This window comes from Triturus cristatus, chromosome 10 (genome assembly GCF_964204655.1).
Source record: "Triturus cristatus chromosome 10, aTriCri1.1, whole genome shotgun sequence".
NCBI lineage: Eukaryota > Metazoa > Chordata > Amphibia > Caudata > Salamandridae > Triturus > Triturus cristatus.
The window spans coordinates 334,149,592-334,437,949 of record NC_140593.1 but is presented as its reverse complement, the minus strand read 5'-3'; the positions used below and the strand labels follow the sequence as shown (position 1 = coordinate 334,437,949).

At 44.1% G+C, this 288,358-nt stretch overlaps 1 protein-coding gene across 1 annotated transcript; it reads left to right on the top strand.

Moving 5' to 3' along the window:
* The first annotated feature begins 102,716 nt into the window (after positions 1–102,716).
* TGM4 (transglutaminase 4) lies at positions 102,717–287,975 on the top strand. The gene is made up of 14 exons (XM_085631544.1): positions 102,717–102,760; positions 141,433–141,612; positions 155,935–156,041; positions 170,397–170,529; positions 179,551–179,669; positions 189,237–189,344; positions 193,020–193,194; positions 194,433–194,571; positions 211,481–211,584; positions 214,977–215,246; positions 219,393–219,683; positions 223,101–223,267; positions 273,029–273,165; positions 286,463–287,975. The coding sequence occupies exons 1-14, from the start codon at positions 102,745–102,747 to the stop codon at positions 286,602–286,604; spliced, it is 2,088 nt and encodes a 695-aa protein (XP_085487670.1). The 5' UTR covers positions 102,717–102,744; the 3' UTR covers positions 286,605–287,975.
* The last annotated feature ends 383 nt before the right edge of the window (positions 287,976–288,358 follow it).

Sequence of the window (288,358 nt, the reverse complement as noted above, 5' to 3'; positions counted from 1 at the left end):
CTCCACCCCACTACTAGACACAACGGGCCCTCCTTCCACCTCCAGACTGGCGCAAGCTAAACAGTTAACAAACTGGGCTGAATCTCTTGGCCTCTGCGATGCATGGCGAATCTGGCACCCGCACATGAAGCAGTTCACACACACCTTTGCCGCACACCACACGCAGGCCCGTATAGATGCAATTTTTCTTTTGTCTACGGTTTGCTCTACTATCCAAGATGTCTGCATTCTCCCGAGAGTTATCTCGGACCGTTCCCCGCTGCTCCTTAGCATAGGGGCTCCCCCCCTACACACGTCCAGTATGGCGGTTAAATGCCTGGTTTCTTCAGGACAAGAGCTTCAAGAAGGCGGTGGGACTGGAATTGAAGCAATATTTCATCACCAATGTGGGGTCAGTCCCCTCTTCGGGTACCTGGTGGGAGGCGGGTAAGGCCACCATTCGTGGGTTCGCCAAAGGTCACGTCCAGCGGCAGCGGCAGGCCCAGCTTTTACAGGTTACCTCCTTAGAAGCACAGGCTCTACGCCTTGAGCGTTCCCCCTCCGCGGAGGACGGTGCTGCCCACGAGCGGCGCCTTACGAACATTCGCAACTAAATCAGGCATCTCTCCTTAGAGGCTGCCAAACTCCTGTGGAGATCGTCCATGGCCAGAGTTTATGGATGGGGGGACAAAAACTGCGTTATCCTACATAGGCTTGCCACGTACCCCAGATCGAACCGTATAATTCCGGAGATGCTGGACAAGGAGGGGTCGGCACATCGCTCCCCACTTTGCCGCCTTCTATCGTCAGCTTTACGCCAAGCGGCCTCCGACACAGCCGCTCTGGGAGCTGTTGGAGGCGACGGGCGCTTGCCTCCCTCAGCTGGACCCTCTTGCTCTAAATGACCTCGACCGCCCAATCACGCAGGACGAGATTCACGAGGCGATTGCCCACATTTCGTCGGGTAAGACTCCTGGCCCAGATGGCCTACCCCAGGAATACTATGTAGCGTATCGCGAGGTCCTCGTGCCTCGCTTGGCCGATCTGTATGCTGAGGCCTTTGATAAAGGCTCATTCCTGCCCGAGACAGATATGGCTACCATCGTGGTCCTCCCGAAGTCCCAGCCGCCATCTCCCCATTGTGCTGCCTATCGCCCCATATCTCTTATTAACACGGATGTTAAAATATTTGCCGCGATTCTTGCTCAACGGCTGAAGCCCCATCTTACCACGTTGGTCCACCCGGACCAGTGCGATTTCATGCCCCAGCAAGGTACCAGACACTGTCTCCGGCAGCTGCACATGGCTCTTGCGCATTGCCAGGTGCTCTCCCCCTATGTGGCGCTCCTTCTTATTGATTTTGAGAAGGCGTTCGATACCATGGATTGGACGTACTTAGAGGATGTACTAGTGGCGATGGGCTTTGGCCCCCATTTCCGGCGGCTGATTGGGGGTTCTCTATACCCGGCCTCATGCCCGCGTCCTGGTTATTGGGGCTCTTTCGGATGCCTTCCCCATTCAAAGGGGAACGAGACAGGGATGCCCCCTCTCCCCCCTTCTCGTCACCTTGGCGATGGAGCCCCTAGCGACCTTGATTCGGTCCGCGAGTCTGGTTCGGGGTTGGGCCAATTCTGCAGTGGACAAAATCGCTCTTTACGCGGATGATGTCCTGCTCTTCTTAACTGATCCCGCCCAGTCAGGCCCCCGTTGCCTCCTGATCCTGAGTTCTTTTGGACAGGCCTCTGGCCTCCGAATGAACCCTAGCAAATCTGTCCTGGTCCCACTCCATCTATTCAGAGATTGTTATGACTGGCAGTCCACGATAACGCTTCGGCGCCAGTCATTCAAGTATCTTGGGATTTGGGTGGCTCTCCTCCCGGAACTGGGGTGGTCCCTTAATGTTATCCTGCTCGTGAAGAAAGCTAGGGCGGATCTCCACAGGTGGCAGACACTGCCCTTGAATCCCCTGGGAAGGGTCGCCCTATTTAAAATGATGATTCTCCCCAGATTTCTATATGTTCTCCAGAATACCCCCTATTGTTTTCCATAGGCGTGGTTTTGGGAGTTAGACACGATGGCTGCTAAGTTCCTCTGGGGGGGAGGGAGGACCCGGTTGGCACTAAGGATCTGCCAGATCCCATCCTTCGACGGGGGCATGGGGATGACACACCTAGATCTCTATTACCTGGTGACCCGTCTATTGAGTATACACGACTGGTTCAACGGGGCCTGGTCCGATCCGGCCTACCGGCTGGAACTTAGCGTGCTTGGATTGCCCAAGATTTAATCCCTAATGTACGGGGAATCCATTCCATCCACCCTGCCCGATGTCTCGCGCTCTGTGCTCCTAGCTTGGAGGGCGGCCTTACGACACACCAAATGGACACATAAACTCACTCCGCACACGCCCCAATGGCACAGTTCGTGGCTCGAGGAGGTTAGTGGGTTACAGGGGTTCCAAAAATGGGATCTTATTGGGATCTCCCAACTTGGCGATGTGTGGGCGAGCGGCCACATGCGCTCCTTTCAAGACCTCCCGTCCCGATATTCCCTGCACCCGTTACAATTTTACAAATATTTAGAATTGCGTCATGTCCTCCACGTACATATTCAAGACAATACCAGGGTCCCCGAGTACAGCCCCCCAGAGGCACAGATCATGCTGGGTGACCTGGGGAGGGGGGGCATCTCCCACATCTATAAGACGCTGGTCAACAACACCCGACCTCTCTTGACCGTCTCAGGGGCCAATGGGAGGAATGGGTGGGTCCGCTGGATGAGGAGGACTGGCGTGATGCTCTCATGTCACCCAAAATGGTCAACACATCCGCTAAACTCCGCCTGGTCCAATTATACTACATTCACACGGCTTACCTGACCCCGCAGCGCCTATATCGGGCCGGCTTTTCCTCGTCCGCCGCATGTACGAGATGCGGCCAAGACCCGGCTGACTTCTACCATATGGTATGGGCATGCCCTTGATTGGTTTGGTTTTGGGGAGAGATCGAATGTGAGCTGTCCGAGGTACTGGGGTAGGAGGTTCCCCATGATCCACGTCACTCCCTTCTCGGGATTACAGATGGACTAGACGGGTCCCGGAACTAGAAGTTACTGTATAATACAGCCATGGTTGTAGCCAAGAGGGACATTGCCGCCTCCTGGAAACTTCCCACGCCGCCAAGTTTGGAGAAATGGCGGAGTGGGATGGACTGGTTCGCGGCTCAAGAAAAACCCATGTACGAGGCACGAGGGTGTCCCAAGAAATACCGGAGGGTGTGGGGCAAGTGGCTGGGAGCCGTGGAATAACTTGTTCAGTATGTATACAGTACGTATTTACTGCTGGGGGTTGGGTCGGATAAGCGATGCCTGTGTTTCTTGTACTGTATTGTATCAATATTGGTGCTATCCACAGCCGTGTTGTTGGTGCTTGTTTTCTAGGAAAATCTATGTTTGTTTAAAAATAAAAACATATTAATAACATGTTAAAAATAAAAAATACTATTAATGTTCTGTATGATTATGTAATAATAAAAATTGATTTATTCAGCAAACTAGATAAAATGTCTGTATAAATTAAAAAATATGTTTGCAAACATTTACAACATTTGATTTTGTTTAAATGTAGCCATTTGAACCCAGGGAGAGTGAGGAGACAACAGCCTCTGGTGTTCAGACCTTTTTTCAGATCTTGCCACCATGGAAGAACAGGATTAATATTAACACAAATCAGGTTGAATAGGCAAGCAATCCTTTATTTATGTCATCAGCTGGAGCCAGATCTTCTGCCTCACATAGGGAATCTCAGAGCAATTACACCAACATTGAAAATCATGGCAGTACTTCATTTTGTGGCCACAGGGTCACTCCAATAAATGGTGGCGGTATCAGGTGGAATATCACAACCATCTTCCTTCAATGATGGGACACACCAACAACTTCATACAGTTTCCACGAAACAAGAATTTGGCCAATATGAAGGGAGATAATTATGGTTTGGGCCATCAGCCACATGTGGTTCAATCAATCAATCAATCACTGAACTTGTAAAGCACGCTACTTACCCGTGAGGGTCTCAAGGTGCTGAGGGGGGGGGGGGGGTGCGGGGGTACTGCTACTGCTCGAAGAGCCAAGTCTTAAGGAGCCTTCTGAAGGTGAGCAGGTCTTGGGTCTGTCGTAGATGGTTGGGGAGGGTGTTCCAGGTCTTGGCGGCGAGGAAAGAAAAAGATCTGCCCCCAGAGGTTGTTCGTTGGATGCGCGGTACGGTTGCAAGGGCGAGGTTGGCGGAGCGGAGCTGGCGGGCGGGGGTGTAGAAGTTGAGTCTGTTGTTCAGGTAGGCTGGTCCGGTGTTATGGAGAGCTTTGTGTGCATGGGTGAGGAGTTTGAATGTGATCCTCTTGTTGACGGGGAGCCAGTGCAGGTCTCTGAGGTGGGAGGTGATGTGGCTGTGGCGGGGAACTTTGAGGATCAGTTGGGCTGAGGCGTTCTGGATGTGTTGTAGTCGTCACCGGTGTTTGGCCGGGATTCCTGCGCAGAGTGCATTGCCGTAGTCCAGCCTGCTGCTGACGAGGGCTTGGGTCACTGTTTTTCTTGTTTCGATTTGGATCCACTTGTTAAATGTTAAAAATGTTGTAGACTTGTAAAGCGCACAGCTACCCCAGCATGGGGTGTCCCGGCGCTGTAGACCGCTGGGGAACCCGTCCTGGCTATCCCTGTGAGATGGTCCCTTTCTGGGTATCTCCAAGGTGAAACCAGGCATCCCTGGCGTCTGTGGGGGGCCGTTGTAGAGATGAGGCAAGCTTAATGCCCAGAGTTGCCGAGTGTGTTCCTGGTTAGAGTAGGTACCGAGGCGAGAATTATCAAGTCCGTTTTGACCCTGGTCCACGACCCTGCCGCGTCGGGAATTGAACCCTGGTCCCTGGCCAATTCTCTGCTTACGGTTCTGCCGCCTCTACCTAGTGAGCCACACCTCTCCACCTTGTATATCCTGCGAAGCATGCGGAGGGTGTTGTAGCAGGAGGAGGAGATGGTGTTGACCTGTTTCGACATGGAGAGGGAGGAGTCGAGGACAAATCCTAGGTTGCGTGCGTGGTCTGTGGGAGTTGGAGCTGCTCCTAGTGTGGTCGGCCACCCTGAGTTGTCCCACGCAGAGGGGGTGGGACCTAGGATGAGGACCTCCATCTTGTCCGAGTTCAGTTTCAGGCAGCTGCTCCTCATCCACTCGGCGACGGCCTTCATTCCCTCGTGGAGGTTGGTTTTGGCAGCGTGCGGGTCCTTGGTGAGGGAGAGGATGAGCTGGGTGTCGTCGGCGTAGGAGATGATGTTCAGGTTGTGCTGGCGGGCCACTTGTGCGAGGATGGCCATGTAGACGTTGAACAGTGTCGGGCTGAGGGATGAGCCCTGGGGTACGCCGCAGATGATGTCTGTGGCTTCGGACCTGCAGTCCAGGTCCTTCTTCTGGATACCGGCTTCTTGGAGGCGTGTTCTTAGTGTGCGGTGGCAGACCGTGTCGAAGGCGGCTGACAGGTCCAGGAGGATGAGGGCTGACGTTTCGCCGTTGTCTAGTTGGCGCCTGATGTCGTCTGTGGCGGCGATGAGGGCAGTCTCGGTGCTGTGGTTGCGTCTGAATCCGGACTGGGATGGGTCTAGGATGTTGTTGTCCTCGAGGTGGCGGGTCAGCTGCATGTTGGCGATTTTCTCGATGACTTTCGCCCGGAAGGGGAGCAGGGAGATGGGCCGGAAGTTCTTGAGGTCTTTGGGGTCTGCTTTGGGCTTCTTGAGGAGGGCGTTGATTTTGGCATGCTTCCAGCTTTCCGGAAATGTTGCTGTGTCGAAGAAGATGTTGATGATCTTCAGCAGTTGGGGAGCGATGGTTGCGTCCGCTTTGTTGAACACATGGTATGGGCAGGGGTCTGACGGAGATCCTGAGTGGATGGAGTTCATGAACTTGCGTGTCTCTTCGTCGTTGACGTGGGACCAGGTGGTCAGCTGGTTGGTGCAGGTGGCGTTCGGGGTGTGGTTTGTTGTGGTCGGGGCGGATGAGGAGTTGAAGCTGTCGTGAATGTCGGCGATCTTGCGATGGAAGAAGGTGGCCAGTGAGTCGCACAGATCTTGCGAGGGCGGGATGTAGTTGGTGTTGGCGCTGGGGTTGGAGAGTTCCTCCACTATGTTGAAAAGTTCTGTTGTGTGCGTTGTTGTCCAGTCGGGCTTTGAAGGACGATCTCTTGGCTGTTCTGATGAGGTGGTGGTGTCTGCGAATGGCGTACTTGTGGGCTGTGTGGCTGTCTGGTGTGCGGTCGTGGAGCCATTTCTTCTCCAGCTTCTGCCATGTTCGTTTGGAGATCTGGAGTTCTTTGGTGAACCAGGTGGCTTTCTTGCTGGGGTGGTTGGCGGCGGGTTTCTTGGTCGGGGCGAGGATGTTGGCGCAGTCGTCGATCCACTGTTTGAAATTTCGGGCGGCGGCGTCTGTGTCAGTGGGGTTGGTGGGTGTGTTCTGGGTGAGGGTGGAGGTCAGCTGGTCCTCGGTGACTTTAATCCAGCAGCAGCGGGGCAGCTGTTGGGTGCGGTGGTGCGTGGCTGGTTTCGTGAAGGTGAAGTGAATGCATCGATGGTCCGTCCAGTGGAGTTCGGTGGTGTGGTTGAAGGTGATGTGGGTGCCTGTGGAGAAGACGGGGTCGAGCGTGTGGCCGGCGGCGTGGGTGGGTTCGGTGACAAGTTGTCGGAGGCCGAGGTTGTCGATCAGGGCGGTGAAGTTGGCGTCATTGTTGTTTTCGAGGTGGAAGTTCAGGTCCCCGAGGAGGATGTAGTCTGTGGAGGCGAGTGCGTGGGTGCTGGCAAGGTCGGCGACGGAGTCGCTGAAGAGGGCCCGGGGTCCAGGGGGTCTGTAGATGAGTGTTCCTCTGAGGGTGGTGTTGGGGTCGGTGTGGATCCGGAAGTGAAAGTGTTCGGCGGAGTTGATGGAGTCGCCTGCGAGGGTGTGGACCTGGAGGGTGTACTTGCGGATGATGGCTATTCTTCCTCCCATCCCGTTGGTGCGGTCTCTGCTGGTGATCTTGTAGCCGTCTGGGATGGCTATGGCGATGTCCGGTGCCGAGGAGTCGTTCCACCAGGTCTCGTTCAGGAAGGCAACGTCTGGGGCGGTGTTGTCGAGCAGGTCCCAGAGCTCGACGGCGTGTTTGCGTGCGGAGCAGGTGTTGAGAATGCAGCGGAGGTGGTTGGGTCCGGTCCTTGTGGGTTTGTTGGTTCTGTCGCAGGTGAAGTTGCAGGTGTGGCAGGAGAACGGTCCGTGTGTGCGTTTCGGGGCGGCCTGGAAGCAGCGGTGGTCTCGGCCGGTGTTAATTGCGCGGAGGGTGTTGGCATCGTAATGCAGTCCGGCAGTGTGGAGAACGCGTGGTCCAGGGGTTCTGGCGCTGGGCGGGGTCCAGGTGCGGACGGCCGCACACGGGCTTGCCTCTGGCGTGCCAGCGGCGCGGCCGCACAGCGGCCGCCATAAGTAGGGGAGAGGGAGGGAGGAGCAGCTGGGAGGCGGGTGGGAGGCAGCCAATGGGGTCGGGGGGCGAGGCCGCAGGGGACGCAGCAGCGGAAAACCAGGAAGGCAAGGGGGCAGGGCCACAGGGGGCTGCGGCGGGAGAGGGGCAGCGAAGGCGGCGGGAGCAGGGAAAATAACGAAGGATACTACAGAGAAGGGCAAAAACACAACAGATTATACAGTGAAAACAGCAGAAATTGCGGAGAAATACAACAGAAATTACAGCGCAACCCCGGCACACTAAGCAATATCAGGGATGACAGGTAGCCTCGAACACGGGGCTCTCAGCAGCAGCTGGGACGGGCGCACTCAGGTGGAGCTGCGCGGCGTGGGGAGCGACTGGCCTCAACCAGGGTCAAGGGTCGCACTCACTGCCGCGCAGCGGCCACCATAAGTATGGAGGAGGGAGGGAGGAGCAGCTGGGAGGCGGGTGGGAGGCAGCCAATGGGGTCGGGGGGCGGGGCCGCAGGGGACACAGCAGCGGGAATCCAGGAAGGCAAAGGAAGGCAAGGGGGAGGGGCCGCAGGGGGCAGTGGCAGGAGAGGGGCGGCGAAGGCGGCGGGAGTGAAGAAAATAGCGAAGGATACTACAGAGAAGGGCAAAAATACAACAGATTATACAGTGAAAACAGCAGAAATTGCGGAGAAATACAACAGAAATTGCAGCGGGGACGGGCGCACTCAGGTGGAGCTGCGCGGCGTGGGGAGTGACTGGCCTCAACCAGGGTCAAGGGTCGCCTTGGAGCAATTGATGGCACACTTATTGCCTTAGTGCCACCACACGCCAGAGAACAAGTCTACCACAATCGAAAAAACATACTTTCAATCAATATGCAATTTGTCTGCTTACCAGATTTGTATATCACAAGCATGTGTGCACATTTTCCAGGATCAACCCCTGATTCCTTGGTACTACGGAACAGAAGCATACCCCTGCAAATGTCACAACTTAGACATGAGAGGACCTGACTTGTTGATAAGTACAATCTGTCAATATATTGCTTGGTTAATCTCAAATTGCATGATCTAAAATACTGTTTATTTATTTTTTTACTAATTGTATTTTTTTTTCAATTTGGAGACTCGGCTTATCCTAACCACACATGGTTGTTAGAACCGCTGAAGAATCCAACAGCCAGGGGTAGTCCGCTTCAGTGAGGCCCATAGAAGTACACACGGGCCAGTGGAGCGGGTTTTTTGGCTCCTAAAGGCCATATTTTTCTGTCTGGATAAGACTGGTGGAGACCCCCTCTACTCACCGATAAGGTATATTTTTCTGTCTGGATAAGACTGGTGGAGACCCCCTCTACTCACCGATAAGGTGTGCCAAATCACCATGGCCTGCTATATGTTGCACAACATAGCCCTGCGACGGAACATCCCATACATCGCAAAGGATGGAGACTATGAAGAGCCACCAGTTGAGGATGTTGAAATACCAAATGAATATGATAGTGGTGAAAAGGAAGAAATTGTCTTATGTTAATAAGTAATTTACAACTTCTTCACATGAGTGTGAGTATATATTTACAGTTTTTGAAAATAGAAAGTTAAGGAAAATCATGTGCAAAGATGTTTGTTAAAGGTTTTACACTTTGACTACTGTGTTCCTTTACATTGTTTATCTTCGATTGCTCTTAGAAAATGTGTCCTCAAAATGTTTAAATTGTTATGTGCACATTTTGTAATGAAAGCAACTGATTTCTTTTGTTTTTATTCTGTTTTAGTTTCCTTCACCATGTCATCTTCAATTTGACATTTCAGCGTTGTAACATTTACAGTTCTATGCTGCTGTTGCAAGGTACAAAGGGAAAATGGGTTGATCCTGTGAAAGAGATACGCACACTTTGGATGTACATATCTGGAATGAAGACAGCTTGCACAGTGATTGAATGGAAGTTAAGATTGCATTGGTCTTGATTTCAGGTGAGTGTTGCCACCAAGCCAATATGTGCTGCTTAAATGCTCTAACCACATATTGTAGGCCACACAAAGCATACAAATCTCCCTTCACATAGGTTAAATCCACATTTTGTGTTAACCGTATGTAGCTGTTGTTGTGTCTCATCATTGAAGGAAGAACGTCTTGTAGGACATCACTTAATGTTGGTTGTGATACTGCAACAGTGTATTCGAATGATGCTGTGGCAACGAAAGGAGTACTGCCACTCTTTTCACTAATTATGTTCTTGATGTGTGTTTCCTATTGTGACCTATTTAATCTCGACTTGCTGCATTCTTGTTTCCGTGCTGGAAGGTGGAGAGATCACATCTCCCATCACCCTCTGCCCGGCCGGGAGGATGCGACACGTCATCCCTTTGTGCTGGAGCACCATAAACAGCTGAGAGGTGTCCTGCAGCACAGGGCGTGCACAGGAGTGGCCCGGGCGAAGACCAGGCTAAGAGCGCGCCCGTCTTCGTCCATCATCGCCTGGAGAAGGCTGGACTAGGGCCCCCTCATTTATTGAGAAGCAAGTAGGGCATGCCCGGTGGGTAAGTCCCAAGATAATAGCATATTATTTTATATTCTGTTTTTAAGACTGCTGTATAAGATGTGATATCAAGCTAGATTTTCTGACCACCGGACCTAAGGCGGTTAAACAATTATAATGGGGGAGCACAAGGTACCGGGCTCTAAAGATACTACCATCAAATTCACAAATAGCATTACCTTAGATTCATTTTTGGCTCAAGCAGTCGGAGAAATTACTACTGAGATTAACCTGGGAGAACGCAGGTTATTGTTGGATGTAGGGAGGGTTCTGGCATTATGCTAAGGGCTCCGTCAACGCATAATTGGCAGACTACCACTCCATCACAGCTAGGCGTGGACAACGACCAGAGCATCCCTAATGTCTCTCTACTGGAATGCCCCCAGGACGGAGCCATACTAGATTACCCAAACAATAGTATCTGCTCACCTGTACCCAAAAGGAAGCGGCAAGCCAAGTGCACTGGAACAGCCAAGGGCCCTAAATGTCCCAATCCCCTAACATGGAGTCAGGATAGCTCTGTAAATAGGGGGACAGTGACTAGGATAAATATGGATTAGACAGCAGTGCTTGGCACAATCAAAGACACTATTTCGAAAAGTATTGCTCCCTGATCGAAAGATTGTCTGTACTGGAGTCTGTTGTCACAGAGCAGGGGAGAGGGATGGGTGGATTGGACCCATGCCCAAAACACTAGAGGGGGATTGTGTTGTAATCAACTGTAGGTCTCCTGTCATGGATACGCATTTAATCCAAAATTCTGACTCATTGACTGGTAGGGATTCTGGCATTAACATCTTCCCTCTTGGCTTTTTTTAAATCGATGCTTATAGCCCAAATTTTCAACATGGGATAGCACAAAATATTACCCTCCCAGACAACCAGCCATTTCTAATACCAATAGATTGCTCCCTTTGTCTGACCTGGACCAAAATAACTGATTCCAGGGTACACCTTCCTGGACTCTTAATCATAGACCCCTTGGTTTGGCGGAAGGTCGGATCAGTAAATTACCCATTGAGACCACACCCTCCACCCAGTTGGGACCTTAGCTGAGAGTGCTAAGATGGAATATTGCTGGTATAAAAGATAAGCTGGTGAACCCGGAATGGCTTAATTTTGTCACTGATTTTGACATTATTATGTTCCAGGAAACCTGGGCCCAGGAGCCGGTTGGCTGGGATGGTTATGAAAGCTTTAATGTGGCAGCGACCACCTTCCCTGGTCATGGATCAAGAGGCGGGCTAATCATACTGGCTCATCTCTCCCAGCAACTAAGGATTTTCCCAGCTCCCTTGAGTCACATTGAGGTAAACATCTTATGGGTGATTGTCTCTAAAGATTTCCATTTTGTTCTGGGGAATTTCTATAACTTTATCAGCGATCCTGGGTGTCAGATTGAGGCCCTCTTCGAAGTAGTTACTGCTCTAGAGGCTAGCTTATATGCCTATTTTAAATCTTTTATTATTGTAATAGGGGGGATTTTAATGCTAAGTTAGCAATTAACCTAAATAATTGTAACCCATTTGTATGCGATGATTCTCTGACCAGTGATGTAAGTTCTCATAAAGGAGATGCATGCTATTGAATGGACTTGGTCACGCTGGTTACAAAATGTTATGACTAGGGGCCTGGCTCGTTCAGGTCATTGCCCAAGTTTGTGGGACGGGGGAAAGGGACTATTATTGATTATGGTTTTTTTTTCAAGGTCGCTTGACATTTGTTAGCTCAGGGATGGTGCATGAACCTGCTTCAGTGAGCATAACCTATGGAAATTAGGCTAGGAGTAAATGCCAGTTTGGGTGCAAATCCCGCTCCAGGCCTGACCGGTTTAACTGTCAAAGATAGGGGACTTAGGGTGAAGTGGTGCTTGCTCCCAATCCCAACCCTGATTAAGTCTGTAGTTAGTTCTAATTTAGAAATTATTATGGAGCCCCTATTAGTCCTTGACAGGTCATCAGCCACGATTTTGGAAGCCTTTGGCCAATTGAATAGTTCTACTAATGTCGTTATGAGGGATATGTCGAGCAAACATAAGGGGACAAAATTGGACTGGTTAAACAAAGCATGTAGGCAGGCCATCAGGTACCTGCATGAGGCCCTCATTTCTAAACCTCAGAACCAGGATACTATTGAGGAAGCAAGAAAAGCCTATAAATTAGCCATTGGGAAGTGAAAAGCTGTGTTTAAAGAGGCTTCTTGGGAACGGTTGGTGTCTACTTGTATCACTAGAGATTCTATGGGTTTTTTGGAAGTGGTCAATGGTAGGCACCTTAATGTGGCAGCTCAGGATGATATAGGTTCTTCCATCTCTCCAGCCCACTGGGTGGCTCATTATTATAGCGTTTATGAGTTGGATACGGTTGTGCCCGTAGCTATGGATAAAGATAGTGGCCTGTACCCTCTTGAGATTAGCATTGATTTAGAGGAGGTTTATGAAGCTATTTTTAGCAGGCCCTCCAACAAAGCCCCTGGTCCAGATGGGATACCAATGGACTTATATACGGCAGAACCACATCTCTGGGCCTCTGTTCTTACTAATGTACGTAATGCTGCAGCTCAGATAGGCTTACCCCCGCATTGGAAATCTGCCACCATAGTTCCAGTTTTAAAAGGGGGAATAAGCAGGATCACACCTGTTCCAGACCAATTTCCCTGTTAAACTCGGTAGTGAAGGTGGTAGGTTGCATTGTTTTAAAATGTTTGGAAGCCTGGGCCCAAGCAAATGACATTGTTTTCCTTGTTCAATATGGATTTAGGAAAGGGATGGGCATGTTAGAACAATGTACGAACCTTAACCTTTTGATAGGTAAATATGTAGTGGCGAAACACAGGTCCTTTTTTCTTGCATTCATGCACCTCAGTAGCACCTTTGATCGGGTAAACAGGCCAAAGCTCTGGGATAATCTGGGTGTATTAGGATTACCTTTGCACCTGGTCAAAATTCTTAGCGCCCTACACACAGACCTAAATGCCTGTGTCAGATATGGTTTGGAGGGGGAGTGTGTTAGACCTGGCACCTTGGCATGAGTCTCCCTTCCACTTTTTGTCGCTGTGCCTTATGTGTTTTGCTGGTGTTAGCTGCTCAGAGCACTGCACCACTGTCAACCAGTGCCACAGTGCAAGTGCTCCCTATTTAAAATGTATATGTTGGTTGGATTCCATGATTGGCTTATTTGGTTTACTGTCAGACCCAGGTAAAGTGCACCAGGAGTGCCCAGGGCTTGTAAATACAAATGGTGCTGGTGGGCTTGCAGCACTGGTTGTGCCACCCACAGAAGCGGCCTAGTAAAATGTGTCTAAGGTCTGCCATTGCAGAACCTGCGTGCAGTCTGGTACTGTCATGCTGACTGGGCAAGTGCACCCACTTGCCAGTCCCTAAACCTTCCCTTAACTTCATATTAGTCACCCCTACGGTAGGCCCAAGGGCAGGGTGCATTGTAAGCATAAGGTAGGACAAGCCCTGATGTGTGTGGCATGTCCTAATAGTGAATTACAGCCATTTTCGTTTTTCACTATTGCAAGGCTACCTGTTCCCATAGGCCAGAATGGGCTGTTAGAATTGTTACATCCTATGATCCTAACAGACCCAGGGAACATGGTAGAAAATCGAGTTTAGTATGCCTGAACTCAGAATATTAAAATACATCTTTTAGTAAAGTTTATTTTAATATTGTGTGTTTGCAAATACCACTTTTAGAAAGTTGGTATTTGCTTGCCTAACCATTTCAGCCCGCCTCTGCTATGATGTGTATCTGCCTGTCTGGTTTGTGTGAGTGACAGGGCTGGGGAAACCCAGAGGGGCAGGGCTAGGTAGCCTGGTGGTGAATAGAGAGATTGCCATCCAGATGGGTGGGTGGAGTGCACCTGGACTCTGAATAGGGCTGTGCTCTGCCACCACAATGCTGGCTCCACCTCCTGTGGAGCGGCTGATGTCTCTGCCCTGCACCCTGAATAGCAAGGCAGAGTCATGTCAACAAAGTGCTCAAGAACTGGTTTGGACTGGGCAAAGGTCCCTCTACCCCAGAGGAACAAAGGAATTAGGGGTATATGTATTGGGACCCTGCTCCCAAGAAATTAGATCCTGCTTGACAAGAAGAACCTCTGCCTGAGGAGAAGGAACCGGGAAAGCTGTAAGGAGGAGTACTGTCCCTGACCTGGGGGATTGGCCTACAGTGGTTGCCTTGCTGCTGAAGGAGAGGAGAAAGACTACAAAGACTTTATTTCAACTTGTGCTTAAAAAGATCTCCAAGGGCTTGGAATAGAGCTTGCCTCCTGCTGAAGTCTCAGGAACAACAGACTTCACCCCCCAGCTCCTAAAAGTTCTTTGGAAGTGCCTGCTGCTGTTGTTGGGCCTTCTGAGGGACTGTGTGTCGCAAGGAGCTGGAAGCGCGACTCAAGAAGGAGAAGGGGAAGGAGAAGGGTGCCGCCGTCGGAACTGCTGTCGTCGCATCACATAAAGGGTGTCACCGCTGCAGCATCCCATCGAGCGGAAGTTTTCGCATCATCCAAGAAGTGTCTCGCAACGCCGAAGAAGCGTGTCGCCATCGCAGCCATGGTAGCTGACGCATCGCACCGCATCAAGAGAAGAGTCTCGCATCGAGAAAGAAGCATGTCGCCATCGCAGCCATCGTAGCTGTCGCATTGCACCGCATCAAGAAAAGCGCCTCGCATCCACGGAGAAGCGGGCCGCCGTCGGAGCTGCTGTCGTCGCATCGCGTAAAGGGGTGTCGCCACTGCAACATCGCATCGAGCGGAAGCGTCTCGCAAACGTCGGAGAAGAGTGCCGCTGCCAAGGCCGCTGTCGTCGCATCGCGTAGAGGGTGACGCCGCTGCAGCTGACGCATCGAGTCGAGTCTTCTCGCAACATCGGAGAAGCGTAACGCATCTGGAAGATCTTCACTTCTTTATTTCTTTGCACCAAAAACTTCATCGCATCAGCATCGTTGCAACACTTTCTTTGCCCTGCGTGTCGCATCTAAGGCACATTGACTTAAAGTGTCGCATTTAAGAGCTTAAGAGAACTAAGCAAACTTCTACCATCTAAAGTAACAGTATTGTGTATGTTTGTCGTTTAATGGTCTTGTGGTAACTCTTTATAAAGAATCCTTATTTTTAATATAAAAACGTGTGGTGTCCATTTGTAGTGTTGTCACTTGGTTACTGTATATGTTCACAAATGCTTAACCTATAACGCTCTGAGATAAGCCTTGTCTGCTCGCGCCAAGCTACCTAGAGGGTGAGCAGGGGTTATTCTAGGAGTGTAACCCCTTACCCTGACTAGAGGAATGGTTCCCTGCTTGTCACAAGTACCTACTTGTGCCAACCAGAGAACCCGGATTCTAACAGAGTGCACTCAATCAATTACTCTCCCACAGAGGGGGTAAGGCTTTTTTGTGTGAAGGTGTCAATTATATTTTTGTTTTACATAAACAGCTTGAACACCTGTCTGATAGACAATTGGGTTGATCTGCCCAAGATAAAGTCAGTTAGTGTGTTCCCTCCCTGCTGTATGCTGATGACGCAGAATTGATGGCCAGAGCGGCAAATGGGCCAAAGCTTTTGGCAGATCTTTTTGTCAACGTTATGGACGACCTGCATCTGGGCACAAATATCTCCAAGAATCACAATATGGTTTGTGGGAGGAAGGCTGCAAAGGCCAGACCGATAGACAAAAAGGGGCGAGCAATTACTAGGGTCTCTACTTATCCATATTTGGGAGTTTCATTTGACCATCAGAACAATTGGCTTACCTGTATATGCAACCAATGCTCTAAATTTAGTCAAGCCTGTAGCGCCCTTTTTAGATTTTCCTCGTCGATAGGCAACAAACTCATTCTGCCCCTACTGCAAATCTATAGAATGAAATGTCTCCCAGTTTTGACTTATGGGGCGGCAATTAGGGGGTACCGTAACTGCAAGGTGATACAGCAGGAAGTGGACCGCTTTTGTAAAAAAGTATTGGGCCTGGAAATAAATAGGGCATCCTTTATTATACATGAAGAACTTGGATTGGATTATGTGGAGGATAAAGTTAAATTGGCCCCATTGTTACTTTGTATTTCAGTATAGTGGGACAAGAGAATGAATTATAACAATAATGTGATTGAGTATTGCCTCGGGTGCATGTATGGCCATAGGATACAGTGGTTAAATTATATTAAAACTGTTGCATGCTCCCTGGACCATATGGACGTTTTTAATTAGCCACAGTTTTTTCAAAAAAGGAGATTGGCGCCTCTTTAGGGAACGCTTCTTAAACCAACTGAAAGATGAGAGGGAGGCCAGGGTGCTGGAGAAACACACCAATAGATCTTTCTTGCTCCTGAAAACTGTAACGGGTATCAAACCGTACCTTACAGCTGTCAGACATCCCTGGGACAGATCATTGCTTACAATATTTTGTATGGGTTCTATCAGCACAATGATCTGTTTCCCCCCCGGGTCAGTATGATCCCCATGTACTTTTAGTATGCCCGATTGATGGTCGCTCCCCCAAACCTTAATACATCTGGTTTTATTCTGTAAACTTTACGGGTTTCGTCCAATTTCGACCTGCATTTTTACATTTATAGCTATCACCTGATCATGCGGTGATGCTAGTGGATACTGCCTATCTAAAAGGAGCTCTTTACTGCAACAAAATCATGTGCTCCTAATTCACAATGATTTTATAGACAGGCTGGCTTGTTTTCCTCAAATTTGTACCTAATGTTTACAGATAGTGCAGTCTGGGTGCAATTTAATGGTCTGTATATTTTAATATTTTAATGCGTTTTAAAGTTTTTATGTGGTTTTTGTGATTTTACCTTTTATGATTATGATGCATATTCGAACAAAGATTTATGTATTATTATTATTGCATATCTGGTATGAAGACAACTGTGATTGAATGGAAGTTGTTAAGATTGCATTGGACGTGTTTTCAGTTAAGGGTTGCCACCAGGGCAATATGTGCTGCTTAAAATGCTCTAACCACATATTGTAGGGCACCCAAAGCATACAAATCTCCCTTCACATACGCTAAATCCACATTTTGTGTTAACTGTAAGTAGCTGTTGAGGTGTCTCATCATCGAAGTAAGAATGCCATTCTTTTCACTAATGATGTTCTTAATGTGTGTTTCCTATTGTGAGGCTGAACATCAGGCTCCAGCTGATTACATCCATCAATCAGAGTTTGCCAATTTGATCTTATTTTTTATTTATCTCCCGTCCTTACATGGTGGCAAGGTCTGGTACTGTCAAATAAAATATGGCATGAATGTTTGGGCTTATGCATAGGTTATGATGTATTAGTAAAACAAATAAGAAACATTTATTTATTACAGTTAAATCATATCTTAGTTTTTGAATTGTGGTTTTTGCCTTTTTATCTACTTTTTTAAGAAGTAAAAACAATTACCTACATGGAATTCATATATGAATAAACAATCTTTTAATTTAAACTTTGGAAAATGTATGATGGGAGTAAAAACAGTTTACAAATTGAGAAAAAAAAATCAACACCAGTCATTGGCTTAGTTATTTTTTCTTATGTTCTAGAAAAACAAATAACCAAATTAGGATGAAAATTAAACCGCAAACACAAATTTGCATTATCAATCAGAGTGAATGAAAATATTGTTTTAAATCCAAAATTGTTTGAAGGCCAATGACCAAGATACAACTGCCATAGAAAGTAAATATTTCCAGAAAATAGCCCACAGAGTGAATGGTAGTCACACACTGGAGGATTTAAGGTTCTGCGTCTCTTGGTGGTGGTCAGGGAGGTTTAGCCATCCTCTCCTGGTAGTCCTAATGAACGTGTAATCCTGCGGGGGCTGGTGGTTCCCAAGTTGCAGGGACTTAGGTGGGTGCAGGTGTTTCCTCTTGTGGCAGGGTCTCCCTTTCTGTTGCTGGGGCAAATGTAGTTGGGCCAGATGTATTTGGGCCGTAGAAAGGGGAAAATGTTGGTGGAAAAGCCCTGCACATATGGGTGAAAATATCACGCAGTAGCCCAGTATGGGAGCCCATATTGAAGTTCAGATTCTCCATCTATACATTGTACTCCCTCTGCAACTGCTTCATCTCCCAGAATTCTGTCAGGACCTGGCCCCATCATGTCTTGGCACTGATGGAGAGATCCCAAGATGTGGTTGATGGTGGCCTGGGTGACCGTGAACCCAGTTGCCTCATTTTGCTGGCCCACATATTCCCTCCCTTGACCCCCCCCCCCCCCACTACCATGTGTCCTTGACACCCTGTGCCCATGCTGAACTGGAGGTGGTGTTGCTACAACATCAGCCAGGACAGGAGGGGGGGAACAAGATTAGTGTAATGTTAGTTTGAGCACAAGAAGTGGAGGCATCCATTGACTGATTTGCGGTAACAGCTGTGGTGGGAGGTGTAGGTGTGGGCCGAGTGAGACTCAGGCTTGATAGACCAGGCTGCTCCCCGTCAACCGGACTTGCAGGAGTGTTGTCCTCACTGAAGATTTGATCTTGGTCTGGATTGGAGGTCTCCTCCATGATAGCTGGTTGCCCACGTACTCTGGCTGTTGGACCCTATTATGAATTAATGAAAGATACAAATGTTGAAAATCTGGAATATACATCTTTTTATTGTGAAGCAAAAATGTTAAGCAACCTAAAAAGAAGGAAAACAATTATAATGATTGTACCTTCAAGTGGTATCATAATAGGTTACACAAATAGGTTATATGACACATCAAACTACTTCAAACAGATGGGAGAAAAGATGTCCTGAAATGCAATAAGATGATTAATAAGTATACATATACTTTACTAAACGTTTCACAAAACAGTAGAGAGGTTAAATGTTAACTTGACCATTCCAAGGCTAATATTCTGACCTTTACACAACTTAGAAGGATATCTGGCATTAGTCATCAAATGAACATTGCAGAGTACATTCTTACACAAAAAGCACTTATATTCTGCATACAAAATTAAATACCTTGAGCTTTTTAAGTAAATTAACGTTGCTTTGTGAAACAATTAGCATCAATGTCATCATCATGTTACAGGGATAGGATAACATAGTAAATTGAATACAAAACCATTTCAAAACATAGCATGATCTGGAGATTGATCTATACATAACACTGTGACATGTGAAAATGTGATGGGAAATAGAGAATGAGCAAGATAGCATTGCAATCAGATTTTCACAAACCCAAAAACAAGGCATCATTGTAGTTGTAGTCATTTCACTGAAACATTAACACTTGCAAATTTGTAGGTTCAGCATACCTGGTGAAAAAATGCCGTTAAAAGATGAGACATGTACAATATAAAAAGACATATATGCAATATGTTATTTGGTGTAAAACCACTTACAATCAACATTAATTCATGTGAAATGTTATGGACATTGACACCTTTAATCTTATATTCAACAAATTAAATTAAAAAAACACAAACAAGACAACAATAAAGTTGATAAAAATATATATATGTTTATATGTTGCCAAAAGATGCAAAACACATTGGCAACAGCTCACTGAAAATTAAAAACAAGATTTAGGTTTAGTGGCACATTCAAAAGTGTAACTTACCAGTCTCCACTCTTCCAGAGATTCCTGTCAAGACTTCAGGATGTAGGATTTGCAAGACCTTCTCCTTCCAGGGAAAATATTGTTAGTGGGGGCTAGGAGAAACACCACCAGTCCTCTGGGCCTCCAGGTGATGCTTGGAGGGCATGGAATGCACTCTCCCCCTGCAGCTTGTTCCATCTCTCCTAATTTCCTCCTGTGAGTGCAGGTTGTTTGCTATAGCATTCGCTGTGTCAACTATTCTGGCCCACATCTGCCTTTTCAGAGATATGGTTGTATTTTGGCCTGAAATGGAGTGTGTTTTATAGTGTGGTATTCAGGTGAACATAATTAGCCAAAACACATCAGATGTGTGATGCTAGCATCCATCCTACAGCCCCAGGAATAGTACAATGTTGGCCACGTCCCCTGACAGAGTCACTCCATCGGCAACCCTCACCTAGAACACACGCCAGCACAATTGTGAAATCTAAATAGGCTTGGTGCAATCCTGCCACCCTGACAGAGATGGAGTAATGTTAACAAGCAGAGATGTCCACCGCATCAACAGTGGTGAACCGTATACACGCAAGAAAACACTCTGTCGATGCGGATGGTGGTTCAGCCAGCACACATCTACATAGGGCGGGCAGAATTCCATCAGCTTGGTGGAGTACTTGTAAACTCTGCCACGGAGGGACGATGGGAGTCCCATCAAGATCAGGCTCATAATCATTAACTTTGTTGCCCTGCACCAAACCATTCAGTGTCTTGCTGGAACAATCCACACAATCTACACAGGATTGGTTGGGGAGCTTCTGGCTGTCCCTGAATCTTTGGCAATATTTCTCAGGGGTCTGCCCACGTTTGGCAATTAAAATGGCCTTCATAGGTGTATACTTGGTTTGGTCTCCAAACTCTAGTGTAAGAAGTGTGTTCCTCCCCCCCCATAGGCATGTGTGTCCTCATACCACACCACCATTAATCCTCAGGAAACTCTGTGAACCGCCAGTGCAACTTCATAAGCTGAAAGCCATTTATCAATGTCCTATCTCACCACATAACTAGCTACCAAAACCTTACGTATGCAAACCCTTTTTTCTCCTTCAGGTACTGCATGTATAATGCCACCATCACTGCTGTAATCCACCAGCCTGGCCTTGATATCCAGCTCCTTTTCAGGCATTTCTCGTGAGCCAACAACAACTTTTTTTCATCAAAGGCCCTTTCAGCCTTTCTGTCCTCCAGGGTCCTTTACTTCTCCTCTACCTCCATTTTTGGTTCAGCCATCTGCAGCTTATTTCTCTCTCCTACCTCCTCTCTGCCAATTCCTCTAGAGACAAGCCGCAGGAAGAGACATTGCTCCCTGCCCTGCTCCCTGCCCTGACTGGGAGCTCAAATTCAAGGTTTCACCCTCAGTAAATGCAGGTGGTTCCTCAGAAGAGCCACTCCCAGGTGGCTCCCCCAATCCATCATTCTTCTTGGTGTGGGCTTCTGCTCAGGCCTTCAGTGCCTTTTGTAATTCCACTTTCTTGGTGGCACTCTTGGCAGGAAGCCCAATCTCTTTTCAGGAGTCTTTGCGATGGGCCACTGTGTAGGTTTCCAGGTTGTCCAGCTCAAATTTCATGGTTCCAGCAGCTGGAGACATGCTTTTGAAGAAAAATCTAAATTGCCAATCTGGGAGAATTTAAAATTCGAACTAGTCTTGGATGTGGTTGTGTACATCATGTTACTGTAAGGCACTGCAAAACGCTAGCCCTATACTCACCGCTGATCACCAATGTTAGAAATTAGATTGTTGGTTGACTGGAGCATGAGTCCTGGTAAATCAGCAACCGCAATCCTATTCAAGGTTAGAGGCAGCAAACCCTATATTAACTTGTGCCCACCCTCTGGTAGCTTGGCTCAGAACAGTCAAGCTTAACTTTAGAGGCAATGTGTAAAGTATTTGTGCAACACTTCAAACAGTAAAACTGTGAAAACCATACACAAAAAGATTCCACTCGAGGTTAAAAAAATAGAACTTAATTTATTAAATAAAACAAGATCAAAATCCATTAAATAGAACTTGAGATATGAAATGTTAAAGAATAAACTGTAACATAGTGCCTAGAAGCAATAAGCGCCTGCTTGGGATATCTGATCGCACCGGACCGCGACCAAGTCAAAAGAACAGGCCAACCACGATGGAGCACGGGCCAGATACAGGGACCCAGTTAAGCCCGCTGATCAAAAGTACCTTGATCCTGGCTGCGTCGACGTCGAAGATGCAGGGTGTCAATCCACGCGGTGGTGGCGATGCGCCAGTCCTGATCTGCGCAGTAGTGGAAATGCAGAGGTCCCGATGAGAAAAGAGCTGTGATGTGGAGGTTTGTCGTCGAAGATGCCACGGACAGGGATGAGGAGACCTTATACAGTGGTGGTTCCTAAGGCAATGTGGTGGGGAGATCCACACAGCAGAGGCGATGCGCTGGGTCTGGTCCACGCAACAGGAGTGATGCCCCAATTCTGATCCACACAACAGTTACAATGTGCCGGGTCTGGTTCTCTCAACAGCACCGATGCGCTGGTTCGACAGAGGATAAAGGAGTTTCACTGGAGAAAGCACCTTAGGCCTACTTCCAAGGGTCCAGGACTGGGGTGGCACCACTTAGCAGGACAGCCTCACAGATGGCAGGCTCCAGGTGCAGATGCAGGCAAGATGGATATTTTATGTCCCTTAGACTACAGATTAGGAAGTCAGCCAGCTAGCCCTTGGAGTCACTCTGGGTTCAAATGATAAAGGTCCAATCCTTCTCAGCCAGGCAGGAGAAAAGCAGGCAGCAGGGCAACACAACTAGGGAGGAGTCTGGCAAAGCAGCAGTCTGTCTACCCGGCAGGGTCTTCACAGGTCCAGTACTTATAACCAATGGTGCCTTTGAAATGGGGTAGACTTCAAAGACAGGTCTTTGAAGTGTGCAAACATCTTCCCTTCCTGCCCTGCTTCCAGACTCACTACAGGAGGGTATGCAGTCCTTTTTGTGGGGATAGGACACAGCCTATTCAAGTTTAAGTGAGGCTGGGTAGATCACCTCCCTCCATGGACGTCTATTCACCAAAATGCCAGGGGTAGCGGAAGTGACATCATATAACATTTGACCTTAATGATGTCCCAGGAAGTGACATCATATGACCTTTGACCTTTCATCATCCCAAGAAGTGAGGTCACATAAAGTTAATCCTGATGACATCACAATATGTAACATTACTGAAGATACGTAATTGAATAATTAATATTATATATTCTACTAGGGGAGAACACGGGTGGGGGTTAGTGTACAATTTTAGCATAAATTTGTTAAAGAGCCATAGGCACTAAATAAAACACTCACTAAATATTCAAGTCCTTTCATGGTGTGCCAAGCTACTGAAATTTGAAAGTCCCCATGAGTTCAACCAATTAGGTTTTAAAAATACCCTATGGGTGCCCCAGTGTGTCAAAATGTACTTCCATTGCTAGGACCAGCATTTTGCAATAGTGGCGCCTTTTGCCCAATCATTAAATGCAATATGCCATTGCCAGTGTTTTCCTAATACTGCTTCTCTTGCACTGTGGAGGTCCCTTATGCCAAAGGTCTCACCAAAGATTGCTTTGGAGACTAGAGATGATAGGAATCCATGGCATGACATTTCAATGGTTCATGAGCTTTCTATCGCGTAGAGCCCAGACAATCAATCTAAGTCCATTTAGATCTTGCACTATAAAGCTCGACAAAGGAGCTCTTGTCTTAGCCCCACACTATTCATTATCGATATAGCACACTCTTTCATATGCGGATCTTATCTCGTTTGATAAAAACCTGCATAATATGAAAGCAATTTTTGTGGATTGCATGACCGAGAACTTTCTCCAGCTGAATTTAAGCAAAACTGAGATTATGCTTTTTGGTAGATCCCAACTGCTCTGGTCCCTGGTGAAATTAGGCGCAGCACCTACCCCTAAAGTCACAGTAAAAAAACCTGTACATTCACCTAGATCAGACTCTTACCATGAAAGATCAGGTAGTGGCTACCACTGGCACCTGCTTTCATATGATGAGTCTGTTGAGTGGAGTCTTTCTTTAGTTCCACTCTCGGTACGCAGAACTTTGGTCCAAGCATTGGTGATTAGCCGCTTAGACTACTAAAATGCCCTACTAGCCGCCATAAATGAGTCTCTATTTTCCAATCTTTAAATGGTACAAAGTACAGCGGCCTGCCTCATCCAAAATCTTCCTTCCAGCTCAGCCTCTACTGCCCTTTTACGCTCGCTTTATTGGCTCACAATGCGTAAAAGAATAATTTTCAAGATCTTCTGCATAGCGCATAAATCACTGAACGGCATCGGACCTAGTTACCTGGCCGAGACGCTTACACCTTATCAGCCAGGTAGACTCTTAAGATCTACAGGCAAATAATTTCTGACTATGCCCGAATCAGGACATCACGCTCTGGTGGTAGATCTTTTTCCTACTTGGCACCCTGTTACTGGAACAAACTACCCATCCACTTATGGCAGTACACATATCACCTTAAATTTAGAAAGCTTCTTAAGGCTGAACTGTTCCTAAACTAGTGCTGCCTTCTTCGCTTAAGGTCCCTATTGCACCGAGATACCCCTCCCAGGGTGATTCCAGCACACTGGAAGTTAAATTAACATAACATAACAACATAATATTCCCAGGACCCCATTTTATCATGGATGGCCCCAGGACCTTGCCATAGTTGTCTTCCCATATGTCAATAATTTCCTCCAGTGTGCCATCACCAGCAATTTGCCTGAGGTGCCAACTATGACAAGAATTTCCTCCAGGAGGCCATTACTTGCATTTTTTCATGGGTACTCCTCGTCAAAATTTACCTACTGAGTGCTAGCAACAGCATTTTGCAGAGGGTATCCAACATGCAGTTAATGCTTCCAGTATTCCAGTGCCAATGTGTTGTCAAGGGGGCTTCTTTGAGGCAAGAAGCGTGCCAGGTACAACAGTGGATCGGCAAGCATTACAGCACATGCTCACTTACAATCACTTATTCACACTCATTCTATCATTAGCTCTGACAAACTCATTCATTTTTCTCTACTCCTGTGCACTTGCTTCTCACCCTGAATCATTACACACACATCCACAATCCCATATACAAACATACATGCTCACACATATACATGCTCTCTCACCCAAACTCACACTCACCCATATCCACATACATTAAAACTGTTTTATTTTTCTTATCTAAGATGCCAGTAAAGGTCCAGATCTTGCTGCTACAGTTTAATTACACTAATATTAATGTAATAGAAATGAGCAGAAAACAAGGTTAAAACCTGATTCTGATAATGAGAGACACCCCTTGTTCTTGGCACTGATTTTGAAACCTCTGAGGCCAGGGGTCTCAAAGGCAGTGCCTGAGGTAGCAAGGGGCAAGCTAGGGGTCGTAACTGTGACCCTTGCAACCCCTATATGACATCCATACCTCTCTCCAATCCTGGCAGAATGGCCTATCGAGTCACATCTAAGTTGGGTGTCTTGAGAGAATACACAAAGTCCAACTGTCACCCTTCCCAGATGTGTATCAGAGACAGGGAGCAGGTACCAAATGGCTAAGGTAGGAAAATAGCAACTTTCTAAAATGGGCATTTTCTGAATTGCAACTTAAAATCTGAGTTCACTGTAAGTTGTGATTTTAAATTGTGTTTCCAGAGACACCAAATCTGAAATCTCTTCACAATTGGAAAGTACATTTATAAAAATGTAATAAGGTAATCCCAATGTTATCGAACGGGAGAGATAGGCCTTGCAGTAGTGAAAAATTAATTTGAGAGTTTTTCACGACCATGACATGCAAAAGTTACACATGCATGTCCTGCCTTTTAAATACATTGTACCCTGTCCTCTGGGTTTTCCAGGGCCTACCCTAAGGGTGGCTTATGTGTGTAAAAAGGGAAGGTTTCGGCCAGGCAAGCGGTTTATCTTGTCAGGTCGAAGTGGCAGTGTAAACTGCACACACAGGCTCTGCAATGGCAGGCCTGAGCCATGGTTAGAGGGCTACTTAAGTGGGTGGCACAATAAGTGCTGTAGGCCCACTAGTAGCATTTGATTTACAGGCCCTGGGCACATTTAGTGACCTTTACTAGGAACTTCTAAGTAAATTAAATATGCCAATTGGGGTTGATCCAATATTAACATGTTTAGGGGCGAGAGCACAAGCTTTTTAACAATGGTTAGCAGTGATAAAGTGCACAGAGTCCTAAAGCCAGCAAAAATTAGGTCAGAAAAGTGGGGGTGTTAAGCAAAAGATTGGGGGAAGACCACCCTAAGGCTGTTAGGTCTAACAAACCCACATGAAGAAAATGAAAGAAAAAAAGCTCAGTTAAATCAATGAGGACATTGTTCCTTGTTGGCGGTGAAACAAAATTAGTGATCACCTGCTCAACAGGCAGCCGCTGGCAGAGGGTAGGTTGCAGAACGAGCCGGCTCCCGACACAACCCAAATAGGGTGCAGGCAGCCACGGCATGACCTAGGAAGCCCTCTCTTACACTTACGAGGGTAACACAACTTTGGTACGTTTCACAGAGACCACTCTCTAACCCTGCTGAATAGGTCATTGTACCCCGCAGTTCCGTACCTCTGATTACCCTCCACAGACGCGGGTTACCCACCTAATCTCTAGAACCCCCGTCTTCACCGTGCACATCTTCCCACATAGCTAGGTCCTGAAGAAACGCCACTGACCCTCTCGGGCTAATTGGGCGTGAAACATGTCGACCTCTTTTTAAGTCACATTAGCACCTTGCGCTCAATAGTGACTTCCCGACCTACTGGTCTTTTTAATTTACCAGGGGCCCCATAACAATAAAATAGTACTTTTTTGGATACCCCTAGGTAATTTTATTCACACACTTTGCACGCACGTAATCACTTACCTCTTGGATCCATCACCATTTTTATCCCACACACCCGCACTCACCTATCGGCTACTCTCTTTAAAAGATCTCCGATAAAGAGACCCTTCGGGGGACCGTCGGGCATTGCAGCGCCGGCCCGACGAGGAGCAACAACAAGCCCAATGATGAAGCAAGACATCCCTTGGGGTGTGTGAGGACCAACAAGAGGCTACAGTGAGTCCTCCCCTTCAGGATTGGATCCTCGATACCAGGGATAGTTCTCTCTGCCTCCTTTCACCTCCCCTCTCCCTCCCCTCCCCCTCTACATTCTTTCTTTCCCCTTTCTTTCTTTTTTGTTGAGCAGGTGATCACTAATTTTGTTTCACCGCCAACAAGGAACAATGTCCTCATTGATTTAACTGTCATTGGTGGATCACGGACATTGGACCACAACCAGCTCCTGGTCCCCCCCCTCTTTTTTGACTCAGAAAAAAAGCTCAGCCATGCAAGCAAAAAAAGGGTTAGTTTCTAGCTCATGGCTTGAAAGTTCTAGAGTCAAGGCAAAAATATCTAGAATGACAGCATAATATTTTACTTGACACAAATGTCACTCGCTTTCTACACACGGATGAATAGATACTTTCAAAGGTTCTGGAATAAAAGAAGGGTACAGGTGGAAGATGCATACAAATTAACTCATATAACTGGTGGTCAAGAGTGAAAGAAGAGTTGACCTTTGATGAGGGAGGAGTAATGGGTTAGGATGGAGATCGGGTAAAGTGAATGTTTTTGGGTTCTTTCCTGAAAGACATGAGACTGAGGGCCAGCCATAGATGAACTGGCTGTTCTTAGTTTAGTCACTGGGATCGAAAAGGTTCTGAGGAAAGCCGGAGTGACCAGGTGTGCACCTGATAAACGGCAGAAACAAGTCAACACTTTGGCAGTAAGGAGAGGTGAGGGAACTCCTAATTCTTTCCCATCACCACCATCCTTCACGGTTTTAGCTCTAGCCGGTGCGTCTAGGAATAAACTGTCGATCGGAGACACCACCGAACTAGTTTTCACCTTCACTGCACTTTTTCTTTCGGTGATCGCAAAAATAAATTTGTATATTATCTTCTTTGTTTGTTGTTTGTCTTCCCCTCACTTTTCTCCACCCCAGGCGGTCTGCGCAGGGGTGTATTGAAGCAAGCCCAATGATGAAGCATGTCACAGTTTTGTGCCTGAGGGTAGTATATTTTCACTGGGCACGTGCCACCTTCCTCTTTTCATTCACTACTCCTCTGTGTGTATTATTGTTCTTAGTTTGTGCCAGCTGATGAGACATAGCCAAAGAAGGCTTGTTTCCATATTTTTAATTTGTTTGCCTTCAAAGACTGCAATCTCATCAGGTTTCTGTTGTGCGTGGTCCAGTTGAAGCCATAGAGGACGAGCTTTTAGATTTGGTTTGCTTGCAAATGATCCATAGCGATCTGAGCTTGATGCATGCTAAGAACGGGAGCTAATGGGAATCAATAGGGTTGGGGAGAATCCAGGGGCGGCTCCTTCATAATGGCCGAGGAGCATCACCCCACTGCCCAGGGCCAGCAGACAATAAATATAATGATAATAACACAACGTTGTTGTCATTTTAGTTATAGCTGTCTGAGCCGCAATGGAAGAAATATTGGGCGGGGCCGGGCCGGGCATGGCAGGGAGGAGTACTGTGCAACTTATAAGTATGCATGTCTGTTTGACCGGCCATCCTAGATTGGCCAAACATACATGCGCATTTATGTTTCTCCAACCCGGCTGTGCTGCACAGAGAAAAGCCAGAGGCTCCTATGCACCGTCTGAGTGACAAACAAATCCGCTCAGACCAATCCTTTATTTTAATTTCATTCTCTCTCTCCCCTCCAACTATCTCCCAGTGGCTGACCTACCACTTTTTGTAGGCAGCATCCGCCACTGGGAGAATGTGGTCATTATTCAATGGCAAATGAAGAAGCTAATGGTTGTATGCTGTGAATGTGTATGTGTGCGTCTATGTACGTCTATGTATGTCTCTATATCTCAGGATTGAGTTGCATTGACAAAAATGTGTGTGGTGCCAGGACTTGAAAAGAGGAAGGATATGCAGTTTAAGATTGTGGAGGTTTAGCAGAGCTTTGTGCAAAGGGAGGGCAGGAATGTATTTTTTTATTGAGCCTGAGTGGGACATCAGACGGAAGTCCTGGCCTGACATGTGTTGCCAATTGACAAGGCTGGAGATAATGGTGGAGGTTGTTTATATGGCCAGAGCCTCTTGCATTAAGTATTGAGCTCTCAGTGCCAAGAGGAGTTGAACTGGTTAAGATTTTTGATTAGGGCAGCGGGCAGGACAATGGAGTCAAAGACTCCATGTCAGTATCTCACAACTTCAAAGGGACTTCAGCATGTGCCCGATGTTCATCTTGTATATAGGGAGACTTTAAATTATTTTGTCTTCGTCTTAATAGTATTCTTGAATCAATATTTGTGCAGCCGAGTCATTCCTCCTTCACCAGCACTCTCTTGTGTCTTGTTTCTTTTTTTTTAAAACAGTGTTTATTTTGGTGTTACCTGGATAATGAAGGTAGTATTTATTGCGCCCCATCAGTTGCTTTCACATATAAAGCAGTTGATATGCATGAGAAGCTTTAGGCATCAAGCCTAGAAATGTTTGTGAACACCCACAGAACTTGCATGTCCTGACCAGTGATCTCATAACCGACTCAATGCATTCTCTGTTCATTTTGTTTGCTTATGATGTTTTTATATGTCCCTCATTTTAGAATTTCACCATGTTGAAAAGATTTTTCAATTCTCGGAAAGACCGCAACTAGTCTAGAGGCTGGTAACTATACACATTTTACTGTACTATCATTTTGTCTCTTCGGATTTTAGCCTTTATTCATGTACACTATTGATAACGTCAGGGAAGTTGTTATGGGGCCAAGGAGCTAAGTTCAGGGTCCAGCTAAATGTTAGGCCCCGCATCATGTGCCCGGTGGGCACAGTGGAGGACCAACCAAGTAAGCGATAGCTGAAGCAATGCTCAGTGAACGACATTGTTGAAGGTTAGACCCATCACCCGGACACAATGGCCACATCCAAATCCGATGGCTGTGCCTGTAGGCCCTTGTGCACACGATAAGGACATGGCAAACGCATCCCGTGGGAAGTTGTGCAGAGTGCAGGGCTTTATCCCGAGCCCACTGCAAAGTTCATGCTCAGTGGCTCATGAGGTAGAAGTTTTAACTTCTCAGCGCCTGCAGAGCACTGTTGTACATCATGTTCTGTGGGGTTTATAAATAGCAGGCCTGTACAACACCTAAGAGCTCAGGGCTTTGCCAAAAGCCTTCAATAATGGGCCAATGAGGTAGGATCATTGATGAAAGACCCTGCACCTCGAGTTTTTGCTCTTTGTATATCTTAGCCCTCAATGCAGGGGCAGGCCAGAGGTCTCTCTCAGCACCGAAATTATACTGGGTGCAGCTAAAGTGATCACTGACTTTGGCATCCCTCCACAGATGATGCCAGTTGTGATGTGAACATTGTGAGATGTCTTCTGTGAAAACATGCTTGAAGGCTAATGCAGTGCATTAGGGTGGGAGTTAAAGTTGCAAAGATACCTTAGCTGGCACTTTTAGGTTTTGTGTCACAGACAATGCAGAAAGACAACTTTGTTTTCTTAATTTGTGGTCTTTGATAGCACAGCTTCCAACACAATCTTAACTTACATTATAGCAAAGTTTTTGTGTGCTGACAGATGTATATTTTTATGAAGTTGCTTTCGGGACACTATTACTTGCTTAAAACTGTTTTAAATATCTTTAAACAAATTTATGGCGCAAACTTTGCTGTCAAATTAAGGTTCAGTTTCTATTTCGATTAGCTCATAAATCAAATAAGTATACAGAAATCTCGTCAAAACAAATGGTTAGATTCAAACATCAAGTAATGCAGTTAAGGGCATTCCATAAAGGAGTAATTCCCTGTGCTAAAGATCTGGATCAGAGTTTAGAATCATTGAACCCATGAAGAGTTCAGATTCAAAAGGAAAAGAGTGAGATCAGAGGAGCATAAAGCTTAAAGCCAAACTAAAACAGCAGAACTTAACGTAGTGAATAGTTAATAAAACTCATCTGAGTCCCAGTAAATCCAAAATAAAACAGCATACAGTTGCAGTAGCAATTTGTCAAAATAAGATGGCAATAACAGGGCAATAAAGAGACAGCAGCGGCAGTAACTGCAACCCTCAAAGCTCTGGCAAGGGGAAGAAGGGGAAAAAGGCCGAACAATTGCCCTCTTCCTAGGAACACGCACTAATATAAAAGACATAATGTGTTACTTAAAACGTACAACTAAAGTTAATAAAAAGTGTGTGTGTGTATATATATATATATATATATATATATATTACCTACTGGCAGTCGCCAGTAGTTAGTTTTAGTTAGGACCTATTTTCCATAGGAAATCTGCAACATTCTATTTGGAATAACGTTGGCGCCGATTGAAGAATCTTCGCCAAATTTTCCAAACTTTTGGCCAGCTCCGGTCTGCTCCTATCCTGAATATTTTATGGTGATTCGTCAAGCGGGGGCCGAGAAAAAAGGGGGGTCCCAAAACGCGTTTTCCCCATGCATTTTCCCATAGGACCTATTGACGCAGCTACAGCCCGAACTGCTGAACGGAATTACATCAAATTTGAGGTCTCGTGCCTTTTGCTTAAATGGTGTAAATCCGTTCAGTAGTTCCTGAGAAAATTAGAGTTAAAAAGATAGATATATCTGGGCGGAGCCTAACCACACATCTCATCGTGAGATCTGATTGGCTGTCAGTACTTCATCCAAGAAGTGTTGGCAGCCATCTTGGGACCAATATACATGATAGCACCTCATTTAAAAGCATTGCAGTTAATAGAAGGTTTTAAAACTTTAGTTACATTATAAATCATTTGTTGATGATACCATACTCATTTTAGGAATTGTGGTGTGTTCTAAGGTGATTTTACCATGTGAAAAAGCCTTCTGCTGTGATATCATGAATCATGTTTGAGAGAAAACTATTTTCTCATGCTTTTCCCACAGAGGTTTGGAAGGTGATCTATAAGCTAAACTGAGAGCATATTTTCTGTAAATTCACATTATCTTTCTCAGTCATGTGAGAATGAAGTCTGACATTCTCAGAAAAACATGTACATCCAACAAGGGCAGAGACTGTCAGTTGATTCCTTTGTGTTCTACTGCAGCTTCCCAGAGTGTTCTAAAGAACAACTAGAGCGCTAACAGTCCTACTTATGACAAACGTATTGCACACTCGAAGCCATCTTGGATGGAATAAAGTGATAACTCTTAAAACATTTAATTTAAAAAGGACCAAAATGAGGGGGTTCATTTTGCCATAGAAAGCATGATGAGTGCTGCGGAAAGAACAATTAGGGCACATTTTGAGTGACTTCTCAAATCCTCTTCTATTTCATTAAAAAATTCTGACATGCACTGAAACATGCACTTTCAATACCAGCAGCAGACTTCCCTGGTGAGCAGTAGCTTTACTACAGTGATCTAATAAGCAACTAGAGTGCTAACATTCTGAATTTATGGCAAATGTGCGACACATCTGAATGCCTTCTTGATGGAACCAAAGTAAAAAACTGAAAGTATTTCCTACTGAGGAGACTGCAGTAAATGAGGAAATTAGGAAACTTTATAACAAATAAATCTCCCAAGATGGCCACCAGAGACAAAAGAGCCCAAATGTGGTCCAAATATCACCCAGATGTAGCCCAAGTATAGCCCAATGACAGAATGTCCCAGAGTGTTCTAACGAACAACTAGAGCGCTAACAGTCTTACTTATGACAAAAGTATGGCACACCTGAAGCCATCTTGATAGGAATAAAGTGGTAACACTTAAAACATTTAATTTACAAAGGAACAAAATGAGGGGGTTCATTTTGCCTTTAGTAATTATGATTAGTGCTGCAGAAAGAAAAATTAGGGCGCATTTTGACTTCTCAAATCCTCTTCTATTTCATAAAAAAATTCTGACATGCAGACTGAAACATGCACTTTGAATACCAGCAGCAGACTTCCCTGGTGAGCAGTAGCTTTACTACAGTGATCTAATGAGCAACTAGAGTGCTAACATTCAGAATTTATGGCAAATGTGTGACACATCTGAATGCCTTCTTGATGGAACCAAAATAAAAAACTGAAAGTATTTCCTACTGAGGAGACTGCAGTAAATGAGGAAATTAGGAAACTTCACAACAAATAAATCTCCCAAGATGGCCACTAGAGACAAAAGAGCCCAAATGTAGCCCAAATATCACCCAGATGTAGCCCAAGTATAGCCCAATGACAAAATGTCCCAGAGTGTTCTTAAGAACAACTAGAGCACCTACTGTCTTATTCATGACAAAAGTATGGCACACCTGAAGCCATCTTGATTGGAATAAACTGGTAACACTTAAAACATTTAATTTAAAAAGGAACACAATGAGGGGGTTCATTTTGCCATATAAATTGTGATTAGTGCTGAAGAAAGAAAAATTAGGGCACATTTTGAGTGACTTCTCAAATCCTCTTCTATTTCATTAAAAAACTCTGATATGCAGACTGAAACATGCACTTTTAATACCAGCAGCAGACTTCCGTGGTGAGCAGTAGCTTTACTACAGTGATCTAATGAGCAACTAGAGTGCTAACATTCAGAATTTATGGCAAATGTGTGACAGATCTGAATACCTTCTTGATGGAATCAAAGTAAAAAACTGAAAGCATTTCCTACTGAGGAGACTGCAGTAAATGAGGAAATTAGGAAACTTCATAACAAATAAATCTCCCAAGATGGCCACCAGAGACAAAAGAGCCCAAATGCAGCACAAATATCACCCAGATGTAGCCCAATGACAGACGTGTGCAAAACACTTATTTTTTGTGTATTTGCAGTTTTATAAAGTGCAGACTTGTCAGGTATTGGAGTGCTTTACATGAGCATTGGTTACATCACACAAGATCAAATTCATTTTGGTTGTAGACATGGGGAGACTAAGTGATTTGACCAGAATCACAGAATGTCGAGCTGAAGCAGAAACTCCAACCTGGTTCCCCAGTTGCAAAGTCTGCAGTTCTGGAAGTAACACCACATCCTCTCCCCTAAGTGCAACATTTAATCAAGTGGTCAACTGGATAAAAAAACATAAAGATAACAAATAATTTAAAAGTGGTTTGTCGCTATTTGAAAACTCCGAAAATATGTCCTCATTTTAGTTTTTTAGAGCACTAACCATAATTTTGATGCAAATAAGACCCTCTCATATATGTAATTTCTAAAGGAAATGCTCTAGGTATTACAGTTTTGATTACATCAAGATGACGTCAGGTGTTCCACACTTTTGTAATAAATATAGAATGTTAGCAATCTAGTTGTTCATTGGGATACTCTTGAGAGGCAGAGGCCAGGGGCACGGACTCTGAAAATTGAAGGCAGTTAGGAGAGTGCAGAGGCAACAATTTGACCACACTGGGCAGGCAGTAAGGACAGTGGCAGCACAACAGACTATGGAGGGCAGTGGAAAGGGGGGCAGGGGCAACAATCCAACAATACAGGACTGGCAAGAGAGGCTGTGGCAATATAATAGACCATTGTGGGCAGAAGGAAGAGGCAGTGGTAGTACAACCATACATGCCAACAGACCCGTTTCAGCCAGGAAACGTCCAATGTTTTTAAGCTCAAATGGGCTTTATTTGATCTGTGTCCTGTCTACAATCTCCTCTTTTTCAATGTAACTCAAAGGGGAAAATCAATACCCCAGTTTTTTTTCAAAATCTCCCTCTTACCAAGTTCAAAATGTTCGCAAGTATGGTACATTGGATCATGGTAGGCAGGAGGAATTGGGGTAGGGACATGGACTCGGATAACAGAGGACAGGAGGGACATGGAGAGGTGCACCAAACTGACCCTACAGGGAAGGCATCAGGGTTTGCAGCAGCACAATACACCACACAGGGCATGCGGGACGGGAGTTCAGCACAACAATCCATAGAAAGCAATAGGGAGGGGACAGGACCATGCACATGGACAACCGAGAACAGAGGGGAAAGAGGCAATGGTAGCTAGCTGACCATAATGGACAGACAGAAGAGAAAGATGCAGCATAACAGACCATAAAGGGCAGGAGGGACGGATCTGGGGCATTACAATGGAACAGACAAGCCAGGAGGGAGGGAATACGGGTCTGCACATGGAAACAGAGGGCTGGGGGCAAGGGGGTAGGGCAGGAGCAGCAAGATGACCATGGAGGTCAGGCAGGATGGGCACTAGAAACAAGACACTCCATGGAGAGCAACAATGAGACTATGATGGCATACACACAGACCATGGAGGGAAGGTGGGAGGGGGATGGGGGCAGCTAGCTGACCACACAGGGAAGGTGGGAGGGGCCATGGCAGCACAGAAGACCATGCATGGCAAGCGGGAGGGTTAATGGCAGCACAGTGGCTATGATGGGCAAGAAGGAGGGTGCAGGGGCATGCACAAAGGACCATGGAGGATAGAAGGGAGGGTCAGGACCTGGGCACAGACAAGAGAGTTCAGGGGAAGGGGCCTCACAACAGGCCACGCGGGGCAGGCAGGAGGAGCAGTTGCAGCACAACAGACCAGGGAGGGCAGAAGGGTGTGGCAGTACAATGGACCATGGAGGACAGGAGGAAGGGAATAGGGGCATGGCATGCGGACAGGCAGGGTGGAGGTGGCAGGGACAGGTTACAGTCATCTGACAATGCTAGGCAGGTGGGAGGAGAGTGGCAGCTCAACCGAACACTCAGAGTAGACAGGAGTGGCAGGTCCATGGAACATGGTGGGCAAAAAGGATGGAGCAGGGGCATGCACAAAGACATCGGAGGGCAGGGGGAAGGAGAATAGGGGCAGCAAGCTAAGCACAGAGGCTAAGCAGGAGGTCAATGATGGGCCATAGAATTGGGCAATGGAGGGCAGGAGGAGTGGACTGGTACATCATGCTAAATGGAGGGCAGTGGCAGCACATCAGACCATGCATGGCAGGAGGGAGGAGGCTAGTCCATGGATTCAGACAACAGAGGATAGGGAGGAGGTGGATGGGGCAGCAAGCTAACTGTTCAGAGAAGGTGGGTATTAGGAACTTTATTGTTTTTAAAATGTGTGTCTGTGCGAACTACTTAAAATATGAACAAGTATGCAGCATAATCTCACTTTTTTTCAGGAAGAAGAGGACGTTTGTGACTGTGAGTCCGGGCTCACTTGGCAGAAACACCCCCTGACCCTCCACCCCCCATCGCAAAATGTAATGCCCGTGAAAGGGGTAGGTGGACGCAGTGTTATATAGAACATAGTCTTGAGAGCATAAAATGAAAACTAGATATAGTATATGGTATAAACTATGAGCCAAAAAGTGTGATATAAGATGAGCCGGGGCGTGAAATATAATATGCAATACATTGTGCGCAATGACAGATTCATTGGAGAGCACGAGATAGCACAGGCACTAGCGCGTGCTATGCGATATGCGCCTTGGAGTGTAATATGCACAGGGCAGTGTTGTGTAACCTAACTAGTCTCTAAAGTTGTAATATAAAATATGTTCTGGGGAGTGTAACGTTGCATATGCACTGCGACAAAGATATGGATCCCAGATTGTAATATGTATGGCATAGCGCTGTGCGTTATAACGTAGGCATCGAGGAAGGCACGTTAGATGGGGCAATATAACCTGTGCGAAGGCAAGTGTGGCATGACATATTCACGGGGTGGTGTTACAGTGCACATGGGCTAGAGAGTGTCATAGCATACACACTAGCTGGTGGAATACAACACAGAGGTGTGTGGCACTCGGCGGGCTCAGCCAGGAGCACACTGTGACTCTCAAGTGAGGTTCGTCTCCTTTCCAGAGAGTAAAATAAAAAGTATTACACATCCGGTAGTGGATGTGTGTTTTATTAACCGTGAGGGGGTTTCTTGCATAGTTTGGTCGAATTTTCGTCGAATCCCCTTTGAATGGCTTGGTGTGCGTGTGTATTAAATGTGCCCGTCAATAGCTACCCATGTTTGTGTAAATAAACGACAAGGGTGTCTACTTGGAGAGTACGCACCGGCGGGGGTGCCGGGATTAGGCACAGTAGGTCGTCAGACACGTCAGAGCTTCACTAGCGGTGTAAATACATTCCACGTGGATTCATTGTATGCATAGTCGCCTTTTAATGAATATGACGCAAATCGTCATGGTGATAGGTACATACGGTTTGTCCAGCATGTCCTAGGTGTTTCTATAAATATATTTAAATAAAAAACAAAGGCCGGCCCCGGGGGATGGGGTCCCCAGGGCCATAAGTGGCCTGAGGAGTGGGGCAACGCAGCCCCCCTCCTAAAGAATAAAAAAAAAAAAAAGGCCATGACCCGGGGGTTGGGGTCCCCTGGTCCGATTAAGGCCTTGGGAGGGCCAAATTAATTTTTTTCAACAAGAGAAATTAGGGTGCAGGCCCTGGGGGATGGGGTCCCCAGGGCCAATAAATTAGAAAAAGAAGGGGGGCCACACAGCCCTCCTTCTTAAAAAAATTAAATAAATAAAAGACCGGCATCGTGCCGGAGGCCACGCCCCCTCCTTGCAGCACTCTGCAAACGCGCACCCTGGCCAGTTGTATGTTGGGGAATTAATTCCCCTTCAATACTGAGGGTCCCTGAGGGCCAACTAGCCCAACAGGTATCTCCAGTATGCGCCAGGGAGCTGCGTTGCAGACAGGTGTTCTGAGGCCACGCCCCTTTTTACACCTCTATGCAACGCAGCTCTGTGGCGCTTACTGGAGGTACCTAGTGGGCTAGTTTGACCCTAGGGACCCTTAGGATTCAAGGGGACTTAATCTCTCAACTTAGAATGGCCACAGGGTGCGTTTACACAGTGGTGAAGGGAGGGGACGGGGCCTGAGGTGACGTGTGCAAACACGCCCTGTGGCGCGTTTTAAGTTGGGGAAATAATTCCCTTTCAATCCTGAGGGACCCTGGGGGCTAACTAGCCCACCAGGTGCTTCCAGCAAGCGCCACTGAGCTGCGTTGCAGAGAGGTGGTCCAGGCCATGCCACTTTTTACACCTCTTTCCAACGCAGCTCTGTGGCGCTTACTGGAGGTAGCTAGTGGGCTAGTTGGACCCTAGGGACCCTCAGGATTCAAATGAACTTAATCTCCCAACTAAAAACGGCCACAGGGCGTGTTTACACAGTGGTGAAGGGAGGAGACGGGCCTGAGTTAACGTGTGCAAACAAGCCCTATGGCGCGTTTTAATTTGGGGAAATAATTCCCCTTCAATCCTGAGGGACCCTGGGGGCCAACTAGCCCACCAGGTGCTTCCAGTAAGCGCCACTGCGCTGCATTGCAGAGAGGTGGTCTAGGCCGTGCCCCTTTTTACATCTCTCTGCAACGCAGCTCTGTGGCGCTTACTGGAGGTACCTAGTGGTCTAGTTGGACCCTAGGGACCCTCAGGATTCAAGGGGACTTAATCTACCAACTTAAAACAGCCACAGGGTGTGTTTACACAGTGGGGAAGGGAGGGAACGGGGCCTGAGGTGACATGTGCAAACACGCCCTGTGGCACGTTTTAAGAGGTAGTTTTAATCCCCTGCCCTATTATATACTAGAGGCTTACAGAGGGTGTCATGCTAATAACAGGGGGACCCCAACGCATAGTGTTCCCTAGTGTATGTAGGTGTTTTCACTGTATTCTGAGTGTCTTTTAACATAGCACTGGCTCTAGGACTGGTTAGTCCGACTCAGTTACCACCAGTATCCGTCTGAAAAAGTTGAGGGTACAGGATGATATTGCAACAAGGCTTCTTTCTGCTCTTCTGTTTGTTCTTTCTGCACGTTATCCTTCTTCCTGCACTTTTCTTCGTCTTTGATTACTTCTGTTGCTTCTTTCTGCATTTCTTTTTTTTCTTTCTGTGCGTTTTTTCTTCTTTCTTCACATGTCCTCTCTCTGTAGGCAGAGTTAGAAATTAGCATTTAGAAAACCTTTGAAATTCACTGAAAAAACCATAGGTTTCAGGCACGTTATAGTTAGGAATTAGCATTTAAAAAACCTTAGAAATTCACTGAAAAAACCATAGGTTTCAGCGGCGTTATAGTTAGCTGGACTTTTCACTCGTACAAAACCATTGAAATTTCCCCGTTATAGTTAGTTCAGCTAACTATAACTCGCTCGCCCGCAATGCACTGCTGATATTACATCACTCATGACATGGTCAGTGACCTCACTCATGACATCACTGATGACATCTCAAATGACATCACTGATGACATCATCCTTGTGATAGAGTGGCAGACCTCCTCTCCCCCTAATATAACCTTTGATACACACATTCAAAAATAGAAACTAAAATTTTCAAAACAATGGACATACCAATACCAGTTACAACAACCTATTCAGTAAATCTAAGATCCACATACACATCCAACAGTCCTATACAGTCACTCATACATGTACTCACTCATCATATGTACTCATACACCTATACATCCTGTTACACAACGCCACTCATCCATAGAGTTAATCACACACATAGTCAGTCATGCTAATAAAGAATCAAACATCCATTTACTTGCACATACAGTTATACACACACCACCACACTTACTTCTACAGAAACTTACACATACTTAGTCTTTTAAACAATCACTTATAGAAACACATACTTATTCATACAGGAACTCTTTCAATCTCTCACTCTCACATATACTCACTTATATACACCAATAGTCACATATACTAGTTTAAAACATATGTAGTTACTCATAAAGACACTATTGAGAGTCATTCACTCACTAACACACCCATGCACACACTCATCCACCCATACAGTCCTGCACACATGCTGTCTTCAACACATACAAACAGTGAGTCACTCATTCATGCACCTATGCACTCCGTAATACCCCCCACTGAACCATACAGACACTCAGACACTCATACTGATACTCAAAAAACCAACTAATAACCTATATAGACACTCATGTAGCTACTCACCAACCCATGCAGCCACGTATACGCAAAGTGAGAGACTGATACAGATATTTACATATTTAAACATTACTCACTAAGCCATGTATTCACTAAGATACACTTAATCAGTCAGTTATACAATCAATTTTCAAAAACAAATCATCCATTTTGACACTTATATACCCATGTAATCTTCCATCGACCTTGAGATATACATATATAAAGCATATATAATTTTCAGAAAAACACACATTCACTGGATGATGTCATCAGTGATGTCATCAGTGATGTCATTTGAGATGTCATCAGTGATGTCATGAGTGATGTCACTGACCATGTCATGAGTGATGTAATATGTGACGTCATCAGCAGTGCATTGCGGGCGCGCGAGTTATAGTTAGCTGAACTAACTATAACGGGGAAATTTCAATGGGTTTGTACGAGTGAAAAGTCCAGCTAACTATAACGCCCCTGAAACCTATGGTTTTTTCAGTGAATATATATATATATATATATATATATATATATATATATATATATATATATATATATATATATATATATATATATATAAAAAACATGAATACATATTACAGACATTGTTTCGGGCTCCTTCCTCCATGGACCAATCAGATGACATCTTACGTCAAAAATGGTTCAGCTCCTCCTTTCTCCCGAAAAAATTAATGGGGCTTATAAAGTTATCACAAAGTAAGCTGCAAACATTCTTGCATAGTTAAATTCTGGAAACATAAGCCTTAGTTCCCATAAGCACTGCACTGAGTCAGCACTGGTGGCGGCATCGTAGGAAATTAGTGAGAGAGTGGATAGGGGCGGCAGAGTGGCACTAATTCTACTCGATCTCTCTGCCGCCTTTGGTACGGTCCACCATGCGCTCCTGGGTAGACGCTTGCACACGCTGAGCATTAGGAGTACGGCACTGTCGCGGCTGACCTTTTTAGAAAACAGGCAACAGTGGGTTGGGGTGGGTGGGGTTAAATCTAGCCCCTTCTCTCTCCCATGTGGGGTCCCACAGGGATCAGCACTCAGTCCAACGCTCTTTAATGTTTACATTACCCCCTGGTTCAGCTTATTGTGAGTTTTGGTTTGTCCGTACTTTCCTATACAGACGACACACAGATTGTGGTGTCGGTCACATCCCAGGTTGAGATGGACGCTCACAATTTCTGCAGCTGCATGTCCGCTGTGGTGGGCTGGATGGAGGAAAACTGCTTAAAGCTGAATTCGGGAAGACAGAGGTACTGCTTTTTGGGAATGAAACCTACTTCTGGAATGCGTCATGGTGGCCCCAGGAGTTGGGGGAGTTACCGAAGCCGGTTCTGAAGGCTGAACATCTTGGAGTCATTTTTGATACCAATCTTTGCTTCAGTGCCCAGATCAATGCAGTGACCTCCGGGGGCTATTATCTACTACGGGTTCTGAAAAAAATACTCCAGTTTATTCCAACTGATCTTCAGAAGACCATAATGTTGGCCCTAGTGGGGTCTAAGCTAGATTATTGTAATACACTCTATCTAGGCATTCCAAAATACTCAATAAAAAAACTGCAGTCTCTTCAAAATGCTGTGGCTGGAGCGCTCTTGAACATTCCTAAGTTCAAACCTGTGGCGCATCTTCTACAGGGCCTGCACTGGCTCCCTGTGGAGAGGAGAATTTCGTTCAAAGCCTTGTGCCTGGTGCATAAGGCACTACATGGTACGGGCCCCCTTTACTTTCAAGAACTATTTACCTGGTACACTCCCAGTAGAACACTGAGGTCTAGCACAGAACACACGGTTCAGATCCCAAGATTTAAGCGAGTAAAATGAGGCGGGAGAACTTTGAGATTTCAAGGGGGAAAGTTATGGAATTCCCTCCCTCCGGCCCTCCGCTCCCAACAAAACCTGCAGTTGTTTAGAAAGCAGCTGAAGACCTGGCTGTTCCTGCCGACTCAGCCCTAACGCCTGATGATCCACCTTCCTGGATGTGGTTCTGCCGTGTCTGCTTTGTCCGCTCAGCGCTAAGACACCTTCGGGTATTGCGCGCTTTACAAACCCAATTCATTCATTCATTTATTCATTCATAGGCATTTAAGCACAGGTCGGCATTCTACGTCACATTTTGTTTCGCTGTGAGGACAATGAACTATATTAAGAGACAAAATCATTGTTAGGTGCTACATGGCATTTAATACAAACAAGAATTATTGTCTATAGTGCATAACTATCTTATTTAAGCATTTATGTGAAAACATGAGAAAATAGGAAGTTCTTCTCATTTAATAATAAAATGTTGCTTATAAAATAATACAATTATTAAACAGGAACGTTCTGCAGTCATGATGAACATTTCTAAGCGTGTCATTTTAAGATCAAGCTTCTAATTCATGTTGTGCACATTTCACCAATATTAGGTTTGCTTTTAGTTAAAGAAACTTGCTTCTTAGCTTTTCTATGGGCCATGCAGATAACTATGACTACCTATTGTAAATCAGCTCATTTCAAAAGCGTCTAATTTGAGCATTGAATTTTACATTTATCATTACATATTCAGCTACTAAGTTAACAAATTTTCGTGTTAATTAATGGACTCTATTAACAGACTGCACAGATTGGCCAGTGGTTACCCTCCCCAACTTGGTTAGAAAAACGGCTAATATCCCACAACTAAAATCTGCTGCTCTCAACGTTAGTCATGACATGGCGTGGACATGCGGACCTTTCAGCACCCTACTATTTTGAAGCAATGCATCAAAGGGATCAAGCTGGTAGCCCATCTGTCACTTTAGAGAGCCTAAAAAACACTGCAGGGCACAGAGCAAAGGAGGTCAAACGAGCACCCTGACTCGAATGTCAGTCCCCTTCTGGGAGCGGGGAGACAGTGACAACCACAATGACATTGCCCACATCAATTCAGATGACCATCTGACCCTGCAAGAAATCCCACTAAAAACACATGAACATATGATCTTTAATGGGAAAATAACATACATCTTATATGTACAGCTGATCCGTAATTCGGCCTTATTGACCACTCATTGTAATGGCAATCACCCTGTCTCATCTCCCAATGCATAAATACCATGGAAATACAGTGCAACAGGTTAGATTTTTACCTTATAACATTAACATTATTTCTTGTTGGATGACTTCAATGTTTCACCTGACATGCTCTGTCTGTAGGTATATTTTTTCTCTGTATAGAAGGGGTGAGGGACTATAGAACATACTTTTTCATGTGAGTCTGTGAGAAAATGAATTATTAGTTGGGGGTGAAAGAAACAAAACACCACAAGTAATATCAGCTAATCTGTTAAATCCAGTAAATGGTTTCAGTAATTTAAATTTAAGCTCAACCTCTGGTAGCTATGGCACAGAGCAAACAGGTTTAATGCAAGAGAAATGTATAAAGCACTTGGAAGTAGCAAAACAGTTAAAAAAGTTGAAAGCACAACACAATAAAAATCCTACTCCAAATTCTAAAAAGAGATAAAAATGTTATAAGCAAATTGATACCAAACAACAAAAATCCAATAAGGGGATATGGATATTTGAATGTTTAAAGCTTTAAGGGAAAAAGCACCAGGAAATGCCAAGTGCCAATGGTAGTTAATGGTCGCAGTATACCAGGACCTAGGCTCAATTTAAGGCTGACTGTGGTGGAAAGTGGGTTGAAAACACTAAGTAGCTTGGGCACATTAGGATCTAGAATTAGGGAAGTTTTGAAAAGTTTCTGAGTCCCAATCTGAAAAGGTAATTTGTGATTTTTCTGAAGAACAACTCTTCGCCTCATGGAACAAACATGCAATGCAGTCAGATGCTGTGGAACTGCCGGTCGAATGCATTTCGTGGTCTATCCCCTTAAAGCTCAGGAGCAAAAGTTTTTTAAAAGTTTCTAAATTTATTTTGGTGCCCAAACGACCACAGGTTTACCCTTATATGGCCCTAGGACCTCAGGGTAGAAGTTAGAGACTATCAGGATGTCAGGCAGAGGGGAACAGCAAAGTCCAGTCCTGAACCAGTTGCCACTGGTCAACTGGGATTCTTCATAGAAATGTCCTCTTCAGCTTTTTTTATGTTCCACAAGCCACCCAGGAAATCAGCCTCATGGTCATTGGAGATCTTTCTGTTCTTTAATTTCAAGTGGTAGGGGTTCCAAACTCATCAGGTCTTTCTCTCAGGCCACTGATGCCAAGTACAAAAGATTCAGTCTGTCTTGTATCCTTTCACCTGTCTAGCAGAGTTCTGAGGAAGGCTGAGTGAGGGTCCAGCTTTGTAGGGTTCGCCTGCCTGTGGGTGAGGGATAACCTAAGAGCTTCCTAGTCCCTCTCTGACCAATTGGGTAAAGGTTCCCAGGCTCTGACTTACGTTTGCAGCAGTTCCTGTTTTATTATTTGCAAACTTGCCAAAAATGCCATGTGTTGATATTTTCAAGATGGTGAAAGTCTTCAGCCACACTTCACTTTGTTTCTGAGGACTGGATGCATGTGTGGGGAGTGCACTATGGTAAATCTAGTGCCCTCCCAGACTTAACACTAAAATCCAGTTTGATGCAGGCACTTTATGCACAACAAATCCAGAGACCGAAGTCTGGTAGGTCAAAAGCAGGGTCCTTCGAACCAGTCAAATGATCCACAAGTTGTCCAAGCATTGTGTTTTGTCCTTTGAGGGCCACAAAACAGTTACATGTGCTTTAGACAGGCTTGTCATGCAGGTTTTGATGCTGACAACAGGAGAGACAAAAACCCTACCCTGCGCATCCTATTGACCTCACAGGAGTTATCTCTGCCCCTTCAGATCCGCCGGTTGTGTGCCCCTGGAAGAAATTTCACACCTCATTCACACCCATTCAAGGCTGAACACTGGCTTGGAGTAGCTGTGGATCTACTGCAAATTAGCCTCCTGAAAGCTCAGACAGGACAAAAGTGACTTTCTAAAATGTACTATTCTTTAATAATCCGACTTCACCATTGAATTGGATTTTTAATAACTATTACAAATAGTGGGTTTTTGCAGCTGGTCACTTGCCTTAGTTAGCAATATTAGTATTTTATTTTGCACTCTGGTTTTCTACATAGGACAGCTGGGCTTGCCACTGATCGAGGGCAAGTTGAAATGCATCCTATTGAGGTCCGCGGAGGTCTAAGACCCAAGACTCCCATACGGATCTTAGAGGTCAAGGATAGCATCGAACCTATGCAAGCAGCGACATACCCATACATGGAAACAGATATGTGCTGAAGACAGTGGGTAAAACTAGAACAGATAAATCACATCATGGTTCAGTTTCAGGAAACTTGACCGATCTTGACAGAACAGAGCTATGGCACAAAATAGGTCACAACAATCCTTATCTGCTAAGGGAACTGGTTGGGATGCACCAGTCACATTAGAGCCCACTCCCCCTATAAGCTAGGCGGTTCCTCACAGCCCTGCTTGAACATGTACACAGGATGAAGCACCAGGTGTCTCATCCTGCCCTAAAATGTATGTTGACGAAAATGTGCATGTTGCTGCAAAAACCACACGTAAAGGTCAGATAGCTGGGAAAAGAAACCACAAGAAAAGGTCAGATAGCTTGGCAAAAGAAACCACACATAAAGGTCTGATAACTTGACCCAATTAGCATTTAGCACACTATAACCACACGTTGTGCAGTTACATCAACATGTTCTTGCTTCGCTTAAATCAAAATACACATGGGGCAGTTCCGCTTTTTATGCATGGAAGTTGCTAAGAGTTCAATAAGTTTCAGAACTGTCATCTTGTGGTTTTTCTCATAAGTATCGCTGTTTGTGGTCAGTAATTTGGACATGAGGTTTCAACTCCAAAGAAGTGAATGATCTCCCTAGCTGGTTTGATTACTTTGCCAATTGCGTCTTGGTTTTCTTTCTCAGATTTCCCTCCAACACCTAACTAAAAAATAGCTTTTTGGGGCTTATCACTGTAGGGCCTTGTTAACATTAATTTTCTATATGTCCCACGTTTAAATACCATGCACACTAGCTTTTGGGCTATGAGGCCTACAAAGGGGTGACTTACTAATGTTTATAAAGGAGGATTTTACCAAAATATGGTTATTTTAACAGGTTGCACTGCAGGCTTAAACTGCAGAATCCAGGCTACCGTGGTAGACCTAAAGCCATGTTTTCCTTTGTCACATTAGTGAATGGCACACAGGTGATATTTAACCTTTTCATCCCATGATTACATTTTCCACACCAAATACTGTGGTATTTTAGGAGATTTAAATACGCAAATCATGGATTCGACCCTTACTACCTGTTTTAGGGGTCAGAGGGCATACACTGGGCACTGGACAGCAGTGCCCCAGTGTGCTGAGTCTTAAAACAAGCCATGGAATTCAGCACAAAATGGGGGTCGCCATGCAAAAAGAAGACTGAGGATATTTGCTCAGGAGACCTTACCTTCTTTACGCTACCGGGAATCCCAGCGATTATATATTAATCAAGATTCAACTGCATCTATTTATCAATAAAGAATCACTCCATTCTTGGAAATTCTTATCTCAACCGAAGAATCGAAGCTTTAATTTGGGTGATTGGTAGCACGCTACGGGGGATTTGCAACACAAAATATAACTAATCTCCATCGGAAGGCCGGCTCCATTGGTATTGATACCAGGTCATATTTTAACCCTGATGAAGTCCTTTTACGGACGAAACGCGTTGGCTGGGCTGATGCATGTATTCATTCTTCTAATTGTGAAAATAAAAGCAACGTAACTGAATTCAAGAACTATCAAGACTCCTGTTTATATGTTTAATTAATCTCATGATTTAAAAGATTATATTGTACTTGACATTGGAATTGCTTTACTATTAGTGTGCTCCTTGATACTATCTTTACCATGCAAAAAGGGGCAATTCCTCACAAAGACATAGTGCATACCACTTAAAACAATGGCTGATAACTACAATGCTTCATTCCAAAAGTGATTGTGACACAAAATGTAATGGAGCATGGGTAAACACTCACAAAACCTATTGAAAAGACACCCGTCTTGTTAAAAAACTTCAGATATGTGGAGAAGACATTATGTATAAACTCAGAAGGTGTTTTGCATCAAACTATCTTTTGCATGTTCCACAATACTGAAACCCCTCTTAACATACCACTGATCTGCAATGAGAAAGGTATCTGGAATGCATGCACAATTATATAAAAAGAAGAGTACCAGGAAGATGTATTGAACAATATTAAAGGCACGTTGCCAAGTTGTTTTCAATTTGTTTTACTTACATACACGTAATAGCTTAATCACCTCATCAAGTAGTTGTCAAAGCACTGAACTGTCACTTATTACCTGGAATGTAAAAGGTCTGAGAATAAGAAGGAAACAAAGACTGGTAACAGAGTATTTAAAAAGCCAGGCACACAAAGGCTTTATTGGAGACACACTTAACCAGTAGAAATTGGAAATAACTCTTTAGCAGTAAAAGATGTGTGTTTAAGATCAGACCAAAACTGCTGCTCTAAGGGGGCAGCAGTCTTACTTATGGTCAATGCAGGAATAGCATTTGTACAATCCAGTGCTGATGGATCACATCATTGTGTTATTGCAAAGCTTAGGACAACTCCAGGGACATTTGTATGTACAGGATATTATGGACGAAATATAGACTACCAGAGTAATTTCTACTTGCTGATGACAAATTTACTAGACTTTCAGGAATCTTAATTGTAGGTAACAACTTTAATCCTTTGCCAAACAATGAATTAGACAGACCCACATCTTGCGTTATTATAAATACCAATAAAGTGCAGAGGTACATGTTAATAATAATTCAGACCTAATGCATGAGTGATGCTTGGAGGAACAGGATGGGGTCTGTAAGATGATATTAATATCATTTGAATAAATATAGGTGTTGCTCTAGATTAGATCCTTTTCTGTTTGACAGAACACAGATATGTTCTATAAATCATACACTCATCAGTTCACATCTATGGCTATTCTAACAGCTGACTAAGATTGAAATTCCCTAGTATACAAAGTTGCCCCAGATGGACAATGGAACATAAATGTGGGATTCTTACAAGGCATACTTTAGGAGGATAATAACAAAAATCTTGAGAGAAAAGACCAGAGCTGCCTGTCACAACCCTTCTCACGCATTTTCTGTGTATTTGGCATCGCATGCAGGGCTCATGTCGCATTACCCCTGTGGTGCCTTATGGTGTGCCATAACTTGCCAGAGTTTCCCCTATACCACTGATACCATTAACCTTGATTCAATGTAGTGTTGTTCCTCAAACCACAAGTGTTCTTAATCCTTGACTCTGTGTAACATTATCTCTGTGGCACCTTATGGCACACGATGATTCCATGCCCTAGATTCCCTCCCCCTTATTCCATTACACCCGAGCTTGCAAGCATTCCGTGAACACATAAACCAATGGCTTGCCTTGCTCCTGCTGTAGCTGGAGCTGGGGTATTGGTGTGTTTTCCCTTGTGCATATTTAAACAAAATGAAACATTTGTTTCCTGTTAAGTGTTTCCATCCGTTGGTGTGCACCTGCTCTTCCTGTAAGGTTAAGCCAGTGTATTAACGCGTGTTTCCTTCAGAATTTTTGGTGAACGTTCCAGATTGCTCTGTGCTACATGTTATCTTGTTGTATCTTGTTGTATCCCTTGAGCCTTGAGCCTGTATATAAACCACACCCAAACCCAAGCCCCTTGCTTGGCCTATGCTCCAACAATCTTCCTGCCGGCCCACTCACCTGAAGAATTTACCCGACAAGGGCAGCGTTCTTCCCAGCTGCAGTTCAAGTACCTCCGATGATTCCCTTGGCTCCAGCTCCCTCAACGCATCCTAAGTTTCCGTCTCCTATTCAGCTACTCTAGATACTTGGTGACTTCCTGAGTCAAGACCTCGAGATCTTCTTCAAACTTAGGCCAAGCTGAAGTACTAGGCTAAGTACTTGATATCAGGTTAGTGTGCTGTTGGACATGATACTCTTCAGGTAGTGGTTCCCTGGACTGTTTTGCTTTTCCACCTGGGTTTTGCTGATTCACTTATGTGGCCTCCGGGCATTGGGCACTTTCATACTGCAACTATGGTGTGAAAGTGCATGCACCCTCCTTATCTGTGTTGGGAGTGACATTGTTTCTCTCTTTTGGACCATGGGCCCATCTGTTACTGCAGACCAGTGGGTGCGCACTGCTATTGGTCATGAGTAAACTCATGAGCAGCTTACCATTGAAGGCCACTGTGAGTGCGCACCTGCATCTATGGTGCCCATGACTGCGTGTGCCACCTGCCAATGCAGGCTAGTGTGTGTGCACAGACACACGTATTAGTTAAACCTGTGTCCACCTGCTATGCAGGCTCAGGTGGGTGAACTGCCACCACTGGTGCTGGGAATTATGTGTTCCTCATGCCTTTGTGTTTTGAGACCCGTGGGTGAACTTCCCGAGTGGCTGCTAACCTTTCCCTTGATTATGTCTACCTCCTAATTTAAACACATTCCTACCTGCTTTCCGAGGACCCAGACTAAATGTGACTTCAGCTGGGTGTGGCCCAGTGTCCAGGAGGTGGGTTGGTTGTCTTCCATCCGAGGGTACAGGACAATCGGGGTAAACTAGAGGGTGAAAGAAGGCTTGGGCCACTGAGTCTGCAGAGGGGGGAACCATTTACCTTTTGGGTACCAGTGGAACAACATTAGGGTGCTGAGTGCATATGTGTCTGTAAGAGCTTGAAATACGGACTGGCTGATACCTGTCGCACCATGTAGTGGTGCAGAGAGAGTGAGTGGGAGTGTGCGGACCACCTGTTCACGACACTGGCTGGTGGTGCTGACTTATACATTGATTGTGGCCAAAAGAACAATACCTTTGACATTGGGTTTTTCCTGCGTTGCTTGCAAAAAGCCGTTCGCAGTGATTACGCTTGATGCTGCCAACACCTTTGAAAGTGTGAATTGGGGATGGAGCCCATGGATAGTGCTGGACCACTATACGATTAGAGAAGGTCTTGCTAATACCAATTAAAAAGCAATGCAGGCCCTTTAAAAAGCATCTAATGACAAAATTAATAAATGAAGATAGAATGCTTAAATTATTCTGAACCATTGGTAATCACTCAGGCCACAACTCAGTCCATCGTTATTTTGCACATCATGCCACAGCAGCTTGGACCCAGCTATATGCAAATCAGTCTTGACCCTGCTCCAGTGGGAACAGTCCAGCCCAAACTGCCAAGCTAGGTCCTCCCTGAACTGGAGAACAAGCAACCCAGGACTGGTTTTGCCCTTGTTATGAGCGCATCAGTCGGGTATAGCTTGGTTCCAGTGATAGTGTGTATAGGACCCACGTCTGGGCATATCCATACCACTTAGGGTGACATACTAAAGTATACAGAAAGTGATAGATGGAATGCTTGGATTATTCGCAGGCACTGATAATCACTCGACCTCATCCCAGTCCATCGTTATTTTGCACACCATGTCACCTAAGTGGGTCCCGTGCTCACTGTGCCACTGGAATCAAGCTATACCTGACTGATGAGCACATAACAAGGGCAACACCGGTCCTGGGTTCCTCATGTTTGGTTTCAGGGAGGACCAGGCTTGACAGTTCGGGCAGGATTGTTCCCATTGGAGCAGGGTCAAGAGTGATATACATATAGCTGGGTCCATGCTGAGGTGGCAAGGTGCGAAAAAAAACATGTACCGGGCTTCGGCCCAAGTGATTACCAGTTGCTGATTAATTCAAGCATTATATCCATCACCTTGTTGTTGCAGTTGACACCCTAAGTGCTACAGGTATGCCCGATGGTGGTCACATACTCATTTTGCTACTGGAATCAAGCTATAACTGGCTAATGAGCCTTTATCAGGGTGAACTTGGTCCTAGGTTGCCTGTATTCTGGTTCAGGGAGGACCTGGCTTGGCAGTTCGGACTGGACTGTTCCCACTGGAGCAGGGTCACGGCTGATTCGCATATGGCTGTGTCCAAACTGAGGTGGCAAGGCGGGCGAAAAACAATGGATTGGGATGTGGCCCAAGAGATTGTCAGTTGATGAGATAAAATCAGGCATTCCATCCATCACATTGTTGTTGCAGAAAATTAATAAATGGCAGCCTGACTTCCAAATTTCAAATCACAAGAGATACTAGGCAGAGCTGTCTTCTACCAAGGCTTTTTTTCAACCTGTATATAGATCCACCGGCACCTCAATCACGATCAGATGAAAATATCTGTCTGTGGTAAAGTTATATTATTTATGGCACTGTGTGCAGATGATTTAACAGTGTTTCCCACGACCTAAAACATTATATTCCAAATTGTCAGTCTTTCTCAGTATTCGAATTACAAATCCAAATCTGAAATAATGACATGGAATATTATAAATAGTGATGTCAAAAGGTAAGAAGTGATACCATATCTAGGGATCAGTATTACACATGGCATTAATAATATCTAATTAAGATAAAATCAGCATCTCCAGCCCCTCTGAAAAAATAAATTCATGCATTTCCCATCTCCCAGGCACTGTGCTAGCACACATTCTTTGCCTCTGATAATGTTGCTGCACCTGTTTCAGTTTGGACAGCCTCCAGTACAAACACGTAACTCGAGATTGCTGGAATGAATGTAACCACTGACACATTCTGTGTTTCTGAAAAGGCCATGCTAAATTTGAGTTGGTCACACTCAATACCTAAGGCTTGCCATTCATCCATATAATTTGTTTTAGAGGTGCATACAGTTCTGTGGGTGCAATAAGTATTACCGTTTTATATGAAGACTACACCTACAGCAAACACTGTATGAAAAAAAAGCCACACCTGCAAACCAAAGGATGCTGAGGAATGCAGAAAGACTCAGCAACACAAACATTGATTTAAGAGTGAAGAGGAAGAGTCAGTTGAATATACCACTGAAAGGATGAAGCTATTCCTATGTATATATTCTTATGCAGGTGAAATGAAGACGTTGGCTCCTTTAATTTCCCGTGAACGGTGTAATCTGCAGCAGATCCACGACTATAGATAGGATGCCTTCTGCCAAGGATAATTTGTCATTTCTTGCGACCACAGGTTCCATTTTGCCCACAAAAAAGCTACAAAAATAAACCGGACTCTCAATTTGTCATCTCAGTACTAGACTTTACCTTGCATTGTGTGAACATATAAAAACATTTGCCCCCAGGGAGAATCAGGCAGGATTCAAGTGAATAAGGTGTGTTCCTATGTTATGAGGCAGTGTTGTTGGACCAAAAAAATTGGAGAGCCTCAGGAAAGAACAACCAAGTGCAATTAACTCACATATGGTCTAGAACCAGGGACGCAACTAGACCCGAACTTCAGGGGGGGCTAACAGGGGTGGTCAGCATGGCTCGGGGATGGTGGCAGGTGCGTCACGCAGGGTGGGGTGGGGGTCACGCGAGGGAAAAGAAAAAAACAAAAAATCTTACCTTTCCGCCAGCCAGGTCCTGTGTCTTTGGTCCTAATACTGCTCTCCTGCTTCCGATTTCAGAAACAGGAAGCCATGCTCCCTCCTCTAAGCCAATCGAAACACTTCAATACAGTGTTGTGATTGGTCTGAGCGCTGTAACATGGTGCTCAGCCAGGGGCTGTAGCGTTGGGCATGTTCTCCATGCAGGCTGTAATGCAGCCTGCATGGAGAAGGGGAGAGTGAGCATGACTGTTTGGGCAGCCCAAGGGGGCGACCAAACAGTCATTGCACACTTGGGAGTGGGCATACCACTCCTCCACTGCCCTGCCCTGCTCCCTGAGCAGAGCTGCGCCGCCCACAAAGGAAACATAAAATGATAATAACTTAAAGTGATTATCATTTTATATTTCCTTTCCACTGCTCAAAAGCATACAGTACAACAGTCTTTTTTGGTGGCCCCTCCCCCATTTCCTCCTTCATAAATTCCCTCACTACCACTCACCAACAATGCACCTCATCTCTCTATAGCTACTTTCTGGCGAACATTTCATTTTTTATAGCGCTACTCATAGTTTACTCACACTCAGTTCTGTGAACTGCATGGTACACATTCTTTGTAGCAGGCACATTAACCCTCTGCGCTGTGTGGGTGGCAGGAGTGCCAATGTGAGTGCATGGTGAGTGATGCAACAGTGTGAGATTAGGGTAAGAGGAGTGACTGCAGGGTGAGTGAGGTGACCATATGAATTTGGGTGCAGATGTAAGTGCAGAATGGGACGAATTAATGCATGGTTCGTTAGTGATGGGCTTGTTTGAGTGAGATTACAGATTGAGCAGTGAGGGGAGCAGGTGAGTGAAGTGTCACATGAGTGCAGGGAGTGTAGTGTACTTATGTGACTGCAGGGTGAGATACAGGGTGAACTGCGTGAGTGCAGAGTGATCACTGTGAGTGCAGCTTGAGCGAGTGAATGGTGTGAGTGCATGGTTATCAGAGTCAGTGTATTGAGATCGCTGTGAGTGCAGGGTGAGCATGAAAGTGAAGGGCGAGAATGATAAGTGTGTTTGTGAATGCACCCGGCATTGAGAAAACACAAAGTAATTTAGCATGTTATTGACGGCGGCGTAGGGTTGAAGATACAAGTTAAACTATTGCTATTATGGCAATAATCAGGGATCGAGGGTGGAGGAAATAAATAATGTGCTATCTACTGATTTATGCTTTTGAAAACCCAATCCTCTTGGTTTTGAGGGGTTCCTCATGCCAGCACACCCTCTAGCAGTTCTCCTGTCCAGCTTGCCTGGATTCCACTACCCTCTGCTGCCTGTCTACCTGCTGCCCTCTGTTTGTGTCTTCTCTGCTAGTTTCTTGCTCTGTTAAGCCTTTTATGCTAGTTTTTCTGCCCTCTGTTTTGCCTTGTTCTGCTCCGTTTTGCCTTTCCTGCTAGTTTTCTGCCCTCTGTTTTGTCTTTTTCTACAAATCTTTTTGCCCTCCGTTTTGCTTTTTTCCTGCTTGTTTTCCTGCCCTCTGTTTTGTCCTCTTCTGTTCTGTTTTACCTTTTCAGCTTGTTATTCTGTCCGCTGTTTAGCCTCTTCTGCTTGCTCGTTTTTCTCCCCTCTGTTTTGCTTTTTTCTGCTTGTTTCTTCCCTCTTCCAGCTGTTTCCTCAAGACCTGGTTTTTCGATTGAGACCTCGCACCAGGTGCCCAGATACCCCAGGCGTGACAGTGCAGTGTTCTACAAAGGCTGATTGATTGATTGATTACTGATTGCTTACAAAACTCAGCTCTAGATCCTGTTAAATACAATTAGTGTAACCCTGTGGCCTTAAGTAGGGAGAGGGTCCCACAGAGCACAGCTCCAGTTTCACTGAACTCAAAAGTCAATGTAGATCCAGAGACCCCATACCTCTCTTCTCTGCTTTTCAGCCACCCAGGAAGAAACTGCGATCGCAGGAGCTGCATCTCCAAAGCTCTTAGCACTATGAATTGACCTTGTGTCACTACTGAGTGCTTTACAAACAAATAATTAAATAAGTAAACACTACGAGTAAGCTCTGTCGCCTTTTAACTTCTCAGAGATTACTCACAGGGTAGCTCTTAATCTCTGAGTGAATGATGAAGGTACTTATGATGAAGGAACAAATACCTATTTCAGGACCAGAGGGAGGATGGGAGTTGCTTCCGGCATGACTACATTTTACCAGACCACTGCAACAACTTGCTGTCTGTTGCTCCTGCGCGTTGGGTTCTTTTCGCTTGGCAGTTCCTAGGTCTAATTCAGACTTCAAAATATTTTTGGGGGCATGGATCTTAATTGATGCTATACCTTTCACAACACAAAACGTCAATTTCGAGCTTTTGCCAAACCTGTCTGGGATATAATTACTCCTGTGATAAAAAATATGAAATGCATTCTCCATCTGGAGATCTGGAGTGACTGAAAAGACAGTGGCCCTTTGAATACCTGCAACCAGCAAATATGACACCATACGCTTCCATTGTCTACAGGGTAATTGAGAGACTTTATTTTAACTCTACACTGAATGCACCCCAATCTTTCTCAAATATAACCTTTGTCCTGGGAATGCATTATTCAGAATAAAAAATACTCTTCTTGTCATTATTTGAAGGTACTCAGCAGTGCCAGACGTCTAAGGGAACAAACTGTGTCACCCTCAGCCATATTTTCATTCCTTTAGTCCGACCTTCAAGCTCCCTTGTCAGTGTCTGGGACTGAGCATGTCTGTTCGGTAATGTGGCTTTATTAGGGATCATCATGTTGCATCTGTAATCATGCCCAAGTCTTCAATGGTCCAGGTGGTAAGACTAGAATTGGAAATCACCTCATGGGATATAACAGCTTGCATGGCCCTACTACGATTCTGGCAGCGTCTGGGAATGTGAGAAGATTATAAAATCTCGCAATGTTGCAGAAATGAGATTGTAAAGAGCGAGCTAACGTGGGCTAAAGGGATTAGAGCATCACTAAAGCATGTTGCATGATGAAGGTTAAGGTGGGGCCCTAGACATTCCTAATCGAGGTTGACAAGAGGGAACTTAGGGCCCTGGGAAAATAATTTTCTCGAGCGCAGGACCAAGATTACCTCTTGAGGAAAAGTTCTGTACGTTTTATGGCTTCTGAGAGGCAAAACGATCAATATTTCACTTATATCGATCGGTTACCTAGCTGTCGGTTAAGAAGAGAATTACTAAGGGTAAGAATTGGGGTTAACCCTTGCTATGTGAATAATGGGGTAAAAACAAGGGAAAAAGCACCTGCACTTTGGCAACAACATGTGACATTTTACATATATTATTGGATTATCAGAAGGTTTTAGATATGCAAATAGAGATTTTACATCCGATTTTTAAAAAGTATGATATTAAAAACAGGGTTCAAGCAGTAAACCTTTTAACAGAAATGAGTACTTTAAACATAGCTTGGGCCATTGGGAAGGTCATCCAAAAAGTTAAAGAATTTCTTAAAAGTGATTAGATCTGAAAAGTTTATTTTATAGTTTTACGTGGCCTATGTTATATGAAGTGTTGAAAGGAAATCCGAGTGTGTTATATGAACCGTGATTTTAGAAGTTGTATTAATGTAGTTTTAAAAACGTTTGAGGACCATCCGTCTAAATAAACTTGTATTGAATTGAAATTGAATTGATTAATGCTTTGCCTCTCACTTCATAACATATAAATGTAAAAACTGGCATTCAAATTTGTTAAATACTTCAGGTGCCCAGGGATACTCTAATGACTGTTGTGTCCTGCTGGACACGTTCTAGTGTCTCAGCAGACACAGAGTTTGTTAACCACTCCCTTGGGGTAGTGGACACACATGCACCCCACACCCATCCATCACAGGCGTCATGAGTGATGTAAGCCTGTTAATAAAAGGGTCTGGTTGCACGTGCTCGTGGCCAGTTAACCAACTACATACATGGTGTCTGTGTTGTGATTCAATCAACATGTGGGCCCAGAACACAACAGTGGCGACGAGGGGTTCTGACCCCTGTGCCGCCTGCCTTTCTCAGCTGTGAAAGAGGTGGTTGAGCTCCACAACCGGCTGCTGCTTGGCCGTGGTTGTGAGCACATTGCCTCAACAAAGGGGTCAACTGCAGCTATGTCGAAGGGGAGAGTGAGCGGATATGATCCGTCTTCAAAAGCCTGCCATCTGTAGAGCACAAACTGCAAACCCCAGGTAGGGCAGGGCCCATGTCTAACAAGCCCCAACCTGGTGCGCTGCCCACAAGGTGCCCAAGCCTGCTGAACTTGTTCCGGTAAGAAGAGGAGCGACCTCCCAGTAAGGCACATGAAAACCCCAGCGAACACCTCATGTCCCAGCGGGGCTCCTGCAATGACCTCACCTCCTGAGCTGCAAGCGGTCTGCAGAGAGCATATTCCCAGAGACATATCAAGTACCCGCCTGTACCCGGGAGGAAAAGGAGGGTGAAGAAACTGCACACCGATGTTTCCCGCATGCCGGTGTGCTAGTAAGGTGTGACTGCTGCCTCCAGAGGTGACTGCTGATGCCGCCGGTCACCTCTGCACCCGATGTGGAAGTACCATGAGGGGAAGCAGCACGCTTGACCAGGAGGATGGTGGCCTAACTGGGCCCAAGCAGGAGATCGGAGGCCCGTGAAGTGCGCCTGCATATCCTGCAGCGCAGATGAACAATACCACCCCTGCCGCAAACGCCCAGAGGTCGCAACTGCACCATTTGCACAGTTGCCCACGTGTGTCCGCAGCCTCAGTGCAGCCTCAAAGAAGGATAGTCGCAGCGCTGTCCGGTGACTATTCTGTTGTACCATAATGTGCATCCCCAGCCTCCATGCAGCAAGTGAGAAAGGCTGTGCGACCACTGCAGTGCCACCACGCGGCACATAATCGCACCGGGACAACATCCCACACCAGCACCTACAGCCTAGCAGCCCGCAGCTCAAGGAAAGCTGTCCTGGCCCTTTCTGAACATGCCCGCAGCACCACCTAGCGGTCAGTGAGCCACACCGCATACAAGAATTATGGCCTGTATGAAGCAAACATGGAAAAGGAATCCCAGTAACGTATCGGGAGGCTGCACCTGCCCTGCCCGGCCCCTACATCTTCAAAGTATGGTTTGCACCACACCCCAGGAAAGTTGCCGTGGCCCCTAGGCTGGCGTTGTCCACATTGAAAAAGGCAGCACCCAGTGGCATCGACTGGGTGAACGGCAGAGGACAGACAAGCCACCCTACCACCCAGCATAGTCAAGAAATAGCTCGCAGTGCCCCCACTTACCTCCACAGAACACCCATAGAAGCAAGGGTAGCCTCTCCACATTGCATGCCAGAACTGCATGGCCCGCAGTTCCAGGAAACACTGCTGGGACCTGTAAAAAGAAGTGCTGCACTGCCATCTAGTGGCCACCAGTGGTACTGCAGCCGAACCAACCAAGCACACTAAAAAAAAACTACCAGCAGTGCGAGACAGACTACCATAATCTTTAAAGTTACCCAGTGGCACTACTTATTGGGTAATGTTGTCGGAGGCAGCCTTGACCCAAAATAGCAGCAAGTGAAGACCGTGGCCTGCTAGCACCACAAATTGCCTTTCACCTGCATCTCTACCCCAGTGTAGTTCTCAGCTCCAGCAAACCTGCTGCCTCATGAAAAAGTAGCCACAGTGCCCCTAGCAGTGGTACAGCCCCAGGCAGCAAGCCAGGAGACAAAAGAGCAAAAGGATAGATGGTCTAGTGCCGAGGCATAAACTTGTTTGCACCCACATTTACCCCTGAACGATTTGGGCTGTCCCCATCTCTCACGCTGTAGCAGAGACTCCCCAAGATAATCAATCAATCAGGGGTTTGTTGAAGCGCGACTAATCACCCGTGAGGGTCTCAAGGCGCTAGGGGTGGGGGTGGGGGAGGGTTTGCAGGTTTCATTCCATCAAGGAGGGGGTCTGTCGAAGAGCCAGGTGTTGAGGTTTCTTGCGAAGATGGGGAGCGATGTTGTCTGTCTGAGGTGGAGCGGAAGGGGCGTTCCATGCCTTGGCCGCGAGGAAGGAGAAGGAGCGGCCTCCCAATCTAGTCTTTCTGATGCGGGGGACCACGGCGTAGGAGAGCTGGGCTGATCATAGGGTCCTTTGGGGTGCGTCGAATTTGAGTCAGCTGGTCAGGCATGCTGCTCCGGTGCCGTGGAGGGCCTTGTGTGCGTGGGTGAGTATCTTGAAAGGGATTCTCGCCTCGACGGCGAGCCAGTGGAGTGTGCGCAGTTGCTGGGAGATGTGGCAGTGTTTTGGCAGGTTGAGTACTCGTCTTGCGGCGGCGTTCTGGATGTTCTGTAGCTTGCGGGCGGAGGGTGTGGAAGCAGGAAGACGAGACGGAGTTGATTTGGCAGTCCATTTTGAGCTCGGAATCCAGGATGATTCCCAGGTTGCGTGCATGGTCCGTGGTGGGGGGCCACCAGGTGTCGCTCCAGGTGTTGGTGTTTGGGCCCATGATGAGTACTTCTGTTTTGTTGGTGTTTAGTTGTAGGCAGCTGCTTTTCATCCATTTGTGCCACATACCCCCACAGTGGCTGCCTATCACGCGTAAGGGGAAAGGGGGAGAGACTGTTGACTGTTTTTCCCCACAGGAAGCCCAAAGCTGACTCAGCCGTGAAAGCTGCCAAAGGCCAATTGGATCCAAGGACTTACAGCGTCAAGCAACCAAGAGCGTACAAACCCCAGTGGCTGTCGTACGCCACCACAAGCTAGAATAAGGAAATGCCAACCGTTGGAAGAGGACGCCCACGAAGAGAACCGAGCGCACGGAGCCAGAAGTGTGCAGAAAGACGCATCAGCAAACCTGACAGCACGGGCAGGTGCCCGGGGGATAGAGACATCTCCATGGAGAAGACGCAATGCTGAAGGCAGCAAGAAGAGCCTCAACATCTCCACTGCACAAGTGAAGCCCCGCAGTGGGCCAAAGACTGCAGAGTGACATCCCTCACACTGCCTCAAAACAGAGTCACCAGTGGCCCCCCGCAGGCAAGAGGAGAGCCGCACACTCCATGTGGCAAGCTGCCACCACACCAGATTGTTCCAAGGACACGCAACACGTGGCAGGACACCACATGCATAATGCGAGCATGGAGCGCATCACTCAAAGTGACCAACCCTGCTAAGTATGCCCGAACGGAGGCAGAGGCAGATGCCAAGCTTTGAAGAATATGGGAATGCCCCCACATACAACACTACTGGATAGACGTTACCCAACAAATGGAACGGTCTTGTGATAAACCTATACATCCATCTCCCCAACTATGCCTCCTTAATATCTGGGAGGCAACAGACCTCACCCAAGCTGAACAATCGTGGGCCACCATGGGGTGGAGCATAGCGAAAAGAAACATTGCCCAGAAATGGGGGGTGGATACTATACCACATCTGTGAGATTGGGCCAAGGACATGGATCACGCTATCGTAGCGGAGAAAACTGTATATAAAGGTAGAGGTTGCCCACGAAAATGGGATCAAAAGTGGGGATGCTGGAATAAATACAGGGGGGACATCTGTATTTCTCCCACAGTGGAATTCAGACGGGCGAGACATGCACTATTGGAGGAGGCAGGCACAGACAGGAGGACATAAACCTCCGGTCCGATGAGAATGGTGGGTATGAGTGGTGCTCCCAGACCCGAAGACGCAATTGTAACCCTCTTTATATTGACCAGCCTTTCGCTCTGTGTTGGCTCTGGTGTTCCTGAGGGATTGTAGGCTATTGTGTAATACTAAAATGTATGTCTCTCCAGCTGAGATGTCTATGTAATGTCATTTTCGCTGCCGTTTTGTTTCTAATAAAAATTGTTTAAAAAAAAAAAAAAGATTTGAAGAAGAAATGCAGATGTCAAGTGGCTGTACTCCACCCAGCACCCAGGAAGAAGAGAAAAAGAGCAACTGGAGGTCTCGCCCGCATGGCCCAGAGACCGTTTGATAGGCCCCGTTGGCCTGATTGGAAGAAGGTTCATGCGACTGCCCCCGGGAGGAGAAGCAAAAAGAAGCGTGACAATCCTGTCACCAGGAAGAGCTGGACAAACACAGGTGCGCTAAGGAAAACAAGAGGAGAAGCATGAAGACTTGTAGCACCACAAGCCAAGAGCACACCCAGAGACACCAGACAGCCACCAAGGTGCCCTGACGTCCCTGGAGACAGCCCCATGGGAAAACCAAACATAAGCCGCAGCAAGCGCGAACCACGTCTCTCCCCAATGTTTCCCAGTGCGACCGTCCATCCCCGAGTGTCAGCAGTTGAAGTCGGACGGCATCCCTGCTCCTGACCACAGATGCCAGAGGTGAAGGAACAGCCTCAGCAAGGCAGAGACATGTAGCTGCGAAGTCCCTCCAGAAACCTCACAGAAGAACGTCAACACCTGTTGTCCAGGTCCCATGGCGACCACATCATCATTGCGATGTGAAGAACACCCCATTCAACAAAAACATAGAAGTGTGACCGGAGGGTCTACACTAAGAATCGGACAACCGACCAAGTTCAGAAGGGGAAGCCGAGAGTTGGCTGGACGGACAATGAAAAGAACCTGAGCGCAAAAAGAGCAAATCCCAACACACCGACAGCAAGTGAAGGGTGTGACAACCAGAGAATGAACTGGCGACCGCCCAGTGGGAGACCGAGATTAAGCCGCAAAGCCTGCGTGAACAGAGTCTCATGCCTCACGTTCTCAGCGTGTCCATCACTCCACTGTCACCAGCGTCCTAGTAGCCCAAGAAGTCCAAGTGCACGGATGTAACTGCCTCCCCAAAGGAAATGCAGGCACCTGGCCACCCCGCTCCAGGTGATCGACTCAAGAATGAAGGCCTGCAACTATCAAGGCAAGTGATCACCAACCGTTGTCCAGATTCACCACATGGCTGGCAATGCCATCACGCCAGTCCTCATCAAATGCGTCAAACAATACTATCTTGAGTACCAATGGACTGGAGTCCTACAGCGTTGCTAAACCCGCCAACAGGAAGACCCAGAGACTACCTGCTAAACGGGCTCACACCTGAACTGCGGCAGCAAGAGTATGTCTTGACCAAAACTCATCCGCCCATGAGGTTTCTGCAAGCGACTGGGTACCTGCTCCTCTGTGGAGTTTGTTAACCACTCCTTTGCACCCCACACCCATCCATCACAGGCGTCACAAGTGACGTGAGCCTGTTAATAAAAAGGCCCGGGTGCACGTGCTTGTGGCCAGTTAACCAACTACATGCATGGTGTCTGTGTTGTGATTCAATTAGCATGTGGCCCAGGGCCCACAACACAACAATGACCACGATTACATCCGGGTTGCCAAAAATGTCTGCTTGACAAAGATAATGCGGCTCTGTCCCTGAAGCTAAGAAAAACAAGAACAAGCCTTGGGTCAACAAACAGCAGGCAGTGGCTATTTCTGGACAGTGTGAATAGCAGTGTGTCCATCCCCCGGTTCCCATGGGTCGAAGCTGTGAGCAGATCTTGTAGCCCACATCTGCAAGGTGACGATTTTGTTCTATAATACTATTGTTTATGTACATGGCAAAGACTTGGCGCAAAGCCATTAGAATGCTTTCCAATGGAGCAGGATGTAAGTTCAGTTAACAAACATAATAAAACAACCTATAAGCACCAGAAAAACAAGGAACAACCAGTTCATACCAGCAGGGACATTACAAGATATAAACCAGTTAGCTAACCATCATGGTAACCGAGAGCTGTCTTCATTTGCATGTATCTGTTTATTTTTGTGAGTATGCACAAGCTATGCACAGATATCAGTACAGATGTCAGTAGCAAGTTTGCGGTGGTTCTCCTTTCACATGTCTTATTTAAACGGCAGCCTACACCCCAGAGATCCCGACCTGCTCTAAAGTGCTTCAACGCCTCGCCAAAGGTAGTAAGCACTATATAAATACAATTTACAATTACAATTCACATTAAAAAATATTTATTCCCTTGATGTAGACACCTGATTTTTAGCTTATCCATGTTATACTTTCAAAATGTTGTTTTTATGGTAGAGGCAATGCACCTAGTCTCAATTTTAAAACTACAAAATTATACCGAAAGATGGGAACCTATGCACAACACTCAGAGCTTATTCTCTTTTTATTGCAGTTTCAAAAAGCTGTATTATTGTGTATTGTATCATTTTTTATAAAGACCGTGTCCAAAAACACTTAACATGGTGCGTCTCCAGCAGTTAATTCAAACCGACTATTTATTTTCTTTGTCATCAGTGAAGCACATATATTGTATTCACACATTGGAATACATATATTTGATACAATTCATACCAATGATGCCACCAAGTGAATGCTTGATAGTAAGTCAAATTGAATTCCTAAACAAGATAACCAAAAAATGGGATTATAACAAGAGATAGCTCTGCACACTTGTAAATATTCGATTCTCAGCAACCCACAATAAGGTACAATTATAGCGTAGTTGTATGTTTATATAAAGAAACAACGTTATTCAGTTGATGTTGATTTTTCATCTTTATTCATTATGCAACCGCCCATATATATGGAAGAAAATGAAGGAGGAGCAATCATCTATAGAGAATTCTTTTTTATATATACCCTATTAGGTTCTTTTTTTTGTTTTAAAAATCTAGTATATTTTCATTAATCACTGCAACAATTTTGTCTATATTCAGAAATCATATTTAAGGAAACACATACCTCAACAATAAGCTTTCTTTATTGTCAATTGTTCATATTCAAAATGGTTAACAAACTCTGTTTGTGAAAAGATTTGTCCGGACACCGTCCATCTTATGTTTCCATTGGGGCAGATAATGGGTCCTAAAAAAAGTATATAGAATAATACAAGTAAATAATGTATATCGGTCCTATATCACTCGAATAATGCAAATATTCTATTTTAATTTTTGCTGAAGTCCATCAAAAGAGGTACGTGTATATAGTGTTAACGCGTTTCGTCTACACATGGACTTCTTCAGGGCTCAACAATAAGCTTTCTCTATTGTCAATTGTTCATATTCAAAATGGTTAACAAACTCTGTGAAAAGATTTGTAAGGACACCGTCCATCTTATGTTTCCATTGGGGCAGATAATGGGTCGGTCGCAGTATTCGTCCGTCCTCCCACGCCCGTCCGGTTCGAATTAATGGGATTACAAAAATATTAAATGATGATGAACATTTCTTCTCAGTAAAAGGAAACATTGCATGATCACATGAATACAAACTCTTCCATTTCCGTTGTAGTTTTTACTACCAGAAGTAACTCCACATGGACAAACAGGAATATAACATATATGAAAAACAGCTAAGATTAATTTTGTCATAAGTCTCTTTTGGACTGGTGGTTTCCAGATATTTTGTCTGATATACATCATACCTTAGTAGTTTCTGATGTCTCTTAATATCTCAACTGCTGGGTCTACTTAACATCTCGACGGCTAATTGACTCTCATTATGCTTAGTCTATTGAAGTGAACAGCTATTAATATTTGGTTTTGATTTGCCTAGATATTAATTTTCTACTCTGGGACTTAATAAAAAAAAAAGACTATTCAGCAAACCTGGAGGAACAGCTCCTTACCTCCCTCCCAGCAATCTCCTCACACATTAATTTCCTTCACACCCCCAATATTCCATGATGACATTAGGAAACCTTGCCTGCAGCATTTACGGACATTAGCATGTTCCCTGAGTAAATGAGCTCATAGCATTCACACAGACAGATCAACTGAAAAGAGAAACACTAAAGCATAACTATTGGTACTTAAACTAAAAATGGAATTTAAGCACAGACCCCTTGCAGCTTAAATATACCTCTGCCAAATAGTTCCCAATGACATAGATCCTGACATTTCACCTGCATGTGTTACACAAACATACACAAATGCTATTATCATGTGCTGGACAATGAAAGCAAGACTTATTGCTTTTGTGAATGTTTGTTCATGATGTGTTTTTAGTTTGAATTGCAGGGATGACTTTGGCAAACAAGGCATCATTTTGATGCCAGTGCATACATTTCTGTTGACATTTTGAGAATAGACACTCTTCATTTGCAAAGCTAGAGCTGAATTGCCCTCTTGACTGAAAATGTTATGTTGACAAGTGGATGTTTTTCAGTAAGTGCAGTGAATATATAGGAAAGTGCAACGCAATGGCCTTTGTTTTATATTATTGAAGTTAATTTGTTTGCATTCTTTTTCTTTTTTATTCAAGTTACTCTGTTCAAATTCTTAACTAAAAGAGGTCTGCTATTTATATTTATGACCGCTTGCACAGTTGTTTAAATTACTCCATTCACAACACTGTTAGCTTTCCCACTGTCCTCATCTCTATAGGCTTCTTTGTGCTCCCAGTGAATTGTAGGAACATTGACTGCAGCATACATTTATTGTTTGCCAGGCTAATCCCACAAGGAGAATGAGGGGTTAAATAGGAGTTGGTACCTGGACCAGAATGTGTATTTATGTTCGTGTTCATTTGATGAGGTAATTAATCTATGTTCGCACATTTGAGACAAATGTAGAACTGCAGATGTTAGGAGAAGAGAAGTGAGTGAATGTAAGCACATCTATTAGCAGTGGGAAAGCCATTATGAATGTGGAAATAATCCAACCTCTGCATCATTCATAATGTCCAATGAACTGCCTTGTATGTTTGTGCCGCCTTACACTCTACCATGCATTTAGAGTGGTAGTACAATCTTTGGTTCCCTCCACGACCTGAATGTGGTAATCCAATACTCCCTAGCATTCACTCTTCTCACCTATCACCCATAAAGCCCATCCTGCAGCTAGACTCGTTTGCAACACTAGAAAGTTTGCTCATATCACCCTAATGCTCAAAAGTCTCCACTGGCTCCACCTGGAGGCCAAGATAAACCTTAAGGGCCTGATTCACAAAGGTAAACTTACACTTGTGCGTAACAAGCCTGTCCTATCTTTTTATGTGCTGAGTTCTACGCCCAGACTGCAGAATCTCCACAATCGTAAATTTACCAATAACTATTAGTTTGTCAATACAAACAAATAGTAGACGTACACAGAAGTGTAAGTTTACATTTGTGAATCAGGCCATATTTTAGCATGCATTGCTTTCAATCTCTTCCATCTCAGTAAACCTGATTTACTGCTATCTCAATGAACAGATCTGGAGACCCTAAAAATATAAGAAGCTCTCAGAAATGCAGTATAAAAACCAAAAGATTTAGCACTCAGAAAGCCACTGCAAAAACCTTCTTAAGTGCTGCAACTGTGTTTTGGTATTTGCTGCCAGCGGGCAATAGACTGAAAAAATACCTTCCTGTGTTTTCAAATGAAATTTAAAACATTCTTATTCGAACTTCATCTAAACTAAAGTACTCAGAGTCTCTCCCACAATGTTTTTCTTCTCTACCGAAATGATCGGAAACAGCACTTACCACATGTTTACCACGCATATGCTTTTACAACACAAGGCTTTATTACGCATATGTCTTTACCACAAATTCCTTCATAAAGCATTCCTTTACCAAGCACATTTGTTAAGTATGTTGGTAAGTATATGTAATTATGGATAAGTGGTTTTTAATTAATTTAGAAATTAATGTATTTTAAATGTCCATGTGTATACATATATAACTATATAAAGATATAAAATGCAAATTAGGTTAAACATGTCATAATGTAGATTTAGGAGCAGAATGCAAGGAATGTACGGTTAATGGGTGTATAAGTGTAGTAATACTTGGGTATCAACTGTAAAACCTGAGTATTACATTTGTAATTCAATTAATAAATATTTTAGTATTTTTAAAATAATGTATGCAAATTAATTTTAAAATATCAAACAATGTTTTAGGGTCTGGATGCACAGGATATAGGTTAATAGGTGGGGAAGTGTATTCATGCTCAGGTATCAACTGTGATACCTGAGTATTATATTTGTAATTCAATAACCTCTCCTCTCATGATTGAGTTGCTGTCTCCAACCCCTCTTCTACAGAATATTGCAACCTAGTGCAGAAAGATAGATACTATCTATCCCTCCTTCCCTGAGGTTAGCAGGATTTATATCCCCCGTGAGAACACACTCCCTCCAGAGTGTCTTTTTAACCTTTAAATCTCCAACTTTGTCAGAAACCCTTGGTCTTTTCTTTGCAGTGAAATCAGGATCTCCTGCTGATCCCATGCCTCCGAATACATTGCTACGCAGGGAGAATTTTATTGCCCCTGTTGTTTGCAATCCTATTAATCTTTCCTTTGCCTCTGGTCTAGTCCCTTTCAACTGGAAACATGCAATGGTGGCCCCTTTACTTAAGAAACCATCATTGCAGCCCACTCTACCAGAAAATATGAGACCTGTCTCCATGCTTCCTTTCTTTGCGAAGATGGCAGAAAAATTATTTAACCTTAAATGCATTGAAGGAAATAATCTGTTACATGAGACTCAATCAGGATTTTGATCTATACAGTACTGAATCGACTCTGCTTCTAGCTTCCGAATCTTTGAGACTGTCTGCAGAGGAGGGCAAGACAGCGACCCTGATCCTGTTGGATTTAAGCCCCGCTTTTGATATGATCTCCCACGGCCTTCTTCTGGAACACCTATGGGATGTAGTAGTTAGGCACTGAGCATTTGACTGGATCACAGATTTCCTACATGACCATTCTTTCCAGGTCGTCCAGCAGTCCTACAAGTCTGAGATCCACCTCTTGTTGCAATGGGTGCCTCAGGGTTTGGCACTGAGTCCGACCCTGTTCAATATCTATAAGCGCCCTCCGGCAGACGTAGTGGAGCATCATGGGGTGAAAATGGTTTCATATGCTCATGACACTAGGCTGATTATCACCCTGGCACAGGATGAAGCTAAGGCTGTCTCAATGTTTAGAGCGTGCCTGGTGGACCTGGCAAAATGCATGACTTCCAGCTGCCTGCAATTAAATGCTGGAAAGACTGATCTTCTTGTGGTTGGTAAGCAACTGTCCATTTGGTCCTCGGTTTGGTGGCCCCCTGAACTGGGGCAGGTTCCTGTCTCCAACCGCAAAATAAAAAATCTGGGGGTTTGGCTCGACACAGCACTATCCTTTAACCACCAGATCTCATCTGTAGCTGGCACATGCTTTGGCATCTTGAAGATGCTTCGCAAAATATTAGAGTTGCTGCCAGAATCAGCCAAGAAAACAGTCATCCAGGCGTTGATAGTGTCTTGCCTGGACTACTGCAATGTCCTTTATCTCGGGGTCTCCAAGGGCAGAATAAGAATGTTGCAGAGGGTACAGAATACCACCTCGCTTATGCGCCTTAATATTCCTAGGCACTCCCCTCTGGGCTCGGCTCTGGTAATGTTCCATTGGCTCCCTATGCAGGTTAGAGTGGCCTTCAAAGCTTTATGTTTCTGCCAAAGAATCATAAATGGGAACTGTCCTTGGTTCCTGTTCCCCCTGATTAAACTCTATCGGCCCAATCACAATCTTAGATCGTCGGGAACTGCTAAAGTGACGATTCCCAAAGTTCACAGAGCTCGTCTGGGTTGCAGATCCTTTAGTCTGCTTGCGGCTAAAATGTGGAACCTTCTTCCCCCGGATCTTAGAATGCAGCCCTCAGAGGTGTCATTTCGTAGGAATTTGAAAACCTGGTTCTTCAGGCAATTCACGGTCATTTATTGACTACTGCAGACTTGTTGCATACTTCTGCTTGATGGTAAAGCAGAAAACCTAGTGCAGGGATATTCCGTATTGGAGTAACCAGGTGCTTTACAAATTTCTAACATCACATTTAATAATTTAAATATTTTTTTAAGGATTTATTTAAATTATTTAAAGAATATAATAATAAAGCTTTAGGAGTGGGATGCAAGGGACATAGGGTAATGTATAGGGAATTGTATTAACACTCAGGTATCAATTGTGATAGTTGGTGTACATTTTTTAAATTATCATACAATATTTACAAATATATATTTTTAATTAAAAAAGTAATCAAACAAATACAAGATGAAACATAATTTTTATAAACTGTACAACAGGACAATCTCTTTTTTAGAAAGTGAAATTTTAAATAATGTAATTATAAATTTGATAAAAACACTTAGTTTATTAGTAATAAATGTATTATTATAATTATTATTTCAGTGGAGCTTTGTGGTCAAGATCAGAAGCAAGGAAGAACTGCGGATAGGTGGGTACAAATTAATTTACTATTTTAAACTTATTGGTGGCAAAATGTATTGTAAGGAGAGATGAGGGAGGTAGATAGATGTTATTTATTAAAAATAATGTATATTATTCAAGTTTTAAACAGTTTTACATCCCCATACTGGTTGTTTTCATATGCGCACATTGGGTTGGTTAATTATTTTTTCCAACATTGGTTTCATAAAGGGGGAAACAATCATGTTAACAAATAATTAAAACCTATGTGAATTAGAATTAAAAACCAAAATTTAGATATTTTTGCATTGTGTTTTTTTTCGTTCTTCAATTTTGAAAGAAGTAGACAACATTTTTTAACATATATTTTTGGGATATTTTGGTTTTGGATTGCCTTATTTGTGAATTTTAAAAATGGCGATTTAATTTGGTTATACTGTCAAAACAGGTGAGTAATTTCAGAGGGTATTAGTTGGTGTTAGTAGTGTAAAATGTATGCGATATTATCCAGGTAGTCTGAAGCTTCGATCAAAGGCAATTGTTGAATCTTTGCCAATAGGCTTTCTGATATCTCTTTACTTTTTTGAATGTACGACAATTCGGACTACCTGTCAATGATTATGCCATTCTCATTTCCTGGAAACTTTGTTCTTTCTTCAAAATTTCAAGAAAATAATGCAGGTTGGGGTGACTTTTTCCCACTGATTTGTTGAAAGTATTAAGCAACCTTCAATGGCATTATTGGTTTTTGCAACTCCCATCAGAGCAGGTTGAGTAGCAGTTTCACCATTCCTTGATTTCCTTCTGTGACCCAACCTGCTTAGATGGCCAATCCATGTGTCTTTGTAGTACTTTAGAAGCTGAGCTCATTTGTCCTTGTTTTGTAAAAATATTCTGATTGTATATTTGAAGTGTAGAAGTCAGCCACACATTCAGGTGGTACAAAACACAATACAGTTCATTTTTAGTTCATATTGCAAATTACTAGTTGACATATAATCCTCAACTAAGGATGTTTTTTTAATATTTTGCCAATATGCCTGGGAAATGCTTGAATTTGTGAATTAGGGTATATTTTAGTAGTTGTATTAATCATTTGTAATTCAAAGTCAATTATTATTTTCATAAGACTTTTATTTTCTGTTTGGGATTTTATAACTGATAAACATTTAGGGCCTATTATAATGTCTGGACTGACCGACCTCCGGTCGACGGTCTCGACCAATTGATCGGGATGTGACCAAACACTGTTCGGTTGCATTCTGACATTTTCCTATGGGAGCATGTGTTACGGCCGTATTACGTGCTCCCATAGAGAAATGGGAAGTGATGTTAATCCCTGCACCCCATGGCAGGCACCTCAAGGTGTCTGCCATGGGGTGCAGGGATTAACAGGTGGGCACCATAAGTGCTCCCTCAGCCACCAACTGGAGGCCGCCAAGGAAAGGGACCCCTGTTAGGGGCACCCATCTCGCTCTCTGACAGGCTTTCCATGTTGGAAAGTCTGGCATGGAAAGCCTGCCAACGCCCGTGTATTTTAATCCCAAAGGTGGAAAGGCCTCCCTTTGGGATTACAGGCTGGCCTCCAACTGGCCAACCTGGCTCCTTGAGCCCATCGTAAGCCAGCCATAATGACCGGCCGGTTTAGTTTCGAGTGCCAGCATTGAAATGCAGCAGTTGGAAGCAGTCAGAGCTTTTCTGGGCTGCATTGTAATAGGCCCCTCGGTGTAAGTTGAGAATTGTTTGGCAGGAAGTAAGCCATAAAATAATGGAATGATAGTGTTAATGAATGCATGAATGGTATAAATATGGGTGAATGGATGGGGAATTGATTCAAAAGTCCCATCCATCATTCAAATTTCTCTGTTCTCCAGGGTTACTGTGTTATGTACTTTACTAAATATTAGTATTCGTTTGAAAGGGTTCTCCCTGTGTCATAGAGTAGGAAAGGCTTGTTAGTAAAAGAGACAATACTATCAGGGGGGTGTTAATGTCAGAGTATTATTGAGGAATTACTCTTTGGGGATTCCTCCCCTGCTTCTGTTATTGAACCATTATTCTTAAATTTAGGATTGTGGGCATATTACTGGCAACATGCATTCGGATGTTCTGGGCAACTTTCCTCAAAACTGAGCCTCAGGGTTCATTGGAGGTGGCTGCAAGTGTCTTTATTTGTTGCATGCTTTCAATAACTTCAGTCTCCGTTGCAGAGGCAGAGTGATTATGCCTGTGGTATTTTCCACAGTGTCAACAAGAGAAAATGCTTTATCTACGCAATGGTATGATGAAAAATATTCAGCGTCCTTCCAAAGACTCCTGGGCTCAGTTAATCTTTCATTACAACAATAAATATAGCCACCATAATTTAATAGTCTAGTACCACGTATCAATTTAATTTACTGGCTTGGCTTGTGTTTTGAATCTTTAAATGATCTACAAAAGAATAAGAAAAAAAATATATATGAGTTTAATGCTGTAATGCTGAGTACTATTTTCTTCTTTGTGATTGGTTAACTGATGGAGGTTGTTGAGGAAAAAAAGTATTAAATTCCTATGTTGAAACGAATTTAGTTTCCTGCTTGAAAAAGGAGTATGGTTATTACTGTACATTGTTATTATTGCACGTTTACTTTTTTTGTGAAAGATTTTACCAGTTGACTTGTTCATTGTTCTTTTTTCATCGTCTTTTAGATGATATTCTTGGATTTTTAGAGGTTTTCAGTACTGTTGTAGTCTTTTTTGTGTTGTATCTAAGGGTAGAAAGAATTAAAAAAAATATTTCTGCTTTTTAAACCTTTCTGAAATGTTTGTGTTAATATTGACTTTTGAATTGCTCACCTTTTTTTGGGTGATTTTCTTTTGGTGGCTTGATAATTGTAGCGTCTTTTTTGGTTTGTTTTCTTCTCTTTCAAAGTTTTGATGTTTGCTTTTATTTTACAAGAAAAAGCTAAATGTGTACTCTTTTCACTGTCCATGACCTTTCCTGAGGTAAGTACTTGGCAGGGATAGACTAGTAAATCTGCCTCACAACCACTGTCCAGCACCTTGCCTGAGGTATGTACTTGGTGGAGTTAGAATAGTAAGTTTGCCACCCCAGTCACTGTCCTGCACCTTCTTTGAGGTAAGTACTTGGTGGAGTTAGAATAGTAAATATGCCCCCAGCCACTGTCCAACACCTTACCTGACCTGAGGTAAGTACTTGGCAGAAAAGTAAATCTTCCCAACCCACTGTCAAGCACCTTCCCTGAGGTAAGTACTTGGTGGTGTTAGAATAGTAAATCTGCCCCACAGCCACTGTGCATCACTTTCTGTGAGGTAAGTACTGGGTGGAGTTTGATTAATAAATGTATCATCCAATCACTTTCCAGCATCTTCCCTGAGTAGATTGCACTTTGTTAAAATGTTAGTGTTTTTTTTTTTTTTTTTTAATGAACATTGTTAGTTTCGAGGAAATAATTGCATTACATTTGTTTTTTAAAGTAAACATGGTTGCATTTTAACTTACATGCCTGTGTAATTTGAAAAACTCCACAGTCTGTGTGTCTTCATAAGCTTCACTATGTCTGAAAAAGTTAATAACATTTTTTAATATGTCTATTTGATAATATACCTAACTATTTCTATGTTTATTAAATGCAGAAGTTATACTTACTTGGATAGATAAGTGGCAGTGTTTTGCACTGCCTCTGATGATCTCTGCTCTTCACTCTAGTGTGTGTGGTCACATCAGAAGGCAGTGTACCACTGAATACAAAATGTTGGACACATTTTGTAAGAGTATTCTGAAAGTTACAATAAAATTAGTATTGAAATATTTGTTTTCTGATGTAAAACAGGACTAAAGTTTTAATTATTTTTGTTGTGAAATGTAACGTGTTTTTGATTTTTTAACAGAATTTGTCAGCAATCTTTGTAGGGGACAAGGATTTTGCATACGTTGAAATGAAAGAAAGTAGAAATTTCTATATGCATATATTGTTTAACTACTATGGAAAGTATTTGTGCTGTGTTGTGATGTTATGATGTATTGCTTCCTTTCATTTTTCAAAAGATTTTTGAGGGGTTACGATATTTTGGGTTGTGTTGCTTTGATTTATACTGGTGTTAATGGAATTTGTGTGTACATGAGCATTGTTTTGCATTGTGATATGCGGTAATATCAACTTGACAAAAAATTCAGTAGGGTTGGGTTGGATTGCATTGACTTGTGATGTGCTGCGTTGTGTTCTGTTCTGTTCGTTGGAGATGCACCTGCATCATTTTTTCCAAAAACTTTTTGTAAAAAGCATGATCTCTCACAATATGATATTGTCTATGTACATATCATTTTAAAGTTTTTCAATTCATATTCATCACCATTTTTGTATATTTTTAAAGAAAGTTGTGTTGTAATGTTTTGCTTGGTTAAAGTTGCGTGGTAACAGTGTGTGTGGTAATGGTTCATTTAATGCATTTCTATGTATTTTCTTGGTAAAGACATGCATGGTAAAGACGTGCATGGTAATGGTAATGGTATATGCATTTAAAGGCATGTTTGGTAAAGGCATGTGTTGTACTGTCATACAACCAAACTGATCCTCACTCCTCCTCTCCCCTATTTTTCCCTACTCCTTCTTCTCAACCTTTTCTTGCAAAGCCTCTCATCTGCTCAATTACTACTTCTATTATTACCAAGGAACTGATGACTAATGGTTATTGAGCCTATTAATAACCACTTGACCTATGTAAATTTAGCTGTAAAACTGTTGGTCCTTTGCCCTTTTTATTCACATTTGTTCTGTGTATGTTATAGTTGAGACTATTTTTATGTGCAGGTACACCTGGCAGCCTAAGGTAGAGTTTGCTTTAACAGAATATTTAAGTAAAGAGATTGTTCCTACAACCTGGAATCGGAGGATTATTCACCCGCGATCCACAGACGCACCCGAGTGCGCATCCTGAATCGTATCATCTACCACCCGTGATCCTTATACGCACCCGAGTGCTCAACTGATTACCCTAGCTGTTGACACACATCGCCGTTCGCCATACCACATTGATCGACGGTTGCTTATACCGCACCCTCACGTTACCACACCCACTACGATTCTGAAGCCTAATTAATTGTACAACAACAGCCCTGAAGAGTCACAGCTTTACACAGTGTGACGAAACACGTGTCGGCTGAATAATCTTGTGCTATGTATTGGTCAGACATTAACGTACATAAAGAATACCTCTCTCAAAAATTCTGCTGATGTCGACCTTCTTCTTTCAAAATAATTTACAGTCTCTAAGTATTGTTCACTTCGCATTCGAATGCTATTAACAGCATTATCCTATTTGTGTGCGCAGGACTTTGTCTTTTAAAGAGATTGTTGAGTTTATTGAATTACTTTAACAGTTTAGTGATAATCTGAGAGTGCTGCAGGTGTGTTGTGGTTTGAAGGAGAGCCCTGGAGTGTTTTATACTTTACATGACCTGGCTTAAACACTGTTGGTATCTATGGCGTACATAAGGTGGTGGCAAATCATAGAATAAAGTAACCAGTTCTATAGGTTGGTTTCAGTTTAACAAATGGTCTATCAGCTGCAGCGAGGAATAGGAAGCCAAGTCAATCAACTACAATGTGGACAGAGGTACAGGGGAGAGGAGTATGAGCAAGGCTGCACTGGTAACCAAAAGCATCTCTTGCAAAAATGTTCAAATAAGACCCACTTTTTATTTATTTTCTTCTTGCCTTCTCTCTCTTTCCCCTCTCTTTCTCCTCTCTCCTTACACTTTTAGAAAGTTTTCATTTTCCTGTTTCAAACCAAAAGGCTTTACTGCTATCTGCTCCTTGATGGCTCTCCTGTGGTGGCAGTTATTGCTCCCAGTCAGTGTAAAAAGGTCTCTAGGTATCAGGAGGGGTCTCTTCCCTTTACAGGATAGCCTGTGGCCCTCCTGAGCTGCAAAGGATACCTACTCACTTGCAGATGAAGCTCACACCTTTGCCTGCATTGGTTCACTTTTGACTCTCTAATCAGGCTGGCTCTAAACCCAGCGGGAGGGAAGGAACTGACTGGAACTTATTTGGGGGTGGACAAGTGATGGCCCTCCAAGCACAGACACGCACCGGGCAAAAATGTGGATCCCACAGACCAATCCTCAGAGCAATTCTGGACCTATGATTAATCTGAAGGACTTCCCTACTGTTTGAAGAATCTGAAGGAAGGCTGGTCCTGGTTGCCTTGAACCCAGAACCCCAGAAACAACTCCAAAGTTGAGGTGGTTGACCTCCTGTTTGAGCAACAGTCACACAACAAGCTTCCAGTGGCCTCTCTCCATGCAGCTGCACAGCTGGCCAGTTCCAACTGGACCTGCCCTAGACCCTGCTGCTGGCCTCTGTTGGAGTGAGTCCTAACCCCAAGTGGTGCCCCCAGGTTCTGGACCCTTGGCTGGTGATAGAGTGTACTTCTCCTGGCCTCAAACGGCAAGAAATGGTACTTAGATATTTTTGCCAACTTTCTGTCTGGAGAACAGAGACCGGGTTTGCCATCCAAGCCACAACTGTAGACATAGAATCACCAGTTGGCCTCAACTTGCCATTTTACCCTGCTGAAGCAGATCCAACTTTCAGAAAATGTATACGTCTGAACCTAGAGGGCTTCACGTGGACTGACACCGAGCAGCATTCAGCAGATTCCTGAACATGGACTTCTCCCACTTTGTGAACAACCACACCGGGACCCCTCTCTCCATTGGCCTGCCATCATCGAGCCCTGCTTTGGATCCAGCTTGCAGCTTGCCCCACCGATGACCTGGCGATTACCGCTTTTTCTCCATAAAAGTTTCCAAGTTAAAAGTAGGAAACTTTCCAACAGGACAAACCTGGTCCCAGTATATTTGACCACCGATCCATCGCAGTCGGATTTAAACGTTTGACTTTGATCCCGCCTAGTGCAATCAGATACCCGTGGTTGGTGCTTTGTGCTTTATGCCGCTATTTTGAATTCTTACTTTAAAAAATCATATCTACGTTTGTTTATTGGATTTTTGTTGGTTTGGTACCATTTTATTTAATAACATATTCTCTATAGGTATCTAAATTGGTTTGGGATTTTGCTTCTGTTGTATTTTCACTTTATCACTGTTGGAGTACTGCCTAAATACTTTAGACATTGCCTCAAAGTTAAGCCTGACTGCTCTGTACCAAGCTAATAGGAATTTGAGCACAGATTTAATTAGTGATTCACCTCGACAAGCATTGCGATTATTAATTGAGATGAGTTCTAACCCTCCTCCACTAATACTCCAAGATCCTATAGCCTGTCTTTCATTCCCCTTTGATTTGTTTGTTTCACTTTCTTTTTATCTATTCCCCAACATTTAATTTCTTTGGTTATACTTTCCTATGTCCCCTTTCTAATTGTATGGAATTATGAGATGTCGTAACCTTATGTATTTTCACAAAGGTCCACTAGGCTGAATGCAAGATACAAACTGAAAACGACTGTTAAAAATAATGCATCAAATATCCAGTGATCGCATGCATCATCTTAAATCAAAGGAAAATATATGACCACTTAAGCACGATTTTGCTGAAGGGTCTCTGCACTTTACTGAAGAGAAAGAGATGAACTTCAGTTTCTAGAGCCTCAAACAAAATGAGCAATTAAGCAAATTTGTCATCTAACAATGGAAATGGGATATAGCTAACCAGAAAACCAAAGTTTGAAAAATTAGATATTTTGAATGCATTGTTTCTAGCTAATATTCATAGTTACATTTAAACGAGCACAACAAAGAACCAACTTAGTAGATGTGATCAAGTAATTTGGGTGGTGTTGGGATAAAATAATCTACAGTGTCAAGTCATGTACCTTGGATGGGATGGGAATGGACAGCCTCATCTGTTCCATCAGATGTTTATGTTCAGTCCTGTTTTTTAAATATGTTTTTACTAACTCAACAATGAACACAGGAGTAGTTCTGTGAGAGTGAACTGGGCTAGGAGGTAAATCCTTAGGATCATTCCTCCACAGCTTTACTTCACCCTGGCCATACCCCATGACACGTTCAGCATATATTTACACATAATAGGGCCCTGACTATATATTGGTCAAGATAGTGGTGATATTTTCCGTACCCAGTAAATATCATTACCTGGGATTAAATTTTTTTTTTGTGTGGTAAATATCTCCTATTCTGAGTTTTCAGATTGGAAATGAGTCGGAACATCCAGAATCAGAACTAAATGCACCCAATTCTGTGAGTTGTGCCTTTTATCTGGCCATCCCCCCTCCCCCCCCCCCCCCCAAATTTCAGCAGGTTAGATGTACTGAAATCTTTTTGAGGCTAAGTTGCAGGGGTGCAGTGTTTACCACAAATCTTGGAATTCCTATTACTATGCTAACTCCTTTTTCAGCAGGAATCAGAATTTACCTCAAAACTCGAAACAAAGGCCTAAATCAGCATTTAGAGGTATTTAAGAATACATTTATTTAGATTAACTACGCAGTACATCATGAATTAGGCCACATTCTCTGAAAAATTTGTTTAAAAATATCAGAAAAAAATGACATTAGACACACAATGAGTAGGAAGGACTAATATGTTAATTGTATACTAATTTATATGGGACAGTATTCTTGGGAAAAGCAAGGTCCTCACAGATTTATTGTTACATGATTCATCATGTGGTTTCCTGTGATATCTTCCACACAAACCCTATTCCCCTCTGTCCATATTATTGGAACCATCTAACACCAGGGTTCTAGAACATGTAGTCTGAGAAGGGGTTTAAAAGTATTTGAATGGAAGGAGGCTGTTAACCGAGCTGTGGCTGAGGTGTAATCAATAAGCTCAAAGTTCATCTACGTGGTCTCTGCACTTAATTTCCTGGAGAACATCAAGTCCACACTGGCAATGAGGATGGGACACATGATGATTTGTGGAAAGGAAAAAAATAGGGATACTTGGAACAAAGACATGGTTAATATTGTGAAAGTAAAGAAGGTTAAAGCTAGCAAAGTGCCTGAGCTTTCTGAAGGTGGGTTTAGGTGTCAGGGCTACAGATGTGGGAAAAATAGTCATATGGCAAACTCAAAGGATTATACAGACATGAAAGCATGTGCAACAGTTGTGTAAAAAAAGGGCATTTTATGGTTTGTTGTACAAGTAGCAGATTATTTATTTTATTTATTTTAATTTTAGGTTTTTATAGAGCGCGTAGTCACCCTCGAGTATCCCAGCGCTGAAACCTCGGACTCCTAAGGAGGGGGCAAAGAGAAGCTGCTGACGAATCAGGGAAAAAGAAGGGTTTTGAGGGACTTCCTGAATCGTAGGAGGTTTGGTTCAGCTCTGAGACTCGGGGGGAGCGCGTTCCATTTTTTAGCTGTGTTGACTGAGAAGCGGCGGCCACCTATGCGGGCCTTCTTCACCCTGGGGACAATAATAAGGTTTCCCTGTTCTGACCGGAGCGCTCTCGTCGGTCTGTATGGAGTGATCCAATTATTCAGAATAGGGGGGCCGGCGTTGTGCAGAACCTTGTGGACCAGGCAAAGGGCTTTGAAAACGACTCTTTCCCTCACGGGGAGCCAATGAAGTTTCCTCAGAGCTGGTTTGGCTGATGTTCTTGCTGGGGTGTTCGTGAGTAGGCGAGCTGCGGCATTCTGGGTCTTTTGCAGTATTTGGAGAGTGGCTTCCGGTGCTCCGAGGTAAATGGCATTGCTATAGTCCAGCCTGGATAGAACTAAGCCTTGAATCAGCAGAAGACGGGACTGGGATGGTAGTAAAGTGAGCACCTTTCTGCATGATCTGAGTAGGCCATAGCAGATGCCAGCTGTTTTCCTAGCCTGTGTCCTGAAGGTGAGATCTGTCTCCAGCCATACTCCCAGACTCTTAACCTCTGTCTTGGGAGTAGGGGGTTCACCCATACAGGCGGGCCAGAGGTTGGAGGGAAGGCTCATAGTTTTGTGACCTAGGAGCAGGATCTCTGTTTTTGACCCGTTTAGTTTGAGGTCTGAGTCGCTCATCCATTGATGGACGTTGGAGAGGCAGTCTCGAAGATTGGAGGGCTCTAGCTTGGGGTGGGAGAGTGTCACCACCAGCTGAGTGTCGTCAGCGTAGCTGACGATAGTGACTCCGAATGGTGAGACCAGCTCTTCCAGTGGGGCCATATACACGTTGAAAAGCGTGGGGCTCAGTGAAGAGCCCTGAGGCACTCCACACCGGCGGGGGATAGAGGGGGAGCGGCTTTCTCCTTCCCAGACTTGGAAGGAGCGTCGGGAGAGAAAGGATGTGAGCCATTTCAACGCGCTGTCTTTCACGCCGATGTTATCCAGGCGCTGGGCTAGGACCTGGTGGCTGACAGTGTCGAATGCCGCGCTTAGGTCTAGGAGGACCACTGCCACTGATCCTCCAGTGTCGATGATTTCTCTTGCCCTCTCTACGGCAGCAAGGAGGGCGGTGTCAGTGCCCTGGCCTGGTCTAAAGCCTGTCTGGGAGTTTTTAAGGAGATGGTTTGCTTCTAGGAACTGAGATAGCTTTTTATTTGCAAGCTTCTCCGCGACCTTACCTATCCAAGGGAGGAGCGAGATGGGTCTGTAGTTGGATAGGTCCGTGGGGTCTAGCGAAGGCTTCTTGAGTAGTCCTTTGACGACAGCCTCCTTCCAGCTTTGTGGGACTTCTCCTTGGACAAGCGAGGTGTTAATAAGGGCAGTAAGTTTAGCTATGATGGTCCGAGTGATGTCTTTAGCGAACCGTATGGGAACTGAGTCACTGGGGGCGCCACTCTTAGTAGATGCTAGAGTTGCTGCCACTTCCTCTTCGGTGACTGGTCCGAATGACGCTAAATGAGGTGAATCGGGTTTATCAGGGGAGTTCCCTAACGAAGGGGATGAATCCTTGGCTTTTTCTGAGGTGGCAGAATTGGTAGCAGGAAGGGAGGAAAGGATTTTTTTGATCTTATTGTCGAAAAAATTGGCCAAGTTGACACATTTTTCTACGGCTGCTTTGGGGTCCATGGGTATCTGCGGGGGGGCTGGAACATGGAGAAGCTCTTTGAGGATAGAGAAAGTCTCTTTGGCTGAGCAAGAGGAGTTTATTATTTTTTCCTCATAGAAAGAGCTTTTTGCGTTATGGAGGGCTTGTTTATAAGCTTTCATGGCTGTTTGATAAGCGTTTTTCTCCATCGCCGATTTGTTTTTTCTCCATGTACGTTCTGTCTTTTTGCACTCCTTCCTTAACATGTTCAGGGGCGGAGTGTACCAAGGAGCATGGTTGATCCTTTTTACATGCTTAAGGGAGCTGGTTAGTGGGACAAGGCTGTCTAGGGGGTTGGTGAGCCAGCTGTTGAATTCTCTATCGGCGGTGTTAGGGTCGGTTGAGAGGGGGCCAGCGGATTCCCGTAGCTTCGCTTCCCATTCTTCTGGTATTAACTTGTGCCATCGTCTAGTTTGTATCCTAGTTTTCTGTTTGGGAACAGGGGTGGACTGGAGGGACCAGTACATAGGGACCAGTAAATGGTCAGTCCATGGGAGAGGAGTGGGGTCTTGGGTTTGGAGGTTCCTAATGTTGGTGAAGACTGGGTCTAGGAGCTGTCCTTTCTCGTGGGTGGCTTTAGAATTCAGAAGCAGGAGGTCAGCTGACATAAGGTCTGCTAGTAAGCTGGCGGCAGTGTTATCCGCCGGGTCTAGGAAGTGTAGGTTCAGGTCCCCTAAGAGGAGGAAGTTGGGGGTTGATATTGTTTTTAGAAGGATGTGGTCCATCAGGGTGCTTGAAAAATCTCCTAGCGAGCCTGGTGGTCGGTATACCAGCAGTCCCGATATTGAAGTGGTTGGGGAGATCTGGAGGGTGAAATTACAGTTTTCACAGTCCTTGACCATGCCGCCGTCGATTCTACAGCTGAGATGATCTTTATAGAGTATTGCGAGCCCGCCACCCCTTCCGACCGGTCTGTTCAGGCAGCAGATTTGGTAGCCGGGGGGGGTTGCATTGACCAAGTCAAAGTCGTTGTTGGGGGTCAGCCATGTTTCGGTCAGAAACAGGGCGTCTAGCGAGAGGGTTTGGGTGAGGAGGTTTATCTCGTGGGAGTGTTTTACCAGGGACCTGCAGTTCAGGAGGCCGAGTCGAAGCGTTTGGCTGAGTTCCGTGGCTTCAGGGGGGTCACAGAGGGTGCATCCTGTGAACGGGGTATCATCCTTAAGGATGAAATCACACTGAGGATGTTTTTTAGTGTTACAGATTCGGAGTGTATCCGAGGTGTAGGATATGCGATTCTGTGAGTTGGGCATAGTGTCTGGGCCTGAGGCCGTCTGGGCCCGGACGGGCCCAGACGGGCTTGCCTTTGGCGCGCCTTCGGCGCGCTGACGGCGCGTCCGCTGCGCCCGTCCGCTGCGCGTCCGGTAATTGCACATCTTTTATGGGAAGGAAAAGGGGCGTGTGGGCGTGACCTAGGAGTAGGCGTGGCCTCTCTCCCTCGCCGTCAATGGCGGCAAAATTGTTTGTTTCCAATTACTATGTTGCAGCGAAGGGATCGCTGTTTGGCGTTTCTAGCGCCCGCTCCAGTGGTGTCAGACGGGTGAGTGAGCTTAAAATACAGTTATTTTAGCAAGATTGTGACACAGAATACAGTTTTAAAATTAGGTGGTCTCCCGGCTTCCGCCTCAGGAGATGACGAGGTTCTGGCTTCGTGGCGCTGAAGGCAGCGTTTTATACTCTAGTCGGCGGGTGGGCGTGGCCTAGGAGTAGGCGTGGCCTCTCTCCCTCGCCGTCAAAGGCGGCAAAATTGTTTGTTTCCAATTACTATGTTGCAGCGAAGGGATCCCTGTTCGGCGTTTCTAGCGCCCGCTCCAGTGGTGTCAGACGGGTGAGTGAGCTTAAAATACAGTTATTTTAGCAAGATTGTGACACAGAATACAATTTTAAAATTAGGTGGTCTCCCGGCTTCCGCCTCAGGAGATGACGAGGTTCTGGCTTCGTGGCGCTGAAGGCAGCGTTTTATACTCTAGTCGGCGGGTGGGCGTGACCTAGGAGTAGGCGTGGACTCTCTCCCTCGCCGTCAATGGCGGCAAAATTGTTTGTTTCCAATTACTATGTTGCAGCGAAGGGATCGCTGTTCGGCGTTTCTAGCGCCCGCTCCAGTGGTGTCAGACGGGTGAGTGAGCTTAAAATACAGTTATTTTAGCAAGATTGTGACACAGAATACAGTTTTAGAATTATCTAAGAAGAACAGCAACCGTATGGTTAAAGAACATAGTGATGAAATAATTTTGCATATGAATGATGTTAACACTGGTAATCTGAAAGATGTAGTACAAATTGGCGAAAAGGAAGTTAAGGCCATATTTTATTCTTGCTCAGCACTAACCATTCTCTCTAAAAAAGTGTTTAAAAATCTGTTTGACAAGACTGTGATCCTTAGGAAGATGGGCATTCACCCAGGGGAGGTATCGATGGCAACCCATTTAGATGAAGGGCTACTTTCAGGCCCAAGTGGAGTACAAGGATAGATTTACAGTTTGTAAAATGTATGTCTCTGTAAGGGGTGACAATATCTTAGGTTGGCCAGTTCAAAAAGATCTAGGGGTGAATTTAGATCCTAATGCTCAACCACAGGTACAAATTCAAATGGTATCCCATTTACCATTTGTGGGGGAGTCCCCCAGAGGTTTTTGAAGATAGGTTAGTCTCTCTTAAGAACTATTTTCATAAGAGCAAGTTAAACAAACAATTCATTGCAATTCAATCGGTCTCGCATATGTGAAAGTTAGAGCTATTGGTGTTGTAAATGACAATTTTTTCTTACTTTGCACCCACAAGTGTGGAGGCAAGGGATATTTTAGAATAAAATATTGTGCCAGAGAAAAATAAAAGTTAAAACAGTCAATGGCAGGTCTTTGTGTTGTCTTTATTGCTGGTGCCTTGAGTAGATTAGCAATTGCCTGCAGTCACCTGCTGGCTTATAGAGATAGATAATGTTCTCCATCTAATGGATTCAACATTTTGGCTGACTTTTTTTCATATACATGGGGCTACTGGCCTTTGTCAAGACTGATATTTGGTCTCTGGTTGTGATGGTTCTAGTTGCAGTCTCTAAACCTATGCATACTTCAGTGAAATGTGTGTGAGTGCTTGTAATAAAAAAGAATGGAAATAATTTGTAATGAGTTTCTTGCACAATATTTTCTTTTGCCATGGGTTGGGGTTTTTGTTCCTAACCCAGGGAACGTGGGAGAGCATCACCCCGTAGGCATGCTTATATCATGAGTCTGAAGCTACAGGACGTGTCCCAGATGACCCCCTCCAGTGCCAATAATGTAAACCATGTAAAAGGCCAAACGGTGAATCAATCCGATTTAAAGGAGCAGCAATGTTGCATAGCGCCCAACTGCTTGGGGATTGAGCCAGCATTCATCTGATCATCTGATCCCAATGCATTTACATTATTGGCTAGTTCCACGTTTGCAGAAGACACACCCTGAATAGCTTTGCAGTGTTCAGTGTCTTACGCACCACTAGGAGATTTATAATTCCCCTTATGAAGTGGTCTCTCCTCTAGAGCACGGTCTTTCATGTATCTCCACTAAATATTATGGTGCCTGAAGATAGTCTCTTAGATTCACAGTGTATGGGACTGAAACATCATCAAACAGCCCATCTCTCCTTTGTACGGTTCTTTCTTTCCTTCACAAATTTTGTCTTAATATAGGGACGGACATTCATGTGTTCCCACCAGAGAGTGGGTCTTTGGTACATTGCCAAATGTAAAGGAGCAACAGTATGAAGATTTCTTTGGACAACACATTGTCAGTGTACTATATGGTATCAATATCATTGAGCGCCATCATTTATCTTTGTTTGAATCTAATATAATTTGTTGCATTTAAAAATTAAATACACTTTTCTTTGTGATTCATTCATCATTTTATTTTTTTCAAATGCATAATAATTAATGTACGATGTCACTCAAGGACATCCTCAAATGACTGTAATGTTAACATTTCTTTTTTAAATGAATCCCGTGTTGACAGTGTACCTTACCTAAAGCAAACACCACCACTAAGTGATGACATTTCCCAAATAAAGCACCCCACAGGTGAAGTGTATTTCTGAATAGCTTTCATTCACTACATATTCCAGTTGTATTTGATCAAATATTTTGCTCACAAGAAATGAGTCATTTGTCCTTATTCTTGAATCCATATTTGCATTGTGGGATCAAACACTTAGATCAATGAGCTTTTTTGTTTTCTTTAAACTACTGTTTGCCAATGGTGGCATTTATGGTTTAGAGATTTTCACATATAAAAATCATGTTATGGCTGGAATAGGTGTAATGCCTGCATGCTGAAATAACTGGTGCGTCATATAAATTAACTCATGTTTTCATGGGTGTCACTGTACTAACGAGTTTGAAGAAATTACCTTGTGGTTTCTGTTAAAATAGGAATTTTATAGTAAAGCTATGAAAAACCACTGTTAGGATTTTCTGAATCCAGAAGACTAAAGATACATAGGAAGCACTCATAACTACATCAAGAAAAATGGTGCTTGAATGGAACGGGCGTAACAAAAAGCATCACAGGGAGATTTTTGGGCAGAGTCCATTTCCTAATTTTGGGAGCTGTAAAATGAGTCGGCCTCGCATTGGGCTCAGAGCTTGTGTGGGGTAAGAGAGCAGAATAAGGACCCATTGTCGATCATGCAACAGGAGAAAGAAGAGCAGTTCTGGCAACTAACAGTAACTATGTTTTTTTCTGTGTCGTGTAAACACCAGGAACATGCAACTCAAGCTAAAAGCAATGGAAATTAAAGTGCTCACATAATAATAAAGTACACTGTGACAGTGGGATCCAATTAACTAATTAATCTAACTCATATTCTGTAGTGCACTCCATTATAATAGTATAAGGGCTTATTTATTAATGGACTTAATTCTGCTGAGGCAATAACAGCTGTTACCTACCCCATTGCAATTATGAGATCTGCAGGAACACCACAGAACTGTTTACTATCACTTACTGCAGCAGAACCCTCTGGCTGAAAGTCCAAACGAAAATGATAATATACTGGTAGAATCTGACCCACAGTTGTTGACCCACCCCTCCTATAATCTGTCATTGCATAGTAGACCTTCAGGATCCGAATGGTAATGGGCCAGATTTTCCCCTATTGTTTGGAAAATACTTGCACATATTCAAGGGTACTTGAAATGGGGACCTAAGATTGTTGGTGCACAGGGGCTCTTGAAAAATGCTGTATTACAGTGGATGACAGAGCTCGGTAGTAAGGCTTGAGGCCCTCGCCAAAGCAGGTAAAATGATGCAGCGGGAATAAAGAATTAAAACGCACATGCAGCATGCAATCTTAATGACAGTAACCAAATAATTAGGGATGGACAAAGTGTAAAGTTGAACTGCAACAACTGGCAAAGTCAGGAAGCCTCCCTCTGCAAACTCCAGTGAAGTTTCATAGCTACCCCTGAGGCAAATTGTATAGTTATAGTAGCCTGACCCCCAAATACCATTTCTGTACGAATCGTAAAAAACACCGTACGGCTAAAAAATACATACAATTCTGATCCTGGACAGCGCGTACGCGACGTCCGCACGGAGTCAGGCAGCGTTTTACGGACCAGCAAGTACGATTCGTACCTACAGCACTCCGCACGGCTATATTTTTACGGGAGCCAAAAAGTGCCAGAAAAGCTAAGTACGCTGCGATGCACAAAGAAAAGGGGGCCCGCTACATGACGTACATGCCATCACCCACATCGTACATGTACAGTGCGTACCCCAACATTGCCTATGTACGGACCGTACCCCCCCGTATGTACGGACCGTACCCCCCACCCGCGTATGTCCGCACCGTACCCCAGGCGTACCCCCACTCGCGTATGTCCGCACCGTACCCCAGGCGTACCCCCCACCCGTGTATGTCCGCACCGTCCCCCATGGCGTGCCCAATCCTCGCGTATGTACGGACCATACATATGCGGGTGGGAAGTACGCCTGAGGTACGGTGCGGACATATGCGGGTACGCCTGGGGTACGGTGCGGACATACACGGGTGGGGCATACGCCTGGAGTACGGTGCGGACATACGCGGGTGGGGGGTACGCCTGGGGTACGGTGCAGACATACGCGGATGGGGGGTATGGTGCGGACGTACACTGGAGGGGTGGGAGGCTGGGGGGGCTGTACGACTCGTACCCCGGGCACAAGTGTACTCGGGGTAGGGGTCGTACAAAGTTCACTCCGTACTTGGCCTTTTCCATGTGCTTTTGTTTTCGGACGGGCGGTACGGATCGTACTTGTGCGCTCGGACTTCAGTTTTACGAGTTGTAAGTAAAACTGTCCGGGGACGTCTTGTAGACTTTTCCCGAGGCGATTCGTATGTATTTTTCACGTACGAATCGTACTTCGCCGTTTGTACGGGCCTTGTACAATTCGTACGTAAAAAAATACGGATACGAGTCGTACGGGAGAAAAAATCCAGGATCGGAATCGACCCCTAAATGTGGGTTATATAATGGTAGGATGTTGTGTAATGCACTTCTTTGTTCATGTACTTGGTGCACTTTATAACTGCTGAGCAACCGTGATTTACCTTCTACTATTCAAGGCAGTCTATAGTCTTGACAGTAGCGGGTAAGCTTCTACATAATAGCGGCATCAATAATATTTTAATACATAAATATAGTAAAAAACAGATCAAGGTCACAAATCTCACCATCCTATACATAAAACACAAAAACACAATTAGCGATCAGAAAAATATTGTTGTAAAAAATATCTGCAACGCCTTATTACTGAAAACACAAATATAGAAAGACAAAATATTAAGATGACGTCAAAACATAAGAAGTTTTAACGAAACCACGAAAACGGAAATATTGTCAAAAAAAATAATAAAACATCATAAAATAAATACAATTAAAATCTTGTCAAATAAATATGAGTAAATTAAACCTACATCAATAGCAGAAAAAACATGAGTAGTTGACATTTACGATACAAGAACAAATCACACTGCTAAAACAGTTAACAAATTGAAACAGTTTCCCAATTAAAATGTAGCAAAATAAGGAAACAAAAAAGTCAGCTAACTGCTACAGAATTCGCCACCTTTGCTAAAAGAAAGCTACAGCCTGAACAGATGCAACACTATCCAGAATTAAATCTCCTACATGCGCAAAGTACAAAAGTTCAAAATAGTTGAAACTTACCCAAACTAAATAAATTAATAATTTGGATACACACAGAAAATAATAACAATTATTGAAAAATGATATCTCCAAAAAACAGATACAAGTCTATCAAAATTGACACCAGAAAATGCACAAAAATACCATGGCCTAAGGTGTCCCAAAATGTAAATACAATAAAGACAAAGAGAAATGCAAGTATAACAAAAATAAGTGAGACTTAAGCACTAAAAGTAATAACACAAATATTTATTTTAATCAGTAAATGGCAAAAACAGTAACAATACCAAAATTATTATAGACAAAAAAATTAAAGCATTGCTTTTTCTCTACAGTAAAATTAAAAAATGACAGCAAGCAGAAGAAAAATAATGCACTCCAAAGAAAAAAGAATCAACCTATCCTCCAAAAAAGAAAAAAACACCAACAATATAAGTACAGAATGTTAATCATGTTGCAAAATTGTAACAATAATTTTTAAATGCCATATAGTATAATCACCTTTAACATATATTTTATTAGTTGTTAAATCTATGGATAAAATGTTGGAAACATACATCAAATCACAAGAGGGGAAACTACTATTAAGTTATAGGGAATACATGTAAAGTTCTTGTGAAACAAAGCATTGGTAATGCACTAAATATTTCAATGCTGCTATGACAAAGCCACTTCCTAGGAAGACACAGTTGAAAGTATAAGGGGATACAATCACCCTCCACACAGCACTAAAGTGCCAGTTAGGAATGTCCTACAGGACTTAAGAGAAATGAGTGCAAGCTCACAAAAGCCTACAAGAAATATTTTTAAAAAATAACACCCCAAGTTGCTGAAGATGTGACTGGCCACCTCCCTGACATAGAAAACCTAAAAAGACTAATAGGCAGAAAAAGGAACAAGGATAATCACCAGAGAAATACCAAGAGCACCCAGAACAAATGATGAAATAGAAATACTCCAAAATGTAAAAACAAAACATCAGAATCAGTATTTCTTACTGCATGACTATAAAAATAATGACAAAAGAATCATTGTCTATACAATTGACGACAAACTACTAATCCTAACACAGTGCAAAACATGGATGATAGACGTCATATTAAAATTGTGCCCATCACCACTTACACAAATATACACAATCCATGGCTAATACCAGAACATTGACGTCCCTCTAATGCATGTGCTGCTTCCAGATTAGCAAAGTGCAACTCATAACAAACTCTTAACAGCAAACAAACAAAAAGCAAATCATTATAATCCTCAAGAATGTATTAATGATTTTGAACAAGAGAAAAAAGCTTCTCGTCGAGCCCTGCTAGGGCCAAAGACAACAACGCCCAGAAGACCTTGTGTTCAGCAGTGGCAGGGGCCACCTCACCATGCTGATAAGCACCTCCAGCAGCCCACAGCTTGGGATCACCAAGTTTTTTCTTGGGCCAAAACCACAACACCCATTGGTCCTTGCGTATAGGAGGGGTGGAGGCCACCTCCCCACTCTGATTAGTGCCTCCAGCTGCCCACAGCATGGGACACGCCCAGGCACAGCATGTACCAATGGGGGGACCATCTGCACCTGTCTGCAGTGTAAGTCCCCCACTGTCCCAAGTGGCACGAAGCACTCATTCTTATATCATGTCTCTTTTATCCTAAGCCATCAGGGCTTTTACTGAGGAAATTATATCTGTTGAAGAAGAGCTGGGTTTGAGTTCACAGACCACAGCTAATGATAGGGGCAGTGAAGTATCGAAGGGGGACCTTTCTTGCAAACTGTGACTCATAACAAGACCTGGTTAAGCTCAATCTCGCCCCCAGTTCACTGTGCTCACATAAAGGCAATGGTACACCAACCTAGTTTTGGGTGTTCAGTTGCTTTCACCCCACCCCACCCACCTCCTAAGAAGGCACAGAGGCTAGGGGCCATGCTCCAATTGATTCTGTCAATCTACAAGTAGAAGGGAATGGTCACTGAAGAGGCCCCATGGTACACAAGTAATGAGGCTGTTGGAAGCCCTAATAGACAAGTTATATGTAAGATTGGAGACTTTTCTCATTAATTCTTAAAAATTCTATCGACTTAACGTCTGTTAACAGGGATGCCAAGCTCCTCCAGTGCCTGAACTGGTACGATGAGACTACATGACAGCCAGTCGATCATATGTTAACTGTACATTGACCATTTATTTAATCCCTTGGGACATGACAAAAGCCCTGCTAGTCTGCAGTGAAACAGAGTGGTTGAAGTGGGTGGGATGAATACAAATATTGATAATCTAGGGCCTAACTAACTTGCTGTAAGGTACAACTATGATAGCATTCCAGGTAACAAGCGGTCCTCCATTCCTCTCACTGGTGCCCAGTCTGCTGCTAGGGCATAGGGTTTTGATCAAGGGAGAATACCAGTTTGCCCAATGCCACACCCTAGTGCACTTAATTTACCCCCAGCTGCGACCCCTTATGTCTTAGTCCTGGCAAAGGGTCTGCCACTTAAGGATAATTTCCCAGAACAATTTATACACTTGCGCAATAAGGCTGTTCACTAGGTTGACGGGCAACTGGGATGTCATTCTCTCCTATTTAGTGCTATTAACATGGTTAGGAGGATTCCATGGATGGACAAGGCCTCTAAAACCCTAGAATGTTATCATATTATGTCCTACTTTAATAGCGCCGCAATGGCTGGTAAATTCCTGTCTGAATTATCAATCAAGCTGGATAATGCAGGTGGTAGTTTGGCCTTTCTTTAGGTTTCTCTCCATCATCATCATCATCATCATAGTTACTTTATTCAGAGAGAAAATATATCCATAAAGAGTAATATAATAATACATCAAAACACATAAGTTCATGATATTCATAAAAAGAGGAATACTCAAAATGTCAGTGTGCTGCAGAACAAATAAAATACTGCCAAGCCAAGTCCTCCCTGGACCGGAAACAAGCATCCTGGGACAGGGGTCTGGGTATTACCCTTCATCAGCCAGGCTAGCTTAAATCCAGTGGCACAGTGAGCAAAGGACCCACATCTGGGCATACCCATCCCACTTAGGGCGAAAAGTGCTACGCAAACAAATACTGAAAAAATCATACATTCACCCTCAGTCAAGAGATCTGGGTTAAATCCATTGTTCTTTTGCTCACCATGCCACCACAGTTTAGACCCAGCCATATGCAAATCAGTCTTGACCCTGTGCCTCATGGGAACAGTCCAGACCGAACTGCCAAGCCAGGTCCTCCCTGGACCAGGAACAAGTATCCTGGGACCGCTTTCTGGGTATTACCCTTCATCAGCCAGGCTAGCTTGAATCCAGTGACACAGTGAGCAAGGGACTCACATCTGGGCATACCCATCCCACTTAGGGTGAAAAGTGCTACACAAACAAATGATGGACGGAATGCTGAATAAATCATACATTTACCTCCAGTCAAGAGGTCTGGATTAAATCCATCGTTCTTTTGCTCACCATGCCACCCCAATTTAAACCCAGCCATATGCAAATCAGTCATGACCCTGTGCCTCATGGGAACAGTTCAGACCGAACTGCCAAGCCAGGTCCTCCCTGGACTGGAAACAAGCATCCTGGGACCGGTTTCTGGGTATTACCCTTCATCAGCCAAACTAGCTTGAATCCAGTGGCCCAGTGAGCAAGGCACCCACGTCTGGGCATACCCATCCCACTTAGGGTGAAAAGTGCTACGCAAACAAATGTTGAATAAATCATACATTCACCCCCAGTCAAGAGATCTGGGTAAAATCCATCGTTCTTTTGCTCACCATGCCACCCCAGTTTAGATCCAGCCATATGCAAATCAGTCTTGACCCTGTGCCTCATGGGAACAGTCCAGACCGAACTGCCAAGCCAGGTCCTCCCTGGACCAGGAACAAGCATCCTGGGACCGGTTTCTGGGTATTACCCTTCCTCAGCCAGGCTAGCTTGAATCCAGTGACACAGTGGGCAAGGGACCCACATCTGGGCATACCCATCCCACTTAGGGTGAAAAGTGCTACGTAAACAAATGATGGACGGAATGCTGAATAAATCATACATTCACCTCCAGTCAAGAGATCTGGGTTAAATACATTGTTCTTTTGCTCACCATGCCACCCCAGTTTAGAACCAGCCATATGCAAATCAACTTGACCCTGTCCCTCATGGGAACAGTCCAGACCGAACTGCCAAGCCAGGTCCTCCCTGGACCGGAAACAAGCATCCTAGGACCGGTTTCTGGGTATTACCCATCATCAGCCAGGCTAGCTTGAATCCAGTGGCACAGTGAGCAAAGGACCCACTTCTGGGCATACCCATCCCACTTAGGGTGAAAAGTGCTAAGCAAACAAATGATGGACAGAATGTTGAATAACTCATACATTCACCCCCAGTCAAGAGATCTGGATTAAATGCATCGTTCTTTTGCTCACTATGCCACCCCAGTTTAGACCCAGCCATATGCAAATCAGCCTTGACCCTGTGCCTCACGGGAACAGTCCAGGCCTAACTGCCAAGCCAGGTCCTAGGATGCTTGTTTCCAGTCCAGAGAGGACCTGGACTGGCAGTTTGGGCTGGACTGTTCCCATTGGGCACAGGGTCAAGACTGATTTGCAGATGGCTATGTCCAAACTAGAATGACATGGTGAGCAAAAAAACGATGGATTTAGGCCCAGATCTCTGTACTGGGGTGAATGTAAGACATTGTTCTGCATTCTGTCCATCAATTGTTCATTTTGCATTTAACAAAATCAAAAGCAGAGGTTAGGTCCATAAAGGCCAAATAAATTGTTGAGCGCTGTGCAATGGTATATTTACCAATTATTGTATTTAAATTGAGACACTGTTCTATTGTGCCCACATTATTTCTAAAAGCCAATTGACAGAGGTGTAAAATAGAGTTTCCCTCTGCCCAAATTTTAAACTTATTATACAAAACCCTTCCTAGAATTTTTAGTGTCGTGTCTATCAAGAAGATTGGTTTAGAGCAGCCTGGCTGGGAGTGGTCACCCTTTTAACAAGCATTTGCAATGCAATCGGTCTCGCCGTTAGGACCTTATATGTATATAGCTATGCAGCACATTAGCCTGGGTGCTGAAACATCTACTGTTCTTTAACATAGAGGGAAAGTAAGCACCAAACTGCGTGACACGCTAGGTATGGGAACACGTGGAGATAAATATGCCTTTTAGAGGGAAATGGTATAGTCCAAAGCTCTGTTTTTAAAATAAAATCAGGGCCTTTGGTGGTCATATCATTGAAAATACAAAATGTGAAAAAAATATTATTTTCTACAGGTGCTCATGGAAGACAATTTCTATGGACTGGAATGGAGAGAATGCTAAAGTGATTCTGGTATTTTACTGACCTCTGCTGGTTGTTTTCTATCAAAACATTAAATAGAGGCAGTTGAACAGAAAAGAAGTCCCTAAGCGGAAGCAGACAAGTCCTAGGGTTGATCTCCAGACACCCAAAGTACATACACATATAAGTACACAATAAGTATATACTAAAGAAGTATATACAAGAGGTCTCCAATGCTCGACCTGAAAAATGAGATCGCTCAACAGATAACATCCACCCCTAGAGGAAACCAGAGCCCAGAACTTGAATTTAAGATGTATTTTAAATGTTTTCTGGTGTCTACTTTATATTGAAGCCTTGCTATCATAGTGGTGATACACAGTTTTGCAGTGCTTTATTGCCCCCCGCAAAGACCACCTCTCTCAGATTGCAGAGGTTTTGTGCAGGCCAATAGAACGAGGAAAGAAGAAAAAAAAGGAGAAACATTTAAAGCAGGCTCACCTTCCAAAAAATCATGGAAATCGCCTACAGGAAATACCATTTGGCATGCCATTACTCATTATAGAACTTCCCAGGCTATTGAAGAGAGAGATTTTTGTGAGTCATCTGAATCATAATTAAAAAACTGTGAGTGTACCTCCTCACACACTTTGTAGCAATTTGCAGTATACTTCAACAATCTACGAGTAGCACAAAGCATTTTAACAAACAATGGCAACTTGCTGCACTGCTGCGCCACAACTGGGGAAATACTTCCTCCTGCATATGGACACAAGCCAAGTGATGCTTAAGGACTTTTCCTTGCTTGTCTTTATGCCTCACTTCATTCACCTCATTCGCTATTAGCTTTTATACATTCATCACAGATAAACCAGTAGCTTCACTGAGTGTTAATTCCCTCCATACACGTTTCTTCCTTTATAAACTAGGTCTGCCACATGGTACACTCTTTGCATAGGTAATTTACTTCTGCTTGTCTTTGAGGTACTTTGGTAGAAGACTGCAATTTGTCTACCCTGGCCTGGAATTAATTAGCCTTAAAATTTAGCAGAGGTAAAAATGCAAGAAGAAATTCAAAAGACCACTGCTAAAATGCATCCTAAAATAGCAGAATGCCAAAACTTACACGAGAGTGGCACCTCTTTTACCTAAACAATAAAAGGGAGTTCGCAGATGAAAATCTCCAGTGCCCGATTATTGACTGGGCTCCTTGTGTGAAGTGGGAGGGGGGGGATGGCCGGGGGCAACGAGGGTGTGTTGACCAGTGATGACCTGTTTGTTTGGTTCTTTTATTTTGTGCTTAGAAGAAAACTGAAAATGCCAATAAAAATATTTAAAAAAAAAAAAAAAGAAAATCTCCAGTGCTTTTTAAACCAAGGCAGCCACCGCAATTTCTCTTATTAATAAGTTAATTGAAAGATAAACGTATGAGTGAGAAACATTATTTTATTGCCACAGCTGTCTAACACGAACACTGTCCCTCTAGAGGTAATATGGAACAGTTAATCTCACAAAAACTCGAAATGTAAATGACACCTCGCAAAGATTAAAACAATAAGAATAATAAATACCCTGTCTACAGCCACATTCAACCTAGCGAGCAAACCTCTCACCACAAGCTAATCTTCCCCAGGACAATCAATTCATACCAAACAGCGACATAAAAGGATCTCGCCGCAAATTCAGGAAGAAGGCAGTCGCCAAGCGAACACCCAATTTTCAGCTACAATAACTTACAACGAATGATTAGAACAATGCAATAATCCAAAGGAAGCATCTCTTTTTGTGAGGTTTTTCTCAAGGAAAGGCAGCCATCACTAAAAGATGCACACATAGCAGTGATGCGCATTACTTTCTTGTGCGCAGGCCAGTATAGTGAAAGTCAACTAATTTGAAAGTAATAATTCTCGAGGAGCGGCTTACACCAAAACAGGAAGTAGCACACTCTTTGTGAACACCAAAAACACTCGATTCAAAATTTCCGGTAAACCCAGGATTGTTTTTCAGCCCTAATTAAAGAGGGTTCAATTTGCCTTTCTCTAAGTACACTCTACGTCCAAGTTGCTGAAAATCTATTTATTCCAATATCCCTCGAGCGTCATACCTGGTTTTGTTGGAGGTGTAATGTCACTTGTTCTATCATATATCTGGATACAATGACAGAAGCAGAAAGCGATAGACGCGCAGTGCATACTCTTATAGCTAGCTGGCAGACACGTCACACGGGAGGAGAAGTGTGTTCCAAGCCTCATTCTGGCAAAATAAATTTCATTGGTAAAATAAATAAAGGAAGGGCTAGGCTATGTAGCGCAAACTCGACCTGGAGGAATGCAAAATTTATATCAGCACTACTTGCTTGCATGACACAAGAACAAATTCATTTTTGTGTATTTTTAGGCATTGGGATATTAAATAATTTGCCCAGGATTTCAAGATGGTGAGCCGATGTGAGATTCGAACCGGGTTCCCTACTTACTGCCCCCTCCCCGCCTATCTGGGCTGACGTCAGGGCTCCCGGCTGTGGTGTCTGACCCCCGGGCAGCAGAAAAATTAAAAGATCCTGGGTTGCCTGGCGATCGTGAAATTCGCCATCCGTACACTCCTGCAGCCTCGCGTGTGCAAGCATACGCACAAGCATCGACTCATCACACGCTTGCCAGCCTTATCTTTTATTGGCTTGAAACAAAATTCCTGCATTCTCATTGGTGCTTGGCTTCTCAATCCCGCCTCCTGGCGGTCATGACTTCATTTTTATCCTTACGAGGCTATCAGCCCCTTTACTAGAAAAACTGTTTTGTTCCCGTGCCTCTCATCATTCCCTCCTGTAGTCTGTCACTTATTACACCACTACCACCCCTCCACCTCCTCCCGTTAGTGCCTTCTTATACCCCCGCACTTTTGTGTAAAATGCAATAGGGCTCGCGTAAATTTGAGCCCTATTGCATTTTCAGTGCTTGTTTGCCGTCTCATTAGTGGGCGATTTCGCACTCTTTGTCTCGCATGCGCGCAATGCCTTACATTGTGCGCATGCGAGACAAAGAGAGGCAGAGACAGCACAAGCAGTGAAGCAGGACGAGGTGAAGCGCGGCTGTGGTTCGTTTGCCTCTCTTGCTTCGGTAGGTGGAGACAGAAGCAGCGCCCCAACAAGAAGCACTAAACGGATTCCATTTGCAAACCGTTTCTGCAGCTTTTCACATTATGCCATTCAGCCACCAAATGGGTACCTTTTTAATATCCAAGGTGTGTGATGTTTTTACATTTCTGGGGGCTCGAGGATAGAGCGTGGATCTGGCCAGCCATGTGGAAGCTCTGCCCTATTGGCCTCAAGCTGAGTCAGAGACAGGCACCTGGCTAGAGCTTTCAGTGACCCTCCCACTTCTAAGAAAAAGCCGGATACGTCCTATGACTTTTGAGAAGGCACGAGCCTTACACATGTCTGGTTGGCTCGAGAGTAACACGAAATCTGCATAACTTCCGAATCTGGACAAGGTGTCATTTCAAAGGCTGTGACTGACTCTTTTCCATCGCTCCCACCGTTTCAAGATGCAGAGACCTGATAGCTGATTCACAAATAAAAGTAAGACACACAGTTCCCCATCATGCCATGAAGACACACAGTTCCCCACCACGCCAGGAAGACACACAGTTACCCATCACACCATGAAGACACACAGTTCCCCACCACGCCAGGAAGACACACAGTTCCCCATCACGGCCCAGCCTGGTTCTCCCTATTGCCTCGCGGGGTCGTGGGATCTTGCCACTGACTGACCCATGGGGCCACAGGATAATACCGTTACCCCGGCAATTTCATGTGGCCTGGAGCGCGAGTCACCGATATATGTGCTACGTCACCGATTAACAATGTAGTGCGGCCCTGCTCGGGTGATGTGAGAACTGAAGAGTGGTCATAGCAGGAGATGGAGGAGCTGTGCTGAAAGAAGGGAAACACAACATAACATACCTCGTGGCCTCTAAACTGGCCGACCCTACACCCATGTGCTTCGAAGCCGCATCTTGAAGCACCAGGTGCTGTCCTGATTCTTCACAATACCCGGGGCTTTATGTGGGCCGGGTCCTGCCGGTGCTCAGCACCCCCGTTCTAAAAAGCAGGTGCTGAAACGGGTCCCTGTCGGGCTCTCATTTTTGCCCTCACCCTTAGAGGGGAAAAAAACTTACCTCTGCAGCAGAACCACCATTTACTGGGATGTAACTTCAAAGAGATGGTTATAGTTCTTTCACAGTCTCATCATTTTAGAACTGCAGCATTTTCAATATTCTATACACCGAAGCCCTAGTTGTTGCTTTTTTTTATCTTATGCAAATAACGGTCATTGACAAAGCCAATAGTCCTGGCTTACTGTAGGCGTAATGTTACTTGTTGCATTATATACCTGGATGCAATGACAGAAGCAGCAAACTGCCAGTCAGGCGGCACACTGCTACGCATATATATATACCATCCTGGATAACTTAGCACAGGAACAGGGGCGACTGGTGACATTTGAAAGTGGTGAGCCGTAAAATTATTGTCATACTGCACCGTAGCGAGTGAGCGTAGCGAGCGAGCCCGAACAACCTAAGGGGAGCTGTGGGGGGGGGGGGGGATTTTGAAATAGAGAGTGGACAAATGGTGCATTTTCAAGCAAATTTGAGAAAGCAGGAAGTTTAATAAAGCATTGTGAAAGTGCAGTTATTACATTAATAAAGAAATGTCATATAACATAGGTAGCTTATTCAGTTTAGGTAGCTGCTTATTCAGTATAACCACAGATCTTCATAACAGATTTCGAGATACAATGCATTTCTGAGTACCTCACAGATGTTTTTTAATTAACAAACAACTAAACATCTAAACATCATGTGCATTTTGTGATCTGCATCAGATACATGTTCTTTGCAGCAGGCACATTCTGCGCTACCTTTCCATGAGTCAAAACTTCCACTAGACAAAACTCTGATCTCTCTCTAGGAAAAACATTAACCATCAGCGTTATCATGACATTTTTATTGTTTCTGTGAATAAAATCAATTTAGCCACTTTGCGAACTCTCTGACTTGCTTTATTTCGTTTTTTATTTATTTTTCATAGTTTGAACCTTTTATTCCCAAAGCGCACTGTGAAAACAAAAATGTTGACCTCCCCCTTACTACTGCAAGGAGACTGAGGCCTATTGCTATATAACAGCGTCGTAGAAACAGCTCTCTTTCATAAATGAGCTCTTTAAACTAATCACAACCAAAATAAAATAAAATCAACCTCTTACTTCCCACTGACACCACCCTGTTAAGAAACGTTCATACCGGGTTAACTATATCTTCCGATTGGAATACTTCTGAAGTGCCACATATAACCCCAGCTAATGACCTCCTTTTGAAGCTTAGAGTCCAAATTCAAGCTTCAAAAGGTCCAAAGGTTCTGAAATGCACTTCCATACATTTAGACATTTTCCTCCCTAATTAAGAGCCCTGAGCCCATCGCCCAAGTCTGTGAGTCAGAGTGCTGTGAGCTCAACCATGGCAGAGCTGCCGCTGATTGGTGTAACACTGTACAGCAAAGCACAGACTGCTGGCCATTCCTGTATACATCAATAGTGCGCAGAATAGTGCAGTGCAGCAAAGCAAGTAAAACACCACAAAGTATAGTGCAGCAAAGCACAGCACAGTCCAGCAAGCCTCAGAACTGTGGAGCAAACATAAGACTGGTATAGAAAGCACAGTGCACAACGCTACCGCACATTACAGGACAGAAAACTATAGCATACAACAGTGCAATACAGTGCAACATAGCACACGACAAAAGCACAAATCCGGACTTCCGATTCAATACGGTAAACCCCTTGGCACTTGATTAGAGCAGTGAGCATCAAAGCAGAATATAACATAACACAACAATACACAGCACATTAAAGTACAGCACTGTACGCAATGCAGTGCAAAACAGCAGCGCTTAATAGAGCACATCCTTATTGAACCCTTCCACAATAAGTAAATGTCTTTAGGCCTATTGCCCCGTATGTTCATGATTGGTGGCATTGGTGTTGCTTTCTCTATATATGTGAATTTATGGGAACTATGTCTCATGTGCATAGATTATGTGTCTGTGCTAGAGCATATGTATTGGCTATCCCGTTGGTTTTCAGGACTGGCTTGACAGTGCAGCTGTCGCAAAGACCTATTGTTACCAATTCTTTAAAATGCACAGTGTACTTTGCGTCTATTCATAGGAGTGTTACTCTTTCATGTTGTTCTGTTGGCTGTTTTGTGTATCACTCAGTCTCCTGTGGAGTACCTGACAATGTAATGCGTGGCAGATTAATTTGAATGCTTTAGCAGAGCTCTTTAACTCGGCCGAGGAATGTGGTAATTCGGTTTTAAGTGCCCTCTAAGTGCCCCTGCCTCCGTGCCCTTCACGAGAGCTGTGTTGGGTAGGATCCATTGTCTTTGATGAAAGCACTGCCTGGTTATTCGTGCCGGGGCTTCAAAACCCAAGCAAACCAGAGGGATAAAGAATTTCACACAAAGTGCTTCAATGCCTCGTCGGGTGTAGTAAGTGCTAACCTAATGAAATTTCAATGCAATAAAGTAAACCTATCTGTAGGATTTTCCTTTTTTTTATTGCAAAGTCACGAAAATGAAGTCCTAAAAACGTAGGATTTTCCTTTTTTTTATTGCAAAGTCACGAAAATGAAGTGCTAAAAACTCCTCTCACATTATACTATAAAGGCACAGTTGGAACATGTAACTATCTCACTGAAGAAATAAGTCGCAGAATAGATCATTCAGCAGGTGCAACATTTGACTGTAGGCATATAAATAATTGTTCACTTTTCTTTCATTCACAGTAGTGCTGTCATTTGCATGTACTTCAGTCCGTATACTTCTGGAAAGTATTTGGCCATGGTAGCTTTTCATTTTAATTAATTGTTTTGCAGCATGAACTTCATTTATTTATTTGGATGTTTACATGGACCTATGAGTGTTGGGTAGGAAATGTAAATGGTCTATACCCCTCATCCTATCAAGCCCAACAGACACTCCAAGCCTGTTGATAGTTCGTGTTTCCTCCCACTCCCTGATACTTTTAAAATTGTGGTTTTACGAGTCTGTACGATGAATTTATATTCCATGGGATTAAGTTGAGCCTAATTAATTGTGGATGAATATGAGCGGCCACTTTGGCGAGTTAAGTGGAGTGAAATAAAAAGCATCATAATATGATAAAACATTTTCTAAAGTCACACAAAATTCAGTTCTCACTTCCTCCTCCTGTACTCTACAATGTACTCAAAGGCACGAGGGCCCTCTTGAGGGGAAATCGCCAATATAAATAATCTAGCATGTGCGGTCGATTTCCAGGCTGTCCAGCCCCTGTTCTCGAGAATGTTGATTCTTACTTTAAATCCTGTCCCAAATGTTTTATCCCCGGACCCTCCCTCTGTTTCACTGTCTGTCCTCTCGTTTCTTAATATCACGGTTATCTCAGCTCCCACTGGACTTTAAGTTTGCTGTTAGACAAATATCTCATAGTGAAACCGCCGAATATGAACAGCCACCAAGAAACGCAGAAAGGGGCTGTCAGCTCTTGTTCATTTAGGCCAGGAACACACAAAAAGCCCCCGCTTGGTTTCAAGGCAAGCGCCGCAGCTGCTCCCCTGTCCAAACAGTAGAGGTATTTAAGACCTATTTTAACTTTGCAGTTAGAATGACCGCCACAAGTTCGGCTCAAATCCAGAAATGATTGCTGGTGTGCTAAGGGAATGGTGCACTGTGCCTGCAACACATACAGAGAGATGGACTTGAGGAGAATGGCCACTTGTTTTTATGCGCCTGCACTATTATACAGTGCATAATTTAAAGTTGGAATTCCCCGGAGTTAATGCATGAACTGAAGGCAGCACAAGTCGGAAACAGTATGCAGTGATTGCCGCCCGGTCGCGGCTGACATGACGGGGGAGAGGGGTACGCGCAGGGAGAGGGGGGGTGGAGGGGGAGTGTTTAATTAAATTTAAAAAAACTTACTAGGATGAGGCATCTCCCCCGCCGGTCCCGCGTCGCATCACGTCTCCGAGTCCTCGCAGGAACATTCTTCTCATACGTGAGTTTGAGCTATTGTTATTGTAAATAACAATGCCTTTTATTTTTGTTTTGGATTTTAAAACATGAATAAAAGACATTGCCGTTTACAATTCCAATAGCTTAAACTCGCGTAAATCCGAGACCTATTGCATTGTAAACGCTTGCTTAGGCATGCTGAAGTGGATGCCTGCTTGTGCCCCGGGGGGACCACAAAGTACTCTAGTAGGTCCCTGCTTTTGCCCCAGGGGCACTATAGTGCACGCAATGGACACAAAGATAAACCCCTTTAAGGGGGCTTGTTTTGAAGCGAGGAGCGGTGGCGTAACATGTAAAGCTGCCGACTTTGGAGTTGGAGAGCAGAGTTCGATCCTCGGCTTGGGCTGTATAAAGATAAATCATTAAAAGAAGGTCCGCGGCGTGGGCTGTATTAATCCTAAATAATTAAACAGAGATCTCAGATAAAACAAGCTTTGTGGGGAGAGACAAATAAAACAAGTATTGGCAATGCAATAGTATGGGGGGTGTAAATAAAACAAGCATTGGCATAGACACATAAAACAAGCACTGGCAGAGACAAATAAAACAAGCATTGGCAATGCAATAGTATGGGGGGTGTAAATAAAACAAGCATTGGCAGAGACAAATAAAACAAGCATTGGCATAGACACATAAAACAAGCATTGGCAGAGACAAATAAAACAAGCATTGGCAATGCAATAGTATGGGGGTGTGAGAAGGCATTGGAAGAAAGTAGTCTGTGCAGTAAAGGGGCTAATAGCCGTGGAAGGACACAAATGAAGAAATGTCCATCATAAGGAGGGACTAACAAGCCTACAACCAATCAGAAGGCACCATCTAGGACACCAGCCAATGAAAATGATGGGTGGAGTGGGTGGAGCTTATATACACTATAGTGTATACTGCATGTCTCAACGAGACAGCGCAAGCGCTGCCTAGGCGAGACCTAAAAATTGGCACGATAATAGAGGTAGACCATGTGGGTAACGGGGAAGAGACTAGATTAATTACAACATTAAGCAAAAGCGGGCCCAAATATAAGGTGTGTATTTAATAAGATCAATGGGCAACCCGTCGGGCCAGGGGATTTATTACCCAGGGTCTGGTGAAGAGCTTCCTCCACTTAAAGCAGGGACATTGTTGCTTTGATTGGGTAACTCAATTGGATCTTTCGCACAGGGAGTAGCTGTGTATATCATGGAAAAATTTGATTCCCATGCTTCACTGGTTATATTACAACTAATTGGTGTGAGCATCTGTCCCATCGCCCGCATGTCTCCAGTCCAAAAAAATTTAGCGTTCTTAAGGCAGGCAGCCCTAGTGATCGTGTCCCATCGTTCAAGCAATAGCTCTTCCATCCTCCGAGAGGTAACTGACTTATATTTTTTCCTAAGCATCTGCACCACATGGTGACACCTTGGTTTTGGACCTGTTCCCTGCACAGCAAGTGTAACTAGGGTCCTAATGCTTACCAGGCAAAAAGGGTTCCCATACACCATTTTGCTATTAACATAGGCAAAATTGGGGTGCACTGCCCTAGTGCCACTGCACCTGCTGCACTAATGGTAGTGATGGCCATTTAAAATCCACATGCCCCATAATTCACCATCTGCTTTACATTTTTATAGATTTTAACAAACAAAAAACTGTTTCTAGCTCAAACGGATCAAAAGTCATCAACACCTGTTGCCACACAGTGAAAGGCCCGTCGCAAAGGTTGACAGTCAGCTTTCTGCTGCTTATTGCTGAATTTAGGTGTTAATCTGACACTAATGAGGTGAAATATTTGCCCACACAGTGCTAGAATGTGTAAAATTGATAAAAAGTACTGTGTTAAGCCGCATGTGTTGGCTTTTTTTCCACCATATAATTTAGTAAACCCTGTTACATAATTTCATCCTTCCTGGTGCATAATTCCAGCTGCCTTGCTTATACAGTGTATAATACAATTTTAGAATATTGTCTTGCATATTCACAGTGCTTTGTATTACAGGCTGGGACTTCACAGCATTATAAATACAAAAGTTAGGATTCCACAGGAAACAACCGTTACAACGCATGCATTACAACGCATACTTTATCCCGCATGCCATAACAACGAACACGGCTTGCTGTAGAGGTTATAAGGTGTTGGATTTAACTCCAACACCTTCCCTACTGTTGCACAGAATGGAGTTGGAATAGTAAATTATACTATTCCAAACTCCAGCGCACACCCGACAGTAAGTTGGTGTAAAACATTGCGTTGTAACAGCATGCGGGGTAAAAGTATGTGTTGTAACGTCATACAACTGGATTCCACACTATGCCAAGCAGGATTCAATTGTGTGATTATCTGGTTTCACAGACAACTGCAGTGATTGCGTTAATGAAATGAGATTTGATAACATTAAAGAAAGCGTTCTCAAGGATTACTTTCATCTGCATGTATTTTTCCGTTTATTTTATGTGCATTATTTTTATTTGCAGCTGGCTAAATGTGAAAATGCAACAAAATACTTACAGGAAATGTTCTTTTCCTTTTTAGCCGCTTGGCCATGTCTTTAGCGGCGCCAAGAATAACAGTTGCCATTGTTTTATATGCCCTTTACCCGCTGGATGTAAATGAAGACAGCCTGGAAACGCGACAAATAAAGTCGCACTTCCAGGCCTTCTTCAATTACAAGTATTTAATAAGGGCGCGCCCCACAGTTTGAAGACCTCTGAGAGAGTGTTGAGCGGTCCATTTTGGGGCGCAGTAAGCCTGCCACCACTGCAATTTAGAATTTAAAATTGACTAATAGCTCTTTATATTTTATGCCAAGATATAATTCAAGGTTATAAAAAAATGAACTCCAATTCATTTACCAGCAAAGCAACCGAAATGTAAAAAGCCACGCCAGGGATTATCTAATGTAAATATTTGAGCTGGTTGTTTTGTTGCCCCATGAAATAAACGGAGGCACTGTTGTCATTTTAGGCTGGTTTCACTGGCCTCGTGTCAAACGTTGATGGATTATAGTGGCTTGGCGACGTGACAAAGATGCTGGTACTGCTTCCCTAGAAGTGTCAAACGTTGACATCAATATCTTTACATCAAACAGATTTCTATTGGCCGGGCATGCACCGACGTTTGCCTTCGATTATAAAAGCGGGCGGTCCTGTTTTTTCCAAGATCAGAAGACGAGCGGTGAAAGGCAAACCAAGGCACAATGCACCGGTCAAGAGGTGAGCGAGTTACGGGTTCCTGTCCACTGCAAAACGTAGGTGATGTGGGTGGGGAGCCGGGGAGGAAGGATCTCAGACCTCATACATCTCAAGCTCACTTTTATACAGCACGAATCCAATGTATATACAAATGTTGTTCTTATGCAGATCAGAGAACTTCGAAGATTTATGTCTATAGATGGGCCATAATTGAGGAAGCGATTTGAATGCAAGACAAAAACCAATCCATTCTGGAAACAGACGAATGGAGTTGTTGTCCTGAATCCTTTTTTAGCGTTAAATCAAATTTTATGTCCTCCACTTCAAGTTATTTGGGATTTTCCTTTACTTTCAATAGTTCTGCACTGAATCATTTTTCTCTCAATCCAACATACATTTTATCCTGATAAACACAAAGTCAGAACACAAACATCTCTAGCAGGACAACATCTGAATGAGCTTTTACACCAGAAATTTAAACTGTTCTTCTGAGCTCACTGTCCCAGATTATTTAACAAAGACATCCATTAGCAAGCTTTTACCAAGCCAAAGTATTTGTGCAATCTTCCCTTATAGTCAGGTGCTATTCACTTGTTCTCTTTTTGATAGTTTAATTAAACACACCCAATGAAAAGATTTCTAAGGACTACCATTAAGCGTTGGGACCCTCAGTCATTGCAGAACTCCAGGGAATCACGCTGCACTGTACATCAAAATTCTGGGGAAAACCCCAGGCCTGGGGTTCTGTGCCAGGCACTGTATCCACCATGCAGCCTTGCTGAGAAACCAGGCAGAACAGGGAAGTAAACATGTAGCTATCGTTCAACTCCCCCATCCCGTAATCAAGAGCAATCACCACCAGTTGCTTTGGCAGAGGGAATGGTTGAATAGAGCCCGGGATTAGGCGTTCTTGAAGGCAGTGCCTTCAACCAGCTCTAAATTAATAACCTAATGTGTTCCAACAGGCAGGGTAAAGCAGAAGCTAGGTGGGACTCGTCATGTGTGACTGTATCGCCAGTAGGTAGTTTTAGTTAGGACCTCATTTCTATTCAAATAGCATTTTTTCTTTTGCCAATATCTTTGACGCCGTTTGACAAATCTTCGTGAAATTTTTAAAACTAGTGAGGCGCAGCTCCTGCCATGAAAGTTTCAGGGTGATTCGTGAAGCGGGAGCCGAGAAAAAAGGGGGGTCCCAAAACGCGTTTTCCCCATGTTAATTTCCATAGGAAACTTTAGACAAAGCTACAGCCCGAACTGCTCAACGGAATTACACCAAATTCCTTGCCCTTGGTTCAGAAAGGTGTAAATCCGTTCAGTAGTTCCTGAGAAATTAGAAAAAGAAAAATATCAATATCTGAGCACTGAGGAGGAGTTGCAACTCTTCCCGGGCACCAGCTTCACTCTGATTGGCTGCCAACACTCAAAACCAGGAAGTGTTGGCAGCCATCTTGTGACTTGGTAGAACTGAGTCACAAGAAAACAGTGAAAAAGAGGTTAAAAAAAAAGAAAAGGGGGCAGGGTAGAAACCCTCTGACCCCCTAGGCCTGTTCCAGGGCCAAAAAAAGCATTAAAAAAAAAAATAATAGTCCGAATTTGCGCACAAATCCGGACGACAAAATGAAAAAAAACTGAAGCGCGGGATCCCAGGGGCATGTCAAATTATGTTGCGGGGACCGCCACCTTCCCGTGGCACTTGGTATTTAAATACGGGGGTCCGTTATGGATCCCCAGGCCCAGGGACCACCACCTACCCGGGGCTTTGCAAACATTGGGAGGGGGTCCGCGCGACCCCCTCCTGGGGCCCTTGATGGCCCTGGGGACCACTAGCGCCGGCTCCTGCAATGTCCCAGGGTGCTCACTCCCGGGACATTGCTGTTTGCTATGGCAGGGCGGGAGACATGCGGCTCCCGCACTGCCATAGGAAACTCTGCTTCGATTTTTAGAAGCGAGAGCAGGAAACCTGCTCTTGCTTCCAAAAACCGAAGCAGAATTGCTTTTGCATAAGGGGAGCTGTATGTCATCAGCTCCCCTTGTGCGAAAGCAATACCGGCTCCCGTGAGGGCATTGGGGCTCCCCCCACGGTCCCCAACACAAAGGGCCGGCCCCGGGGGATGGGGTCCCCGGGGCCAGAAGTGACCTGGGAGGGGGTCACGTAGCCCCCCATCCCTTTATTTCAATACAAAATGGCTGGGCCCCGTGGGATGGAGTCCCCGGGGCCAATAGTGGCCTGAGGAGGGGGCCCGTGGCCCCATCTATAATTAAAAATGAAGGGTGGCCAGGCCCCAGGGGATGGGGTCTCCGGGCCAGAAGTGGGCTAGGGAAGGGGGGCCACGAGGCCCCCCTCCCGTAATTAAATTAAAAAAAATAGAAGGCCAGACCCAGGGATGGGTCCCGGGGGCCAAAGTGGCCCAGGGAAGGGGGGAATATATATATATATATATATATATATATATATATATATATATATATATATATATATATATATAATATATATATATATGAATATATATATATTATCTACTGGCGGTCGCCAGTAGATAGTTATAGTTAGGACCGTGTTTCCATAGTAAATCCGCAACATTCTATTTGGAATAACTTTGGCGCCGGTTGACGAATCCTCGCGAAATTTTCAAAATAGGTGGGGCGCTCCGCTCCGCTCCTACCCTGAAAGTCTCAGGGGGATTCGTCAAGCGGGGGCTGAGAAAAAAGGGGGGTCCCAAAACACGTTTTCCCCATGCAATTTTCCATAGGGACCTTTAGTCCAAGGTACAGCCCGAACGGCTGAACAGAATTACTTGAAATTTGGCAGAGAGGTAGTCCTCAGCTCAGGGATGTGCCTTTTGCATATATGGAGTCAATCTGTTCAGTAGTTCCTGAGAAAATTGCAGTTAAAAGCACATACATATCTATAGCCGCGCACCGTGCGCGCACCGTGCGCGCACCGTGCGAGCACCCTAACGTGCGCGAGTGTAATTCTGATTGGTGGTTACATGTTAGTCAACGTTCGAATCGGTCGAGATCAGGAAGTGTTGGCCGCCATTTTGTTTGTTTTCAGTGCGAGAGTGAAAAAGGAAGGTGGCGAACGTGAAAAGAGGGCAGGGTAGAGAGTTCCTGACCCCCTAGCCTTTGTCAGTGGGTCCCTGAAGGACCCCGAAGGCAGAAAAAAACATTAAATTTTTTTTTTTTTTAAATCGCGGGGGTGTGCGCTCGGTGCGCGCACGGTGAAAAAAAAAAAAAATTACATTTTTTTTTTAATACGTAGTTTATTGTAAAATAAATATATAACAAAAATAATAATACATACATAACTTAGCATTTAAAAAAACGTACAAATTCACTGAAAAAACCATAGGTTTCACACATGTTATAGTTAGGTTGATATTTTACTCGTAAAAAAACAATGAAATTCCCCAGTTATAGTTAGTTCAGATAACTATAACTCGCGCGGCCGCCACTCTATCACAAGGATGATGTCATCAGTGATGTCATGAGTGATGCCACTGACCATGTCATGAGTGATGTAATATGTGACGTCATCAGCAGTGGATTGCGGTCGCGCGAGTTATAGTTATCTGAACTAACTATAACGGGGAAATTTCATAATTTTTTTACGAGTAAAATATCAACCTAACAATAACATGTGTGAAACCTATGTTTTTTTCAGTGAATATATATATATATATATATATATATATACTATTTTTTCGCTTGTTGTTTCGTTCCAAGAATTAAACGAGCGTAGACCCAAGTCGGTGCATATGCATAGTATTCTTCATTGCCACCAAGCTAGTCCGCCTTGACGCGTTTCGGCATGGTTTCAGGGACATTATAGTTAGAAATTAAAATTTTAAAAAAGCTTAGAAATTCACTAAAAAATAACAAAGTTATACAGGGACTTTATAGTTAGGCTGACATTTCACTTGTATAAAACCAGAGAAATTCAGCTGTTATAGTTACCTGAGTTAACTATAACTCGCGCCCCCGCAATGACCTATTTGCAGAGTAGTGGAGAAAGGGGGAGTGGCCTCTGACAACTTCTCAGCAATCCTGCTGTGTTGGGCCTACTACAGGTAACAGAAGGAGTAGTTGGCTCCCAAGGACGTCCTTGGGGGCCAACTACCGCTCTTATTACCTAAAGTATGTCCCATACAGCAGGATTACTGAGTTCTGATAGCAGGCCATGGCCCCTTTCTCCACCACTCTGCAAACGCACCTCCTGGCGTGCTCACGGTTGGGAGATGAAGTTCCCTTCGCTCGTGAGGGTCCTTAGGGGTCAACTAGCCCACCTGTTACCTCCAGTAAACCCCACACAGTGTGATTGCTGAGAGGTAGTCAGAGACCACAGCCCCTTTCACCACCACTCTGCAAAGTGGCTCCTGACACACTACTAATTGGGGAGGAAGTCCCCTTGCCTCTTGAGGGTTCCTGGGGACCAACTAGCCCTCCTTTGACCTCCAGTAAGCCCCAGACTGCTGGATTGCTGAGAGGTGGTCAGAGGTCACGCCCCCTTTCTCCACCACTCTGCATAGCTCCTCCTGACGCACTACTATTTGTGGATGAAGTCCCCTTTCCTCTTGAGGGTCCCTGTGGGCCAACTAGCCCTCCTTTGACCTCCAGTAAGCCCCACACAGCTGGATTGCAGAGAGGTGGTCAGAGGTCACGCCCACTTTCTCCACCACTCTGCTAACGCGCTTCCTGGCACACTGCTGCTTGGGGGATGAAGTCCACTATAGTCCTGAGGCCCACAGGATGCAACGGGACCTCATCGCCCCACCAGCAGTGTGCTGAGAGGCATGTTTGCAGAGTGGTGGAAAAAGGGGCGTAGCCTCCGACTACGTTTCAGCAATCCCACGTGTGGGGATTAATGGAGGTAACAGGTGGGCTAGTTGGCCCCTAAGGATCCTCAGAAGTGGAGGGGACTTCATCCCCTAACCAAGAGCACGCCAGGAGATGCATTTGCAGAGTAGTGGAGAAAGGGGACGGGGCCTCCAGAGAGCTGCTGGCTCTTTTTTTGTGTGTGGTTATGTTAGGAAAAGGGGCTGTGTGCCCCCCCTTCTATTGGCCCTTTTGTGCCCCAAGGACCCCAGCCCCTGGGGCCTTCCCCCATTTTAATTTTCTAATTAAAATAAAAAAGCAGGGGAGCCGTGCAGCCCCCATCCCGAGGCCAAAATATGCCCCGGAGACCACAGGGCCGGGCATTTGTCTATATTTTATTTAAAGGGGAGGGGGCCATGCGGCCCTCCTCTCCAGGCCGATTTCGGCCCTGGGGACCCCATCCCCCAAGGCCCGGCCATTTACAAAAGTTTTCTTAAGTCTTTAATTTATGTATTTTTTAATTGCTTCAGGGCAGGGGGCCACGCGGCCCACCTCCAAGGCCATTTATGGCCCTGGGGACCCCATCACCCAGGGCATGCCCAGCTCCTTTGGGACCACAGGGCAGCCTGAAGCCCCTGCGGTCCCAGCCGGCTCCCTCCTGTGGGATCCGGCATTGCTTTTTACCCCCAGGGAGCCTCAAAGATGCCGCTGCCTGGGGTTAAAAAGCAAAGTGTTCCACTTTAAGCAAGTAAGAGCAAAATGCTCTCACTTGTTCAAAGTGGAGCACTTGCTTGCTATGTGATGGTGGTAGCTCCTGCCATCCCATAGCAAACTGCAATGTCCCGGGGTAGGACACCCCAGGCCATTGCTGAAGGTGGCCCTGGGTGGTGGTCCCCAGGGCCATGGATGGCTCCTGGAGGGGGGGGGGGGGCAGGTGGCCCCCCTCCCGTCTTATATATAGCCCCTGGGAGGTGGTGATCCCCAGGGCCAGGGGTCCAAAACGGACCCCCGCCTGCAATTAATTTGTACCCCGGGTTGGTGGCAGTTCCCGGGGCTGCGGGGCGGGGCAGTGTGCCCCCCGCATTACATTAAATTAGCCCTTGGGAGGTGGCAGTCCCCAGGGCTCCTTGGAGGGGCTGGAGCCCCCTCACGCAGCACTTCAATTTAGCCCTGGGGAGATGGTGGTCCCCAGGGCTGCAGGTTTGCCGCGTGGCTCCCCTTGCATTTAACAAAATTGGCCCCGGGTAGCTGGCGGTCCCTGGGCCTGCAGAGGCCCATGCCAGTCCCCAGGAATGTGGGGGCCTGTGGGGGCCTGCCTATATAATGACAGGCAATACTTTACCATACCAAAGCGCACTATTCAATGAAAGACTATACCGTATTAAACAATGACAGACCATACCATACAATGACACACCACACCATACCATACTACACAATGACATACCATGCCTTTATTTCTAATTTTACAAAATGGAATTCCTACACTCATACCATACCACAACTGTATTATACAATGACAGACCATTCCATACCATACCATACCATACAATACCAAATCATTCTACATGGTGACAGGCCATACTATACAATATAATATCATGCTATAAAATGACAGGCCATACAATACAATGACAGGCCATACAATACAATGACCGATCATACCATACCATAGCGTACTATATGGTACCCTAATAGGCCATATCATACCATACAAAACTATACTATATGATAACAGGGCATATCATACTATAAAATGAGAGGCCATATCATACCATACTATACAATGACAGACCATTCTATACCATACCAATACCACACCACACCATTCAATGGCAGGCCATGCCATGCCATAGTAAGTCCTGTCATATCATATCATATATGCTTTCATATAAAACATCACAGCAATTATCTCTATAAAAGAATTACTTGTTGATTCAGAAAGAAATTGTTGAGAATCAGGAAAAGTTTTAATGTAACTCTCATGTACTTGCTTCTTATTACGTCTCTCTAAGACAGCATGTGCACTGTTGCTTATGAGACATTTTGTAATCATAAAGTGGGCTTATAGCCCACCCATGTTACACTGGTACCATAACACACCATGCTCTACAATGACATACCATACCATAAAATACTATACAATGGCAGGCCATATCATACCATATCATACTATAAAATGACAGGCCGGACTATACAATCAGAGGTCATACCACACTAGACAATGATATACAATACCTTACCCTACAATACCGTACCTTTCCATACCCTACAGTACTATGTTATACCTTAACAGGCCATATCATACCATGCTATACACCATGTCATACCATATCATGCCATACCATACCATACTGTAAAATGACAGTCCATAACATACTAAACAATACCATACCACAACAGGCCATAGCATACCAACTTATAGATTGACAGGCCAAACCATACCATACAATACTTTAACTCTCTTTGTTTCAGAAACAAAATAATTAGTTGGGACTCGGAAAAAATGTTATTGTCGCTCATTTTTTTTACATATTAGGTCTCACCTGAGAGGGCATATGCACTGTCACTTGCAAGATAGTTTGTTAGCATAACTGTGTCTTAGAGCGTGTCCATTGCTTACCATTGGTTGGCTTTATCATCACACTTATTTGTTGCCTCCTGTTTGGTTAGCTCATGCCGGCTTCACTTCCTCTGCTCTGAAGCATGGCCTAAGTTCTGCTTCCTTTCTTTGTCAGTGCCCTTCTGCTGCTTGTGCTCTCTGGTCTAGGCTACTTTCATTGTCTACTTGCAGCACTGACTAAGATTGCATGTGTTTGCAGGCTGTCTCCCTCCTCCCCCAATCCCACTCCACATCACTGCTTGCCCCATCTTTCACCCCTCTTGCGTTTTTTCCTGCCATTGAGGACTGCCCTTACCATGTCATAGCTTGACCTGTGCCACCATTCCTCCATTGCCCCTTGTCCAGTCTCCTTACCCTTCTATCTCCTGTGTTTCGACCCCTTTGTTGCTTGCCCTATCCGCCTCCCTTTATCCACATTGCTTTTTGGCCCATTACTGCCACTCTTTTGCATTGTCATTGTTTACCCTATCCCTCTGCTCCCTCCCCCCATTGTTGCTTGACCCATCCCCCATTGTAAATATCGGTACAGACACGCCCTGTCCTGCTACCATAATAATAATATCAATACCGCCAGGTGTAGTTTGATCATCAAACATATTGAACTGGATGAAAACTCCCCAAAAGCTCTTTTTAACATAGTCCATGACTTTACTTCCCCTCAGGCATGTATTCAGTCTCTCTCTGAAATCCAGATATTCTGTGATTCACTGGCTAACTTTTTCAGGAGAAAATCTCACTCATCTATGCAAAACTTAACATCTTCCCTTCTTCCGGAGCAGCGACTACTTATTCCGATGCAGAACAGCCAAAGGACACTACCTGCACCTTAGATAGCTTTGCACCCTTTTCTGTGGAGGATATCCATAGCTCCTTGGCGTCCGCTAAGTCAGTTTTGCCATTGGACATCTGCCCTCCCAAAACAATGTCTTTGTTGGCCAGCTATTGTGCACCGGCGATTTTAGACATTTTTTATTGCTCTCTCAAAACAGGTACCATCCCACCCCAATGGAAGGCAGCATGTGTATGGCCTATTTTTTTAAAAAAAACACCATGGACCAAAAGTCTCTGGCTGATTATCGCCTAATATCATTACTTCCACTCCTTGGCAAACAGCTCAAAAGTCTAAATAAACAACTAGTCACCTATCTTGAATCCAACCAAATTTGGATCCCTCTCAATCCAGCTTCCGTCCGGGTCATAGCACAGAAACGGCTCTCCTGGCCGTAACAGTCTCCCTGCGCCTAGGCCTGGACACAGGCATTTCAATCATGCTTGTGTTATTAGATCTCTCTTCAGCCTTTGATACAATCTCCCACTTGAGGATGCTGGAAAGGCTGCAAGCGATTGGTATACAAGGCACTACACTTAAATGGCTCCACCATTTGCTGACAGATGGATATCAAACTGTCATTCTTGGCCCTCACTCCTCCTACAAGACAATCCTAGACAAGTGTGTTCCACAGGGCTCGTGCCTGAGCCCCTACTTGTTCAATATTTATATGGCTCCCCTCGCCGGGATTGCATAACATTTTGGTTTCGAAATAATCACATACGCAGATGACACCTAGCTGATGTTTACTTTCCGTGCTGATCTGACAGCATCAAAAAAGCGTTTTGCCCTCAGCATGTTAGATATCTCCGATTGGATGAATAAGAACTATCTTTAATTGAACGCAGATAATACGGAGATCATGCTTTTTGGAAAAGTAACCTTTATCTGGATCGACGATTGGTGGCCCCATCAACTGGGTCACACTCCTGTGCCCAAACAGGTGGTAAAGAATCTTGGCATGAAAATTGATCAAGCCTTAACGATGAAAGAGCACATCTTGGCAACCACTGGAATTTGCTACCACTATATGCGCCTTCTGAACAGTATATCTCCTTACCTTCCAATCTCTGCCCGAAGAACTCTGGTCCAAGCCTTAGTAATTAGCAGGCTAGATTATGGCAACGCTCTTTTGACAGATGTCAATAAGACTTTAGTTGCCAAACTCCAGGTTGTTCAAAGTACTGCAGCCAGGCTCATTCTCAATTGCCCGCCTGGCACTCCCTCGGCTCCTTTGCTGAAGGAATTACACTGGCTGCCAGTGAAGAAAAGCTCCTGTTTTAAGATCTGCTGCCTCACATGTAATGCCCTCAAAGGCAAGGGCCCACTTTATCTGCAAAGAAAATTAAAAGCATACTTACCCGGACGTAACTTAAGATCTGCCAATAAAGCCCTACTGTGCATCCCCTGTATTGCCTGACCCTCAGCAGGGGAAAGGCCTTTTCTTACCTTGCTCCTTTGTACTGGAATAAACCTCTGCTTTATGTTCGCACTTGCACAAATTACGGCAACTTCAGAAAGTTACTTAAAGCTCATCTTTTCTGAATCCTTTCCCCTCCCTTCTGTACTTGTTTCCACGACAGCGCCAAGATGCCCCTATGTGATTTGTTGTGCTATATTAAGAATCCATAACATAACATAACATTGTTGCTTGCCTCTTACCCCCATCCTCTTCTAATCCCACACCCATTATTGCTTGCCCCCAGTGCTTAATTTGTAAAATATGAAGTGCAGGTACTCACATTTTTTTTAGGAGGCCACACGCACTTCCTCGGCTCCGCCCACAGCCTCCAGTGGCCCCACCCACTTCCTTTGTTGGCTCCAGCCACATCCACAAGCCTAAACACATTAGAACTACCTCCTCACTTCTTGAGGTCCGCAAGAAGCTGAAGACCTAGTTCTCCACATTAGCACCTCGAGGACCTCACACCTGCACACCTGCCCAAGGGCCTGGATACCCTCTAACACGGCACACATGGCCAAAATCAGGAGCGCCGTGAACCGTGCTACTGGGTTTGATGGAAGAGGCGGCACTGGGAGAGAAAACTGCAAAGTATTCCGAGAGGTAACCGAGTAGGCGCCGCACCAGTCACGCGACCGCGAGAGAAGCAGGTTCGCATCCATTTTGTCCTATGATCACAAATCTGAGAGCAATTCCTCTGTGACTTAAAAATGAAAGAAATAACAGTGCTATGATCAGAAAACATTATTGCATCAGTGCACTTTGAATCCCATTTGCATGCATCATGCATGTGGCTTGTTAATTAAAAGCTCAATCAAGCTGAAAAAAATCAGCTTTGAGTTCAGACAGAGCACGTATTGGAAAACAAGCCTTGGCATTTAGAAGACATCATTTCGACTCTAAAGTTAAGGGAAGAAATGTTTGCTGGATGCTTCAAAGTTAAAAGGTTAATGCACAGGTTTGTAATAAACACTGACAAACCCCATAATAGGCCAAGCGTGCGCGCTCATTTATGACCTACAGACAGTTAAATCCAAACCCATCAATTCTGAGAGTATATCGTTTTTATTGTAATATTCATTCTATCTGTATCACTCGGGTTTTCCTCGCCAATGCCGCTTCACAGCCAGCTTTCAGAACCACAGAAGTAGGGTCCACAGACAGAAACAAGATTCTGAACTGTGTAAATCATTGTTGTTCATCTCTGCGCTGCATCTGATCATTGATATACAATCAGAACAATGTAGAACAATCCAAACGTTAAATGAACAAAGGAAATCACGTTACCATTTTTCAATACAAAATCAGTGCTAAGTAAAAGAAGCAGCTGAACTGCAAAGGGGCTTTCTGGCTCCTTTGTGGGAAGGGCCCGGCCCCATAAAAGCACCAGACAAAGTACAAGAGGCTCAGAGGCACCAGGGTCCCTGGTTCTATGCTTGTGTCAGAGGGGCCAGGCGTCAGTGTTGTGATGGCACCAATGCACGCCACTTGTGGCTGTTTTACTGCCAAAGAGGGGATACAGGAGCCATTTTGCTTGCCTCTATGAGGGTCCATGGCACCCTTAAAAACACTAATGCAAGGTGGGCCAGAGTTCTAAGACAGGGAGGGTACAGGGCCCAACAGTTTTAAGGAATTAAATGCCCGGAGGAGGGAGGCTTGGGGTGCCATTATCATTAGTGCAGCAGGTGTGGCGGTAAATAGGCCATGGAGTGTAACAGGCCCAACCGACCCCACTGAAGCTAGCCTTTTGTTAACCCATGACGTGCCAGTGATCTTCTGAAATGCAGGCATTAACAGTAGAATGTTCAAGACAGAAGCCAGAGGAAGATTCCAAACTTAGAGGTGGCGGCGCATACTAGCTGATGGAGTGAACTTTGCCTTCCAGTGGCCGGATGTGCTGAATGAACCCGAAGCCCTTCAAGGCCCTACGTCAGTTGACTCATTCCCCCCCCCCCCCCGTCTGTCCCTCCAATTATCAACAACCTGTACCCCCTTCCTAATAACAGTGTAATGGAAAAGAGGAGCTTAGTGGACGAGTAGGACAGCAAACCACAACAATTGCTTGTCCATAAGTAATCGATCTATGTGTAATTCCTCCCAACCTCAGAATTGACTGAACGATAAAGCCCCATCATCACGTCTATCCACATCAGTGTCTCCAAAAATAGATCATCCATCACCTCTCTCTCGATTTACCAACCCAGCCTGTCTCACCTCTAGAAAGTTCTATGCCACACCCACTTGTGTGAAGACTTCTGATGTCCATCGATTTGACCCCTGAGTTTCGGAAGATTATCGCCACCGGAATTACACCATTTTGAATATCAGATTATGTGTTCCCCTCTTTTTACTGCTCTGCAATTTTTGCCTTTCACTTCACTGACCCATGGAAGAATAAATATCACGTCAGGTTAGCATACAATCTATGTGCCTGAATAAACATTTGGGTGTGCGTGTACCCGTCAAAATGAAAAGTTTTTGGATTGCAGAGTCACCTTTGCAAAGGCTAGCACTGCCTTTATGATATACGATAAACATATTGGTGCTAAAAAACAAAATTACTTTATCAGGGCAAACGAAACAGAGTGAGACAAGCCTGCAACAATCGCTAAAATATTCTTTAATCTGCTTCATGATTAACATTATTTGAAAAGCAGGAAAAAAATGCATGATGATAAAAAAATTAGAAAATGCCGAGCATCAAGTGAACCAGCAACACTTACCCTGAGTCAAACTTATGACTATGGGGCAGCCGCAGCTTGTGGGCCTAGACAGATTGGAGGTTGAAATTCTTTACCAAGAGCTTGAGGTCCTAGAATGCCGCCAGCTGCACCAAGAAAGTGCAAGCGGTGCGCTTCCAGAAGCATCTGCAACCAATTTGAGCCTCCTCTGGATTCTAGTTTAGTTAAGAGTAACCACCCCCTCCCCTGCAGATTTGTATAACCAAATCCAGCCTGAGCCCGGGCCGGCAACACCGAACTAATGGCCGCCACGCCATTAACATATCAGTCAGAATGGTCCGATTTGATTTGAGATTCATTCATGAATCTCTGTCTCCTCTTGGCTCAGCCAGGGCAGGCCAGGCTGAGGCTCACAGGCGCGCCCGCAACACACTTCGCTGGGAGTGAGTGGGATGGGACCAGACAGTACACACTGAGTGGGACGTGGGACTGAGTGACGCACTCGGGACTCTATGCACTGCCTTAGGCTGCTGCGCACTTGCACATCTTTATTATCTTAACTGATTAGGCCTATCAGGCCCTGTCTCACCTGGTGCAGCTGTTACCAGTACTGGCTGTTACTCAAGGCTCAACGCCAATGTCCGCCGAGTCGCGCTCAAACTTGAAGACAGTGAGCGGCCGTTGAACCACGATGACTCGTGGAGCGGATGTGGCCGTGCTGGGGCGTGGCAATGAGGGGAATGCGTGTCCAATCATCAATCTGAAAAACTCTGCGCACGCTGCCTGCTGCCGCGCACAGCCCCAACCCCTGCAGAGAACCAAAATCAGCCCAACTCAGTGCCACTGGGCTGGAAACACTGAACTAAGGGCTGCCAGTGCCACTGCATCAACTTATCAACATAGAGATCACTGAGAAGAAGTCAGACAGACTGACTCATGACTCGGAACTCGGGTCGGGAGACGGACGACGTCGACGAGCAGGCAGAAGACAGTACTGCGGAGTCTGTGGACGAGAAGTAGTTAAACACAAGTTCAACAGTAACACTCTGTGCCACTGCCAACTTGCCAAGTCCCCTAGCGAAGACCCGGCCCTGAAAATTAGGTGCCGGTGCTAAGCACCGGAAAGCACCATCACAAATTAAGTACTGCTTGCCCCGTCCCCCAACTATGCTGCTGTACAACATGGCTAAACCACATAGGCAACATCTATTGGCTTTGCCTTTTCTTGCTTATGATATATGTTGTTGCAACCAGGAGCCAGATACAATCTTAAAAGAATCAAACTCCAAAGAAGTATTCATAATGATCGCACTAGGGGCCATATGTACAAAAGGTTTTAGCGTTCGCAAATGGTGAATCAGACCCGTTTGTGACCACTAAATAGCCTTTTGACACGTTCTAACCCTACATTGCGAGTCGATAACCTACTACTGAATTGCAAAATAGGATTTGCAAGTTGGTATTAGGAAGGGGTGTATCAAGGCTTCGCTTTCGAATAGATAAAAGTCGCAGTGGGATGCATAAATGTCTTGCAACAGGAATGTGGTCTCAAAACATTTTAAATGTACCACCTATTTTCAAGTAGGTGGTAAGCCAGTTGCAAACAGGAAGGGGTCCCTAGGGGACCCCTTCCTCTTTTTGAATGGTTGCAAAAACATTTTTTAAGAGCAAGCACTGGTCCCATGGACCACATACTACTCTTAAACAATGAAGCTAAAACGTTTAACTTTTCTTTTTGAAACACGTCCCCTTATCTTTTAAGGGAACATTGCTATATGTAAAAGCAAACACAAACATGGTGTTCTGCTGTTCCCACCAGGCCTCCATCCCTGTGTTTTTAGCGATTCCTAATGGCTCGCAAATTGCGACCTACCTCATGAATATTGATGATGTAGGTCAATTGCAACCCCATTAGAAATTGCTAAATGTGTCTGAAAAACATTCGCACATCGCATTTTGCGACTTAATTTGTGAGTCACTAAAGTCGCAATTAGAAACTCGCTAAATGAAGTGGTCATACATGTGGCCCTAGATCTTTGCACTGGAAAAAAACACACCAAGTGGTTTTATTAATATTTGTTTTGGAGGGGACCTTAATCTTGCAGCTTGTCCAATGTAGTGACAAGTCTCGAACAGAACGTGCTTTAAATACTGGGAACACTGCCAGAAATAAACCACGCTGAACGCATTGGCAGAGAACAGAAGGTGTGACTGGATTAATGAAGAAAGGGTCACTAAACAGGTTTAAATTGAATGATGTGGAGAGAGGTTTTCAAGAGGATATGACATCTGTAACAAAGAAAGTGTGTATTGAGGGCGATGGTGCCAGAATAATAGGTGGAAACATTTTATTCCAAAAATAGTGTATACACGAAGAAGCATCAGGTTGCAGCAGTGCATTTAAAGGGGTAACATAAGTATTATAATAACACAGCAACACCAAATACACAGGAAAAGATGCAGATTACAAACGTTATTGGAACGTCACGTAGATCAATGTTGTCTTAGTAAATGCTATAATATTTCTTCATGAAGTAAAGATTGGTATGGTGAATGAGAGCTCAGAATAAGAGGCGTGACCTTTTCACAAAAATCAGTATACACTTGGTGCAAATAGAACGCAAATTGAGCAATATTTCATCTAGCAATGAAAGTTAATTAAAAAATAACGCATTCATGTATCCAGTAGAACCCGATTAACTTCACAACCCTCTTCATCTGGGTAAGAAGTGCACAGTTGCAGGCAGGTTATCATTCAGAATGGCGCCGTGGTCCTGTATTGTTTCTGTAAGGAGGATGTTGGATGATTTAACATTCGCTTCTACCATGGGGAAAGCTACAGTAGAATGGCTGAGAATAACTCTGCATTCATGAGAGTGCTGTCAGTGTCTATGTATGTTTGGGCAGCGACTGTAGATTTGCCTCGAGTGGCCCTATGTGCCATTCATACCCAATGGGAATATAAATGAAATGCAAATATCGAAACCTCTTTCAGTTAGAGCTATAGATGCACAATTTCTTTAAAACAAAATTACATGTTCTAATGTGAGAATTTAGGGGTTGCCAAATATGGGATGTGTTGGACTTGGCCCTTTTTGCAGGGTCATCCCAGAATTGTTTGCCTTCCTCCTGTATTTTTTCTGACCTGTTGGTGGTTTTATGACTCTGGGCACTTTATCACTTCTGATCAGTGCTAAACTGCATGTGCTCTCTCTGGTAAACTTGGTAAGATTGGTCTACACCTGTTTGGCATATTTAATTTACATGTAAGTCTCTTGTACAGTGGTATCCCATATACCCAGGGCCTGTAAATTAAATGCTACTAGTGGGCATACAGTGCTGCTTGCACCACCCACCGAAGTAGCCTTATAAACCTGTCTCAGGCCTCTTTTACTGCTGCAGTGACGTAAAGTGTTTGCCACAAATGCAACTCCCGTTTTAGTATATATGTCACCCCTAAGGTAGGCCCTAGCTAGCCCTATGGGCAGGGTGTAGTGTAGGTAGAAGGTAGGACATGTGCCTTAACTGTGTGGCATGTCCTAGTAGCCTATTTGGTTTCTCACTCCTGAGAGTCTGCCCTCTCATAGGGTTGCACTGGGGATATGTGCTTCAGTGGTAATTTCTGATCAGAGAGGCGTAGCGTGACCATGTTTGGTATGTTTGGAATAGTAGAGATGAATCCTGCTTATTGGTCAAAGCCTAATTATTATGACTATTTTAGAAATGCCACTTTTAGAAGTGGGCATTTCTGTGTGCTTATGTGTCTTTGTGCTCTGCCTGGATGTGTATTGACCATCTGGTTCTGACTGACAGGAGAGAGGGGATGTCCATTCACTCTAGCCAGTCACAAGGGGGGTCGGGGTGTGTCCTGCCTTTCCTGGGTGACTCAGCACTAGGCTGAATAGACCTTGGCTGAATTTAGAGTAGCGGTAGAAGTTTCTCTTGCACCTGAATAGGCCTGGTCTGCATTTGGAGTGGTGGGAGGAGTTGCACCTGCACCTGAATAGGGCTGTGCCTGCCTTCTACAATGCTGTTTCTGTCCCCCTGTGGTGTGTCTGGGGCCAGGGTTTACAATATGGATGGGGGTACTGTGCACCTTTTGAAGTGCCCTCAGAACAAATACTTTTGCACCATAAATACAGGGGCTGGGACCCAATGAAAGAAAGAAGACACTACATGGGGCTTGTAACCAGAGGATATCTTTGCTGGCAGGGAACCGCCACTATGACTTTGCCTTGTGTGCTGAACGGCTAGAGGTTCTGCCTCTATACCCGAGGACCCTGTGTGCTGGCCTGCCACCTACTCTCCTGAACCTGCGTGCCCCCAGTACTCTCCAAAGCGCCCAGCATGAGGGGATTCCCTGCATTTGTTCCTGTGGTAAAGTGCAGGCGAAGCACTTAGTTTTCATTGTTGTCAAAACACGATTTGAGAGCTCTGTAAAGTCTGTTGCCCAAGCAGTGGGCTCACTCAGTGCTGCCAAGAAGGAGTGCTTTATCCATTCAGTGTGCTTTCCCTTTGCATTGGTAAAGTTCTGGCACATATGCTCTGCATTATCAGAGTCCTGGGCATTGTGCTCCTCGAGCCCTCAAGGGAGCGGCAGTCAGGCCATATTGTGCGTAAGTCTGCGGTGGTAAGGAGCTGCCCGTCCCAGCGCAAATGAGTCAGCAGTGGTGATGGGCAACCGGCATGGCCTACCAGAGGTCCCGGTGTTGCCTAGCCACACCCCCAGAAGCCCACGAGGACACGGCGTCATTAGTGTGGTGCTGGAAAAGGAGTTTGCAAGTCAGAACAAGGTCGACGGCAACTTTGCTCTCTGTCCCTCCTGCTGGGTGCATGGTGCTACAAGAGGAGCCCCGCAGGAAGCAGAACATGTCTCGTCCCTCCCGCTGTAGCAAGGCCAAGGGTGAGGGTAAGGATGGAGACTTCACTCCATGTTAGCTGAGCCTTGAGGGCTTGACCGGGATTCCACCGGTGGCTGGCTGCAGGCTTTCATTTTTGGCTGTGCCCCGCCGAGGAGGGCTGACGAGCCCAGGGAAGGCGGGGCAGTACCGCGAGTTAGCGCTAGCCCCAGCCATTGAGTGGTAGGAGGGAGACCTAGCAAGGCCCCCTTCGTGTTGTGTGAGCTCGGGCCACATTGTTGTTTTCCGGTCCCAAGGGGCCATTTTTAGATCCCATTTGGGTGCTTTCGCAGGACCAGAATAATGACATAATTCTTGGTAGTAAGTGGGCAGATGGCCCAGTAGCCGATGAGACCAGGAGCACCGTATACCACACAGTAGGAGTGCCGGTGCTGCTCCTCATGGTTGGCTGACCTGACTTCTTGACCCCCCCCTCTAAGTGGGATATATGGTGACTGTTAGGTGGCCTGTGTTATCGAACAGTGCCTGGAGTGTTTACGTTAAGGTTCATAGGGGGGATCTGTTGATATTTCATGTGATGCCTCACTCTAATTGCCTCATCTTTATGCCGTGATATTATGATGTGATGTTGTTGCTCATAACTTGGAATTGTCAGGAAGGTGCACCCATGGGTTCAGTGATGGTATTTATGCATAAGGTTGTTATGACATTTTTGTAATATGTGCGCCTGCACTGCTGGTGTTGTTATGACAATTACCCGATAGGCAAAGTGATTGTGTAATCTATGTGATGTCATGACAATTGCTTAGTGGCACAGTGATTTATGTGATTGTGGTCCAATGTGTTTTTATGAATAATACAAAGGATATTTTTATATAACCTTGTGTGGAGTCTCTTTTTGTGGTGTGCCTAGTGTTTCACTGGGGTGTGTATGTGTTGCGCAAATGCTTTACACATTGCCTCTGGAATAAGCCTGACTGCTCTGCTATGCTACGAAGGGGGTGAGGAAGGATTATCTTAGGTTTGTAACTCCCTTGGCATGACTAGAGAGGTGGGTTCTGCCTGGCTTAGGTGCATAACCTAGCCAACCAGAAACCCAATTTTTAACAGGAAGAATCTGTACTGAGAGAAGCCCGAGAAAAAATGAAATCTCTTTAATTTCAGGGCATGGATATTTTCTGGCATGTACTTATGCATGGGCCGTATCTTTAACAGAGGATGGACAAAACCTATTGGACACCTGCAAGTGTCTTTGAAAGTTGGGAAATTCATGAAATGTGTCACTCGTGGGATTCTAACAAACTATATTACTCCATTTGTGCAGTTTCAAAACCCGTCATATTATTCACAATTTAATAATATTTCATGTTATCTTTATTGATCGCTCAGGTGCTCAAAAACCAGCCGTCCCAAAAGATGCCAGCTAGGACCAAACATTGAAAAAACATATGATTGGTCGTACTAATAAAGATGGCACCCACAGATCCTGAACACAGACAATTACGAGCTATGCAAGCAAACATAGAGCAGAAGCACTAACGATTTGAAGCGCCAAATGTTAATTAGTATTATGTGAGCCAGCTTAGAACAGGTGTTCTTTCAGTTACATGCTTTCTAGTTAATCAATTAAGATTCACATTAAATATCCTTATACTAAACAAGGAAACATTTTATATAAAAAGAAAGCAATACGTTACACAAATTATAAAATACATTTATTGAAAGGTATTGGCAAGTCCCTTCATCTCAAAGGCAAGCTGAATAATCACTAATCAGTCCCGTTAGAAATGGGGTTTCTGGTTGGCTAAGGTAGGCACTCCAGCCAGGCAGAACCCACCACTCTAGTCAGGGTAAATCAGATTACACACTAACGATAATATGTGCTCACTATCTGGTAGCTTGCTGCTGAGCATACAAGCTTATCTACAGAGGCAATGTTTAAAGCATTTGTGCAACACATACTCACAGTAACACAACAAATACAACACAAAAGAGACTCCACACAGGGTTATAAAAAATGTATTTCTATTTTAGACATAACGCAAGAACACAAAAACGCCCTGGAAAACAACAACAGGACATGTGCTCTCTGACAATCAGATTATACAACCCTTCAAAAGTGTTTACTGTCCTGCCCTTTACCCATACATCCAGTGCTCTGCAAAAATACTCCACAAATTCCTCCCAAGACTGGTGAGACAGTTTCCGGCTGCTCCTGAACCTCAACCTATACTTTTCAAGGGTGAATTCATACTTCTTTACCAGGGCTTTCTTCATGGGGTTGTAGCTCTGCTTGTCCCACTCTTCGAGGACAGATGGGCACTCCCTCCCCCACCCCCATCACCAGGAATATGACTCCCCAATCCTCCCCGGAATCCTGTGCACCTGTAGAGTTTCCTCATACTCCTAAAAACCACTGATGTATGTCATTTCCCTCCTTGAAGCTAGGCACTGAGTCTCTGAGTATGTGAATGGTATCTTTAACAACTGACTCAATACCTTTTGTGCCATCATTAGACTCTACTTGCTGTGCTTGTAAGGCCAAAACTCTCAAACTACACTCATGGGGCAATTTCTTCTCCTCAAGATCAGGTTTTTCACTGGCAAAGGTCCATTCTGCCTCCACCCATATCTCCTCTACAGCCAGCTGGGCCAGCTGCAGGCTCAGGCCCTTCTCAGCCTGTCTGTCCTTGAGCTCAGGGGACAGGGTGTGGGAGGTGACACTGCTCCCAGCAATGGATCCAGCAAGAGGCTCCCTATCTATTGGGTCCCCTCTCTCCATTGGAACCTATGCCCAGTCATTTTCCTCCTCCTCCTCCTCACCCTCCTCCTCCTCCTGCCCAGGACCACTGCTCTCTTGGTCCTCTGTTGAATCTTTTTCCCCCTTGTGCCTTTTTGAAAAGATACAGGGCTTCCAGAAGGTTCAGGTTGGTGAATTCCCCACTCCCTGCTAACCCCCTCTCCCTACAGTAACCCTTCAACTCCTCCAAATTAAAAACAGGTTGTCAATATCACAGGGTGGCAATTTTGGCAAGGTACGGTACTACTAGTGCAAACAATAGTTCCAGGCGTAAAAAGATGAAGCAGGAGTAAATTTAAAAAATGACCAATGTAAGGGAATGGGCAAACAAAAAGCATGTAAATATCTCAGTGCAGAGTTGTAGTAAAACAATAAGTAACTATGGAATTTCACCAGTGCAAGTTCTATCCTCACTGCTTATCACCAATGTTAGAACTGGGGTTTCTGGTTGAGTAAGGTAGGCATCTCAGCCAGGCAGAACCTACCATTCTAGTCAGGGTAAGTCAGATACACACCAAAGATAATCTCTGCTCAACCTCTGGTTGCTTGGCGCAGAGCAGGTAGGCCTTTTCTATAGAGGCAATGTGTAAAGCATTTATGAAACACACACTCACAGTAACACAATGAATACACCACAAAATAATCTACACAGGGTTATTCAAATAATAGATTTCTATATGAGACATAACAAGAACAAAAAGACATGGAGTTCATAATTACTGCAAGTAAGGCAGTATTAGAGAAAAACATCATACATTGCAGGTAATCAGTAATGATTGCATCACAAAACAAATATAGGGCACTGGAGGTCCTACACTCTTGCACTCCTACTAAACCTTATACTGTAAAGTTTAGTGGGTTCCATAGAGACAGGAATCTAATTAGACATTTCAGTCTATGTCTGCGGCTCTGCGCCACTCTTGGGGGTCTCCCACGGGGGTTCCATTCCACCACGTGGAGGAGGCCATGCCCCCAAACGTTGGGAAGCATGTAGCCCTTTTTGGCCACCAAGTCACGTCTTTTTGGACAGAAGGAAGCATCAGATGGCTGTACAGCTCCCTACTCACCCCAGTACTCATGGTGGGGGGTGGGCCCTCTTTGGGAGAGGAGGTGCGCTGAGCAAAGGGGCACCCTCTAAGCAGTGTGACCACAGATATGTTGGTGGCATCAGGAGCTGGGGCCGCGGCATCCAGCACAGCCCTCATCTCCTTGATCCCCTGTTTGCCTAGGTGACAAATTGTGGAAGGGCCATGCAGAGAGGCTGTGCGACAGCTCCTTCTTATGGCTGGGATTCCAAATCCTTACACAGTGCGTCGCACACCACTCATGCAGGGCAAGTCAGGGGGTGCAGTGCAAGGCCAGAAGAAAAGCTCTGGTTCAGGATCCCACCCCAGTGCTGAGACTCTCCTCTTGACTGGTGCAACTCCTTGCCAAAACACAGCATTATAAACTGCAGCAGGATGCAGATGCCTGTTCTGGCACAGGCAACCAGAGACTGTTCTGATCCATTTCACATCAGTTGGCAGACTCACAATCCACAGAGTCCTATGGCAGCACAAGGGGATGGAGGACTTTGCTCTTCCTGAGACCACTTGAAAAGGGAGCAAGCCAACAAGCCCCTAGAGAACACTTGAGGACACAAAAACAGGTAGCAAGCAGAAGGTCAGGTCATCAAGATATGTTGCAAAGTAACAGCCTCTCCTGCAGCCCAGCAATCAGTAGGACAACATAGCAAAGCAATTAGTAGGGATTACGGTTTCTCCTGGCAGCACAGCAGTTCTCCTGGTAATATGTGCAGATGTAGAGCCAGCGATGTCTGGTTGCAAGTCCCCCTCAGTGTGTGATTAAATGGGGTCAGAGCCCCAGTACTCATACTAAAAAATGCCTTTGATTAGGGGGTGACTTCAAAAGTGCACGAAGATCCCTTCCAGCCAAGCCCTGGCTCCAGACAATCAGTAGGGGGTAAATCAGTCCATTATGTGAGGGCAGAACAGAACCTATTCAAATGTAAGTGTGAACCACCTCTCCCTCTCCCTGCCCAGGAAGACTATCAGTATGCAGATGAATCCCATGCCACACCCAGCCCTTCCTGTGTTGTGGCTATCTGAAGAGAATGCACAAAGTGTAGCTGTCACCCAGCCCAGATGTGTATTGGAGACAGGCTGCAAAGTACAAAGAGCTATAAGCACATAGAAATGCCCATTTTCTAAAGGTCCTGAAAAAAGGTTGGTTTACCTTTACTGACTTTAATTATCAACACATTCAATTCAGTGTAGTGGGCACAAAACTTAATTAGTGTAGCCACCTTTTTATTTTCTTACAATTTTTTCTCAAATTTATAACAATTCATTTGAAAATCAACATGTCATAGACTTTGGAACCCAAAACCAGTGGTGAATCTCAAGCAACTTTTTTTGCTATGCCACCACAAAAAAGAACACATTTGTATAAACAATATCCTGCAAGCAAATCACAAATTGTAACAATATACATACAAAAGGCATCACATGAGAAATGACAATTATGATGTTGTCCCAGTTTTTAATTCTTATTTTCAAGGAGTACGTTTTTTATTACTTTTCTCTAAACTCCTTCACAAAAATTTGGAGTTGGAAAAACACTCTTTGTATGTAAAAGGGGACCTGTTTTTTTTATTTCAATTTTCATAAGGTTCCCTTTGTGTCATAGTTGTTTTTTCACCAACTTCTTAATATTGAAAGTGTTAATGTGTTTCGAACTCGACCTTTATGGGTTCTCCTCGGGACCCTGAACTGGGTGACCCTGTGAATTTAAAGCAAGGGACATCGTAAGCAGCATGAATGTGGTGAGAAAGAGGTTTCTTTAAACGCTCTTCTCTATTTAACTTACTTTTATATTTCTTAGGATGCACTCGTATCTTTAGTTTCCTTTTTGTAACAAATCTGGCTCACTGAAAAGGAATCAAGAAAGTGCAGCTAAATAAAACAGGCTCATTCGTCATATAAGGAATTGTAGCAATTAGTTGTGACACTCACATGATCAACCTTGTCAGAGCAAAGCTCCTGCCCTTTTCTGTTCTTCTGTGAATGTTCTATTTCTGTAAATAATTTGCCTTCGATTATACAGGTTAAAAACAGAACGACATCCATTCATGAGAATCTTGAAACAAGGACCGTTTATTTTGGTGCATTTCTTAGTAAAACCATGGACACATGTTTATTTCTTGCTGTAGCGGATCAGTATGAGTGGTTCATTGTTAACTGTTTTAGAACCAGAAACTTTGTAGCACTCACAACTCATTCAGAACATTAAAAAAGTGAGAGATTTCTTCTGAAGCTCTGTGTTCAGCTTTTAGTAGTGATCATTGCTCCGCTCTCTTCCTAAATCAGAACGCGTGCTTTGTTTGGTCAAGAATGGATTCATGTTTTGTAGAATGTTATTTAGTGATACTTTGTATCCAACCATTAAAACATTCCAGAGTCGAATGTTACAATATATCCGAAACAAGGCACGGTCTCGCTTTCAGTATACAGTTTCACTTGAGCAAGTTGTTGTTGAATATAAAGTATGGTTCACTGTTATCTGCTTTTAACTAAAATGTCAACTTTTGTACTTGTAACTTGCTGCTTAGACTGATGTTTTTTTCTGATCTTGTCCATTGAACTTTAACAGTGCTCAACTCTATCTCTCTCTCAGTGGTGGCTCCTCCGCTAAGGCAGAGGGGTGTCGCCCAACTGCTTTTTGCAGTGTAAAAAAAGGAAATATAAAATTATAATAATCTGAGGTTATTATGATTTATGTTTTCCCCATTGCGGCATCTTTGTGGGGTGGGGCCGCTCTCAGAGCAGGGGTAGGAGTGGTTTGTACTCACTATGTGAGCATGAGTGCTTGGCCTGCCCAAAACAGTCATGCACGGGAGACAGCATTTACAACACTGTCAGTACCACGCGCGTTGATAACAACGCGGACGTTACATCGTCCGCGTTGGTACCACGCACGGCATTACATCGCAGGTCGTTTCAACGACTTGCGCTAGATGGCTTGCAACACCAGGGAATGTGTTGGATTTTAAGTCCAACACATTCCCTGCTGTTGCGCTAACTGGAGTAGGAATAGTAATTTATACTATTCCTAAGTCCAGCACGCCATCTAGTGCAAGTCGTAGAAAAGTAATGCCATGCGTGGTAACAACGCAGACGATGTAACGTCCGCATTGTAACCTCCCGCGTGGTATTTGCCCGCGGTGTAATGTCATATATTCGTCATGCGCACATACCATTACAGCCTGCGTGGAGAACATGTCCACCCCTCCAGCCCCTGGCTGAGCACTGTGTCACGGCGCTCACACCAGTCACACTGCTGCATTGCAGCGTTGTGATTGGCTGCAGAGAGCCTGGGAGCCCAAGTGCTTTCTGCTTCCTGTCTCCCCCAAGAAGTCAGGAAGAGGACATAGCAGAGGTGACAGCCTGCCAGAAGGTAAGTGATTTTTTAAACCTATTTCCAACCCCAACGACCCTTCACCACACCCTGTCCTACTGCTGCTAACAGGTAGAAGCCACCAATGCACTGTGCACACTTACTTTTGAAGGTGCGGACTGCAATGTGGGTTCCATGTCCTCGAGCCGTTGGGCTCATAGTTTTGCCTCTGGTGCTTTTAAACAGTTACCTGACTTTTGCCAGTTTCATTGAAAGACAGCGATGGTTTGAGTCTTTTCAATTTGGACTTTTCACGTGAGCCGAGCAGTCATTCCTGATGTTATTCTGGGTATTGTAGTTCTATTTCCATAAAGTTACTGAAACTGTACTTTTTAGGAGATTTTCATGCTCCTTTCATTCCAAAATATGCAAAATGATGCTGGCACCTCTGCATCCACTTCTCAACGAAAATGGGAGCGCTCTTAATGTAGTGATGTTATTCGTTCTTCCAGTGACTGTGAGAATGTTTGATCCATGCCACTGTTTTATTTCACAAAATGCTGAGTTCCTCTCTTGTTTTTTGAAAGTGCAATTGTAAATACAATTAATCAGTTGTGGCATTTGTTGGCTGTTTCAAAGCGAGACAATAGGTATCAAATGATTTTATTAAAGATTCTGAAAATCAGTCATCTTGTTCAGCCATGAGTTGCAGTGTTAAACCTCAGAATTAAGTAGGCTTCTTTTTGAGTTAATTTTTGATCCAGCGCTCCGCCTTCTGGGTCTGGTTGAATGGCTGCTAGAACTGTCTGCTTGAACTCATTTTCCCTGTGTTGTTTTTCAATAAAATGCTTGACAAGCAGTGCTTTTGCAACTTTGCGACAAACCCTATATTTATGCTGGATAATTCTTTGTCTGTCTTCTTGATTTGTTTTTTCAATGTCCAACTTTTGGCAAGGTCAAATTACTCCATAGACTACGTTTTTGTCTTGTAGTTAGAAAAGGCATTGTGCTGCCATTTCATGTTATTAAAATGGAATCCTGGGCCTCCTAAAGTTTGATTGCAGGCTACACAGGTCCCTCATTTGTGATGTCCTTTTAAAGGGGTGATATCCCAAAGAAGACCTACATTACTTTTGTTAATCAAAGTCAATAAAGGCAAACCTACCTTGTTTCAGGATATATAGTGGCCTAACCTTACTGACAAAATACAGGCCCAACCCATGTATTCACTTTCTAAAAGTGGCATTTCTAAAATAGTAAGGTGAAATCCAATTTTGACAGTAAGTATGTTTTATCACCACCATTCTAAACATACCAAACATGGCAATGCCACTCCTTTCTGATCAGGAATTGCTACTTCAAATTATATTGATGAATTCCCAATGGTAGCCTATGAGAGAAATAGGCCTCACAGTAGTGAACAATGAAATAGGCTATTTGTGGCTACCAGTAAAACAAAGATACATGCCCTACCTTTTACTTACACAGCAATCCTTCTGTAGGGCTACATAGGGCCCACCTTAGGGGTGACCTATGGGTAATAAAAGGGGAGTTTGAGACTAGGCAAGTAGTTTTAAATGGCAAATTGAAATGCCCGTAAACAGCGCACACTGGCCCTGCAGTGGCAGGCCTGAGACAGGTTTGAAAGCCTACTTCTGTGTGTGGCACAATCATCACTGCAGACCCACTAGTAGCATTATGTTACAGGCCCTGAGTATATAGTATACCACTTTACAAGGGACGTACAAGTACATCAAATATGCCAAACAGGTGTAAACCAATCAGACCATGTTTAGAGGATAGAGCACATGTACTTTACCACTGGTTAGCAGTGGTAAAGTGCCCAGAGTCTTAAAGTTAACAAAAAGCGAGTCAGAAAAAAGGGAGGAGGAAGGCAAAAGGTTTGGGAATAACCCTGCGAAAAGGGCCAGTGCCAACAAGTCCATTGGTTATCAAAAGATGCTATGTAATTGAAGGAGTTTGCCAACATCGGCTCATTTACAAAGTGTCTGAGATAGTCTGCATAATTGCTCTTTAAACCAGCTGTTCTAGTATTGGCTAATAAAAGTTGGTTGAACCTACTGACCTAGACTACAGCCCTGTTGGCACGACTGTAAAATGGTTGATCTAGGACTCAAACATTGCTTACTCTCTCAATATTATATTGGAAGGAACCTCTAACTACCTTCTTAACCTCAGATTGCTGCTTCATAAATGGTTTATGAGATTGTTTTGTGTGGTGATCAGTGAGTTTCTCACAGTAAAGTTAACATAAAAACCTTTAGTTCAACCCAGTAAATACCTCAGAAACCTGTATGAGTGATATTGAATACCCCAATATTTGTACTTCCCTATCCCACAGACGGAGGAGGTGTATCCAACGTTCTTGTATCTGCTGAAGTGCTTACTATAGGAAGTTGGCTCTTTATCTAGTGGACCAAAACCAGGTACACTGTGTAAAGAGTCCAGGCATCCCTTATTGAATTACAGAGGCAAAAAAGATAACAGTAAATGCCCTTTTTTGTTGTAGTATGGGCGAGCAGGTTAGGCTTATCAGAGGGTAGTTGTAAGCATTTATTGTACTCACAGAGGCAATAAATAGGAGACACACTCAAGAACTAATCCAAGACCGATTTAGGAAAATAAGTCCTATATTTATATACATTTTGATACCAAGACCTTAATTATGAAGTAAGTAATTTTTTTTCAATACTGAATTTCACAGGTAAGCAAACAGTTCACTTAAATACGTCCTAATGCCTCAATACTTCCCAATGGGAGAAAAAGCATATGTTGCATACAGTTATTTACGGTCGGTTTCTGAGAGTCTCCTTTAGGACTTAAGGTTGTAGGGGGCCAAGGTCCAAATCACCAGCATTACTCGCTATCTGCCACAGGGCATCCAGGTGAAGAGATGCTGGTCGGGTTGGTAGCTTTGCAGGCTACTCTGGTGGAAAGAAGGGGGGGCACCTAGAAACAGGCTACAGAGGGAGAGTTGGGGACAAGTCCAGGAGCTCCCAACGGGGTCTCGGGTCACAAAGATCTCGGGAACAAGGGGGCACAGCTGGTTTGGTCTTGCCGGTTGAGGGTGCAGAAATCAGGACAGCTGGGCCACTCTGAAGATCTGTACAATCTGATTGTCAGAAGGCACATGTTCCATTGTTGTTTTCCAGGGCTACGCTAACACCTATTGGAGTGTAAGTTCTCTGACCCCATGGAACTTGCAAAGGAGGTAGACCTCTGCAGTGCTGATGTCCCATGATGGCTGCTCAGTCTTGTGCTGTTAGAGTCGCGACTGGACTCAAACAGGCCTTGGTTGCTGCAAGGGGTCTGGTACCCCGGATATTGGTGCTGTGCAGCTCCAGTCAGCCCTGGTGTACTCTTATTCGGTTGGTCAACAGATCTGACCTTCAGGAGCACAGCTACCTATTTCAGGCAGGCTGTTGTGTCGGGCTGGCCGGGGAGTAGCAACAAGGTAAACCAGACGCTTCTTCTGTGCCTGCGGACTACAAGGGAGTAGCTCCTCTACTCCAAGTGAGATTGCTGGCAAATTGTGAAGGGCTAAAAGTCTACCAGGGTTCTTGGTAGTTGCTCAGTTGCAGGACAAGTCACCTGGTCATGTCGAGCTTGGTTCAGGGAGGCAGGGTTTGGCACCAAAACTCCACAGTAGTCTTCAGTTCACGTTTCTTTGTGGCTCTTCTTTGTCCTCTTCTGCTGGATCCATCGAATCTAAGTTCCTGGCATCAGGGGTGCCTTCTAAATACTCAATGTAGGGGTGTCAAGGGGAGTGACAGGTTGTAGCCAGTGAGCTACCTGCCTTTAGGGTGACCACACCTCCTATATGACCACTTTCTGTGGTAAGTGGTCATAACCCTGACCCAGTGAGCCGAATTCCACCAAAAGCCAAGATGTCATGTTGACATCAGATAGCCCACTTTAGGGGTGGAACTAGCCTGATGGAGAACACGCCTCCTGACTAGCTAATTTTGCAGCCGGTCTTGGTGCCAAATGGGTCCGGGTCAAGAGGTGGCATTCCGGCCAGAGCAGGCATTGTTTCTGCCCTCAGAGAGCACCAACTCTCACCTGTAGGGGGTTAGAAACCAGTTTGTGGTGGCAAACTGGTCTATGCCAGTCAGCCAGTACACTAGTAGTCATAGGTTTTCAGGGGGCACTTCTAAGGTGCCCTCTGGGTGCCTGTATTAATAAATACATCACTGGAATCAGACTGGGCTTATTAATATGAGATGTTTAACGTCAAACATCTCTAGTTTCAGTGAAGCCATCATGTAGCTGGAAAATGTGTAATTGTCAGTGTCCAGCACATGTACTCAAAAAGGCTTCCCTGTTCACTTGTAATATCTAAGAATCGACTTAGACATCACAGAGGTTACCTATTTTTTATAGGGAGGTGCAATAATCCTTAAAATGAATATACTACCCACATTTTTATATATTTTTGTGAAATTTCTCTACGCGTTCCAAATTCTTTTTTTTTTTAAACTAGAAGGGGGCATTGGTAGTATTATTTGGGAGTAGTAGCGGGCATGGCGGCCAATACAATGTATTCCAATTCCTTAGTGAGGGCTACAGCTCTCTGATTTCAACCTGTAGTATTGGGCTGCATTTGCTGGATGCCTTCACAATCTGTTGTTAGTGGGTAATCCATATTTTTGCTATAGTTTTGCATACAGAGCTAATGATCCCAACTATTTTAAAATAGTCAGATTTAAGTTTACTAGAGACACAGTCTATATATATGGTGTGAAATTTCATCTAAATACTCCCTATCTCTTTTTCACGCGAATCTACCTTTGTAGGAAAATCCCATGCCCCCAGAAGTATTTCATGATTCAGACGGCAAGACCTGGGCTAGCAATGGGGTTGAGCGACTGGGACATCTATATGATGTAAATGGGTTTAAAACCTTTGAAAGTGTGCACAGCTTTAATGATCTTCCCCATCTGCTATGTTTTTACATATTTCCAGGTTAGAGATAACTTTTTGGTGCGCCCTGGGAAAAAGGCACTTCAGAGTTCTGACTTGTTGGTATGTTGCCACGGTGCATCCAAGAAGTCCTTGATAAGCTGTATCTATCAGAGTCTCTGTCAATATAGAACAAACAACAGCTCTAAACTTGGAGTAACCTTTTATCAGGTGACATTGCTGCCACGGATGTACTTGCTGCATTAGAGATGATGGAGGGGTCAGTAAGCTCCATAATTTTAAGACTACAGCAATTTAGAACTGTGTATATCTTATATTATACTCCTGACAGAATAACAAGGTGGGCTGGGAACAATAGGGGGATAAGAGTAAATGCCCTTAATGCAGATTGGCGACATCAAATTGGCTACATATGTTTGTTACGTGCCCAAAGCTGGGGATATTCTGGGAAGAAATGAGCCAGACCATCGGGATTTGTCTTGGCCTGAATTTGCAATTTACTCATAAGGAGATCATGCTGAGAGACAGGGTTGAAGCAGATCTAGGTTTAAAGCGTCTATTATGATTATGATGGCCAGGTGTGCATAGCTAGGACATGGATCTCTCCGATGCCCCCTATGGTAGTGGAGTGGTGGGCATTCATGAAGGAAATCTATGAGAGGGAACTTGCTCTAGCCAGGACTAGGGGATTCTGCTCTCTCAAGAAATTTGAACATATATGGAGTAGGCTCAGCTGGGATCATTATGATGACTTAAGTTGATTTAGTTTGTTTCTCTTTTTCCTACTACAGCTGTCTGTACCATGTTTTTGGTTAGGCTTTCTTTGCTTGAATTGTAGTAATATTACAGCTTAGGCTGAGCTGCCTATGTTTTATGTATTTATCTAACTCCTATGTAAGTTTTATCTTTGTTGTTTATCACCGTGGACATTTGAAAGAGTGTCGCCTGTAAAGTGGTGTAACCCCTCGCCTAATGTATTTAATGTATTTAATTTATACACAATTTGTATTAATTGTTTAATGATCGCCATTGACACTAAAAATAGTTTAAAAAAAGACATCACAGGGGCATACCTGCTCATTCAGAATTGTCCACACACGTAGTATAGTGCACCCTGCCTTAGGTCTGTAAGGCATGCTGTAGGGATGGCTTACCTATACTGCATGCAGCATCTGCATGCATGACACACAGAAGCTTTGCCATGTCGTGTCTTCACTTGTCTCTGCACCATGTCACACAGCCTGCAATGGCAGTTTGCATGATGGTGCTGACGGGTTCTTTAGGTTGACACGATACATGCTCCAGCCCTTAGGAGCCCTCTTCATCCTCCTTCCCTAGGTGCAGTGGTGGCATTCACTATGACTTACAGGGGGGGGCTAAAGGTATTGCTAATTGAAGTAACAGTTGTACAGTTTCAGGGAAAGAGATCTAGCACTGGGGACCTGGATCGCAGGAACCCAGTGCACTTCTGTCATAATTGCATCGAATACCAGGCAAAAAGTAGGGGTGACAATGGCAAAAAGGGGCACGGTCCTACACTTACACTGAGGTCTTTAACAGTTTCTTGTATGCTCATCCCTGACCAAGCATCATTAATTCTTTCCCCATCACAATGTCATCCAAAGAGAAGCAACAATTTCACCATAGAACTTTCAGTATAGGCTTGGAGCACAGCCTCATTCACAAATAAAAACAGTGGCCCGGGCCACTGGCTCGTAGTTGCAATGTATTATGGGGCATACTTATAAGAGGAGTTGCGTTACTCTACTACCATGCAATGTGGTGCAAGCACAACACAAGTCCAAAATGTGATTTATGAAGCCATGTTATCCACCTTGCGTGGCCTGAGTGGCTTCATAAATATGGAGTAATGCAACACAGCTCAAATTGCTACATTGCATTACTCTGTGATGGGAAGGCGTTCCATGGGTGTTGGGTGCGTGTTCCTATGAAACCCCCATGGTGGTAGACCTGGAAATGTGCCTAAATGTTACGCCTTCCCAGGGGAGGCGTAACCAGGAGAAATATCTTTATATTTCCTCGTTACATCCTCATTTATGTATGCTGCATTCTGCAGCACACATAGAAAGAGGAATATGCCTCTCAGGGTTGTTTTTGTGGAGGAAGATGCCCCTTCCTGCACAAAAACAATCCTGCATTCAATACATACACCATAGTGAAATGCAAGGTGCCTGCTTTGGAGCCAGTCAGCCAAAGCGGCACCAGAGCAGGAACAAAGGCAGGAATGCACTGTATTATTTTAAATATGTTGCATTCCTGCCCTTTCCCTGTAATGCACCGCAGCAAGGTGACTTGCTGTGCTGAGTTGCGTTACTTTGCCATAATTATGACCCTCTGTGTCTCTATCTAGGAAATTCCCGAGACTGTCAATAAATAATCTAACAACCATAGGCAAGAAGATACCCATGCAAACTCACTGACTGACTGAACTTGAAGAGTTAACCCAGAGTTGGACTCAGGCACTATTACCTTTATGAACATAGTTCACACCTTTAATCATGCTGAACAACATATAAAACCACAGAGCCTTTTTCAGAAGAGAGAGCCATCAAGGTAGTCCACTAATAAGGTTCAGGTCCACATGGTATGTCTACACCATTAAGTTCACATACTACATGATGTGCAGGGAAATGAAAAGCACTGCTTACCATTCCTCAAACTAATGATGAAAATATCCTGTGCTGTAGTCAGATGCAAAGATATAAATAAGAGCAAAATCTTTTTATTCCACAAGAGTAGAGTAGAGCTGTATATTAAGTTAACAAATCATAGTGGTATTGACTGTCGTCATCAGCCCCAGCTCTTCATTGCAGGTCAAAGTAAACATAATTTGGAGATTGGTTGTTAGTAAATCATGGTCACTTTTGTTTTATCTCCTTATGTGCATATCCGTGCCACATGCATGCACTTAACTATGAATTTCTAGGATAAAGTAATCAACAAACATTTTTTTATCCTTGGTGTAAGGTGCACATGAGTATTACTGAATGTTCTATGGTTTAAGGTGCATAGATTACATTTCTATATCATTGGTTGCAGGTGAAGTCCAAAGTTGAGAATAAATCCCTGTAAGCGCTCATACGGGGCATGCTGTAGATATTCTAAAGTGATCGGTCCATCAGACATGCTGGAGTCTCACCACTACACTGATGTCACTGAATAGCATTTTTGTTTACAAAATGTAAAGTTCTGCTTAGTCTGGGCTTGGACAACCCACATCTGAGTGCCACACTAATAACTTGTGTTACTGTAGCTGACCACTTTTCATGTCTTCAATACCCTACTTTCGAGAAGGCTTTTGAAACTCTCACCTGGCTCAGTGAGCACCATGCGCAAACAACACATAAAACAATTATTGAAAAGCTAACACTATGGTCTTGGTCATGAGAGGTAGCTCAGTTCTCAAGTTCAAGCACTGCTGCCTACTGGCTGCTCCCCACTCCCAACCACCCCCTAACGAGGCCATTGTCACATCTGTTCTCAAAATAATTTCTAGCCTTCATAACAGAATTTACAACTGCATAATTTTCTGCCACAAATGCAGAGACATTTGTAGCCATAACCACTACCTAAATCAGAGGTCTTCAATTTGTTTTACTCTGATCATCCCTAGGGAAAATGTTTTGAAGTCGGGCCCCCCTTTAATACTTTATAAAACGACTTGCAGGAGCTGGAGTGGTACGGATGAATGCGGGGGGCTGGGAGTATGAGATCACTTCAGGGGTACTTGTCTGTAGCTCAAATTCTGCACAAAATGTCAGCAGTATAACAGAGAAAATATTTCACACAAAAACACAAATTGACCACATAACTCTGGCCTTTATAATTAGGGTGATGTAAGCCCCTCATTCTCCTGGGCCTCAATGCAACTGTAGGTGCTGCACTAATGATAACTGCACCCTAAGTAGCAGGCTACCTCTCTTCGTGTGCCTTTCCATCCATGCCTGGCCATCCTTCCAGTCCTGATAAAAACTCACTGTCCCTTTTAGAACTAATTGAGCCCCCATGTGTTGCTCCCACTTTGAAACAATGGTTACCTCAGCTCTAATGCTAGCAAGGCCCCATGCCTCTTTTCTAGAGTAAGACAGTCATGATTCTGATGCAGTAGGCCCCTCAACCCCCCTGGGGTTCAGTGGCACTTTACCTGCTTTACTAATGATAGCTATGGCCTTGCGAAACAGGCAGTTTTACTCTGCTAGTTGTTAAAAACATGGGCCCTGATCTTGTGCCATACCCCTTCTGTCATCTCCCTGAAGTTAAGCTGTTTATTCTGCGAAAGTATTCACCTCCCTCAGGCTACTAGTATGTGGCCAAAAAATACTGGCACAGCAAAGGTGCACTGAGGCCAAATGCAAACAAGGAAGGAAAGTAAAACAGTTATAACTATGGTTAAGTTGGCCCCTCACACCACTGGGCCACCGTGCTACTACACCTGCAGCACCAATGACGCTTACTGCCCTACAAACCAGGCTTCGCTCTCTGCGCTCTAAAAAGAACTATTGGTCCTAGGCCTGTGGTTCAGAGTAGGCAGTCTGCCCCTTTGTCTAATAAAAAAGGGAACAAAGCCCCACATCTTGTCACCCCCCCCCCTCCCCTGGTGCTGGGGCCCTGTTCCTGGTGCAACAAGGAGGACCTGGACCCTAATACTAGCAGGAAAATGGGCCTCCACACCACTTTTTACTTGTAAGACAGTCATCATTTGGGTGTAGGGGTCCCCTCAAACTCTTGTTCTCAGTGCCATGGCACCTGCTACATTAAAGGGAGTGCTGACCAGTGTTCCCTTTAAAGTGCGCGCGTGCTAGCTGCAGTGCCCGTCACAAGCTGTGATTAACATGAATACTTTAAACAAAAGCACACAATACGGGGCTGGGAGGGGCGGGTGTGCTCAGACTGGGGCCAGTCTGACATTGCAGCGGTCCCTTGTAGGTCTCGAGCCAGGGACTGACTTTGACGAGGGGGGGGTCTGTCTCCGATTCCTGCTGTGGCCTTTGATCATCAGTGAGCTGCACTGCCCGTGACATCCAAAGAAAGCTGTGCAGCCGAACGAAAAGAGACTTTTCTGAGAAAAAAAAATTGGAACAGTAGGAGCTCGCTTCACAGTGCATTTCTCTACAGCAACATAATACAATAAACCTCCCAGAAAGAAAACAAAAGAAATTCCGCACCAAACAAGGCATGCTTTCAGAACCACCTGAAGGCACACGCTGTGTTTGTAGACTTGCTGCATTTCTTCTCTTAATAGAGCTGGGCTGCGTGGTGATTGTGTGCCTTTTTTTAAGTTTTCATGTTAATTGCAGCTCATGATGGGCGCTGCGATTATCATGAAAACATTAAAAAAGGCACACAATCATCCCGCGCCTGCACTCTATTAAGAGAACAAATGCAGCAAGCCTACAAACAGGGCATGTGCTTTCTGGTGAAATACACTTAAAAGTGCAAGCACAAACCATTTCTCTCCAGGCCATGCAGCTTCTGTCATCAGCACTTCTCCTTCCTTTTTCCACAAGAGCAGTTCAAGCATGAATGGCAAATTATCCTAGTTTGCATATGCTTTCTATATAATCCTGGTTCTGCAATGTTTGCCACATAATGCATCATCTGCTGCATATTTTGTCGATTTTAACTAATAAATTGTTTGTAAATCAAATGGATCAAAAGTTACTAAACATTTTGTGACTTGTGTTTCTGTGGATTGGATGGCCCTTTGCAAAGGTTGGCTGATCACCTTTCTCACTGCTGGATTTGTATGTTAAACTGGTACTAATAAGGCAAAATCTTTCCAGAGACTGTTAGCATGCGTAAAAATTTAAAAATAATAAAGTATCCGTAAATATACTGCATTACGCTGCAGCCTTTTTTCTGCTGCAAAATTTAGTCAACACTGTGGCATAATTTTGTCCTCCATTGCTGCATAATTACAGTGGCCCCAAAGGAGGACACACATGTTAAAAGTGCTTGTGCATGAAGCAGAGAGACCCTGACGTTTGTAAAAGTGCTTGTGCATGAAGCAGAGAGACCATGAAGTTTGTGAATTTAGTTTGGTGTGCTCGCAAATCCTGCATTGCCGACCCCTGGTGAGTTACAACCACTACTGCTGAAACAAGGCCAACAGAGGGACCAATGGGTGAGGCGGCCTGGCCTCAAGGACAGGGCCGACTTTAGCGCTGGTGGAGCCCTGTGCGACAATGTTTGTTAGTACCCCCCCCCAATGACTCCCTCCGCCACTGATTCCCTCACTACCACCCTTTAACAGTGCTCCTCAAGTCTTCATAACTACACTCTTGCTCAAATGAATTTAACGTGAGTTACAGCACCACTGATACCAGTGTAGGGTGTCAGAGCACTTTACATCACACCTATACACAGAGACAATTAATCATATGTGTGTAAATCTCTGTATAGGAAATGTTACATAAGACAAAGGCCTACAAGGTGTAGGAGTCACATGACATCCATACTAGTAGGCAGTATAGTTCAAGAGTGATTGGTCTGCAGAAAAAACAAACTCTGACTTTAGAATGTAATACCATGGTTGGTGGTTCTCTTTAATAACCAGAATTGATTTCTATTCAAATGAACCCTGTTTGCAACATTAGGATAATCAGACTGGGGAAAAACATGCAGCTCTTTGACAGTTAATAGCTCACTGTTCTATGTTAGAATTTAGACATATAAACTGCAAGAAACAAAAGGATCTCACTGACAAAAGCAGTAACCCACTGACTTATTTACATTATGTGCACTTTGTGATCTGGATGGTACATGTTCTTTGCAGCAGGAAAATTAGCCCTCTGCGCTACCTTTCCATGAGTCAAAACTTCCACTTGACAAAACTCCATCTCCCTCTAGGAGGAACATTAATCACTGGAGTTATCATGACATTTTGATTGTTGACTAAAATTGCTGGAGGCCAGGAAGGAGGCAGCAAGTGCTTTTAAAAACATAATATACTTGCAAGCATGACACCCCACCCGGTGCAATCGCACCGTCCTAGAACCACCCTGCTCAAGGGTCCAGTGACCTCAGTGACAGTCACTGTCGCGCTACTGTGTGCTGCTTCATAGGCCTGCCCGCAAGACTGGAGGTGAACTTCAGTATGGAGTTTGGTTAATAGGCCGTTAAGGTTAACCTACACTTGTGACTGCGAGGGTCCCCTTGCTGGTGCTAAGACACCAGGGTGTCTAAGGTCTAGCAGGGTCTTTTTAAGGTCAAGCAAGGGAATGTGCTTCTTCAGGAGAGTGGTCTGGGGGACTGGTCATGAAGGCTGAACCTGGTTCCCCAGTTTCAAATTCGTCAGCTCTGAACATAGTGTCACATCCTCACCTCTACTGAACACCATACTGCCCCACTGAGAGAAACTTGCCCTGCCTTCAGCTACAACCCAACTGTGCCCCGCTATAAACAGCTGGATGCTACACAATTCAAATTATGCATTAATATGCTGCCTAAAAATAAAAGTAACAACATCCTGGAAAAAGCAAACACTCATAGGGAATGCAAGTTTAAGTACAGCATGTGAAATGTAAGCAGGAACAACATGGTTACCTTAACACTTTTACACACATTATTCTGAAATCAGTGAATACTTTTGCCAGTGGCAGAGCAGAAATGGACACTGTCCTTGTCTTCCCTGGGCAAGAAGGAAGAGACAGAGTCTGTTTCCTTCTCTATCCACCCCGCCCTGAACTGCCACAAACGCAGAGCCTTATCAATGGACCTTGGCTATTTCTGCCATCCTGGGTCGCATGTTTAAAATAAAAAAAGCAGGGGAACGGAATCTATTAAATTAAAGAAGTAGGGGCACGCCATGCCCTGCTGATCCCGCCCACTTCAACCACTGCATGTGTGGTGCTTTTAGCAAGCAAGTAGACTACTTCAAGGGTTAAAGGTCATCTTGCTACTCGAATGTGCATGAGGTGAATCAACATGATTGGACAGAGTCACTACAAAAAAGTGTTTGTGCTTGGAGTCGGAAAAGAAAGGGAATCCAATGGGCATAGTTTATTTGGCAGTGAGGGGAGAAAACCCCGGCAGAGCTGCATTTTCATTCTATTGCTGAAAGATGTTTAATTCCCTTCTCGATGCAGCATGCAGAGTATTCTAATGAAAGCTCTACTTGTAACGACCGCGTTGTAAAGGCATGCGATGTATCGCATGCGTTGTTACGTTACCTATTCGGGCCACGCCCCCCCCGAATGAAGCCCGCCTCACAGTTTGAAGACTTCTGACCTTAATGATGATAAGGGCTCGCTCCATGTCTTGGTTTTCATTAAATGTTTGAAAACGCCCACAGTCCGATCCAAACCTTTCTCCTCCTGGAAATGCTCAATCATAAACACCAGTCCAGCACTGGAGTAACAGACCTTCCAGGAGGGCAAGAGCAAAGGATCAACCCTGGATTTGGTGGGGTTGTAGGAAAAGGACTTACCCCACAGAGAACAATGTTTTCCTGCAGAGCCCACGGGAGAGGTCATGTGACATTCCCAGTGGTACTGCAGAGCACACTGGAGATGTCACATCACATTCCTAGTGGTAGGCCTTTAAACCTGTGCCTGGTGAGCTTTCGAGGTATGCTACTGGGAATGTTTGCGAATAGAAAAATACACAAAGTACGTTCAGGTGGAGATGTAAATATATGCTCATACTTTTACATAGTGGTTTGTAACTATGACCCTTCAGGCCTGATAACAAAGGTACATTTGCATGTCTTGATTAACTCACATATAAACTAAGTTCTATACCCAGTGGTAACGTTACACTTTTTTTCTACTCACCATTTCTAACTGTAAAGTTACTACTCAGTGCAGATTTAGATGTCTCTTCACACAGGTTTGTGAATAGTATTTTGTAGTACGCTAGTTGTACTATTTTCGAACTTTTAAACATACTACAAATTACAGTTTCTGAATATGCCGCATTGTGTTTAAACATCAAATCAGGGAGTTCCTACCTTCAGGAATGGACTCACCATTACAGAATAAAGTCTGTCATAAGAAGAGTAAGACTGGCTAGAAATCTCTTTCATGACGATTGCTAGTAATATTGAAATCTTAATCTGTGCATCATTATTTCTGAGAACTCCAGTCTACGCGAAGTCAATTTTAGGACATACAAAAGTCAAATATTTCATGTCAGAAGGTAGTCAAGTTATATGAAAGCCAGAGGGTGTAATTATTATATGTTACAGTTGTGAATTATAAATAACTAGGAGATTATTATACATAATAATATTTTGATAATTTTTTTCTCCCGTTTGTTTTGCAGAAAGGGGTCTGAGAATCAACAATGTTGACTTTCTACAAAGGCACAACAGCAAGCTTCACCATACCAATGATTTCAACCATTCTTGTCTGATAGTGCGCAGAGGCCAAGAGTTCTCCCTGAAGCTTGTCTTTGACAGAGAGCCGGCGCAGAGTGATAAGCTCATACTTCAGTTTAGTGTCGGTAAGGATGTACCTTCAAGTATGCTCAGTGGTGCAAAATGATATGGCCCCCTCCATATTGTGGTGAGGCCCCCCCCAAGTCTCCCATATCTTACTGCCATTTGTAGGTCTTGGGCTAAATAGGGGACACCTGAAGGGTGGTGCCACCTCTGCCTCCGCGCACCTCCTGAGATTCGGGAGCCTATGTCACACCTCTGCTGTATGTTTCTATTGTTAGACTTGAAATGTTGTGTTTTTTAGCCCCCCTTCTCTTATTCTGCATGCTGAGAATCTGTGCAAGTTCTCTTTTCCTTCCAGTTATAATCCCATGTGCATGTTCACATCAAACACTTCACATGCAAACGTTTTTTAAATCAAGGGCCATATTTATCATTATTCCACGCGACGCAGCAATACACCTTGCTGCTGTGCGCTATATGGAAGGGAGAGGGCAGGAATGCGCCATATCTATTAAGATATGGCATATTCCTGCTCTTTGCCTGTGCTGGCACACAAACTGCAGTCTAGAGCCAACGCAGGTACACTTGCACTACAGTCCAAGAGTGCCTGCAGGACAGAATGGATTATTTTTGTGCAGGAAAGGGACACCTTCCTGCACAAAAACAATCCTCTATGTTTTTTTTCTGTTTCTACATGCGCTGCAGAAGGCAGCACATGTAGAAAGGGTTAAAAAAACAGGGAGCAATGAAGCTATCGCTCCTCGTTATGCCTCCCCTGGGAAGGCCTAGCATTCTTACGGACTACCAGTATTGGTAAATCTGGGAAGGTTTCAGAATTCATGGGTGTATGTATGGGAACACCCATGGAAGGCCTCTCTGGGGTAGAGTAACGCAAGGCAGAGACTTGCATTACTCCAGATTTACCAGGCCACACAGTGGGACACCAGGTGCCCTTGCATGGATTGGTAAATCTCACTAGAGGTTTTGCGCCACTCTAGTGTTACCTTGCTCGGCGGAAAAAAAACCTTGAAAAATATGTCCCCAATGTTTATGCTGTCTATCACATGTCTTCACTTAGGTAATTTAAGGTGCAGTGAGTGTCACAAAAGCACCATGCACTATTCGTCTGTCCCCTTGTCTTCCCCTCACCATCACATGCCAGAATGTTCGGGGTTCTAGGTGATACAAAATCAACTCAGAATTAGGCACTTGGAAATATGATTTTGGCATAAATTGGCCTATATAATACTTCTGAATAATAAATCAACAAAAAGTATCTATTAGTTACTTTTTATTCGTATTAATTTCTCCACACAGAGTGTGGTATTTTTGAATAAGCTATAAGTCTGTAATTTGTTCATGCTTCGACATTTTATGAATGGGACATAGGTGCTCATAATCATTGAGGGCCTTATTTACAACAAAGTGACTCAGCGCGGGGCTGCAAGCCATTTTGCTGCGCCGCACTGAGTCACTTACTAAGCATAGAGATGCGTCATATCTTCAATGATATGACAGATCCATGTGCTTCCCCATGCGCTGTCACACTATTGGCTGCCATGCGCCGACGCAGGCACCGTTGCAACATAGTGCAAGGGTGCCTGCTTTGTGGGGAGATTTGCTTTTGTGCAGGAATGGACAATGTCCTGTGCAAAAACAATCACAAGGGATGATTTCCTCTTTGTATGTGTGCTGCAGAATGCAACATGCATAGAAAGAGGGAAAAACGAGGATAAATTAGAAAATTTCTCATCGCTGCACCTCCCTACGCCTCCCCTGGGGAGGCATAACATTCTGGCTCATTCCCAGGTTTACGATTTCTCGTAAATCTGAGAATGTGTCCGGTTCCATGGGTGTTGCATGGGAACACTCACAGCAACACCCATGGAAAGACCCTTTCAAGCAAAGTGCTGCGTGTAAAGGGGCCATATTTACAAGGACATGAAAAGCCATGCAGGGTGGCTTTTCATGTCCTTGTAAAAGTGGGGTAGCAAACTGCGCCACCGGTGCTTCACAAAAAGTGGCGCACAGGGCTCTTAAATATGCCCCTGAGAGATTAACTATTGCTGATAATGTAGGTCTCAGTTCAGAAAAAGCATGTTCATATAGTCTTAACTCCTTTATCGACAAGGGCTCTCAGGAGTAAGAACAGGCATTTTTTTAAATTGTATCTGTCAGTCAGACCACCGCTTTTAAAAGCAAACTTGAGGAAATTGGGGCTCATTCAGTTACAGCCACAAATTCGAGTTGGGTCTGTCTTTGTAACGTGGGCAGCCTCACTGACAGAGTCTGACATTGAAGTAGAGGAAAGCAGGGATGTGCCCTTGACCTTATTTGTGCAGTCTTGATATATATATATATTATATATGAGCACTGTCATCACTCCGGCAGTACGGGACGCTCGAGTTCTGGTCCAGGGGACTACAACCTCCATAAGTCCCTGAGTGTTGACAGAGGCTGGCTGCAGGGAGGAGCAGTAACACTAGTGCTTACAGAATATTGTGTGCCGCAATCCACTCAGTTCACCTCTCAAGCACCTTCTCCCCAAAAAATATTTTGCAGATTGCCCAAACAGCTAGGGAGATTATAGCTGCCTTTATAGAAAACCGGGATAATCAATCTTGTCCATAGAAAACACAATAAAGGGACAAAGAGGGCCCTGGATTTAGCAAGTGTCATCCACCATGCTTGAAGGAGTAAGATAAGACAGTGTTGAGCAGGAATACAGTGATTCAAAATGGACCATCCACTCGCTCGATTGGATGTCAACCTCTGTGGGGTTTTAGTGAGACGATGTGCACCACGGCTGACTATTTACCCAAAAAATGTAACATTGTTTTTAACGGCTTTAAGGAGGCCATCCCACATCCCCTTCTCCCAGTTTGATTTAGTGAGTCCTATGATTTTACGATATATGGCTCCTGATTCAAATATCTTGGCCCTACTACCTTGCTTTATGGTGGTAAGTACTGCTACCTAAGCAACCTAGGAGTCTGAGATAAACTTCTCCTGTGATCTAGGGGCTCTTTTAGCCAGTTTATAATATTTTTTAAAGAAACCCTTAAATTGTAAGAATAACATGTTGTGAATTTCGAGGACAATGTTTGGATTACCCAGGTTCTCCTAAATCATAACCAGGTAGTTGTCAACCACAGCATACATTCTTGAGATAGTATTGGGGTAAGTGCTTATCACTTTCCATTTGACGTACCTGCACTTGTTGCTAATGGCTAAAACATAAGCACCCTGGGATGGTTCTAAAGACTGGTGGACTGGTGGAAAACCCTGGGTGATAAGATACAAAGTTCCCTTTCTTCTCTACCTACGACCTGCACGTCCAGGAATACTCTCCAGATCCTAACATCGAAAACGATGTAGTCTTTGTTACAGGAATCATTTCCTGTCCAATAGGTTGCAGCTCTGTTAATGTCGGGGTAGGAACAGCCATTCCAAGCACACAAGCCATATGAGAGGGGAGAGTCGGCCATTTGAAAGGCTGCCTGGGTTGAAGTTTAGATGCGGCAACCAGATTTGGAACTTTCCAGAGTGCATCCTTGTCAATCGTCAGGTCCTGAGTAATAGCAGCCAGCTCAAAGGTCAAGTTGAAGTCACCTGTGACAATAACATAGTGTGGATTAAAGTAGGCAGCCAATAAGTTATCACGTGTACGAAGGGCCTTATTATGATAGCGGGCAGTAGGACCACCGCCTGCTATCATGGCAGTCAGGAGACCGCCCGACAAGCAGACGGTAGGCCAACCGCCCAATTAAGATGCGACCGTCGGGCTGGCGGTCGCAAAGTGCTAATTTTTACATCAGCTTGTGCTGCGGCCCAGGGAAAGGGCCGCCATGAACAGAAGCACTTCCTGCATATCCATAGACTGTGTGCCATGCACCATATGGTGCATGGCACACAGTGCATGGAGGTGAGTGGGGGCACTACATGTGCCCCCAGGGCCACTTTGCAGTGGCCCATGCTGGATGGGGCACCCCCGTTTCCGACAGCCTGCACATGGCGGTGTTCCTGCCATGAACAGGCTGTATAAAGGGGATATCATAATCCCAATGGCGGTGCCTGGCTAGGCACCGCCTCCCTTCGGGCCAACGATTCTGAACACCTCCCCATTAGGATCTGAGATCCTTTTGGAGGCGCTGGTCTATCCCTTGACAGAATAGGATCCAACCACCAGCATTGTAATGCGGCATTCGTATGTAAGGGCTGTTGGCGGTGGAACCACCACTGATGTCCTATTGGTGGCAGTTCCACCGCTATCGTAATGAGGCCCTCGTAATGAGGCCCTTAGTGTCAGTGATTCACTCTGCTGTCTAACCCTTCTTTTATAAATGTTGATTAAGCGAAGGAGCGAAACCAAAGAAATAGTAAGTATTAAACACTGAATGTCTGGGAACCAGTAGGTAACACTCCAATAATCCACACCAGAGAAATTTTAAACCACACTGTCAAACCTCCTGAGGCTCTCCCAGCTGAGGACTTTACCACTGGAATACAGTAGCTCTTGAAATCGCTTCCTAAATAATTTTTCTTGGTACAAGTATCTTGAAAAAGACAGATCTCAAATGTGTCTATAAAGTCTTCCCACAAGCTGTCCCTCAGCTAAGTCCACTGCATTCCAACTAGATATGGATGTAATGGTATGAAAAGAGGCTTGGAGCTGGTAAGAATCCTCAGTGTTACAAGGAATGCATTCAATCCTGGACATTGGACTGGAAGTTGCCCTACTGCTAGATTCTATCAACTCCGTTAAAGGGAGGTTACTTCTAGGTGTAAGACATAGCGGCTAAGAAGTAACTAACAATAAGTAAATCCAGGTAAACAGAGTGTCATGAATCGTGTTTGGACAGATTTGCAAGTACAGAGAAATTATCTGCATTTGGAGTATGGGGAAATTGGATGTTGGAAGTTCGGTTAAGATCCAAACTCTGGTTAGCCTAATAGTAAAAGTTTTACTGGTCAGGGTAGCTGGATTTCCATCCTTTATGTGAAAGTAGATGCCGAGCAACTCTAGTATACTTGAAGTTAACAACTGCACAATCATCATAAATGCTCTCACTTAAGGGATAAAGTGATACACCTACCCAACCCTTCCTACCATTAGAATAGTATGCACTGCAGAAATGTTGACATAATCATTTTCATGCAACCCATGGAGAACCTTGCTTTTTAAGCTGGTCAGAGTATTCAGATACATGAAGGACAAGATGTGGGACATTTGCCATAATTACTATGTATGGACTAGTGGCAGGAGAGAAGTGGATTGTTGGAAGTGGCAAAACCTGCCAATTTGAGCTACACCCCATATCTCCATCCCTCACAGCACAACAAATCCTCATTGTATCTGTTTGAAGGCTAGTTAAAGGTCCATGATTGACACATAATTAATTTTAAGTTGTGCCCCCATCCCCTCAGATGCCAGTGACGTGGAGCCTACAAATAGTCTGAAATGCCAACATCAGGATAGATGTTATTGGTTCCCGTGGTGCAGTAGCAGGAGTCTGGTTAGAAGCTACTGGAGTGTCCACAGGGGCTAGACCAAGCTTAGAGAGGTCAGTTTCTATAATATCCACACACTCATGAAGAGGTCAAAGGCTGGTGCCTATAATGGAAGCTAGTTTCTCACACAAGGACCCCTCAAGGACAGTCAACCCAGCCAAGCAACTGCTATGGTCCAGTTACCCAGGCAGACTGAAGGGCTGCTTTGTGGTTGACCATGTGGATGGTAATTGCTTCTTCTGTTTGACAGGTGGGCCCACATGTGGTGAAGTTGGAGTGGCAGGTGAGGCAACATGGTTGAGGAAGGAAGTGGTACATGTGCTTTCAGTCGAAGAGCAGCTAGTGGGTGCGGGCTTCACTGTTGCAGATGGCAAATGCTGTGGCAGTGGGACAGTAAAGTTTTTGAGAGCTTCAAGCAGGGGTGAAAGGCATTTTTTAGCCAGCTTGATCTCTTTGCTAATTAATCCCATGGCGCACTGCAAGGAACCACTGATTGTTGAACTACTTGGCTGCTTTTGTGGGTTAGGGTCAAGTTTGCATTTCCTCATTTCCGCTGTCCATAGGACCATTGAGCCAGTTAATATCACTTGCCTAGCGGCTGCCAATTCTTATTCAATGAGTCCCAGTCACCACTTGTTGGACCTGGCACACCTGCAGGGTCACCCCCAAACATTTTGCCTTCTCTCTTCATATTTTGCTGAATTTGTTTTTCTTGGCCTTAGGACTCTGTGCACTTTACCACTGCTAACCAGTGCTAAAGTGCTTATGCTCTCCCCTTAAAACATGGTAGAATTGGTTATACGAAATTGGCACATTTAATTTACTTGTAAGCCTCTAGTAAAGTGGCAGTGGGTGTGCCCAGGGCCTGTAAATTGAATGCTACTAGTGGGGCTGCAGCACTGTCTGTGCCACCCTCTTAAGTAGTCCTTTAAACATGTCTCAGGCTTGCCATTGCAGAGCTTGTGTGTGCCGTTTTAAACTGCCTTTTCGACCTGGCAAAATAAACTTTTTTCCAGGCCTAAACCTTCCTTTTCAATACATATACGTCACTCCTAGGGTAGACCCTAGACAGCCCAGAGGGCAGGATGTAACGTATTTAAATAGTTGGACATGTACTTTTAAGCTTTACATGTCCTACTAATGAAAAACTGTTAAATTCACCTCTGCAAGACCTATCTCTCCCATAGCATAATGTCTGTTCTCGTTACCCTGCCTCTCATCTCTCCATCCTTTTAACCATGCAGGGGCTACAACTGCTCCTTTATTCGGAGACTATCCAGGATCCCTCCCCTCTCCTCACTACCTTTGGGATGCACAGCACTCAAAACTGCACAAGGGCACCTCAGTCCAGCAAGTGATGTATCAGCCCACCAAGCTATTGGTTCAAGAACTTTGAGCCAGCCTGCACCGGCAGTGTAATGGAGTTCTATCCTAACAGCTGTTTGGCAGAGATATCATTCAGACTGTAAATAATACATTGATTAACTAGATGACCAGTGACATATGGAAAATATTTGAAATGGAACTAAAGGAAGAAGTTAGTTATTAGGGACCTAATGCCAGATACATAAATCTGCAGAGCTGTCTTATAGAAAATTCCCTGGGGGCACAACAGGAGCCTGTGCCTCCTCTTGTGCTCCCAGGGCACTTTGGTATTGGGGAAGGTACCGCAGGTGCTTGCGCTGCCCTTTCTGTAATATATATCAAACTGCACTAAAAGTTTGCAGGCGTTATCTCAATTGGGCGTTCACTCATTTTTATGTGCATGTGGCCCCATGCGAATAAGGGAATCCTTTGCCTTTGTGCCCATGCCATATTACAGATGCACGAGCAAAGGCAAAGAGCTCATCAGCAAACGCACTGATGCTGTGCCAAACAGAGGTGGCACACAGTCAATGTACCCGGAGGGCACCACTTCATAGGGGAAAAAAGGGGTGGTCCCATGCACCCACCTGCAGAGTGATCTGTGCCTTCATTTGAAATGTATGCTGATTTGCCACTTCCAAAATGAAAGAAAGCTTTGTGGGTGCACGCGGTAGAGCACAAATAGTGCACAATGTCTCAGTCTGTGCTCGGTGCACCCAAATAAAGGTGCATCACAGCACAAACAGGGACAATGTGCCCTATATGTAATACAGGGACAAAAAAAGAAAATAAAAAGGACAGATATATGGATGGACTTTGCAGGGCAGAATTACCTATCAAAAATACTTGAGGTTTGCTACTCTAAACGATACAATTGAGCAGAATGGAGATAGATGTTTGCCATTCCTATGTTAGTAGGAGTATGATCTAAGAAAGAGAAAAAAGAGTAGCTATGTGGGTCAAGGACACATAGATTGTAAGTAGCACTGCTGGAAAACTTGGGACGTACTGATGCAATGTGTATACTTGGATTACTGGCAGGATAAACTAATTATACCATTGCTAAATAGTGTTATTTCTAACAAGTGGAATTATGTAATGTGTTTATTAGTAAATGTGTGTAATTTGAATGACTACTGTGAGATTCTGGATTGTTATTTTGGGGAGTGCATCCCAGCAATCATAATAATAATAATCTTGCACTTAGCTAGGCCAATCCATAGTTTCAATGAGGAAACCCCAGCTTATTCATGGAGAGGACAAATTAGCAGGCTTTTCTTCAGAGAAATGTGTGTTTAAAGTGTAATCAGCACCAAAACAAATTTAAAGAAATAAACTAAAAACAATCCCAACAAATTAATATAAAAAAAGACACAGATCCAGCAGAAGCCCCTTTCTTTGCAGAAAACACTCTGACAGGGACAAAAGAGAAACGTTGAGACTGAGATTGCACCTTTCTTGGATCTCCTTACCATGAGCCTGGTACTCAGAGGACGAAAAATACTTACGGGCCTGTTCATGAGTTTGGCAGTGTGGGAGCAGGACCGCCCTGCCACTACACCGTCAAACCCTTGTGCCTATCAGACTATGACTTTTTAAGTCATTGACCCGTGGTTCATTGGTGTTCCCACTGTGGTGCCTATGAAATAGGCACTGCAATGGCAGAGATGTTTTAAGGCTTGGGCAAACTGGGCTCTGGCATAGGGCCCCAGCCATTCAGGTGGCCACCTGATAGAGACAGTTCTGTTCTGCGTTAGTCTTGCCCTGATGACCTTGAATAATTCTTAAACAGATTGTTTTAAATACCATTTTCCTTTAACTTACTTTTATTGTGGGTGATGTGTGAGAGTGTATTACAGACATTTTGCAGAGAAATGTTGTGTTTATGCTTCATGCAACACCCATAAAAGCTTTTTTTTAGATCAAAACAGAACCTCACGTATGAGAAAAGGGAGGGGGGTTACAGAGAATATTTTCTGTTATATTAGTGAGTTGCTGTTGTGTTGCAATATTGAAAACACACATTACTATCCCTGAATATTATATGTGAATACATTTAGAATTTGGAGGAGTGTGCCTGTGCACTGTCAGTGACTCGGACAAAGAGAGCATGAAAAAGATGAAATTGGATCATTAATTTCAAAATTGTTCTGAACAGGGGCCCCCAAAATACGGTTGGCCCAGGGCCCTCAAAATCCTTGAGATGTCTCTGGTAATGAGAACTGCAAAGACAGTACCTGCATGGCATGCCAGGCAGGTACTGGGGTGCATGGACACAAGGGGGCACAACATTGCCCAGAGGCCACAGGGGGCCCTGGTGGGTTCCATATGTTTCCTCTCAACCATGTTTTTTATGGAAGAGGAACCACCATGGAAACGGCGGCGGAATGGAAACTCGTAATATGCTTGGTGGCACCACTGTCATGTGTAATTGTATAATTTGGTGCTCTAGCTGATCAGTGCTCTCGTGCCTCTTGGGCTGCTGACACGGCACTTCCCGCTTAGCGGACCTCACGGAAGCACGCTCTAAAGCTGCTCCATTAGTCGCGAGGTCGGCGGTCTAGTTGTTTTCCGCCCGACCCCATTTAGGCAGCACGCTGGCGTGGCCGCGCAGCGGACGCGCGCAGCGGGCGCGCCGCGCACCGGTCACGCACAGCGCCAGTCATGCTGCCGAAAATGCTGAAAACACCTTCAACAATGAGAGGCTTGCCTATTCCAGTGAAGCTCTACAGCGGATAGGCAAGTCGGCAAATGGTAGGTTTAATCCGCACCATGGGGAGGGCACAGCCGGTATTATGGCTGAGATTGCTAGGAAAGAGACCTTATCGGGAGGGCTACTCAATGTTAGATCTCTGCCGAAACATCAGGTGGAGATCCAATTATTGCTAGATTTTCATTATTTAGATGTCCTGTTTATGACGGAAACCTGGACCCAACCAGACCTAGAGGTAGGACTAGCATGCCCTCCGGGCTACAAAATATTACATAAGCCCCGTAACAATGGAAGAGGAGGTGGAGTGGGGATTATCTTCAGAGAAGCACTGGATTTTATTCAGCTAGAGATTGATGAAGTGGAGGGCTTCGAACTTTTTGGCTTCTCCCTCAAAGATCCTAAGGGTTGCGTTCTGGCTGGTATTGTTTGTTATAGACCACCAGGAGCGGTAAGGTCCTTGCATCTGCAGAGTTTAGTTGATGTGATTTGCAATATGGCCGTCACCCATTCCAATTTGGTTATACTGGGTGATTTTAATTTATGGTGTAATGGAGTGTTGGACTCCAGTCTTCACATTCTACTGCAAGCCTGCGAGAACCTGGATTTATACCAGGGAATCAGCAAGGCGACTCATATAGGAGGAAATACTCTTGATTTAATCTTCTCCAAGGAACAGGCCTTGGAAGTGGCAGAAATTCTTCCAGTTGACTGGTCCGATCATTTTCTGATCAAATTTCGGCTACGTGATCTTCAAAGAGCACAGTTTGCTGTTAGCGAGGCTAGATTGCTCAAATGTAGAAACTGGAAGGAACTACTCAAGAGAAAGAGTGGCCCTCATCCTGTGTTCTCTTGTCTTGAAACTTTTAATGAATGCAGTACCGTAGAAGACAATTATATGACTCTATGTGCCCAAATCCAAAGTCAACTCGACCAAATTGTCCCTGAAAAAATTTGTAGGAAAGCAGGTAGACCTTCGGCCAGTTGGTATAATGACCATCTTAAATCTATGAAACTGGCCTGCCGACAAGCTGAGAGGAAATGGAGAAAAACCTACTCAGACAAGAACAGGACTGACTGGAAGGTACTACTGGGGAAATATAGGAAGGAAATCAATGTGGTCAAGTCGGAATATTTTGCCAATATCATCTTAAACTCTAAAAACAATTCCCGGACAATCTTTAAAATAGTGAAGGATATGACTGCCCCTGAATGTCTGCAGTCTAAAGTTGTGCCGACCCAAACCTTATGTGATAGCTTAGCCATTTACTTCTTGGAAAAAATAAGCAATATAATTCACGGGCTGAGGCGTACTGACCTACCCTATTGTAAAGATCCTATGGATAATCACACTGAGGTATTGGAATCGAGCAGGGCCAATGGACCAAAGGTGGGCCTATCACCCACCTTGGATCACTTTGAGCTCTTCTCAGAGGATACTTTTCATAGAATTGCAGAGAGTGTATCATCAGGGTCCCCTTTAGATCCTCTCCCCTACAAAATCTGGAAGGAGTTGGGTCATGAGCTCTTTCCCCTTCTCCGCCAGATCTGTAATAGCTCTCTGACTTCTGGATCAGTGCCAGCTTGTTGGAAAAAAGCAGTGGTTACTCCACTCCTGAAAAAAGCAACCTTAGACCCGACTAGCGCGGCGAATTACAGACCCATTTCTCTCCTTCCTTTTCCGATAAAGATAGTTGAACGTCTGGTCAGCAAAAGTCTATCTGAGTTCCTTGAATCCAACTCTAAGTTGGATGATGTCCAATTTGGTTTTCGACCTGGTCACGGAACCGAGACTGCATTGGTGACCGTATTGGACGATCTTCGGATGCGGGCAGACAGAGGGCAATCAGGCATTCTAATTTTGCTCGATCTGTCTGCCGCTTTCGATACGGTCAACCATGAAATCTTGCTGACCAGACTGGAAGAAATTGGGGTGTCTGGGATTGCCCTTAACTGGTTCCAATCTTATCTATCAGACAGGTGTCAAGCGGTCTCCCTTCCACCGTACCGGTCTAAGTTTTCTGAAGTCCACCATGGTGTTCCACAGGGGTCAGCAATAAGCCCTATTCTTTTCAATATTTATATGCAACCCCTGGTCCGACTTATAAAAACACATGGTGTGAGACTTGTAAATTATGCCGACGACACTCAAATCTTTTTCTCTCTCGAGGGGAATCACTCTATTACATTGACAGCCTTTCACGATTGTATGCGAGATACTGCACAATGGCTAAGAGCAAATTCCCTTCAGTTCAATTCAGGGAAAACTGAGGTCCTTCACTGTACCACCGGGAGGATCCCCCCCCCTTTTCCTGAAAACCTCTGGTCATCTCTATCTGTGCCTACCTTGGTACCGGCTAAAGCTGTACGTAACCTGGGAGTTATGCTTGATGCCACTTTAACTCTGGAAATGCACGTCAATAAGGTGGTAGGGACTTGTTTTTCTCTGATTAGAGCTCTGAGGAAAATTTTTCCACTACTACCTGAGGCGGCGAGAGCACTGGTCACTGGCGGTATTATCCTCAGTAGACTAGATTACTGTAATGCTCTACTGCTGGATGCCCCTAAATTTTTGACTGAACGTCTCCAGAGAGTTCAGACCATGGCGGCCAAATTGGCACTGACGAAACCACGTCGGTCATCTGGTTCGTTAGCTCTTGCTGAGCTTCACTGGTTACCGCTAACGCAGAGGATTCAATTTAAATCCCTCTGCTTGGTCTTCAAGGCCCTGCATGGACAAGGTCCTATACCCCTCCAAGACATTTTTACGTGGTATGTACCTACCAGGTGTCTTCGTTCTGCCAGTGCCTACCTGGTAAAAGTTCCAAAGGTTCGGAAAGTTAAGTCAGGAGGCAGAGCCTTCAGCTTTGCTGCAGCTAAGCTTTGGAATGGCCTCCCCCTAGAACTCAGACAGTCGCACGACCTCCTGCAGTTCAGGAAGAAACTTAAGACATGGCTGTTCCCTAGAGTCTAATCTTCCTGGCACTATTTGCTCTTCTCCGCTTCTACCTAGCCACATATTTCTGTATCATGTACTGTAGCGCCTAGATACCCGTTGGGTGATTGTTGCGCTCTATAAATACTCTATACAATACTATACAATTGCGGTCCCATCAAGCATATAACTGCCTCCAGACCGCTGAACCACCTCCGCCGTTGCAGCGGTCCAACTGCCCCAGTTGTAATAAGGCGATTGTGAATCCACCACCACTGCGCCCTCAGGAGTCTGACGGTAACTTTTTAAGTTGCTGGAAATCATCCTCCTGGCAACTGCTAGAGCTCAGAACTATCAATAAAGCTTTTCTGAGACTAGGTCACACATGACAGGGGGAAGGATCTGAACCAGTCACTTCAGCAAGGGTTCTAGCGTAGTATAGACCTTTCCACTCCCTCTGGTCAGAATTTTCTTCCACTGAGGAACAGTCTGAACTGAAAGCTCCATACGCGAACAGGTAAGTGAGGCTGGGGCCTGGTTTGGGGGTAGTCTTTAGGGGTGGGGCGGATTTAGGGCTCAGGGTAGTTTTAAAGACTGTGGCCAGGTTTGGGGGGTTTGACAGTTTTAGCATTCTGTGTGGGGGGTTAAGGGTAATCTTTTTAAAGGAGGGACAGGGTTTTAGGGCTCAGTGTGGGGGGAGGGGTTGGGATAGTTTTAAGAGCAGGGTCGGTTTTAGGGCTCAGTGTGGGGAAGGCCGAGGTAGGGGAATAGGATTTTAGGGCTTGGGGTGGGGAGTGGGGGTTGGGTTAGTGGTAATTTACCACACATATCCCTTTAGCAAGCATGCCTTTACAACAAAATTTGTGGTGAAGGAATGCATGATAAAGAAATGCATGGTTAAGACGCATTTGTTGTTGGGACCGCGTTGTAGAGGCACGTGTGGTTCAGCCATGCGTACTTCTGTCATACAACCGTTCACTGCTACAATGGCAACCTGAAGACATGGCTTTCAATTCACTTATGTGAGTGGTGTACATGTACTCTGCAGCCGACATGGGGCATCCAGTGTTTTTACGCAACTGGTGCTATCCCACACTGTTGTGCCATTGGCCCACCTAAAAGTTAGATAGGCCCAATGGGTAGTCTTTCAACATGTTTAGAGGTCCATTCGTGCACAGCAAACTGTTCAGCAGCTTCCTAGTGACCAGAGACAGAATGGCATCACATACATGGGAGAAAAACAAGTGGAACATGCAAAAGGTGGCACTTTCCCAGAACTACTTACAAGTGAATCTGAATTGAGATGTCTTTGGGACATTGGAATATGGAATGGAAGCAGTTACAGATAAATTTACTGTGTATTTGGTAACCATCCTTTTCCCCTTCTTTCAACTGAACTAACATTTTTAGGAACATATGCATAATCAATTTACTCTTTTTCCTTGAAAAATTGTTTTTTTTTCTTAATAATGGTTTCACAATACGCTTTTTCCAATTTTACCCTCAAAATTCTATAATATTGACTAATACATAATCTGTTTGCACAATCAGGTATCACACAAGCATCGGAAGTGGTGCATATGCCTTTATGCAGCAGTACAAGGGTTGATTGGTGTGGACCAGACACCCTGAAGAAATAAATCCGTGCATTTAAAAAAGTTATTCTACACCTGATGATTTTATGGTGAATTTGGCGTTTTTAATAGTGACTTCGTTCATGGACTACTTGTGATCATGGGCCTAATAGTTCATATGAGTATACAATATGTAAGCATTTGCACGTATCACAAGGGACCTGTGTATTTGCTCGTATTACTATTAACCCTGTGACTATTGACGAGAATTTGCATATTTGTGTTTTAGGCGAGAAACCAACGCAATCAAATGAAACATTTGTCGCAATAGAAGTAAAGTCTGCTCCAGATTCGAAACGCTGGAATGCCACTATCTCAAAACACTGTGGCAAAGAGGTACTGTGTTGGCTATTTGCACTTCTTCTTCCGTAAAAATTATAAAGGCATAATACTTTGTTACTTTATATGGAGCATTCATGCTAATAAAGTCATGATAAATAACAAAAATAAATTCCATAAATCCACTTCAAATGTGTCAAATGTGGCAAAGGTGGGGACAAATGGCACTGTCAGTGTTAACTTTTAGGTGTGAAAGTTGAAAACAAGCACTGGCAAAGCCAATAGGTTTCACCTATGCGAGATCTGTTGGCTTTCTCAATGTTTTTTACATGTTGTACAGCAGCGCGAGTAACGTAAAAAAGAAAAAAAGCACAGTGACACAATGATGTGGCCAGCATTGACCATGTCATAATGCTTTTTTTCCCTTTAAGCCATGTTGCACAGAATATGCTTAAAAACAGTGCAGGGGTGCTGGGGGAGCTAAACAACACGTGGGAGGAGGGTGTGTGTGAAACAATGGAAAGCGGCATAATGGTGTAACCGCAGGCCTTCATAATGCATTTCTAGCAGAAGTACATATTTATTTTTTTCAGTTTTATGTGGCGCAAACTCAACCCACAGTTACTGGAGTGCTTACATGAGCCCCAGTTACATGAGAAAATAACACACTCAGGGGCAGATTTATAATAACTGGCGCATCCCTGCATATCCGCAGGGATGCGCCAGTTATTATGCGCCACAGCTGCGCCACCATGGATGCGCCGCATTTATAATGCGGCGCACCATGGGGCAAAAACGGCACAGATGCGTGACGCATCTGTGCCGTAAAAGTGGCGCATTGCTGGAGTTGCGTCGCAAGCGTGACGCAGCTCCAGCAATGCTCTGGGGGGCCCTATCTTTACAATGCTGCGTCAATCCTTACGCCTGCTTCAAGCAGGCGCAGGGTTTTGACGCAGCATGGGCCTAAAAGTGACTGAGTGAAATCTTGGAGATTTCACTCAGCCACTTTTAGGAGGCGTTCCTGCGCCGGAACGCCCCCACCTGCCCTGGAACGCCTACATGTGGCGCAGGGCTTTACAACGTGACGCATCTCCCAGATGCGTCACGTTGTAAATACCCCGCACCATGCGCAGGATTTGCGCCGCTGCTGCGTCACAAAAGTGACGCAACGGCGGCGCAAAAGTGGCGCAAGTGCAACATAAATCTGCCCCTCAATTTTTTTGTAGACACGGGGAAACTAATCGATAAGCCCACAATAACAGGCAGTGGATCCGACGCCGAGACTAGAACCTCAATGCCCAGCTCCAAAGTCAGCAGCTCTGGGCGTTATTCCATATCCTCTCATTCCTTGGGCTATTGTTCATTCAAGAGCAACCTCCACTGCATTTGTAGATAGAGTGCAAAACATAATGGACCACACAAAAAGTTGATTCTCCCATTCACTGAAAAACTCATTCACGTGCCAGCTCGCCCAAGCGTGGAGTAAGTAAACATACAGTGTAGCAGAGGGAAACTCTGCTGACAAGATCTTGCCATGGAGCTGTGCCTTCCCGTCACAGCAGAGTGGTCGTGAAACTTCTCATGCACTCTAGAGTGGATTAATGCATGGATGCAATTAACAGTGGATGGTTAAACAAACAGAATTTTCTAAAGGAAACACAATGACGCTGCCGAGAGGGATTTTTGGGAGACATCTAATGATTCTGAAAAATGTTGGGGACCAGACTTAAGTATTTGCTAAGTGGGTGGACTGGAAATGGAAGGTCCGGATAGAGAACACAACCCAGAGTGGGAGGAGGGTGGAGGTGAAGGAGAAGGACTGCAGAGACATGCACTCTAGGTGTGCATGTCGAAAAGTGAAAAAAACAAGTACCTGGAGGAGACTGCAGCCAGAGGAAGGACACTAGTCACAGGAAGTTGTACTTGATCCAGGCTCCATAGCAGGGACCCACACGAAGCCCCACCAGGAAGCAGGAGGGGAGGAGGCGCTGATCATTAGGGAGCAAGGGAACAAGGGTGAGGTTGCAGCCAACCAATGGTAAGTAAAGGTAAGTAATGGGTGGGCTCTAAGCCTGTTTTCACCTTTTTTATTTTTATTAAAAAGAGGTGTCTCAAGCAGAGTGTGCGTGCTGTGCAGGCGAAACCTAAAAATGCAATAAACTACATTGGAAAAATGAAAATGACTGAATGAGTCTTACATTTTGTATTGTGAGCCACACAAGGCCCCAAAAAGTGTAAAGTGGATCTTTTCTTTAATAGCTCACTTGTAGTATCATAATGTTATCTCAGTTGTAAACATTAACATATTTCTTTCACCATAAGTGTTCGTTGTTGTTTTAGTTCACCACCTCCATTCTGGAAACTGTCCAGCAGATGGCGCTATCAAACAACGAAAATCTTTCTAATAGAAAATAAAGAAAAACACGAAAAGTGGAAAGTAGGAGTACGGGCAAAGCCTAGGGTGTCTACTCAAACGTATAAACTTAAAGTCCCTCTTAAAGACTATACCATATTCAAATATTGATCGGGAATTTTTCTCTATTATTGGTTATAATAAATAAATCATCAGGTCAGAGCCCTATATCTCGTGGATTATTGAGTCTACCAGTAGTGCAAAATTCCTTTAAAAGTACACCCTTTGTTCACGGTACTTCACTTTCCTTAACAAACTGTCAGCGCTGGGTATGCACAAGCCCTTCCTCAATAAGCATAAAACATAACAGGGGCACGAGTGTTCCTATGTACTACCTGTGCTGCTGTTTCCCGGCTGTGAATGGGAAAATAATATATGGGATAAAGTAATTCTGCTGTACATTATGTATTCCACGGAGTTGTGCCCACACCTAATTTTCAGCCTGTAAATTAGACTCTGGTCGCCATGCCACTGGAGTCAAGCTATCTTAGCTGATGAAGGGTGATACCCCGAAACAGTTTCCTAGGATGCTTGGTTCCGGTCCGAGGAGGACCTGGCCTGGCAGTTCGGGCTGGACCGTTCCCATTGGGTACAGGGTCAAGACTGAATTGCATATGACTGGTCCAAACTAAAATGGCGTGGTGAGCAAAAAAAGATAGATTTAGGCCCAGATCTCTGTGCTGGGGGGTCAGTGTTTGACATTGTTCAGCATTCCGTCCATCAATTGTTCTTTTTGCATTCGTATCCCTATATGGCATGGGTATGTCCATACTTGGGTCCCGTTCTCGCCTTGCCTCTGGAGACAAGCTATCCTGGCTGATGAGGGGTAATAACCATAAACCGGTCCTAGGATGCTTGTTTCCAGACTGGAAGGATCTGGCCTGGCAGTTTGGGCTGTACTGTTCCCATGAAGAGCAGGGTCTAGACTGATTTGCATATGGATGGTTCCAAACCGGCATGGTGAGCAAAAAAAATATGGATTTAGACCCAGATCTCTGTACTTGGGGTGAATGTTTGACATTGTTCAGCATTCCATCCTTCAACTGTTCTTTTTGCATTTGTCACCCTAAGTGGGAGTGGTATGCCCGGACGTGGGTCCTTTGCTCACTATGCACTGGAGTCAAGCTTTCCAGACTGGTGAGGGGGTGATACCCTGAAACTGGCCCTAGGATGCTTGTTTTCGGTCCAGGGAGGACCTAGTCTGGCAGATCAGGTTGTACTGTTCCCATGGGGTGCAGGGTCATGACTGATTAGCATATGACTGGATCCAAACTGAAATGGTGTGGTGAGCAAAAAAATAATGGATTTTGGCCCAGATCTTTGTACTGGGGGTAAATGTTTGAAATTGTTCAGCATTCTGCCCATCAATTGTGCTTTTTGCAAAAAAAAAATGTAAGCATTTCGTTCAGTTAGGAAGTGCTAAAGTCATTAAAACCTATAGTCATGGTCCACGTGGCTTTATGAAATAACACAGTGCTTTTCTAGCAGATGATGCAATGTGAGGGCGTGTTGTTCATGAGAAGCCCTCATGTTTACGATATGTTGAGAGCCTTTGGTTGCTGCAAAATGAGGGGGGGCTTTTGTACTTGCACCTGAGTCAGGCTGTTTCAAAGGCCCTCGTATTTCTTTGTGGCATTTTTTTTAATTTTGCAAGCCTTGCCTCAGGGCATTAGAGTGTTTCACAACAGAAAAGGTTTATATTTCATGTTTTATTTTATTTATTTATTGTGTAGAGTTTTATATAGCGCGAACTAGACCCAAGAAATCGGGTATCAGAGCGCTTTACATGAGCACCAGTTTCAATACAGATGAACCCATTCATTTTTGTTAGGCACGGGGAGATTAAGTGATTTGTCCAGAATCACAGGATGTGGAGCATCATTGCCAAGAGTGGGCACAAGTAATTTCAGTGATTTGCCCAGATTCATAGGATGTTGAACAATGGGCAGGACTTGAACCCTGTTCTCCACATCCCAATGCCAGATCAGTAAGTCTAGCCACACCAGGCCACATCTTTGTCTATGTGATACAAGGCATCTGTAGGGTTTAATTTATGAGGAAGTGCCATCAGCATTACATTACGTTGCATAACTTGTTTACAGTATACATACAAGGCTGTGAGGAAGGCTTCCAGCCACAGGTAGCAAGCAGCATTGCAATGGACACAAAACCAGGACGTGGCCCATTCATCACTCCCTTGATACCCTAAATCAGCACTCCCACATGCCAAGGGAAAGGCAGAGTAGGACTTCCAGCCTCCCACAGAAATGTTCCACTTTACGACCATTTTACTTTTTTATGGTTCTCAAAATGCCCTGGGTAGATTTTAGAGAGAAGCTTAAAGTAAGAGTTTTGAGAAATGGGGGTAGGTGTTTGCTGAACAGGTCCCAGCTGGCAGCCATTGTGGTGCGTAATTGTTGCCACTCACAGATTCACAGTCAAACACAGCTTCTGAAGGTAGTGCCCTACTTACCTTATCAGAGTCAGCACCAATGCCACAATTCAATAACTCAACTAGAAGGGAGGTAGAACAGATTTTGTGAGTGCCGTACCATTCTCGGTATAAGGATGAGACTAATCCTCACACGGAAACCTCGGTGGGTGCTCTCCAGCCTCCCACCTCAGCACCAAGAGATGATGAAGCCTGTGGGGAGAAGCAAACAGAGATCAGTGAAGACATCTTCTCCTTCAGGGCTGGCAGTGGATCCACATCCAGAGCTGAGGGCACCCTGCGTAAATTCAGCCATGAAGGACAAAATCAGCTCCAGATGCTTGTTTGTCTTATGCCCTCTAGGTCCTGCAGATCCCCCAGGCCAGCCAGCATCTCCCACGGTGCTATGATCCCTGCCTCATACATAGCAGAAGTCTGCAGTGCGCGGGGGCCACCCTAGCCCTGGACATAGGGGGCACCATGGAGGCTACTGCAGGCAGGAGGCGGCTCGCTGGGCCATGGATGACCCAACTTCACTTCAGGAACCATGTGCTGCAGGAACAACCATGCTCCTCTAATCTGCAATCAAAAACAAGCCAGATCTATCTGACAAAGAAGTCCAAAACAAGAACACATCATACCAAAGGAAGCACAAGGTATGCCTGAATCCATGTCCCCGCATGTGACAGATGCTAAGTGCAATCAGCATTGTGTTAGGAGTAGGGGTGGGCACCTGGATACTCTGCCATGCTTTGTATGGTGGGTATTATGCTGAACTCCATGCTCCAAGCGGAGTGCAGATTGGCAAAACTCTGCAAACCCTACTAGCGGAGCAGACTTGACCATCCACCCCTAATCTTGCCACTCAGTGATGACTTGTAATATCCATTTAAAGTAAAGCAGAAGGAATTGTATTCTTGATAATGCATGGTCACACAATTAACCTTTCCACAAATGCTGAAATCCTTGCTTTTTCATTTGAAAAAGAACGTATGGTTGCGTAATGAGTTTAATATAAATCAGATTTAAAAAATGGTGCCACTCAGAATGGGTAGAAACAAGCACAAAGAGTCTATAGTTCCCCAAAATGAACTATTGGTGCAAAAAAAATATACATGTTGCCATAAATATCTCCTTTTAACTGATCCCTGCTTATTTTAGAAAAACAGATCATTAGAACGAAAAAGAAGGTATTAAAACTGCAGGTGTAGGTATGATCTGTACAAAAGGGGGTGGTGATGGACGGAGCATCAGAACCAATCAAACACTCACACCCAGTCAACAGATCTGGGTTTGATCCTTCACCGTTCTTTAGCCCACTCTGCCACCCCAGTTCAGACATGGCCATATGCAAATCAGTCTGACCCTATGCCTCATGGGAACAGTCCAGCCCGAAATGCCAAGCCATGAATTCCCTGGACCGGAAACAAGCTTCCTAGGACCGGTTTCTGGCATTTCAGCCGTCTTCAGCCAGGCTTGCTTGAATCCAGAGGCAAAGTGAGCAAGGGACTCACGTCTGAGCATACCCTGCCAACTTATGGCGAACAAAGCGGTACAAAAGGGGGTGGTGATGGACGGAGCATCAGAACCAATCAAACACTCACACCCAGTCAACAGATCTGGGTTTGATCCTTCACCGTTCTTTAGCCCACTCTGCCACCCCAGTTCAGACATGGCCATATGCAAATCAGTCTGACCCTGTGCCTCATGGGAACAGTCCAGCCCGAAATGCCAAGCCATGACTTCCCTGGACCGGAAACAAGCTTCCTAGGACTGGTTTCTGGCATTTCAGCCATCTTCAGCCAGGCTTGCTTGAATCCAGTGGCAAAGTGAGAAGGGACTCACGTCTGAGCATACCCTGCCAACTTATGGCAAACAAAGTGGTACAAAAGGGGGTGGTGATGGACGGAGCATCAGAACCAATCAAACACTCACACCCAGTCAACAGATCTGGGTTTGATCCTTCATGATCTGTGGCATGCATTTTACCTTGGCTGCTGCCACTGGATGCAGGAATTGTGAGGACACAACTGAAGTGTAATAAAATAACTTATTACAGCTATGTTATTGTGTTATTTCAGGGGACTAGAGATATCCCAACTAGCCAATAAAAAAGTTTTTGTTAGTAGTTGTTGGGCCCAAACATGGGGGATGAGGCCTTGAACTCTTGATTTCCCTGGTCCAAGCTTATTATCGTCTCTCAATAACTGGGCCAAGTACTACCGCTTCAGCACTTGACTCTTGGTGGCATCAAGGTGAAGCCATCCAAGGTTTCTTGGGGGCAGGTAGGTACAATGTTTACATAGGCTCAAGACTCAAAGCATGCTCAGTGACTGCACTAAATGAATGTCCAGCCCAATACTTACTTTTTTGAAAAAAGGTAGTAGTTCTATATGAACACAAAATGAAATACAGGACACAACAAATGTACACATTCCTCATTAGGCCAGCACTCTAGCATTGTCTGGACAAGATCCTGAGTCCAACTCCCTAAGTGACCACCTATGGTTATTTCCCATTTATAGTGAGTCAACATTCATGCTCCAGCATTGGCATAATAAGGGTTTGATAGCCCCAGAAACCCAAGCCGTCACCCCTTGTATGACAGACACAGTGCATGCTCCTTCCAAATCCTAAAATATAGTTTGGAGAATTTTGAATCCGCTGTTTATTTTTTCCACAGATGTTTGTCTTTTTGAAATGAGCACCTAGGTTTTAAACATTTACCCAATTTTAACCTTTTAAATATGAATTTAGGGGTTAAAGGGAGGCAAAGCATCAGGAAAGAATGATAACTGACCTTAGTCTGAGAGTCTAGGCTGTACTGGCAGACATCAACATAAACTACCAGTCTAAGGAAATGCCTCCTTTTGTATGATCACCCCAACGTTTTTGGACTGATGTTGCTGGTTTTTCGACTCTGATAGTGCACTGAGGCCTGCTAACCAGACCTCAGTGACTATGCCCTCACCCTTAAACATGAATGTCGAATTGGCTATTTCCCAATTGGCTTAGCCTACTTACATGTAAGCCCCTAGTAAATGCTACCCATGGCAAGTAAGTGTTGTTGCATTGGTTGGACAAGTTCAACCTGATCCTTATTAACCAGACAGGCTTCAGAAAAGGGATTGGAACAACCACAAACATTCTAACTCTCTCTCTAATAGCAGAAAAATGCAAGCGGAAAAAAAATACATTCCTGCTTTATAGAGCTAAAAGCAGCCTTTGACAGCGTGGATCGTCACTGCTTGTGGAAAAGATTTAGAGCCTGGAACATCCCCAAAAGAATACTATAAGGAATAATGTTATTTTACTCCCAAACCTAGATAAGAATAAAGCTGGGTGGCGGCTCCAGAATATCAAGAACGCTGAATAGAAACAAGGGCTTGAAACAAGGATGTGTGTTGGCGCCATACCTTTTCAATCTGTTTATGTCTGACTTGGCTCAACAGCTTAACAAGATCAACTCCCATCCGCCGCGGCTGGGAAAGCCTTCTTTATCGCATCTCTCATATGCAGACAACGAGGTTCTAATGAGCTTAACTAAGGTTGGCCTCAGAAGGTCACTCATTGAAATGATGGAATATATACTGGCTAACAATCTAGAAATCAATACATCTAAAACCAAAACAATGCTCATTAGTAATCACCCTAGCATCCAGCAGAATATCTGGTTAGATGGTAAACCGCTGGAGGAAGTAGCCAGCTACAAATACCTGGGGATTTACATCAACAACAGATTAAATCACAGAGATCAGATAAACTATATGTCACAGAAAAAACTGAATGGCCCATCTATCAAACCATTACTCACTGTGGTAGTGGCAAAAATGCTGCCGATATGTTACGTTAGCATTGCTTTACAAGTCAAATATTCAGCACTTTTCAATAAGCTGCTAGTTACAACCTACAAAACGGTCTTTCAGCTTCCTCAGACAGCAACACTGGCACAGGTACGACTGGAAATCGGGCTTATCAATTAAATAATAGGGAGAATGTACACCACAATAAAGCATTGGTATCGATTGAAACAACATTTTGCTTGTTTCACACTCAATAAGGCTTTTTGGACAGAACTTGATAATGACAAATTATCAGCATACAATCAATATCTCTATAAAGCATTAACAACCACATGCACTATTGAGCTATGGAAAAATAATCTACCTTTTACAACCTTTCAACAAGTCATAAATAAAGCTGCAAAATGTCACTCCTTGTTGCTTGACAAAAACACCTTTAGCCACAGATGGAATCACTTTCCATCAGTAGCGGTGCCTGTCCGTGCGAGCAGGCCCGTCTACGGTTGGTCAACGTTCTAGTTCTTTTGGCTTTCAAACACATATAAAACACGCTGGCGCGAGCACAGCATATGAGATGCTGACGCTGTGGCTGGTGTGTTAACTTTGTAATTTCAGCGGGTTGCGAGAGGCCTTTGTGGGGATTGGGGTTTTAATTCTGGATGTTTTTAAAACTGTTTTATTTTATGCACTCTCTCCCATTGTAAATAACTGGATCACTCTCCATCAGTAGCGGTGCCCGTCCGCGCAAGCGGGCCTGTCTATGGTTGGTCAGCATTCTAGTTCTTTTGGCCTTCAAACACATATAACGCATGCTGGCGTCATGCGTTATATGTGTTTGAAGGCCAAAGGCAAGCCCGTCTGCGCCCTTCAGTGCCCGGAACGTGTCCGTGGCCAGGACCTGTGGTCAGGCTGGCTCTATACGCTATACCTCTCAGATGCTGTTTAAGCTCCGGACACAACCTCGTGGGGACTGCGCCCTGTTCAATCTTCATGATGAGGTGGGTTTGCTCCTGTGTACACACTGCCATTTTTTGGTGGTTAGGAACACCAATAGTAACAGTGGGAGCCACGGAGGCACTGCCTGCCTTACTGATTGTGGTAGCAAAGAGAGTCTCCGTACCCCGGTTATTCCCCGTACTGGCGGTGTACCAGTTCCGACCAGGACAGTGGAGCGGGCCTCACTAAAGATGTTCAAGGGCATTCTTTTAAATGTACGCTCGGTGGTAAAACACAAAGTCGAGCTCGAAATTTTTCTAAGTGCACATAACCCTGACATGGTCTTCTTAACTGAGACCTGGGCGGAGGCAGCATCCGCCCCAGACTGGAATGCCGCTTTGCCCTCAGGCTATGCAGTTCTGACTCTTGATCGAACGGTTAGTAGAGGCGGGGGCATCGCCATTGTCTATAATCAAACTTTTAAAGTCCAGATGAGGACTGTGACAGATCTCCATGCTGAAGCAATTTAATTTTGCATTAAGCTCAAGGACGTAACGATATTTCAAGGCCTGCTGGTTTATCGACCGCCTGGCCCTAGAGCTGCCTTTCCATTGGCCCTCATGTCCTATATGGAATCTTGAATGAATTTAGATTCCTATTCTATTCTTGGCGATTTCAACTTTCATCTGGAATCAAGTATTTGCCCAGACACGAACAGACTCCTAGATGTTATGGCAGCATTTGGCCTACATCAGTTAGTGTCCGATCCCACACATGAAGGAGGCCATATTCTTGATGGGCTGTTCTCTAATTAACCAGATGTCACCTACTGTAGGGCTGATGCGCTTCCTTGGACCGACCACAAAGCAGTATTCTTTGAAGTCAGGGCCAGGCTGGCCAGCACGGGTACCTCTCATAAACCTGTTAAAGTCATGTTCCGGCAGTGGACTAGGATCACCAGTACTGGCCCACCCCCCTCCTATTTTAGACTGAGATAATGATGTGGCAGCAGCCCAGTTTAATGATTTGGTCTCGGTAGCGGTCAACTGTGTTGCCCTCGCAAAGACGGCCACACTCAACAGGCGCCCGGCCGGAGCCCCGTGGTACAGCCCTGGACTTAAACAACTAAAAGTTCAATGCAGACGGTATGAGCGTCTGTGGAGAGTGGATTACAGCAGGGTCAGTAAAGACCTTTATGACATCGCCCTTAATAAATACAAAGAGGCCATTCTTCTAGCCAAGACAACATACTTCACAGGGAAAATTCAGGCCGCTGGCAATTCTGCCAAAGAACTTTTTAAATCTGTGTCCCTTCTGTCCAAACCTCAGCAGGGCAGTTTGTTCCGCCCTGACCAGGACTTCTGTAACCAGCTGGCAACTTTCTTCTATGACAAAGTCCAGACAATATATGATGACCTGCCCAACCTCTCAACCCCACTCTCTGGTCAAGCTCTACCTCAACCTTCTTGGCCTTCCGAGATTAGGCAGGGCGGTTTCACGTGTTTTGGGTCACTATCTGTCGAGGCTGTAACAGACATGTTAAAAACCACCAAATCAGGGTCAGTTCTCGATCCTTGTCCCCCGTCGGTCATGCATCTGGTTGCGGACAAGATTAGTCCGACCCTCATGCTTTTAATAAATCAAGCATTGGTGTCAGAGACTTACCCTATTGCTTGGAAGACTGCTAGCGTCAGACCAATCTTGAAGAAAGCTTCGCTTGATCCCACTGATTTTAAAAACTACCGACCAATCTCTGGTCTGCCTCTGGTCGCTAAGATCATGGAAAAACATATGAATGCTATGCTAACTGAATATCTGGACTGTAATAATTTGCTCGATTTGTCTCAGCATGGCTTTCATTCGAAACACTCCACTGAGTCTGCTCTGATTGCTGCAGCGGAGGGAATTCGGGCGGCAGTCGACGGGGGTGGGAGGGCTATTCTAGTCCTCCTAGACCTGTCGGCTGCTTTCGACACCGTCAATCATACGGTCTTAGTGCAACGACTAAAGGAGGTAGGCATTAGTCAGCGAGCTCTGGCCCTTCTTTCTTCTTTTCTGCAGGATCGACAGAAATCACTGAACTGGGAGGGTTTAACATCAGACAATTTCAATCTGCCCTGTGGTGTTCCACAGGGCTCAGCCTTATGCCCTACCCTGTTCAATCTCTATGTGAGGCCGCTGGCTACTGTTGTCAGGAAGCATGGCTTTGCTTTTGTGTCCTACGCGGACGACTCGCAATTGGTCATCTCGCTATCTGACACTCCAGTACTAACAGCGGTAGGCTTTCATGCTTGTCTTAAGGACATCATGGCTTGGATGACGCAAAGTTTCCTAAAAATCAACACAGAGAAGACAGAAGGCATGGAATTTGGGAACGGACCAGCAATTTGGAACAACCTTTGGTGGCCGTTAGAGACAGGAGTCTGTCCTCTCCCTGTGGAAAAGGTCAGAAATCTTGGCGTGATTTTTGACAACAAAATGAATATGTCAGCTCATGTGAACAGCATAACCTCTGCCTGTTTTTTTCTGCTTAAAACCCTCCATAACATTTTTCCTTTTATTCCCAAGTCACTCCAGAAGACGGTAATGGCCGCTCTTTTCATGTCAAGACTCGATTACTGTAACTCGATGTTCTTGGGCATTGATAAGTTCCAGATTAGTAAAATCCAATCTTTGCAGAACGCTGCTGTTCGTGTTCTTTTACAACTTCCGAAGGGCCATCCCACCTCCTCTGCAAGAAGATCATTACACTGGCTCCCTGTTCAACAGAGAATTGAGTTTAAGGCACTTTGCCTGGTGCACAAGGCACACTATGGTGGTGGTTCCACATACTGTCAGAATCTATTCAGACTTTACGTCCCCCGATGAGACCTACGATCGGCCAATCTTGGCCTTATCTGCACCTCTAGATACAGACGTGCTAGATGGGGTGGCCATTCATTCTCCACCTGTGCAACCCAGCTATGGAACAAGCTCCCTGTCACCCTACGCCTTCAGCCAGACCTCCTTTCTTTTAGGAAAGCTCTGAAGTCCAGGCTGTTCAATGTCCAGTAGTCACCTACCTCCATCTTTGTCGTCTCTCTCACACTTCAGCGCCAAGACGCCACTGGCATTCGAGCGCTTAACAAGCTTCTTTATACTTTATACTTATACAAATCACACGCCTGGATGGTGATTAAAAACTATAAAACCCTTATACCAGCATTTTACTTAAATCTCACATTTTCGGTACATCTAAAAAAACAACTGATGGCACTCGGAAAGTTACCGTCAATAGCGGACCTACCGCATTGGATGAATAAAGGGCCTAGAGCATGCCGACTTTGTGGCAGCAAAAAAAAGGAGCTCATTCATCTAATCTGTATGTGCCCCAAACATTACACAGCACATGTCACTTTACTAATAACAGCCCTTATCGCTAGAGGAATAAGGACATTAGTGCTGCTATAATACAAGGGCCTGATCTGTTAGATTCCCAAATGAACTGCAAGTTGATAAAATATCTCAGAATTCATGATTAGGCTGTGAAAACCACAGCCTCAAAGGAGCACTGATTTTATCTTTTTACTGAAATGGCATCACAATTTAGCACCAACGCCCGAGAAGACAAAAAGCAATATGTAAATTGTACTCTGCACAGAGCACTGTAGCAAGCAGGGCCATGCCTGCGCCATAGCAACAAATGAACATCTAATTCATCCAATTTCTACAATAAACCCTCTTGCTACGAATTTTACACTATACAGTAAGGAAAAAAGGAAGACTGTCAAATTAATTACTCAGTTATGCACACTGAATGTAATATTTAAAAAATCAAAGAATGGAAGAAGTCTGTACTCCAGAGCTCCAGCTATCTTTAGCAATAAAGGCTTGTACATAGTGACCACGATCAACTTGTCCCTGTAGAAACTAATGGTTGACGAAGAGCTCTGCTGACTTGCACATCGAATTAATTATAGAAAAACACACTAAATCAGATTAGGAAAAAACTTTGTTCTGACTTCTGCCTTGACATCCTTGGATTCTATGATCTAAATCATTAACATTATCGGATGTATTCAAACTCTCTGTTCACACCCTAAAATACGAAGTCCTTTTTTAAACTATGAAAATATTTTATATTGTATTTATTTTGTTTCATGCCAAAATTGATACGGTTTTCATTACCTAAACCATAAACAATATACCCACCTACCATTATTACTAATTGCATGCTCAAAAGAAAACAATGATAAATAATTTAATAATATTGATTTTACACAAAAAAAAAATGAATTGACAACAGTTTTATCACAATATTGAGAGGGTCTGTCTGATCAATAAAATAGTTTATCTACCCTATTCCCAAAGCCAATGGCATTATGCAATTCTGCAGCTGCAGCATTTTCTGATTAACTATGATTTTGCCTCAACTCCACCTGCCTCCTAATATGTAGATTACAAAACTGATCAAAAGTAGCTACAAAAGTGATACATGTCATGGGCACGTTGCAAAGGTTAACTGGGCATCTCTCAGTTGCTAATTGATGTATTCAGGAGTTACACTGATACTAATGAGGTCAGATTTTTGCCCAGTCAATATTAATGTGTGCTAAAATGACAACATTGTGAAATGCTGCCACAGAATGAGCGGCATCCTACTGAACAATTTGCATTTTCGTGCTGCATTGTTATTGTACCCACCACATCATTTCACCTTTTCGTGCCACATGATTCCAGTGGCCCTGCCTGGTATTAACTGAATTTACATTCTTTTTGCATAATTTATTTTCTTGAACTTATTGAAAAATACTCAGTAATGGTATGCATTCAATGTATTGTTCTTCCAGTGTATTGTTGTTGTGAGAAGCCCAGCAGATGCCATCGTTGGAAAATATCTTGTGACAGTGAAAACAGGAAAAGGAGTTACATTCACACCCCGAAATAATGCAGTCTACATGTTATTCAACCCCTGGTGCCCAGGTAATTAAACAATTCAAAATGTCCTTCAGTATGCATTCACCTAGTATGCTCTATATTTCAATGGCTTAGGATCCTGACCTATCAAAACATTTCTGGTGCTTCCAATAATGGTTTTCCTTTTGATAGTCATAGATGGTCACCTTAAAAACTATAACAATTCTTAACTCACAATGAAATCTAGCCATTCTTACCAGTTTATTCAAATAAAAATAGAGTTTCTGTATATCACCCCTGTTAAAGACTGACAGCCAGAAAATCTGGCAGATGAAAGGGGAAATTAAATAGTGTACATTGTAATATACTAGGAGAAATTGTATGCCTACAAATGTCTTGAAGTAGTGTGGCTCATACACACATTGTTGAATATTTGTAGTCGTGTCTCTCTCGCCTCAGCTGATAGGTAATATTTACGTGGCATTACTTTGAGCATAAGATTTTTCTCAACCTTCGATCAGTGGGAGGAACCAGTAGGACGATCATTGTCCCTGAATCAGAACCCCCACCAAAATACGCACCCGTGGTCAAGGGTGCACAGCACATCAGATCGAAATGCGGACAAACAGTGTCTAGATGTTCAAACACCACTTTTCAAGAAGGGAAGATGTATATAAATGTACATAGGATTTTCATGTGGAACAGCAGTGGTTCTTAACCTTTTGATATCTTTGGACCCCGCTAAAACACTACTGGAAGTCAGGCACATTGACATTAACTATTTCTATGATTTGGAGCTCAACAAAATACACAAAATACATAAATATGATACAAACACATCCATATTTTGTAAAATATTTATTTAATTCACAAAGTAAAAAAATAGGACAATCAACATATTAAAGGGAAAATTTGTGCTCCTGAAAATGTGTTTCATTTTCTAAAAGACGAAGAGATACCGTAGAGTCTAGCATTTCACTTCTCTCTCTGTTGGCGCATACTAGTGCTTCTACTGAGGACACTGATCGTCCATCTTAGACATTGTTTGCACTACTGTCACAAATTTAGCTGAGGATATCACCTTCATTTTAAACTTTACATTTTGCTTTTGAATACACATATGCTTTATTAATCTGATCATATTGTTTAATTTTATAAACCGTTGTGGACCTCCTGAATTGACACGGCGGATGTCTCTGACACCATGTAAAGAACCACTGAAGTATAGGAATAGACATTTGAGACAATTGAGGCCATAGGTTTTCCGGGGTACACAAAAATGGTTCCCTACTTTTCTTCACAGAACGCATGACATAGAAAAATGACCCATATGTCTCACCAAAGATGTAAAACCAAACAAAATCGTCCACTCATGCCTGAACAAGGAATTGACAGTTAGTGGCAGAGACCCAGCAGGTAACTTTAATAACAGCCAGGCATTTGGCTGAAACCCAATCCACAAATGTTGGTGGAAGTAACATCAGAAGAGCTCTAAACGCAGGAATTGAGTCCATCTGTGCAACACTTGAGGACCACACACCTGTACTTAACCTCAGCTATAAACAAAGAAGATAGAACAAGCACTACATGAAAAGATATTGATGAAATATATAAACAATAATATGAGTAGGAGGTTTGCGCATGAACCAGTGGTGGATCAGTGAAAACTAGTACTGTTTTATGAGCCTTTCATCTCTGGGTACAAACGTTTTGTTTCTAATCTATGTCAAATAATTTAAATGTGTTCCTAGGCAAAATGAAGCTGAATAACCTCAGACCAGCTCCCGATGGGTGTGCTAGGCCCTTTTTTAATAGAAAATCATCACCTCTGCAAAGGTAGATGGCTTATGTCTTAATTACTAGGCTAAGAATATTGGCACGAGTCGAAACCTTTCTGCGAAATCTCAGAAAATTCTTGTTCTTTCATATTATTAAGCGAGACCAAACGTTGAAACACCTCTGGCTGTTGCCACCAATAGCATGGAAAACATTTTGGCATATATGGCATGCAGCAATATTTACCATTCCTCATAAAGAGGCTCCCCTTAGTACACAAACCATGTCAGGCATAAAAGTAGAAATTATTTAGGTTCCAACCCATAAACTGCAATATAAAACCCATCCTAAATAATAAAAGTGCCAGTACCTCTCTATAAAATTCTTTAGATACCTTCACATGGAAAAAATATCATGGAAGAAATACATAAACGTATAGGGGCAGATGGATTTCTTTTCACACATCACTCTTTATGAAAATGCTTACACTTTTGTTAATGACTGATATGGGGCGAATATCCTTCATAAATGGCTAGAGAGTTCGTATTGTTAATCAAGTAGATCAGGTTTTCTGTCCCACCCTGGTACACTTCCTAGTATGACATACATCTCATATTGAGCTTATGAACCCTTCATCACGCTAATGCATATTTTTCATTGCTTGTAATCAAGACAACATAGGTTCCTTCCTCAAACGTATTTTAAATTCTTCCTAATGGAGTAACTACCTCAATTGAACAAATTGAACAACCTTAAGTCAACCTACATGAAAAATTAGATTTCTTTTTTAAAATGCATATGTCGAGATCAAAAATAGATGCTGCAAAAGTCGAGTTCAAAAACAGATGCCGAGAACAGTCTATTTGCATTTTGTAATTCTAAAATGACAATGGTACTTGGGTGAAAAAGAAGGAATTTTCGAGTATTGCTTTGAACTGGCATTGCAAGCATACCTGGATATCTGTAAAGACAAGGTGAGCTAGATGAAGAATACACTATGCTATTTTTAATTATCCTCTTAAACAGTCCAGCATGTGGTTCACACTACATCTATTTTGTGTCTGCATTATGTGTCATTGACCATATGACTATTTCTAGGTCCATTTTAGGAGTTATGACATCTTGATTTTTTTTCTGTGACATTTAGGATAATGTGAAGTTACTTGATATTACATCAAATTCAGTTGTTGGTATCTTGTACGATAAACTAACTTTTACTTTGGATTCCATGTTTACTTCTGATCCTCACAGTAAGTTTTTCAGTCTCATTCCATTTTTATGGACTGCTCTTTTGCCTTCACAGGCCATTTCCACGTGGAAAGGGGGTGGGGAGTTACATTCTGCTACATGCAGTTTGAGATACTTTCAGTAACTCCCAAGTAAGAAAGTGTTCAGCATTAGTTGGTGCAGCCAGTACTGGTATTTATGTGCATCCCTACACAACCAAAATGATATAGAATATTAAGTGAATATGGGCTAAGCTACATCTTCCAGCTTTCTCAAACTATCTTTAAAAGAGTTAACTAGACCACAAGTCTGTTGCAGACCAGTTGTTATTATCTTAAACTCGCAGTAGGGCTAGCATCCTCAATCAAGGACTGCTACTCTTAATACCAGCATAAGCTGCAGCTAGAAAGACCAGCTACTGGCAGATTAGAATGGTGCTGGCACTCCTACTACCACCCAGAAGAAAATGTATCAAACTCAACAGAAGAAGTATAAACTACTTAATCAGTGCTTAAGTTTTGGAGAGAGATATTTCAAAATGTCTCTCCTCAGAATGTAATGGCCACAATTGTATTTTTATTAAAAGATCTAAGAGTGGGGAGGAATTATTTCTGGTTCAGATGGGCATGCAAAGTTTGGCATTGCATGTGACATCATGGAGAATGCACTCACACTCACTTGAAAAGTTGGTGAAACCAGCCCCATCTCACACACCCCACTATTGCTCTGCATCCCGCCACGACTTCTTCCCTCTGGCAAGTTTTCATTTGGATTTCCTTCCAGACGGCGGCCCTTCACGTTTTACCGTAGTGGCTGCCGCGGTCCCCGAGATCATTTCCCCCGGTCGGAGCGTGGAGAGAGAATTGGATTCCAGTATTCAGCCTTCTCTCCCCCTCTCGCGGTCCAGGAGTCGGGATAGCCTTTCCTCCACTGGTGAGTCATTTTGGAGTCTGGGGTCTCCTCCCTACTTTTTAATGGCCGAAGTGTTGTGGGACTGGCGATCACTGACAGAGTCCTCCCTCATGGAGGTGGGAGGTATTCGACGGGATTTTACCACTTGCTGCCTGCCACGTTCATGATGTTGTTTTCGGCGGCTTGGTCTTTGCCTAGCGCCGGACTGCAAAAACTGACTCTTGCTCCCCCATCGCCTTTTGTCTGCTTCCTGTTGAAGATGGTGGGTTTGAGGCAGCCATCTTTACCTCACTTGATGGCATCTCGGTGGCCTGCTTGTCTTCAGCGAGCGATACCATCCCGCTGCGTTGCTGTGCCGTCTCCACAAACCCTCCAGAGGGTGTTTACACCAAACTCTTTTTGGCCTGCCTTCACTTAGGGGCTGGTGGTGATGGACTAGCTCCGGGCGTGCCCTGGTTGGTACAGGTCTGCTGAACTTGAACATTTTCCTTCTGCCTTCTACCTGGTTCCTGATCCCCCTCTGCTCCTTGCGGAGTTCACCTGTGTTTATCCATTTCTCCGCTTCACCTCTCAAATGTTTGACATTGATGTGATTACCTACTTTTATGTTAATTGTGCAACTATTCACGTTCTCAACCTATGTAAAGCACTCTGATATCCCCGGGTCTAGCCAGCACTATATAAAACTCCAAATAAATAAATACATTTAAAAAGCCTGGAGACGTTCTGAGAGCCAGTGAAACCTGGACTGGCGATGTGTTGCCACTGATTGTGAAAGGACTTAGCACCTACTAAATTCTAATGGGCTTCTGCAGAGTGCAGCCATAAACTGTACCCCTGGAGGCAAGTGGATGAGGAGCCACCTCAGGGACTATTGTGGGAATACCTGATGACCCTTAGGAGGACAAGGCAAATGTGCTCACTGAGCAGGTTACTGTTGCGCCTGCCCATGGAAGAGTATAAGCAGAATAAGAAGAAGGAACCTGTGGCAGCAGAAGAGGAGGGTGAATAAGCAGCAATACATTCCATAGGTGGAAGGTGGATTGGAGTGGGAGCCCCCTTAAGAGGTTGTACTAGGAGTAATTGCCTGGTGGGCATACATTCTCAAGAAGGATGAGGTGCAGTGGTCTCTTCTGTGTATGGGAATGAAGGGGGTTCATTTTTAGATAATGTTTGCATGATCTAGAATATGGGCTGAGGGTTCTATGGAGATAAGGTTGGGGAGATCAAGAGCTGCAGGGTGGATGAGGCATTTCTCTCAATGAAACTACAATAAACTTGTTAAAAATCACTACTGGATGCAATACTTTTCTAAATTGGTGACGATCTGCTAATGGATCCCTGTGAAGTCTACCACCTCAACACCTTGCTCAGGCATTTGCTACTCCCAATCAGAGAGACTTTATTCTTTATCGGCGAGCTCCTGGATTTTGTAGTGGTATTTCAGGGCAGAATTCAATGTTAATTTTTTTGGTTGTGTTTTTTTTCACCATCTACTGGAAGCCTCGTACGGCGCATGGTAGGTTGCTCACTGTTGTTAATCAGCTGTGCTAGATCGCCACGAGATAGGCTCGTGGATCCTGGCATGTCTGCTCTGTGATGTAGAACACTACTTCAGAAAGGAGTGCTGTGCACAGATTTAGTTCCAGTAACTTGTAAGGTTCTAGGAGTACCTTTTTATATGAGACATGCAATGAAATGCAAAATTGGATAGATTTATAAGGAAGGTATTATTGAGGAAGTGGAAGCTTCTTAATCGGTATCACCGGTTGTATTGGCTCAAAAAGCTTCCAGCGAGAGTAGATTTTGTGTTGACTTGTGAGGGTTGAATGAAGCTTTGGTTCAGATGTGATACCTAAAGTGGAGGAAATCGCAGCTTGATGGTGCTGCTGTGTTCTCCACTATAGATCTTATGTCGGCATATCACCAAGTCAAATTGGAGAAGCATTCCATGGATCTAACAGCATTCATCAATCCTTTTGGGGGTGTATAGATTCGCTAGGATTTCTTTTGGCCTGACCTCAGCAGCCTCAGGTTTTCAGAAGGCTTTGGAAAAGGCATTGGATGATTTGTCGGGTGTTAAAATTTACCCGGACAATGTGCTTGTATTCAGAGCCACATAGGAAGAGCATGATCTTCTGTTGAAGTTTGTACTTGAAAGTTTCAGGAAAAGAGGTCTTACTCTAAAGGAACCATATAAACTGAACTGTAAGGACATTGTTTATTTAGGCCACAGGTTATCTGAGGGTGGTGAGAAACATAATGAAGAATTAGTCAACATGATAAGCAAATTGGCTGTTCCGGAGTGTAAGGATGACTTGATCAAATGTTTGGGTGTGGGTGAGTACTACAAAAACATAATTCCTCAATTCGGTAGTCGAGCCTTCAATATGTGCAAACTGTTGAAAAAAGGTGTGATGTTTACATGGTCTTTGTAGTGTGGGTTGGAGTTTGAGGACTTAGAAGGTGTCTTGTTTAATGCTCCTTTATTACAAAGCTTCAGTATGAAGGAAAAGTCTGCTTTGATTACGGATGCCAGTGCTAGAGGACTTGGAGCGCTGTTGAAGTAGGGTGGAAGAAATAATGAATGGACGATTTTGTTCATTTCAAGATGTTTGAAACGTGCAGAGTACCAGTATTCAGTGATAGAAAAAGAGGCCCTTTGTGTATATTGTGCCATTAGAAAACTGAAGAAAAGTTTGTGGGCCACCAGATGTTTGGTTAGGTCTGATCATAAACTGCTTACAGAGAGTTTTGTTAAGAAAGACTTGGATGCAGTGTCGAGCAGAATTTGAAAATGGTTAATTTCCTAACAGGATTTTGATTTCCTAGTGGAGTACATTGCAGGTGTGGAAAATCGAGTGGCAGAGTGTCACTCAAGGTTAGTGGGCTCAAAGACATGTGAGTAGGAAGGTGTGGTGGATGATACGTGGGAGTTGGATGAATTTAGTGTTTGCATAGGTTACTGGTGGCATTATAAGTGAAAGTGAGTGGATGGACTATTTATCAAATGACAAGGATTTGAGGGAATTGATCAAAATGATTGAAGGTGGTTGGAAGAAACCTAATACTACTAGTCCAGAATGCCTGAAGTTATAAATGAACTCTCAAAACATAATGGGTTTTTGTGGAGGTTCATTAAATGGTATGTGTGAGGGTCAAATTTGTGGATTTGGCCCATCAAGGACATTTAGGCATCTATAAACCTAAAAAAAGGATGAGAATGATTTTTGGTGGCCTGGCCTGGATGCGCAGGGGGAAAGAGTGATTAGAGATTGTGTGGAGTGTAAAAGTAGTGATAAGGTATGTAAGGCAAGAACACAACCAATGATTATAAGAGAACCACCAGAGGGAACCTGGGTACATGTAGCTCTAGATATTTTGAGTCCTGTCACCAACAAGACTGCTAAATATTATGTGCTAGTAATGATTTACCTGTTTTCCAGGTGCCCCGAGATATGTATTTCTCGAGGAATTGAGACAAGGAATGTGTTGAGGTTTTTAAATGAAGTGTTTGCCATAGAGGGATTCTGGATTTCATCCTAAGTGACAATCTTGTGCAGTTGTTGTTTCAGGAGATTGAATTCTTTTTGACACAAAGAGGAATCCAGCATAAGAAATATGCCCTATATTACCCAGAATTTAAAGGGGTAGTGGAAAAATTTAACAGGATTCTGAAGGAAACCATACAGATTGCTTAGATGCAGGGAAGAGACTGGAGGGAAGAAATTCAGTCAAGGGTGGAGATGTATCATTTAACTCCACATTCCATCATGGGAAGAGTACCGTTTGAGCTCTTTAGAGGGAAGAGGCCTATCTCTCTAATGTGTCTTTCCTGGATTAATCATTTAAATGGGAGCACTTTCAATGAGTTGGATGAGTGAAAAGAGAAGCAGCAGGAAAAGATTGGAGTGAGGAATACATTTCATGACTCTAGACGTTCACTTAGTCGTTTTAAGGTTGCTGTGAGTGACTGTGTGCAGATAAGATTACCACAGGGTTTGGTTAAGTCCTCAAAATTCTCAGCACATCAGAAAGTTGTAAAACATTTTAGGAATGCTGGAAAACTATAGGACAATCGCATATGGAATTTGGCAAACGTATAGTGGCGAATGGTGAGCAGCATAAGGATGAAGTGGAGGATGCTGGGAAGTGTACTGTGGATTTTACTGGGAAGTGCACAAATCTGCATGGAGGAAATTAGGACCGGATTCAAAAGAGCAAAAGGGTTGTGGTACCACCTGATTATTTGAAAGATTATGCAACCAATGAAACAGGGTGTATCGGTTAAATTATAGTTACCAGGGTTGCTGGTTGATTAATAGATTTTGGGATTTGTATTTTATGTTTTGTTGTTCGTTTGTAGTTTATCTTCCTTAAGGTATTGTAATATATGGTCTTTTTTTGTTTTTTCCTATTTATTTCTTTGATGTTTCTAAAAGGGGAAAGATGTGGGGTATCTTGGAATGTTGGGATCTAGAATGTGGGCTGAGGGTTCTATTGAAAGACGGTTGGAGAGATAATTAGCTGCATGGTGGATGGGGTGTTAATCGGCTACTGGATGTTGTACATTTTTATAGTCTATGAGCATAACAGTCCAAATTTTTACTGGGCATCTTGCCATCACCGCCTTTCAGTTCAAATAATCATCTTACTGTCCAGAAGCCCAGTATGCCTGGAGGGAGAGGCAATTCACTTGAGTCCTGAAGAGTAACCAGAGTGACCTGCGACAAAATAACCACATGTGTACGTTTTAAACAAAACAACATATTTTTGGGATAGATGCTACAGTGTTCCTGTTGTTGGATTGACTTCAGGTGAACACAGAAGTTATAGATACACCTTTTGCTCTCCCTGAGTTAGTTTCAATTTGTTTATTTTTTTGCATATGAGCGTTTCAAATGCTTCTATTTCTTTCGTTTTTTAAGTGCTTGTAGACATCTTTCCATTTGTTATATTTATTTTAGCTCGACAGTCCTATCTTTCTTAGTCTATGTAATAACAAATTAGGGACAAAGATCCCTCAAATTGTTTTGAAGTCCTCTAAAATAAAATCTTTTTAGTTCAATAACTAATGCTTCACGAAATTTCACATCTACATATCATTGCTGTAGTATTGTTTCAACTGTTGAGAAGACTAATCATTTTTAATGATCATTATATTTTCTTAAGATGATAATGTCTTCATGCCGGACAATGCTGAGAGAGATGAATATGTTTTATGTGACACTGGATACATATATGTTGGATCGGAGCACAACATAAATGGAAGACCATGGAACTTTGGGCAGGTACTGTAAAACTAAAAGTGTTGTGAATCCTGGTGCAGTCATTAAAGCTGAAGTATTGTTTAGAAAAATATGTACATGGCACATATATTTACCCTGAATTGTTATACTGACCACCATGCCCGAATCCCTTTTCATTGTTGACACCTGAGCAACTTCTGGGACATATGGGTAACGTTTTTTCTTATTACAGCTAAACATATTTATAATTAATAATCTGTTTTCTGAGGACCACTTTTACGTGCTTAAGGGAATTTAAAACGCATTGGCCCTGATTTATGGTGCGAGGAAATCTGTGTTGGTGCATGGCAGCCAAAAGAGCGCCTTAGCATGGAGAGAGAAGAGCGGCGCCACATCTTACCGGATATAGCGCTGTGCTGCTCTCCCATGCATGTTCCACTATTTTTTAGTATACTTGGGTAACTGTTCAACAGTGATTTAATTTTACATTTGATATAGAACCTCGGAAAGTAGTATTAATTAACGTGGGTCTTTGTCTAAAGCCTACTTGGGAAATAATGTCAAATGTACATAGGGTGTAAAATATACGCGGGATGCCGCGCAGTGGGGAGGTAGTGAGCAGCCCGGCAGCAGTGTGCAATTGCCAGGCTTGCACAAATAATTTTTTTAATGTTTTTTAAAATTGGGGGCAGGAGATGGGGAGTTGAAGGAGTGGAGTGCTGAGTTCAAAGAGTGGATGTGGGTGTGGCAGGGTTGACGGTGCAGGGGGTAGAGAAATGCAGAAAGCATAGGGGTAGGTGGGCTGCGAAAGTGGATGGAGGGAGGGTGAGAGGAGTAGAATGAAGACAGCGAGCAAATGGAAAAAATGATTGGCCCAGTAGCAGCGCATAGCTACCGCGCCCTCTCAAAAAGGAAACGTGCATAAAACATGAGGAGGGAGGGGAGAAAGCAAAAAAAAGCCTTCTGCTTCCATAATATGCTAATGTGACTTGAAAATGTAGTCCTTGCACGCCAGCACAGTAAGTCAGCGAATCAAAGTGATGGTAAAGAAGCTATGTTCTGGCAGGGAGGATAAAATAGGAATAGGTGCAAAAGCCACCAATTAAGAAGCAGTTAAAATGGGATAGACTAGGAAGCCAGCAAACTTTGAGCATGGTTGGATCAAAAGCCCACTGATATATATTGTAGATAATAACTTTAGCTGTCCGTTGTCAAAGACCTATTGTCCACAATATATATAAATGGACTTTGGGTCAGCTTTGTCCCCTTTGAAGATAAGTAGAAAAGAGGACTCATTCGAAGCAGATCTCAGTAATTTGCAGAGCACACATTTAGTTCATTTTGGATTTTATAAATCTATGAATGTAGTATAACGGTAATCCATAAACATTGTTATTATTCGTGCAAGCCAGGAAAGGAACTACAGGGGTGGAGAAACATGGACTCTTCATTTCAATCCAAGCATAAATGGCTGCTGTGTTTCCATAATCTGCAGAAACTGAATGATTAATGTTTGTGCAATAATAGGTGTTGTAGCAGACAAGGTTGGAAGTCACTGCCAGCCCAACCATCATACTCTTTTAATTGTACATAGGCCAAGGCATATTGCTGCTTTCTGAGACGAGGCCGTGGGCAAGGAAATATTGAGGGCCATAAAAAGTAAAAATGTTTTATCTATTCTACAGGGAACCAATTTACTAAATTAATTCTGAAAGATTAGGAATGAAGGCATAGAAGATGGAGATGTTTTAAGGCATGTGGGAAACAAACAGCAGCCCACTCACATCCTCATTACAACTGGTTCATTATTTGGGAAATAATACTACATAACACCACATCTGGTAAATACTGATACCTATGGTACAACGTTTACAGCGTGCAGTATCACCACCACCGCATTCCGCACCTCTGTATTGGGCGTGATGCTGTAATACCATACATTTTCTCATGTTCTGACTTGTGAAACAGAATGTCCAGGTGTTTCCACTCACAAATTGTGCCAGGTTTTACCTGTTAATATTTGTGCATGTAAAATGTGCGTATTGTTGCACTATTTGTCTTAGACCTGACATCATTGGTGCGGTTTCCTCTTACTGTTTTGCTTTCTGACCACCTGTTTTGCTGACTTCATTTTTGCTGGCTTTAGGATTCTAGGCACTTTACCATTGCTGACCAGTGCTAAAGTGCAGGTGCTCTGTCTTTAAAAAATGGTAACATAGGCGTATCCAAATTGGATTATTTATTTTACTGATATGTCCCTAGTAAAGTGCACTACATGTGCCCAGCGCCTGTAAATTAAATGCTACTAGTGGGCCTGCACCACTGATTGTGCCACCCACTTCAGTAGCCCTTTAATCATGGCTCAGGTCTGTGTGCGTAGTTTTTAACTGCCATGTCGACCTGGCAAGGTAACCTACTTGCCAGGCCCAAACCTTCCTTTTTAGTACAGATAAGTCACCCGTAAGTTGGATCCCTAAACAGCCCTCAGGGCAGGGTGCGGTGTATCTATAAAGGTAGACATGTACTTTTAAGTTTTACATGTTCAGATAGTGAAAAACTCTCAAATTCGTTTTTCACTACAGCAAGGCCTATCTTGCCCATAGGTTAACATTGGCATTACATTGTTACATTTTATAAGTGTAATTTCAAAAATGGTAAAAGATAGAAATTTGGAGTTTGGTGTCTCTGGACTCACAATTTAAAGTCACAACTTATGGTGAAGTCTGATTTTAAATTATAAGTCTGAAAATGCCACTTTTTAGAAAGTTTGCATTTTCTTACTTTAATCATTCTGTGCCTCTGCCTGTCTCTGACTACACGTCTAAGGGGGGGGAAAGCAGCTGGGCTTTGTGCATCCCCCCTAGAGAGTCACACACAAAGGGAGCCGAGGTGTGACAGTCACATCTTGACGGTCCATCACCAGGATGATGGGCCTTCTTGAGCTAGATTGGGAGGGAGGAGATGACACTTGCACCTGAATATGGCTGTGCCTGTCCCCACACAAAAAGCTGCATACCAAGCTGATTTGAGTCTGGAGACAGGGCAGGAAAGGCAAGGACTTTGTGCACTTTAAAGGCCTTTTGACGTTTCTCCCACTTCAAAGAGACAACTGGGTATAAGAACTGGACCCCTGACACCACCAATTCAGTACACTCTGGACCTAAGGCCACCCTGCCAGGAAGAAGGACTGCTGTGCTGCTGAAAGGACTGACACTCTGCTGGACTCTGCTGGGTTTTCGGAATCCTGCTCTGCTGTGCCTGCCCTGCTGCGTGCTGCCCCCTGCCCGGTGGTGAGAAGGACTCAACCTTAATCTCTACATCCCCAGACCCAAATGATGTGACTCCAAGGGCTTGCTGGCTTGCCTCCTGTTATGAAGTCTCAGAGACATCAAATACTTCTTCTAAATCTGCTTCAGCTGCTGGCCTCTGCCATCTGAGTCCTGCCCTGCCAAGAACTGCCAATTCATTCATGGGCCACCAAAGGAGGTTCTGCTGCTGTTTGTGCAAAAATCCATGCATCGCCTGCCTTGTGTTAGTTGGAACCGACACATTTGCCTTCAACGCTAACGCAGTGCTGCTTGAAAAACTCCACAGCATCGACAGCACAGCTTGACGATGACACAGCACCTTCATTGTAAGGGGTTCAATGCGGGACCAGACTATGAGTCTTGATGATGGCGCCGTATCTTCATCGTAAGAGTTTTGACTACTACACCGGACCCGACAGCGAGGCTCAATGATGACGCAGTGTCTTCATCGTAAGGGGTTTGATGACTATTCAGGACCCAACTCCATGACTCAGATCCGATGGAGTTGCTCTGCAAGGCCGAGACATCCTCTAGAAAGGTACCATTTAAGCGGGCCCTGCATGGTTTCTGGAGCTGACCCATGCTCTATCGCGGTCAGCTTGACTTTTCAGATTTTACCCGATCCAGTGTGACCAGATGTCCCCATTTGGAGATTTATAATTTTAAGCACTCTAATTAAATTTAATCTTTGAGAACTCATAATTCCGGTACTACTTTTTGGATTTTTGTAGTTTTGGTTTTGTATTGTCCGCAAATTAAGCTCTATTTTTCAAACCCTGTGTGGATTATTTTTGTGTGGTGTTTTTACTGTTTTAAGGGTTGCACAAATACTTCACACATTGCCTCTTTAGATAAGGCTGACTGCTCTGTGCCAAGCTACCAGAGGATGAGCACAGGTTAATTTAGGTTGTCTATCTGACTTGCTTTGACTAGGATTATGGTCTCTATTTAGACAGAATGCAAACCTCTGCCAACTAGAGACCCAATTTCTAAGAATTTGTAATCTCATTTTGGGTGTAAACATCTGATTGTACCAGTATGGCCAGATCGTAATGAGGGCCTGAATAGTTTGCTACAGAACCCTCTACAGTTTTCTGCTTTTGCACTTTATGAAGGTCGTTGACCTGCAATTGTGGAAAGAGAGAGAGCTACGGGTGCTCAGTTTTGGTTCCTCCTTTGCCAATAATATGTGCTGCTTACTTCTAACTGGGAAAGAGATAGGTTGCTTGGCTTCGGGGGCACACTGCAGCAGATGGATTATAATGCTGTGCTTGACCTAGCTGCCATTTGGATAACTTCCAGAGGGAGTCGCCCACCCTTGCTTCCCTTAACGCTATGCTTATCCCCAAATGCAGTATTCATCAACTCATTGCTCTCACTCAGACCTGTGCAGTCCCAGGATGTGTGTGTCCTCATCCATGCCGCTTTTCTATTGTTGCAGTACAGTGGTGTTGAACACATATAGGAATTTAGCTGGGACCTACAATGTCCACCTTGGTCCATAGGTCAGTGTGAAATAGAAAAATAAATGTTACACAGTCAATTCACAGTTTACATGTGAAACTGTAGAAACAAACTAGTTCCTACGCAAGTGCTATCCATGAAGGTGATGTGAAGGTCCAGCTCATTTGGGGGTTCCTGTCTGCCAAACTATGCCGCCTTATTCAGAGGAAGGAAGTCCAATCACTGAGAGGCATGCTGAAGATGGCGCGATCTCATGAAATTTCCCACATCAGGGCAACCCAATGAAAACATTGTTTAAATCAGTCTCCATTACAGAGGAGCCACCAGACATGGGGCAAAGAATTGTGGCATTCTTATATAGAAAACCTTGTTGGCCGGTATGAAGGGCAGGTATGGAAGAAGCAAACAAGGGTGTTGATAATGCTGATGCATGTTTCATCATGAATTAGGCTGTCTAGCAAGCTAGCACATATATGTGGCATGTGGCAAGAATGTCTCTGAGGATGAAGAATACATGTGAGAAAAAGGAGGAAGAAACCATTCATCTCAGAATGTGCAACATCGAACAAAGCTGGTATACTGCCCTCATCCTCAATGTCAGTGACAGGCAGTTTGAGAATATATTTGTGAGTGATTATTAATGCTGGGTATGACATTTAGCTCACAAGATGCTTTTATTTGTATTCTCGGGATCTGAACCTTACTCCCTCCCATGGATCAAAAATTGAATCCTTTAATTACAGGAGCATCAGTTTGAGTTGAAGCATGTGCCAGGAGAAGACAATTAATTACCCTATCTGTTCAGACTTCTCAAGTTAGAAACAGAGGCCGAATGCAAAGAAGATTAAGAGTCTGATAAGCACATACAGTGGCCTACTGGAAGCACAATTAAGTTGAATGGGATGCTTGATGTCACTGCTCAAGAAGAGTACCTACAGCCGTTGATGGCTGCTCTCAGAGCAAGCCAATGGATAAACATCCTCCAGGAGAATCACATAGTACTTGAGTGAACTACAGGCCCTAGTAAATATCAGACAGTAGCCATTAATGTCTTCAGAGATGCTTAAGCAAAGGGGCTATCACATTCTAAAATATTCATTGGAGAGAACCACTTACCTAGCACATATCAGCCACAAAGAGACAATGATAACCGAGAATCAGAGTCAAGGCTGGGTTCCTGGGGATTAAAGCATTTGGGTTGAGGGTATCACTAGGTGCCTTTCAAGAAAATGCAAAGTTAAGTAGTAACCTCAATAGAAGACAGCTGTGGATCAATACGCACAAGTTGCTCCATTATCCTGACATTAGATTCATAATGCTGACTTTGTTAGAAACAGTTCTTCCAACACTAGAAAATCGGTTGGTCATGCATGGCTTTCATGAGAAAGAGAACTACAGAGGTATCTGAAGACCCTGGGCATAAACATTATCAGTTTATACAGTGAAGAGCAACATTTCATGTTTAGCCTACAGAAGAGCAAATGATAACCATGATATGGACCCTGCATCAGTTCCTAAGAGAGTACTGGAATATACAATACTACTTGTTTAGATGTAGGTCAGTGACTGTGCTACAGGATCTATCCAAAGCATGGGTTGTACTCTGTCATTAAATATAGGTTACCACAAGTGCTGGGGACCCTTGACTTCTAAAACAGAATGACCTAGTGTGGATGAGGGATCAATACCTAAGATGTAAAGTCAGAATTCTTTTTAAACCATGTCCATTGTGAATAATAAATAAACAAGGCACCAAAGTAACAGCTGCCAGGAACAACACCATCATTAATTGAAACATATCTGTGTTTACAAATTAAAGAAAAGAAGCGATCAGATGAAGAAGTTCAAGACTCTGAAGACTCTCATCACCACACCACAACAGATCAGAGCAGACGGCATGGTGGTGAAATGGTTCACATCTTTCTTTCACAAACGTTCACAACAAATCAAAATGAACAATGCAACTTCTGATACCTCTACTATAGCCGAAGGTGTCCCTCAGGGATCAGTCCTCTCACCTGCTCTCTTCAATATCTACATGGAGCTCCTCACTACCATAATCAATCAAACCAACATCACCTACCACCTCTATGCAGACGACCTCCAGCTCTACCTGGAAGTCTCCTCCCCAGAAGACATACGCTGTCTTAACGATACTCTAAAAAAAATCCAAAACTGGCTATCACGCAACCACTTAAAACTTAACCAAGACAAGATGGAAATCCTTCTCCTCTCAAACAATGGACAAACCCACAGGCCCAAGAATGGAATAAGCTTATGGACTCGCGAAACTTAGACCGAACACTGGCCTGCTCCGCCAAGTCACTGGGTATCTTACCGGACCCTAACCTGAACATGAGCTCACACATTAAGGCTTCCGCAGGGAGTGCCCATTACAAAAAATTAAACTGTTCAACAAAATCAAGCCCTTCCTCCCGCCTAATGATCTCAAGACTGCAACGCAAGCCCTGGTTCTATCCAGACTAGACTACGGTAATGCTACCCTCACAGGCACAGCAAAATCCCACCTAGCCCCCTTGCGAACCATTCTAAACGCAGCAGCAAGGATGGTCACTGGTGCTAAAAGGCACTATCATAGCTCCCCCTCCCTTAAAGAGCTCAAATGACTCCCTATTGAAACTCGCTGCCAGTTCAAAACTGCCTGTCTCACCCACAAAGTACTTCACACTGGTAAACCAGTCTACCTGGCAGCCAAGCTCACCAAGGCAGCCCAGGCAAGAAACCTAAGGAGCACCAACAACCTACTTCTCATTCCCCCAAAGAGGCGTAAACAAAAAGCCCTTGCTTTCTCCTTCTCGGGCAATGCCCCCAAAATCTGGAACCCCCTACCAGCAGATCTCAAAGCTAACCCCTCCTTCGTGACCTTAAAAAAAACCTCAAGTATCTCCTCCTCACTCGGCACCTTTAACCTTCGGATCAATACACCGTTAGCTACCATCTCATTTTGATACTTATTTGATATGTGTCTGTTCTTTCTTATTTCCTGTGAACTTGTTGTAAAGCGCTCTGATACCCTTGGGTCCTGTTAGCGCTATATAAAACTCTCTAAATCTCTAAATAGTAAAGCTGGGAATGCGTCAGAACCCTACTTTTATTTCTCCCCTTGGGAATATGCCATCAATGGTTGTTTTTCTGCAGGAGGCTGTCCCTTCCTGCTCAAAAACAATCATTCCCACAACTCAGGCACCCTTGCAACATGACGCAAGGGTTCTTGCGCTGGTGAATGGCAGCCAATTGTGCACCAGGGAAATCACACAGATGTGTTGTATTGTTGTTAATAAAACGCATCCCTCTGCTTTTAAAATGATGCGGCTCGGTGCAGCAAAATGGTTTAAGGCGTCACTCTGATTCATTTTTGGGTAAATTAGGTCCCCGGAAGTATACAACAGTTTTCACACTACACTCTCTCCTGTAACCCCATTGAGTTTTATCTCACTATAATTCCAGTGATTACATCCACATCATCTACCATATTATCCATTTTCATATTTCTTTTTCTGAATTGGAAGATGGTTGTTACTTACCAAGCTTACTCATGTACATATCTCTCCTTTGCTATTTCTTATGGTTTATTTTTTGTTTTGTTTTTGGGTTGTATGGCTTCTATTTGTATCAAGGAGCCTCTGAAACATTGGTCTATATGTATGTGTTTTCTTACTAAATACCAATAAAAGTTTTATATAACAAAAGCGAATTCCAAAATACCTTTCTGCAAATAGGCATCAGAGTGGCTGCATTCAATTAGGCACTAGTTCAATATTCAAAGTTCGTTGGAGATACCATATTAATGAAAATATCCCTGTGAGCAGTTCCTTCATCTGGGAAGAGTTGGTCATATTGTAAATTAAAATAACCTTGGGAAACCTAGTTAATTAATATTTAATAATTATGCTTTGGTTTCAGCAAGGAAAAATAATTTCAGTGCGAAGCCCACTCATTTAAAAATGTTGACATTCTTGTCTTTAAATGCCAATAGCTTCTGCTTAAAATAAATTGATTGTTCTGTGCACGCTGTTGGTCAGTGGCTCAGTAGCAAATCATAAATTATGTCACTTTATCGATTATGGTCCATGTGCTTTTGAGTTTTCTTCTTCACATTCTGGTGTTTGAGTACCAGATCATGGACACCATCTGTTTTCAGTTTCAACCCACATTTTAGTGGGATTTCTGTCTCCTTCAGTTCCCTGAGTAAACACATTGCTTTTATTACTGTACAGATCTATTTATTTATAAAGTTTTATATAGCCCGAACTAGACCATGGAAGGGTATCCAGATGCCTCCAGACAATTACTAGTTTCAAATGATTGGTCTGGTCATGCTCTGGTTCCTGAGCTCTGTCTGACTGACAGTTCTAGCTTCTTGCTCTCTGCTCCAATTTGTCTCTGAAAGGACCCTGGCTGTTGGAATCGTGCTTTATAGGAAGTGAAACGTGATACAGCTGCTGGGCCTTCTGGAAAGTTCAATTTCCATACCAGACGACGGATGAGTCAAATATGCAGTTGAATGCTGTGAAATTTTGGAATTTAAGGATACACAATCTGAACATTAAACTTTATTTATATGTATTTAAAAATGTACCAGAGAAAGAGAGTTCATTTCAGCATGTCAGGCCTTTGAAATATAAATGTTTTGGACAAAGGTCATGTTGTGTTTGTTCATTGGCTACACAAGGCACTATGGGACTGCTAAAACTCACGTTTTCGTTGCTTTCAGTCAATGCGCGTGCTCTGCGGGTTATACATTGTAAAAAAAAGCTCAGAAAGCTAATATCGAAATATATCAATCTATTGTGACATTGTTCTATTTTGAAAACAGTATGAAGATGATGTCTTGGACTCATGTATGTATTTACTGGAGAAAATTGGTTTGAAAGGTAACGCCAGAAAAAATCCAGTGGTCGTGTCCAGAGCAATGTCTGCATTGGTAAGTATGTTAAAATTTGTTTCAATTGTAACTAGAAAAGTGCACTTGTTTTACCTTATGAGATTCACTCTTTAAATAAACTTTGATTGAATGCTGCATTCTCCAACTGCTCAGTGAGGATGAATCCTAGCTACTCAAAAGTGTGCACACGCTCCAGTAGGGAGCCTTCAAGCCCTTGACTGGGTCTGATGGTACGGCAGGGTTTGAGAACCATGTGGTTTGTTTTTGTGACATTGATTTCTACTCCCCTCTTAGTGCAAAATGTATCAAAACTGTCTAGAATCCTTTGCAGCCCCATGGGTGATTTGGATATTAATAAAATATAATCCGCAAACATCAGGGCAGGAACCCTGATGCCTGCGAGACTAGGGGGATCTCCCTCACACCTGTTCAGATGGTCAATCAAATCATTAAAATGAATCGTAAAAAGGGTGAGAGCTAAACGCAACCTTGTCTGACCCCTCTTGTGACAGGGAAGTGGCCTGTCAGTTCGCCTAGCTGACCACACCTCAACTGGGCATAGCTGTGCTCATAAAGTCTTATAATGTTGACCAGCAAACATTTAGGAACACCCATGACGGCCCACACCTGCCAAAGCATGAGCCTTGGGACCAGGTCAAATGCCGAGCGGAGGTCTACAAACACCTCTTGCCTCCCAGAGCCACCGTCTTCCAAAAAGCATTTGGAGGCGGATGGCCTGGTAATCTTTAAAAGAAATCAAATCCAAAATCCTATAAGTTTGACCTTCCCCGTTGGCCTCCAAGATGGTGGCCTATGAAGTAGTCCTTTTCAGTCCTAGTGGAACCACTGTTGCTATGCCACTCCTGGCATAGCTTTAAGACTCAGACACCTGGAGTAAAAAATGCAGGTGGTCAAGCTGCTGGAAACAATAAATTCCCTGGTTGGAGTTGTCCTGTCCTGCACAAAAACAATCAAACTTACATTGCAGGCAACCTTGCACCATGGTGCAAGGGTGTCTGCGTTGGTGCTAGGCAGCACATTGTCCGCCAGTACTGGGAAATGACAGGAATGCGTAGTATGATGTTAAACGTGGCACATTCCTGCCCTTTCCCTATCACGCAGTGCAGCAAGGGGGCTTTCTCCGCTGCGTGATTATTTGATAAATACAGGAGCGGAGGGCATATGCATCCAGAAGCAGCCCGTGCAGGAAAGAGCGGTGGGGCGGGTGTTGGGGAGTCCACAGACGACGATGAAGGAAAATTACATTTAAAAAAAGAAAAGCATTCACCTTGCGCTCGCCGACACACTAATAACTCGCTTGTGAAAGTAGAGGAGCAAGGACAGGTGTGAAACCATGACTTCCCAACAAGACAGTACAATGAAGGCCTTGAGGATATGGATGTTTTTTATCTCTTAAAATGTGGGTAAGCCTCAGTGACTTTATTAGATGTTCTCCATAACACCAGATGAAACTGAAAATAGACTTGTTAGAATGGAGTTGAAAATAGTGATTGAGATAAAGCATGTGTGGCCAAAACCAAGGTAGTCATCTAATTAGGAAAACCTGATCATCACTGATCCAATGTCATTAGCACATGGAAAATATGAGAGTGGGAAGTAGGCTCTAATATCCTGGTGGAAAGTAAGGTAGACAGCTTGGGAAATGACAGGTAATCTGTACACATATCACCTACAGATTTACCCATGGTTTGAGATTTTTCCTGATCCTTGTAGTAACAAGTTTAACCAAACATGAGTGCTGGTGTTCCCTGTCAATGATGTTACTGGGTACCAGGTTTGCAAGTGGAAGATTTCCAAGTCTATTTAACTGACCAGCTAGATGATGAAAAACATTCACGGCCTAGTCCCATGGAGGTATTGTGATGTTGAGTCTAGGTACAGCACAAGTATCACAGTTGTAATAAAGATAGTCCGAGTTGTGATTTTTGACATTTCGGACTTGTTTGAACACAAATAACACTGTAATGTTCTCTGAAAATATGTAAATAGATAAAAGTGAAATGGTCCAAGTAATGTTCACAAACATATACCATTCATAATCCCTCCTTGATTACGAACATAACCCTGTAAAAATGAGGAAAACTTGCAATGATTCACAAATGTTTACTGATGATGGCTATACTACAGATTGTGCACACTGGCAACAAACAAAGAGAAAGGCTTTTTCAATCAAATTACAGAGGAAAAAAACCTGCTAGTAAAATAGGAATATCTCGGTGTCTGAGAAGTGGGGCACCATGTTCCGGGATGACAAGCCAATTTCCAGGATGCGGGTGACGTTATGTTGGTCCCTTAAAATGAGTTTACCATGAAACTTGAGGGCCCTTCAGGCTCTGTTTTAGCATGTCCTCACACAGGGGGCCAAGCTTGAGGATGAAAGGGACACACCACAGTATGGTAAACAGCTGTGATATGCAGTGCAAAGGCCTCAAAGAGCTCAACTGGACCATTCTTCTTGCTCTGAATAGCAAGTAGGCCAACATGGTACAGGGACCGTTCACACAAACAAGGGTCTAATGAAAAATGAAACAATAAATGTTGGTGCTGGGAGAGATTGTACTCGACCGGTAAATTTGCCATTCAGCTCATGTACATTTGTAGCTGTAGCTCTATGGGGAAGCCCAGCTCGGACCTCTAGTGAGGGCAAAAAAAAGGACTTCTAGGTGTTGTTCCTGCATCTTTGGGTTCCTTGGGCCTCTTGGGTGCTTCCACATCTCTAAGTATGTAGCAGTTGTGGGGTAGGCCAGCATAACTTCCACAGGAACTTCAAGCTTGTTTCTAGCCAAGAGAAAATGAGCAGCCATCAGCTCTGTATTGTGGAAAACCCACAACGGCAGGGTGTATAGAGATCTGGCTCATTTAAGGCATTCAGTGGCCTAGAGGTGAGCTGCAGCTTAAAAGTCCAAGTCCTGGCATTTGGCACCTTCTTGACTTCCAACTGGAGTTAGTGTATCTATAAAGTCTGAAAATGCAATCAACCAAGTTGGAGTTTTCCCCCTCACAGGTGTTTCAAGAAACAGCACCATTTGCCCCTTCCCAAAATACCTTGTGGTGGCTATTGCATATGTGCAGCTGGCTATATACAAAATCAGAGGCCTGTGGTAGAAATAATTGTGCATTTCTCTGGAATGGCCCTGAGGAGAAACAACAGAGAAGTAGAAGTGGGCAAGAGGGTTGTCCTTGTTGTCCTCTGTGGGAGAGTCTATCTTCTATCCTCCAACAGTCATGCGTATAAGTAGAAGGATGTTCACAGTCCACTACAGCAAATCCTAAAGTCAAATGGGCCATTATTGAATATGGATCATACATTGAGATGTTCACAATTATTATTGCAAAACCAGAGCACATATTGTTTGCAACCACTTTTTGGAAACTCAAAGGGTCCACTTAGGCCATGTATACAAGGGACCAGTGGAGAAGAATACTTCTCTCTGGCTTCTGCCCACAAGAAGAACATCAATTTACAGGAAATCTAAATTTCTAACATCATCCTATATCACATTAGCGAAGATCATAGTGCATGCTTCATTGGTGTGATGTCACATCCATAAAGAAATACTTTACAGGCTAGACCGTGAGACTGTAAAGAATATTGTAAAAGCAATACAGTTATTCCCCTAAGTTATGTATTTGTGCTTTCAATCATAAGTTATTTTTCACTTAACAATAACAGCATTCATCTGTCTCTCCTAGGTAAATTCCAATGATGATTCAGGCGTTCTTACTGGAAACTGGTCAGGAAAATATCCTGGGGGTGTCTCCCCTCTGAGCTGGACAGGAAGTGCAGCCATTTTGCAGAAATACTATAAAAGCAGGAAGCCTGTTTTATATGGCCAGTGCTGGGTTTTCTCTGGTGTTCTTACAACTGGTGAGCATTCTTCTCCTCAGTATTCATCATGCATTAAAATTCATATGAACTAAGGAATCAAACTTACATTACGCACCGGAAAATAGATAATATGTGTTTGTGGTTCCTGCGATATGTGCTGTTGTGCCACAAATACATATAAAGATTGTTGCAGGCAGGGCCGGCTTAGGTATTGGTGGCGCCCGGTGCGACAACCTTTGTTGGCACCCATCCCACTGCCAATGACCTGCTTCTTCACAGATTCCCTCACTACCACTTTCCAACGGTGCCCCTCGTCTCTCCATAAACCCTCTCTCACATGCATTTTATTTGTTTCATAGCATTACTCAGACCAGTGTAGGTTGTCAGAGCACTTTAGATCACACACACATTATACAGAGACAATGAAACATCCGATTGTAAATCAGTGTATAAAAATGTTACATAAAACAATGAGGATTACAACGTGCATGAGTCATATGTCATCCATGTGGCTAGGCATTATAGTTTAAGAGTGCTTGGTCTGGAAATGCAAAAGCTCAGGATTTAAAAGTAACACACTGGTTGGGGTTGGCTTTACTAATAAGAATACTATTAAAGAATGCATTTATACGCAACAAGTCCTTTTTACAACATTAGGATAATTAGAGACTGGGGAAAATCATAACGTTTTAACCTAAACCCAGACGTTTCCATGCAGCTCTTTTATGCTAGTTGATAGCTCACTGTCTTCTATTCGGGTTGTGATTTATCAACTGCAATTAAGAAAAGGATCACTGTGACAAAAACACAATGAGCTTTCCTTTTTTTAGATCTGCACAGAGCTGTTCTTTACAGCAGGCACGTTAACCCTCTGCGCTACTTTATTTAGATTCAAAACTGCCACTAGCCAAAATTCCAATCTCCTGATCTCTCTCCAGCTGGAACATTAATCATCATCGTTATTGTGACATTTTTATTGTTGCTTGAAAACTGCTGGTCAGTCAAGGAACTCTGCAGAAGTTTTTTATTTTTTAAACCTATAATTTCTAAACACAGTGCCCCCCCCTCAAGGTCAGTGCCAGGTGCGCCTGCACCGTTCGCACTGCCTGTAGTCAGCCCTGATTGCAGGGCCAGTAGGCAACAAGGCGTACAAATTGCATTCCAATAATGTCATAATACTAAAGTTTTATGTTTATTTGTAATGCATCCTTGTCAGTGTGTTAAGAGGTGGCGAAAGGTTAAATGAAATCTATCTATGATATTCCTTCATATTTCAGTGATGCGGTGTTTAGGGATCCCGGCTCGAAGTGTAACAAACTTTGCTTCGGCGCACGACACTGAAGACAATCTTAAAGTTGACATTTATCTAAATGAAAAAGGAGAAAAATTAGACCATTTGACCTCGGACTCTGTTTGGTAAGTGCATTTTAAATAACATATTTTTAAGGTAGACCATAGCCTACAAGGTCACCAAACCATTTAAAGAAGCTCGAGAAAACATTTCTTTTTTTGATTGAATGGCCCAAATACAAACCTCTGGAAAATAGATCTCAAGCCTTTTCGATGGACTTCATCACAAGCTACTAATAGTATTGGTGTTATAATAGTGACTACACCGGAAATGAATACAATTAGCAGCCACCATATGCAAGATTAACAGCAGTCGCCCTCTCGGTTCATCATGTTTGTCAACAGTAATGAAAGACATTGATTGACGCTGTGGAATGCCTCTACATGAGTAACATTTCACAACCACAGCTTCAATGACCCTTGCATCAAGGTAACAATAACAGTACTAAGTATCCCCTATTACACAGGATTCACCACTTAATCAGCTTTAAATACATTTTGGAATTGTAGCAGTTTTTCTCCGAAGATTAGTTTAAGAGTTCTGAAAATACTCCTTCTCATGACCTACTAGCGGGAGTAGCCTGCTCTGGAATCATCCTGTAGTTTATTTTTAACAATGTAACCCCTGTCACTTTTTCCAACTTTACCAGCTCATAGTTCGCAATCACATCACCACCTTTCCCTTGAGTATTCTGTCACACATTTCAGAGGCACAGGATAGATTGTTACTTTATACAGCTAACTCATATCAAATAAAGTAACAAAATAACATGAGCTCTCTACAACATAGGTTATGGAAAAAGCCTATGATGCGTGGATGATTTTGGCCGAATCTACTGTGGGCTCCTCAATACCCAAAATGTGTTCGGTGCTTTCCCTGTAACAAGAAATGCATCATTTCCATGTATAAGGGTACTTGGACACTTGCAACCTTGTTCGATTGTATTTCCTTCATTTTAACTCTGCCTCCACCCACTCTTTGAACCCTTTGCAAGCTAATGTAGTTAACACCCAGGCCCAGCATTCTTGTTCAGTCCTTCTTGATTAAGAGAAAAACATAAACTCCTTACTTTTCCAAAGCAACATCTCTGATGGCCTACAACTGCAAACCACAAAATAAAAGAAACAGTTTGAGCCCAGTAGCTGACACTAGACAAACACTTCTTTTTTTTTCTTTTTCAAATAAGCATAAACTAAAACGCCAGTTAAACATCATAAATGGGGCATATGGGAAACAAGGGAATACTGTCAAAGCCTTGGGAGTCCAGGATCAGTTATACACCTGCTATGGCAGTGTCCTAACCTAGAAACATGCAGGACAGAAATATAAGACACAATTATTGCCATGTTTAGAATAAGCATCCCCAGTATACCTTACTAGGCTTACCAAATAATGAAATCTTCCGACTGTTTCCAACATGAGGGAAAGAGAGTTATGTCCATTGCACCATGTGTAGTTCGGCTAGGTATCTCCACTATTTAGGGTAAGCCAGAAGTTAGACACTCGGGACATAATATATGGACAGTCTTGGCTCTGAAAATGATCGCCCTTTAGTGTGAACAGAAATGAGAGACGTTTGCAAAATTCTTGGCAGGCACCGCTAGACATATTGGTGTTGCCAATGCTTGTTTAGCTATTGAAGAGCGTACAACGGTCCCTCAATAGGACCCCGCCTCTTCTGAAACATGGTATTTGTATCATATCAAGCAATTGTCCTTTAAAACCCATTATTGTTGGTTTTTTTTATCACTTAGCGTTCTTTTGCTTCCTCGCTCTGTGCCTTGGTGTTTTTTTTGGTTGTTTTTTTTATTTCAACATGTTTTATTACAATTTTTAAAAAACATGATCACATTAGGAGTTCTGTAACAGGGTTTGCTTTGCCACATCCACTTGCTTTTTGCCTATGTGCATTCCCTACCAGTCTTAATGATCCAGAGGAAAGGAAAATAGGAAAGGAGCTTGAGAGCTGAGGGGTGAAAGAAGAGATAGAAGACAGGCACACAAGATCACATTGCATATACAATTCATCTGACATTGGATGTGACCATTAGGGCCAGGTTACTTTCTTGCTGAGGTGGAGTTTCACTAGACAAACACTTCTAAACCATTTTTGTGAATATTCATCTATTGAGTTTTATCAAGCAAAATGTACAATGGGTAATTTAAAGAAAATGTGGTGTTGGGGGTCAAATGTTCTCATTACTTGTGCCAATTGTACATAGGAGCTCTTGAAAATTATGTTTAGCTTTCTTGCTTGCAAAGTTAACAGTAGGTAGCAATCGTTTCCGAAATGTGTATCATACCGGACAGTGAAACGTGGTCAAAATAATTTTCCTACCCATTGCGATCTATCTCAGACCATTCTGTACTGTTGCATAAGTTTATGATATGTTATGTTATGGAGGTTTGTAGAGTGCACTGTCACTTGGAGGCAGTGACGGCCCGTGTAGGGCGTTTTACCGGGGCGGTGACGTGGCGCAGAGGAGGGGCAGGGTGGGGGGTTGCAAAATGCGGCATACGGCCGAGTACAGGTAAGTTCCGAAAAAAATTAATAAAACGAATTTCGTTGCGCGCGCTGCATCGCCAAATGCGATGCAGCGCGCGCAACGAAATTCGTTTTATTAAGTTTTTTTCGTAACTTACCTGAAATCGGCCGTTTGCCGCATTTTGCAACCCCCCACCCTGCCCCTCCTCTGCCCCACGTCACCGCCCCGGTAAAACGCCCTACACAGGCCGTCACTGCTTGGAGGGGTGGTTTCTGGACTGAATCAAGGCACAACTAGGGCCTAGTGGGACTTCCCGAAAAGCTAGGTCATCAGGATGTTGCGAAATTCAAGAAGTGTGGGGGAGGCTCTTATGTGTAGCAACAAGTCATTCCACACTTTAGAAGTGATGTTGGAGATGGATCGACCGCCAGATCTGGTTTTCTGTATGCATGGGATTTGTGCACATAGGAGTTCGGAGGAGCAGAGGTGTCAGGAAGGTTTGTGAAAGCAGATGCAATTGTTTAGGTATGCTGGGCCAGTGTTATGTATTGCCTTGAAAGTGTGGGTGATGAGTTTGAATTGTGCTCATTTGTGAATAGGAAGCCAGTAAAGCTACTACAGCTGTGGTGTGATGTGAGTGTGGCTTGGTAGATTGAGAGTGATTCTGACCTCCAAGTTCTAAAAGAGTTTTATATAGAGCGAACTTGACCCGAAAGTATCGGGTATCAGAGCGCTTTACACAAGCACCAGTTGCGTTACGCGAGGACACATTCATTTTTGTTGGGTACGGGGAGATTAAGTGATTTTCCCAGAATCACAGGATGTTGCGCATCCTTGCTGAGACTCGATCCCGGCTCCCCAGATTTGAGGGTGACCGCCCTAGCCATTAGGCCACATCCTCTCCCAATACTCTGCACGTTGAGTTATTTGTTGATCCCGGCACAGAGGTTGTTCCAGTAGTCAAGCTTACTTGTGACCAGGGCGCTTAACCGTTTTCCGGTTGCTGATTGGTAGCCATTTGAAAATCTTCCTCAGCGTCGTCAGGGTATGGAAGCATGAGGATGTGATGGTTTGACTTGGATGGTCATCTTGAGTTTGCTGTTGATGATGATCCCGTGGTTCTTGGCAAGGGTGATGGGGATGATTCTTGGTCATAGCTCTGTTGGCTACCAGGTGGAGTTCCACAGTGATGTGCTCCTTCCAAAGATCACAATTTTGGTCTTGTCGGTGTTCGGCTTTAGAGAGTTCGTCTTAATCCAGTGGGTGAATTCAGTCATGCAGGCACTGAACTTGATCCGGGTACTGGGTGTCTAGTCTGTGAGGGAGAGAAGGAGTTGTGTATCAGTGGCTTAGGAAAGGACGTTAATGTTGTGAGAGCAGGTGATGCTGGCTAGAGTGGTGATGCATGTGTGAAAGAGGGTCAGACTAAGGGAGGACTCTTGCGGAACTTTGCAGATGAGGTTGTGGGCATCCGAGTTGTACGGCGACAGGCTGACTGAGAGGGTCATCCAGTGGGCAAAGAGCAGATCCATCGGAGTGCGTGTCCTTGGAATCCAATGTTATGTAGGCATGAAATGAAGATAGGGTGGGAGACTGTGTCAAATGCCGCAGAGAAGTCCAGGATAATGAGATTCCAAAGTCATGCGGATGTCATCCATGGGGGCGATGAAGGCAGTTTCCATGCTGTGGCTGGGTCTGAAACCAGAATGAATGGTGTCAAGGAGTTGGTGGTCATTGAGGTATTTGGTGAGGTGCCTGTTGATGATTTTCTCTAAGATCTTGGCCGTTAATGGTGGCAGTGTGATTGGTCTGTAGTTGGTGAGTATTGAAGGGTAGACAAAAGTCTCTTCAGCAATGGAAGGAAATTTACATGTTTCCTAGTACCTGGGCAGTGGTGAAGGCGTTCAGAATAGATGTGAGCATGGTGCTGATGGGTTGCAGTCCCCTAGGAGTGGTGGGGGAAGGGATTAGTGGGGCACCTTGGTGGATGGAGTTCAAGATGACAACAGTTTCTTCTGGGGTGATGACAGGTCATGTTGCCAGCACTGATTTGTTTTTCTAAGATGCAAAGGCATTTGGTGAGGTCTGTCAGGTTCGGTAGCTGGTTAAAGTTGCTGCAAGTGACAGTGCATTTGCTGCTGAAGAATTGAGAAGGATTGTGGCAGAGGTCCGGAAAGAGGATGATCGAGATGGAGGCGGGCAATGGGGAGGTGAAATCTTTCACAATGGCGGAGATTTCTTTGCTTCTATTGGTGGTGGTATCAATGCAGTCTGCCAGAGCAACGTGTTTGGGGGTGAGAATCGTTTGTTGGTAATGTCTTTAGACCGATTTGAATGTGCTCCTGTCTGCATTGGCCTGGCTCATTCTCCATTTGTGCTCCAGTTGTTTGCAGTGCCGTTTCATCAGTCTGAGTTACTCCATGTACCAACTGGTGTGGGGTCTGGATCTTGTTGTATTGCTGTGCTTGAGGGTGGCCACGGGGTCGGCACAAGAGTTGATCCAATTGTTGAAATTCTTGATGGCTTTGAGGATGCTGTTGCTGTGTATGGGTTTGTGAGTGTTGAGAGTGGTGGTCCAGTCCTTGTCAGTTATGCTATTGCAGTTTTGGCTAGCTGGTCTGGCAGTGGTGCATGTGTATTGGACCAGGGCAGGGATGCTGAATTTGACCAGGACATGGTGTTTCCTGGGGACTGGTGTGGGCTTGTCGAATCAGATGTTGTTGAAGTTTGTGAAAAGAGGGTCCAGGAGGTGTCTGGTGACTTGTGTAGGACCCTTCACTCAGGTTCTGGATTAGCCTCAAACAATGATGGTAAATATCTCTCCTTTTTTTAAAATTGTCTTTCATCTGTGGCGAATATCCAATACCCAACACCCGAAGGTGAATAGAGCGTGGGATTTTCGTTTGGTAATACAGTTTCGGGTATTGGATTGAGGGAAGGATAACTTTCCCCCTGAAACATTTTTCAGTGATTGTGCTATTTATTGACGATGCTAAAATAATCAAAATGTATAAAATAAATTTGTCACAGATGATGGACAATTTTTAAAAGGGGAGAGATATTTACCATCATATAAATACAAGCCCTGACGAAGTTCAACACGGTTTGAACGAAACGCGTTGGCTGGAATGTTTTTTATTGTTTGGATCACACAATTTTGAATAAAGCTGAAACTTTCCAAATGAACTGGCTAAATCTTTGTTCAATTTGCTTTCGGGTGCACCATTCCATCTTTCTTGAGGGGATTCGGTGCTTTGTAGCTTTTCTCTAAAAGCCTGAAAATGACTAAGGGTCTTATTTAATCTTTGGCAGATGCAACAAATGCAGGGCATCCACATAAAAGGGGTGGCTATCCTGTCCACCCTATTTAGAATGCATAGGTATTCTAAATATGCCAGACAGGACATCTTCCACTTTATAACAGATGGTCTGCATCTGCCAAACATTAAATAAGGCTTAAGTCCTAATATATTTTGTTTGTTTGAACGTCATTCCTAGTCTCTCCTACAAACCCTATATCACCAGGGCAGACTTCCAGGCAACATGTCCCTCTCCAACCATGGCTCCAGTGCATTCACCACATAACTGATAAGCTGAATTGTCTCCTTTTACCTTAATTCGAATGGTGATTGCAGCAGAAAACCCACTGTGACTATTACCGCTGTGCTCTTAACTCGGCCATCCTGGGGTTGATCCAATCATTAACCCTGAGAATGTGTAAGAACCAGCGACTCCATCATATAAGCATGAGCAAAGCACATACGTCCTAAGGCGGGCCTGTCGAATTGTTCTCGTGGGACACTTTGCCTGTTTCATTATGATACTAAGGAGTTGATGTAAATTGAAAATGGTTCTGGATTAATTTATCATAAGGCCCCACTATGCTTGACTGTTCTAGACTGCAACAAGGACGTTGTGGGAAAGGAGAAGCCCACAAGGACCAAAGTGCTCAGGGGCACTCTACTGGAGGTTGGGGACTGGTGCCTGGCACTTTTAAGCGTGTTGTTCTTCTCACTGCATGGGATGCCACAAGGATGTTGTGGGGAAGGAAAGGGCCACAAGGACCAGAGTGCTCAGGGACACTCTACTGGATGCTGGGGGCTAGTCCCTGGTACTTTTAAGTGCATTGTTCTTCCCACAGTGAGGAACGCACCCGAGTAAAGAGTGGGTCCATTTGCATCCATCAGAGCCTTGGCTGGGCCTCTCTTTCTGCATTTGTCAGCCATCACTTGCCTCATTCTGGGTAAGCATAAAGCTATGTGTTCTGCTTGTGATACTAACAGAGGCACAACTATCAAAACTTTTCTGTATTATTCAGTTGGAGTTATCAACAAAGAAATTGAGCTTACTGAGCAGCACTTTTCCCTTGAAAGGTCTTCTGGAACCTCCTTCTCTGAGCCTGCTCTTCCAGCACCCTACCGTACCTCTCCCCTTGCCTCTATGATCACTGTTTCTGACAAGCACGTTGCCCTATTGGGTCCTTCCTCCCCTATTGAGCCTGCGAGCAAACAGAGAAGCTTGCTCCCCGCCCTCTTACTAACTAAAGTCAACAAGTGTGGTGACCGCTTACAGGGGTCACCATACTTCTGATATTGAGGTGCCACTCTGCTTGGATGATTTCTTTATCAATGTTTCAAATTTATTGAGAGACCTCCTTAATCCTTTACTTGGAATGTATTAATCGCAGACTTAGCGTTCTTGTACTTGCTAAAGGGAATATTTGCACTCTTGCTCCCACTTCTCTTCCCATTTCTGGCAATGCTAGTTGCCACCACCCCAGGGCTAATCCATCTTGTACTCCTACCTCTGTACCTGTTTCCAATTAATCTCTTTTGCAACCAGGGCAATTTATTCCCCGCCCCCGACACCCCCGGGGCACTTGCTGTGGCGTTAATTGCCCTCAAAGCGGTCTCAGAGAGGTCTTGGGTAAGAACACTGAACATAGTAGGACACCTAAAGATGGTGGCGTTATTAATGCATCACTCTGGCAATTCGGGGCTCTGAACCTGCCTCCCTCAGCCTGCCCCGATTTTAGCAAATGTCCCTGTTCTGGTAGAGAATGCTACCGAGCATTTTAACAACTAAGAAACAAGGTTTCACATTAGTTGACAAAGCACAAGGGCTATGACTCACACAACTTTAATCCGATTATTTCAAGTTGGCATGTCTCCAAAAATGTTTGAAGGAGGTCGTGTTGTGAATAATTTCTAGAACCTGTTCATTTACATAATCTGTTGTTTAGCAAATCATCTATCAACATTACTAGTCAAATCGTGCCTTTTTTTCTTAGTTATTTTGTTATAAGCCACCCCCTTTGCTTAATTTGTCATCTGGGACGTCTAGCAATTCTAGGCCTATACTCCCTCCTCACTCTCACTTTGCCTCTAATCCAGATATTACCCTAGTCAATGCATACGAGGCTCAGCAAAGTTTATCCATTTTAGATTGACTGGAGCCTGTGATTTCCCCAGTTTTGTGAAGTGTTTCTCGCCCTGTCCACAGTATTTCTCATCACCTGCTCATGACTCAGTATCTATTCCAGTAGACTCTACTTTAGTTAATTTAATCATTTGGAACATTGCTGCCATCCATACCAAATTGTGGTGGTCGGATTGGGTTTCCCTAATTGAGAAGTAAAATGTGGTTCTTTTACAGGAAACCTGGCCCCTTACTCCAGTATACAAACATGGTTACAATTGCTTTCCTACGCCTGCTATTCCCTCCAGTTCAGGTAGAGCAGAGGGTTCGGAGGGGTCTGACAGCCTGATTAAAGCTTTCTTTGGAGGCGTAGTACGTCAGCAATCCCCATTAATAGTAAGGGGTTCAAGCCGTTGCAATTGAGGGGTGAGGTGCCTACTGTTTGTATATATTACATTTTTACAAAATTGATCGTTCTGCCTCCCATAATTTTATGTTTGACCAGGTTTTCACATTTATTTATTGATCTCATACCTCGATATACCGAATCAGTTTTCCTTATTTGTGGTGATTTCAGGGCTGTACTAACTGCTAATACTTTTGAAATTAGTTCTCTTGGCCATACCGTATCTAAGACTGTCGCTGACTGTCGTCCAGATTTTGGAGGGACTACTTAAGCACTTTTGTTCTAGGGTGGGATTTATTAAATGTGTATGAGATGGTCCTTGAGCAAGATAACAATATCCCTACTTTTTTGGGTGAGAGGGCTCCTCTATTATTGACTATATTTTTATGTCTTGGAACTTCTTATGTCATTTTTTATTTTGTGATGTCGCAGACACTAATATTTAAGACCATAACCCATTATCCTTGACCTTTATATCTTTCAGCAGTAGCTCTTGTTCTACAGATGCTTATTCTTTACATCCCATTACTCAACATGATGATTTAAAGTTATCCTGGAAGCTTGTTTCTGTAGAATCGGTCATGAAACTATTGTGAAATCTAATTTCTCTTGTATTATGATCTGCCTATCAGATAGAGATTGTTCCTTGAAAATCTTGAGGACCTTCATTGATTTGTGTGTTGGTGTTAGAAATATGTTAAACTTAAACCTAACAACAAACCATCACACACCCAGACCGGCTGGTTTACTTTTTCTTATTTTGTGTGCCAACGGGTATCTGAGGCAGGTGCTGGCATAGAATCCATCTATTCTGAGGTGGTAAAATTGCATCGTTATTTTTATAAATCCTCTTCAAAACGTAGGAAAAAAGAAGTAAAGACATTTAATTGAGATTGTATGTTGAGTCTTCTAAGCTACGGAACTCTAACATTCTTTGGCAAACAGTTAGCTCTATCAAAGCTTGCAATGGGGTTCTCTCTCACCTAAGTGTTGAAAATAGCACAGAGAAGTGAGTTAGCCACTTTAAATCTATTTATGATCTTTCTGAGGCAGAAGGCTTTGTTTATAAAGACCTCCAGGATCCCGCAACAAATTATATAGTAATTTTTCATTGGGATGAAGTTTACCCAGCCACTTGTCTAAATTCCTCTGGTAAAGCACCCGGGCTGGAATGGGTACCTTTAGATCTTTATAAGAACAATCCGGACCTTTGGGGCCCACTTCTCACAAATGTTTTTAACAGCTGCTCCATGTCTAAGCCGCCGCGCTCCTTGTCTGCTTCTAGAATCGTCCCAATTTTTAATAAGGGTAAAAGGCTGGGCCCCCTTTGTTATAGACCCATCTCTCCAATTGATTACTCAGTATAAAATTTAGGCAGAGTTATTTTTAATAAAATTCTAGGCTGGTTCTAACAATATTTTAGGTCTGTGCCAATACATTTTTAAAGAGAATCTAGCAATGTCTCAATCTTAATTTTTTGATTGGTAAATTTACTATTGCTCGTCGCTGTCCTATTTATACAGCTGTTATGGATTTTTCAAGCTTGTTCAATAGTGTAATCCTGTCCAAGCACTGGAATATTTTATTAGATTTGGGCATTGATACACCTTTGGTTAGCTTTCTCGCTGTTCTGCTTTCACATCTCTCAGTGCAGGTGAGATTTGGCCCAAATTGTAAGTTAACTGACTCCTTTCCCATTAAAAGGGGGTTTATTGAAACCTATGTATGTGTTGCTTAATGCGGATGGCGCAGTAATGTTGGCTCAAACTCTCAAGCCCTGGGAAATCTAGTGAATAATTGTATCCAGTTCATGTCTAATTTTAACCAATGTACTAATTATCACAAACCCCAGTTAATGGCCCGTGGACCTCGTATTTTAAACTTATGTGCATTACACTTAGGTAAAAACAAGCAGCAGCCTGTCTCAGATGTTACCTACCTCAGGGCTGTTTTCTCCTCCTCTTTGTCATGGAGTCTAAATATTTCAGCAATCTTTCAAGCAATTGGTCGCCTTTTAACCTTGCTACAGCCCTAGGTGGAAAGCCAATTATTCATCTGCGTGAAATGTTTATTCGCCATTGTTTTCCTCTAGCTATATACTGGAAGGATTTATAGGCGCTAACAAATTTGATGCTACTTAAAGCGGAGGAAAATAATTTTATAAGAAGGCTTCTCTCATTGCCACAATGCACCCATAGCTCTATATGTTATGAGGAATTGATTGTCACTTATATTGAGGATTCAATCAAACTTGAAGCCACTGAAACTTTGGGTCTCTCTCTGCTCTAATCCAAAAGCAGTTTTAAATCAAATAATTATCATGGATTACTTGTCCTGTGAGAGCAGTATGATGTTCGGCTGGCTTTTGTCCATAACTATTTTACTAAACTAGGGAGCATATTTACAAGGGGATATCGCCACCAGAATGTCACTTTTAGTGATGTGGTGGTATCCCCTCCTCCGTATTTACAAAGCAGCGTTAAGCTGCTTAATGTGGCTTAATGCGCCCTGTAAATAAGGCCCCTTTTCTTGCTTCACTTAGTATGAAAGGGGCAAGCAATGGGTTTTGCAGTGGGTGTTCCACCGTAACAGCCATTGCTTTTTGATGCTGTCCCATATTTACCAGACTGGGGCAGCACCAAAAACTAAGACCAGGGAGTCCCTGGTCTTAGACTGGTGATACGAGGAGAAATTATTAATTCCTCCCAATTTTTTGCTCTTTCCATGTGTGCTGCATTCTGCGCAGGTGGGTGTCCCTTAGTGCATATAAACAATCGCCCCTGCAGCACAGGCACCCTTGCAACATGGCACCAGCGCTGAAAGGATTACGTTATTAGTGAAATTCTAATGATGCGCAAGTTACGTATAAGAGAGTAATTGTGAAGCATCTCATAATGCAATGAATAAGCACTGATTACACAGAAAGTGTAGAAGGACACACTGCCCGTATAGTAACCGGATATGTAAATCACGGGACAATTGCAAAACCTAATCCGATCGTGTTGCCTCCCAACCAATTGAATGTACTGGAACCATAACACTAGGTATCTGTATCTTAATTTGTTCAACAAAGATGAACTCTACCGCATTACAATGAAGGCATTATAAAAAGTAAAATTCAGGCACACATTGCCTGTTAGAGGGTTGAGTCACAGACAATTATGTGTACTCGCAACAAAATAATAATAATAATACACATATACGTCTTACATTGTATTTCAGTTCTCGTGCTACTGGTGCAAAATTAAAAAGAATGGCTCATAGTGAATTCTGCTAAGCGGTATTTAGGAAGAGGCAGTACAGGGGTACACATACCTGTAGGAACAGAAAATTAAATAGCAAATAACATGAGGATAATACAGATGTAAAATACCAAAGCAAACATTGTGTGTATCAAAAAAGTTCATATATAGGTTCATACAATACATATTGGGCATACAGCGATGCACATAAGCATAGTGATCTTATGTGGCACAGCAGCCAGGGTGCCTGTAGGCAGACACTAATAACTAGAACATGATTATTGGGTTAATGTGGTGACGAATCCTCCCCACTCTTCCGCCGAATTTAACCCCTCATTTATAGAATTGATTCTGTCAATCCAGCGACATTCCAGTCGCTGTAAAATATGTGCAATGTCTACACCCCTTTTAGGGACAATAGCAATGTCAATCACTTGCCATTTGATATCTTCTGCTGTGTGATTTTTCTCATTGTAACGTCAAGCCAGAGGGGCATTGGGAACAGATCTACGTATCCGGCTACGATGCTGACTAATTCGTGCCTTTATTGGTTGTTGGGTTTGGCCCACATAAGGAAGGCCGCAGGGGCATCATATACAATATACAACATTTTGCGTGTTGCAGTTAGAGAAGAATTGCAGCGTGTGTTTGACATTCCCATGTTCTAACGTATTGGTGTTAAATGTGAGATTGCAAGAGACACAGTTTCCACATTTGTGGTGTCCTTTAATCTCAGGTAGACCTCAAGTAGATTGTATTGTGTTAGTTCTCTGCGTGGCATTCTCCATGGACGATTTGACCAGGTGGTCCTTAATGTTTTTGCCCCGTTTGAAAGCAAACATGGGGGTGTCGAGATCTGGATCTATGCTTTTGATTATGTCCCAGTTTTTTGCTATCAAGTTACAAACTTGGTTTGTGTGTGTGCCAAAAGTGGTGACACAGATAAGTCTATCTAGTGAGGGTTTCACTTTGATTTTACGGAGTTCCTCTCTGGGGCAGAACCACGCTCGTTTTAATGACTTCCTCACCAGTCAGTTAGGATAGTCTCTGGTCACCAATTTGGCTTTGAGTATACCTGCCTCATGCATGTAATCCTCTTTGTATGTACAATTTTTACGCAGGCGTAGAAATTGGCCAAATGGGAGCCCATCCTGTAGGGCACGGGGATGGTGGCTTTTATATGAAAGGAGGGTATTCCTTTCAGTGAGTTTCCTGTGTAAAGAGGTGCAGAGAGAACCATCTGAATGTTGGATGTTAAGATCCAAGAATGATATGCATGACTTATGGACTGTGGACATAAAGGTCAGATGGGTCTGAATGTTATTGAGATATAGTACAAAGTTGTTGAAATCCAATTCAGTACCAGACCAGATGAGGAAGATGTAATCTATGTACCGCTTTCAACATTTTATGTTGGGGCGGTACATATTGGTGTTACCTAAGACAAATTTCTGCTCGACGTAGTCCATATAAATGTTAGCCAGATTCGGCGCAAAAACAGACCCCATGATGGTCATCATTGGGGCCATCCCAGACAGCTACTGTCTGGGGTATGCTGCAACTTGCGGAACTACTTAGGAGCACTTTTTGTAAAAAAATGTGTAGTGCAGTGTTTGGGGGAGTGGTAATGGTGATACTAAAAATACCTAGGTAGTGAGCGATTAATTTATTCCTGCTCCTAGTTGGTATGGATAAAAAGGGGTTAATAGTAGGAAGGAAGTGTAACTTTTATGTGTATACTATCCCTAGTATTTGGTCAACATGTTTCGAGGTGTCCCCTAAACCTCTTCTTCAGGACCACATGGGGACCAGCCCCATGTGAACCACTCCGTGAGAAAAACAATTCTATACTAAAGAAATAATATAATGAAGAACAGATGCACACCTAATGTGTGAGCACCAAAATTAAATACATACGGTTGAAATCAAACTCATAGTATCTGTTCAAGGAGATAAAGTGACAAGAGATTAGTACATATTGCCTGCCCACCTCTCACGTGGGCAGGTCCAAACCATATGCAGTGCTTAAATCAATGCGTTCTTCTATAGTTTGTGTCGGTGCCCTTAGTAGTAAAAAATATTTAATTAGTGCTTGTATCCAATGTGACACCTTCTTTAGTATAGGATTGTTTTTCTTACGGGGTGGTATGCATGGGGCTGGTCCCCATGTGGTCCTGAAGAAGAGGTTTAGGGGACACCTCGAAACATGTCGACCAAATACTAGGGATAGTATACACATAACAGTTACACTTACTCTCTACTATTAACCCCCTTTTTATCCATACCAACTAGGAGCAGGAATAAATTAATCGCTCACTAGCTAGGTATTTTTAGCATCACCATCACCACTCCCCCCCCAACACTGCACTACACATTTTTTCACAAAAAGTGCTCCTACGTAGTTCCGCAAGTTGCAGCAGCTGTCTGGGATGGCCCCAATGATGAAGCCTGTCACCTAGGGGCAAGCCTTGGTGAGTGAGGGGACTCAAGAAGAGAATTTTTCTCTTCTTAAAGTCGGGGTGTTGTTTCGCACATTTATCGGAAGCCCCTCCCTTTGGTTAGGTTCTCAGATCTGTCATTTACAGGTTCGTTAATAACTCTTTATTTGAAAGCCATAGTCGGGACCACTGAAAATTCATATTTACCAAGCTAGGGGCAGGCTGTATGTATTTGAAAGCTGTGTGGGACTAAGCTCCTGTAGGGCATATATTAAAGATCTGGAAGGCACTTTATCTTTGTATTATGTGCATTTTGCGCTGTCTTGTCATTCCTAAAAATACCTAGGATCTGCACGTTTGTAGGTAACATAAACTAAGGCATTGGTGTTTAGAATGATTCCAGACCAGTGCTTAATTTGGGCCGGAGCATTCCGGTGCTGAGAACTGGCACTTAATTGGTTTCCGCTGCTCGGCACCGGCACCTAATTGTCAAGACCACACTTAGGGCAGTCTTCCTCAGGGTGGCGCTGCTCATGTAATTTAGAGATGAGCAGTATAACAGTTGTTTACAGAGCCGGACTGGGAACCAAAACTGGCACTGGCAAAGAGCTCGGCCGGCCCCCCTGGGAGCCGCCGAGCTGTTTGCTATGGCCGGTTTCGGTCGATTTTGTTACAGGGGCCGAATTTGCAGCTATGCTGCAAAATCTGCCCTGTAACAGAAACGGCCCCCAGGGGCCCAAAATCGGCCCCACCATGCGGCCCACCGGGGGAATGACCGGTGCCCGCTACGGCCAGTCCGGCCCTGGTTGTTTAGGAAAACAATATACATTAAAAATTACTAATACCTGCCTCCCCAGCCATTCCTTTATCTTTGGGGACCTAGAATGATATGAACTGTTGCATTCACATGCGAGAGAGATGATCAGTAGTTGTTTTGGCAGAGATGGCAGGGGCGATGCGTGGTGCAACCTGCAGTGGCCTCCTGGTCAGAGCCCTGGAACTTCATATTTTACAAATTAAGCACTGTTCCAGACACCCCCAAAGGATATGCCACCCTATAGACCAGTTAGCTCACAGTGCCACCATAAGCCCCCGAACCTTACCAAGGAGTGAAAAGTTTGTGGCAACCATTGACTATGACAACCCTTGACCTTTCAGGAATCGTGGAAACAGAACAGTACTTTTCCCTCAGTCAATCGTGCTCAATTAGTCTCAGAGAGATACATAGAATAAACCTTAGGGACGCTTTCAATAAGTATTTATTGAACCAGCGTCATTCTAGTGTAAAACATGTTTGCTGTAACAATCATTAGACAGAAGCTAATGTAAACGATTACTAGCACCAACAGAGTAAATTGAAGGTAGAATTCTACCATGGTGCTAAAACAGTGAATATATGCATGCATATAAACATGACAGTGATCAAGCGTACTCCTACGATGCAGAACCTACCTAAGTGTACTTAGCATGTATGTGGGTGTAAAGCCAAGAATCCCCTAAGAAAGAGGCTACCCCATTACCTGATGGGAGAGAATGAAGGACCCCATCTTGGTCACGAGTTGGACACCCCGCAAGTGATATCAGACCACTGCATATTGAAACTTCAGCGTGCAGGGAACCCAGTGTCTTGTGTCAGCATGGAAGCGTCTCCTCTGTCTTTCTAGTGATGGTATGGTTCTTTAATACCATAAAGATAGCCTCGGGGTTCCTACCGCAATCGATATGTTGTGAGTATGATTATGTAAATGAGCCTAAATCAATACTTGCAATTATGCAAAGTAGTTCTGTCGCCCTAGGATGAAGATGACCATGACTTTTATACAGAGTATGTTAATCCTGTTATGTATGTCATGTGCAGGGGACTTTTCTAAAAACCCTCGTGCATAATAACCGAGGCTAGTTTCAAAGAAACCAATCGACATTTATTCAGCACATAACTGTGTAAAAGGTAAGTGCTAGAACCGTAATGCAGAGCAAGGTATGACAAATGTAGGTGAAATGTCATTTTTCTATTTAGGCCTAGTTTGGGGTACATAACATCGCACTTCTAGTGCATTTGCCTTCTTAATGTAAAGAACAAGCACAACTCAATATGTTCTCGTTAACTTCAGCCACAGTGCTTTGGATGGGTGATGTTGCTAAGTGTCAAGCATTGTCTCAGCACCTATGTTCCAAGTTTTATTTTGACGTGGAAGGATGACAAGCAAATGTTGAATGTTGTGATACTGCAGCTGTATCATTAATCTGTTTTAAATCAGTGTTAAGCTTAGAATGGTTTCAAGCTTCTGTTCATGAAAGAGAGAGCAGTGATTGCCTGTTCTTGTTTCTGAGCTGTACTCATATACTAACCTGTAGATTTTCCAAGTTAATGTATGTGATGTAGGCAGCAGAGTTACAGCCAAATTGATGCATGGACCCTTTCTGAGGGTGCACAGGGGCACTAAATGTGTTCATGATGTATCCACTGATAATTCTGTAAGAGGACACATGGTTTTTATAGGCATGTGTTTCAAACCCTCATGATGAGCTGTGTTGCCTGCAGTGCTTTATGAGAGGACATAGATTTGGGAGGCATTTATATGCGTAGTGATATTTCTTGCCACAATCCCCATGCCTGAGCTTTCAGAAAGCAAAGTTCTGAGATGCTGTCAGTGAATTAAGATGATATAATGCTGGTGCCACTTACCCTGGACTGAGATTCCACTCAGAGTTCAACTGCGAACCAGCTGGCCACCACAGATCAATATGTAGTGAACAGTGAGGCGTTTCCCTTTTTCTACTGCACATGAAGTATTTCATGCTGCATTCTGTCGTTGCTTAAAATTGGTTTTATCTGAAAACCACAAAGCAGAAAATCAGCAAAGGGAGCACAAAATCAATTGTTGTTACTTTAGTGCTATTGCAACTGACTAGACTTTTTAATATGCCTATTACATTTAAAAAGACGAAATCTTCCTTTGACAACAGTGTGTCACTCGTTTTAGGAATTTTCATGTGTGGAATGATGTGTGGATGAAAAGACCAGACTTGCCCAAAGGGTTTGATGGCTGGCAAGCAATTGATTCCACTCCTCAGGAGCCAAGTCAAGGTAAGTCAGCCATTTGAAAGGACTCAAAATTAGTTGTGAAGAATTATGAACCTCTTGAAAAAGTATCTGCATTGTAATTGCCCAATGTCTGCTCTCTAACTGGCTGCCCAGACCATTAATGGCATTTATCTTTCTTATCATTCTGTATGAAACATAGGGCCGAATTTATCAACACTTTGCATTGGTTTTGCATTACTAAAGTGATGCAAACCGACACAAAGTGTTGTGTTATGGAATTTCTTTCCAGTGCAAAACACCTTTTGCATTAGAAAATAGCCCTAAAGTAACCCAAAGTAGCCATATAGGCTACTTTGTGCTCCTTTGCGCGAAAAGAACACACTTTCTGTGATACATGGATCTTCCCATGTATCCACCCATGGGCTTTGAAGCAAATCCCTATGTTCTAATTTGCACCAAAACTGTATGCATCCTCGAGGCAGGCGTAACATCAGAGAAATGTTTTCTTTTCTCAAAACCTTTTAACTTCATGTGTGCTGTACTGTACAGCACACATATAGAGTTATAGAAGTGCCTAACTTTATCAATGTGAGGTGCTGGGACTAGACCTGACTCTGGAGGCTAAGAGGTGTTGGTTCAATGTGTGGGGATCGATGGATCTGAGTAGCAAGGATAAAACATAGGCAACCCTGGGTCACATGGTGGTCAAGCACAACCTTGCTAGACTGTGGGGGGCAAGGGAAACCCCAGGCCTAAATTTATGGAAACAGGACATGGACTGGTACATGTTCTGTGAAAAAACAGTGTATGTTTCCAGGGGATGTCGAAAAAGTGGTCTCAAATATGGAATAAGTGGAATGCATACCGTGGAGATTTCTGTGCTCCCCCTCTTCTACCCCCCCCTTCCCCTCCTCGATGAAGCTGTGCATAATGAACATTGTGAAAGGTGAACTTACATAATTGTAACTAACGTGTAATCACCCACATTTGTATATGCAACAGTTTGTACGATACAAGTGCCCAAGCACTGTGTATGTAAATCTGACATGCTGTTTCTAATAAAATGATTTTATTTTTAAATTTTATCAAAGCATAGTATTTTGTACTGGAATGGTTTACTTCTAGTAAAAGCCTACACTTGACATCTGCGGTCCATAAAATATAATAATTAGATTTTCTGTTCGGCATTAAAGATTTGGAATACACTTCCTAATGGTGTGGAGCATGCAGTGTCCAGCTGGACACTAATTAAGTAAAGCAATGTGATTAAAGGAGCTTTGGAAATGAAGGTATGATAGTTTGCCTCCTTTGTCCTTGGACAGCACAATTGACATCAGTTGTGCACACTTCGGAGAGCCCGGATACATAGGGCCAGAGCTAGGCATGGGCAGTGACGGAAGCTGCCTATGGCCCCACGCTTGCCTTACCAACATGTCTCACAGGCCACAGCACGGCTCTTCAGATTTATCACTGCCCACTCTGCTTGCCCCTCTTCTACCTCTTCCCCATCTAAATGCTTTTTGAGAGCAAAATGTGTCTCAACCTTGCACTTCACATTTCTAAGGATAAGGGGGTTATTACTGCAGAGTGGAGGAGGTGCTGAGTTAGCTCAGAAGGCCAGGGGTGGCACGTTTTTGTGAGGCTCTCTGCAAGACCCAGGAGAGGGCCCCTCCCCTGAGCCTCACACCCATGGTCCAGCTATGTGAGGTCCATGGGAGCAGGCATACCTCCCCTTGGTTTCACAGTGCTACACCATGGCTGAGAGACCCAGAAGAGTGGGTGCCTCCCCTGTGCACTTCAGCCATGGTATAGTGCTGCAACACCCAGGAGAGGGGGGCACTGCAGCAGAGGGACACATATCTCAAAGCAGAGAGGTGCAGCTTTAAGCGTCACATAAAAAGGCTTAGACATTGATCTCCTGGCTTCACTGCAAACACAACTCTCCAAGACTTTTGCAATGCTTTTCTGGCTCTCCTGCTGTGCTTACACAAGGCTGTTATCACTGAGTTTCCATTCATCTCGTGGCCCTCACAGCCATGATCCAGTGCTGCTCCCGGAGAGGGGTAAATGTACTAACAGTTAGTATTAGAACTTTTAAAGGCTGTAGATGTGGTTTATAGGAGTCTTGCAGCCGTGACTTAGGGCACTTCCCAGTGAAGCGTCTTAGACTACATCTTATTGCATTCTAGAAGTATCACATTTCACATGCTAATTGTAGGATGAAAAACATCCCAGAATGCTTTTCACTATGAGAGAAAACACCAAATAATAATGCTTTGTTTATACAGCCCTCAGCTGTCCTTTTCCCAGAGCTGGCCTCTGCTTTATAATCTTTCAAATAAAAAAACTAAATGCAACAGAACTCAGATTTATCGCACTAGATCCCATTGCATCATTTTACAGTGACTTTAGTGATGCCTTCAATATATATTGTGCTATTAAGTCAAGCTATTTTCAACTGTTCTCTTTGCTTTCAATTCTATCTTTCTCAAAACTATTCTATGCCAGACACCTTTTCTTACACTGAGTATCTAGGAATTAGGAAAGCTCAAGATTTTAATCCTCACTGGCTCCCCTTAAGGACATCCTGGACGCTGCAGTATGCCCCACTGAAGCCTGATGAAACAAGACCATATCACCCCACTCTGATGGTGTTACACAGGCTTCCCTTGCTGCTCACCATCTCCGGTGGGTCTTTGCAAACTCACAGGCAGGACTCCATCGGGAGGAAGACCTAGAAGTGCAAGAAGAAAAAAAACAAGTAAAAAGGCACTGTCCATCTATACCAAGGACCTAGAATGATATCTCTGTATCGCTCTGGACAGCCCCATTCCAGCTCCAATTTAGATAAAACTGAATAGTCTCCTCTTTAATGAACACTACACTATAACGCACACAAACCAGCTACCCCTCCTAGTGCATGTTGACTGTTTGCCTTTGACCCTGCACAGCTGTTCTTTCTGCCTTTCTGTAAAGTGTGCACTATTTAAATACCATATATACAAAGAATAAGTACTAATCTGGAAAAAAATCAGTGAGACAATTCAGGAAAAGTCTCAAAAACCTCCTCTTAGCAATCTGCCTACCATCCTAGACGGTCTCCCTGCCCTAGACACTTTACCACACTGAGTTGGTGTGTGTTGTGTGTTTGTTCACATTTATTGTCAAGAGTACTCATCGTAAACGTATGGGCTTGTTTCTCTGTTCTGACATTTTGACTGCGCCTCTTGTTGCTATGAACAGTGAACCGCTATCCTCTATGACCAGGTCATGCTTTATAAATACCCCATTGAAATAAAATAGTAAATACATTGTTTGAGCATGGCAGGATTCCTTTGAGGGCAATCGAAATAGTCACATTTCACTATATCTAATTTTAAACTAAATCTTCAAGTTGTACCTGAGAATTAACAGCTTACATTTTTCCAATATAGGCATTTTCCAGTGTGGACCTTCTCCTCTCACAGCCATTAAAAAGGGAGAGGTGTATTTACCTTACGACTCAAAGTTTATATTTGCTGAGGTTAATGCAGACAAGATCTTTTGGATGGTAAAGAATGTGTATGATGATGAAGAAGGAGAAGAAGAAGAAGTAGTCACCCAGTTGCATGAGGAGAGATGCCAGATAGGGAAGTGCATTAGTACTAAAGCTGTCAATCAGGACAGAAGGGAAGACATAACTTCACAGTACAAGTTCGTAGAGGGTAAGTCTGATGCCTGTTATGTACTCTTTCAATAAGAAAGAATGAATTGTTCTATTAAAAAGTAACATTTTTAATGACCTCAAACACAGTTTGTGGGATGTTCATTTGGGCATGCTCAATTTATGTTTTCTAGTTTCATGTGGAAATGGTGTAAGGCTATTTGTGCAAAACGGAAATACAGTTTGCATAATCTCCTAGCAAGGTGTTATGAGCAAATAATCAGAAGTGTTTACAAGTACTGTGGCTAACCTCCCTACACAACCTGAGCATGTGAAACCTCCAGAAGCATGGCAAACAGGACCCATAAGTATATACGTGCCTCACCCTTCAGTATTGTGCGCCCACCTCATGGCACATGTAAACGGTAGTTTTAGGTGGTTTAAAAGTGCAAGAAGCAATCGCAATGCAGTTAAAGCCTAAAAACATTTGAAGACCAAGCCCACTTCATTTTTAATAACAAAAACATATATTGGCTACTAAATTCTAGCAAGCTGTTTGGCGCAAATGGCCAAAGATGTTTAACATGTTCCATGGCTAACCTCCCACAACAACGAAACTATAGGGAACTTCCAGACACATACCGAAATGAACCTTAAATATAATTGTTTCGCACTTCAGTAGTGTGGGCCCAACTCACTTATTCTCATGAAGCATCTGAGATAAAGAGATGCAACAATTCAAACTTCAGTACGGTTGAAAGACTCAAAGACGTAAATCCCAATTAAGTTCATGAAAATTATTTATTAACTGCGAATCTCAGAATAATAAAGGAAAAACAATTTTTGAAAACCTGGAGAGAATAGTATATAGATGAATGACTGCAACAGGCTTAATTTTAAAATTAATATTTATTTTATGTTGTTTCTTCTGTATCCAGGTGAGACTGAAGTGGTGGGAGAAGACTGGGCAGTAGCTTTTTCCGGCTACCCACCAAAATGACCGATTCCAAACGTCTCTTACTCTTGCTGCACCCAGTTGGTCGCAGTGATTAGAGCACGCAGTTCTCAAGCAATCAAGCTAACCCACTGGTACAATGGGTCTGTGGGCGAGGCAGCGGGGGCAGGGGGGTTGTCTCTTAGAAATGGGATTTCTGGTTGGCTAGGGCAAACGGCTAAGTCAGGCAGAAACCACCACTCTAGTCAGGGCAAGTGAGTTACACTCTGAAGATAATCCCTGCTCACCCCCTTGGTAGTTTGGCAGAGCAATCAGGCTTATCCTAGAGGCAATGTGTAATACGTTTGTGCAATACACTCACATGCAGCGACACACTAGGCACTCTACAAAAGAAACTCCACACAAGGTTATATAAAAATAGCCTTTGTATTATCCATAAAAACACATTAGAACACACCCACATATATTACTGTGCCACTGTCATGACTACACAGCAATCCTGTAAATCACTTGGCCAATCAGGCCACTGTCATAAAACATCACATGTAGGGCACTAGCATCACATATTATACATACATCATAATCACATCATTACTGTACGCATATTAGAAGCCTCAGGCCAACAGCAGGCATATCACCACCCTTACTACACAGGCAACTGTCCTTCCCAACGTAGGTTCTTGGGCCACCTGCCCGCTTACCGCAGGAAGTGCGGTAATGTTGAACTCGAGGGCCCATCTTGGACTCGCCCTGCGTTGACCACAGGAGCAAGAAAAATCCCCCCCTATAGTGTGCACAATCAGCAGCTGCCACGATTTGCACGGTGCAGCTGCTGGCAAGCCAGCTACCTCTCCCGGTCTCGTGCGCCCAATGGCGGCAAGTGCACCACGAGGTGAGATCCTGTCCGTCAGCTGCCGCAATCGTGTGGAGCAGCTGCCAAAGCTAATATCACCGTTGAGCTGGTGCGGTAAAAAGGCACTCACCCGGTCTTTGGCTGAAACTAGTTGACTTCTCGAGTCCGGTGCCCTTTCAGCTCAGAGTGCCGGGCACGAGGGATTCCCTTCCCCATCTGATTCAGTGAGGCAGCTCTGAGTTACTGGAGAATACCCTTGAGCTTGCGGGCCACCGTCCCACCGGGCAGGGCCGTTTTTGTTGCGGCTGCTCTTCCTGACGACTTGAGGTTCCTAGGCAGTGCCTAGCGTACTGTGTGGGTGGGGCGGCTGCCCGGCGGTCTCGAGGGTCTCCCAGCAACCTGAACGTGGGCCATTGGCAGGGAGCAGAGCAGTGCCCCCGGCAGTCACTCTCCCTTCAGGGCACGCTACGGGAAGTCCAGACAATGTGGCAAGGTGAAGGGAAGACACGCAGCGTCTCCCCAGACCATAAGCTCTCCACCCGCTTCAGGGCACGCCACAAAGCACAAAGAATAGGGCAGCACGTTCAGAGTACACACATATGCCCCACAGGAAGCGCTACATGTGCTATATTGTGGCAGTTACCCAGGAATCCACAAGGCAGAACTGGACACAGGTAGGCCAGCATGCAGGGCCTCCCAGCAGGTAGTAGCTGGGTCCCACTGCGGTTCGTCTTGGCAGAGTGTTCCTTCGTACTAGTTCCCAAGTAAGCTCCAAAAGACATGGGGTCACAGCCCCAGTACGTATTACACTACAGTCTTTGTTCTCCCCCTGGCACAGGCTCTGAGCCTTGTCCAAATCAGTTCTGAGGGGCACCTTGCAAGTGCACAACAACCTCCATTGAAAGTATAAGGCTTGGCTCAAGACACACCACAGGGGTGCAGAGCCATCATTGTGGAAGGCAGGCACAGCCCTATTCAGGTGCAGGTGCTACTCCTCCCACCTCTCCAAATGCAGACCAGGCCTATTCAGCATAGTTCTGATTCATCGAGGCTCTATTGGAGCCACTGCACCTCCCCAGTCTCTGCCACTCCAAAGCCAGACAGTCAATACACAATAGGCAGGCACAAAGACACTTAGCACGCAGAAATGCTGACTTCTAAAAGTGGCATTTCTAAAATAGTAATAATAAATCTGCGAACACCAATACACAGCATTTACCACCATTATTCCAAACTTGAATACGCTACCCTTCTCATGTCAGGAATTACCACTGAAGCAAATATCAGGGAATCCCCAATGCATCCCTATGAGAGGACAGCCTCACAGCAGTGAGAAAACAAATAGGCTGTTTAGTTATAGCGGCAGTAAACTGCGTGCGCAGGCCCTGCAGTAGCAGAGGCCTGAAAGAGGTTTAAAAGGATATTTTAGTGGGTAGCGCAAGCAGCACTGCAAGCCCACCAGTAGCATTTAATTTACTGGCCCTTGGTATATGGGATACCACTGTATAAGGGACTGACACGTAAATTAAATATGCCAAACAGGTGTAGACCAATCTTCCCAGGCTTACCATAGAGAGCACATGGTCTTTAGCACTTAACGTCAGTGCTAAAGTGCCCTGAGTCCTAAAACCACTAACAACAGGTCAGAAAAAATACAGGAGGAAGACAAAATGTCCTGGGATGACCCTGCTAAAAGGGCCAAGTATAACAGGGTCCAATTATGATTATCAGGTTTGGTCAAATTAGGACACTGTTAGAAGAGACTACTTGCTTCAGGAATTAGAAAACTTCAGCGATCCAAAACTGCTGTTAGGTTCATTCGTTCCATCTAAGTACTTTTTATGAGAAAGATGTGTTCTCACTGGTGCATTTCCTAAGGCCGAAAAGAAGCAATGGTAGACTTTCTCTATAATAATCTACATTCAATTTTACAACATAGTGACCTTACCAAATCTTATCTTGGCAGATTTTGGGATATTAAAGTCTAACTTTAACTTGATAAGAAATTAACCTTTTCTTTTTGTGTTTCTTCCTTGTGCGTATCTGGGGGAATCCGTGTGAGAGCAAAGCCAAAGGCATAAGCTGTGGGAACAAAAAACGCTTGATGCTTGAGGGCCTAATTTAGAGTAGGCAGGGAATGTCACAGTAATTCTATAAATCATAAAGAAATGGTGTTTCTGCATGTTTTTCTGGAGCTAATAGTAGGTATTTGCTTGTGCGAAGGCGCATTGTTATATGGTGATGCGAAATGGGATCAATAAACGCAATTGTTATTGGTCTAAAACTGCTTTACTTCAAATAGTTAAAGTTCTCATCTTCTCTAAATGACAGCCTTTTTCTTTGATCACGTACGTGAATTATTTTGTTTTGAAAAGCTTCTTTCTTTTTGCTGCATTTAGGTTCTACAGAAGAAAGGAACTCTATGCAAAATGCTTGCTCCTATTTGAAAACAGCACGCTGCTTTGCATTGGCACCACCACCTCCTCCACCTATTCTTCACCTGGAAATCGGACACGAAGAAACTTTGCTTCCAGGAAACCCCATTGCTCTTGACATTAAAGTCTCTACAGATTGCATACACACAGAAACAATCAATCTCACGGTTGGCTGTCAGCTGCAGAGCTACACTGGAAAGACTGTAGCAAATCTTGCATCCATCAAGAAGGCCATTGAGCTTGGAGAGAGCGATGGTACAGTGAAACCTTTTTTTTTAAATTAAGAATTAGCTGGGTTTTATAGTGCAGCTGTCAGAAAGCTGTTTAGAAGATATTTCAGATAGTCATCGCCCACTCCATAATTTTCCTATCACTGCACTGTTAAATTGTGCATTGCAATACATGTATTAGCGACAGTGTAAGTAAAAAACAAACAAATTACAACATTTAGGGCCTCATGTAGGAAGCCAAATACCGGTCGGTAACGGCCGAAAATCGGTAAATATCCCGTTACCGACCGGTATTTAGGCATTTGCGATGTAGGTGGCAGATTTTCTGGATTCGGTATTTACCGATTCGGAAATTAAGAAATCGGTAAAATACAGATTCGGTAAATACCGAATCCAGAAATGCTATGTAGGGGGCACTCAAGTGAGTGCATCATTGGTGTCTGGATTCGTTATTTACCACCAACTACTAGTTGATGGTAAATGACGAATACCTTTCAAAAAGCATTTTTGTGCTATTTGAAAAGTGCACTGTGGCAGATGTGCGCCACATGTGCACACATGCACGAATCAGGGGTGCAACAGGGTGTCAATGTGACACCCTGCCACCCATGATAATGCCTCCCCTATTACCGATTCGGTATTTACCGAATCGGTAATGGTAACTGGCTTCGCATTCTTTCCTATGGGCCTCCAGGAATGAATGGGAAGGTATGCATTATTACCGATTCGGTAAATACCGATTCTTAAATACCGATATTTACCGAATCGGTAATAATTACCGATTGGTTACCTACATTACATTTACCGATTCATAAATACCGAATCGGTAAAATTCGGTATTTATAAATCGGTAAATGTGATGCTACCTACATATGGCCCTTAGTGCTAGGGATCACCAGGGGGAACCTGCCGCCTTTTTAGTAGGTCCACCATATGAGGAGAATGTCGCTAGTCCCCGCGGAGGCTGCATGATTCAAAATTTATCTGAATGCTTAATATGGACCATAAAACAATCTAGTGGGATATTAGTGTCCCTTCTGGTGGTGTGACACTGGATTCTATGTTGATTGTTGTTTGATATGTCCTGCTCTTATGTATCTATAGGTAGATGCACTAACATTTCACGCAATGCTGCGTTGCAGGCAACTTGCTGCACTGCGTGAAAGGGAGACATCAGAAATGCACCATATTTACAAACATAAAGCACATTTCTGCTCCATTCTTGCACTGGCACAGTGTGTGCTGCCTAGCGCCAACACAGACACCCTTGCACCACGGTGCAATGGAGCCTGCGTTACGAGCAAGATTGGTTTTGTGTGGGAAGACATGCCTTCCTACACAAAAACAATCTTTAAACGCATTTTCCTTTTTCTATGTGTAATGTCGATTGCATCACACATAGAAAAAGGAAGTAACAAGAAGAAATAAAGATATTTTTCCTCGTTATGACTGGGAGGTATACCATTTAGATGCATTCCCAGGTTTACAACTCTCTGTAAATCTGGGAATACGCCAAAATCCATGGGTAGATGCGTTGGAATGCACACACTCCACACATGGAATGCCTGCCTCCCGCAAGGTGGCTTTGTGTGACATAGTAAAATCCAGTTAGGGGCTTATGTTGCCTTGCTTCGTCTTGCATGACACAAGGGTAACGCAAGCTCTTCGTAAATCTGGCACCTACTTTCCAGAAAAACTCTTGCTAGCTCTTGGTATTGCTCAGTTCCGGCTCCTCCGCTATGGGGGAGGAGCATCGCCCCCCTCCCACCCTCCCGCTAGCCTCAAATCCTGAAAAATAAAACGAGAATGAAACTGGTTTATTATTGTATTATTTTCAAGGTTCTGAGGGATGGGTGAGTCTTGGGGCAGGACCATCATGAGGGCAGTGGCAGAGAGAGTGGTGGGCACTGTTGTCAGTGTGTATTTTGGTTTGGCCGGCCGTCTCACGCTAGCCAAATCGACATGCGCACAGAGCTGTCTCCAACCCCAGCTTCATTGCCGGGTTGTAGACAGCAAAACACAGGCTCCCAGTCTCTCTGAGAGTGCAAATTACCAGTGCTTAGGCCATTTCTAACGCTGTTTTAAAATATGAGAGCAGCGTCAGGATTGGCCGTAGGGGAGGCTGGGAGCCTGTCGTGCAGGGAAGACACAGAAAGGAGCATCGGGAAGCTGGCGAAAGTTAAGTTCTTTTGTTTTTTAAAGGTTTGTTGTCTGTTTCCCCTCCCTCCCCCACCTCCTTGTCGTCCGTTGCACCTCCCAACCCCTCCTTAACCACTTCGCCCACACACTAGCCACTACTGTTATGCTGCACATTTGAGGAAGGACTTAAAATGTGTTTCAAAGGTGTGGTGGTAAAGAGAAAATGACCTTTCATCTCAAAATTGTCATTGCGAATGTCAGTCTTTATGATTCATAGAATGATATGAAATCACAACTCTTAAAAATGTTAACAAATATATTACATTGTAGCATAACATTAACTATAAGCAATCCATAAAGAAGTAGAAATGAATCTGTTTACTAACACACCTTTCAGGGGTGTAGATATCAGTAGTGCAACAGTTGCAGTAGCCCTGGGCCACTCAGTGTGAGGGGCCCAATCCCACATTTGTCAATTTAGTGGCCACAATGAAGTGTCTTGATTTTCCTTGCTTCCACTGGAGTGAGCTTGCCACTGGTTGTTTTCATACATTTATTTGTACGCTGAAACATAGACAATGCCAACTGTGGTTGACATGTTGATATTTTATATCTGAAAACAACCCCAATTAGCAACTATCTGTACAATATAGAGCACATCCTTGAAAAAATACTTTTGCTTGTCGCGACGTGTGTCTGCTGAAAAAGGATCATATAATTAATCTCAGTAGAACCTAAGTTGAAATTGATGTGTGGTCACCCATTTTCGTACTAAGTTCTAAGATGCATAGACTTGATGGGTATTTAAATATGTGGAAGATGTTTTGTGAGTCTGAGCAAGGGATGGTTCTGATCACAAAAGACTTTTCTTGTTTTTCTGAGGGCAGTGATACTAGATAATCGCCCAGAGTGTGGAAATCAGAACATTTAACTTGTAAATTCCGGCTCAGATTACAAAATTGCATCTGTACTAATGTGCACAGACAGCTGGGTCAACATAAGCAAAACGCCAGCATTCCACTAATAATTAGGTGCAGATGTCGGTTTTACACTTGCACATGTCCAATGACATCCATGCCGCCCGAAAATGCCGGTGCAAAATAAGACTTGAACTCTGTGTGGACCGGCCTGAGGTCTCTTTCAGCCATGTTTACTATTCAATATGAGTGCACCAGTATTGTAGCAATCCATCTCATCAGGCGAAAAATGACTTTCAGCCATATTTACTATGCATTGTTATGCATATACTATACATCAATACCTATTATGTATGTTTTCTTTCCTTGACCTTGTGCTTGCACAGGTTCCATGCCTGTTGAGATCCCTGCAGACGTGTACATGAATTCATTGGTTACAGTCGAGGATGAACTTCAAATCAAAGTCACGGTTATTTCTGAAGCTGTGGGAAGTGAAGAAACTTGCAGTGTGCAAAAGATCATAGCCTTCCAGTATCCTCCTATCATCGTTGACGTAAGTGGCTACATTTCAAAAGTTGAATGTGTTATTGTATATTCATTTATAGCAAGCACTAAAAGGAAAGATGGGTTCACGGCCACCGCGTGCCCTTGCTGACGTTTGCACACTGTCAATGGATGTTATGTTCTTGCTTTGAAACATTTTTTATTTTTCCTTTAATGCATCCTTTAATGTTGCCCGTTAGGGAAACTGGAGGGAGCTTAACCTCTTTTTCATGTTGTTTTCCGTAGTTTGATTTTTATCAGTGATCTTTTTATATTTCCTTCTACGTGCAGGATTTTCTTGCCCCCTTATGTTTCTTGTTTTATTCTCTCTGGACATTCCTTGACTGGCCTGCACACTGACCTTTTTAAGTATGAGCTTTAAGACACCTTTAGTTGCCTCGCCAGAAAATTGCTTTACAAACAAAAACAAATCGTGCATAATATACATAGACAGAGGAGATTTTCTTCAGTGGTCTTTTCCATTGGTATGTTAAATCGCCATTCACATTTCATACGGCCCATCATGGCAAATAGCTTGAGGCAGAATATCAGCTCAATTCAGCCATTGACTCTCTTTCTTTTTCTTTGAAAAAAAAAAAAAATTTAAATTGATTTTAACCATACAATTCTCTTGGGTGGTACAGAGTATATAGTAGGGCAACGTAAAGGCACGCAGTGCACTTCAGAGTGACAATTAAACATCTATGACAGTGTATCCTTAAGCACGACTCCCAAAATGACAAAGCAAGACAATCTCTGGGCATCTCATCCTTTCTATAAGCAATTCAAATCAACCCTGCAAAAGGTGGTGTCCCTGTTCATGGACCATGGCTTGGCTGGGCAGGGTTCCAGCTATATCCCCCTATGTCTGGCCCATTCTTTCCATATCATGTGATGTTTCTGGTGCACCCTCTCGCTAGGTAGACTGGATGTTCCAAACTCATGCAATGATCCATACCTGTGCCATATCTCTCAACAGATGAAGCCTCCTTATCGTTCCATACTTGCGCTATATCCCTTTAGACAATCAACAAACCCAGCTAGAGCAACACCCTCTCATATGTGTTCCCCTCTGCGCCCTCTGTGATGTGTTAAATTATTAATTTCGGGTTCCGTCGGTATTTTCCAGTCCTGTATTCCCTCTAAGGTTCCAAACACCTGTTCCAGAAATGTGAGAGAATAGGGCAGTGCCAAAACATGTGCATTAAGTCTCCGGTACGGTTGTTGCATCGCAGACAACTTCCCGTGGTGATCAATCGCATTTAAAGAACCATGCCCCAGTGAGGTAAATGTGATGTAACAGCTTAAATTGGATTAGGCAGAAGTAGGAGGCTATCACCGCTTCCTTAGGAGCAGCCACCACCTCAATCCAGTCCTCATGCGTCCCCAGGTTTTGTTCCCAGGCCTCCCATTCCCACCATCAGGTCCGGCAAATTTCGTAGCAACATTTTGTATATGGTAGACATTTTGGGCGATTTGATATTGGTGAGCAAGATCTTTGCTTCTAAGGGCAAGTATTCGGGAATGTCCTCTACGGACTGCAGGTAGGGCACAAGTACATGTCGAAGCTGGAGATAACAGAAGAACGGGTGCAGTGCATGTGGTACTCGGCCTGTAGGTCCTGAAAGGACTTCAGCGACCCCTTCTGAAGCTTGTCACCCATCGATGAAATACCTATGGTAGCTCAAGAAGCAAAGCTGCAAAGGGCTTTAACCTGCGTCCGCCCATGCCAGAGATTGCCATGGCCCATGATCCAGTCCTCCATTGCACATGCCGATTGTCATACCCCACAATCCACCAATCGTTTAATATAAGTAGATGCGCAACTCTATAGGTTGGACTTGTATGCCCGGGTCCTGTTGTCAGTTATGAAGATCCCTAGATATTTGAACCCCAATTGGGGCAACATTAGTTCAGGTGCCCTTCATGGTCAATGGGAAGAGGGTGATGGGGTAGATGGAGGATTTGGCCTTGTTCATGAGTAGGTCATAGTAGGACACGAAGATTCAGAGTTTCTGGCGGGCCCAAGGACCAGTCTCTTTCGAGTCATCCAAAAATATCAGAACGTCATCAGTGTGCAGAGGTATCCTATTTCTCAGCTCTGGAGACCACTGGAGACCAGCTGTGTGCTTGGGTCTGCCATGCATGGTGTAGTAGTGTTTGTAATCTCAATGCACATCTCTCGTGTGTCTGTCATGTATCAACCTCTTGTAGTACCATCACTGGGTCGAACCAAAACAAATGCCTTGCGCCTCCCCCACCCACGACTCCCCCCATAATTTGCGAACTAGAAGTATCTGTTGTGGTCCAACTAGGGACAGTAGTCAAGTGGGCTAGCCTGAGATGTGTATCCCCCTTACTGCGGAAACCCCCTTTCCAAACACCCAGAATTGGCAGGCCTCCCATCATAACTAACTCAAACCCACTAAAGAAAAAGCGATGGGAGAACTAGTGTGTTAAACAGTGCATGGTCATCTTGCCGCCTTCTGCATTTTGCGTAGGCAGTTGCCAACCTATACCTAAGTCGTATGTGAGGTCCAGTGAAGCCAGTGAGACTTCTGTGGGTGCAGTCTTTGCAGGTGGTCTCTAAACCTCTGTTGAAGCGTCTTTATGAGTCTCTTGGGCCCTAGGTTCCCGGCTGAGTGGTCGTTGTCACCGAGCTGTGTGCCATTCATTCCAATGTATAAAACAGGACGTTCCTCCATCCAGTCCTAAGCCGCCTCTGGTGTGTCAAGTCTTATCTTGAAAGATGACTTTCAGACGTGCTGGGAAGAGGAGCATGTGTTTAATGTCTAGAGCTCTAAGTTGTTGCTTCACCTCTTGGAAGGATTACCGTTGTTGTTGAACCTTCAGGGTGTAATCTGGAAAGATCACCATGGGGAGGATTGACATGTCAGTGAGTCTGCTTTTCGTGGTGTTCATGAGATGGCTTCATGGTCTGCATAGTTAAGCGCATGACCAATAAAAGGATGAGGTGGGGTGCCCACCGGGTGCTGAGCAGTCAGTGTTCAGTGTGCAGGTTCAACTATGAAGCAGTTTGAGACCTCTGCTGCGGGTACCCAGCACTTCAACCAGTCATAAATGAACGAGGTGGGTGTAGTCCCCTCAGGGATACCCACAGTGCGTTGATTATTATGCCTCAATCTGCCCTCTGCATCTTCCACTCAGGGTCCCAGCTGACCCACCAAACATTGCAGGGATACCAGGCGGGATTCGTGCAAGTTAACTGCATCCTCAGTCGCGAAACTCTGCTTTCCACCTCTGTGACCCTGTGTGTAGTGTTCCATAGGTCTTGCCGAATAAGGGACAGGTCAACTTTTAGTTCTCCCATTTTGCTCTCCATATTATCTTTAAAGTCTTGATCACATGCAGGATGGAGGAAGTCTGTAGCCCCTGCACCACTGGGGTGTCACTGCCAGTCGTGCCAACAGCCTCCACCAGGGTCACTTGTTTGGTAAATTTGTCTTATTTTCTGTTGCGATGCAGAGCTAACAGTTGAATCTCTCACCATGGCGTGGTCATGGGGAACACGGAGGAGGAGAAACAGAGGTAAAAAGCAAGGGGTTTGGGGATCAAGGCAAGAGGGCTTGTCCAGCACCAAGTAAGGCCCAGCCCCTTCACCCCCCCCCCCCCTCACTGGACAGAGAGTCACCGATGTCCCACCTCCGGTGTCAGGCTCAGGTCCAAGATCCCCCAAATGTCTCATTTTCAGTGACCCCCTCTTCTCCAAGGCTAATGCATGACACAGCTCAACCTTGCCGGCGAATATGGTCTGCTACCGCAGGATCGCACAGATGAGACTGCCCCAATGAGGACCCGCTCAAGCCTCCGCTCTTCCACCACATCTCTGCATCAGCCCGCAATAAGGACATGAGAACTACAGTCCCCTGTGGAGTGGGCAAGGTCCAGTCATAGAGAGGATAAAGGCCACAGAATGTCTCAAAGCCCCCTGTTGGCAGTTGCTGAGTAGACGTCTTTGCAGGGCCATCTGATGGACATAGCAAGGTGTTGGTGAGTCCCAGGCCCACTGACTCACCTCTTCACAAAGCACCTGGACACCACCGCTGGGGTCGGTCACTTAAGCCAGCAGAGCATCTCCCTCTGTGACCCTAGGGCTCATCCCTAGGCCCTGGGGTGACGCACGGACTCATCCCAAAAACAAGTTTGTGTGTCTGAGTGGGGGGGCCCTCAATCTGGGCTCCAAAATAGGTTGCAGCTCTGGTCGCACCTCTCTCACCACCTGCAGGCTCAGGCCTGTCCTCAGCCCTCAGATCGCGTGCCGCCGGGTGCCATCTTGTACTCACTCGGGCCCCAGCAGCTACAACCTCGAGTGCTGGCAAGCACAGCCAGGGAACCCTTTAGCCAGGTAGCAGCACTCCTCTGCATCTCCGGTGCAGCAGCAGGTCTAGCGCACAGCCCGCCAGGCATCCGGAGCAGTCAGCAATGTAGCGCATGGAGAAAGGGGGTCTCAGCACAGTCTAAATCATGCTGCTTCTGGACCACCAGGATAAGGCAACTCTGTCTTCCCGCGGTGAACTGGACGCAGCCTGATACATATCTGCCACACATTCTCCAGCCAGCACCCCTTCAGTCCTGATGCCTGAGAACAAGTTGCAGCAGTGATTTCTCAACTGAAGGCAGGTGCCTAGTCTGCGCCGCCACAACAATATCAACTCAGGCGATCATGCCCCAGGGAGTAAGCGGATTGCTGGTGTGATACGGTTGGGCTCTCATAAAGAGCATTCGCCATGTTGGGCACTTAACCCACGCCCCAGCCATTGGCTCTCTCGACTTTGGGTGACTTCATTTTGCTACTGCACATCTGCCTAAAAAGGTTCCCAGCAATGCTAGAGACAGTGAACCAACATGCGCTTTGTTTTTGTTATAACTTTTGTTTTACATTCAAACTTTTTTCCCACTTTTGCAAAGGCCCAGTGCATCCCTTGTCTGCTTTTTCATAAACTTTTAAAATGCTTTATTAATTGTTCTAAAATGGCAGATGGCCATCTTGAAACAGGAAACCAATAATAAAGTGTTTGAAAACACGATGGCTGCCCATGCATGCACACTCAGGCCATCTGTAAAGTATTTGTGCATACTTAATCATTCTTTACTATTCCAAAATGGCTGGCATATTGCGGGAAGACACCTTGGAATGGTGAAGAAAAATAGAGTATGTAAAAATACTTGTCTGAGTGCCAATGCCTACATATTCACGAGCAGCCATCCTGGAATGATTTTTTACAAACTTTTATCACTGCTTTGCTGTTCCAAGATGGCCAACAGCTATTTTAAAATGAGAAACATGTAATAAAGTATCCAAAAAAACACATTTTATTGCAAAGAAAAAATGCATTGTAAAGCTAATAGCTGTGCTTCTGCCCATTAAAACCTAGACATACTGGCTTTTCAATTTCTTGTTAGGTATGATGTTACAGCTATCTTATAGTGCTCATGTAATGAAAAAATGTAGAGGTGGGTCGGGTCAGCATCCTTCCTCTGTTGCTTATTCTAACAGTCATTCAGATTTTGGAAGTTCCTACACGTCAGCACACTTGGAGTTGGACTATGGGTCACACCCTCCTGCTATTGCTTTGTTGAGGTGTCATTTACATTATGGATATTCCAACAGAACAGCCATTCAGTGACTGAACTGTATTCATCTTAAAAGACCACATTTTACTTCAAGTCTGCATTTGCAATAGAGAAGGTGTCGGCAAACAAACATGGACTTTCAACTGACTGAGCCACACAAAGGGTGACAGGAGAAGCATATGCACAGTACATAACCATAGTGAGCCGCACAGGCTGTATTCCTATCAAACAGAGCATGGAGAGTTGCATAGGCAAGGCACTTTTGCTTTGAGGACCCGGCAGAATCACCTGTTTGATTTCTCCCTCAGCTTTTTGGGGCACATATCTTACATTTCGGCATGTTTGATATGTGTTTGCAGAAAACAGAAGCATGCCCTTTACCCTGGGTGTGCCCTAGAGGGTTTCGGCCAGTATTGATGGCTCTTGTAATCATGTATTAGTACATTGAGATCATTGTTAGTGATGTCTCTTTCACAAAAGGTTTAGAAATTATTGCAGAAAACCCATCAATTTGTTTTGAGGGCTACATTAGTTGTACTGAATACGTCTGACAATTCAGACGATTCTCAAATCAAAGATATAATACAGAGGCAACACAGACAACATATGGGCTGGTTACGATGTCGGGCGGACGCAAATCTGTCTGGAACTGCCCGACCTTAGGTTGGCAGTACTCACCTCAGGATTACGATATGATTGCTCACAGGGCGTTCGCAAACATCCATTTTCCAATGGAAGCTTGTGCGGTAGGCAGAAAGGGCCCACAGCACAAGCTTCAATTGACAAATGGGATGTTTGTAAACATCCCAGCACCGTGTGGCAGGTACCTCATGGTGCCTGCCACACAGTGCAGGGATGTTAAGGGAGAAACCATAGGTACCCCCCCCGAATCCCCATAATGGAGGGCCGGGGGGAAGGGGACCCTGCTAGGGGTCCACAAAGACACTTCCCGACAGACTTTTCATGTCCGAAAGTGGCATCATAACGGGTTGAAGGCTGTCATCACCTGGATGAAGGAGAGCTGCCTCAAGCTAAACTCAGAGTAGACTAAAGTCTTCATCCTGGACTCCACCCCCTCCACCTGGGACGACTCCTGGTTGCCCACAGAGCTGGGATCCCCCCACATGCACATACCACACACAAAACCTCAGCATCATCCTGGACACCTCGCTCACCATGAACTGCCAGATCAAAGCCGTCTCATCATCCTGATTCCTCAGGCAAAATCTGCTCCGAAAGATCTTCAAGTGGATCCCCAATGAGTCCAGAAAGACGCTCACCCACGCACTCATCAGCAGCAGACTTGACTACGGCAATGCAGTCTACGCCAGCATCACCCAGAAACTCCTCAGGAAACTGCAGAACATTCAGAATGCCTCTACTAGACTCATCCTCAATATCCTCATCTGCAGCCACATCCTTAGACACCTAAGAGACCTTCACTTGCTCCCAGTCAACAAAAGAATCAACTTCAATCTCCTCAAACACACCTACAAAACCCTACACAATACGTGACCTGCATACCTCAACCATCGCCTCTCATTCCACACACCTACCAGAGACCTCCGCCCCACCCAACTGGCCCTGGCCGCCATCCCACATATGTACAAGACTACAGCAGGAGGAAGATCCTTCTCCTACATCACAGCAAGGACCTGAAACACCCTGCATCTCCACCTCAGGCAATCACCGTCACTGCCTCAATTCAGGAAGGACCTCAAGACCTGGCACTTTGCTGATCCATCAAAAGGCACTGTGGTTTAGTCAGTCTCCCCCCGACCCTCAGCAAATTGAGACCCTGAAGGGTGAGTAGAAGCGCTTTACAAGTCACCTGATTGATTGATTGATAATCCTGAAGGCAGAGCCGAGCCTGGCTCTGCCAACATTAGGGGATTATAGTGGGTCCCGTCGGAAGCACGTGGACGGTCCCTCCGCTCTACAGCATCGTAATTCGGTGGACGGACCGGAGGGGCAGATCTTGGTGGGTCAAACACCGACCTGTCTTTGGACCCACCGAAAAAATATTATCAAAGAATGTTAAGCAGGACTCGAACTTCTGACCACTACATCTACATCCAACTCCTTATTCTTAGATCTAAGAGCTAAATCTCTTCTTGTGAACTTAAAAGAGCAAGAATAATTGTGATTGATACATATTGCGTTGTGAAGGCCATGAAGAGCACCTGTCATGCCCTGTGGCTGAGGCGGTTTCTGGTATGCTGACGGCATCCAATATCGCAGGCATGTAAAACGCCTCACCTCGACCCTGCCTGAGAAACTTGGATTTCTCTGGGGTAGTGCACCTTGTATCCCCGCTTGCTCACTTACTCCCTGCCTTGCCGCTGCTCATATTTGTAAGAGATCTCTAAAAATGTGATCCGAGAAGCCTGAGTGGACCATTCGGAGGCACGCCTCTTGCCATAAGCCACAAGTTAGAGTCACAGACCAGGATTGCGAAGGTGGGACGGAAAAAGGCATGTCCACAGCAGCTTTGGAAATGGCACAGTGCTCCTGTTCCACGAGATTCTCGAGTCCTCAGTCAAGCCAGTGCATTTACGGCAGAAAGTTGGGATAGCAGTTCCTGGTATTGTACATTACTTGCAGTTTGAATTTGTATTTCCCTAAATGCTGGTTTAAGGTTTGGCAGTGGAAACAGAATTCTTATGTTTTGACTGAATTGCAGTGTTTGGGCTGCACAAAGGCAGCACTCTCTTGTTGGGAGAAGGTGATAACATGCGTTAAGAAAGGGAAGCAAGGTGAGAGAGGGGGAGCCCAGAGATTGGGATTAGAGCATTTCACACTGTTATTAGCAGTGATGTATGGCTGCAGGAAGGCCTCCACTACCCACAGCCTGGCATCACACAGTATGCATTGGTGATATGAGTCTCTTAGCTGGCAGACTGAACTTGCATCCTAGGAGGGGAGTAATAGCCTCTCCTCAGGGTGGAGCATACCTGTGGATAGACCTGGAGATGGCCAGTGTAGTCACAGGTGAGGCTTGTGGCTTCCACTAGCATCTCCCAGCAGTGGTTCCCAAATACGGTGAAGAGACTCCGTAGAGTCTCTGCAACCATGTTTTGCGCTGCTACAAATCCAGTGCACAACTCAAAACATTGCAATCACATCTCCTTTGTTAGGGGAGCGGGACTTAAATTCTCTGGTGCAGAAGTACAGAATACTTCACCTGATCGCGTATTTGATCAAAGAGCCAGCCTATAAAAGGATGGAGCAGCCTTTGTACTCTTAAGGGAAGATATTGTTCAAGGCAAAAAATCTTTGACTTCCATGGAGGCTAAAACAAACAGCTCTTTGTCCTTAGACGCACTATGCTTGGACTTTGCAAAGGGCAAGGAGGCTAGTGGGATCGCAGTGGGGAGACTTTTGGTTGCTCCAGAAGGAGGTGAGAGGGGGTCCAAGTTGACTGCCCAATAATTCCTCTGGGACAAAGCTACTTCAAACATACCCTCTGTTCTTCAATACTAATGTCAAGGAGCAACGCAAGGAAGGGCGACACGTTACCGAAGGACAATCCAATTCCAGACACTCAGGATAGCGCATCTAAAACTACTGTCTATTGCCCCTCTTTCACCCATGGTATGGGACAGTTTGCAGGTGAATGACGGAGGCATCCTGGGAACATTGGCATCAATACCAGAGCCCCCGCAAATTCAAGTTGAAGGGCAAACCTTTGAGGTAGGCAAATCCCAGGCTGTATCAATGAATGTGCTCCTTCACCAGATCTTGGGGGGAACTAAAACAAATGAAAATCTCTCAAGATGAGGTGCACAAAAAAGAGAACAGCAACTAAGCTTAATTTATACAAACATGCAGCAGCTTGCCGCATAGATTTCCAATGTTGAGGAATGTGTCGCCCATTTAGAGGATGTCAAACCGCACCAGGAAGCTCTAGCTGAGAAATTACAGGCTGAACTGGTAGAACTTCAGATGAGAGTGGATGATGCAGAGAATAGATCATGGTGGTCTAACCTAAGATTTACTAGGATACCCGAATGACGTGAAAACAGCCAGACAGTGGATAGTTTAATTTTGGATCTTATCTTTAAACAGGTGTATCCTGAAGCTGCTACACAAAATCTAGATTTAACAATTACGCATGCCCATCGCGTCCCTGCGGTCCAGCCTCCCAATGCAAAATATCCATGGACAATTGTAGTCAACTTCGGGGACTATACGATCAAGGAGCACATCCTTGCCAATGCCATAAGAGATAAAATCATATCAGACTTCTCCTTAAAGATCTTTTCTAACATTTTATGTTCTGCACGACGTTGCAAAGAATTCAAAGGATGATTAGCTGCTTCCAGAACCTCAGTGCCCCTGTGGGCATAATTCAACAGTCCAAACGAAAAGTTCTCTACAGGGGGCTGGCACACATCTTCCAGTTGGTAGAAAAAGCCTGTGACTTTTTGCATTCCATTCAGCTGGGGATGGGAGCAGAATCGAACAAGCAATATTGAAACCCAAGGCCATTTGAAACGCTAATGTCTCTTCATGCTTTATTTTTGGTATTTGCTGTAATGATATTTGGCTAATTGTTGAATACTCTTGGCGATGCTCTCATCAGCCTTATGCAGCTTCTAGGTGCTATGTCAAGGCACCATCCAGTGGTATGGGGAGGGAGAGGGTGAAGGTGTCACAAAGGGGGAAAGCTTGCACAGAGGGGATTGAGGGGAGCTCTCAGGTGACCCCCAGGCAGGGTGGGCTCCAGGGACAAAGGGAGCGTGAGAAAGGGAAGGGGTGTTAAAAAACACAATAATCGGGCCCAAAACTCCATGTATGGGTAGCACCATAGATATTTGCACTTTTACTAGAATCTTGGAATTTGCTACGGGCTAATCAGGGGCAGGGTAGCTGGCAATTTGTGTATCAGGGTTCAGTGTTAGACACTGGCGTTAGGACAACAAAAGTATGGAAATCATTATGATTACCCAAGGCTCCAAGACCGATAACATTAGGGTTGTTTCCTGTAACACAAATGAAATTAACAATTATAGCAAGTTTAGATCTATTTTATCATGACTTAAATCCAGCCAGTGCTCAAATAATTTTGCTCCAGGAGTTGCATTTGAAAGCTTCTGCCAAGCAACCAACTACGTCTAAATTTGTGTTACAGGCCTTTTAAGCATCCGCAAATGCGGCGGTTGGGGGGGTAGTCATTCCGTTAACCCATATTTTATTGGCAATGTGTTATGGATGGTGCAGGATGCTAAAGCCAGGTAGATTTTGGTCAGCCTGCAGGCCTACAACCAAATCATTCATCTAGTTAATTATGGGCCTATCAAGGATGAGGTGACTCCGTTAGAAGTCTATAATGTTCTCGCCCTGCTCACAGGACTAGTGCTAATCGGAGGGGATTTCAACCTCATCCAGGATGTGTAATGCAACTGCTCCTTGCAAAATAAGTATCGGAATAAACCAAAATCTGCTTGGTTTCCAGCCCCCTTGGGAACATGATCTTGCTTTGGTTGATCTCTGGTGAGCTGAATATCCTACAAGATGCGAGTATGCTTGTTTCTCCAAACGCTTCAATTCCGCATCTCGCATTGATTATTTCTTAGTATCGCATAGTTGGGGGAAGACTCAAATCAGGTATACTCTCGAACCCATTCTCTGACCATTCCGTGCCTTATATAGATCCTAAAATGAGCAGGGATATGTCCCAGCCATGCGCGACACGCTGATGGAGTTTATTCAGAGAAACGTCAGTACAGCCTCCATTTTTTTCTGCTTGAGTGCATTTAAAGCCTTCATTCAGTGTGAAGTGATCTCTTACATAACCCAAGTCAATAAAATAAGACGTGAGGAAATTGCTGCCCTGCAACAAGACTTGGAACAAGCCCATAGCGATGACCTTAGTTTACACACTGCCGAGTCCAATGCTAATCTGGTATCGGCAAGTCAGAGACTCAAAGGGGCAGATCTATGAGACCCTTGCGCCAGTTTTGCGTCACTTTTCCCATGTTAAAAGTGACGCAAAAGTGGCGCAAAGGGCTCATAAATCTGCCCCAAAGACATTTTTACTTCCAGAGATTTGGTCAATCAAAAGTCCTTTTTTCAGCAACTCTAGAAGAGAGTGAACATGCAGGGCCCTTTTTACCATGGTCTGCCAAAAAGAAATGTAACCAGGGGGTCATCAAAGCAATCTTTGATGAAAAACAGAATCGCACTGTTACGGATATCAACCAGATTGGCAGTATGTTTTAGATCATTATGCAGATCTTTAAGATTCCACTAGCAACCCCTTGCCTAGCACGATTGAAGCCTTATTGCACCCAATCAAACTTCTCTCACTGAATAGTGAACTTCATGAAAGGGTAGGGGCTCCCATTATGAGATCGAAGATGCTATTAAACTTCACCAAATGCTGAAGCATGTGGTAACGACGGCCTACCATCCAAACTTTATAAAGTATTCACAGCACAACTGGCAAATTCTCTAGTTAATGAAATCCTGGATGAATGAGAAATGTCTAAGGAGCTCACAAAGGCAGTTAACATAGGTTTTCTCAAGAAGGCCATACCCCTGCACAAACTGGTTCATATCAGCCTATCAGCCTCTTAATTTGCGATTATAAACTCTTCACTAAAATGATGACGTTAAGGCAGGCCCCTCCTGCATCATCAGTAGTACATGGTGACTGAAATGGCTTTCTGCCTGGGAGATCAATGTAATTAAATATAAATGTTCTTGGTCAGACAATCGATTATTATTCTACAAATAAGATAGAGGCTGTAATAATTATGCTCGATGCCGAGAAGGTGTTTGATTGCGTACAGTGGAAGGTCATGTGCGCAATCCTCCTGCGCTTTGGATTTCCCCAAAATTAGTAGGGCTGCTGAAAAATCTAAATGTTAAGGATAAGGCCAAAATGATGATCAATTCCCAAACTGCAGGCTTTATTCCAATAAGCAGAGGCATGAGACAAGGCTGTCCAGTATCTACAATCCTGTTTGCTTTCTTTATTGAACCTTTGGCAACAGTCGTTAGACAAGATTCCGAGATTCGGCCTCCGCTTCCCAGTGTCCCGAAACTAAAGCTTTTTGTCGATTACATTATTTTATATTTAGCAGGCACAGCCTGTGATGTTCAACACACTTATTAAAATACAATCCTTAATGGAAATTAGGGGCTATAAAATGAACCAGGCCAAATCAGAAGTTCTTTTATATCATTGGCCACCTTCTATTTTACCTATGGACATGCAACAGCATTTCTCGGCTATTCGCCCTATAAGGTACTTAGGCACTTAAGACTTTTCAGATCTGTTTAAGTTAAACTGCACTCCCATGCTTATCAAGGAATGTTCAGTGTTAACCAACTGGCATCATCTACCGCTACTCATTATAGGGCGGGTAGCACTTACCAAGATTTTGATTCTTCCCATTTATTTTTGATTTTCCAAAATTTGGATCACCGTTCAGCAATCTTTTTTTATCGAGGTGGATCAAATGATGCGTCATTTTTTGTGGAAAGGGAGAAAGCCCTGCTCCAAGCTTACTATGATGATGGTGGCTTGGCGCTACCCCATATAAGGAAATATTATTAAGCCACCCTTCTCGATTGGCTAAATCACGCTGCTACAGAGAATAGTCCATGGAACTGCTTTTATTTGAAAGCATGCTTACTGAGTCTAATGTCCAGTTACCAGTCTTTTAAAAAAATCAGAAATTGCCAAAGTGCTCTCGATGCAAGTTCCTGCCAGTAGTGGCAAATAAGTTTGAGTGACTCCGTGAAGAATATCTGTTCCCTCTGTTGCATCCCAAGATGCCACTGAAAGAGTGCGGGCGGTTAGGTTTACCCCTGAAACGCAGCAACTTTGAAATATAGAAGGCAGGATATTATAGTTTCGGTCTTTTCCAGCTAGCCGGGCAGATAAAATCTTGGGATAAGGTGGTTGCGGATAACGCTAATATTTCACTCAACCTTGCACTCCTATTTCCATTTTTCAATCATTTATTCACCTATGCTCGGGAATCTAGCATAACCAAAGAGCCTATCAGCAAAACCCATTTCGTGAGCAAGTTACAGAACTGAGAAATTGGTATCAGGTGTTGTATTTGTATCTGCATGAGTCGGTCCCTCTCACAGCATTTGCTTCGATTTCACAATGCATAGAGGGCAAAAACGACTTGACTGCTTGGGGCCGGTATAATCCTATGGCCCACAAGGCCGTTCAAGGAGCGAATTTCAAGAGTAGGGCCCTCTATTCTAATTGGGCGCTTTACCATACTCCACATTGCTTGCAGCAAATGCTCCCGGGCCGCGTCCACCAAATGTTTTCGATGTGGGCATCTACAAGAGGATTGGTCACATATGGTGTTCCTCTGTCCCAAACTATTATCTCTTGGATTAAGTATTTGCTTTTATTGGTGAGAAGCTACAAGCTCACATAGAACCAGATTCACAGGGGGCGATATTTGAAATCCCGACCTCTAGTTGCCATTTAAGGTTGAGACAGCAACAATACTTTTTTATTGGGCCCCTAGTTGCGAACAAAAGTGGAAGTCCCGATCTCTCCCACTTATGAAGCATGGGTAATGAAAACTAGTGGAACTTTATGCTCTAATGGTGGGTGCACTGTAGAAATATAAGGGGATCTGGAGTAATAGATGTGGCGAAGCAGATTCTTGCATATAGGTTTCTTTTTCTACTCCCCCCACATTGGGTGCCCTCAACAAACTATGTTTTTTTTTTATTTCCTTGTAACATTTCTGTAATGTTATAGTGATGAAATAAGATGTAATCTAAACATTTTTTTATTGTAATGGATTTTTCAATATCAGATTGTCAATAAAAAGGAAAAAAGGAAGAAAAAAAAGAATGATTTTAGTATTCCTCATTTACAAAATCAAGTGCATAGTTAATGTAATCACATGCAAATCAAATCACAGCAATACACTTCAGTTCCACCAGACATTGTATCTCTTTCAAAGTAGTAATTTCTATCCGAGTTATTCGTTCTACAAATAAATTATATTGTTACTCTATCTAAAGCAGTAGCAAAAGGTACATGAACTATTGACACCCCAGCTCAGTGGGCCATAGTATATTACAAGTACTGTGTTTTGTGTCTAATAAACCCCTATGTACGCAAGGGTATAGTTTAGAAAAGGTTCCAACATAGATTTAAATGGTTGTAACAAATATTGTGCAAAGTGTATTTGTATAGTGCACCACTCCCCTGGCGGGGTTATCCTGGCGCTGAAGCATGAGCTGTAAGGTCCAAGCCAGGGTTGAGGCGAGGTGAACAGCCACTTCTTCAGTTTCTTGCGGAATTCAAAAATGGAGAAGGAGCCTCTGATGGGCAGGCCGTTCCAGGCTTTAGGAGCGAGGTAGAAGGAATGTCCGCAGGATTTGTTTTTTGTATGCAGGGGATGTGTGCAAGTAAGAGTCCAGCTGAGTGGATGTACGTGCTAGATTTGTGGAAGTTTATGCGTGGATACGGTACGTGGTGCCAATGTTGTGTAAAGCTTTGCATGTGTGTGTGAGGAGTTTGAATAGTGCTCGTATGTGGATTGTTCTTTGTGTGATTGGATTTTTCAGAATGCCTATGCGTTTAGTGCAGTAACATTGATCACAGTACCCCAAGTCTGAAAATTGTCCCAGCTGCACCGGCAGAAGGCTAAGCGTGCAGGAGGGTTGGGTGCAGGGCCTGGCCACAGGCTAGGCCTTACAGCCAACCCAATGCATAACATGGTACGTGTGCGGCGCACCCAGGGGTTGTCATAGTTAGGTATGGTAATAAAATATTTCTTCATGTTAAAAAAAGCCCTAGAAGTTCACTAAACAAGAATTTGCAATGCAATAGGTCTCGCATTTACGCGAGTTTGAGCTATTGGCATTGTAAATGACAATGCCTTTATTTATGTTTTGGTTTTTAAAACATAAATAAAAGGCATTGTCATTTACAATGCCAATAGCTTAAACTCACGTAAATGCGAGACTTATTGCATTGCAAATGCTAGTTTAGGACTTGTGCCCTGGTGCGCCATGAGTATAAATCTCATGGAAGACACTACTCTTTGCCCTTTGTGCCCTCTCACATTTCTTCAGTGTTGCGCTAACACAGCATTAGAACACAATATCAGTAAGTACGAGGCTGCAAAATGTTCTCCTGATTGCTCAGCACAGTGTAGCGCCCAGTATTTTCATGCAGCGCTACACTGGCTGGTATTTTTAATAACTGTGGGACTTTTTCAGGGAGTAGGGGCAAGGGAATGGCTGAATTTAGCTGAAACAGCAGAACTTAATAACATGGTGAAAATTGGGTCTCCTCGATGTATTTGAATTCTTTACTGCCAGTAGGGCGGGGTTACTTAGGCCTCATTTGGAGAAAAGTGCGATGTAGCATGTAATCGGATTACCGTATATATTACCGTATATACACACCGAGCGCGCATCTTGGGCCCGTTGAATGACACTGGTATCCACTGCTTCCTGCTCGGCCATTGCCCTAGGAAATAGCACTCAATAATGGAAGGGAATTAACTTACCTTAAAAGGCGAAAGGCTGAATTAGTTTTGTGTAAATTCAACACGTTATCCTCAGATAAAAGTAGATGTCAGCAGCAAGCATTTATTTTAACATTTAAGATCTGCACGGATTGGCTGGAAGGTAAATTCGAGACATAACTTTGCTGGTGTTTTTTTCATAGTAAATGTTTATGTTTTTCAAACTTACCTCACGACAAAATAGGATCATTGAAGGATCTATTTTCAGACATTCGTTTTTTTTTTAGTTTTGCAAAGAAAATGCAGGGGACGAAATTAACTTTTAAAAACAAAGTCTTTCGCTCACATCAATGAAGCTGTCGTGTGTCACCATCTCAAATACAACTCCATGCAGGACTTTTGTATGCTGCGACGTGTCGTTCTGCCTTTATCTCAACAGGTATGGTCCATACAAGATACTATTGGTGAAAACAAACACCTTGATTTGGTGAAGGAGTCACGCATCACATAGCGGAACTTGGCAAATAAACATCTTATGCAATCCTTTAATCGCATCGTATATACAATGTTTTGGAATAAGAGGTGTGTTCCTTTTATTCCTACCTTGTAGACAGCACAAATTCTCCTGAACTGAGGAAGTCTCCCCTAGGGGTCAACAACACCACTTCACCTCACTTAAAGTCCACAGAGGACAATTATGATAATAACAATATTTGACCTGGTGTTTTTTTTAGACATGACCCATCATTTTTCGTGAGAAGCCCCCACTTCTGCCATCAAATCTTGAGGTTGCCGATTACCAGGGCTGCCAGGTCTTGATTACGCCTCAGGTCTCTTCTTCCACATCCTAGACTTTCTCTCTCTTCACCCTACGAGTGCAGGTTTTTGTCATCCTGCTCCCCTCGATACTCGCTTCACCGACAATACAAGGATGAATGCAAGCAGGCCCACCGGGTGTAAAACTACTGCACTGTGCTGCATACAAGTGTCTACAGCACATGCATTCGACCACTTAGCAGTACTTCCCAGGATCTTAACCGCCCAACTTTGAGGTCATTGTCCCCAGAGCGGGGGGAATGCGTGAAACGGCATCCAAAGCTCATTTGCAGAAGGTTTCATCCCACGACACATTACTTGATAAGCGGGGGACCGCTAAGAGAGATATTTTAATTTAATTATTTTTTTCCTTAAAACCAGGATAAAAAAAATCCCGTTTTGGGAAAACTGATTTTAAAGAATCTATTGCAGACATTATATAATGTATTTAATGCATGAAACATGTCGAATTAGCCTGGTACCTGTTGTCGGGAATTGATCGATTTGGCAAAATCTGCAGCAAAATAACCCTTGTAACAGTGATGTAATTTAGTGACGAGTACATACATTTCAAGATTTTTTGGGAGGATTTTTATGTAGAGCGAACTCAGTCCAAGGGCATTGGAGCGCTCTGCATGAGCAACAGTCACAGTCATTTGTTTTTCTTGTATGCACGGGGAGATTAGGTGACTTGCCACGAATCACAGGATGTTGAGTCAATGCAGAGACTCAAACCTGATTTCCTAGCTCAGAGGCGGCAGCTCTGGCTATATGACATTCCCTATGTTTAGAGAGACGCCTGGTGTGAGGCTTGGGCAGACTGGAGGCCCTCTGAGGGAGACAAGGGGCTCTCTGAGGAGACTGGGGCTCCCTGCAAGACTTCTTGGGGCGGGGGAGCCCCACTCTAGCTGAGCCAGGGGCTCTCTGTGGAGACCAGGGTTCCTTAGGAGCTCACTCAGGTGTGATTGCACTGAATGAAGAAGCGTCTTACACTGCCCACGGGATACGTGAACTCCCTAAGTGTTTAGGGGGCCTGAGGCTGTCGGGGGTGCGAGCAGCTCCATGTGGAGATTGGGGCCCCAGGTGGAGACCGGGCCCCCATGTGGAGACCGGGCCCCCCTGTGGTGACCGGGGTTCCCTGCGAGTCTGGTGCTCACTCAGATGTGATCGCACTGAATAAGGAAGTGTCTTTCACTGCCAAACGGAGAGGTGAACTCCCTAAGGGTTTGGGGGGCTACGGCTGTCTGAGGGTGACAGGGGCTCTCTGGGGAGACCGGGGCTCCCTCCGAGACTTGCATCACTCAGAAAGGACAGCACTGAATGAGGAAGCCCCGCACCCTGCCCTGGCATTCACCTGGATCTTTACCCCCACCCCCTACCTCTCCCTCTGTGGGGGGTGTCTTAATTTCAACTTTCTAAAGACTTTAATATAGTTTTGAGAAGACCCATGAGTTTACGGAGACTTGAGTAAGAAATCCTAGGTGTTCATTTTAGTTCCCCCCCTCTTAGTAATGTTCATCCACAACCCCTCTTCCCCCACCGATAGCATTTCAGTGGGAGGGAACTACACCTCTTCAAATTAACTCGGGACTGCGGCGGTCCACACAGGCCCAAGGGTGAAATAAGAGTGTCAGCATGGTGTGAAGTGCCCCCTGCTTCACACTCGTAAACACACAAGGGTTACAACTTCAATCTCGCTTTTACAGCACCCTGCGCCTGACCTATGACCCCAAATACAAAACAGCAGAAGTGATAAAAGAACACAGGACTTAAAACGAGCAACAACTTTAACAAGCATTTGCAATGCAATAGGACTTGCATTTGCAATGCAATAGGACTCACATTTATGCAAGAAGCAAATGGTAGTGATCACGGACAATGGGTGGCAGCATGGAGAACGTGAGTGCATGACGTCAAAGGGAGGGACGGCGGGGGAGTTATTTGAATGCACGGACAAAGGAGGGAGGGGGAGAAGGCATGAACAATGGGAGGGAGTACACCAACCAATTACAAATATGGACAGAGAGTGGGCAAGGCTTCCACAGCACTTCCACAACATACCCTACTACAGCATGCCTCGCAGAGCGAGCAGCGCATGCGCGATGCAACGCTAGGCTCAACCTAAAAAACACAAGGTTAAAGAAACGTAAATAGGTATAGTTTTAATCAATATCTTACTTTACGTTAAAATAAATCCTGGGAAATTCACTAAAAAAACAAAGGTTAAAGTGACAGAGTTTGGTGGAAAAACACTGAAATTCACCAGTTATAGTTAACGGAAATAACTATAACTCACACCCTCACCATGCACTGTTTTTTACCTCACAACTTATATCACTCACAACACATTCTACGATATCCTTGATGATATCAATGCTACATCTGACATTACTTCATTGATGACATAGTGGGAGTGCCTTGCATGCCCCCTCCCCAAATTTAAATATGTTCTTGGGGTCCCGGTGATGGGGTCCTGGGACCCCTTCTAACAGCACCTGCCCTCGGTGGCAGATATAACATTGGGGAGGGGGCCCCATGCACGCCACCCCTCTCCATATTTTTAGAAAAAGTGTAAAGTTCACCAACTCATAGACCCCGGAACACTCCAGGGGTGATTTATTGAAAAAGGAAGACCCACCGTTTAAAAAAGATAATTCTGTGGCACCGCTGAAAATATATATTTTTATATATACACATATATACACACATATATATAAATATATATACATATACATACATACATATACACATATACATACATACCCACATATATATATACACATGTATACACACATATATATACATACATACACACATATATATACATACATACACATATATGTCTATATATATGTGTGTATGTATATATATATATATATATATATCTGTGTATATGTATATATATGTATATCCAAACCCTCGTAGGTTAATGATCCTTCTCCAAGAAATACGAGTATGGACCCAGCTTTTGTGCAGGTATTTTTTATTTTCACATTTCACACATTCCGTCCGCCAGGATGCGTGTCGGTCGACACTCGGCTTCGATCACATGACATCGCCAAGACATAGTTACCAAAATTTAAAGTGCCAGTGCTAACAGTTCCTGTCATAAACATAGACAACACACTATTTTAAACAATTCATATTTCTGCTCAAATTGCAGTCATAATCTAGGTGAAATACTTTGGACATCTTAAATATTATCCTCCCATAAATGTTGTATTATCACATTTTCATTCCATGGGTATGATATCCAAATTCATTGTGGCATAAATGCCTCCAGGCCCACTATAAGTTTCTTGCCCTGTAGTAGTGTGATGCTGTGTATGACTTAGATTGATTCCCCCTATAGTTTCCCTAATTGTGAAAAGTGTTGCGTCACTATTAAGTATGTTTTTTCGCAATAGGAGACATTGACTGAAATTTCTGATCTCATTTTGTGCAAATTAGTCTAAATACATTACCCTTAGATTCTGTCCAAATGGACTTTGTGCAAAATTGGCAGTATCGAGGTCATGCAGTGTGCAAATATTGCTATATTTTTTCGCAATAGGAGACATTGACTGAGGTTTCTGACCCCATTTTGTGCAAATTACGCTGTGGGTATTCAATCCAAATGCATTAGCCTCAGGTTCTGTCCTAATGGACTTTGTGCAAAATTGGCAACATCGAGGTCATACAGTATGCAAATATTGCTATATACTGGCTAAAGTGACCTGGTGCTAGAGTGTGAACCCTAAGTGCAAATAATGATTTAAAAAAGTGCTGGTCCTATTTTAGCACTATTATTGGCCACCTATATCTTAAACCTAATAGCTTTATTTTTGAAGAATTGTTAATGTGGTCAATAAACCGGATAAAATTACTATTACATTTTATGCAAAAATTGCTAAGTTATATCTCATTATAGCATAATACTCGTTGACATCTCAATGTCAACCTATCTATATACAAAAGGTGCCATGAGGGTGTGGATAGAGTTAAAGGAATTATTCATAGACACATCATGAATGATTCCCTTTTACATTCATAAATACATAAATATATACATATTCATATAAATATGCTATAAATCAACTACCATCTAAAATTGAATATGTACATGAAAAAAATCTTAATCTTGTATTGCAAAATCAATATAATAATTACGAGACAGTGATTGTTGCACTCGATAATTAAACTTTGCATAATAACCATCCTTAGAATACATGTTTTAAGACATACAGTATAAGATTCTCTATTTTATATATATTTGTGTGCAGGTCTTCACTAATGTTAAGGACCACCGGCTGTTTAGAATCAAATTCTAATATATGGCTTGTTTCCAGGCATCTCAGCTTAGCTTCCCGGTTTCCCCCTCTTTTTTAAAATGGTGAAATGGTATGGCCTCTATTGCATAGTATTTGAGATATTTGGGGTCACTATTATGACATTCCTTGAAATGTCTAGCCATCGGGTAGCTGGCATCGTTATTGGATGTGGCTCTTAAGTGTTGTAATATTCTTTTATTATCGGCCAACTTTGTACTCCCAACATACTTCATTTTGCAGCTGCATTCTAGGATATATACTGCATATTCAGATTTGCAGGTTAAATGTTGTTTAATATCCTGTGTTTTTATATTAAATGCAGTCTGATATGAAGTTGTATTAATGCCGTATTCGCAGGCTTTGCAGGTGGAACACTTAAAGAAGTCTTTCCTGGCCAAGAGCCACATTCCAGCACCTTGATCATCTGGGCTACTTTTTACCAGCATATTTCCCATGCTAACTGTTTTTCTAAAAGTAATGGCCGGGCTTGATTGTAAAAGCCTACCTAATATAGGGTTATCTCTGACAATGGGCCAGTTGCGTCTAAATATTGCCCTCAGCTGCCTTTGCTGCCTGGAAAAAGATAAAATAAGCCTGGTGGGTTCCTGATCCTCACTTGCTCCTCCCCCTACCTTCTTTCTTGGTTTGACACTATATAGCAGAAGATCCTCTTTTGCCTGCTCTTTGGATCAAGCTATTGCTGCATACACAATCTCGGTCCTGTATCCTCTAGCCAAGAATCTGGCGCGACTTTCTGCCTGCTTGATTATAGTGTCTTCTTCATTGCTAAAGATGCGTCTAATACGTAACATTTCCCCTATACGGGGTGCTATTTATTAAATGGGGAGGGTGTGCGATAAACGCATGCAATAATGTATTTCCCGCTGTGGCTTTACAAAAAAGGGATGTAGAGAGGCGGTTGTTTTTAGTTTGGACCAGCACATCTAAAAAAAATATTTCATCTTTACTGATGTTAGAGGTAAAAGTTAAATTGATTCCATTAATGTTGATTTGAGCAATGAATTCCATAGCACTTTGTTTGCATCCTCGCCATATTATAAACAGATCATCTATAAATCTTAGCCAACATACAAATTTGTCCCGGAATATATGTTCAAATTGCCTCATGAGGACCAGCTCATGGATGTACCCTGACCCAGGGCAGAGGCCAACGCGAACCCCACAACCCCCACAGACCACCAGCAAGGAACAACAGGGTCGAGGGAAGGCCAAGGAGAAGAGGGAGAGGAAGACAGGGTGCAGACCGCAGGAAAACTAGACCAGCGTCACGGAGGTGACAGAACACTACCAGCAACTGACCCACAAGCAGACCACTTGGAATGCAGTCGGAGTGCCGAGGAGGCCAATCCAGGAGGCAAAGAGGCACCGGCATGACATGACAACCTAAACCAGGCACAAACCCGCTGCCAACAGGAAGGCAGCAACGGCGACATGATGTGGGAGTCCTGCGCCACAGGAGGACCTGGAGGAAACCAAGACCATAGTCATCAGTGTGGAGACAGTGCAAGGAGTTGGGAGTACGAACACAGCTCGAGAGGACCTGACACAACATCGACAGGGAGAGTAACCAACAGGGACTGGGGGGACAGGGAGAGATGGGTACAATGGCACACATGCACAACGAGGCGTAGCACACTGCACACCCACAATTACCCAGGATCATGTTCCTGATCCCCTTGGCACACTGCAGCACACACACATAGCAAGAACAGCACACCCACATTGATGACAACATGGTACAGTGAGCATAGCCGACACTGCAGAACAGAGGACACAACTAACTACGCACACGCACAGAAACATGCCCACTACATCTGACAGAGCAGGAAACTGTGAAATGGAAATGTACGCGTATGACTGCACATCCGTCATGTAGACCAAATGTACACTGTCCTGCAGCAGAATTCAGCACCTCACAAACAGTCACAATGTACATGGTCATACAGTCTGCATGAAGACCAGAACAATGCGCAAACATATATGTCAACACATTGTCAACATGCATCTCCCCTTCACATTGCAGAGAGGCAAACAACACCTCCAGCAGAGCACAGAAGACAACACATCTGTGATGCCGGAGAGGACCACCACACCTTCGACAACGACGCCCTACAACAGACCATGAGCCTCCCACGCAACCCACCACCAGGACCTGGGCATTCAAGCTACTCAGAGGAGGAGCCTACAACAGACCACACAGCAGGAAGCACCCGCAAGCACAGCTGGCTCACAACACTTCACCCACCCACACATGGCACCCCCTTGCCATGTGTCAGCATGCCAAAAGGAGGTGTCCGAACAGGTGTGGCTGGGGTCCGAACCCATGGAAGGTGAACTAGATCACATAGGTTAGTGTCTATTACACTTCTGGGACCACCCACACCCCACAAAGGAGACCCACGCAGCCATAGAGACACATGCAGATGCACATTCACAGTACAGAACCACACACAGGGGCACACAAATAGCAGTCACACACCCACGTTGGCTCTGCCTATGATGGCCCAGCCCACTCACCTTAGGAATTGAGTGGGTGACAACAAAGAAATACGAGTGTGGACCCAGCTTTTGTGCAGGTATTTTTTATTTTCACATTTCACACATTCCGTCCGCCAGGATGCGTGTCGGTCGACACTCGGCTTCGATCACATGACATCGCCAAGACATAGTTACCAAAATTTAAAGTGCCAGTGCTAACAGTTCCTGTCATAAACATAGACAACACACTATTTTAAACAATTCATATTTCTGCTCAAATTGCAGTCATAATCTAGGTGAAATACTTTGGACATCTTAAATATTATCCTCCCATAAATGTTGTATTATCACATTTTCATTCCATGGGTATGATATCCAAATTCATTGTGGCATAAATGCCTCCAGGCCCACTATATGTTTCTTGCCCTGTAGTAGTGTGATGTTGTGTATGACTCAGATTGATTCCCCCTATAGTTTCCCAAATTGTGAAAAGTGTTGCGTCACTATTAAGTATGTTTTTTCGCAATAGGAGACATTGACTGAAATTTCTGATCTCATTTTGTGCAAATTAGTCTAAATACATTACCCTTAGATTCTGTCCAAATGGACTTTGTGCAAAATTGGCAGTATCGAGGTCATGCAGTGTGCAAATATTGCTATGTTTTTTCGCAATAGGAGACATTGACTGAGGTTTCTGACCCCATTTTGTGCAAATTACGCTGTGGGTATTCAATCCAAATACATTACCCTCAGGTTCTGTCCTAATGGACTTTGTGCAAAATTGGCAACATCGAAGTCATACAGTATGCAAATATTGCTATATACTGGCTAAAGTGACCTGGTGCTAAAATGTGAACCCTAAGTGCAAATAATGATAAAAAAAGTGCTGGTCCTATTTTAGCACTATTATTGGCCACCTATATCTTAAACCTAATAGTTTTATTTTTGAAGAATTGTTAATGTGGTCAATAAACCGGATAAAATTACTATTACATTTTATGCAAAAATTGCTAAATTATATCTCATTATAGCATAATACTCGTTGACATCTCAATATCAACCTATCTATATACAAAATGTGCTATGAGGGTGTGGATAGAGTTAAAGGAATTATTCATAGACACATCATGAATGATTCCCTTTTACATTCATAAATACATAAATATATACATATTCATATAAATATGCTATAAAACAACTACCATCTAAAATTGAATATGTACATGAATAAAATCCTAATCTTGTATTGCAAAATCAATATAATAATTACGAGACAGTGATTGTTGCACTCGATAATTGAACTTTGCATAATAAATATCCTTAGAATACATGTTTTAAGACATACAGTATAAGATTCTCAATTTTATATATATTTGTGTGCAGGTCTTCACTAATGTTAAGGACCATCGGCTGTTTAGAATCGAATTCTAATATATGGCTTGTTTCCAGGCATCTCAGCTTAGCTTCCCGGTTTCCCCCTCTTTTTTAAAATGGTGAAATGGTATGGCCTCTATTGCATAGTATTTGAGATATTTGGGGTCACTATTATGACATTCCTTGAAATGTCTAGCCACCGGGTAGCTGGCATCGTTATTGGATGTGGCTCTTAAGTGTTGTAATATTCTTTTATTATCGGCCAACTTTGTACTCCCAACATACTTCATTTTGCAGCTGCATTCTAGGATATATACTGCATATTCAGATTTGCAGGTTAAATGTTGTTTAATATCCTATGTTTTTATATTAAATGCAGTCTGATATGAAGTTGTATTAATGCCGTATTCGCAGGCTTTGCAGGTGGAACACTTAAAGAAGTCTTTCCTGGCCAAGAGCCACATTCCAGCACCTTGATCATCTGGGCTACTTTTTACCAGCATATTTCCCATGCTAACTGTTTTTCTAAAAGTAATGGCCGGGCTTGATTGTAAAAGCCTACCTAATATAGGGTTATCTCTGACAATGGGCCAGTTGCGTCTAAATATTGCCCTCAGCTGCCTTTGCTGCCTGGAAAAAGATAAAATAAGCCTGGTGGGTTCCTGATCCTCACTTGCTCCTCGCCCTACCTTCTTTCTTGGTTTGACACTATATAGCAGAAGATCCTCTTTTGCCTGCTCTTTGGATCAAGCTATTGCTGCATACACAATCTCGGTCCTGTATCCTCTAGCCAAGAATCTGGCGCGACTTTCTGCCTGCTTGATTATAGTGTCTTCTTCATTGCTAAAGATGCGTCTAATACGTAACATTTCCCCTATACGGGGTGCTATTTATTAAATGGGGAGGGTGTGCGCTAAACGCATGCAATAATGTATTTCCCGCTGTGGCTTTACAAAAAAGGGATGTAGAGAGGCGGTTGTTTTTAGTTTGGACCAGCACATCTAAAAAAAATATTTCATCTTTACTGATGTTAGAGGTAAAAGTTAAATTGATTCCATTAATGTTGATTTGAGCAATGAATTCCATAGCACTTTGTTTGCATCCTCGCCATATTATAAACAGATCATCTATAAATCTTAGCCAACATACAAATTTGTCCCGGAATATATGTTCAAATTGCCTCATGAGGACCAGCTCATGGATGTACCCTGACCCAGGGCAGAGGCCAACGCGAACCCCACAACCCCCACAGACCACCAGCAAGGAACAACAGGGTCGAGGGAAGGCCAAGGAGAAGAGGGAGAGGAAGACAGGGTGCAGACCGCAGGAAAACTAGACCAGCGTCACGGAGGTGACAGAACACTACCAGCAACTGACCCACAAGCAGACCACTTGGAATGCAGTCGGAGTGCCGAGGAGGCCAATCCAGGAGGCAAAGAGGCACCGGCATGACATGACAACCTAAACCAGGCACAAACCCGCTGCCAACAGGAAGGCAGCAACGGCGACATGATGTGGGAGTCCTGCGCCACAGGAGGACCTGGAGGAAACCAAGACCACAGTCATCAGTGTGGAGACAGTGCAAGGAGTTGGGAGTACGAACACAGCTCGAGAGGACCTGACACAACATCGACAGGGAGAGTAACCAACAGGGACTGGGGGGACAGGGAGAGATGGGTACAATGGCACACATGCACAACGAGGCGGAGCACACTGCACACCCACAATTACCCAGGATCATGTTCCTGATCCCCTTGGCACACTGCAGCACACACACATAGCAAGAACAGCACACCCACATTGATGACAACATGGTACAGTGAGCATAGCCGACACTGCAGAACAGAGGACACAACTCGCTACGCACACGCACAGAAACATGCCCACTACATCTGACAGAGCAGGAAACTGTGAAATGGAAATGTACGCGTATGACTGCACATCCGTCATGTAGACCAAATGTACACTGTCCTGCAGCAGAATTCAGCACCTCACAAACAGTCACAATGTACATGGTCATACAGTCTGCATGAAGACCAGAACAATGCGCAAACATACATGTCAACACATTGTCAACATGCATCTCCCCTTCACATTGCAGAGAGGCAAACAACACCTCCAGCAGAGCACAGAAGACAACACATCTGTGATGCCGGAGAGGACCACCACACCTTCGACAACGACGCCCTACAACAGACCATGAGCCTCCCACGCAACCCACCACCAGGACCTGGGCATTCAAGCTACTCAGAGGAGGAGCCTACAACAGACCACACAGCAGGAAGCACCCGCAAGCACAGCTGGCTCACAACACTTCACCCACCCACACATGGCACCCCCTTGCCATGTGTCAGCATGCCAAAAGGAGGTGTCTGAACAGGTGTGGCTGGGGTCCGAACCCATGGAAGGTGAACTAGATCACATACGTTAGTGTCTATTACACTGCTGGGACCACCCACACCCCACAAAGGAGACCCACGCAGCCATAGAGACACATGCAGATGCACATTCACAGTACAGAACCACACACAGGGGCACACAAATAGCAGTCACACACCCACGTTGGCTCTGCCTATGATGGCCCAGCCCACTCACCTTAGGAATTGAGTGGGTGACAACAAAACTACATGTCCAAGCTCCAACCCGCTGGCTGCGGTGACATGTCTGCATCAACTGTACACAGCAATGCAGACATGCAGCAATGTAATGTCGTAGGGCCCAGGGCCCTCATGCATACAACAAGACCACAGGGACACATGCAGATATCATGTTGAACTGGCTACGGGCTTGTGCACCTGGCCCCTTTATTTGCAGGGCCACATGTACAGTGACGCCTGTGCTGGATGTGTGGGGTGAGTGTAAGCCAGCACGCACGGAGTGCTTGGTGCTGGCAACCACTTGAACAGTGGACACCAGTGCAACAGGAACTGAAAACACCTGCATAACAGAGTAATCTGCTGAGCACATGGAGGGATCCAGAGAAAGTCCAGAGGACACACAATATGCAAACAGAAGTATCAGTGAACTGCAGTGCACTGTGGTTGGAGCACTAGAGATTAGCGCGCTCATGTGAAGAAAAAGTCTTGGATTGTGTCCCTTCAAGATATTACTGATGCAGATGCAGTGGGGTGTGTTTGACCTGCATCAGCTTCCTCAACAACGTCCCAGGTCCCCCAATGCTGCTTGAGATGACATTTCTGTGCAGCCTCTCCATCACAAAACACAATCAGTAACGGACGATGGCTTGCGGTGCACTGAGTTAGTGGCACCTGGAGTGCTGAGCAGGGTATCAGTCTGATGATGGCATCCCCGACAGGTGTTTTGCAACTCCGTAGGTCTGTCAGGACCACCGTTTCGACTCTGGCAGATGGTTGGTTGGAAGTGGCGTGTGCCTCCTGCGGTGATGCTCTTCCGAAGAAAAAAATAAAACATGGCATTTCACCCAATAAGTAAGAATTGGTACATGAATCTGTGAGGCACCATTTCCCGAAGTTCGCAGTAATTTTTTTAAATAGCGCGGGGACACACCAGTGGGTGTAACCAGGCGCTCTACAAATGCAGAAATATCAATCAATGTGACGTCCGGGCCGGTCCGGAGTCGATTTCATGTGTGAGCCCTGGTGGACCGCAGTTGAGGCCGGAGGTAGCGAACAGCGCAGAGGCCACAGACATAAAGTCTTCCATAAATAAATCAAGGCTGAATTCGAAGGTGCTTGTGACCTATTCGACCGCAGTGTAGAGCGGGGGCAGCGGTCAGCAAGAGCCCACAGCCACCTGTCGTTGGCATGCAATGCACATGGTTGCTGCCACCTGACCAAACGGAATACAGTGAAGTGGAATCTTCCTTTTCATGCGTACACGGACAATGTATGATCAAGACTCAGTTCCAAATATGTGACCTACTTGTCCGTAGTGTAGGCCGAAGGCAGTAGTCAGCAGGGGACCACACACACCTGTTGTTGGCTTGCGATGCACAGAGTTAGTGGCAACGGGGCAGTTGTTGGCAGTGTTCGATCACCTCCGTGACGGTGATCCTATTCCCTCTGGACTGCAACGCGTCATCCTCTCATTCCTCTCCTTGCATGCGAAGATATGTAATCTGCCTTTGAAAAATTGATGTTCAAGTCCAATTCTGTGACCTACTCAGGCACAGCGTAGGCCGAGGGCTATAGTCCGCGTAGGCCCACAGACACGTGTGGTTGTAATACTATGCAGAGTTGGTGGCACCACGTCGAAGGGAGTACACTGATGTAAACTTTGCAAGGAACATATGTACTCTGCCATCGTGTAATCAAGACTCAGTCCCAAATGTGTGACCTGCATGACCGTGGTGTAGGCCGGAGGTGGAAGTAGAGTACGTCAATGTGAAAGGACTACAGCGGGCCTGTGTTGTGGAGGCCGTGATGTTCTGAGAGGCTGCCAAGGACGTGGCACTCGGGCTTGGAGCTTGCGCAGGCACGTGGTGGGCCCATCTTGACACACGCAGGTGTCGGAAGGTGATCAGTGTGGCCTGGCTGCACAGGGGCGGGCCTGACGGCTATGGGGTCCAGCGGACTGGGGTACAGCAGGCGCACAGGATCGCAGGCAACTCCGCTTACAAGGACGGCGTCGGCCTCGTGGCGTGGTGGGAGGTGCTGCCCTGGCAGAGACGTTGGGCTTTCGGAAGAGGACCACGCCCAGTACTTTTTATTTACACCCCTACGCTGGCTTGGCATACGCCGGGCCATCCCACTCCGCTCACGCTTACGGGGGGACGTAACAGGTAACATTTCCGTGAACTCCCTCACTGGCTGGGATGACATGGTTGCGTCCACTGTCCAGTTCACTCCATACACCAGTGGTGTGTCACCATGGATATGGATGTGTTCCGCCTGCTGCAGTCTGTCCAGCACATCTCCACTCTTGGCATTGTGTGCTTTCCCAATCATGGTTCTCCTGCCTCCTTCACACATGCCTGGTTGCCACCTCTCCCCACATTCGGCTATTGTGTGGCTGAGGTGCCATGCCATTGATGGCTCATGTTCACGGCTTGCCCAGGTTACCGTTGTGAGTTGTACTGTCGTGTCTGGTGGGTGGGCATGTTGTTTTGCATGTTGGTTGTGATTTTTTGTCATGTGCATTGCCAGTGTTGTGAGTTGCATGGTTGTGGAGTTGAGGTGAGTGGGATGTTCATTTTGTACTTGCCAAGGGACTGTGCATTTCCCTTGGTGCCATCCTGGGAACACTAGGTGCTGATGGACTGTCAGAGGATGAAGGTATCATGCACACTGGCGCGGAATTTGGAGGCGACATTGGTGGAGGTTCCATGGTGTTCGGTTGTTGCCTGCACATTGATGTGAGACATGTGCTTTCTGTTGCGGTGATTGTGTGCCGTGTCACCAGGTGGCACAGGTAGGACATGTGTGCTGTGGATTGCCCCCAACATGTGCGTGCATCCAGCTATGGCGTATGGTCCTTGCTTGGCTCCAGCGGATCCTGCTCATTATGTTGGATGTATGGGGACTGGGGTACCAGGCTGATGGTGATGTCCAGGACAGGTGTGAGGGACTGGGATGTGGCTGGCTGTGTGACTCCTCCGACTCTGGTGGGTGTTGGTTGAGGGGTACCAGGGACCAACAGGTGCAGCACAGCCAGCAGCTTTGTGTGGGGTGGGATGTTGGTTGTCCGCTGTGTTGATGCCATCAATCTGTTGGGCGTTGTTGGTCATGATGAGTGCGATGCTTGTCCTTTTGAGCCTGTAGTGGGCAATGACATTGTCAGGTGTTGGGTCTGTGAGGCTGGTGAGTTTCCTGGGGGTGCGCTGTCTTTGTCTGCGCTGCCTCTTTGGTGGACTGGGGGGTTGTTCCGGGTGCTGTATGGGGTCCTGGGGTGGTGGCGGTGGGTGTTGTGGCCCTATTGGGTGTCCGGGCCGCATGACCAGTGGCTCCATAGTATCTGTTGCCCTTCCGATGTGGCTGTGGGCTGGGCTCCCTTATGTGGTGTGGGCTGTGGTCCGACTTAGCATCAGGGCAGAGCAAGTGTTATTTTCCTGGTGCTAATGCGCCTTATCGCCTGTTTTGTGTTCTTATCACAGTTCTGGCTGTTCGTTGTGAATGTTGTGGACTGGTGTTGTCACGGCTTTTGGCACGGGAAAGCCTACTCTGCATCTTATTAGCAAAATTTGCTGGGGTCATCTGTTGCGATGTTTTTTGCGTCTGCTATCACGGGTAAACTGGTGCTGTGGGATGTTAACACCAGCTTGTGATTGGGGCGATAAATTTATCGCAACTTTGGCTGCGATAAAGTGCCTTTAAGTCGGTGATAGATCCTTGTGAATATGGCCCTAAGCCTGTTGCACACTCCTGAGGTAAATCTTCTTACATCATGGCACACGATGTGTCACAGAGGCTCAACACCTTTCATTCACTTTGGAAACTGTGACCGAGATGGCCAAATTTGGAAAATTCATACATTATGCACAGTCACTGTTAAAGAGTAATTTGCAGGAAGTCACATCCCCATATTACCATTCTTCGCTATGCTCCTCAGTTGTGAGAAGCCTTGTGCTTAATAAATCCAGCTCCTAGCATCTATTTTGCACTAAAATATTAGATCATGAAATTTTAGCTTGTGCTTTTTGATACATTTGTAATGATTGTAAGTAATCATACAATAAAGTTACTCATTCGTGTTTTGCGTTCCTCCCTCCCCCTTCCTCTCTTGCTTTATTCTTCTGGGCCCCTGCTTGACGGATCACTCTGAAACTTTCCAGGAAGGAGCTGAAGAGGATGAACCTTTTTTTGGAAAGTTTTGTCAAATGGCACCATCGTTATTAGCAAATTAAAAAATCTATTTTATATGCAAAATCTGGTCCTTACTATAACTACACAGTGGAAACTACCATTGTGTAATACCATATTTATTATATATATTTATTTATTACTCAGTGGCAGTCAGCGTTTCCCCAGGAAATTAGTTTTTTTGTTGCTAATAACTTTGGCACCATTTGCCAAATCTCCACAAAGCTTTCCATAAAAGTGCTCTTTTTTTTACCTAGTGTGTGCATAGACTTCTTTAGGCGTGGCAATACAACAAAAACTGCTGAACAGAATTACACCTAATTTGGCAGGAACCTAGATCTTAGCCCGCAGTTTGTGCTTTTCGTGATTTGGTATAAATCCGTTCAGTAGTACATTAGAAATTAAGGGTAAAAAATATTTGTATATCTGGACGATTGGCTCCATGAGATGCTCAAGGGATTCTTACGCGTCGGACCCCCTTACACCCGCAGCCCTACGACTCGGACACAGGGGGAGACCTATGGGTCTCCCCAACACAGGCATGTACGGTGCAGATGGCACCGACGCGTACCCACTGTAGGAGGCGCACTTGTTCGAGACATACCCATTCAATCAATGGGAGCACATGTACGCGTCATACAACTGGCTCCCATTGACTTCTATGGGAGTCCGACCGAACCGAGTCCGACAGCATACGTGCGCATTGTACTCGCTCGGTCGGACTGTAGGGGTCCGGCTCAGTCAGAAAACACTCCGGATCCGACTCGGTCGGAATGTGCTTTCCGACCCGAATCGGAATCGGCCCCACAATGTGTACCATAGGCCCTTAGATACCAACAAGTAATCAACCAATCTTACATCCCCTGAACACTCTTTAGGTGCCCTACCTTCAGATGCACTTCTGATAAACAGGCGACTTCAATGAAATTTATGAACCCATTGACAATTTTGTACTAGACCTAACAGAGGATGGAGATGCTATATGGCATATCCCATAGGCCGACATTGCACAAATAAAGAGACACTCAGTTCTAGCAAATGAACTATTGGGCATGACACTGAGGTTAGGCCTTAAAGCATGTAATGGCAGATCCCAGTATGATCAGGACAGCGCTTATACCTTTAAGTGACTAAATCAATCTAGTTGAATAGACTACATACTCTTATCCCGACAGACATGGTAGCACATGGGGGACATGGCAGTTATCAAGAAGAGGAAAAGCATCCATATCTCTTTCAAACTAGAACTGAATGAGCTCCTAACCAGAGACAATAAAACCTATATTCTTAGCCGATATCACCCTCTCAAACAATACAGCAATACAGCATTAAAATGGGAGTATGTTGCAGGCCATCCAGACCTAATGAAACAGATATACCTAAAGGTAGCTGGCACACTGGAACAAATAAATACCCCCCCCTGCCGCCACCCCCCCCCCCCCCCCCCCCCCGGCACTGTTTGTAATTCTATCGTAGCGTCTCACAAGGAATTGTTTGCAAGCATGAAAGATTTGCTTTCAAGAGATCCCAAAAACACAAAAATAAATTTGTTTTGCACTCATGGTACAAGGTCTAGATCAGCAAATGCTACCCTGCTGAAGTCCATTAAATCCAAAGATCAGAGAGGCATTTCCTTGGCATAAAGAAGGTACAAGGAAATAATGGCCCATGCGAAAAATAGCTGGGAGAATGAGGTCTGGTCTGATCTGGTTCATGCAGCCAAAGTGGGAAATTCCAAGAGCTTTGGGGGCGTTGTTGCACACTGCAGTCACCATGCAGCTTTTCAAGTGGCCTTTCACATCCAACCCCACACGTGGGTTGAGCATTTTCTAAAGTTGCACTCAGGTGACAGAGGTAGCAGGCCTGTAAGCCAGGGCTTCAAAAACTATTGTAGGCAATCAAAACCTCTTGTGATCTCAGATTCATACAAGGCCCTAAAGTCTATTGACCATAAGAAGGCTTCCATCCCAGCCGATGTGTATGCATCAGAGCCTGACATCTGGGCCCCTATCTTAATTCTCTTTGGAGGGCAGTCATGAATGGAGGCCCCATACCAATATCATGGTTCAGTGCAGAGATCATCCCAATATTCAAGAAGGACCGACTGGAAGATCCCAGGAACTATAGCCCTATAAGTTTAATTGATAGGCTACAGAAGACATTTTGCTAGCCACTCTTGAGGAAACTAATAGACTGGGTCCTGACGAATCACATTCTTTCAGACTTCAAGGCAGGCTTCAAGCCAAAAACAAAACCTTTAGCTCAAATATTGAGATTCAATATGGTATACTAGAAAACAGTAATGCTTGGGAAAGGTCACCTCTGTGTTGCCTTCGTAGATAAAAAATAAAATCAGCAGTTGACCTCGTTCCCCTCTGCAAATTAGGGAAGTCCTAGATAGTATGGTGGCTCCGGAGCACATCCTAGATCACATGCACACGCCAGGTATGGAAGCATTTGAAGAGCAGACTGATTTCTTTAAAACTGAGAAGGGAGTTTGCAAGGGCTGCGTTCTATTCTGACTCTTTCTTTATCAACAACATAATCGAGTTGTTTGATTTCCCCAATAACGATTGTCTGATAATATGTGCTATCAAAATCCCAACATTATTATTTGGATAGAATACTATCCTCATATCCAAAACCCCTGCAGGTCTACAGGCTATAATAAACTACTTTTTTAACGTTCTGTGCAGGCAGAGAACTTAAGCTTAACAGACATAAAACAACATTTATGGTGCTAAAGCCATATACGGCAGTAAAACCAAGATTTCTGGCTCAAAATTCACCCCTCGAGCAAGTACAAGATTTTGTCTATCTAGGGGAGAATCTAACCTAGAACTTTAGTTAGAGGGCTCAGAACAGAGCACTTAAATTGCAACAGGGGTGGTGTTAGACTTGGCATCTTTTGGCGTGTTTCCCCTGAGTTTTTGCTTTCTGCCCTACCGGTTTTTGCTGGCGTAGTGTTTCTGCACACTTTTCTCACTGCTGATCAGTGGCAAAGTGCAAGTGCTCCTGTGGTAAATTGTGTTACGGATTGATGTTTCCAGGATTGGGTATTTGATTTACTTGTTAGTCCCTAGTAAAGTGCACTGAGTGTGCCAGGGCCTGTAAATCAAATGCTACTAGTGGGCCTGCAGCACTGATTGTGCCACCCAAGTGAGTAGCCCTAAAAAGGTAACTCAGACCTGCCATTGCAGAGTCTGTGCCCAGTTTGTAACTGCCATGTCGACTTGGCGAGTGCACCCACTTGCCAGGCCCTAAACCTTCCCTTTTCTACATGTCAATCACCCCTAAGGTAGGCCCAAGGTACCTCTGTAGGCAGGGTGCAGTGTATGTGAAAGGTAGGACATACCCTGGTGTGTGTGGCATGCCCTGATAGTGAATTACAGCCCATTTCGTTTTTCACTATTGCAAGGCTACCTGCATCTTTTAGTGAAAGTGGTTTTTACGTTCTATGTTTGAAAATACCACTTTTAGAAAGTAGGTATTTTCTTGCTCAGTCATCCCGTGTGCCTCTGCTGGAATGTGGATTGCCTGTCTGGATTTTGGATGACAGAAGGCAGGGTGGCCCCAGATAGTGTAGGTAGGGTTGGGAAAGGGCTGAATAGACCTGGGCTGCAACGGGGGAAGGGGGAGGAGATTTCTTTACACCTCAAAGGGCCTGGTCTGCCTCTGACAATACCGTCTCCACCTCCTGCCAGGACATCACACCAGAGAAGGCAGAACTGGTTCTGGCTGGGCACAGACACTCTCTGTCTAAGAGATCAAAGGATTTTGGGATATAAATATTAGGGCCAAGACCCCTGAACTTAGACCTCGAGAGGAATCACTAGATACCAGCCCATGGGTCACTCGAGGAGTGTAGGTCAGCAATCTTCAGTGGAATCACTGCTCGGGGTCTGGACTAGAAGTAGCCCAAAGCACAGCCTCAGGGATTGCCAAGAAGCATATGCTGCTGCAAATGGTCGCGGTGTCCAGGGGTTCGGGTTGCACGGTCTCCATGAGGGCTTTGGTTCGCAGGTTTGCTGAGAGCACGTTTCGGCCTCGGGGAAGCTTGGAAGCCTCCTCCTGTGTTGCAAAATCATCGGTGTCCTTCTGGAGCAGCGTCGATGCAAACTGGACAGATGCGTCTTTGGTGCCTGCCTTGCAGGGGAGTAACTCCTTTACTCCAAGGGAGATTAATCGGTCATTTAACGTCGTTTAAATAGTAGAAGTTCTGGAATTCTGTAGCAGAGTTTCGTCCAGGTAAATCTAAAGTTCTGTAGTCAGGTGTTCCTACTTTATACCCAAGAAAGGGGTGGGACAAACTCTGGGGACCCACCTATGGGAGGGTCAGGACAGAGGGGTGGCTACACCCATGTCCTTTGTCCAGTTTTGCGCCAGAGCAGTGGCTGAGTGCCCCTGCAGCCGGTTTGAGCTGGACTATGCACAGGTACACCAAATGTGCCCCCAGTGCAGACATCAAAGCACTCTTAGAGTGCTCCCACCCAGCCCCAATACACTAAAGCCTGTCTGGGAGGTGGTTACACCTCCCTGTGACAGGAAACCTATTGTCCAGGCCTTTCCTGCCAGAGTTTTGTCTAGCGGCAGGAGGGCAGACTCGTGTCTGTGGCTGGCAGCATCCATTTTGTGATGCCAGGGTCTGTGAAGCTGATACCGGGTGTACCGGTGCTGTCATGTTTCTCCCTCTAGTAGGGTGGAATCATACCTCCCACACCAGTTACTGGTGTGAAGGTATGATTCCAAGGTGTTTGACACCAAACACGACATGTTTCCATGCAGCCATTCTGAAGTTAGCAATTACCGCGAGGTTATAATGCACTTATGAGTATATGGTTCGGCTGCATCACAAACAACCCCGGAATAAAGGTTCCGAAAGCTGCAGAGGGGCTCTGCTCATGCATGGGCACCCTCTCACATGAAACCCAGAAGCCTGCCTTCAGGATTGTTAAGGCCTGCCATAGGGGTGACTGATAGGTTTACATGTGCAGTGATATGGAGAGATATAGGTAACCTATATCTGAGTAAGGGGTGCATACACCACCTTACACAGGCTGCTGTAGCAGACCTGTTGTGTCATTTTAAATGGCTTCCCAGGGGTGGCACAATACATGCTGCAGGCCCTGGTAGGCCTCTGGGGTACCCATGCCCTGGGTAGATAGTATACCATATACTAGGGACTTATAAGGGTACCCCAGAATCCAATCTGGAGTGTACCTATAGTACATGCAATCAATTTAGAAAGGAAGCAACTAGGTTGGGGCCCTGAATAGCAGGGTACCAGCCACACTAGAGTCGAAAAACAGTGAAACATCAGCAAAAAGTGGGGGTAACCATAATAAGCAGATCCTACTCTCCTACAGTGGACACCAGTGACAGCCCGCCTGTGAAGCACAAGATTTACAGGTTGACTGACCGGGTAAAGGCCAGCATCAAAGAGGAGGTCTCTAAGATGTTGGCGTTAGGGGTGGTCGAGCCTTCCAACAGTCCTTGGGCCAGCCCAGTGGTCTTGGTCCCAAAGGCTGCTGCGCCCGGTGCCACTCGAGAACTGCGGTTTTGGGTGGACTAACGTGGGCTCAATGCCGTCACCAGGACTGACGCACACCCCATCCCCAGAGCTGGTGAGCTCATCGATCGGTTGGGAGCTGCCAAGTTCCTCAGCACGTTTGATTTACGTCTGGGTACTGGCAGATTGCCTTAACCGATGGGGCCAAGGAGAGGTCAGCATTTTCAACCCCCGAAGGACATTACCAGTTCCGGGTGATGCCCTTTGGGTGGAAGAATGCACCTGCCACATTTTAGAGGTTGGTCAACCAGGTGTTGGCTAGGCTGGAGGATTTCAGTGCTGCCTACCTGGATGACATTGCAGTGTTCAGTTCCAGCTGGGAAGAACACTTGCAGTACGTCGGTGAAGTGTTGAATTTGCTGCAGATGGATACCATTCTGGCTTGGGAGAACCCCAAGACCCAGACAGAGGTGAGGGCCTTCTTAGGACTCACCGGGTACTACCGGAGATCTGTTAAGGGTTATGGCACCATCGTTGCTCCCTTAACAGAGCTGACTTCCAGGAAGCAGCCCAAGAAGGTGATCTGGACTGAGTCCTGCCAGAAGGCTTTTGATGCGCTGAAGGCCGCCATGTGCATGACACCCATGCTGAAGGCACCCGACTTCTCCAAGGAATTCGTCGTGCAGACTGACGCTTCAGAGCATGGTGTGGGAACGGTGCTCTCACAGCTGAACGAAGAGGGCCTAGCCCAGCCTGTAGTCTTCCTTAGCAGGAGACTACACCCAGGGAACAGAGGTGGATTGCCATAGAAAGGGAAGCTTTCGCTGTGGTCTGGGTACTGAAGAAGCTGAGGCCCTACCCCTCAGGTGGTTAATGCAAATGAGGGGTGAGAATCCAAAACTGGTGAGGTGGTCCATCTCCCTACAGGGATTGGACTTTAGGGTGGAGCACCGTCCTGGCACAGAACACGCCAATGCAGATGGTCTGTCCACTATCTTCCGCCTTAGTGAAGAGAACTCCCAGGAAGTTGGGTAGTTCTCCCTACTTTCAGCTGGAGGGGACATGTGTTAGATTTGGCATCTTTTGGCATGTTTCCCCTGAGTTTTTGCTTTCTGCCTTCCCGGTTTTGACTCTGTTTTGGCTGGCGTAGTGTTTCTGCCCACTTTTCTCACTGTTGATCAGTGGTAAAGTGCAAGTGCTCCTGTGATAAATTGTGTTATGGATTGGTGTTTCCAGGATAGGGTATTTGATTTACTTGTTAGTCCCTAGTAAAGTGCACTGAGTGTGCCAGGGCCTGTAAATCAAATGCTACTAGTGGGCCTGCAGCACTGATTGTGCCACCCAAGTGAGTAGCCCTAAAAAGGTAACTCAGACTTGCCATTGCAGAGTTTGCACGCAGTTTGTAACTGCCATGTCGACTTGGCGAGTGCACCCACTTGCCAGGCCCTAAACCTTCCCTTTTCTACATGTCAGTTACCCCTAAGGTAATCCTAAGGTGCCTTTGTGGGCAGGGTGCAGTGTATGTGAAAGGTAGGACGTGCCCTGGTGTGTGTGGCATCCCCTGATAGTGAATTACAGCCCATTTCGTTTTTCACTATTGCAAGGCTACCTGTTCCCCATAGGACAGAATGGGAAGTTTGTTTATAACATCTTATAAACATAACTGGCCCTGGGAACTAGGTGGGAAAATAAAGTTTAGTATGCCTGAACTTAGAATCTAAAAATGCATCTTTTAGTGAAAGTGGTTTTTACGTTCTATGTTTGAAAATACCACTTTTAGAAAGTAGGTATTTTCTTGCTCAGTCATCCTGTGTGCCTCTGCTGGAACGTGGATTTCCCGTCTGGGTTTTGGATGAAAGAAGGCTGGGGAGTAGGAGTGGCTCCAGACAGTCTAGGTAGGGTCAGGAAAGGACTGAATAGACCTGGGCTGCAATGGGGGAAAGGGGAGGAGATTTCCTTGCACCTCAAAGGGCCTGGTCTGCCTCTGACAATGCCGTCCCCATCTCCTGCCCTGACATCACACCAGAGAAGGCAGAACTGGTTCTGGCTGGGCACAGACACTCTCTGCCTAAGAGATCAAAGGATTTGGGGATATAAATGTTGGGGCCCAGACCCCTGAAATTTATAAGTCTTTTTGATCAAGAAGACTGCCAAGAAGACGAGCTGGAGAAGCTGTGAGGAGGACCTAACACTTTGCTGTGTGCTTTGGCCATGTAAAGGTCAATGAGCTCACACTGGTGGAAAATCGATTTCTAAGGGATCTAACTAAACTCCCACAAAGCACACCACGTCTCCCTTTTCTCCGAGATATGGGATTAAACCTGATATCTTTTACTGTGTAACTGAGACCTTTGCTGCTCTGGCATAGGCTCTGGTCCACTGAAGAATTGGAACCCTATAGGCTCCCCCTTTGGCAACTCCTAAGTACCAGGGGTCATCTATGAATCACATGGTTGGCCTACATAAAGAGAATGTCTTAGACACTTGGTCTCCATCCACTCTAGGACTCTCCCGGTGAAGCCGCTGAAATCCGAAAGCAACTGATCAAGGATAGGTGTAGGGAACACCTATTGGGAGGGGAGCTTAAGAATTGCAAGTCAGGTAGCTTGACCGACCGATTCCTAGACCACAAATTCACCCCAGCTTATGAAGCTTCTCTTGATACTGTCAAAGGTTACATGCCAAGATAGTTGTACCTAAAATCTAGATATGGGTCCCTTCCAATTTAAGGGTTCACTGCCAGCTGGGGAATCAGTGCAGGGTTGAGCATCCTATGCCCAGCATGCAGATTTGTTTCTCAAACTTTGCACCACTTCCTTCTAATTCTGCCATGCCTATATGGTTCCTCGCAATTAGTGTATTATACCTGTGTGCCAGCTGCTAGGAGTCAGACAATATGAGGTTGCTTTAAGAATTTATATGGATCATGGATCCGAAATAAACAGTTTTTTCTCTCTCTCTCTCTCTCTCTCTCTCTCTCTCTCTCTCTCTCTCTCTCTCTCTCTCTCTCTCTCTCTCTCTCTCTCTCTCTCTCTCTCTCTCTCTCTCTCTCTCTCTCTCTCTCTCTCTCTCTCTCTCTCTCTCTCTCTCTCTCTCTCTCTCTCTCTCTCTCTCTCTCTCTCTCTCTCTCTCTCTCTCTCTCTCTCTCTCTCTCTCTCTCTCTCTCTCTCTCTCTCTCTCTCTCTCTCTCTCTCTCTCTCTCTCTCTCTCTCTCTATATATATATATATATATATATATATATATATATATATATATATATATATATATATATATATATATATATATATATATAGCAAAAACAAGGAGATCATGGTACTCCCAAGGTCCGGTGCACTCACGGAGTATGTGTCGGCTATAAAACATCCGCAGACGCGTTTCTGGCTCTTGCCGTCATCAGTGCGGAAAAGCCGTCAATAAAAACATCTCCTCGCCTGCCGCTGTTAGAACGAAAACTCTGTGAGTGTCCCACATATGGTGAAGCACTCTAGCTTTGTATAAGCCACAACCAGAATAGGTCAACAGAGTCCGTAAGCGACGGTTCAGCAGCCCAAATTGAATCCAAAACACAGTATTCCACCTGGGGCCAGCCGAACTCGCAGCGGGTGCAACCGGGAAGTGGTGGTGGAAACCACTTATTACACAGCAAAAACAAGGAGATCATGGTACTCCCAAGGTCCGGTGCACTCACGGAGTATGTGTCGGCTATAAAACATCCGCAGACGCGTTTCTGGCTCTTGCCGTCATCAGTGCGGAAAAGCCGTCAATAAAAACATCTCCTCGCCTGCCGCTGTTAGAACGAAAACTCTGTGAGTGTCCCACATATGGTGAAGCACTCTAGCTTTGTATAAGCCACAACCAGAATAGGTCAACAGAGTCCGTAAGCGACGGTTCAGCAGCCCAAATTGAATCCAAAACACAGTATTCCACCTGGGGCCAGCCGAACTCGCAGCGGGTGCAACCGGGAAGTGGTGGTGGAAACCACTTATTACACAGCAAAAACAAGGAGATCATGGTACTCCCAAGGTCCGGTGCACTCACGGAGTATGTGTCGGCTATAAAACATCCGCAGACGCGTTTCTGGCTCTTGCCGTCATCAGTGCGGAAAAGCCGTCAATAAAAACATCTCCTCGCCTGCCGCTGTTAGAACGAAAACTCTGTGAGTGTCCCACATATGGTGAAGCACTCTAGCTTTGTATAAGCCACAACCAGAATAGGTCAACAGAGTCCGTAAGCGACGGTTCAGCAGCCCAAATTGAATCCAAAACACAGTATTCCACCTGGGGCCAGCCGAACTCGCAGCGGGTGCAACCGGGAAGTGGTGGTGGAAACCACTTATTACACAGCAAAAACAAGGAGATCATGGTACTCCCAAGGTCCGGTGCACTCACGGAGTATGTGTCGGCTATAAAACATCCGCAGACGCGTTTCTGGCTCTTGCCGTCATCAGTGCGGAAAAGCCGTCAATAAAAACATCTCCTCGCCTGCCGCTGTTAGAACGAAAACTCTGTGAGTGTCCCACATATGGTGAAGCACTCTAGCTTTGTATAAGCCACAACCAGAATAGGTCAACAGAGTCCGTAAGCGACGGTTCAGCAGCCCAAATTGAATCCAAAACACAGTATTCCACCTGGGGCCAGCCGAACTCGCAGCGGGTGCAACCGGGAAGTGGTGGTGGAAACCACTTATTACACAGCAAAAACAAGGAGATCATGGTACTCCCAAGGTCCGGTGCACTCACGGAGTATGTGTCGGCTATAAAACATCCGCAGACGCGTTTCTGGCTCTTGCCGTCATCAGTGCGGAAAAGCCGTCAATAAAAACATCTCCTCGCCTGCCGCTGTTAGAACGAAAACTCTGTGAGTGTCCCACATATGGTGAAGCACTCTAGCTTTGTATAAGCCACAACCAGAATAGGTCAACAGAGTCCGTAAGCGACGGTTCAGCAGCCCAAATTGAATCCAAAACACAGTATTCCACCTGGGGCCAGCCGAACTCGCAGCGGGTGCAACCGGGAAGTGGTGGTGGAAACCACTTATTACACAGCAAAAACAAGGAGATCATGGTACTCCCAAGGTCCGGTGCACTCACGGAGTATGTGTCGGCTATAAAACATCCGCAGACGCGTTTCTGGCTCTTGCCGTCATCAGTGCGGAAAAGCCGTCAATAAAAACATCTCCTCGCCTGCCGCTGTTAGAACGAAAACTCTGTGAGTGTCAGAAACGCGTCTGCGGATGTTTTATAGCCGACACATACTCCGTGAGTGCACCGGACCTTGGGAGTACCATGATCTCCTTGTTTTTGCTGTGTAATAAGTGGTTTCCACCACCACTTCCCGGTTGCACCCGCTGCGAGTTCGGCTGGCCCCAGGTGGAATACTGTGTTTTGGATTCAATTTGGGCTGCTGAACCGTCGCTTACGGACTCTGTTGACCTATTCTGGTTGTGGCTTATACAAAGCTAGAGTGCTTCACCATATGTGGGACACTCACAGAGTTTTCGTTCTAACAGCGGCAGGCGAGGAGATGTTTTTATTGACGGCTTTTCCGCACTGATGACGGCAAGAGCCAGAAACGCGTCTGCGGATGTTTTATAGCCGACACATACTCCGTGAGTGCACCGGACCTTGGGAGTACCATGATCTCCTTGTTTTTGCTGTGTAATAAGTGGTTTCCACCACCACTTCCCGGTTGCACCCGCTGCGAGTTCGGCTGGCCCCAGGTGGAATACTGTGTTTTGGATTCAATTTGGGCTGCTGAACCGTCGCTTACGGACTCTGTTGACCTATTCTGGTTGTGGCTTATACAAAGCTAGAGTGCTTCACCATATGTGGGACACTCACAGAGTTTTCGTTCTAACAGCGGCAGGCGAGGAGATGTTTTTATTGACGGCTTTTCCGCACTGATGACGGCAAGAGCCAGAAACGCGTCTGCGGATGTTTTATAGCCGACACATACTCCGTGAGTGCACCGGACCTTGGGAGTACCATGATCTCCTTGTTTTTGCTGTGTAATAAGTGGTTTCCACCACCACTTCCCGGTTGCACCCGCTGCGAGTTCGGCTGGCCCCAGGTGGAATACTGTGTTTTGGATTCAATTTGGGCTGCTGAACCGTCGCTTACGGACTCTGTTGACCTATTCTGGTTGTGGCTTATACAAAGCTAGAGTGCTTCACCATATGTGGGACACTCACAGAGTTTTCGTTCTAACAGCGGCAGGCGAGGAGATGTTTTTATTGACGGCTTTTCCGCACTGATGACGGCAAGAGCCAGAAACGCGTCTGCGGATGTTTTATAGCCGACACATACTCCGTGAGTGCACCGGACCTTGGGAGTACCATGATCTCCTTGTTTTTGCTGTGTAATAAGTGGTTTCCACCACCACTTCCCGGTTGCACCCGCTGCGAGTTCGGCTGGCCCCAGGTGGAATACTGTGTTTTGGATTCAATTTGGGCTGCTGAACCGTCGCTTACGGACTCTGTTGACCTATTCTGGTTGTGGCTTATACAAAGCTAGAGTGCTTCACCATATGTGGGACACTCACAGAGTTTTCGTTCTAACAGCGGCAGGCGAGGAGATGTTTTTATTGACGGCTTTTCCGCACTGATGACGGCAAGAGCCAGAAACGCGTCTGCGGATGTTTTATAGCCGACACATACTCCGTGAGTGCACCGGACCTTGGGAGTACCATGATCTCCTTGTTTTTGCTGTGTAATAAGTGGTTTCCACCACCACTTCCCGGTTGCACCCGCTGCGAGTTCGGCTGGCCCCAGGTGGAATACTGTGTTTTGGATTCAATTTGGGCTGCTGAACCGTCGCTTACGGACTCTGTTGACCTATTCTGGTTGTGGCTTATACAAAGCTAGAGTGCTTCACCATATGTGGGACACTCACAGAGTTTTCGTTCTAACAGCGGCAGGCGAGGAGATGTTTTTATTGACGGCTTTTCCGCACTGATGACGGCAAGAGCCAGAAACGCGTCTGCGGATGTTTTATAGCCGACACATACTCCGTGAGTGCACCGGACCTTGGGAGTACCATGATCTCCTTGTTTTTGCTGTGTAATAAGTGGTTTCCACCACCACTTCCCGGTTGCACCCGCTGCGAGTTCGGCTGGCCCCAGGTGGAATACTGTGTTTTGGATTCAATTTGGGCTGCTGAACCGTCGCTTACGGACTCTGTTGACCTATTCTGGTTGTGGCTTATACAAAGCTAGAGTGCTTCACCATATGTGGGACACTCACAGAGTTTTCGTTCTAACAGCGGCAGGCGAGGAGATGTTTTTATTGACGGCTTTTCCGCACTGATGACGGCAAGAGCCAGAAACGCGTCTGCGGATGTTTTATAGCCGACACATACTCCGTGAGTGCACCGGACCTTGGGAGTACCATGATCTCCTTGTTTTTGCTGTGTAATAAGTGGTTTCCACCACCACTTCCCGGTTGCACCCGCTGCGAGTTCGGCTGGCCCCAGGTGGAATACTGTGTTTTGGATATATATATATATATATATATATATTTCCGCAAAACGGCCCACTTTGGAATTCCAGGCGCTCTATGGCGGTGCGGATGAGGTACGGCAGGGCCAAGCCGTTTGTAATTTCACCTTCGTTTCCCCAAAGGGGATTCCCCACGCACTCACGGACAGAAGCCAAACTTAGCCAGTAAAGTTTTCAGTTGTATTCCATTTAATCCATTAATTCACAGCGTGCCAATTCAAGTAAAAGGACTCTACGCGTTTCACCTCCCCTGAGGCTTGTTGAACAAGCCTCAGGGGAGGTGAAACGCGTAGAGTCCTTTTACTTGAATTGGCACGCTGTGAATTAATGGATTAAATGGAATACAACTGAAAACTTTACTGGCTAAGTTTGGCTTCTGTCCGTGAGTGCGTGGGGAATCCCCTTTGGGGAAACGAAGGTGAAAAAAAAAATATATATATATATATATATATATATATATATATATATATATATATATATATATATATGTATATATGTATATATGTATATATGTATATATATATATATATATATATATATATATATATATATATATATATATATATATATATATATATATATATATATATATATATATATATTCCTCCTGCTGTCGGCGAGTTTCCCTTTCGGGTTGCCTGACCACAAGTGCTGCCGAGCAAGCAGCGCTTCGCCGTGTGCTGCAAATTCTATAACTCCCTCTCATGCAGGAAAACCTCGGCACTCCAAAGTAGTTGCTCAAAAGTATTTATTCGCCTCCTGGCACCTTTGTCAGACTAGGAGCTTTTAACCTCTGTATGCTATATGGATCATGAATCCGAAATCAACAGTTTTTGAAAAGTTTGGAATTAATTTAATGTTACTCTGTTGGACTTGGCCTTTTTGGCAGGTTCACCCCTAAACTTTTTGCCTTAAGTTCTGACATGGTGTTGGTGGTTTTAGGCCTCTGGGCACCTTAGCACTGTGGTCCAGCGTATAGTGCGTGCGCTCACTGTGTTACATTTGTAAGGTTAGCCTACCCTCCCATAGGAATGCATTGGGGATTCCCTGCTAAGTGTGTGTCAGTGGTAATTCCTTGTATGAGAGGAGCAGTGTGGTCAAGTCTAGTATATATGAATTTGTGAGAATAAATGCTGTTAGGATGACTGGTGGAGAAATGCCACTATTAGAAGTTGGCCTTTCTGTGTGCTTTGTGTTTGCCTGCCTGATGTAAATTGCATGTCTGGCTTGGGAGTGACAGGGGCTGAGAGGTGTGTGTGGCTCCAGGAGGGGCAGGGTGAGTCAGCGCTGGGTTGAATAGGACATCTGTGCTGGGATTAGTGGGAGAGGTAATCCCCCGACTCTGAATATGATGGCACCTGCCCTAGTGAATGCTGGCTCCGCTCCCTGTGGTGTGTCTGATCACCTAGCCCCCACTTGACAAAGGGTAAGAGAAGCTTGCAAAACAAAGTGCTCCAAATCCCCCCTGAACCAGTTGCATCTAGTTCCCCCATGCCCTGCACTACAGATAAAGGAGTATGTAGTATAAATATAGGGGCTGTGACCCCATGAAAATGCTCAGTTCTTGTTCCTGAATACTGCCGGGGCGTGCTGCTGCTGGGGCCCTGGAGAGGCTGCCATGAGGGCTTGCCTCCCTGGGCCCTGCATTGCCCCTTCATCTCAACTGACTTTTTTGGCTGCTTCTACTGCCTGTGAGCGCTTTTCTTTCATAGTCCAGGACCTCCAGGACATTTGCTGCCTTTTGCGCCCTGAGAGCGCTGAAATGTGGCTCCTGGAGCTTCGCAGCGCCGAGCTGCACATTGCCCTGAGGGAATCCCCAGCAAAATTGCTGGGATTGAGCGGGTGCCCACCCTGCATTCACCTGCTGCTTCGCGGGTGCCCACCCCGCTTTTATGTCGCAAATTATCTATATAGTAATGGTGGGTGCTCACCCCGCTTCTGCTTTTTGTTTGACTGAAGAACGAGCCAACCCCGCGTTTCACCGCCGCAGCCCGAACTGTTGCAGAAGTCCTCTTTGGGCCGCTCTCAGCGCGACCTGGAAGTCAGGCAACCTTGCCTGGGCGTGGTGCGCGTGGCCAGAAGTGACCAGGGCTCCAGTGAGCTATGGGAGCCCCGCGGGTAGGGGAAAGTCCGGTGGGAGCCCACCCCGCCTTCGTGAATGCTGCGTAGAGCGGCTGGAGCAGGGCTCCTGTGAGTAAGACGGAGCCCTGCGTGTTGCTGCGGCGCCGAGAAGAGAGAAGTCATCTGTAGCCTCACGGGCTCCTCAGGAGAGCGGAGAGCCGGTCCCGCAGTGAGGGAGAGCCCCGCGTCCTGCAGAGTCCCCACAGAGTGGAGAATGGCTGGAGGGGGAGAGACGAGGTCGGGGCACAGTATCCGTACCCATTTCCCGAGCGGCCCCCGCCTGACATAAGGCCGCTCCAACGGTGGGACATCTTTGTTGTTAGAGCCCATGGAGGCCCAGAGGGGCCCCTACCTCTCGAGGCACATTTCCAGTGCTTTGGCTATATTCCCAGCTGCCTCGCCTGACAGTGGGCAGCTGCAACGTTTGGCGCAGATGTTTTGGAAGTCCCTGAATGGGACAGGAGGCACAGAGGTGCCAAGGCGTCATTTGATATTCACAGCTGCGCAGCACTTAGTGCCAGCTGCTACGTTTAGGCCACAGTTCTTTGGGGGCATCTTTGAGAGAGATAGGAGTGAGATGCACTTCTTTGCCCCAGCGCAATTACGCGCTTTTGGATATTGCTGCATTGGCAGCGCACCCTGACTTTTGGACATAGGGCATTTGAGCCCTAGAGAAGGCCAATTGGACAGGGGGGTCAGTGATTTATGTGATGTTAGGAAATTGGATTCTCTACTGTGATTCATGCCTCTAAATTCATTTGGGGATGAGATTATGTGCGTAATGTGATTATGCTGGTGAGGTTATTTCCCACTGTGAGTTTTCCCCCTAAAGTGAGTTATGTTTAGGAGGTTAGGGTCCAATGCGTTTAGACTTATGAGATGATTGCATAATGTGTTTATGCTGGTGTGGTTGGCGCCGAACGTATTTCACGCCTAAATTTGATATTGTGCATGATATGGTTTATGTTACAGGATGATGCTGAGTACAGTGGCTACTAGTGATTACTGATTGTACGTTTATGTGATGTCCTACTTTTACTAAGTTCACTTTGTGATGGTTCTGACAGTAGTCCATGTGGCCCTGTCATGTGTATATAATCCCCTGTAAATATTACCCAGTGCGAGTTGGCACAGTGTATATTGTGTGATTACTATTCTAATGAATTTTATGATAATACAAAGGCTATTTTTGATATTATCTTGTGTGGAGTTCCTTTTGTGGTGTGCCTAGTATGTTGTTGGTGTGTGTGTGTTGCACAAACGCTTTACACATTGCCTCCGGGATAAGCCTGACTGCTCATGCAAAGTTACCAAGGGGATGAGAAGGGGTTATCTTTGGCGTGTAACTCCCTTGCCCTGACTAGAGTGGTGGTCTCTGCCTGGCTTTGGTGCAAGCCTTAGCCAACCAGAGATCCCATTTCTAACAAACTCTAAATTTAGTTAGTTGTAAATTTACATTAGTTTGATTATTAATAATTAGATTTATGGTAATCAGTATTAAAATAAAAACAATATTATTGAATTTGAACTATGCGGTAATAACAAGAAATATTTAATATACCATAAAAGTATATGTCTTAAGCTTTTTTTCAGGTTAATGTATGATTTTTTTATTTTTAGACAAAAAGAAAAGGCAAATTTGGTTTTTTAGAGGCTACAGAGATTTTTTGGGGGTTAAGGGATGGGTAGTCTTTAGGGGCAGTAAGCTGTTTTTAGGGATCAGGGATGGGTTCTGTTCAACGTGGGAACGGTTTATGGGATTCAGGAATGGCTAAGGTTTAGGGGCAATAAGGAGTTTTAGGGTCAACGATGGGGAGTATTCAGGAACAGAAAGGGAATTTTAGGTTTGAGAGAAGGGTAGTTTTTAGTGGTAGAAGTTTTTAAGGTTACAGTATGGCTAGTGTTTAGAGGGAGTATGAGTATTTAGGGTTTGGAAATTGGTGGTGTTTACGTTTTTTGCGGTTCAGGGATTAATGAGTCTACGGGTAATAAGGAAGTGATCAGAGATAATAAAGGTTTTTTAGGGTTGTAGGGAGGGTAGAGTTTAGTGTTAGTAAGGTTTTTAGAGCAATAGGTTGGGTAGTGTTTAAGGCTAGTAAGGAGGTTTTAAGGTTCATGGATGGGTAGTGTTTAGAGGTATCAAGGAATTTTTAGGATCAGGGATAGGTAATGTTCAGGGATAGTAAGGAATGTTTAGGGTTCAAGATGGGCAATGTTTAGAGCGAGTAAGGGTATTTGGGGTTCTGTAATGGATAGGATTTACTGATAGTAAGGTTAGTAGCAGTTATGGGTAGTAAAGGGTTTTTAGGGTTCAGGCATGGGTAGTTTGAAACTTCACATTATTAAATAAACTGAATTAACTAAATATATTTGTATACAATTGTATAGTAAAAATAATAAAATCATATGAATCCCCCAAATAAATAAAGCAACACAATATGAAAAAAGAAATACATTATCAGTACTTGGCACCAATGTTATGTGTTAGTAATCAGTAACCTTTTGAATTCTGTGCTGTTCATATTACTTGAGAATGTAGCAGATTATAATTCCTTCACCAAAAGCAATACTCCCTGCCTGTGGGTTGGCAGGGAACCAACAGTGGCACCTTACTAAATGCTCCTAGGCAGAATCTAAACCCACGGTGTGAAGAATGTAGTCCTCTTTTCTACCTATGACTGTCAGAAGTAAGGCTATGGAAAACACAACTGTTATTCACCCCAAAACGAGATATGTTTTTTTTCTTTCTATTTTTTTTAAAAGGTATGTATCATTGTTGTGATATTATTTCTTATTTTTCAGATGCCAGAGACAGCAAAGATTGGTCAAGACTTCACCTGCAGCTTTACCTTTATAAACTCTCTGAGCATCCCTTTGGAAAATTGCAAACTCCATGTAGAAGGCTTGGGTATTTTCAAATTGGAAACCTTTGACCAAGGGTAAGATGAAACCTGCAAAATAAGCCATTAAAATCAGTATGAAATAGTAAAATGAGCATCACATTCTTTTGTGTTTCTGCACAAACTACATAGTGTTATACCACGTAATTATAACATACCTTTCCACTCCCTGTTGACCTAACAGCAACCTTTCGAGAATGTGCTGAAAAAGGCTCAACAATGTGAGATGGATGCAAACTTTAAGAGAGCATACTAGCCATTGAATGGGCCTAAAACAACCCATATATTCTGGTACACTTGCAGCACTCCTAAATGACATTGCCATCAAGTGTGAAGTAGTACACCGTCTGTGGTTATAAAAGCACTTTGTAATCTTTTCTTCACTATATCAGCAGTTTAATTGTTTTCCAATACAGCTATTATAGGTCATTCAGGATTTATACATATATTATAACCATGTTAAAGCCAGAAGTTGCAACAGAGAGTATAATTATAGCATTTAATTTGAAATATTCATTGGCCAACAAAGATTTGGCAGGTATTTCTCCTCACACGTTGAGGAATAATAAAAATTAATTCGCGAAAATAGAAGAAAGAAAAATAGAGGATATGGTATTGAGGTAGAAATGGGCAGCTGGAATGGCAGTCCTGTAACAATAACACTGGTTTGCTGTCATTTGGAGCACAGCTATCCCATCACATTTAAAATTCACCATCAATGTTACAATTTAGGAGTGGCAGTCTGTGAGCTAGCTGCATGACACAGAAACCACATGTATTAAAGTAAAAATGGTGGTACCTTTTCTTTTTTTGGATTACATTCTTTATTTTTTTTTAATCCGTAGCAAAACTTATAAATCAAAAAGCTGTACAGTATAATCAGTTATAGTGTAATAGACTTATATTTGGTATCATACTGGTAATATACATTCACAAAACAAAGTATGTATTGTAATATAGAACAATAGTGGCACTTTCAAAAAGGTGGCTAGTGTATGACCTTGTGGTACCTTTAAATTTCCCCCTGCTTTACTTTGCTTACATTGATGTAAACAGAATCAAACTAATAGATAACGGATCCCAATATATTTCACATTTATAAATATCTTGCTGGCAGTTCTTTCTAGCATAAAGTATAGGCAACAATAGATCCACCTATTGTATTAATCTGATTTGTGCTATTAAACCATTATGCCCAAAGTGTGATTGTGGCCACTCCCTACCCTGGTTATATATTTACAAAGCATAAAACAGCTACAACCTTGATATCTTGCTCCCAGGAACAATATAGTTTATCAGTCCCTCATGGAATATAAACCAATCTATGAACATAGATTGCATTACAACTGTTAACTTATTTAAAACCTTTGCTGGTGGGGGATTTTAAAATCCGGAGGGTTTCCTTCACACGACTCCTTACAAAGGCTCTGGAGGACACTACTCATGCACATAATCTCACACTATTAGGCATAATCCCATCACATTCACAAGGTCATTGTTTGGAACTTATTCTAAGGATATAAGAATGGAGGTCTGTGAGATATACACTGTTGCATTAGCTCATATTTGTTTGCTCAAACTCCAAGTTTCCTAACAAAACAAAATATTGCTAAAACGTACTGCCCATGTACATATTTACCACCCAAAGGTACTGATTGTTTCTTTTGAAATGGAAGCAGCTCTATCTGCAGCACATGACAATCTGTACAATTAATATAATTCGGTGAACTGTATCTTTGACAACTTCTTTCATACAATGTCAGAAGGCAGTGATAAAATCCCACCACTGTAAATTAAAAGACCAAGAAAATCCTACCACCATAAAGTAACCCAAACCATCCCCCAATCATGGTCCCAGATGTGCTGAAATGAAAAAACATTATAGGTGCCTTGAGATCAGATGGAGAAATAATAAGCTGCAAAAAGATCATACTGAGCTTAAGAAACTTAATCGCAAAAAAGAGATTTGTCTTGCGATAAGGTATATTTGAGTACACATATTGACAAAGCTACTGTCCACCAACTGGAACAAATAACAATGCTGCTACAAGCGTCTTCTGATAGCCAGATATTCTGACTTTAAGATATTTTGCACCACTGACAGCCATGGAAAGGAAAGGCTTGAAGTTTCTACATGCGAAATTCTAGTGAACCTCCGAATACAGGACACTACACTTATGTCTAGCACTGTGACTCATAATTTCTTCCGAAAGGAAAAAAAACATAAATGCAACAGCATTCTCAGTACACTTTGAGAACATAACTCTCTGCCCAAGAACAAAGAGTCAACAACAAGGGAAATGCCTGTACTGATAATTCTTTGTAAATCAACTCATACAGTTGTCCATAAATCCAATACCGACAACTAGAAGATTCAATCTAAAAGATTTAATTTTTAGCTTTTTCAGAAATTGAAATTTCATTTTACATTTCATATTTTATCAAACATTTGTACACATTTGTCCACAAAAAATATATAATAACCATACAGCACACAATGAATGACCGTGACTACATACATAAATAGTGCAAGACATTTAAGACAAATCACTGACAAACCCAACATAAAACAACAACTTGTGACATAGTGGTATTATCCTTTTGCCAATATATTTCCAGAGTCAAAACAGTTAAAGAAGAGACCCTACGAAAAACCAAAAAATGTTCTGTCTTAAATGTCTTGCACTATTTATGTATGTAGTCACGGTCATTCATTGTGTGCTGTATGGTTATTATATATTTTTTGTGGACAAATGTGTACAAATGTTTGATAAAATACGAAATGTAAAATTAAATTTCAATTTCTGAAAAAAACTCTGAAAAAACTAAAAATTAAATCTTTTAGATTGAATCTTCTAGTTGTCGGTATTTGATTTATGGACAACTGTATGAGTCGATTTACAAAGAATGATCAGTACAGTCATTTCAGTTGATTCTATTATGGCTCAGCCTTGCTGATTAGAGCCAAACCCTGTGTTGTTAGACAAGAACAAGGAGTGAAAGAAATACTACAGTTGACTCAACGAAGGCAGACTGTAATCAACACAGGCTGGATACCCTCTGATGGTCCTGGTAAAACATTTCTATCACTGATCATCTGTTACAAGAGATGACAGCTTTTGCCACCTAACTCTGGCTTAGAAATATAAACCATTCTTAAAAGGCAACCAGGAGCCTAAACCCATAAAACTTGCCTGTACTGTCAAGCAACCACCATTAATATACATAATCCAAGTGACCTAATCTCAAAAAGGGCAGGCAACATAATCCTGGAGGACTTTAATATAGTCCATTCCTATGAGTCCTGCTTTCATCCATCCCAAAATTGGACACCATCAGCATTATAAATTCATTGACAACAGTAGCACAGGAAGTGGATGAAAAGTGTCTGCACAAGGTCAAAACAGGACCTGTAAAGAAATGTATAGCAGCCAGAAAATGTTATCTGAGCACGCTTTATCTCTCGTTCATCTTTTTCCCATCACTCTAATAAGCGTTGCGACCAAAAAACACATTAAGAGCACCAGTCCGGTCACTCATGCACATCAAATTGCTTTTCACATTTAGGTACACAGTATGTATAAACACCCTTCCAACTAAGCATTCCCTTCGGAATAGTGTGCTGGCTTTCAAATAATGCACTTCAGAGCCTCACAGTTGGGTATAAACCATGATATAGATTCATTTGCAATACAATATGCCATTCTTGTAGCCTCACCTCTTGCTTCCTGTCAACTCCAAGAGTGGTTTATAATGCACTGTAACAAGGGTACCCCTAATTTAGCTTCCTATATCAGGGTCTAAAACAAATATTTGAGAGTATATATATATAGGAAACTCATTCAAACAAGACAAAATGTTTTAAAAAAGCTGACAAAGACAAATGTATTTAGCTGTGCATTGTGTTGTCATAATGACCAAATATGACCCTAGAAACAACTCAATGATTTCTCTATTTTTATTTTGTTGTTTATCAAATTTCTTCTTTATGTACATATATACAATATATCAATTCTTGTCTCTTTCAGTACTTTTTCTTATACAAACTATTACTCTTGTAAATACTAAATCATTGTATATTTTGATTGGGCAATTTCATTCCGTTCAATCTTGGCCAAAAAAACCTTTTTAAACATGGCTCTATTAAATTTAGTTAATCAATCACATTACAATTGATATCAACAGAAATGTTCATTTAAAACATGGCTTTATTAGATCTCTCCAAGAGTGGCTCCCATTCTAGTGGCATATTATGAGCTAGATCTGACTCTCTTACAATTCATGGTTGCCAAGAAGTTAATCTACTACCAGTCCTCTCGCACAAAATCCTTCCTTTTTTGCTGACTCACTGGTCAGCACTCATCCTTGCAATGGTTTTCAGGCCAGAATTACTGCAATTGAATCAACACAATGCCAGGTGCTACCATGCTGAGGAAACCTAAACAGAGCATACAATCATGCTGTGGTCTGCCACCAAATAATAGTTGACTGTCTGGCAACTAATGTACAAGCAATTTGGCGCACAACCTTACATTTCAAAGGCTCTACCCTAAGGAACCCTCTCCCTCATCCCCAGACTTAAATCAGAACTTCTGTACTTTAGGAGGGCTCTGAAATGTCTAGTTACATATGGGGTAATATCTCTATATATCTAGTGTTCCATTATCTATCCAGTTGGTATTTACTAAGCCCTTCCTTACTACACAGACATTCTATCAAGCACTCAGAAATAATCTTTCTGGGTTTCAGTGCTCAAAAGATACAAATAAACAAGTACCTTGAATCTAACTAATCATGATAAATTATTTGCTGCTGGATAGGCTCAATTATCTAGCCACTAAGTTGTCTCACTTAGGTGTTGTAGAAATATTAGACAGATTGTGCAATATTCTACATTCTATCACAATGCTTTAATAAGCAGGTATTTATGAATATGGTAAGAAAAAATTGCAGTTTTTATGTTACACAACATGTATTAGAACCCCGAAACCCTTAAACAACTTTTGCTGAAACTACTTTGTGTAGCCTGGTACAGTCAGATTCATCCATAAAAATGAATACGTATTAGAAAAGATTTCGGTCTCCGCCTAAACATTTTTATTTTGTTTTATGACCTGTGTTCTCAGCAGTACGCCTGAAATGGAAATCTGTGCCAGTGTAGGTTTCCAGGCATACGACTTGGGTTATCTTGTCGTGAGACAATTCCAGTGGGCTCTTATTGTGAAAGAATACCAAAAAAGCATAAAAGTGTGTCCAGCTGAATACCTAAATCTCTGCCTTACTTTTAAGTTTTTATTGGTGAATTGGTATTTTCAGTTTTGAGATTGTCCTCTTGAATGCTTTATTGAATCGTTAATAGAATGATTTCATACCATCTTTATAGACTAAACTGTTGTAGACATTGAAGCATTTTACATGCTGGGCCTCACAAACAGTTATAGCATAAACATATATTATTTTGTTGTACATAGTCGAATGCTATTTTGTGTTTTTTTCTCACTAAAAGACTACCACAGGTGCAAAGATGATAAATTGCCCTTATTTATGTGTCATCTGCAGTTATAAAAGGCAATGCTGATGGACACTGCACATATAAAGCTTAGGCTGGTACTCATACCATGAAATGATAAACTGAATAGTTTTTATAAGGGCTCCTGTTTAACTTGGCCCTTTTTGCAAAGTCATCCATGAACTTTTTGCTTTCCTACTGGTATGTATTCTGAGCTGGTGTTGGTGGTTTTAGGACTCTAGGCACTTTATCACAGCTGTCCAGTATAAAGTGCATGTGCTCTCTATGGTAAACGTGGTAAGATTGGTCTACACCTGTTTGGCGTATTTAATTTACCTATCAGTCCCTTGTAAAGCGTTATATCATATACCCAGGGACAGTAAATTAAATGTTATTGGTGGGCTTGCAGCGCTGCTTGTGCCACCTACCAAAGGGGCCTTTCAAACCTGTCTCAGGCCTCTGCCATTGCAGGGCCTGTGCGCGCAATTTACGGCCGCTGTGACGTGGCACATAAAGTGGTTGCACGTCTGTGACTCCCCTTTTACTGCAGATCGGTCACTCCTAAGGTAGGCCATAGCTAGCCCTATGGACAGGGTGCACTTCAGGTAAAAGGTAGGACATGTTCCTTAACTGTGTGGCATGTCCTGGTAGTGACAACCAGCGATTTTGGTTTATCACTACTGTGAGGCCGCCCTCTCATAGGAATGCATTGGGCATTCCCTGATATGTGTTTCAGTGGTAATTCCTGATCGGAGAAGAGTTAGTCATAAACAACAGGGGTATACCCAAATCACCCTATGATCCCTGTGTATAAGGGACAATATATATATCAAAGAGAAAAAAGGTATCAAGGAAATATTACATCAATCATTCATGAAGAGAGCACATTTAATTACCCCTTCAAGAGTATCAAATATTCATTTTGAGTACATCTGACATAATTTTCAAAATATCACAAAAACAGGCGCTTATTCAAAGAAGGACACAATGACATATATCACACAACATCAATTATATACATAGCACCCAAAATCTACTACACATGACAATTAACCCAAATACAAATTATTCCCATCAGTGTCCCCTTCTGAATTGCAGGCGGACCACTGGGAGGTAGTCAAACAAAGGGGGAAACACAAGAAAAAGGGGGCAAAAATGGCCCGAAATTTTACAGGTGTCCCAACAACAGTCTGTGAGTCACTAAGGTTCTGGTGACTCCTCCATCCAATGTCTGTCGACGTGACCACGTTTCAGCCAGAATTAGCTTATGGCCTCTTCAGGACAGGGGTTAAACGATAACTAAAACAAAAAAGGGGGAGCAACATTACTCTCATCCAGAACATCCCTGTGTCACGGAATGGTGACCAAGCAGTGCACACAATGCCAAGATCTCACATAGGACCCCTCCACGGTGAACCAAATAAACCTTACATCCCATCAACCACAAAGTGACTAATTGAAAGAAAGGACTAGCAAAAAGGGAACAAGAACAAAATGACATAAGTACATAGCCCTCAACCAAGCCTCCATCACCAAAGTGCACATCCTAACAATTAACTAGATGGTGGTGACAACATACAAAATTAATTATCAAAGAACCACCATCTGCATAAACCCCAATTATATCCAAAATATACCAAGGCCAAAACTCAAAGCATTACACCCCTTCAGCAGAATCTTATCCTAATACACTTACATGTATCTTCCTTATTTCTATCTTGCGTGGCTGCTCAAACGATACACAACAAAGTTCTGCCAACATGGGGGAGGAACAATATAACAGAGTATCACGTAGGTGCGATGGATAGATAATATACGTATGCAGGAAAATAATTCTTCGCCTATGTCCCTCACGGTGTTTAACCACCAGCAACGTCCAAGAAACGCTCTTACCTTTGAACCGCTGTGCGCGCTTGTAAACAGGTACTATCCATGAGATCCGACCACCGGTTCTCCACTACGTTTCTAAAGACACAATCAGGATATACTATCTTTAGAACCCTTAGAGCACCTCTATACACGTCTATAGCAGCGTCACCAAGACTAATGATCCACTTACTAGATCGAAGTTGGGTCGGTCTCCACACGCAATCCTCGCTACAACGCCACTCCACACACGCTCAATGTGGTGTAACAACCGGGCGTTAAGCGTCCTACCCGGAAATAAGGCTCCCGCTCTGCACAAATCCCTCCTTCTGCCAGCAGTAACATAGAAAGAGGACTGGGAGGTGGCCGATACGCTCTTCATTCAGCCTCAATACTTATTCGTCTAAAATCCACAAATTAATCAACATATAAAATTACAAACAAAGGTATCCTGCTCCCAATAATAATAAATCCATCAGCGATACCAAACCGCACTCGGTAAACATACCTACATTAGTAAATACAACCCTTAAGTGAATGGAAAAAGGGGAAGAACAAAAGCACCGTATGCACAGCAGGCCACCACACCAGAGGGAAGGGAGAGAGCACAGCTCCCATCTACACACGCAATTCTGTACAATATATACATATATACACCTATACAATTATACAATACACTTATTATGACCATAACTGCGAAGGAGAACCCTACGGATGAACCACCGAGGGTATACATTATATGCATTATACACTCTACATGTACACAGAAAAAATGTGAGCATCAAAAATCAAACACACTCAGTCTAGCGCACCCTTAGATTAGCGCACCCTTCCTGGAATCACTTGAAAATGACTCTCGCCTAGAATTGCAAGGCGGGTCAATTCCCAATCAAAGACCAAACCTCATCGCGGTCATTTAGGCCCCTACTGGAGGTCTGATATCTTTCTATCAGACGAGCTTCTAAGTTATTTAATTTTTTCTGTAAAGATGTTTTAGTGGGTGCCTTCACTACTCCCAGAATAGTCCACTCCAGATCATTTTCTCCATGTCCATTTTCCATAAAATGTTGGACCATGGGAGGATTTATGCTGAATAATCCGCATTTTGACAGCTTGTGTGGTTTGTCCAATGTAGGAACTTCCACACGGGCATGTCACACAATACACAACATTTTTCGTGTTACAATTTGAAAAACATAACTGTTTATGTATTTTTTCATGAATAGTCACTGCTTTAGAATCTTTGGTATGGACACACACCACACAATTATTGCACTTAAAGTGCCCTATAACTCTTGGTAACCCGATGTTCGATGTGGACCAACAGCTGTTGGTCTCCTTCGACATCGAGAGTTTATATACTAATATACCACAGGATGAGGCACTGATGGTTATGAGACAGGTACTGGACACGAGACCAAGACCACACATGGTTCCCTCTGAATTTCTGCTTGAACTGGCAACGATTTGCTTGAAAAATAATTTTTTTGAGTTTAAATCTGATTTGTTTTTGCAAGTCAAAGGTGTAGGGATGGGATGTTGTTTTGCCCCTGAGATTGCTAATCTAGTGATGGATTTTTTTGAAAAAAGATATATCTTCCATGAGGGGACTCCATTCAGAGGTCACATTCTTGAGTGGATTCGCTTCATTGACGATGTCTTCATGGTATGGAAAGGCACATAAGAAGAACTTGAGCAATTCCATATATGGCTGAATACTCGTACAACTGACCTCAAATTTACTAAAAGTGCTAGCAATACACGCATTAATTTTTTGGACGTATGGATCATTGCCAAAAATGGCAGGTTGGAGGTGGACTTGTTCACCAAACCCACCGACAGAAACACTTTACTGGATTACTCGTCAGGGCACCCCCGTAACCTCAGGGACAACCTGCCCTATGGGCAGTTCCTGAGGGTACGACGTAATTGTACTGATAAGAACGATTACTTTAGGAATGCCAAGAACTTACAAGAGAAATTGGTGAAAAGTGGTTACCCCAAACGATTAGTTAAAGGAGCACTCAAACGAGCGTGGTACACACCCCGGGAAAACCTACTTACACCCAAAAACAAACAAGAATCTGAGCAACTGGTTTGTGTACTGACTTTCCGCCCCAAAGCAAATAAGGTTAAACAGATTATTCTAAGGAACTTGAGGCTATTGGACCATCTTAACATCCCTAAGCCCTTGTTTGCCTTTAGACGGGGCAGGAATTTGAGAAACCATTTGGTAAAAGCTACTCGTCAGTCGCCCATGCCCACAGACACAAGAGGCCTTTTGGGGTTACCAAGAGTTATAGGGCACTTTAAGTGCAATAATTGTGTGGTGTGTGTCCATACCAAAGATTCTAAAGCAGTGACTATTCATGAAAAAATACATAAACAGTTATGTTTTTCAAATTGTAACACGAAAAATGTTGTGTATTGTGTGACATGCCCGTGTGGAAGTTCCTACCTTGGACAAACCACACAAGCTGTCAAAATGCGGATTATTCAGCATAAATCCCGCATTCGTTGCAAGACCATGGGGGCTCCCATGGTCCAACATTTTATGGAAAATGGACATGGAGAAAATGATCTGGAGTGGACTATTCTGGGAGTAGTGAAGGCACCCACTAAAACATCTTTACAGAAAAAATTAAATAACTTAGAAGCTCGTCTGATAGAAAGATATCAGACCTCCAGTAGGGGCCTAAATGACCGCGATGAGGTTTGGTCTTTGATTGGGAATTGACCCGCCTTGCAATTCTAGGCGAGAGTCATTTTCAAGTGATTCCAGGAAGGGTGCGCTAATCTAAGGGCGCGCTAGACTATGAGTTTGTTTGATTTTTGATGCTCACATTTTTTCTGTGTACATGTAGAGTGTATAATGCATATAATGTATACCCTCGGTGGTTCATCCGTAGGGTTCTCCTTCGCAGTTATGGTTATGGTCATAATAAGTGTATTGTATAATTGTATAGGTGTATATATGTATATAATGTACAGAATTGTGTGTGTAGATGGGAGCTGTGCTCTCTCCCTTCCCTCTGGGGTGGTGGCCTGCTGTGCATACGGTGCTTTTCTTCTTCCCCTTTTTCCATTCACTTAAGGGTTGTATTTACTAATGTAGGTATGTTTACCGAGTGCGGTTTGGTATCGCTGATGGATTTATTATTATTGGGAGCAGGATACCTTTGTTTGTAATTTTATATGTTGATTAATTTGTGGATTTTAGATGAATAAGTATTGAGGCTGAATGAAGAGCGTATCGGCCACCTCCCAGTCCTCTTTCTATATTACTGCTGGCAGAAGGAGGGATTTGTGCAGAGCGGGAGCCTTATTTCCGGGTAGGACGCTTAACGCCCGGTTGTTACACCACATTGAGCGTGTGTGGAGTGGCGTTGTAGCGAGGATTGCGTGTGGAGACCGACCCGACTTCTATCTAGTAAGTGGATCATTAGTCTTGGTGATGCTGCTATAGACGTGTATAGAGGTGCTCTAAGGGTTCTAAAGATAGTATATCCTGATTGTGTCTTTAGAAACGTAGTGGAGAACCGGTGGTCGGATCTCATGGATAGTACCTGTTTACAAGCGCGCACAGCGGTTCAAAGGTAAGAGCGTTTCTTGGACGTTGCTGGTGGTTAAACACCGTGAGGGACATAGGCGAAGAATTATTTTCCTGCATACGTATATTATCTATCCATCGCACCTACGTGATACTCTGTTATATTGTGCCTCCCCCATGTTGGCAGAACTTTGTTGTGTATCGTTTGAGCAGCCACGCAAGATAGAAATAAGGAAGATACATGTAAGTGTATTAGGATAAGATTCTGCTGAAGGGGTGTAATGCTTTGAGTTTTGGCCTTGGTATATTTTGGATATAATTGGGGTTTATGCAGATGGTGGTTCTTTGATAATTAATTTTGTATGTTGTCACCACCATCTAGTTAATTGTTAGGATGTGCACTTTGGTGATGGAGGCTTGGTTGCGGGCTATGTACTTATGTCATTTTGTTCTTGTTCCCTTTTTGCTAGTCCTTTCTTTCAATTAGTCACTTTGTGGTTGATGGGATGTAAGGTTTATTTGGTTCACCGTGGAGGGGTCCTTTGTGGGATCTTGGCATTGTGTGCACTGCTTGGTCACCATTCCGTGACACAGGGATGTTCTGGATGAGAGTAATGTTGCTCCCCCTTTTTTGTTTTAGTTATCGTTTAACCCCTGTCCTGAAGAGGCCATAAGCTAATTCTGGCTGAAACGTGGTCACGTCGACAGACATTGGATGGAGGAGTCACCAGAACCTTAGTGACTCACAGACTGTTGTTGGGACACCTGTAAAATTTCGGGCCATTTTTGCCCCCTTTTTCTTGTGTTTCCCCCTTTGTTTGACTACCTCCCAGTGGTCCGCCTGCAATTCAGAAGGGGACACTGATGGGAATAATTTGTATTTGGGTTAATTGTCATGTGTAGTAGATTTTGGGTGCTATGTATATAATTGATGTTGTGTGATATATGTGATTGTGTCCTTCTTTGAATAAGCACCTGTTTTTGTGATATTTTGAAAATTATGTCAGATGTACTCAAAATGAATATTTGATACTCTTGAAGGGGTAATTAAATGTGCTCTCTTCATGAATGATTGATGTATTATTTCCTTGATACCTTTTTTCTCTTTGATATATATATGATCTGAGAAGAGTAGCGTGATCAAGTTTGGTATGTTTGGAATAGTGGTAATAAATGCTGCGTAATGGTGTTCGCAGATTTATTATCACTATTTCAGAAATTTCACTTTTAGAAGTGGGCATTTCTTTGTGATATGTGTCTTTGTGCCTGCCTGTTGTGTATTGCATGTCTGGCTCTGGAGTGACAGAGTCTGGGGAGGTGTAGTGGCACCAGAGGGGCTGGGTGAGTCAGCGCTAGGCTGCAAAGGCCTGATCTGCATTTGGAGTAGTGGGAGGAGTAGCCCCTGACCCTGAATAGATCTGTGCCTGCCTTGTACAATGCTGGCTCTGCCCCCCTGTGGTGTGTCTGGGTCCAGAACCTACACTAACAATAAGGGTATTTGTGCACTGTAAATAAATGTTTGAGTGCCCCCCAGAACTGGTTTGAACCGGGCACAGAGCCCTGTGTCAGGGGGAGAACAAAGAACATAGCTGGTATAAGTATTGGGGCAGTGATCCCATGTACGTGTGCTTCCTGTGCTTACTTGTTGCTGGAGGACCGCTGGGAACCAGGAGGAACTGCCACAAGGGACTCCCCCCTAAGCTGGAGGGCCCTGTGAGCTCGCCTGCCTGGGCCCAGCTCTGTCCTGTGTGATTCCTTGGACTAAGTGCCAGGCTGAGTGCTCTACCTTTTTTTATTGTCCTTTAGGATGCAGCACGAGTGAGCGCCCCTCTGTTCCTGCACTCTGTGGTCCAGAGCATACTAGGGGCTCGTGGCTTATCAGAGGGCCAAGGCGCTTGCCCTAGCCAACCAGAAATCCCATTTCTAACAGCTCCTATTACAAGTTAGACTACGTCATTTTTATTCTTTCTGAAATCTGAATGTTGATTGTTTGACTCATCCTATGTGGTAGGATGAGGGAGGGTTAATTCTGCCAGTGTAGTGCAAGTTTACGCTTTTGACGTTCCTCCAAAAATACATTAGGTATGTACTGATTTTTTTGTGAAGGCAGTCTACGAAAGAAATTCCTAGTATGTTTTGTATGTACTTTATTTCTGGCAAGATTGTTTTTTATGACATTAATTCTAACTGAAGAGGGGACTATCTTTCTGAGTATTTTTTCATATTATAATTACTTATTTTTTTCAAACTAAAATAAGACTAGATATATAATGGTATTCTTTACTTTTATCTTTGTGAATAATTATTTATAAAAAAATCTATGTTTCTGTATTTAATAATTATGCGTGGTAGGAAACTGAAACAATTTAATCTTTTGGGCTTCTCTCCTCCGCTCTGCTTATTTTTTATAGGGATGTGCCCCCAGGTGGAATTTTTAGATCCAAAATAATTTGTGCTCCAATAAGAGCTGGAAAGAAGAAAATAGTGGCCAAACTGAACTCTACCCAGGTTAAAGGGATATCGGCGGAGAGGATGATTGACATTGCGGAATAGGAGCATCTTCAACGTGACAGAGAAAAACAGAGCAATAGTGTGGCTTAATATGTATGTCAATAAATGTATTGTGCTTCTAGGCTGAAGTACACTTTGGAGGCAAATTAATCAACTATTTACCAGCTTACATCTGAATTCTTGCTGAAAATTATACATGCTCTTGTGAAAAGCAGACGATCAGATTCTAAAAGTATTGATGTGACATGCAGTTAATTTTGTGGTGTAAGGAAAAAAGAGAAATGTTTTCAGTGGCATCTTGTCTCTATAATGAAAAAATTAATAGCAATACAAATGTTCTACCAACTGGGTGGTTATAACTTGTGACGGAAGTTTGAACAACTTCAATCTTGGTTTATTTTGTCTTTGTTTAATATTTCTATTGCACAAGCATGAAAAAACCTATTTACATGCAGGAGTTGGATACACTTACATGTTCAGTTTGTAATCTCATCAATGAGAAAGTTTCTGAGCGTGGTAAGCATAGACCTAAGCAGAATCACGTTTTCAGATTCTAAATTTACAATGAATCACTTGGCTTTGCATGTCAGCTTTAAGAAACCCTCTAACCAATGTAAGTTAGTGTTTAGGCCAACATAAATGTATATGTGTGTACACAAACTTTCTCTCTCTTTATCTCTCCCCACCTCTTACCTCATGCTCAGGGTAGCAAACAAAAGCAAAGTACTTGAAGAGTCAGCATGAAAGAAGGCATACATCTGTGTTTAAAGCAATGTTTCAACTCTGAAGTTATCATTTCTGGTCTCATCAAGTGCTTGACACAAAATGCAATCTTGCACGCATGACTTTTGGTTACTGTTAGTAGGTAGAGCTACTATATATGCATTGGATAACCACTTACATATGTTGTGAACAATAAGAGCAATAACTGACAACAACAAACACCTCATTTCCTTTAAATAGTCTGTGCTTCCAAGTTCACAAAAAAATGTGTTAATGGCCATTGTGTTTTGGAGCTAAATAAGTGCTAATGAGAGCGATTGGTCAAATCAGGAGTAGCCAATGTATAGCCGTCGTTCAGCAGGCAACATTACAAAATGGGGTTTTGGTTAAAGGTAATAGGTGTGGGCTTGCATGTACAGGCAATATTTCAAATACCTGTGAAAATGTTACTTACAACAATTTGACCTCAGTACCCTATAGTTGATTTGCTTTTATAAAGCTATTCAAAATGTAATGTTTACAAAACTCTTGCTAAAAACACATTTCTCCTCAGCTTCAATTCATGCTTTTTAGACAATGATTCAATGTGGTATTTAATAATAAAAGGTATTATTCCCTGTTGAGGGGTGATGACCAGTACATGATACATATGAACCTTGCTTGAAATCTAGAAAAATAAAGACATACACTGAATAATAAGTGCAATAAGGTGTTTTTTTCTCGCTAAAGCATAATTTAGCTAAAAGGTAATTCAGCAAAACCATTACTAACATATGTAATTGTTTGAAAAGCTTACTTTGTCCTCATCAGCAAGAGGGGTGAAGTCTAAGACAAGTACAAGTGAATGAAGCTCTCAGAAACAGTAGGATAAATGGTAAAGCTGACAAGAACTGCAGAATTTCCAAACTCGAGCACCTGCTAATCGTCTGGGTACCCCAGTCCCCTCCCCTAAGTTACCATGCAGTTCTACACAGGAATTTCAGCTGAGTTATGCTGCGAATAAGCTCTTCAGAATACAAAAAGTGATGGATGGAATGCTTGAATTAATCCACTAGTAATTACCCAGGCCGCAT

Coding starts and splice junctions, on each gene's coding strand:
- TGM4 (XM_085631544.1), top strand. Junction 179,670..189,236: donor GACCATGGAACTTTGGGCAG/GTACTGTAAAAC, acceptor TTTTGAAAACAG/TATGAAGATGATGTCTTGGA. Junction 194,572..211,480: donor TTGACCTCGGACTCTGTTTG/GTAAGTGCATTT, acceptor CACTCGTTTTAG/GAATTTTCATGTGTGGAATG.